At 39.7% G+C, this 243585-nt stretch overlaps 17 protein-coding genes and 1 long non-coding RNA gene across 34 annotated transcripts; 11 read left to right on the top strand and 7 right to left on the bottom strand.

Moving 5' to 3' along the window:
- Positions 1 to 282: 282 nt before the first annotated feature.
- LOC117263565 (uncharacterized) lies at positions 283 to 31324 on the bottom strand. The gene is made up of 10 exons (XM_033637069.2): positions 31183 to 31324; positions 24341 to 24402; positions 23923 to 23943; positions 23300 to 23572; positions 22245 to 22332; positions 21111 to 21337; positions 19108 to 19395; positions 17922 to 18100; positions 4171 to 4263; positions 283 to 1779 (listed from the first exon to the last, which is right to left on the bottom strand). The coding sequence occupies exons 2-10, from the start codon at positions 24384 to 24386 to the stop codon at positions 1330 to 1332; spliced, it is 1665 nt and encodes a 554-aa protein (XP_033492960.2). The 5' UTR covers positions 24387 to 24402; positions 31183 to 31324; the 3' UTR covers positions 283 to 1329.
- A 4689-nt stretch (positions 31325 to 36013) lies between these two features.
- LOC117263566 (tubulin beta chain-like) lies at positions 36014 to 47169 on the bottom strand. Its single transcript, XM_033637070.2, has 5 exons — positions 47034 to 47169; positions 39873 to 39981; positions 39107 to 39217; positions 38466 to 38710; positions 36014 to 37679 (listed from the first exon to the last, which is right to left on the bottom strand). Exons 1-5 carry the CDS (start codon positions 47088 to 47090, stop codon positions 36867 to 36869), a joined length of 1335 nt encoding a protein of 444 aa, XP_033492961.1. The 5' UTR covers positions 47091 to 47169; the 3' UTR covers positions 36014 to 36866.
- Positions 47170 to 49544: 2375 nt separating this feature from the next.
- flot1a (flotillin 1a) lies at positions 49545 to 63549 on the top strand. Of its 3 annotated transcripts, none has more exons than XM_033637585.2 (13): positions 49545 to 49707; positions 50163 to 50245; positions 50610 to 50685; positions 51836 to 51926; positions 52469 to 52612; positions 52817 to 52936; positions 53268 to 53363; positions 53629 to 53781; positions 53899 to 54080; positions 56040 to 56085; positions 56299 to 56436; positions 56943 to 57107; positions 57978 to 63549. In XM_033637585.2, exons 2-13 carry the CDS (start codon positions 50203 to 50205, stop codon positions 57996 to 57998), a joined length of 1275 nt encoding a protein of 424 aa, XP_033493476.2. In that variant the 5' UTR covers positions 49545 to 49707; positions 50163 to 50202; the 3' UTR covers positions 57999 to 63549. The 3 variants fall into 3 exon arrangements, with proteins under 3 accessions (XP_033493476.2, XP_033493475.2, XP_033493477.2); XM_033637584.2 differs by having other exon boundaries at positions 49546 to 49707; positions 50182 to 50245; XM_033637586.2 differs by lacking the exons at positions 49545 to 49707; positions 50163 to 50245; positions 50610 to 50685 and having other exon boundaries at positions 51899 to 52027.
- Positions 63550 to 64769: 1220 nt separating this feature from the next.
- znf384a (zinc finger protein 384 a) lies at positions 64770 to 76926 on the top strand. 9 transcript variants are annotated; one of them, XM_033637189.2, is made up of 13 exons: positions 64776 to 64911; positions 66086 to 66139; positions 66971 to 67038; positions 67910 to 68216; positions 68517 to 68639; positions 70030 to 70193; positions 70319 to 70395; positions 70523 to 70747; positions 73437 to 73604; positions 74402 to 74480; positions 75093 to 75251; positions 75436 to 75831; positions 76776 to 76925. In XM_033637189.2, the coding sequence occupies exons 2-13, from the start codon at positions 66091 to 66093 to the stop codon at positions 76803 to 76805; spliced, it is 1845 nt and encodes a 614-aa protein (XP_033493080.1). In that variant the 5' UTR covers positions 64776 to 64911; positions 66086 to 66090; the 3' UTR covers positions 76806 to 76925. The 9 variants fall into 9 exon arrangements, with proteins under 9 accessions (XP_033493083.1, XP_078031992.1, XP_033493080.1 ...); XM_033637190.2 differs by lacking the exon at positions 64776 to 64911 and adding an exon at positions 65041 to 65263; XM_033637192.2 differs by lacking the exon at positions 66086 to 66139 and having other exon boundaries at positions 64770 to 64911.
- A 2305-nt stretch (positions 76927 to 79231) lies between these two features.
- kifc1 (kinesin family member C1) lies at positions 79232 to 88859 on the top strand. Its single transcript, XM_033636357.2, has 17 exons — positions 79232 to 79347; positions 80323 to 80412; positions 80942 to 81047; positions 81172 to 81225; positions 81497 to 81580; positions 82185 to 82383; positions 82505 to 82670; positions 82991 to 83158; positions 83430 to 83543; positions 84111 to 84197; positions 84339 to 84536; positions 86322 to 86486; positions 86709 to 86847; positions 87012 to 87151; positions 87309 to 87382; positions 87512 to 87587; positions 87994 to 88859. Exons 2-17 carry the CDS (start codon positions 80326 to 80328, stop codon positions 88036 to 88038), a joined length of 1902 nt encoding a protein of 633 aa, XP_033492248.2. The 5' UTR covers positions 79232 to 79347; positions 80323 to 80325; the 3' UTR covers positions 88039 to 88859.
- A 751-nt stretch (positions 88860 to 89610) lies between these two features.
- zbtb22b (zinc finger and BTB domain containing 22b) lies at positions 89611 to 101685 on the top strand. The gene is made up of 5 exons (XM_033636557.2): positions 89611 to 89806; positions 93458 to 93691; positions 95222 to 95971; positions 96442 to 96720; positions 97572 to 101685. The coding sequence occupies exons 2-5, from the start codon at positions 93458 to 93460 to the stop codon at positions 98682 to 98684; spliced, it is 2376 nt and encodes a 791-aa protein (XP_033492448.2). The 5' UTR covers positions 89611 to 89806; the 3' UTR covers positions 98685 to 101685.
- Positions 101686 to 110030: 8345 nt separating this feature from the next.
- On the bottom strand, positions 110031 to 125025 carry daxx (death-domain associated protein). Of its 2 annotated transcripts, none has more exons than XM_033637574.2 (11): positions 124698 to 125025; positions 122648 to 122918; positions 121710 to 122162; positions 120344 to 120475; positions 120096 to 120212; positions 116949 to 117180; positions 115785 to 115963; positions 114794 to 114959; positions 112246 to 112798; positions 111377 to 111512; positions 110031 to 110512 (listed from the first exon to the last, which is right to left on the bottom strand). In XM_033637574.2, the coding sequence occupies exons 1-11, from the start codon at positions 124793 to 124795 to the stop codon at positions 110453 to 110455; spliced, it is 2397 nt and encodes a 798-aa protein (XP_033493465.2). In that variant the 5' UTR covers positions 124796 to 125025; the 3' UTR covers positions 110031 to 110452. The 2 variants fall into 2 exon arrangements, with proteins under 2 accessions (XP_033493465.2, XP_033493466.2); XM_033637575.2 differs by having other exon boundaries at positions 124694 to 125019.
- Positions 125026 to 125729: 704 nt separating this feature from the next.
- LOC117263005 (tapasin) lies at positions 125730 to 134709 on the bottom strand. The gene is made up of 8 exons (XM_033636136.2): positions 134514 to 134709; positions 133258 to 133449; positions 131772 to 132020; positions 131290 to 131649; positions 130599 to 130922; positions 129152 to 129253; positions 128831 to 128859; positions 125730 to 127053 (listed from the first exon to the last, which is right to left on the bottom strand). Exons 1-8 carry the CDS (start codon positions 134572 to 134574, stop codon positions 127042 to 127044), a joined length of 1329 nt encoding a protein of 442 aa, XP_033492027.1. The 5' UTR covers positions 134575 to 134709; the 3' UTR covers positions 125730 to 127041.
- A 2846-nt stretch (positions 134710 to 137555) lies between these two features.
- On the top strand, positions 137556 to 147758 carry LOC117263583 (class I histocompatibility antigen, F10 alpha chain-like). Its single transcript, XM_078175877.1, has 8 exons — positions 137556 to 137720; positions 142088 to 142351; positions 143017 to 143295; positions 143827 to 144129; positions 145396 to 145497; positions 145834 to 145851; positions 146005 to 146077; positions 146599 to 147758. The coding sequence occupies exons 1-7, from the start codon at positions 137672 to 137674 to the stop codon at positions 146049 to 146051; spliced, it is 1062 nt and encodes a 353-aa protein (XP_078032003.1). The 5' UTR covers positions 137556 to 137671; the 3' UTR covers positions 146052 to 146077; positions 146599 to 147758.
- A 3996-nt stretch (positions 147759 to 151754) lies between these two features.
- LOC144458305 (major histocompatibility complex class I-related protein 1-like) lies at positions 151755 to 178819 on the top strand. Of its 3 annotated transcripts, XM_078175875.1 has the most exons (9): positions 151755 to 151900; positions 153505 to 153577; positions 156082 to 156348; positions 162336 to 162614; positions 163145 to 163447; positions 164283 to 164384; positions 164733 to 164750; positions 164903 to 164975; positions 166596 to 167880. In XM_078175875.1, exons 2-8 carry the CDS (start codon positions 153520 to 153522, stop codon positions 164947 to 164949), a joined length of 1074 nt encoding a protein of 357 aa, XP_078032001.1. In that variant the 5' UTR covers positions 151755 to 151900; positions 153505 to 153519; the 3' UTR covers positions 164950 to 164975; positions 166596 to 167880. The 3 variants fall into 3 exon arrangements, with proteins under 3 accessions (XP_078032001.1, XP_078032002.1, XP_078031999.1); XM_078175873.1 differs by lacking the exon at positions 151755 to 151900 and having other exon boundaries at positions 153401 to 153577; XM_078175876.1 differs by lacking the exons at positions 151755 to 151900; positions 164283 to 164384; positions 164733 to 164750; positions 164903 to 164975; positions 166596 to 167880 and adding exons at positions 178070 to 178171; positions 178517 to 178534; positions 178687 to 178819 and having other exon boundaries at positions 153400 to 153577.
- On the top strand, positions 167308 to 172234 carry LOC144467385 (uncharacterized). Its single transcript, XR_013493618.1, has 2 exons — positions 167308 to 167428; positions 171803 to 172234. It is a non-coding gene; the product is annotated as an uncharacterized LOC144467385 (long non-coding RNA).
- LOC117263584 (proteasome subunit beta type-8-like) lies at positions 169484 to 177050 on the bottom strand. The gene is made up of 4 exons (XM_078175878.1): positions 176944 to 177050; positions 175655 to 175784; positions 175130 to 175334; positions 169484 to 169705 (listed from the first exon to the last, which is right to left on the bottom strand). Exons 1-4 carry the CDS (start codon positions 177000 to 177002, stop codon positions 169617 to 169619), a joined length of 483 nt encoding a protein of 160 aa, XP_078032004.1. The 5' UTR covers positions 177003 to 177050; the 3' UTR covers positions 169484 to 169616.
- Positions 178820 to 181352: 2533 nt separating the features above from the next.
- psmb8a (proteasome 20S subunit beta 8A) lies at positions 181353 to 186481 on the bottom strand. The gene is made up of 6 exons (XM_033637427.2): positions 186191 to 186481; positions 185698 to 185839; positions 184637 to 184748; positions 183429 to 183558; positions 182600 to 182804; positions 181353 to 181860 (listed from the first exon to the last, which is right to left on the bottom strand). The coding sequence occupies exons 1-6, from the start codon at positions 186338 to 186340 to the stop codon at positions 181772 to 181774; spliced, it is 828 nt and encodes a 275-aa protein (XP_033493318.1). The 5' UTR covers positions 186341 to 186481; the 3' UTR covers positions 181353 to 181771.
- Positions 186482 to 187629: 1148 nt separating this feature from the next.
- On the bottom strand, positions 187630 to 191179 carry LOC117263780 (proteasome subunit beta type-7). Its single transcript, XM_033637428.2, has 8 exons — positions 191047 to 191179; positions 190727 to 190814; positions 190217 to 190314; positions 189821 to 189961; positions 189589 to 189704; positions 189154 to 189212; positions 188317 to 188468; positions 187630 to 188041 (listed from the first exon to the last, which is right to left on the bottom strand). Exons 1-8 carry the CDS (start codon positions 191106 to 191108, stop codon positions 187930 to 187932), a joined length of 828 nt encoding a protein of 275 aa, XP_033493319.1. The 5' UTR covers positions 191109 to 191179; the 3' UTR covers positions 187630 to 187929.
- On the top strand, positions 191115 to 196927 carry psmb12 (proteasome 20S subunit beta 12). Its single transcript, XM_033637429.2, has 6 exons — positions 191115 to 191254; positions 191713 to 191783; positions 194526 to 194657; positions 195403 to 195532; positions 195646 to 195790; positions 196406 to 196927. Exons 1-6 carry the CDS (start codon positions 191207 to 191209, stop codon positions 196531 to 196533), a joined length of 654 nt encoding a protein of 217 aa, XP_033493320.1. The 5' UTR covers positions 191115 to 191206; the 3' UTR covers positions 196534 to 196927.
- Positions 196928 to 197629: 702 nt separating this feature from the next.
- psmb9a (proteasome 20S subunit beta 9a) lies at positions 197630 to 203703 on the top strand. Its single transcript, XM_033636414.2, has 6 exons — positions 197630 to 197823; positions 197978 to 198045; positions 198443 to 198574; positions 199048 to 199177; positions 201798 to 201939; positions 202111 to 203703. Exons 1-6 carry the CDS (start codon positions 197773 to 197775, stop codon positions 202236 to 202238), a joined length of 651 nt encoding a protein of 216 aa, XP_033492305.1. The 5' UTR covers positions 197630 to 197772; the 3' UTR covers positions 202239 to 203703.
- Positions 203704 to 203968: 265 nt separating this feature from the next.
- tap2a (transporter associated with antigen processing, subunit type a) lies at positions 203969 to 213032 on the top strand. The gene is made up of 11 exons (XM_033636545.2): positions 203969 to 204560; positions 204875 to 204989; positions 205083 to 205213; positions 206101 to 206306; positions 207231 to 207428; positions 207574 to 207702; positions 207977 to 208165; positions 208398 to 208571; positions 208786 to 208945; positions 210237 to 210373; positions 212342 to 213032. The coding sequence occupies exons 1-11, from the start codon at positions 203984 to 203986 to the stop codon at positions 212546 to 212548; spliced, it is 2223 nt and encodes a 740-aa protein (XP_033492436.2). The 5' UTR covers positions 203969 to 203983; the 3' UTR covers positions 212549 to 213032.
- Positions 213033 to 228446: 15414 nt separating this feature from the next.
- brd2a (bromodomain containing 2a) lies at positions 228447 to 239488 on the top strand. 4 transcript variants are annotated; one of them, XM_033636263.2, is made up of 12 exons: positions 228447 to 229014; positions 233619 to 233925; positions 234114 to 234251; positions 234547 to 234697; positions 234856 to 235055; positions 235191 to 235721; positions 236011 to 236139; positions 236285 to 236476; positions 236587 to 236849; positions 237158 to 237477; positions 237680 to 237808; positions 238292 to 239488. In XM_033636263.2, the coding sequence occupies exons 2-12, from the start codon at positions 233647 to 233649 to the stop codon at positions 238417 to 238419; spliced, it is 2460 nt and encodes an 819-aa protein (XP_033492154.1). In that variant the 5' UTR covers positions 228447 to 229014; positions 233619 to 233646; the 3' UTR covers positions 238420 to 239488. The 4 variants fall into 4 exon arrangements, with proteins under 4 accessions (XP_033492154.1, XP_033492150.1, XP_033492151.1 ...); XM_033636259.2 differs by lacking the exon at positions 228447 to 229014 and adding an exon at positions 230412 to 230583; XM_033636260.2 differs by lacking the exon at positions 228447 to 229014 and adding an exon at positions 230412 to 230583 and having other exon boundaries at positions 238295 to 239488.
- The last annotated feature ends 4097 nt before the right edge of the window (positions 239489 to 243585 follow it).

Below are 243585 nucleotides of genomic sequence, written 5' to 3' on the forward strand. Positions count from 1 at the left end.
ATCATGCAAGTCATTTATCTGTTCCCCGAACAGTACCCTGTTCCATCTTTGTCGTCTCTTTTATCACCACTTCTCACTCTACGGTGTCCGTCAATCGGTCCTCCTGCAAAGAGACCAAGAATCCAATTATGTTCTCGGGAGCTGTTCCAAAAGTCCCAGAAGTGTTGCGCAGTGTTCTCCTAATTTTATTTTGCTCTGACAGGGCTTGTGTCAACTCCGGATGGGGGGGGGATCAAAACAGATGAGGACAGTTTCTACAGTAAACTGTCGTTCTTGTGGGTGTTTTCTGCGGAATTCATCATTAGCTTGAGTGCGATGAGGTGGACATTTCGACAGGTTTCTTCAGATGTCACCTTCAAATGTGGCACATTTGACAGCAAAGATATGAGAGAAAGGAAAACAACCAACAGCGTTCACATAGGAGTGGTGGTATTCAGTCTACAGGGCTTGTTTCAGTTTGCAGGCTTTTCAGAAAGGATATCGGTGAACGAGTGCTGAGACAAGCACTTCTGTCTGAGAGGCAGAGACACTTTCTGACACACTTATATTGTTAATAATAGAGTCTGTGTATAGGGTGGGATGAAATGCAATCATCATGGTGCTTGTCTGATGCCGTGAGAGCAGACAAAAGTGCTGTCAGAGGCAACACACTGTGATTCGCCTCAGTTCAGGAGACGCTCTTTGCTGTTGTTGTTAGTAGCCTTGGTCTTAGAAAATAAAGTCTGGTTCGCTGGAGCCGTGCTGACTCCACCTATCAAAACTGTCAAACTCCTAATTTTTTTTTTTTTTTTTTTTTTTTTTTTTTTTGACAACCTTTCGACAGGAGGTGAAATTATTTGATCCCATTTCAGTGTTTTCCTGAAAGTGCTGAGAGTGTTTTACCCTTTTCACATTACTGTAACTTCTTTTTGAGCTTGTGTGTCCTCAGCCCATTGAAGCTCGCATGCAGTCAGTCTACTCTAATGTCAGCATTTTCCTGTAGAGCTGAACTATAATATCTACTTTAATGTTTCATTTAAATGCATGCATTTTCCATATGCACAGATTTGGCTTTGTTCTTTTGATACAGCTTGGGGTTTCTCTTTTGCATCTAATTTTTCCAGTGCTCAGTGCATTAAATGTTGTATTGTGCATTTTGTGTAACTGCCGTTTTATTATTCTCTTTTAGGCAAACTGACATCTGATTCCAAGCATGAGTATTTTGTCTGTGATGTTGTTTCAATGAAGGACTTGGTGGTGTTTGGATATGATCAACAGAGCCAGATTGTTGTGGATGTCATTACTGTATTAGGACTGCGAGCTAAAAAAAATACACCCTGGTGGATCCGCTCAGGTGCTCAGAGCTGATTCCTCCGTCTGCCCAGCTTCCTCACTCTGAGCCCCTCCCTCTGTCTTGGCTGAATCTGACCCAGCGGTGCCCCTGGAGGCCGCTCCTGGCGATGCAGCACCATGCAGGCTGCCGTCAGGGGTGGCGGCTGCAAGTGAGCGAGGATTAGAGGCAGGGCTGGCACTCACGGCGGAGTCAGGGGTCCGGCTGGCGCTGAGGTCGCCTTGGGGAACCGCTGTGGCCTCCTGGCTGTCGGAGTGAACTTCTTCAGTCACGGCTGTAGGAGAGACGGCATTCAGGAGGGGCTTGTGGGAGGCGTAGGTCATCGCAGCATCAGTGTCGCTGTCCAGTGGAAGGCCAGAGCTAGTGAACTCCACCCCAGAGTCGCTCATCTCCAGGAAATTGTCTGAGGAGAGAGTATGGTAGCGACCTGGTTTGGAGACCTCAAGGCCCTATAGAGAAAGACGGTGGGAGCACAGGAGGGGAGGGATGAAAGGTGATATAACAGGGGGAGGGGTGAGGGGCAAAGGAGATGAAAGGCACATGGAATATGAGATCATGAAAATCAAGAATGTGAGGAAGAAAAGGTCAAGGAAGAAATAAGGTGATAGAAGAGGAGGTACAAAGAAGACAATAATAAAAAAGGGGCAGGAAAAGCACAAAAAGGAGGCGGAAAGTGAGGGGAGCCACAAAAAAACAGAGGGATGAGACAAGACAATTAAAAAACAGACTCCCCCAACAGAGAGGAAGAGATGGAAGTGGTGTAGAATGGAGGAAGGGCAGGAAAAGAGGTAAAAATTGAGGTCAGGAAAAAAAACCCCAACTTGAATAATTCATGCACATGTTTCTGGGACCATATTTATATTTATCTTCCACTGCCATGTATGCAACACATCTTATTTTACTTGTTACATGGAGACAAGATGCACCGCATCTGTGAATCTTTTATGGAACTATTCTGTTGTGCTGATCTTCTTTTGCACATTACCACACCATTACCTTTATACTAGCCTCATTTTAAACTCTTTTGTGGTATAACTCACATAATACATTGATACTGCACACATTTTACACATTTTCTATGCTTATATATGTAACAGTGTGTCTTCCTTGTAAACATCATTTTAGTTTTCCTTTTTATTTCTTCCTTTAGTGCCACTCCTACATACTTTGTTCTATTTAATCTTATTGATTTATTCCATACTAATCTAAATATTTGAATTACCTATTCTGAATACCTGGACCTGTGGCAGCTTGGTCAGGGACCATCGGCATGTGATTCTGATGCACAAGGAACCCTTTTAGCATCTGTATAGGATGTACGGGCTTTCAACTAACTCCAGTGTAAAGCCATCTGTGGCAATACTGAGTATAGAGACAGAGAAAGTAGGAGTAGGGTGGGAGAGAGGGGTGGTGGATGGGTCCAACAAACACAGGACTTTCACCCAGACCTTTGTAGCCCATTTGTAACGTTAAGGATTTTTCACATGATAACAGAAATCCGAAATACTTGATTGACCCCCATGGGGGCATTGTGCAGGCTGCCCCTCGCAATTCATCTAAATAGTCAGTCAGAGACCCTCAGTTGACTGAGATTGCTTCAAGTTGAGCAGTCGTTGTCCTGCTGAGCCCTGGTTAAACTTTAAAACTTTGTATGACAAAAAAACAACAACAACAAATTGCCAAATATGCGTATTAAACTGCCAAATCTGATTCGACTGACAGAATTCTGAGTCAGGTACAGCCCTAGAATTGTGATACCATACAGTCGCTCTGATGTACAATGTAGAGAATTATAAGACAGAATGAATTTTTTTACCTCTACTACAATGTTTATCACTACTATGTAAAATATTCAGCTATATAAAAATATGTGTATTATATAAATTATGTAAAAATATGGCAATTATATGTGCATTATTCTATATTATAATGAATAAACATAGAATATTATATACATACATACTGACTGTAAAATGTAGGTTATAAATGAGAGGATACACCTGACTTCTCAATTTCATATAGAGACCACATTTCATCATTGAGACAGAATGGTCATTTAAAACCTGCTAAAATATGTAAAACAAATAAAGTCTGGTCCAATAATAGTCTAGATGCTTAGATAATGTTTGAAATTCAAATCAACAAATCTGGAAAAGCTGCAGATTCATTCTGATCTTTCATGTCTGAGTGCACATGATACCTACAGAAGCTCTAATCAAACAGCTCAAAGAACTCCCTGAACCTTGACCACTTTACTTTCTTTTTTTTCAGTTTCACAAAAGCTCCTTCCTATAAAGTTTAATCTAATCTGTTCCACTACTGAGTGTAGAGTCGAAGGTTGATCGCCTATTAATTACACTTGGCAGGAGGTAGTTTTTGCTAAGCAATCTAAAACACAGGATTAATGATCTCTGTTTTTAAATCTATTGTTTTCATCAATGTAAAACTTCCATGATGGTATAAAGGTGTTTCGTAATCAGGTTAAAGACTTTAATCCAGATCAAGACTTTTATTATTGCTGGAATGATTCTTGTCTCCTGTACGTTATCAAAATAGTCATGCAACCTAAAAACCCTGCTTGTTTTGTTGACCTATTAGCCTGATTTCCACTCTGAGACCAAACAATCTCATACAGTGATGAATAGTTAAAATTTGGGTTCTTAACTGATCTGTGTTGAAGTAAAACTCATGCAGATTTTGCTGCCTTTGTCATCAGGTGGCATTTTGACAATTAGCTATCGTTTTTATTCCCATACTTGTTTCAATATGTTGATAATATATATGAATGTCATTTCATGCCTCTCTGTGAGTAAAAACAGTTTCTTGGTTCCACCACTGACCTTTATGGTGACCTCTGTGCTCTCTGATGGCTTCTCACACACAGACTGCATCAGAGATTCCTCAGTGAACCTGGTGTAAGCCTCATGGACCACCTGCAGACCCCCCCACGCACACAAACACACAGGAGACATGTTAAAATGTGGCCACAACAATGTAACGTCCCAGCAGCTGAGCTTTTGCACACAACAAGTCATCAAATATACATGGACACTGCAAGAGAGGACATATACACACACACACACACACACACACACAGAGTACATGTTACTGCACAGAAAGCTTTTAAATACATATATAAGATATTGAAGAGGAAGCTTGTGTGACATGACTGAGAGACTGCTTTATTTGTCCTCATGGTGAGGCAGGAGGTTGAGAGGAAACAGAGCCGAAGAGGATGTGATCTTTCGGAAATGTTGGTTCCATTCAACTGCAAGAAAGACTGGTTGAGGGAAGGCAAAAGATAGATGGTGGAAAGGTGCACTTGGTTAGAAGGGTAAAACAGAAGAAGAGAGGAGGGAAGACTGAGATGGATAAACTGAAAAAGAGGTAGAGCAAGAATACAGATGGGTTTGGGAGAATGACAGTAAAAGTTAGCATGAGGTAGCTGGAGAGGAAGTGGTTAAATGGATATTCACACACATATCAAAAATACATATTCTTCCTCTTACCTGTAGTACTATTTATCAATCTAGAATATTTTGGTGTGAGTTGCAGAGTGTTGGAGATATTGGTCATCGAGATGTCTAACTTCTCTCTGATATAATGGAACTGGATGACTTGTGGTGCTCAAAGTGCCAACAAAAAAAAACCTCTACAGCAATGTCTCTTTCCAGAAATCATGACCCGGTTACTCAAGATAATCCACAGATCTTGTTGTGTGCAGTTTTATGTAGGAACTATTTTCTGTGTGCTGAACTACACCCACCAATCACAAGGCAGGAAGAAGAGTATTTACTCATGTATAAGAGGCTCCTGCTTGTGACAGCATGAGATGTAAACACTAATGGTGACCTCCTCAGCTGAGCTGTAACGTTAGTTAGCTCAGAGATGCTAGGTGAGCTAGCAGTAGATGATACAGTTGGCAGGTGTGGCTCGGTAGACAGAAAATAGTTGCTACATGAAACTGCTCGCAACAAGGTCTGCGGAGTATTTGATACATTGCTTTTAATTTTTTCAAATATACTTTTTTTTTGGTGCTTTCAGCACCACAGACTGATTATATCAGAGAGAACACATACATCTCTACAGCCAACATCTCCAACACTCTGCAACCAAAACAATCTAGATTGATAAATAGCACTACAGGTAAGAGGAAAAATATATATTTATGATTTTGAGGTGAAGTGTCCCTTTAATACTCAAATAGGAGGAGGAACTGGCCTTTAGTCAGCCTGGCCAAGCTGTAGACACCAGATCCTGTGTGTCCTTGGTAGATCATTCAGCCTGGTGCTCCATGCTAATACTTTAGCATATCATGTTTTCATTTTTCTTAGGGCCGAGGGCAGGCCTGCCCATAGAGATGGGTGGGCCCTTGAAAAAGTCCAGTGAATGGGCCCTCCCTAAATCTGCTTTACATATATATCAATGCATGCCTGTGCCCTCTCTCTCCTACCATCTCCACTCATACCATTTTCAGAAGAGGGGGTTTTGATTATGAAGCAGACTACATTTTACTAAAGCAACCATGTTTGTTGTTTTAATAAGTAATTGTGAATATTTTGATTCAAAGTTAAATTTGGTCATCATTACTCATGTCTAAAAATGGTTATTGCTGGCCTTCATGGGGCCCAGAAAGCTTTCCTGTATACCCCCTTTATGGGCAGCCCTGTGCCAGCTGCCATTGGGTGACAGGTGGGGTATACTGCGACATGTTCTCCCCAGGTGGGGAGACTCGGCACAGAAACCACCACCTCAGCTGGCTGGTGGGTTTGAAACCAGAACTCTCCTGCTATCCTGAAAGTGAAAAAATGCAGGTGTGTAGCTGCTCTATAAATTGAATTGTAAGCTGTTTTTTCCAATCAAGCAGGAAGCATTAGATTGGATCATCTATTGGTCGGGGAAAGATGGTACAAATCAGATGAGAAAGCAAGAGGGAAAGTAAGAGGAAGAGAGGGTGGCAAGAGATGTAAGAGTGAAGAGTAATAAGCGGAAATTGAGAGACAGAGAGTGTAAGTGCGATAAAAGTCTTAAAGTGAAACACCAGAGACTTAAAGTGAATGAATGAATGAGAGAGGTAGAGGAAATAAAATAGATAAGGAGCAAGACAGATAATACACAGAGAAAAGAGGGGCTAGTAATGGAGAGGGGGATGGAAAGTAAGATAAACATAAGAAAATAAGTAGGATGGAAAAACCAGTGAAGTAGAGAGCATGGAGAAAGAGAGAGGGACAGAGGGAATGAGGAGAAAGGGTATGATTGATTTGAGTTTCATGTTGGTCTCTTGGGTTGAGTCCCGAAAGGTTGCTGACAACCTCTCACACATGTTATCTGTGTTCTCAGATCCATGTGGAAATCCATAACATGTCAGAGTGACCTACGTCAAGGACGACTGCTGTCGTCTCAACCTCCACCTCCAGTTCATACACTCAATACAAGTCCCCATATGCACATTAAAATTTAAAGGCAATTATAAGCATTTGCACACACACACACACACACACACACACACTATGTCACACAAACACACAAAAATACACACAAATACACGCCAAAACAATACATGTACACATACAGTGAATGAGACATATGAGGTGTGTGACCTGCTGATTTTACATTTATTGTACAGTGTTCAATAACACTTATTTACAGTGACTCCAGTTCTTTTAACATTTTCACTTTTTAAGAAGCACTAATACTTATGATATGTAATCTTCTTTAAATGTTATTTTTATTAATATGTTGTGTTATATCAAAACTACCACTTACCTTGGTGTGGAATACAAATTAGATTTTATTAAAATACTATGTGTCACTATTTATTAACCCCTAGTTATAGTAAAATAGTGAAAGGAAAAAATAAAATCATTACATAATGGTCTGTTGTGTTAAATAACAACTAAATGTGAGTACTGAAAAGCTAATGACTAAAAAGTGTTGGTCTATTGTACATTCTCAACAAATGAAATTCCAAACAGAGATTCACGGTCTCAAGAGGATGACTTTAGTGATCCCCTGACTTTTCCTCTAGCGCCACCAGCAGCTCAAAGTTATTACCTATCCAGTAAAATATCTCCACATCGACACAATGGATTAATTTTGCCTGTAGCAACTCCATGAAGTTCAAATTTGTCATTTTGGCAAAAATGTCTCCATAACTATATAATTTGGTACAGACATTTATGTTTCCATCGAGATGAAAGCCTTTGGTGATTCGTCAAAGGTTCTATATAATAACATTTTGAACATTAATATGTCAGCAAACAAGCATCTGTTATGTTAAGATATTGGGGAGTAATGACGTCCTCAGAACAAAATAAAGTCAGGCTCTGTGTGTGTGTGTTGTAATCCGAGCTTCTGTGTTCTTTGCTTTGGTAGCTGGGCCAGGTCACAACCCATCGGCTATGGGAAGCTTGACAATAAGCCTCTGGGGGCAGCGGCTCTTTTCATTTTGACTAATCTCTAACCTCTGTAAACAGATATCTGCATATGATTGCAGATACATTTTTCAACTAGCTAATATAAAGCTAAATCATCATCGGACAATTGCTGATAGGTTCTGAGATTGCATTTCAGTTAATGTGTTCTTCCTCTCCATTAACCCCTTAGCCTGTCAGTCAAACACGATTGGTTAATACTACTTGGACTACAAACAGACTACAAATGGAAACCAGAGCTCTTCCAATACCAAAATCTTGTCCTGTTGCCTACAAATTCTGCACACTATGAAGATATCACTTTATAGAGATTAGTGCATGTCCTTCCCTTCATGTCTCACTGGCTTGCTAATTGCTGCCACATTGCATTGAGCTCATACAGTGGTTCCTGCTGATAGCACCATCCCAACCGACAGTGGCAGGACGGCGTCATTGTGGAACCCACCAAGGTTAACTATGGGTGCATTCGTAAATCCAATCTGACGCTCTACTCTAAAGTGAGAGCACTGTTGTTCAAAGAAACAGAGCGCTCTATGTCTACATGAATTAATGAACTACACCGTGAAGTTAATCACACATTGACTCCCAGAGCCCAGTGTACACTCTGATGCTTGGAAACTGTGGTGTTCTGAATAAACAAACTTTATATTCCAACAGCACTCTAAATGTATAAACAGTCCAATTTGTGCTAGAGTGCACTCTGGCACTGGGAGTGAGTTTTTCCAAATGCACCCAATGTTAGCTCTAATAGCGCCATAAGCACTACTAGCCACCTCCATGTATGCTTGTGACATTAGCAGTGAAAGCCATGTGCAGGCAATCCAGACTCCTAATGTTGAGTAATACGTTTAACTTAAAGCAACTAATAACTTGAAGAATGATGATTAGTCACTAAAATGTAACTAATTGTGTCTATGGTGACTAGTGACATTTGGGAATAAATCTAAAAACAGCAGGTCCCAGGGGAAGTGTCTCAATGTCATGTCACATATTAATCTATTGCTTTGCATCACTTGAAAACTCAAATATGAGCACATGACATCTAATGCACAGAAACTAGACAAACACAGACAGACACTGACAGCAACACAAACACATTTTCTGGGCAAGTAGTTGATTATGCAGTAATAATTCTCCAAAAGAATAAAACTACTGTACCTTATGAAAGGTTTAGTAAAGCCGACTCATACAGGTTAATCACTACTGCCCTTAACACCACACAGATACCCACACATACACATCGGATATATACCTTTTAATTCACCCCACACAATAAAACAACACCCAAGTTAGAAATATGTGCATGTGTGTGCGCGTCACTAAAGCTCACTCAATCACCACATACTGTATGTTAAATACAGCAGTGAAGCTACAGGACGGCACTTATCAGAACTAGATTGTTTATGAGGAGCTGCAGGTAACGTCTGAGCCGTTCATCAGCGGAGAGAAAAAGGAAAGAAAGAAACAAGGGAGAAAAGCGAGAAAGCCAAAGCTGAGGCATGGGTGGCACACATGACATTTGTGTGAGTTCCTCTAATGTCATCAGTAATATAGAGGAGGTCTAAACCCTTTCAACAAGTCATTTAGTCTCTATACTTAAGTTTAAAATCTCATTTTCTGAAAGCAAATGAAAACCTCTGGGCTCCCTTCTCTTGTTTCACAAACTGACCTGGAGCCAAGCACATTTTCAATTGTTTCAGAAAAATAAGATTTTTTGGAGTCAATATTTAATTGAATTACTTTTTATAATGGACATTTTTGCAGTGTGCACCCCAACCTGGGTCAAAACTGTATCTAAAATCCTCTTAGACAGATCACACATTTGACCGAGCTTGTCAAACCAGCACAGTTTATAGAATTAGGGACTGACAGGACTAGCCTCTTTTCTTAACCATTGATATTGATCTTTACATCTAACCCCCAATAAAGGTCCAGTGTGTAAGATTTAGGGGACATCTAGGTAAAAATGGAATATAATATAATAAGTATGCTTTCTTTATATGTATAATCACCTAAAAATAAGAATTGTGTTTTCGTTCCCTCAGAATGAGCCGTTTATATCTATGTATACAGAGCAGGTCCTTGCCTACAGTGTACACCAATTTCCTACGGTAGCCCAGAACAGACAAAAAAATAAAAAAAACAGGCTCAGGATTTTGTGTGTTTTCCCTGCGTTTTCATATTTTCGTATCGGCAGCCATAGTAAGCAGCCCCTCTGCAATGTGAGCATTTGAAAAACACAGATTTTTTAAACATAAAACTGCTTTATTCAGCTGTATTAGGCCTACTGTTTTAAATCACCTGGCCTGTTTGTTTCAGAGAGGAGGAGACCTCTGTGAATACTTCAGCTACTGGTAAAAACCTCCTTAACACTGAAGGAATCCTAAATGTACTAAGTTTCAGCTGGCTGCAAAATGCATTCCTCACCACTAGATGCCACTGAATCCCCCTAAATCTTACACACTAATCATTTAAGAGAGCAAACCAGAGTATTTCCGAAAATGGGTTTTAATATTTACTTTATTTTTTCTTTCTTTTTTCTTCAGACCCTGGTGTTAATTATGTTTTAGCGCATTAACTGCAAAACACATGCACTACTGTCATGTATTTTTTGATTGATTTCTGGGCTGCCATTGGTCTCTCGTCCTGCATTGTTAACATGAAAGACACATACACAAATATATATTAAATAATCTACATAAAAAGGGATACTTGTGCTCAGCTCAGTCCTTGAATATTGAAAAGTCTGTAAGGTTTGCAGAGACAGCTTGTCCCAAGTTGTGGTGCCAGATCCACTTAAGGTAATTCATTGACTTTTTATCAAATTAGCTCTTTGATCAACTTCTGCCTGTTCATTAGGATTGATAGCAGTTTCTCTTCAGTGTCCAGGATTTATTTAGTGTGCTAGTGCTCCATTTCGTTAATGAATTTGTATAATTTCAAAAGCCCCACAACTTACAAAATACTGAACACACATTTCTGAAACTGTCACCAATAATCTTCTCACACAACAGCATGTTGATCAAAGAACTTGCTTGCCAAACGAGCAAAGTACATTTCTCTAGACACCAAAGGAGAGCAGAAAAAAGAGGCCAGAACACATTTCTCTCACCAAGAAGAGGCTCCGTTTGAGGCTCCTTAAAGTAAGAGGGAGAAACGCAATGCAAAGGCAACAGCGTTAGCTGGGCCGCCAGTCAGAGACATTCAGCTGTGAGCATTAAGGCCTCATTTCCACAGCTGTATTTTCACTCAGTACTTGTGAAACTGAACCAAGATGCACATGATTAAAACATCATAAACATATTAAATGTGACATCAAAAACAAATACAAACAAACATACATAGACACAGGGTACATTGTTGGATGGAAGTTAAAGGGACAGTTCACCACAAAATCAAAAATACATATTTTTCCTTTTACCTGTAGAGGAACTTATTAGTCGAGATTGTTTTGGTGTAAGTTGTTGAGTGTCCAGATATCAGCCGTAGAAATGTCTGCCTTCTCTCAAAAATAATGGAGCTGGATGGCGCCCAAAAAAAGCATTTACTTTCCAGAAATAATGACCCACTTACTCAAAATAAACCACAGAGCGTGTTGTGAGCAGTTACTGTAGGAAGTACACTCAACATCTCACACCAAAAATAATCTAGATTGATATAAGCTATAGCACTACAAGTAAGAGGACAAATATTTGTGGGTGAACTGCCCCTTTAAATTAAAAAAGATAATAATAACGCTTAAATGTAGCCTATTGTGGTAATCTGCCAGCATTTATCTTACAAATCCAGCTGGTTCCTAGGTGTTACGTTTTGCAGCAAACTCAAAATGGCAACTCTGAGAAAAAGAAATATGTGTCTAATGGCAGAGTGTCAGCTGTATCCTGTGTGTCTGTAATGCAATAGGTAATCAAAAGGAAATTACAGATACATTGCAACACACATACAGTGACAGAGAAAAGAGAGAACAGAGACAAACACAGTAACATTAATGTAACATCACACACAAATATTCAGTTGTTGAAAAACTAACAATAACAATTAATAGGTTTTGACCTGATGCACCTGCCCATTTTTTTTTTCATTTGTTCAGTTTTAGATTTTGTCTTAACTGTTGGCCACTTACTGCCAGCTTTGTAAAACTCAACTCAAAAGTCGTTGTCCTGATTGGTTCAAATAGCTTACTTTAAATTTCTGGTAAGAGAAGGTCATATGACCTGACAACACCACATCCACCACAAATAACAGTTTAGAAAAGTAAGATCTTTGGAGCAAAGTCAGCAATGGCATTAACTAGCTTACAGCTACAGCTTACAGTGTGTTGCAGCCGTACAACAGCTTGATGTTTCTATGGTAAGAAAAACTGCAAGAGTAATGATGCAGGTTATTGTTCATAACAATAATAATAATAATAATAATAATAATAAGATGATTTTAAAATGTTATTATTTTCATTTTATCGATGATTCAATCTGCAATAATTAGCCTGCATCACAATAATAAGCCAATGTAACAAAAAACTGGACTGTGAGTAACAAACCAAACAAGTCTCCACTATAACTCTGTGTTTTATCTCACATTTTGAACGGCCACACTCAGACCAGCCATGTCTCCTAGAAATCACATTTATATATCTAATAAGAGAATTCATGAAAACAACTAATTTGAAACACCAAAGACATTTCAAAGGAAGCGTAATGCCAAGCAAATTAGGTTTTCCAAAGAGAAAATGTTGCTAATTAATGTAACTGGCAAGTCGCAAAAATTGATAGTGAACATATCAGCAAAATGTTCACCAACAATGGTTGTTTTCAACCAAGATAGGCGATGTTGCAATAAACTATCCACTCTAACTGACAGAATTATTTTTAATTCCCTTTTTGATTAATATTTCACTAAAATCATTAACTGTCTAACCTTAACCAAAGTGCCTTAAGCCAAGGTCCTGCACCTTGTACGCCCACTGTCCTCCCAAGCCACATTGCTGTAGGCTTCCTCCTGAAACCTACCACGTAGGCTTCAGAAGGAAGTGGCCATTAATCGATAATTTATCAGCAATTATGTTTCCACATCAGCGTGATTCAGAAAGCAGTTTACTAACATACAAACGTCATTTCTAGGAGACAAGGTTGCTCAGACAACTTCTGTTATGACATTTATGAACACATAATAAAACACAAACACCAGCACATTGTGACCAGTTACGATGATTAATATAACAGAAACATGAGTAGAGAACTGAACCTCCACTTCTTGTGTAGACTTGATGTTAAAAGACAAAATCTGCCTGAGCACTTCCTTGTCGCATTCAGTCAATAGTGTAAAGTGACTTTGGAAATAAAAAGTTATCATTTGAAAAACTGACTGCTTTATATGTGTTATATATATATTTTCCAAGAGAGCTGGATATGCAGGTTTTAATCTGTAGATTGTAAAACATTTATAATTCTGTATCTCAGCACAACTCTGAATTGAAATGCAGCTTCACAGTTCCGTGTTAGCAAGATGACATATTATCTAAACACTTTATCTCGATGCCTCCACCGTGCAATCAGTCTTCGGGTTGTTTACAATGAGTGAGTCATCTGTCTGCAGCGGGTTTTTAATTGAACCATAAATTAAATCTGTTTTAACGATCGTTTACTATGGATGCTGGAGAGAGAAAGGGGGTTATCTTTCAACTATTTGAAAGGAACCAGTAATTTGGTGCATCATTCATTCGGGAAAACAATGCTCTGATTATTAGTTTAGCAAAAGCAATATAAAGATCATTTCGTTTGTCTGACTTTTTTTCAGATTAAAGAAATATAAAATAAATCAGTCCCACCTGTTTTTAGTTGCATCAAAGTGATCTTTAGTGGTACACAATACAAGATATTTTTAAATCTGATATATAAGGTATTCAGCGTGTTTATTAAAGCCCTATGCAATTGATCTGGACATATTTTTTTCACCATTAGATGCTTGTATTGAACCACTGTCCCTCTGTGGAGCGATCAATTTCTGAGTCGAAGGTTACAGGTGAGTCATCTATTTGTAATGAGTTTTTAATTGGTCCATAAATTGAGTTGGTTAGCTAATCCTCAACTGGGGAATCAGAGCGAAGGGTTTTGGTGACAGAGGGGTTAACTGTCAACTCCTTTAAATCATCCAATCAGTCAGTTAATCAGCCAGTATTGAGCAAGTGAAGAGAAGGTAGAGCAAAGATTTGAAAATGCAGATTGGAAAACAATCACTGGTTTTCTTTTTTGTTCAGAACAACCTTTGAGGGCCCTCACAATGAATTCCTAATTGGAGAGTTTTATTAAAAACTGACATTTAAAGAATAAGAAACACAGTAATGACGGCACCTCAAAAGGCTTTTTGTAGTAAATCAACCATTAAAAAAAGACCCCCCCCCCCCCCCACTCTAAAAACTGGCTCAGCATTACAATAAATCATGAGTACAATAAACTGAGTCTTTGTGTGACAACACAGGGTGCTCTATATTCTAGAAACATTGAGTGATTTGTATTACAAAAATTAATGAGAAGCATATTCGTTTGACAACCACCCATGAGCTGTGCAAAGACGCACTGCAATTTTATGTACAAAAATATCTGGTGCCAAAATCTTGTTATTGCCTGTGAAAGCACCCCTCGCTGCTGGGCTGGAGACTGTAACTTGTGCTTGTACTTCATTAAAAATGAAAAATGTGACATGTTAGAATACTAAATGTGTGAAAATGGCTTTGTGTAGCTCAAAGCTTCAACAATTGCAGACTTATATGGAGTATGTGTCAGGCTTATGTCTCCAACACAAAGTTAATCACCAGTGGTGGAGGAGGGTGTTTTACTGAAAGGCATACTATGCAGGATTTGTCGCTGACTGTTTGTTAACACAACATTCAAACCTGGCTCCTCGTCCTCAGCGAAATGAGGATGAAAGAGCAGCGAAGGTCAAGCGAGAGGGAGCGGCGTTCACAAGAACAAAGCAGTGAATTAGAGAAATAAACGTTAAATTCTGATTGTTTTACAGTGGTTATGTTGTGTTGCTCAAATAAACACACCAACACCTCTGCACACAGCTGTTTTTTGTGTGATTTCGGCTGAAGCCTGTGTTTCATTCTGTCCACCTGGCTTCTCTGCTCTGTGTGTGGCCCAAACTGCCTTCTTCTAAACAGACACACAGACCTGCTGCATGCATCCACAGAGCAGAGACGAGAGATGGAGACAGCGGTCTAACCTGGTCACTGCATTTTTACAGATTGGCTGGAAGCTACACACCATTACCCAAATATTAGATACATATCCCAAACACACCAAATAAGAGGAAAAAAGAGAAAAAATACATGCAGAGGGCAGGTGCTCTACAGATGCAGACACTGCAACACCACAGTAATGGTCGTCAGTGATGATGGTTTTCCCACATTTTCATATATTTGTAGCAGGCCGCCATAATTAAAACATCTGCCCCCACTTTTAGATTTCCATTTTTTGGATCTGGAACGTTCATTAGGCGTGCTTTTGGAATATATGTGCTGTTCCGTTATTATTTGTTTCACAGTTGGAGGGCACAGACAAAGCAGCAGAACAGGAGGTGTGGTGACAGCGAAACTTCACCTTCATTGCACTGGGTCTAAAGTTTGCTTTCACTCACAAACAGTTACTCCTCTTATCCATCAATCTGATCTGATCAGCTCTGACTGCAACACCTGATCAGTTCATACCCTACAACTCAAAAAAGGAGAGTTATCCCTGTGCTGTGTTCACACAACCTCAGAATTTACAATAGGGCACAGACTGATACATAGTAATTCTGTGGGAAACACCGTGATGATTGACAGGGATCACTTCCGTGTTGTTATTCTAAGAAAATCCTGTATAGTGTGCCTTTAAGTAAATATAAATAGCAATACCACATTGTAAATGCAGCTAAAGGGCCTGCATTCAAAATTTTAAATAAGTAAAAGAACAACAGTATCAGCATTAAAAATGTACTGTCAGGTCAAGCTGGAGTAAAATAAAGAACTGAACAGACAAGACAAACAAAGCTGAGGAATACACAATAAACCGGAAGGAGGAACCTTTCGCACCATCGCCCAGTTACTGCCCGGCCCATAAAGGTCGGCACATGTCAACAGGTAAGGAGCGAGCGGACAAAGGTACACAGACAGCAGGCGTATCTCTGCTCCCTCATCCTTAGCATCCTGCAGGAATCATGCAGAGTGAGAGCATCTAAACACCAGAGAGGCAGCCGGTAAGACGCTGAACTGTTTAATGAAGAGACTTGTGCACGGAGGTTGTTCATTGTGAGTAATTGGTTGTGCTAACGCTAGCTTAGCCACGGGGTCGGACGCCCAGTAACGCGTGGTGCGGTAACTGACTGTCTGTGTGTGCTGATCGCTTGTTAATCTCCCTCCTGACTTTTGAAATGTGTTACAAATGTAATATGTAAATTGTAAATTGGTATGGGTTGAGTACATCCTAAAAAAGTATTTCACTTTGACGTTTAGTAAATTATGAATGTATGTTGATTGTATTGGGTGTATCACAGAAGTAATTAGTAGTAGATTGGGAGCACAATTTGAATATAACATGATACAGTTTCAATTCAAGCATTTATACTCATACATTTTTGTAATTGTGAAAGTGTAATTTTGGAATTTCACTTTAACAAAATTAATGTTAAAACCCTTTAAAAATTAAGGTTAAAAAGCCCGTAAAAATTTGTAATTAAAGGTTAAGAAGTAATTCATGTTAAAATACGTTTAATGGTAAAATACAGAAGTTGAGACAATTTAAGTTAAGTTTAAAAAGTAGTGAAATTCATACTTACCTGAAACTATGCTAAAACCATTTACAGCAGTGGGTAACTTTATTTGCGCTTAATTTGTAATTTAATGTAAATATAATTGGGTTTCACAATATTTAAGCGTTTATTTTCTGGTATTTTGTATACTTATTTTCTGTTGGTGATTTGCAAATAGCATTTGCACTGTGTACGGATTTTAAACTTTTTCTCTGGTTTTGCATTTCCTTGATTGAAAGGTTTTTCACCTACACATGACAAATGGCATAAAATGCTCGCACCTGAAAATAAAAGGAGGAAAAGGAAAAGCGGCCTGGTCATTGAGTGAAATCCAGTTAAGACCTCTGGTAGATGACTCTCTCCCTTTCAAGTGGGGATATTGCATGAAAAATACTTGAGAACTTGACATGTACCAAAAGTGAAAGTACTTATTTTGCAGATTAGCCCATTTCAGAGTACATTATATTGTTGGATTATAGTTATTGAAGTATTTATGTGTTCCCTACTGCAACTGGTAAATGTGGGGACAGCTTAATTTTTCATATATATTAAGTTTTATTTCTACTGCGTAGCTTTTGATTTTCTCCCTGAGAATCAGTAACATAATTTCATTGATTATAATTTGTATTCATAATCTGAATTTGGAAAGGAGCTACTTACTAAAGTTATCAAATAAATGTAGTGCCTTACAAAATATAATATTTGCCTCTGAATTGATGAGGAGGAGAGGTATAAAGCAGCATAAAATGGAAATACTTGGATACTTTCCAGAGTGTCAGAGTTGTAGCGGTTTACTTTAATATAACATACATGACTTTGTTCCATGCAAAAATATGTACCTTATTTTTCAGGTATTTAGTTGCTGCTTCTATTTAATGTGATCTACACTGACTTAAGCAGGAGGACTATCACTGACAATAGCACCTAATAATGGCAGACATACGTGTGTCTCTGGCATGTTCATCTACAACACATAAGTGTGAGAGAAGAGAAAAGAGACTCAGTGAGCAGTATTAGAAGTGCTGTTTCCGTGAGTTGTCCTCTACCGTGTTGATGTCTTTCATTTGGCTGTAACTGTGTGTGTCAAGTCCAGCTCTGTAGGGGAGGAAGTGGACCAGCTGACCATCTTGACTCCCACAGCAGGAACAGAACCCTCCTCTACCTTTAAATCCTCTAACAGCCAACACACACAGGCACACAAACACACACAAACACGGACTTCACTCTTACAACATGACAAGCACTACTTATTTTGCCTGTAGGCCCTTCATTCCTCTGGAGCCTTTTCATGTTCCTGTTGCAGTGACCCTACAATATTCCTCCATCACAGAGGAAAAAAGAATGATGGTAATGCACTAGGTGGATGTTACCTGTCTGAAAGCCTCGCCGTCTCCCTTGCCAGCCTGTTGAGCAAGGAGCGTCAGCTTCTTGTTCTTCTCGTTCCTCTTGTGCACTCTATAGAGGCAGGACAGCAGGCACACCAGCAGCATGAAGGCGATCACGCTCAGCAGGGAGAGGATGGCTACAGTCAGAGGAGGCAGCCTGTAGGCTGAGAGGGAGACAAACAAGAACAAACACAGATTCAAATTAAAACCCTTCTGTGACTGCACAAATGTTGTTTCAGACTTGATGTGTAGTTACCCACCCTTCATCTCTGTTTCTTGTTAAAACTGAATCTTATAATAATTACCATGTTAACTTGCATTAAAATGTTACATAGCAATTCCAGTTTCTATATTTATTGGCAGCCTGATGCTGCAACCTTAAAATGTTGAGCAGAACTGTGGCTAGTGCTTGTAGGTATTCTGAAGTCAGGTATTTACATTTAATCAAAGGGACAGTTCAACCTTTGCTTGTGGTGCTTTTTTGGACACGACAAGCCAAGTGACATCCATTCAAGAGAAGGCAGACATCTCTACGGCCGATATTGCCAACACTCAGCAACTCACACCAAAATAATCTAGACATAAACAGCACCAAAAGTAAGAGGAAAAATATGTATTTTTGATTTGGGGCTAACCTGTCTCTGCTATATTTTAAGGATTTCTATTCTTGTATTTATCTTTTTTTTCCCACGGCACAGGTAAAAATAGATACAAATCTATGTCACACAGCAGATAGGTGTCAGCATTTTCTTCTTCAGTGTGTTATTGCTATCATGACACAGTTTCACTATTTCCATTTATGACTATGCTAAAGCTCAGCTGCAAAGTTCAAGTTAAAGCTGATTAAAGCCTTTGGTAGGGTGTGGAGCCAAAAGTTAAAAGATGATATCTCTGGTTCTGCTCCATGGAGTGCTATTTTAGGAGATGTTTCTTTTCACTGACACCCGTGATCTCATTTGCTTCATAAAGGCTCTGAATGTACAAAAGCTTTGCTGGACACACACACAGAATATATATTTATATGTTTTATTACAGTTGCACTACTCTGACGTTAATCATGTAAATTCTTTCAATAAACATAATGTATAATTGATTAGAGGCTATTTATTTTTATTACAAACTAACTAACTAAATACAGTAAGCTAAACATTTAAATGTCTTCTTCTCTTACCATCAACCTCTAAGTAGACATGAGCCACAGGAAACCCAGCCCGGTCTGTCACAATGAAGACGCCCATGTCGGACAGGTGGACCTTTTTCATGATGAGCTCTGATCCCTCCACACTCAACCTGCCCTCCAGCTGAGGGTCCAGCGGTGTCACCAGGACCCCCTGGTTCAGGATGACCCGGTCCTGATTATCTGATTTGGGCCTGTAGACGATGTTAAGATTGGAATGGTCCACATAGAGTTTCATCTTCAGATTTTCTCTGTTGGAGAGGTGGATGAAGTTCTGGTGCTCTGTGGAGAACCAAAGAGAGAAATATAAAAAGATGCGCAGCATATAGCTAGCCTAGCAATGTGCATATGTTACCATGTCTTGGGTTTCCTTTCATTGAAGCCGTCCCCACCCTCCTTACATATATGACACCACAATGGGGTCTAATTGCCAAAAGACTATTTGCATTTGTCATACTTATGCGCACATGTTGGTTGTACTGAACCTTGCATTTAGCTTAAACCACCACTGTGTCAAAGGACAGCTTCAAAGAGCCACTAGCATAGCTGTAGACTGTCTCATTTAAAGCCAACTTCTGTTTTAGCACACAGAAGCCACTGTATCTCATTCATCAGTTGTAATATTGTGTTCCCTAACCTTAATTAAAGTAAATGTGTTCTTGATATATTTTTATCTATATCCTATTCTTTACTGGTGCAGCAAGACAGCATCCCTGCAGGCAGGTTAACCTCATTTTAAATACATTAAATAAAGGCTTACGACCTTTTCTGAGATTAAGGCATTAGGATTTTTTTTTTTTTAAAGGTAATACACTCTAGAATTAGATAATGCATACAGTGACTCTAGGCCAAGATGAAAATTTGCAATGTGAGAAAGACAAAAGGCAAAACGCTGGTGGCATTTTGATGACAAAGCTATACAGTACTAACACTTAGTGGTATCTGTGCAGGCTAATATCAAAGACTGCAGCACTTCATTTTGGCGTCATTGGATAAAGTCTCATAATAAACTTTAAACATAATGTAATTCAAGTGGACTGTGAGAACACTAGACTTCTGCACCTCCTCTTTGCTTAAAAAATCCAACCAGTGACGGGAGACTTTGGCCACTCACAGGTCATTTCAGAGAGAGGGCATTCCTTTTGGCTGTTCTACAAATGCACATCGCTTTGGTGAAAGCCTAATTTTGATTTTAATGACGGAGAGTCCTGCAGGAGAAAGTTGCTATTCTAACAACAACTGCAAAGCAACCCAAAAAAAGGAAAATGGACTTATCAAAAAGATAAGAAGAGAGTCTAAGAAAAAACAAAAAACACCTTTCAAAATCACCGAAACGTTTCAGAGACAGGGAGAGAACGTTGCTGATAGTTAAGCCTTTCGCTAACCGAAGCTAAAGGCTCACGGCTGTGACTTTAAGTTCACATTTATGTTGCTGGCGTTAACTAGAACTTCACGGTGTGTCCTCCACCTCACTCCCCACTGCTACTCTCTGGGAGGAGAGCAGGCGGCAGCTATGGAGACAGACCCCCAGTCAGTGGTCGCAGCACCACGAATCCAGCCAGTGCAAACCCCAGCCCCCAGGTACTAGACAAACCCAGCTCCCTGCTGGATCAGCAAACTCTCTGTTGTTGCCGTTACACAGGTTGGACCCTGTGCTGCTGCTGGCTACCACTCAGTGCTAGGGGGCAAAAGGGCTGGGTGAATGTACCGTGTGCAACTCTACAATGAATAAAATCAAATAAAGCAATGTATGGGACACAATGAGTTATGGTATGAAGCATGTGCATATGCCCGTGGCCGTCTGTTGGGAGGTGCTTAGGACAGAGAGGGGAGGGCTGTATTTTTCAGATTCTCCTGTTTTTTGGTTGTTTTTTTTGCCTTTTCCAGATTTCTGCCTACCCCACCTTTAACATCAGAATATCGACACATGCACATGAGATTGATAAATGAATCAATTAAAGCTAAGAGGATGCAGTGAAGCACAAATCTCTCCTCACCTCTGACATTCAGACAGTTCCTCCTCCTGATTTTGCCCTCACGGTCCAGCACTGTAAAGCTCCCCTCGTCCGTCATCCTGACCGAGTGCAGTGTCACCCGTTTTTCTGACACGCTGAGACGTCCCACATATTCTTCTGCCAGAACTTCTGTCTTGTTATACAGCATCACAGGTGGAGGCTCTGTTGCATGATGTATCTCAGTCTGATTGGGCTGAACCAGACTAGGCCTTAGAATAGAACATGAGAGAATAAATGTTACCTAAAGTAACACATGAGCAATTAGGGTGGCCCAATCCCAATCTCCACCCTGAGGCCTATGCCTTGAACCCTCATGGACTTAATTGTTTGAATCTGGTCACTTCTGGCTCCAAAAGCTAAGATGGCAACAGCCAAAATGCCAAACATGAAGCCTCAAAACGGCAGTCCGCAAACCAATGAGGGACGTCACATTGGCTATGTCCCCTTCCCTTACGCTATAAACAGATACACATAAACGAATGCAGAAACTCAATCCAAGATTACTGAATTAGACGTGATCTGGTTTCTGTTTGTAGTCCATTTGTAGTCTGAATAGTATTGACCAAACCCATTTGAGCAGCAGGTAAACAGTCCATGTGGAGAGAAGAAGAGGCGGAATGCACTGGCCGAAATGCGGTTTCAGAACCTACTGGCTATCATCTCATGGCAATTTAGCTTTCCATTTGCTTTATTTTTTTAATCATATGCAGATATCTGTTTATAGAGATAAGCTGAAATGACGCAGTTGCCCCAAGAGGCTTATCATCGTCAGACTGATAGCTGATGGGTTCTGAGATTGGGCAAAGTCTGCAGAAATACTAATTTATGGGAAGAGTGGCTTATTTGCCTGCAAAGAACCCTTATGCACTTGATGATTTGACAGTGGGACAGTCCTAAACCCTTGCAGATTTACCAGGAACGCACCTCAAACTCCAGTTTATTTAACAGGTTACACACAGACAAACACAGTTACATTACAATGCTACACATGACATGATGTATATAGGATGACTTGGCTGTTAAATTTAGATCAAAACAACTACAAAATCTGTAATAACCATGCCTCCATGTTGAATATGAGTACTTTTTCTGTTGTGCTTCACTGACCGTCCTTACCTGAACTCCAGTGTGATGGGGCTTTCCACATGGTTGAGATGGATGTAGTAAGTTTCTCCGTATTTCACCACTTGCTCCAAAGCGCAGTCTGATTGACAAGACCAGAGAAAATAAAGGTCAAAGCAAGATCTTTGTGACATACGTAATGAAAGTCAGTGAATACAAATCATCTCTGTGACTGACCAGAACATTAATTGTGGAATTAGTTTTATGGTTGTATGTATGATTCCTAAACTTAATCTACTTCAGACCTTAAAGGAATTTTATCTATCCTGAAGTTTTTGTGTTATAGGCCTACAAATAAGGCTCTGTGATTTAAAACAATACAGGATTTGTTCAGTTTCCAGTGGCTGATATTCTTGTAGGCTACCACCTATGTCTTCTATATATATATTTTTTATTTCAAAAAATCAAACACAGGGTAAAAATGATCCAAAGATCCAATTCTAATAGTCAGTCGGTAGTAGAGGTACCACTTCTAGTCCTGGCAATGCACTTCACCTTAATGTCTTCAACAGTGAGTGATCATCCAAGTCAGAACAGGCTAGAGCATTGATGGGTATGGTTGAGTGGAGTGTATGTGAAGAGCATTAGAGTAAGAGACAATGAAAAGGCAAAAGCCATCCAGGGCGCAGTACAAAAAAAAAAAGAAGTGGAGGAAATTTGCACGTGCAGGACTCGAATGCCAAATATGTTAGGTGTGGCACTGCCAATTTTACATGGTCTTTTGTGATACAGCAAATAGTTACATCTTTTTCTGATTGTATGACACTATATTTAGCATTCTTGTAATCCTACGTGTGTCCTAAATATTACATAAGCTACACTGATACAGCATGTTTAAAGCTGTTAGTTTAGGTAAGTAGCTTACCAACTAGCATGCTGTATTTTCCACAGCAGAGATTAGGACCAATGTTCCAGATTGTATATATTTAGTTTCTGTTGTTCTCAAAAAATCTTACTATCCACTGCCAAAACTGTGACTTAAGGTAGACAATCTCAAGTTGGCAAACACTTTCTGACACTGAACAATCTTTGTGCAGCTAGCAGCTTACCCCTGACAATGAGGCTGAGGTGCTTGACTGTGTTGGGATGGTTGATGTTCCTGGTGATATACACCCCCTCGTCCTCCTCCTGCACGTCCTCCACCACCAGGTGGCCTAGAGTGGTAAGACGGCCCCGTGGACTCACCACCTGGCCTGCTCGCAGCAGAACCACCTCAGCAGAGTGATTGGTTCTGGGTTTGAACACAACCTCACTAACGTTCCCAGGCAGGATGTCGATGTGAATGTCCTCCCCAAAGAAGGCTGTCCTGTGTTCCTCTTTGACTGGTTGAAACAAGATGTTTTATTAGATAGGACAGGCAACCTGCTATTTATTATATACTTTCTCTGTATCTTTCCTCATCTGTTTATTACAGTGGCCCTGAGGGTCAAAACACAACAACATTTCAGATACACAACAAAATATTTCCCAAAAAATATCATTTCAAAAAATAAAATTAGCCAAAACAAAATAATTACAACTCCACAACATGAAATGTTTAGTGATTTGTGAAATGTTGTTTTGTTTTCTGAAATGTTGTAATGTTGTGTTTTGATGCTCAGGGCTACCGTAGTTAGTTCTTTTAAAGCACTACTAGACATGCAATGAAAACCAAACAAGCGTGCAATTTTACCTTTCAAAGATGCTGACACAACTGAAAAAGAAAAGAAAGGAGTTAATTTTAAAATGTATCTTTTTTTTAGTTGTCTGCTGTTTTGTACAAAGATCTTTAAATAGGTCCTTTGTTCTTAATTGAAAAACCACTTCCCAAAAAAGTATTAAGTCTTTGAAATGTAAATGCCTCACTTAATGACAGCTAAAAAAAGACTGGATGTAAATACAATCTGACTTTCTCATAAGGAACAAAAGGCAAGTAAATTAGTGGAAATTAAACATATCACAAAATAACTCTAACAGCTTCCTTTGGTGTGGTTCTCATAAAAATCTACGCAAATCATTCGCTTAAAACAAATTCAGCTTTGCAGGAAGTGTGTTTCAGTCATTCATTTATCCAAACCCACTCCCAAGTGACTGATTATATTTGTGCTTACTGGTGCAGAACAGGGCGCCAAGAGCTGCAGCGCTGATTACTTTCATCCTGAATGGTCGGTCTCTGGGAAAAAAACAGAAACACAACAAATTAAAAAAGAGCTTTTTATAGCATGTTTATGGCTCCAAAGGATCAAATCACAACATTCTGCAAAGAGATGTCTGCCATAATCATATCAAGACGGAATTTTATTTGACATGAAAATATGTTAACTTACTTAAGGTAAAGATGTGTGGCTAATGTGGTTCAGCATTTAATTGAAAAACACCTCTGCAAAGCAGAAGCATGCCAACATCAATCTGTGTCCTCAAGCTGAAGAGAGATTCCCTCCCCCTCCTGCTCTGCACCACCCTGCTACACTAAACGGCATTTCGCAAATTAGGTCTTCAAATACCTAAGGGAGAGCACTGCCAAAATTGCTTGACATGAAAATCTATAGTGCTGCTGTAAAGTAAGATATACTATTAAGCCAGGTCTTATAGATAAAGCGTCTTCAAATCAGAGAGCAATAGAGAGAGAGACAGTGTGTGAGTCAAAGACATGGCGCTGTTTTGTGAACTGTGTGTCTCCTGCGGTGTGGCAAGTCAATCAGCTCTCCACTCACGACACATAACCACAAACCAGAGAAAGACATGAAGACGGAAGAAAAGCGATAAAGAGAGAAAGGAAGAAAAGAGAAACAGTGAAGGAAGAGAGGGTATGCTAGAGAGGACAGGAGAGAGTGGGAGTGATATTACGCATTCAAGAGTACATGGTCATCCCATTGGGATGATGTGATGGACAGCAGCCATCTGGCATGAGGTGATTCTGACCTTTCACGACTACTTCACTGGATTAGACTAAGCAGCAGTAGCACAGAGTTATTAAGGTGGGATAATTAGCTGGATATATATAGTGGGAGAGACATAAGAAAACAGCTGGGAAGCGGAGGTTTGAATGGAAAACAGCACTACTAACAACTCTTCTTTCAGCACTTTCTCTTTCACAAGAGAACAGAAACTATGGAATATCATGGAAAACAACAACAAGACGCAAACACAATGACTATTTGCCATAGGCGACATTCAAAGCACGCAAGAACACCTTACAAGAGAGTTAAAACCAAGCAGCATTGTATCAATAGATGGCAAAGTCAAAGAAATCAGCAATATACAGTAATAAGTTAATAAAATAACTTGACAAAAATCATAATAAAACTAGGTATAAAAGAGTCATTATGAAGTCTTTAGTGCAAATCTCAATGTGTGTGTGTCACCATTAAATCAGACCGAATGTTGGCCGTAGCAGAAGTTACTATTGCCCTTGTTTCCTCGTCAAAAAGCCTATGGAATTGTTGCACTGGATTTTGGATTATAGCAGAAAACAATCTTTGTGGCAAACAAATGCTTATGATACTTAGACGTTTTGTCCAGCAAGATAATCTTCACAACAGACCACCACTTCTATGATAAGTAGTAAAGCATAAATGCAATTGCCAGATGTAAAAAACTAACAATAGGCTATAAACGAGCAACACTAAAGTAGCAGGTCGTGTGTCTCAACATCAGCACCACAATGAGGCTGTAAAGCCGTGTTCAGCGTGATGATTTTTTGTAGTCTCATTTAGCAACTTGTTAGCAACTGCCATTTTAAGACACATAAAAGCTTCAAAATTTGCGAGTGGGGCATCTATTTACGTATTTTATGTTGTAGAACAAATTGTGAAATTCTCTTAAGCTTGCGTTAACCACAGACCTTATTTCAGGTACAAAGATACAAACAGGCTTGGTTATGAAGGGCCCTGAAGGTGAGAAGGAGAATAAATCAAAATTATATTTAATAGGAAGCCACTGAAGTTGCTGAAGGACAGGAGTGACAGGATCTATGGAGCAGGTTCTACTCATAGTAGTAGTTTCCTCTATTTCGTATTTTCCAAATAGTATTTGCTTATCTCTGCCAAAAAAAACAACTTGTTTTCATGTACACCTAAATACTCACATGCACTATATCTTTTATTGCTGGAATTTCACTTAATGTGCTTCCACTGATGCATTTTCCTTACTAAACCACAACAAGAAATAGAAAGAGAGAGAGAAAGATACCTACTTGATCTGGCTTACGCAAGACCGTGAGACATGGGCACCGCGTTCATGTGTGTTCACGTGCTTTCGCTGCCTCTCTGTGCACCGCGTACATGTGAGCGCAGTGCACAGAGAGGCAGTTAGAGCTGCAGGCTACAATGAGGCTGAAAACAGAGTTCAAATGACGTTTTTCCGAACAACTTTTTATGTCGGGGCTTCAGGACACTTGGATCACTACGGACGAGCAGTATGGAGATATTTTGTGGTTTCAATTATGTGTTTTTGGACATTTAAATCTGGGGCGCCGTAAGCCTCCATTAGGTGGAGTTGTGTTGCTACCCACTCTCCCCTGGGATCTCCGCAAGTGTTGTGAGGACTCTAAAACTTCACCTGAGCCTCCATCAGCATGAGGGTGAGTAGATAATGGGTGAATTTTCATTTTTGGATGCACTATCCCTTTAAGGCCCCAAATGTAGCTGCAGAGTGAGTCTGAGTGAGACAGAGGCAGCTGTCCAGAGGAGGAGAGGCTTTGCGGACTATGCTCAAACCTACAAGGTGGCTATGGCTCAAATGCTCAAACTCTGTTCGCAACAAATAGTCAAATAATCATATTGCACGGCCCAAGTTGATTTGACTGACATAATTCTGAGTTGGAAACAGCCCTAATGTAGATTTTGACCAGTATCCTTGGCCTGTCATGATACCTGCTTTTGTTGGATGATTTATGCCCCAGAAATAATTGCAATAAACAATATTATTGTCATTTTAAGACATTTTTGCCACTAACATAATGATGATACAATGGCATAATAATGTAAGTACAATGAGCATTGAACTTTTAATTTAACCAGAAATGACAGAAAAATGTGTCTCAGCATTGTTATTTCCTGTTCATTAGTCTTAGGCGCTGTTTACCCTGCTAAACCCTGCTGTTTATTCTGGCGTCATGTTGGCTAAAATTTTGGTGACATTCTTATATAAACACAACAGGCTATATTGCACAATGGCCAGACATAACTTTGATCATTTTTGCTGACCTTGATCAGTTAATAACATATGTTTCATCACAGGCCTGTTGCCCTTACAATGGAAGTTAGAGAGGAGCCATTTCAAGGCCGGTATGTGGAGGAGGAAGGATTGCAACAACCAGTAAATCTTTCAATGTGCATGAGGGCATGTGAGTTTAATATTAGACTGAATGAGAAAATCTTACTGTGTGAGATTGTTAATCACAGATGCTGCATTCATATCAAATCTATGGTTTCTTTCAAAATTTAAGAGACTTGCATTCATTTGCAATATAGCTACACTGTCTCAACACTACACCTATAGTTAGGCTGACACTTGGACGATAACTGGCAAACAGGGGAATGACTGAGCGATATACCCTCTTCATGTGCAGACTCTCTGAAGCATCCATATGTACACCAAAGGCTTGTTGATTACACGTTTTCACAAAAATTAGATTACCTCCATCATAACATGTGCTATATTACAGATTTTATCCTGCAAACAGTAATCAAATGTAAAGCAGGTTTCAGAATTCTGCAGCAAATTGGAAGTATGACTTATTTTCCTGTTTGTATCCTGTGCAGCATTATGAAATAGAGTGAATCACTGCATCTTTAGACTCTGAAAGAGGGAACAATAAAACGCCATTGAATTTCTGCCAGCTTCTTCAGATGAGGGATTAGAGTGCTATTTAAAGGGGAAAAGAAGAAGAAAGCCCATCGACTCTCACTGCGCACATCAACAAACGCAAAGTCACTTCCAAATGACGGCCTAGCTTTAAAGTGGGCCGAAAAACTGCTCAAGAGGCTTTCAGTCCCTCAGCAGAACACAGTAATCATAGCATATTTTCCAATCTGAGCCCTGTGAAGCAGGTTTGAATCATCTTCTACAGAGCCATTAGCTTATTGCAGAGCTCATGGAAGGATGCTATACAGAGACATAAATCACAGGTTTGATTCATTCATGGAGAGAGAACATTACATCTGACAAGAAAATTAGAGGTTGCTGCTGGCTGTATAAAGGTAATACGGAATGCCACTGACAAGACACACACGAACATACATTTAAAAACTGACATATTAACAATGTATTGATTGAAGTGCAGTCAGAGTGGTGGTTATAAATTTAAAAAAGAAGCTTTAGTGGCATCTAGTGGTGAGGATCACAGATTGCAACAAGCTGAAACCTCTCCTGAGTGCCAAGCTTTGAACTCTTGCTTAGGATTCCTTCAAAATTCATGTTCAGGAGGTTCTACCAGGATACAAATTATCCACAGAGGTCTCCTCCTCTGCAAAATAAATGGCCCTGGTGATTTAAACTGGAACAAAAACACTGAATAACCAATTTCATGTTAAAAAAGCAGTGTTTTTCCAATGCTGGCTGCTTGTTGCGGAGGGGCTACTTACTACAGTGGCTGACGTGAAAATGAAAGTAGCCCTATCTACAGTCATGGTTTGTCTGTTCTGGGCTACTGTAGAAATATGGCAGTGCAACATGACAGACTCCTTGGAAGAAGGCCCGCTCCCTATTTAGATATAAATAGCTCAGGGTAAGGTAAAGAAAACACAAATATTCTTATTTTAGGATGATTATACATAAAAGAAAACACACCACACACTCGATCTTTAAACCATGGCTCCACAGGTTTGAATTTGATCAAAACTGGATGGATGGTGATGCATTTACCAGTGTTTTTGCATGTTTTAACATGACACAGACTGCCTCAGAGGGGGGTGCTGTAATTAAAGGTGAACATTGTGATACCCCACTGTTTCGCCACTGGGTGTCCTGGATAAAAGCATCAGCCGAGAAGCCCGAGATAAGGATGTAACCACTGTCCTTTGGCTGAGGGCATGATGTCCATTTGAAAAGTCTGTCTCTAAATAGGGTCACTGCTCTCCTGTCTCCTGTTATGACCAGTTAGATCAATCCAAACCGAACTGCGTGTGACACATCCAGCAGCCTCCCCGTGGTGAGAGGCGTGGAGGTTACATCTTTCAGGCTTATCTCATCAATCTGACATCCATCCTGACTGACAAATTTAAGAGCCTTTCCCCCCCAATCATCTCTGCTCTCCCACACAAGCCAGGAGGGCGGTAGAATTATACCTCCATCCTGCTTGTGTTACAGTGTTGTCTTTATCATCTTTCTGCTTGTCTCTGTCTATCGACTTTTATGTTCCTCTGAAACATGTCCGTGTTGTGCTGCCTTGTCTTTCCTTTGTTACTCTCCTTAATTATCCCTCAAGCTAATTCCTATTGGGGTCAGTCAGAGTACTGGTTTGTGATATACTGGGCTGATATTGCCCTTATATTAGAAATGTCACCCACACATCATGTTGGTTTTGAGTGACATTTTGCAAGTGAATGCCAGGAGGGGCCCCCAACACTTTGGGCTCTGATAGACCCTTATAATCCACCATGACTGCAGAGGATCTAATGTGTGTCTACCTATACATTTTAACATGAAAATAGCCAGATTAAGTTATTCTAATACTAGAACCTTCAATCTAAATACACTGAGATCAATGCCACCTCAAAAGTCCCCTCTCAAGACCTGCTTGTCCCCTGCACTTTCCTCCTCTGCACATCCACCTCCACCCCCATTCCCCCTCCTCATCCTTTACGCAGCCAATAAAGCCAGGAGCAGCTGCTGGTGCAGCCAAGGGTGTGTCAGGAGTGGTATGAACGGGGGCTGTCCCGTTGTCGGGATGTCCGAATGGAAGATATAAGAAATAAGAGGGAAGGGATGAAGAATGAAAGAGGAGTTGTGGTTCAGTTAGTCACCACAGTCAAAGACTAATGCCACAGTCTCATTAAGTATTTCAGGAATAAAGCATCCTCTCTCTTTGTCTCTGTTGTTTCATTCCTTCACATCTGGGTGATGGTTTGGACATTTTGCCATACCATCTGTGAGCCTACAATATGCAGTTTTAGATAGATGGACCACATTTGTTGCAAAACATCTTCCCTTCTCTATCCTTCCCTCTAAGATGGCCTGGCTGAGAAATTGATCTTAACATATTAGTAGCCTAACTGTCCTCATTGCACACTGCACTCATTCAACACTCTCTAATGATTCATCTATGTGACAAATACTTAGTCAGCGGCTCTAATGTGTGCCATAGCGCCAAGGAACATTGCGTAACCATTTCCACCGGGATGGACCAGAAAATACCCCTCAATTCAGACGGGTATACCCCGCACACAGGACAAGATTATGCGACACAGCCTCAATTTATTGATGAAATGATTTCTATGTGGTGTGTTAAAACCACTTGGTGATACAATCATCAGAGTATCGGTAATATAGTTTGAATATATCTAGTCTCCTAGATAGCAGCAGATAGATTGGTGGATTTATAGAATTGACACATCAGGAGGAGGAAGGAGAGCACCCAGTGCACAAATACCTTATGAAATAATGTCTTCTCTGAGCAATGCTTTGATACTTATCTGAATACTGTGAATTGTATCACATTTGCCGGGCATTAAAGAAAAGTTAACCCTTCTGTTATACATCTGGAAGCCGTTAATTGTTCTGTTCTTGTGTGAAGATCGCCGTAATTACAGCCACCCTGCACGCCTTCGCTGCGTATCTGTTGGTCACACGCCCTAAATCAACCGTATGGGACCGCTCAACACAAGCAAACAGTCAAAACAGCAAATCTGCAGAATTTAACCCACTACCTCCCTGTCTGAACGAAATATTGTGGGTTAACAAAAAAGATCAAGTGCTGTAACATACAATTATAATTGGATGATGTAATTACCTTTGTCAAGCCTTGAATCCGCAAATCATGGACTGGGAGGGGCTCAAGAGTGATGGTTTCTGGATGTCGCCTTTTTTCTTTATTTCATTAATCTCGTCCACCCCATCGCCCCCAACCCGACGACAACAGACTTCAATGGGGGCGGTTCGGGAGTAGCTGAGGAGTTTCGGTTAATGTCGGGTATGTGGACGATCTGAGATCGGCGGTGCTCGGGAAAGTCCGGGAAGAATCGACGCGTCCTGGCTCGGAGCCACGAGCAGCCGCTCTGCAGTGTGAAGTCAGGCGAGAGTTACACATGCAGGGATTCTCCAATGTGATGTTCATTCATCTGGTCAAGCAGACCGTAGTGTGAAGGGGGAATCCTTCCTCTTGACTACAGACATTATCAGTTTGTGCTGTACAGTCAGTAATCCCGTTATTTCATATTGTTTAAGTTATTTCATGAGTTATCTACCTTTTTGTTCAGGTGGATAAGGGGCAGAGATGGACACACCTACATCAAAAAGTATCTTGTTACAAATAACAAATACTTGCTCATCAAATGCTCAACAAAATAAATCAGACTCATGGTCATCAACATGAGGCTGACTCTGACTCTGACCTTGATTTCCCACATCACAGATAAGAAGTGGCCAATCAGTATAGAGCTGGAAGGCTGTGATTTCAGGGGTGCATGGTTTCTGTCAGTCAAAGCGACCACTGACTGATTGAAAGGCCAGTTAACATGCACCTTGTGGAACTGAATACTGAATTGAACTGAAACTGAATACCAACGAAGTGCAAAAGAAACAAAACAGTGCCATCAGTATGATACACTACAAAATAGTAGAAGTTTAAGAGATCTAACAAATCTATGCCTAGAGGATGAAGGCAGGAGTGTGTTGGCAATGTCAGCAGCAGTAAACTAATAGTGTTACTTACCTCTGTCTGAGTCCTTATCTTTGCTCTTTAGATGCCATCAAACGTCTGTGCCTTCCTGAAAAGTTCCACATTATTAAGCCAAGAATGGGTTGCTACCTTAGAGTAAGCTGTTTATATCTACATATAGAGTGAGTCCTCTTTCACAGAGTACGCTATGTTGTTCCTGTAGGCTACTGTAGCCCAGAACAGACAAATCAAACACTGGCTCTAGATAAGGCCATTTACTTTTGTGTGTTTTTACATCAGTCACTGTAGTTCTTCTGCACACTGGGCATATGGGAGAGGTTTCAGTTGGTTGATATCTGCAACCTCGCAGCTAGGTGCCACCAAATTCTACACCAACTCTACCACCTCTAGTCTGTTTTTGATCGACCTTTAAAGGTTCAGATTTAGGGGGATTTAGTGGCATCTAGTGGTGAGGACTGCATATTGCAACCAGGTGAAACTTCTCCCGGTTAGAATACCTTCAGTGTTCGTTGTTCAGGAGATTTTTACCGGAAGCTGAATTATCCACAGAGTTCTCTTCCTCATAACAAACAGACCAGATGGTTAACACCATTAAAAACACTGAATAAAACAGTTTCAAGTTTAAAAAATCTGTTTTTGCTGATGTGAAAACCAGATTGAACCATATAGAGTCAGTGTTTGGTTTGTCCTTTCTGGGCTACTGTAGAAACATGGCAGTGCAACATGGTAATTTCTGTGAATGAGGATCTGCTTCCTATGTAGATAAGCAGCTCATTCCAGGGTAACAAAAACACAGTTCTTATTTTCAGATGATCATACACTATATTCCATTTCTGTCAATATATCCTTCTAAATCCTACACACTGGACCTTTAATTTTTTTGTTCGTGGAGCCTAGGAGACATTCAGCTAGTAGCACAGAGAGTTCAACCCAGACATAATGCAGGACATCAGGTTTCCCATGGCCACACAGGTGCCTCAGTTTTCAGCACTGTAGCATTGCAGCAAGAAAGTGAAGCTTCACCTCTGGGCCTTGATCCCCTTGCTGTGAGGAGCGCACACACTGTGTTGGGTTTACTTCGAGGGCTTCTGTTTCCCCCCATATTTTATGTCATCATAATGATTATAAGTAATAAATAAATAATGATAAATAAAATTAAATGTTATCTGTTTAAAATTCTTTATTTTCTTATAATTTGCTGTGTAGGTGCATAGCTGTAGACTCAGACTGATGTCCTGCTGGTTAAAGCATAACTCCAGTATGTTATAACTATGGTAATGATGTTGGCTTTCTATAAATAAACAAAATACAAAGATCCCTCTCTGGCCTTTTTCAGTTTTAGGTCCATTTAAGGAGTCTTATAGAATCTCTGTCATTTTACATTTAAGTGTATGTAATGAATGACTAATGATGTCTCCTTGAATAGAATTAAAACTGAAAAAAGGAGAATGCTGGTGTTAAACATAATAAGCAAATGAAATAATCATGAAAATAATCATTTTACAACCCAGTGAACTGATAAGTCATCACTAGAACATAACCATGACTTTGATATGAGAAAGATGTCCGATATTTGTTGGATGCTTGCCTTGTCACAGCCGCTCTCATTACATTTGATCTCATCATAAGTGGCATAATGACTTCCTGGAAGCTCAGACTGAAAAATTATTACAAACATTCTAAAAGCTGTTTGTCAATAACGACAGTACAAGTGTTTTTTTCTCCTACAAATGCCTTTTTATTTCTCGCAAACATTTCACAGTCACAGGGACCCCGAGTCAAACTTCGCCACAGGGATTAGTAAAGGTACTAACAGACAATGACGCACACACAGACATAGAGACAGCATGGCTGAGGATCACATACTGAACACAAATGACTTCTGATTGATTTGAGTGAATACTGTGGTGACTCAGAGTGTAAACATTTATCAGAATGTTAAATTGTGCACTTCTTCACAGGACGTTACAGGATGAAATACAAAACTACAATTTGATCTTTTTCCCTTTAAAAAAGGGCCTTTTTATTTTTCAAATGTGTTTCAAGAAGCCTTAAAAATAACATGTTAAAATGACTTTGTGATGATTAAATGGAACATATTCTTCAGCCTCTCGACATTTTAACTTAACAAAATACTGGAAAATCCATGTCACTGCATAGTCATTGCAGTCCATTTAACCTGTCAAAGCTGGGGTTTCATACTCTGATTAATTGTTGTTGTTTTTTTACTTAGAATGGTGATATAGCTGCTTAACAGTTAAAACTACTGATATTTTTCTTTTCAGTCCTTCTCATCTAAGTCCACTGACCACTGGGCCCCTAAAGTCTATAAAATGTGCATTAAAAAACACATGAAGGTCACAGACAAAATATTTTTTATTACTGTCTTTGAATATAATACTTAACTGATACATGGTTCTAATCCAACAACAGCAAAGATGCTTCAACCAAGGTTAGCTCAGGCCCTTTTGAGTCTAACATATCAGGGAATAAAGGGAATGGAAAACAGATCAGGTAAAGTCTAATATGCTTTTCACAACCTGATATGGGTTAAGGACATCCACAGTGTGTGATTCTCCTCATGACGTTGGCTGGCGTCTGAGAGTAATCCTGCAGCCGCTGCTGTTATTGCATTAAAACTGTGAAAATGTATCTTAGTGCAGTCAATTTGTTTAGTAAAGTCATCTTTGTTCTGACTGACAACATTGCAGAATTTTAAATTATTGTTATGTAATATGTTGAAATTGCTGCAAGTTCTGCTCCAACAAACCTTGTTAAACATGTCTAACTTTATTACAGCTATGACACCTATTTCTGTGCTTTCTTAATTAAATAAAAGTTCCAATTCAGATGAGAAAAAGACAACCTAATTATGTGAATTTGCTACTTGAAGTTGTAATTGACGGGTGCCTTCTGCTGAGACTTTTCCATAAAAGTTAATCTCACCTACTGTGAGAAACAAAGAATTCTCTTTGCTTGTGTCTAACAGGAATGGAGAGGTCTTCCCATAGATATTGACCTGAAATCCTGATCTCTCTCTGACTTAAATTACTGGGCCAGCAAAAATCCCACCCGAATGTCTTTTTCTACCCACAGTCTTAAGAGGGATGCGACAACAACAGTCAAAATGTTAATATTTCCAATCAATTTACTCAGAGTACAGGCCCCAGTAAGGAACAAATACTGACAGTCCCACCTACTCCTCAAATTCACATTTATCTCTGAGAGTGGATCTTCAAAGCTGATAAATAATGGCAGTAATGAACACTTATAAAAGCGATAAACACTGATAATGGCATGATTTCACATTTGTGGAGCTCAATTTCAAGGTCACAGGTCTGGTTTTACCAAAATAACCTAAGCTATAAGATTTTTAACACTTGACATTCTTTGACTTCACCTCTTTTAAATGCTTAAGCACTGAAATAAAAAACTGATCGAACTGCTAACCCTGTGCTTCAAATCAGTGAACAAGCACATTGATTTGATTGTTCCAATGGCTGCAAAATACGGTTTCTCGTGCAAGAGGTAATGTCATGTCAGTAATATTTGGCAAACGTTCACAGCTTGTTTGCATTGAGTGTGAATGTGTGTAGTGTCATATTGCATTTTAAATCAGTGATTTAACCACATTCGTTCAAGGTGGAATTAACTTTACTATGTAGAGTCGCCACGATTACTTTGTTTTAATTTTTGTTTTCCAGAAAACAGTCAAATATGACCCTATGCAATTAAAGTGAAGTGTAAGAAGCGCTTCGTTTGCTGCAAGATAAGATCACAGTGTTAAAAAAGAGGTTGGAAAGCTAGTCTTGGTAAAACTGAACAAAGAACATGGCGTCACAATAAACTGTAAACCATGGCACATTAATTTGGTCACGTGATTTTCACCCTATTTCTCATCCTGCTTCTCTTTTACTTTCCTTCCAACATTTATCTTTCATTCTTATTCCTTCACATAGTTTCCTTTCCTCCATTAACCAATTGAGACTCCCATACTTCTCTAACCAGCCTTCCTTATCCGTTCTGTTACATTCCTTCATTTCATCTCACAATATTTTTCTTTTCTCTTTTCTTCTGGATGTTTTTATTTATCTATTTATTTTGGTTATTAAAGGGATAGTTCGGATCTTTAGAAGTGGTTCTGAACGAGGTACTTATGTACAGTCAGTGTATTACGAACAGTAGACGTATGCCTGAGGACAGAGAAAGCATCAATATTTTAGCCACTAAAGAAAAATCAATAACAGTTTCAGTGTACATTATATTTATAATACTTTCACTGCTTTACCTTATTGTCAGACAGTGATTTCTGATGGGGATATGAAAATGTTAAATCTTCAAAGCCAGACTCCATTGAAAAAAAACAGTGATGTAGGATTGCTGATCACAGGAGCTGCTGGTCGACTGCCGCCTCTATTGGTAGTTAGTTTGTGTTATTGTGTGACTTTGGCGTTTAAAAGGGTTGGTTCCGGTTAACCAAAGTCACAAAATAACAAAAACAAACTGACGGTTTGAGGCAGCAGTGGACCAGCAGCTCCCTTGTTCACTGAGCTAAAATTCTAGTTTTTCCCTTATTGTTTTTTTAGGTGGTGGTTTGTTGCTGCCCCCCTCCACAGCAGTACATCGCTTAGCTTCCGTGGTGGCACTCCTGTCTGCTTCTCTAAACTGAGGGTGTGCCAACTGACATCTACAGCCTGTAATACACCGACTGTGGAGATGTACCTCAGACACCCCCATTTCAAAAGATCCGAACTATCCCTTTAACCTCATCTCTTTCATCATTTGCTGTTACTTTTTTAGGCATCCTCTTCTACCTCTTCCTCAAACTCTCCCTCCTCCTCGGCAGTGGCGTCCTGGTACTGCTGGTACTCGGACACCAGGTCATTCATGTTGCTCTCTGCCTCAGTGAACTCCATCTCATCCATGCCCTCACCGGTGTACCAGTGGAGAAAGGCCTTGCGGCGGAACATGGCAGTGAACTGCTCAGAGATGCGCTTGAACAGCTCCTGGATGGCTGTGCTGTTGCCGATGAAGGTAACGGCCATCTTGAGGCCACGTGGTGGGATGTCACAGACGGCTGTCTTGACATTGTTGGGGATCCACTCCACAAAGTAGCTGCTGTTCTTGTTTTGGACGTTCAGCATCTGCTCATCCACCTCCTTCATGGACATGCGGCCACGGAACACGGCAGCCACCGTCAGGTAGCGTCCGTGGCGAGGGTCGCAGGCAGCCATCATGTTTTTGGCGTCAAACACCTGCTGGGTGAGCTCAGGCACAGTCAGGGCGCGGTACTGCTGGCTCCCCCTGCTGGTCAGAGGGGCAAAGCCAGGCATGAAGAAGTGGAGACGGGGGAAGGGCACCATGTTGACAGCCAGTTTCCTCAGATCGGCATTAAGTTGGCCTGGGAAACGCAGGCAGGTGGTCACACCACTCATGGTGGCTGAGACAAGGTGGTTCAGGTCGCCGTAGGTGGGTGTAGTGAGTTTGAGAGTGCGGAAGCAAATATCATAAAGGGCTTCGTTGTCAATGCAGTAGGTCTCATCTGTGTTTTCTACCAGCTGGTGGACTGACAGCGTGGCGTTGTACGGCTCAACCACTGTGTCCGACACCTGAAGACAAAGCGACAAGAACATCAAACTGTTAAAGTGATAGAGATCGACACAGACTGCCAATTTTTCCAGCGCAGTTTACTTCTTTGTTTTCATCATACTTCATGGTGACCTCATGATCTGCAACCAGTGGTGGTGCCGAGGGGTGGCCAAAGGGGGCCACGACCACCTACTCACTGCCTGCCCCTAGACAAAATAATTGAAAATATTTGAAGGCCTCTGTGTGGTGTTTTTTAAAACTTGAATAAGCTTGTTCCCGAAAATGTTTTGTAAAATCACTGTGTCAAATTAAAGCAATATATTTGTCTTTTTGAAGAGTAACTAAACCCCAGAGTTTTGGCTGCAGTGCCTTTACCCTGAAGTTAAAAATGTCCCTAGAATGTGAAAAAAATATCAGCGCAGGCAGGGCTAGGAGGGGGGTGCTAAGATATGGCCTGTCACTCCTTCGTGCTGCGAAAGAGGGGGGGGCTGGGTGGTTGCAAAAAGCTACCATATAGGTCACCTGCCTGATCAGCCAATAACTAAATTCAATTGCAATAGCCAAGTTTTAACCAGTAGAGGGCAGTCACTATCAACATGTAGAATTGAAATACTTTGCATTAAAATCTCAAGATTTGGATCTAATAACATCATCAACACTACTAAATACCAGAACAGCAATTAAGGATGGTATTGATATATTTTTTTGATGACCTAAAAGGAAACACAGTGTAGACTAATGTCTAATATGCGATAGTAAATAAACATTTTTTACTGTATACATTGGTACAATATTTTATGTGTTACCTTAGGAGAGGGCACCACACTGAAGGTATTCATGATGCGGTCAGGGTACTCCTCTCTGATCTTGCTGATGAGCAGGGTGCCCATGCCAGAGCCGGTGCCACCTCCCAGAGAGTGAGTGAGCTGGAAACCCTGCAGACACTCACAGCTTTCTGCCTCTTTCCTCACCACATCCAGGACCGAATCCACCAGCTCTGCCCCCTCCGTGTAGTGACCTTTGGCCCAGTTGTTACCAGCTCCACTTTGACCTGAAGAGTAAAAAAAAGAAGCTAGTGTCTTTTCTCAACACCCAAAACAAAATTCAACACAAAACTTGTCAAAGTCAGTGAGTGATGTGCTTTTTATTATTGGGACTCCATGGCAGGAGTGACCTCGTCTGTGCCATCTAGGACAGTCAGTTGAGCTAGATTAGTCAAATGGACAGGATGTGACTAAAACCACAAAACAGGGCAAAAGGGACACCCGGAGTTCATCCTTTAACTGGAGACCAATCCCCTGTGGCAGCATGCTTCCAAGTGTACCTGGGCAAGATGTTAAATGTTACAAACTCCACGACTGCTGCTTCATATCTCACCCGGACCTCTGACCTCCTGTGGAAAAGAAGTCTGCATTACAAACTCTTCTCTGGTTGGGTGTGTCCTTACCAAAGACAAAGTTGTCCGGCCTGAAAATTTGTCCAAAAGGTCCAGAGCGGACTGAGTCCATGGTGCCCGGTTCAAGGTCAACAAGGATGGCTCTAGGCACATATTTCCCACCTGAACACACACAGAGAGACAGCAACAATATATCAGTTTAATGCATCTTGTATTTGTTAACCTTTAACGGTATTACAGCTACAGAACCACCAAAACTACAGATAAATTTAAGAAATGGTGTTTATTTACACACGGAAGTAATACTGAAAACTACTGGAAGCCAGATTCTTTTCACATGATGCTACAATGTAGGCCACTTTCTCCATATCACGTCCATCAACCCATGATCAACAGTGGTTTTTGACACACACACACACAAAAAAAAAATCACATTATTTTTAGGAAAGAATGATGTGAAGGACTCATTCAGTTGATGTTGTAAATTATGTTTAAAAAGAAATAAAACACATTACTTCAGTTTAATGTATCACTTTGCAGTACCTCATGTGGCCACTGAGTGGAGTTATACATTTAAAAACAATGAGAAGCTTTAGAAGGAGTCTGAAGTCCATTATTATTATTATTATTATTATTATTATTATTATTATTATTATTATTATTATTAACATCACTGTATCCTTGTTTCCCAGTGGTTGTAGTGTATATGTCTCAATCTTCCACCTCCTTGCAGCTGCACAGAGCCAGTCTCTCCACAGGAGGGCAGTCTCCCCTCACTTTATCAAACACAGACCTCTGTATGTCAGGATGCTCTTACCAGTGGCTTCATTGTAGTACACACTGATCCTGTCCAGCTGCAAGTCGCTGTCTCCATGGTAGGTTCCTGTTGGGTCGATGCCGTGTTCATCACTGATCACCTCCCAGAACTAAACACACAAAAACACAAGCGAACACAGCATCAGAAAAGCAGCTGTGTACTGTAATGAAGGCAGTATTCGCTATGAATAAATGTGCAACTGTGTGTTAAAATCAAGTCGTGCAAAATGCAGTCACACACACAGGTAAATGTCCATTTGTTGGATACTCAATTTTTGTATACCTACATCTAATTATACTAAAAACTTAACATCCATCTTCTTCTAGACGCTTAAAAACAACAACATGAAATGTTGTGCGCTCAGTGGAGTTATTCAGTCTCAGTTCTGGACACATGCCATAGAGAGAGGTGTCTGTGTGTACTGATTAAGGCCATGACTGCAACTTACTAAGCAGAAAGAAGAGAGAGGTTTACAGTCACTCCTCTGTTTTCTGTGCCTTAACCCAGGACCCTGTCATCTGATCACTTTTTGTGGTCACAAGATCCCCTAAAAACAGCAGCATGACCTAGAGAAAGGTTGTTTCTTTCTTTGAATCTGGTTAAAGAAGATTTTCTGCAATCGACAGTCCCCTTTCAGAACACTGCAGTCTCTCAGAGAGTATTCTCCTATTGTCATGCTGATTTAAAGCTGCATTTCATGGATATATATACACTCACTGCATCATGGTGAGCACATGTGTTTGAATAAACGAGTTTGCAGCAACCTGTCACAACTCCAATTTGTTCTTTCTGACCCACAGGCTGTTTGTAAGAGACTGTAGCTTTGATCCTGATCACAAGAGCTCGGAGACAACTCTCAGCATTTGATGTAAATGTTCTGCTAGATGCACACATTAACCACAGCTGTGTAAAATCTGTGTGGAAAATACAGACATGACACAGCCTGATCACAAAGGAGCAAAACAAAAAGAATTTCAAAGGACTGAAACAAGGACAAGACAAGAAAAGGAGGAAGTTCTGGAGGCAGAATGTAAACAGGAACAAATGTGTAACAAAAGAAGCAAATGTTGGGCATTTTGGCCTGAAAAGGACTTGAATGGTAAATCGATTAATCTTCTTCTGAACAACTAATTGTTTCAGCTTCAGAGTGTAAAAAAATAGCATAATAGCAAATTTTTATAAATGGTTAGATGTTTTGTAGCCTTGGTAATGCAACATAAAAAAGATAAAAGACATCTAGTAGTTGTATTTTGCATTCTGAAAATGTCAGAGGGTTAAACTCACGCATCTTTGGTCCTGTTTACTTGGTATTAGAATGAGTTTTGGGAGATCTGATCATAAGTAGACAGCTTTCAATACAAGTCTAAACGACCACCAAGACCCTTTGTGATCCGATCATTTGAACCACTTGCCCAGTTGATCTAGGACGCATTTGACCACATATCTTTTGTACTGCATCATCAATGCAGGACGTGGTGGTGGTTTTGGTGACCGCGTGCTGGTGCCCTACAACTTATCCATTCTATGTCAAGCTGGATAAAGCGATGCACAACCATCCATTGTTTTGCCCTATGGAAGGTGTGTTGAATTCTGCTGACAGCGATATCTCCAGCTGTACTGAAACAACCACTAACATGACTAGTAAGCATACAGAGCAGCTGGCAGAAGTGTCTTGCCCCATATAATAACTGTGTGCAGGGCACTAATAAAATCTGAATACAAGCCGAGACGCATGACAAGCACCACTGTGAACATTGATGTGTCTCTGCTGTCCACTTGTGCCAAAACGTACGTTAATACCAGGAGAGAGGGGGCAGGTCTCTCTCGATCTGCTTCCATACTCTTTGTGTCCATGGCAGCGGGTATACGAAAATTAGGAATTTGTACTTGGAGCCCTGGATCGAGCAAAAATCCGTAGGAAGATGTAAAACTTCTGAGCCACTTTCCTAAGAATAATCAATGGCCCGCCTCAAATGCTGCATCCAGTTCTCTTTATAGATACATGATTTACACATTCTATCCACACTGTTATGACACAAAGCTCGTTGAAGAGCAGCATGTATCACTAAGTTTCGATGTGCCACTTCATGTGGGCAGAAAAGTATCTTAACCAACAGCAGAAAATCATTTAGACAATCAAGGCTAATCTGGTTTCTTACAGTAATTAAAGGTCACAAGATGTTCTTATCTTTAACACATCCTTTGGTCACAACACCGCCTCTGTAGCTTCTACACTGTAGCCTAGAAGACTCCTTGTTCCAGGCGTAGTCAGAGGGTCAGTAAGAGCAGTGCTTTCTCAGTGGATTCACTCAGCCCTGTTTCTACAGGCCGAGACAGTAATGCCAAACTCAGTTAAGATACGAGCACAGACTGTCACACCAGCTCAGTCAACTGACCCTAATCTGTGCCATGGACTGTGTGTGTGTGTGTGTGTGTGTGTGTGTGTGTGTTTAAGAGGAAACGGGGGAGATAAGCAGAGGGAGGTTGGCACGTCTGTGTGGCTGTATGTGTGTATGTGTGAGAGGCTCATTTTTTAATCTTCACTACTGTCACCTCTCCATCTTTGGCTGTTACTGAGTTCACCCCCCCCCCCTGTGATCACCATGGCAACTAGTTGATAAATTTATTCAAGCAGATTTGAAACAGAAAAACATCTTGTTGAGCATTTAATTGGGCTGGGCTAAAAGCTAAAAGGATTCTGGACAATGATATAATATGATAAACTCATCACTTGGATTTACACAATCTGGTTAAATATAAATCGCGATGTGCACTGGGTTTAAAAATAGAACAAGATTCAAACGAATTGTGTCACAGACTTTATATGCAACAAATAATGAACAGAAAAGGGGGAGAGTGAACACATCCTGACGAGTCTGTCACTGTCTAATCTTTTATCCTATCTATAAGAGGTTATCCAGCAACCATCCAGCACAGACCTGAGCAGATTTTGCTTGGAACTACATTGGGTAAGTGAGTGAATTCAAGCAGAGGTAATCTGTAGTGAAATGAGGATGACCTCAGCCTCACTAAGTCCTCGGTAAATACACTTGTCTTCACTGATCAGAGCCATTGAGCAGTGGACTTTGAGTCACCCCATATGCTGCTGCCACGCCTTTTGTTTCCCCGCCAACCCCCCCCCCCCCCCCCCCCCCCCGTAATGTGGTCCATTACGAGTGTGTAATGGACCACATACTGTCGATGTTTTTTACTTCAAACAATGATGCTAGCCTATATACTTTCAGATTTTTTAAATTACAACACTTTCTGTTTGTTTTGCAGTTGCAAAGCAGTCAGTGTTTAAGTCCTGTTTCAGTTTGGATTGTATCTGAACTCCATTTAGAGGCATGGTTGTTAAGATGACTAAAACTAAACTAAAAACTAAATGTAGCTGTGAGAAAACATTCAGGGAGTATATTTATAGAAATTGAATATAATGTACAAGTATGTTTTCTTTAGTGTATGACCACCTGAAACTAAGAATTGTGTTTTTGTAACCTTGGAATGAGCTGTTTTAAGTTACACAGGGAACGGGTCCTCATCTATGGATAAAGCCATAATGCACCACCATGTTTCTACAGTAGCCCAGAACGGACAAACCAAATACTGGCTCAAGACAGGGCCATTCGTGTTCTTGCATTGGAGTTGCTCCGTGATGAGCAGCATCGGAAAAACACTGATTTTTTTAACCTTGAACCTGCTTTATTCAGCATTTTTACTTCCATTTGCTTCGGAGAAGAAGAGACCTCTGCAGATAATTCAGCTCCCACTTAAAACCTCCTGAACAATGAACACTAAAGCAATTCTAACCGGGAGACACAACAATCTGCAGTCCTAGGCTGAGATGCCACAAATTACCCTCAAAATCTTACACACTGTTGCTTTGACTGAAATTAAAACAATATGACAATATGACAAAAAAATAAAAACTAAGGAACTACAGGAAACGTAGTTGTCGCCTTTGTCAATATAGTCAAATTTTTCAATACAAGTGTGAGGAGGCGCCAGTGCATATTTTTATTGAAACTGGGATCTCTACATGACTGTGTGTCAATGGTCTTCACAAAGTGTTGTGTTTGTGTTGTAATAGCTATTCTGAACTTCTTATATCTTGCCCCTGACACATATCTACTATATTATAATTTTAAAAAAGCTAAAACTAACACTGAAAACTAATAAAAAATGTAACTACAATGAAACATTTGCAAACAATAACAATGTAACTGAATTGAGCAAAACCCATTTTAGAAACTAACTCAAACTAAACTCAAAAACAAAAATTAAAATCAATTTAAAAATAAAAGCTAATGAAAAATACAAAACTGAAACAATTCTTCTTAGAGGGTGACATAAGTATAATATATAGGTCAGGATCTGCAATATATTGATACATAAACAAATGACTATTTTGGTTCTTTATTACAAACTGGTTTAACACACTATATATTAGGCTTGGTCAGAATCAAGGTTTTACAGAATATAAGGGTATTTAAAAATCCTGAAAGTATATTTTCAATACTGTCAAATATACAGATGCTCCTCTCTCTATTAAACTGATACAGAGATGCTGTATTAAAATGATGTTTTGTGGAAACCCCTGTCAAGTCTTGCAACTTTATCTTGAGATGACTTCTTGCAACTACAAAGGCAGCTACATGATTTTATTCAACTGCCAGCCACCACCCGCACATAATATACATTCAGCCCACTGATGTGTCAGTGTCTGTCGCAGCAGGAACTGTCGTCAGGTCTTGCAGGAAGAATCTATGGAAGACTATGGGCCATGCGTATTTAAACCAAGCAGTTAGGTTAACAGCATAATACACTGCATATTTGGGCTAGATAATGACATACATGCTACAATGACTTCTATTACCAGCTTGACATACTTTTACATACTTTTGATATTACAAAAATCAGTGTAACCACGTTACTGGAATGTCTAACTTTGATCTTGAAAAAAAAAAAAAATACCATGGGGAAAAACCGACATTAAGGGCATACAAGTCAAAATTTTTATTAAATGATAAATGTAACACAGCTGTAACATGACGATGACAACTTTTCTTTTCTTGGTTAGTAGCAGAGAGCAGCAAAATGTAGTAAATGTAACACTAAAGGAGAGTGAGAAGGCCCAGCTTGTATTGATACTGTGGAAAATAAGTATTGAAATATTCAGAATCGATATGTATTAATAAATTAATACTGTCACATACCGTATATCCAAGAGAAGTTATGAAGGTATGAAAAAATAGATACCACTAAAACCTACTGTACATCCAGCTAACACTATTTTATTATTGGGCTGCAAGTACCAATAATTTGCATAATAAGTTAATTTATTCTTTCATTCATTTTCCATAACTGCTTATCCTGTTAGAGGTTGCAAGTTTGCTGGAGCCTATCCCAGCTGACATTGGGCAAGAGGCAGGGCGTACAGGTCGCCAGACTATCACAGCGCTGACACATACAACCATTTACGCTAACATTCACACCTACGGACAATTTAGAGTCACCAACTAACCTGCATGTCTTTGGACTGTGGGAGGAAGCCGGAGTACCCGGAGAAAACCCACAGAGAACATGAAGGCTCCACACAGAGGGGATCCCCCACCCTGGGTTCAAACCAGGAACCCTCTCGCTGTGAGGCAAAAATGCTAACCACTGCATCACCATGCTGCCTATCAAAGATTATTTTCTTGATTAATTGATTAATCTATATGGCATTTAAAGAATACTAAAAAATGGCCAAACATAAATTCCCGGAGCCTTGGTGACGTCTTCAAATTGCTTGTTTTACCCAACCAACAGTTGGGTAAAACAGTTCTATTTCGAAAGACATTTAAATTAATTATCTTATATGCTTAAAAAGATATAAAGTATTCACAAATGAGAAGCTGAAACAAGCGAGCACCTGAAATTGATTATCTGCTGAAGCTCTATTTGCCTCACAGTGGATCTCTGGGAAATTTAAATCATAGAAACACCACAGGATCCTTTAAGTGCTGTAGCAAAAATGCTGATAAAACAGCTTACATGGCAGATAATCACTTTATAAATATGTCCACGTGTAAACAAGGTTAGACTTGCTGGTTGCTTGGGTGTGCATGTGATACACTAACTGGAAAACCAGCCCTTTAAGCCAACTCATCTGTGCTCTCAGAGCAGACACTGAGCCACTTGTTATCTTCCTCCTTCCCCCCCTGCACCCCCCTCCTGCTGCGTTCCTATGCTCTGCCTCAGCAAATTTCTCCTTTCTTTTCACCCTCTTGTTTTCTTCTTTGCTCTTTTCTCAGTGACAAAGAGTCCGGCTCACCAGGCGGCCAAGACAGCAGCTGGTCCTGCGCGTCTGCTCCAGTCTGGTCGGCTTCATTAATCACGGATCAGTGACTTGAGTCCCTGTTTTGTCAACAGTTCCTAATGTGCGAATTGTTACTGTAGTTCATATCACAGAAATACAGCATCACCACATTTTTAATATGGGCTGCTTTGACGTATTAGGAGTGTGTTTGTTGAGACCTTACTGTACTCTGTGGTACTTTAATGACCCATCACATAACTGAGATATTCCAGCAGTGATTCATTGTGTCTAGTAATCTGTGTCAGTCTTACGGTGCTTAACTGTATTTATCATCAACTTTTATAATAAAATCAGGTTCGGTTTCCGATTCTGTTACTATTTTGACTGTGAGTTAGATGTTATATCACAGTTTTACTGATATATGTGAGCAGTAGTCTTGTGAAATGTATTTAATAGTACAAAAAGTATACATCTCCTTGGATAACAGGTAGCTTGTAATGAAAACAAACTGAAAACTGACTTTATACCCATGACGTATCAGACCACTTACTTTGTCTGAAACTCAAAACAAGATATCTAAACATGTAATCAAATCTAAGGTGTAGTCATAAACTGGTGAAAGATGAACACTTTAAATGGTTGCCTGAGTCTATGGCACAGGATGGAGTGCGAACAATAGGGCTGCATGGTGTGGTCCCATTACAGCTTTAGTAATGGTATCTTTTGTGGTTTTTTTGAAAGGCATCTTTGAAAAGTTTTTAAGAATTAAACACTTTACATATCTGGCAGACAAAAGTTAGAATAAACTGCTAATTAAAAAAAAAAAAAAAAGTCCTTTTGTTCTCACTACTTCTTCTTACCTTTGCACCAATCTGGTTCCCGCACTGGCCGGCCTGGATGTGCACGATCTCCCTCATGATGGATAGTAGTTTGTGATGAAAGAAGAATGTTGGTGGTGATGAAGAGTTGCAGTGAACCTACTAACTGAGTACAGAGAAAGAGTGCACTGCTCTGAGTCCTGTAGGCGGGGCTACAGTCTTGGGATGCGGCCATCACGGCGTTCACGTTCATGATTGGCTGCTGTGGCCGGAGCTCCGACGCTCATTGGCTGAAAAGGGCAGATTTTTTTTTTCAAAGGGGTTTCCTTGTCTCAAGTGCAAGGACCGGAAAAGAAGAAGGAGTGCCGGGTTTTGTCATCACTGCCCCGTTGGAGCCTGAGCCCCACTAACCTACATGTAACAATGCAGAGCAGAATAGAATAGAATAGAATAGAATTGGCAGGTCATATTTAATTTTATTCAATTTTATAATGAGGCGATAAAATTAACATGGCAGTTTGATTTTGGTAATGAATATTATAGTATAGGCTATGCAGGCCTACTTCTGCTTCAATGTGTGGGGCAGCACTGGGCATACAATAGAAGAGAATATAGTTAAACACAATAGAATAGAGTAGAAGTAGTTGCTTACTGTGTTGCCTGAAGAAGGCTAATATCAATAAGCACTAGACCACATTTGGATTTCATTGATAAAAGTATTTTACAAGTACATTCACTCATGTAATGTGCTCATAAGTACAAGCACTTTTTTTTTTTTTTACTTTACTTGAGTATTTCCTTTTTCTTCTCGTTACACTTCTATTCCAAAACAATTCAGAGTCTAATATTGTACTTTTTATTCCACTGCAACTAATTCTAACTTAAATTACGTTGCAGAATCACATTAATAGGCTTCTACAAAATATATTCATCAAATTAAAGTATGATGAGATTAGAAAAAAATATAATTAAAATGAGCTCCACCTTTACCAGCTGCAACAGTACTGTGCTGTTCACAATAATGCATCAAAAATTAGAATCCAATACTATAATGTATATTAGGATGGAATTAGACCTATGCACCTGCAATGTTGTACGCATATGCAGATTCAGATTAATAACACATAACACATTTAACAAGTTAAAATATGATGAAAAGTTAAGTTAATATAAGATAAGATAAGATAAGATAAGTAAAAAGTAATCAAATTTATCTTAACCTTTACCAGCTGCAACAGTAATGCAATCTTCACATTAATGCATCAATAATTATAATCCAATAACATAACATAGTATTAATATGAAATGGGACATCAGTATACCTGCAGTGTTATGTGCCAAATGTCTTTGTTGTTTTGTATCTTGTCTCTGGTGCTTTGGGTCCAGAAAAGCACTTTATAAATGCAATTTATTTGTCATTACTTTATTATTCTGCATGGTGAGCAGCCTCGTTTTACTTTGGTAATTGGTATTTTTTTTAAAGCTTATGCTTCTGGACTTTCATTTAATTAGAATTTTGAATGCAGGAGTTTTACTTGTAACAGAGCATTTCTATGATGTTGTATAAAAGGTCTATGTATTTCATTTACCACTGCTATGAACAGGGAGACAAATTAATTGAGGACTACACTGAACACTGATTCCCAGTACTATGAACTTTTGCACATCCCCTCACCAATATTTTTGCACAGCCTGCACAAAACTGTACAGCTCTCTCATTCTAAAACATATTCATTATATTTTTTATTGTCTATGTATGATCTTGATTTTTTTTTTTTTTTTGCAGTACTTTGCCTTGTTTTTTTATGTCCTCTTAATATGTTTATTAAATGCACCAAACACCAAGACAAATTCCTTGTAAGTGAAAATCTACTTGGTAATAAACCTTATTCTGCTGCATTCACGTGCTCCTCAGTTGGTCCTACATCCTGGGTTGGTAAGTCTTTTTCCAGACTTCGGGTGTGTTTATAAACTTTAAGCCGTAATGTGGAAACAAAATAGACGCCACAAAGAGGATTTCTGGTATTTCATTGTTCAGAGCATTTAAACAATACTTTAATAATAGCTTGATGCTTAATATTACCAAGTAATTTTGGACCAGGACAGGACACCCCTTATTAGTACTCAAATATTGCTTTACTTGACTTGTTATTAGAACTAATGCCAATAAATAACTTTCTATCTAATCTGAGGACAGCAGCTTCCCGTCACAACCGTATTACAAATTAGGCTAAATGTCAGCAAAACAGTTGCAATATGCAACATGTAGCCTAAGACAATAAAATGATTATTACAAACAATCGAACATTTTTTTCCGACCGCCGTGTTTCTGCATATATAACGTCAACTTGACAAGTCGTGTATTAAACCTTTCGCCGGTTTTCCGAGTTGTTATTTCGGTTCGGGGCGCGCTCACGTGAATTTTCCCAGTGGAGATCTAATATTTCCGATTATTCCGACAGCACTTGAACGCAGGGACATTTGTTGCAGTTACCCACCGCGCCACTAGATGACAGACGCACACAGTGTGAATGATGGGCGTGCTCTATAAAAGCCGCTGAGCTGCAGTGTCTGTGTTGTACTGCATCAGCTGGTGTCTGACGAGAATAACCGTCACTGGGGACGAAATTAAATTAATTTTAACCGAGACATACCGCTACTTTTTGCCCCAAATTTAGCCTACTCTACCTAAACCACATCGCTCATATACTAACCGGTAAGTGTGCCACCATATTACGCCTCTATCCATAGTGATTCTCGACTGTAAAAACAAATGTGGGAGCCAAATCGATTGAGGTAAATGACTGGATAGACAGCTAGCCGCTATCAAAATACACAGAGTAATCCAAGACAGAAATTTTTAAGCGTTACTGTCCCTCAGTGAGTGGCTCCAATATGTGGGGATTTCTGTTATTCATTTCTCACGGCTTTTCTTGTGGATTTTACTGCGCAATATTTGTGAAGGCTAAATTAGATATTAGCCCTGGTGGTCTGCCTGGTAGCTCCCATCATACCCCCCTGCTTTAATTTTATTAATGGCAGTCCTAGACTTACAGCATAAACTGGAAGTCATTTTTGAGGCTTTATTTAAAATAAGATAATACAACTAATGTGCACATATAGTGGAAGTCCAAACAAGGTGGGACTTTGTGGCTCACTGTATTATTCCAGTACTTTCTTTGGCTTCCAGTTTGAAGGAGGATCAGCAAGCATGTTCTACACCTGTGGTCCCAACGAGGCTATGGTGGTGTCAGGTAAAATTGTTTTTTCATCTTATGTATATAATACCATTACAAGGAGCGTATCATTTGTTAAATAAATTCCCATTAATGCAAAAGGTTGTCATTCCAAGGTGGACAAAATGTACCAAATTTCAAAATATTTCAAAACATCAAGATCATAACATGTTTAAAATGTCACAATTTTTGCAACAAAGGTTATAACATAAGAATTACTCCTTACTACTAAACCAATTTTTGGATGAGTATCTACTTCTGAAATATTGCCAAACCAAAACACTTGAAAAACATGATGTTGCAATATTATGTTCATATCACTCAACCTTAGTCATGAATGGAGTCTGATTTGAGGCTTTGCTCGGTGTCTCATCTCTCCCAGGGCTGTGTCGTTCTCCCCCGCTGATGATACCTGGAGGCCGAGTGTTCGTCATCCCGTGCATCCAGAAGTTACAGAGGTTGGCAAACTGTCTGCTGATCTTTAATTTAATGCATGATGTTGCTGCTTTTTTAACAGATAACTGAGTAACTTGACACTAAAGGATATTTTAATAAGAAGGTCATAAATCATACGATAGCAGATTTGCAATTATAGTGCCAGGATGACTGATGGACGCAGATTTAAATCAATGCCCACTTGCCTTGTCTTCACTAAATGAAAATGATTAGTTACATCTTTATATTGCCTAATAATGTTTGTGTCTCCTGGAAATAAACTATCCCTTACTTAGTAGTCAACAACCATGTCACAAGAGCAGTTTCTATCCTCCTGTCAACCCAAACATACACTTCTCAAAAATGAAAATGCAGCACTTGTTTTCTTTTCTCCTATTTTTCATGAGTTAAGTTACAAAATCAAATTCTTTTTCTCTGCACATAAAAGCCGAGTTCTCTAAATTCATAAATTTGTTTAAATGCGTGTTAGTGAGCACTTCTGCTTGTCCATCTACCTGGCAGGTGTTGCATATCAAGATGCCGATTAAACAGCGTGATTATGACACGGCTGTGCCTTGTGATAGTCATTATAATAGGAGTAGGATAGGAATATCCACCAGAGCTGATGTCTGTAAACTGAAGTACATCCAACCGATGTAGTGAGCCAGCCCAGGAACTCCACTTCCAGCGTCTTTATCTGCAAGAAGGTCTGAGATCAGCCATTGCTGCTGTTTGATCAGCATCTTGAGACACCACACCTGTCAGGCTGATGGATTATGTTGACAAAGTGCTCACTTTTACCAACATTTAAAAGTCTCAAATCTGTCATTTCAACTCATGAAAGATAGGAGTGGAACAAAAGTGTTGCATTTACATTCTTGTCCGGTGTATGTAGCCTACAGGCGGGGCTGTCCAGGACACATTTGGATCTGCCAGGACACATGCTGCTCCTCCCACCTTAATTTCAGCTCATCATATGGCACCAGATTTAATGTTTTATTTGTCTGAGTGTAGCTGGCCCAAATCCTGTACCTGTTAAATCCTCAAGTGCACACAACTCAATACAAGGACAAAACGGAAATGACTGCACTTTAATGTATACCATTATAGCAGCTGATAATCCATCCATTATCATTCTTTCCTTTTTATATGTCTCACCCTGCCTCTCTCCAGGATTTCCCTGAACACTCTGACTCTGAATGTGAAGAGCGATAAAGTGTACACCCGCCATGGGGTGCCCATCTCTGTCACTGGGATAGCCCAGGTCAGTGAGCATCACTTCAGAGGGACCAGCGGGCTACCCTACCAGTGAAGCAGGAGGAGGTTTCAGGGGGACAGGTCTAAAGAACTTAACAAATAGTTAATGTAGGTCATCAGAAGGAATTATTATAAGTTATTATCTTGACTAACTGTATAATAAAGATGTAGCTGTAAGCTTTGTGTATCTGTTCAGTCAGGATACCCAACATGGCTCCTCCACATCTGAGTGTGACATCTACCCAGTGGTGGGAGAAGGACTCAGATCTTTTACTTAAATAAAAGAAGCACTACCACAGTGTACAAATACTTTGTTACAAGTAAATAAAAGTCATGCATTTACATTTTTAATTCAGGAGAGGTACAAAACTATTAGCATCAAAATATAAAGTACCAATAGTAAAGGTACGTTTTTTCAGAATGGCCCATTTCATATATAGTATGTTAGATAGATGGATAGATATCTAGAAAATGATTCTTGGTTTGTATAAAACACCAGCTGCTGTTTTGTTGGACATGGGGAATGAAACGAGTCGCTGTCTCCCACAGATGAAGATCCAGGGTCAGAATAAACAGATGCTGGCCGCAGCATGCCAAATGTTCATGGGGAAGTCAGAGGCCGAGATCGCTCAGATCGCCTTGGAGACGCTGGAGGGCCACCAGCGGGCCATCATCGCCCACCTGACCGTCGAGGTAAGGATCTGACAGTTTGTTTTCAGCAGTGGATATAGTGGAATTTAAATTCAGGGTTTAAAGTCCCAGTCAGTGATTAATAATTCAGTGAGTATTTGACAGACAGATTGCTAATAACACAGCTATAAAACATATCTATCAGTAACTTGTAATGTTTTGATCCAACCAAGACTTTGAGAGACAGCAAACATGTTCCTCTTACAGGAGATCTACAAGGACAGAAAGAAGTTCTCAGAGCAGGTTTTTAAGGTGGCATCCTCTGACCTGGTCAACATGGGTATCAGCGTGGTCAGCTACACGCTCAAAGATGTTCACGATGACCAGGTAACCCCATATCTTCACACAAATTTTTTTAAGTCACTTTCAAAAGTCAAATATTTTATAACATGGTTGAAATGTATAATTAATGTTTGATTTGATGTGTATTTGGTGGGTTCACTGGGGTCCTAAATTTTTTAACAAAATTGATGACCATCTTAACTCCTGAATCATGAGATGAACATTTCTCACTTTGGCTTTTTTTTTTAATTTTTCTGTTGAAAGAGCTGCCATAGCTACAGCATGTTACCATAAGATGAATTTTCTGTATCTTGTATCAATTCCGTCTTGAGTGACAAATGCTGATCTAACTTTAACATCTCTTTCTCGTCCTCAGGATTATCTGCATTCACTGGGGAAAGCTCGAACTGCCCAGGTTCAGAAAGACGCTCGCATTGGAGAGGCCAAGAACAAGAGAGATGCTGTGATCAGGGTGGAATATATAATATATTTCATTGTCTCCATCCTCCAGGATATAGTTACTGCTATGAAAGTGTCTCATTTCAAAATGACCACCAGGCAGTAGTAGAGGTCGGATTATAGAGTAGTCAATCACTCTGCTTTGCGCAGTTACCAGTGATATTCGTCTAAACTTCTGTCTTTATTTTTAGCATCTTCATCCTGTTTAACCGGTTTTCAAGAGTTATTCCCATTGATCCCTATTTCCGTCATCTTTCTCTGTTTCTCTCTCTCTGCAGGAGGCCCATGCAATGCAGGAGAAAGTCTCGGCTCAGTACAAGAATGAGATCGACATGGCAAAGGCCCAGAGGGACTACGAGCTGAAGAAGGCAGCCTATGACATTGAGGTTAACACAAAGAAGGCGGAGTCAGAGATGGCCTATCAGCTGCAGGTACACAGGAGCGAACAAGAACTGTGTGATTACAATCAGTAACACATTAACTGGCTGGATCTAATATGTCATAACACTGAATGACAAAAGATTATATTTATGTACTGTATTTTCCAGGTAGCGAAGACGAAGCAGCGTATTGAGGAGGAGAGGATGCAGGTCCAGGTGGTCGAGCGGACGCAGCAAATCACGCTGCAGGAGCAGGAGATCACCCGCAGGGAGAAGGAGCTGGAGGCCAAGGTGAAGAAACCTGCAGAGGCTGAGAGGTACCGCCTGGAGAAACTGGCTGAGGCTCAGCGGTGAGTTGCAAGGCTCGTTGTCTTCTGTCTGCTCTTCACAAACTACAGTGTGGTGTTGTGAATAGGCAGACAGTTTTTCAGTTTTATTACCAGAGTTTAAGCCCCTGTCTTTGCAGTGCAATGTCTCTGCTGATGTGACCTGAGGCAAGATACTGAATCCCTGTTTTATAGCTGACCTTTGTGGAGGATTGCAGAAGCTTTTATATTATAGCAATCTTCTATCTGTCACCTGCAAACACTCCTTTTTTTATGTTAGTATGAAGGCTTTCTACAACTATAGATGAGGCATTTCATGGTTTGGTAAGGTTAATTAACACCACAAGCGGAAGAAGTACTCAAATCTTTTACTCAAGTAAAAACAATGATACAACAGTCTACTTGTAACAGAAAGACTTTTATTAGTGAAAGTCCTGCATTCAAAATTCGACTCGAAAATTACAAAAGTGCCAGCATAAAAAAAAAATACTTAGTACCAAAAGTAAAAGTACTCATGATGCAGAATAACTAATTTCAGAATAATAATACTGTATTATTTGATTATACAACCCCAATTCCAAAAAGGTTTGGATCCTTATTGACCTATATTTGATTGAATACAGTACAACGACAAGATATTTAATGTTCAGACTGATAAACTTTATTGTTTTGTTTTGGATTTTTTTGTAAATATACACTTATTCTGAATTTGATGCCTGAAACATGTTCCAAAAAAGTTGGGGCAGAAGCAACAAAAGACTGTCAAATATGTGGAACGCTCAAAAAGCACCTAGACAGGTTTATTGGTAAGATTATAGTATCGTAACTGGGTATGAAAGCGGCATCCTCGTAAGGCTCAGCTAAGGATCGTCACTTTGTGAAAAATGTTGTGGGCAGTCCCAACAGTTTAAGAACAACCTTTCTCAAAGCACTATTGCAAGAAATGTAGGGATTTTAACATCTATGGTGATGTAATACAGAACTAAACATGTCCCTGTCCCAACTTTTTTTGGAACATGTTGCAGGCGTCAAATTCAAAATGAGTGTATGTTTACAAAAAAGGGTTAACAGTCTGAACATTAAATATCATATCTTTGTACTATAGTCAATCAAATATAGGTCAAAAAAGATTTGCAAATCATTGCATTCTGTTTTTATGTACAGTTGAAACAGTGTCCCAACATTTTTGGAACTGGGGTTGTAATCACTGATGCATTAATGTTTACATCACTTTGATGTTGCAGAAGGTGGGTATAATTCATGACAAATTAAGATTTGCCTAATCTTAACCAATACAAATGTGTCATTTATTTGGATTATATTTTGTATCATTATACTGAATCTGCAAAAAATAGTAACTAAAATGATCAATTAAATGAAGTGAAGTAAAACAAATTGCCTCCTGAAATGTGAGTACCAGCAGTAGTAGAGTAGAAGTAAAGATTAGTGGAAAATGGAAAGAGTGACCTACCTCAAAATTTAACTTAAAGTATATTTACTTGAGTACTGTACTAAGACAGTCATGACTCTTCAAAGCCACTGACAAACTGATTTAAAGAAAACAAACCCAGTGTATTGCAGTTTGAATATCATTAAACAAAATACTGTTGAGGAAAGTACAATATCTGGTGAATTAGCATCACCTACTGCTTATCTCAATGAACCAGCTCCTTCTATTTGCATATCAGTAGTGGATGGAAAAGTTCATAAATTCAGATTTTGTTTTGGTGATTTTCTCAAAATTTGATTAGAATTTGCTTCACATTTGGATGGAAATCCAATTACTATAGTGACAGTGAGAAATCATTAAACATAATACTGTACTTTTGATGATTAAGTGAAAACAAAGATCAGACACAAGCCCTACCTCATGTTGTAATGTTCATGATACAGAAATATGGTCCACTGTTGGCTCAGTCATCTACAGTTATTCTGTCTGCTCCCTGTCTGACTCTGCTATTCTCTCTCTCTCTCTCTGTCCAGTCTTAAGTTGATCATGGAGGCTGAGGCCGAAGCTGAGTCCATCAGGGTGAGTCACAAAACACTACAGCTGCTTCCCAACTCAGCTGTCTTTGGGTTTCAAAATGGTTTAAAATGGAGATCATGCTGAATGTTGTGAAATATTGGTCTCATGCCCACAAGCGTTCTTGTTTTGTCTGAGTCTAATTCACAAAGTATCTCAGGAGTTGTGGGGCGGCGTTTTCTGGTAGAGTAACCCGTCCTCCTAACCTGTCTCCTTCAGATTAAAGGTGAGGCTGAGGCCTTTGCAGTGGAGGCCAAGGGTCGAGCTGAGGCGGAGCAGATGGCGAAGAAAGCGGAGGCCTTCCAGCAGTACAAGGATGGAGCCATGGTGGACATGCTGCTGGAGAAACTGCCTCTGGTAAACAGCTATTTATACCTGCAGCCCACTGTTATTGTATCCATCACTGCTGCATGGGGGTAGTTTGTTTTGGTTACAAATCCATCCCTGGGCTCCACATATTGTCCTAATTTACAGCTCATTGTGTTTTCTTTTTAGTGCACCTTTTACAAAAACTGGTGTGCATAAACTAAAATATAATCAAGCTAAAATCTATTTAAAAAAAACGATGCCTAGTCACAGCATAACTTTTCAGACACTTTGGATTTGACAAAATTTATTGAATAATTCGCATTTTGTTATTCAAGAAGAAAGCATCACCTCAGAAAATATCAGGAAAATATAACATGTATGGCTCCTGGCTAATTTAATTTAATTTGGTTCATTTCATTCATTCAGTTTAACTGCTTGCCTTGCATGCTGTCATGTCTGGGTTTGTCAGAGTCACTTATTTGCTTCATGTTTCATCAGCCAATGAATGAGTTTGTAAAGGTTTCAACATTTTGGTCATATCTGTCTTCCACCAGATGGCAGAAGAGATTAGCAAGCCTCTGTGTGGAGCCAACAAGGTGACCATGGTGTCCAGTGGAGGAGGGGAGGTGGGTGCAGCCAAACTGTCAGGAGAGGTGCTGGACATCATGCTCCGCCTCCCCGAGGCTGTGGAGAAACTGACTGGAGTCAGCATCTCCCAGGTAACACATCCATATATGGACTTGCTGTCGGTGGTCTGCTGATGCATGTCAAATGCATCATGGAGGATGCAAGAATATGTATCAAAGATGCACTGATTTTTTTAATTTAATTTTTTTGCCAATATGTAGCCGGCAGAAGACGTTGCAGTCAAGTAGTAAAAAAAAAAAAAAAAAGACTTGCTATGTGTTTTCCTAAACCTAAACCATGACCTCAGTGGAAAACGTGAATTGCATGATTGCATGAAAATACTTGTTAAACTCATGCAAAATAGGCATATGGTTTTCATCAGTGGCTAAATGGTGCGTCACTTTAAATGTTACTACCACAAGGAATTGTGGGACACCTAAAGGATGTTCCAGTGTTTCCTATGCTAAAGGAAATAGGAAAGGAGGCACTGAAGCACCTTTCCATAGCATTTAGAGAATTCGACCAGCTGTTATCATGGCTAACACTTAGAAAGGTTCCTAACTGAGTGAAACAACCTGCCATCTAAGTAAAAAGAAAAAAAAGATAACTCAACCGCAGCCCAGGTATTTTGTCACTTTATTAAGTTCGTATTAAGTTAAATATGTGAAACTGTGCAACAGTTTCGTATGGACACATCCAGCAGACTCAGAGCAAAGTTATGATTCCGCTGGATCTGGGTCCCTGGGAATAGACTGCGCATCTGGCATCTACCAAACATCTGCTAACTCTGCCATTTGATGATGAGCAGTAGTGAGAAGGAACTAGACCACGCTATAATGCTTTGAGCGTTTGTTACTGTTTATTATTGTAAATGATATTTATTTTAAAAAAAAATCTCTCTCTCTCTCTCTCTCTCTCTCTCTCTCTCTCTCGCTCTCTTTCTCTTTCCCTCCATTCTGCAGGTGACCTCTAACATAGAGTGAAGCGAATCAACCAGTCTGGTTACCAGGCAGAACCATTTTTCTTTGCATGAGTCTGCTAACACTAATAACCTTTTTCCTCTGCTCTAATTTCTGTCTTACATCATCTGTATAGCCGTTTCCCCTCCTGTAGCTCTGTCGACATCTTACTGTGATGTTTCTGTGTTGTAGCGTACACTTTTTTAATGTTTGTCTTTTTATGTTTTTCGGTCACTGATACTGAGGTCTGTCTGGGCTAAAGTAGTGCTCTTCTGGCTACAGTTGCAGTTGCTATTTCAGTTTTTTGTTTTCATATAGTCCACTGATACTGCATTATAATCAGCATTAACAAAAAGCATTCAAATTACAAAACTTGCCACGTGTTTTCTTTTCAAGATTTAGGCCTTTGATTTAATTTACATTGGCTTGACCACATTTTAAAATGCAGCATAACAACCAACAAATGTAACTGTAGCCTCTGTGTAACCCATAAGTTGTAAATGTTCACTTTGTCTTAACAGTCTTCTGTCTTTTCCTACCTTCTTCTTTCTGCACTGTCAAGTTTTGTGTGTCTGTGTCACACTAATGAGAAAGTCTGTGTCTGTGTTTATCCTAAATGTCTCCTCCATAACTGCCTGTTCCCTGCCTTGGTGCCAAACCTTAAGTGCATCTTAACAAGAACGTTTAACACGCATTCAAAAACTTAAATTACTAAAGCTACTAACATTACGAGACTGGACATTATGAGACCAACACCACAGCCTGTGGTTTTAGCATCACCCATTTCTCATGTGATTCTGACTGAACTCATCAAGGAAGAGTTATCATATCATCAATCCTTTAAAAGTCTTTAAACAGGGTTTCCACGGTCATGGAGAAGCTGGAAAAGTTACGGAACTCCAATGTCTTGTTTTTCAGGCCTGGAAAAGTCGTGAAATTAGTAAAATCGCTTAAAGTTTTGGAAGAGCAATGGAGTTAGTAAAATCATGGATAGTTTTGGAAAAGTCATGGAAAATAAAATCAAATAAAAATTTATTGTTACAGTAATCTTTTGCGGATAACCTTCCACATAATGTAGCATAATGGCGAATGAAGGAAGAAGCTTCTTGGATGAGAGGCGAGACGTTTTCAAGAAATGCAAGCAAGTCCAGTTGCTTACGATATAGCACTTACGATTACCATGACCTGAATGACTGAGAATCTTCACCGACATAATGGCGAATGTTTTTTCTGTAGCTGTTGATGTAACGAAGCTCTTATATGTGCCGTTGCATGACATTTTGCTCACCCTCCATGTTTGGCAGCTAGCAGGAAATTTTTTTGAATAGAATAATGTGCCAGTGTGATCTGACATGGTGGGTAATGAATCCCAAAGTTTTCATACCGATGCCCCATTTATACTTTTTAAATTATACCGCATTTTTGAAATTGCATGGGCAGCCAAGGGCGTTCAATTGTCACGTGCCAGTGCACACTTTGCTTTCATGTTTACTGCTCTGAAAATAGAGTGTGGTAGTTCAAAGGTGCAGAGCATTCTTTTTTCCGAACAAATTAACCAATGGGCCAACCAAACTGTCGGCTGTCACTCCCCCACTCTGGGAGCTCTACTGCTCCCTGTCCACAGAATTATAGTAATAATAATAATAATAATAATATAATTAACATTTGGAGTAAAGTGTACTATACAGATCTGTTCATGTTATATGTTGTGAATGGCCATGAAAATGTGTGGGAACCCTGTTTAAAGTTGTCATGGATGGTTGCAAACTAACAGGTAATCAAAATTGTAATCTGTAAATCTGATGCCTTTCTCAATCATCACTAACATCTTCTGATCTTGTCCTGCTTAATCAGGGTTAACATTTTGAGGATTCTGGGAAAATAAATAACTTAAGGACCCTTTGCTTAAGGCATACCACTATAAAACAACATCAAATATTTAAAACCTGTGCAGGAGCCCCATACCACAATTATCTCAATTACTGTATGCAAAACTATTAGCAAATGTTGTGCAGGTTCACTAACCCATCTTTAGCTCACTAACTTACGCTTACTAACCATTTCCACACTAAACATGTCTGTTCTCTAACTGATAGTTTGATATCTATCATCAGAGCAATGCAATGATCACTTCAGACCTCACAGCCCTTTCTACTGGATGCTTACAGTGTTGGCAATTCAGGAAATTCGGCTCAATTTACTCTGAACCTCAGTGTATGTCTATCTAGACAACAGAATATAGTACATACAATTTTTGAATATAAAATCGTATGTTACAAGAGAATGTGAAAGCTTTTGATTTAAAGTTTATGATCAAGCAAAATAAGAATTTATAATTTATTGTCATACGCTGATGCTGTAATGACCACCATGGTTAAAGTCCCTTATCTCCGTCCATCATTAACAGTAGGTCCACAGGTCAGGACACTTGAACAAAACAGATGTAGGCTAAAACAAGAGCTTGACCGTGGATCTTTTGGTTCAGGTTCACTTGAGATTTTGCCACCTTGCTGACCAGTAATACACACACTCTACTAGATGTATACCTAAAGTAAAGCGGTACTGTTTGTGTTATTATGACAAGCCATGTAGCAGCTCTCATTAAAGTGTAGCTTGTGGAAGTAAAGGGAAATGTGGTGTGAAGTATAGCTTTAGCCTTCTGTTGTAGCAATGGGAATACTACAGTGTCATTTTGAGATAACTGTATTGAAATGCTGAACTATGTATTATTATTTTTTTTTTTATGAGAGCCTAACATGAAGAGGTATGCAGATGCTGAACAGTCAGTGAGATTACTTATTGTCAGATGATGCCAGTGTTTACTGCAGGGAAAGGGAAAGGCTTTGATCAGATTGGTGGTCAGAAATGGACAAAATAAGACGTTGGTTCATTTATTTATTTTCTTCACCTCACTCTAGTCAATCTTGCTGTATTGTGTACTTATTTAACTTATTTATTATTATGATAAAGTTAATACCAAACAAGCCATTGTAAGGAATTGAAAATCTCTTGCACAGTAATTTCTCATCTTGGAGTCAGTGCACCCAGAATGATAAGCCAGTGAAGGTTTAGGAGCTAACTTTGAGTATTGGTTCCTAAAAATAGTTCCAGCTTGCCTTATACCATAACCCTATCCTACTGTCACCCTCCACCTATAACCTCTGGGGCTGGGTATTCAAAACATGTTTTATCTTTTGTTGTATTAGCATAAAAAGAAAACATTAAAGGGGGACCCCCCCCCCCCCCCCCCCCCCCGACACACACACACACACACACAAAAACATAAAAATACATACTTTTCGTTTTACCTGTAGTGCTGCTTATTTATCTAAATATTTTAGTGAGTTGCCAATTGTTGGAGATATTGGCTGTAAAGATGTCAGCATTCTCTCCAATATAACGGACCTAGATGGCACTCAGCTTATGGTGCTCAAAGCGCCAGAAAAAGGGTTAGAAAACTCCACACCCATGTCTCTTACCAGAGATCATGACCCGCTCACTCAAGATAATCCACAGACCTTTTTGTGAGCAGTTTCATGTAGGAACTATATTCTCTCTTTCTATTACCATGCAGAAGGAAGTGTGCATCTACTCAGTAGCCCTTTTTAGATAGGAATTGTGCAAATTTGCAGGAAAACCCAATCAGTCTTTTTTCAGCATTGACAGCTTAAAAACAAAATCGGGGAGTGCAGCAAAATGCTGCCTACCTTCTTTTGTTTAACTACAGATTGCGCCTTTTTTGGGGCAATGGGGGGCATGAGCAAGTAACAAAGCGTGTAGTTCAGCGTGTGATGTAAACAGTGACGTGGGAGGGAAGCTGCGGCTGGTCAGTCTGTCTGCAATTCTCTCGTAAGTCGGCCCATTCTTCACCGTTCCCGTCATCTGACGGTTAATGGCCTCTTAATTTGCAAGTGCAAGGACGGCGCACAGTTCCTTGTCTCCCCAGTTACTCATCTTTACAGTGTCTGTCAGGTTTGCATTTCCCTCTTGCTACTAGCTGCTCACTAATTCCTGCTATCAGCGTTTCCTGTTTATCCACCGCCAGTGGGTCGCACGTGCGGCGTCATCAACAGCTCCTCCCACAAGTCTTCAACAGTCCCTCCCGTTGTGGAAAGCCGCCTTGGTCTGTTTAAACTAAAAGGGTTCCACCAATATGACTACCTTACGAGGCGGAAAATTGGGCACCTCGGATCAACTCGCTAATCCGGCCCTGTGTGTCTAAACACTCACAGCTTGCCAGCAAAACGGCCCAACATTCACGGAAAATCTGGCAGTGTAAAAGGGGCTATTGACAAGAGGCTCCTGCTCTTGACAGTGCAGTGCATGAGAACGTTAATGGTGCCCTCCTTGGTTGAGGTGTAACGTTAGCTAGCTAAATGGTACTGGTTGAGCTAGCAGTAGATGCGCACTTCTTTCGGCGTGATGATACAGTTGGTGTAGTTGGATAGAAATAAAATAGTTCCTAAAGATTGCACTACATGAAAGAGGAAAGAGATGTATTTTGGTATTTTTTAAGAATCTTACAATAAAAACATTGATTGCTTTTCTTTAAAATTAGAAAATTAATTGCATGTTTGGTTTTGTTTGTCTGAGCTGTATGACAGCAATGAATTTAGCCAACAATGGTTATTTCTTTTCCCTCAATGGTACCCAATCTGAACACCTCATTATATGTCTGTTTGTGACTTTGTTCTCTGCACTGTTGATTACAGTACAGCCAAATGTATTAAAAATGGCTTTCTGAAGGTATGTTTTATTTATTTGAAGGTTAGTACTACTGTTTAAATGCATGCATCTACCTGTCACACTTTAACTGCAATTTAATCTTGGAAAACACATTTTCAGTCAGGATGCTGTATGCTACTTTACTGTGGAATCACCAAAGTAGGAGGAGATTGATCGGATAGTTATAGAAAAGGAAATGTATCTTGGTACCTCTGTGATATTTAAAGTGTAATGATACTCAAAGTTACACTACGTATGGATATAGATGTATTTCTATAGTATATACTGTATATTTGATATTTACAGGATCAGTGTAGCACTGTTGGTTTCCCAAGTCACCATTAAGAACTCTACTAACTCACTAACAGCAGTGTTTCATTATAAACGTATTTAAGCTACAATCAGTATAGTAGAGTTTTCTGTATTATTTCAACTCACTGGTGAAGTTCTGCCAAGGAAGATACCACTTTGTTGCTTTTTAATTAGTGTCTGTGCACTTTAAGAAATTTGTGTCTGTAGGAAAATGTTATTCTGCAAACCTGTACACAATAAAGTTGTCATTAAATTGCAAAAGGGAAACCAAGTATATCCTTTACTGTTTGTGAAAACAGAATGATTATATCCTGTATTTTACTGCTATGTGTTACTTATAAATCTTTACTCCTGTATTGTTTCTGTTTACACATCTTATTTGTGCATGTTTTTTGACTGATTTGCTCCACTTTTTATTTGTTTTGCATCACTGGATAAGTTGTGTTGCTTTTGAATACTCAATTAGTCAACAACAAAAAAAGGACCCCATGAAGAAGCTGCATGAGGAAGTCCTAATAAACTTTTTTTCTTCTCAATACTTTTAAGGTTTTCCTTTTATTGATCTGTCATAATATATTGATGTTGATTTTAGGTATCTGGTTTACACTTTGACATCACTGGGAGCTGCATTTTTCTCCTGTTTGCACTAAACTACGGTGCCTTACCTAACAAATGACTTGCTGGTGTAGTTTTACCTGTTGCATCTCAATAAATTAAATTGGTCGGGCCCTATTAAATTCAAATGGAAAACAGTGTTTTGGAGTAACTAGTTACATGTAAATTAAATAGCAAAATAAATGTAAATGTTATCAGTTACAGTGATGGGAAAAATACGGAATTACAGTTACTAATCAAAATGTCAGTGGTGCAGATGGGTTAATTCTGAATATATTATTTTTTGGTAAAAAGTTTATATACAGAATATAACATTACTTCTGCTGCTTCACATATTTTTGCCCTGCAGTAATGCCTTCTTTTGGCATAGCTTATTTTCATACATTTGTCACCTTTATTGCCCAGTTTAAACATTTGTTAGAACAGTAATCAAAAAGTAATCAAATGTAATTAGTAACATTATTCTGATAAAATAGTTAAAACAATTACATTACTTTTACTGATGGAAAAGAATAACAGTGATTGAATATTGTGGATGCGACAACAGTGCAGCCATGGTGACTTTTTAAATGTGATTTATGGCTATTGAAATTAATTTGAGAAGTGTATTATGCTGACTTATTTGGCAAAAGCTAGGACCAACTGTACATGGAAATTGATAATCATATTGATGCACTCAGCTCCACACACTGACTGGATAATTAATACACCGGAAGGCACTGGATGGACATTGGCGGCTGTGTCAAGTTAGCTAGAAATAGCCAAACTAGTACAGGAAGTACGATACACCTGTCTTCAAAGACAAAGTACATAAACCGCATAAGAGAAAACAGGGATTAATATGTGTATAGAACAAAACTGAAAACACTCGATGAAACTATTACATTACATTTAGAGAACAGCGCTTACTGCTAAATAGACAATATGTTATTTTAATAATATATTCTTAGGTAAAACAGACCTGGCAGCTGTTATATTTTATTACAAGTCCCGCTATTCTTGTTTAAACATGTTCAAATTTGACATTGGTATTTTTGACTATTATTAAAAAGCATCATCTTTATTAATACGTATTTTATTTTTGAAAGCGGTGACCGGAAACGCGTGTGTTTACCTCTGTGTGACTTGACTCTGCTGAGGAGAGCTGGAGGGAAAAAAAGGAAAAAAAAACCCGAAGAAAAAAAAGGCATATCTGAGGGGTTTGAGGGGCGGATTTGGACAAAGTTTCCCAACTGTCCCGACCCGAGGAGGCTCCGGGGGGGTTGACGGGGAATCGATTTCACCGGTAATTAACACTGGAGTTATTAGTCGGTTGTTAATTAACTGTTATTTTCAGTGTGTCTGAGAGCACCGTCGTCCCAACCGCCGGAAGTCTGCATGAAGCTGCGTCTCCTACAGAGGCGACGGCGTCGACGTTTTTTTTCTGTCTTCGTTTTTTTTTTTTTTTTTTTTTTATTCGAGACTTTTTTTCTCTTTTTTTTATTTTCTCTCAGCGAGATGAGCAGGGAGTGAGGAATGGAGGCGTAGGGAGCAAGCCTGTTTGTGTTTACCAAGCGGCAAGCTAGTTAAGCATATGAATATACAGGCCTCCTTGTAGCTAGAGCAAGCCAGCGAACAAAAGGAGAAAATTAATGGAGGCAAGTTAGCTAGCTCCCCTTGTCTTGTTGCGTTAACCAGCTAACGTTAGCCATGTTTGTTTATAACCCAGATATCTCATTAAGCTCCTGGCAGCTGGTCAGGTGCAGCGTGACACATCTATGCTACGTGCTTTGCAAGAGGCTCCCTGATTTAAACGATTTATGACAAATGCGTATTTAGAAGATGTCAGCAGTCACTGCTAACGTCAGCCCGCAGCTAGCAGTGCCACAGTTTTGGAGCCAGCTAGTGCCCCTCGTTTAACATGGCTCTCAGAGCACTGAAACATTGACTTTGTATTGCACTAATAACGGCCCCTGAATTGCCAGATAGCTGCAGCCTGTGGGAAATTAATTAATTTGCAATAAAAGCTCGCCCCATTATTTATTTATAGCTTGTGCAACTGCAGAGGGGAGAGCAGGCTCATGAAAACGTAAAACATGCCTTGAGTTATGCATTGCGAATGTTATGCATGAAATATATCATTGCCATAGTTGTTTCAGAATTGATTTTTATCAGTGTAACACGTTGTTATGTTGACGCAAATGTTTCATGGGCCTATCCTCCCCTGACGGATTAAACAGCTATTAGTTACATTAAATGCCAGTTCAGCTTTTCTAACGAAATTACGTGCTTGCTTTTCTTGGTATGTGAGCAATATCGCTATGCATGGCATTCACAGTCTTCACATGCTTACAGAAAAACAAACCTCGAAACTTCTTTTACTATTGGTGTGTAACAGTAGCAAAGTATGTGGAAATAAAGTGCAAATGCATGCCAAAATAGAACAATGAAACTATGAAACTTCCTTCTTTGTGCTACAGAAAACATGTTGCCTATGTGTCAGTGGGAGATGATCGGGAAACAGAAGATCAGAGGTTTGATAATGAAAAGATAGACAGTTGTCTTGTAAACAGTGAGTGTTGGCCTTAATAAACCATGTGCACTATTAGAAAGGATGTTATTTTCAACACTTATTGTACCAGCATATACTTTGGAAGAACACACCTTTGTGTTACTTTTCCAGGCAATAAATAGTTACAACATTTGGACACAGCATTTGGTTGCACCCTAAAACTAGACTCATTAACACTGATAAAGCAGCCACTCTAAGATTGTGTAATTTGTTCGCAGCAATGCAAACTGTGTAAGAGATTAGTGAGGAAGTGCATGGGCTGTGTTACCATTATCAAAGGCCTCAAAGACTGATTGTCAGTAGTGTTTTCTCAACTCTTGCCTCTTCTGTCCTCCTGCAGATTTTTTTTTAATATCCATCCCTCCCGGGATTGAGCATCTTTGCCTGATTCCTTTCACATCCTCCTCTCTGTAACTGTGATCAAATATTATTTTTAAAAACAACAAAGTGCATAAACCTAAAAGCATTTCCCTTTAACCAGTCAGCTGTGGGATTCCTCTAATTAGTGGTTGTTCGTCTATTAAAGTGGCTGATATAGTACACATGTTAACCAGCCACAAAGCAAATTTAGCAGCAAAGGCTGCTAGAGTGCTAGTACTCCACACTGATTCTGAAACTTGTTCAGTGTGTCAGCCAATGGAGGAGAGGATCATGGAAAGGAAGCAAACCAAGATGAATGAAACGCAGCCTTGCATGGTCTTGTTTCACATGTAAATTTAAATAAAAGCATAGTAAGAAGGAGGAAGAGGAGGAGGACAGGTTTTTTTCTAAGTGTGTTGCTTTTTAATTACAGAAATAATGGACGATTCCCATTTCAACTCATCATACTTTTGGTCTCCCGTCCCCACTGTACAAGGACAGGTAGAGACAACCTTATTGTTGGAATTGTCTTTAAATACACATGGTATAGTGGTATGTGCTGTAAAAAGATAACCGGAAATGATTGTCACATTGAGTATTAATGGAAATACTGAAAACATTACAAACAGATTTGACCCTGAACTTGTAGTTAATAACACCACCGAACAATGCTCGCTTAGTCGGTGAAGTTGGCTTAATCTCACATAAAAGTTATTTGAATATGAGTTCTTGACATGGGGAGGGTTCTCTTGATCATATGGTCACTCCTGTCCCTCTCCTCTCTCATCTCTTCAACCCTTCTTTGTTCCTTTTTTCATTTACTTTTTTGCATCTCACCATGCCTTCGTTCTTTTCTCTTCTCTCCCATTGCCACCTTCTCCGCTTTCTTCTTCCTACATGGATCTAACTCATTATTAACTCCCAACCTTCACTCTCCCCGTCCTGCTTGCTAATTTAAACCTCTTTTACTACCAATGTCTTCCCTCATTTTCCCCCTCATTTGTCTCCTTCCCCTTTCTCATCTTACTTTCTTTGTCCCTTCATCACACATTTTCTGTGTAACCCTTATTGCCTCACCTATTGTCCTTGCTGCCTGTATCACCTCTGTATGCTCCTTTTTTCTCCATGTAAACTTAATCCATCCTTGACTCCTCTTCTTGTTAATCATCATACCATTTCTTCTTTTCCTCACCGCTCTTCACTTACCACGTGTCACATTCATGGTCTCCATCCTCGTGCTTTCATCCTTCATCTTCCGTCCCTGTTCTCGCTTCCTCTGATCCTACATCTCCTAATGTTTTACCCCTTACCCATCCCACACTCCATTCCTTCCTCTTACCACAAACCCGCCCCTCTACTCATCCCTATCTAGATCGAGAACGCCATGTTCCTGAACAAGGCAAAGGAGCAGCTGGGTCCAGAGAAGGCCAACACGCCCTCCTTCCCTCACTCCTCTGCGTCTTCCACCTCCTCTCCCCACTACCCCACGGCTGTGCTCGCCATCCCCAGCTCAGTGGATGCGGGTTCCGGGGTGCGGTTGGTCCCAAAACAGGAAGGAGGCGGGGGAACAGGAGGAGGAGGTGGTGGCATGAGTGCGCTCGGGGGACACCTGCATCAGTCGCACACCACTCAGAACATCACCGTTGTGCCTGTTCCCTCTACAGGTATCATGACTGCAGGTGAGTGGGCTGCTGTGTGTTACTTCCTGTGTGAAACATGACATCCCCCACTCTGTTTGACATTTCTGTATCACCTTATATTTGTTTGTTGGTATGACTTAAAGATGCAAGTCAGGAACACTGTAAATATTCAACTTCAGCTGCTACATATATAAACTGTTGTCTTTGTATTCTATATTATTGTTAGCAGATTGCTTGCAGCAATTGTAAGATATAGATTATTAAAGTATATTGATCTGAATCAATGTAAAATATTTGTTTTGGCCAACAGCCAGATGACAGATTCTCTTTTCCTCTTAGCGGGGTTAGTGATCACCACCCCTCAAGGCACACTGGTCCCCACTGCCTCGACGCAGTCATTTGTAGCTGGACACCCTACTGCCACCACCATGATAGTGTCTGCAGTACACCCTTCAAATGCAGGTAAAAGACAAGCGCAGTGCACCATCACTTCAGCCATTTCAACATGTTAAATCAAACTGCAGTTTGTTGAAGAAAGGTAGAAGTCAAACATAATGCTAATCATTTTCTAACATGTATTTGTTTGATGCAGTATCTTATGAGGGATGGAAGTTACATAAATGAATTGATAAAAATAGTGGTGATTAAAAAAACATTTGAATTGAAAAATGGAGCAGTAAAAATTGGTGTGAAATGAAAAATAAAAGTGATAAATTATCAAGTGAGTTGATAAATGTGTACCATTTCATCATTCATTAACATCCACTTTAGGGTCGACCCAAATGCTTCAAAGCTTTGATAATTTTCATGGTAATTGACTTCCGAAATCAGTATTTGAATGCTCCGTTAAGATCTATATTATTTTTAGCCGTGCTCAGAAAAGGACATTTAAACTTAGTGTTAGTTTTGTAACTCCAACTTGCTCTCATCTAACGTTGGTCACTAGCAGTCCAGCACTGCTGAAACTGCGACAGTTTGACTGCACACCAAAAAGTTGAGCGCCAGTTATGCCAAAAAAATGGAATATCTCAAACTTACCAAGTCACAAAAGTAACAGCTTAGCTGTCTTGCAGTATTATGTTTTCTAGCTATTATGGCTAATGTCACTGCTACGTGCATGCTGACAAAGTGGTGTATTGCCCTATTATTTTAGGAGCAAAAAGGTCTGTCTCACTAAACATAGAGGAAAGCCAAACACCCATCATCTGCACACACTGTGGTGACACAGAGCTGCTTATGAATTTGACAAAGTTTCCACTTTCACAACCAAAAACTTGATAATTTAGTAAGTGGGCATTTTTTTGATTAACATTTTGTGCACCCCTCATAGTGTCTTGCATTACAATCCACACAGTGAAACTCAAAGCTATAAACATTAGTGGTCCTTGAACAGTTCTAGTGGAGCAGGTGGGACTGAGCACTTCACTCAAAGGCTGATAGAAGAACTGATAGAAAAGGATTTGATACTAGTTTGATGTAATAAGAACCCTTTTTTCTCAGTATTTTGCTTTCTTTAAACATTTCGTCTTCTTAGATGAGATCAAAGTGAAATAACGGCTGACACACAAATCTCATTTCATTTGATCAAAAGATTCCTACTCTCAACCTGCCATTTTCCTATTCCTGACTTTTTTGCGTTGTTGTATCTATACACTTGTGTGCAAACACACACTTGTGTAATTATGTCCATACTCTGCCACTGACCAAGGCAACCCCCCACCTTCATAACAGCCCATGTATGCGATGTGTGGGACCGATTGCCTCAGATATTTCAATGTAATAGTTGCTGTCTTCTCTCCTTTTATTCCCCCTTCTTTCCCTTCCTTTCTTTTTTCCTTTCTCTTGTTTACAGACAAGAAAGAGGACATTGCTGTCCCTCCTGCAGTTGTAATGCCAACACCATCAAAGCGAGGCAGGAAGAGCAAGCAGATGATGGGCAGAGTGGCTGGAGTGGGTGGAGTCCTCCCTCCAGGAAGTGATGCATTAATATTGGCTCACCTGGCTGCTGGTGGACAGGTCAGTGTCTCTTGTAGTCTTTGCCTGTAGTCTTTAGTTTTTTGCTGTTACTGATTTTCTACATAGCATGGATTGTTAGCGCTTGTGTCTTTCATCATAAGTAATATGTTGTCATTGTGTTAAAGCACCACAGTGCTGACCCATATGACCTGTCAAATGATGAGGATGATCACACCAACAAAGATGGCCCCAAATCCTACAGGTAGTGAAAATATGTTTAAAGAGAGAAATTATTATTACCTGCCAAAACAGACATTATAGCCTACATTTAACTCTACATTAAATCCCCATAAAGGTTTCATTCTCTGTCTCATTCCTGACTTTCCAAGGTGTCGGATGTGTGCAGTGACGTTCTTCAGCAAGTCAGACATGCAGATCCACGCAAAGTCCCACACAGAGGCCAAGCCCCACAAGTGCCCCCACTGTTCCAAGTCGTTTGCCAACTCCAGCTACCTGTCCCAGCACATCCGCATCCACAGCGGGGCCAAGCCCTACACCTGCACCTACTGCCAGAAAACGTTCAGGCAGCTCAGTCACTTACAGCAGCACACACGGTACTGGACTGAGTGGTTTGTGAGGTTCTGTGTGTGTGTGTGTGTGTGTGTGCCTGCTTGTGCATGTGGTTTCAGTTGTTAAAGCACATAAAGCACATGTGTGTGGGCCTGTGTGTGGTGACTGATGAAGGGAGGAAGGGGTGGTGAGTGGGGGATGTGCCGGGGTCTTTTGGGAGAGTGTTGATAGTTGAGAAAACTCTTTTCATACAGTTGAAGCATCATCTCTGAGGGTGCAACACTTGTGCCAAACTTAGATCATGGTTCTAAGCTTATTATTTATATGGAGATTGTTTTTTTATGGTAACTGATTAATTATCAGGTCAGGGATCCATCTTCATCATTAAATATAACAGTTGCTTCAATCACTTGCAAGGTGCATGCTACAGTGTTTGGTAGAGGTCGTCAATTTGCCATACCAGTTGCCACCAAAAGATACCTTCATTTAACAGATGGTTGGAGTTAAGTTTCTCATCCTGCTGGTGACACTATCACAAGCTTGGCTTGGTACTACATGCATGTTGCCCTATCTTATGCCTCGTTTCCACTGCACGGTATGGCGTGACATGACCAACTCGCTTTTGGTCCCAGTTGCTTTTCTCTATTTCGCTTCCCACTGCGGATAATCCTCCCCTTAAGTGTAGGCTGGATTCTCATATGATCGTCATAGCAACGCGTGCGTGAAACTACCGTGGCTACGGTTGGGTACCAAACTCTGTACTTTTAAGGGTACTTACTGAATTACATTGGTACTACAGAGTGCTGATTCTTGTTAAATCCATTTTTGCTAAATTTTGGGACCTAAGAGCACATTTCGGTGAGAAAGCCGGATTTAGATGAGTAGTGGAAGTGTTGCAAAGCACCTTGAAGCCTGAAAGCCAGACACAGAGCCCCAAGGCTGGCAGCGGAGCTCCACGGAGCCACAAGGTTCAACCTCAGACAGGAGGCGGAAGCACACTGAAGCTGGGAGGCCAACTCTGCCGGTAGACAGACGGACAGGGGCAGACAGGAACAAAGACAAAACAATAGCTCTGTGTGAGAAAAGCAAAGAGAAGAGGAGCAGAATTGCGTTTCCGTCTACTATGTCTCCCTTGAAGCTTGTTCAAAAATCAAATTTTTGTTATAAAATAGAGAAAGTGAAGTACCAGAAAAACGTACCATTGGGTACAAGAACAGAATTAACAGTCACTGGAACTGGTTCAAATGTAAATGGTATCCAACCCTAGTCATAGCATCATCTTCAATGCGACATTCGCTGAATCCTTTTATCGGCAATCAAACAGAAAAGTCAGCACTACATGAATTTTACAGCTGCCATTTTTCAAAAATCTGGGTCAAATGAAGAATTGCGGGTGCTATTGACAGTAGTTAAGCTATTTAAAAATGGCCGGTTTGTGCAGGATGTCCCATGTTGCTCAAGTGAGGATTCTTTCCGACCAATCAGTTGTCTGCAGTGTTTTAACTCTACCTTCTAGTATCGCCTCAGCTTGCTTGTAACTTCGATTTAGATGGTACCAAAAAAAGTATTAGGTACGAGGTTATAACCACAGCTTCTGCTGGTGGAAAACCAAAAAGAGTGAGTTGAGTTGAGTCGAGACATATCCTACCATGCAGTGGAAATGCAGCTTCATTTCTTGTATTTTCTCTGGATCCACCTCTGCTCTCACACAACTCCTTCAAACATCCCCTCTTTTGTTTGAGGCACCTTCTGTAAACCTTTCACTGTCGTTGTCATTACTTGAAATGTTAAAACACCCCCATTAAAAAAGCAGTGAAAATAGAATTTTGGCCAAGACCACAATGAATAGATAACAACATTGATTACATTTACAGATGACAAAGTTGATTATCAGTTAGTGAAAATGTCAGCTGGAAAATCAGCTTGTTATTTTAATAACGCAAGAATGAAGACACTTTGCATACTAACTGTGTATGATAATTTGCCTTCTTAAAACAATACATGTTCCATATTGCCTTTGCAAATCTCTACTGCACTGAGTCAGCCTACATGTTTTACACAATCTTGTGAACATGTTTCCAAAACAGATTAAAAAAAAAGCTAATCCAACAATTAGAATGATTGTAACTCGTATTACATATAACTATGTGTGACAATGTAAGTGATGAAAGCACCTGTCTCCCATTCATGCCGTCATGACTCTGATCAATGTTTTAATTTTACATTTGACCTTGTCGTTCACCTTCTTCATGTTTTCATTTCCCTTATTGCCATGCACTGGGTTTTCTTTGTGGGTTTCAGGCCATTAATGTTAAACAGGAAGATGCGCTCCACTGGCCTACCCCTCGTCTTGAATTTACATTTCAATTTGGCTGCAGTAGAGCCAGACATTCATAGACACACTCACACTCCACTTAAAGCAGGGCACACCAATGGAGAGAGAGACTGCGAGAGAGAGAGAGAGCGAGAAAGAGAAAAGCGTGACTGTGCTTGCTGTATGTTTTTGTTCTGTGTTTTCACAACTCAGACGCAGCACAAAGAGCACACTGTCAAACTTAATGATCTATGATCAACAGCAGTTGATTGCAGATCCTGTTAACTTTAACGCATGATTTGGTCTTCAGTTCATCGTGAAGTTTGGTCATGCTGTAGCTTAAAAATCTCTCGCTGTTTCTCTCTCTGTTTCTCTCTCTCCACCTCCTCACCCCTCCAATCCCGGTTTCCCCGTGTTAGAAACCACACGGAGGCCAAGCCCCACAAGTGCCCCCACTGCTCCAAGTCGTTTGCCAACTCCAGCTACCTGTCCCAGCACATCCGCATCCACACCGGGGCCAAGCCCTACGCCTGCTCCTACTGCCAGAAAACATTCAGGCAGCTCAGTCACCTACAGCAGCACACACGGTACTGGTCCGGGCGGGGCTGGGTGGGTTTGAATGGCCGGTTGTGTTCTTATGTGTGCATGTATGGGAGCAGGTCTGTGGAGAGTTATGGCACTGTGATTGTTTGTATCTTCTTTTCTGTGTTTGTAACATCTTTAAAATTTGGGAGGCATGTTGTGTTGTGAGGAAGGTTTATTACAATATTAGTTTTTTATAAATAAAGACATTTTCAGTTCTTACACAGAGTGGCCTTAACATTGATTGTACTTCACATCAAAAACAGTTAGAGGCTTGTGGTATTTTCCTGCCTTGGGTGGCTTAATACTGTAGATTGTTTATTGATTATGATATTCACCAGCCCAAAGCCGTGTTACACAGCTTCCTGCCAAATCATTCAATGGACTAAAGGCATGGTTAAGTGTATCTAAAGCCTTTAAAGGGGTACAAATAATCACAAAACTTTTCATCATTCAAATCATTAGACATAAATGTTAATAAAATCACATACCAAAAGTAAAAGTAGACATAGAGTAAAATGAAATATGAGAAAGTAAGGGGTTGAGCCATTAAAATACCTTTAACATGTTCACTTTTATTTGTTAATGATGGTAAGTGATAGATGTTTAAGGAGGAATGAGCACACTGTGTTAGAGTTGGCCCAACATTGCTGCATGTACAATATGTTACTTTGGTTATAGAAAACATGCTAAATACCCGCAGTAATGCACATTACTCTTTTGTTTTATTTGTGGAAATGCAGCAGTATAGTATAATTTATATTGTAATTCACTCATGGTGTGTCTAACTGTGATTTTTCAGGATTCACACTGGTGACCGACCGTATAAGTGTAACCATCCTGGTTGTGAAAAAGCTTTCACTCAGTTGTCCAACCTACAGGTAAATGATATTCTCTCTTTTGTTGGCCCAAACATAAATGCAACCTTTGTATTTAAATCACATGAAAGCAAAGAAAAAAACAGACCCATTTGGAATTAAATCATTTTGCCTTTTCAGTGTATTTAAGATCAAGTTAAATATTCTATTGAAGTATACAACTTTGCGAAAGAATATGATCTATTGAAGATTGATGTTGTTTAAAAATGGTGTGAAATTCTCTAGACTAAGGTCCAGAGGGACAAATGTTAGTGTAACTAATAAATTGTGAAGCTGAGTAACAGCAGTGTACGTGATCATCTTTTCAAGACAAAAGAATATTAAGTCAAATGGCTCTTTGGGACATTTTTGTGCCACATAAATGTACAGTGTGGCATTTATTTGTTTCCTGTTGCTCTCTTGTTTCATTGCTGGTATGTTTTAATAGACATCACAGGCACCTGCGCAAATAGACAGCAGTTATCAGGTTACTAGTATGTTTCATGTATACGGAGAATATGAATATCCTGATTTCTCTGTGCTCATGTAAACACTGTATCTAGAATATGATCATATTCGCACTCATTGATTTGTTTATTCCAACTCTCATCTGTGTCTCTCTTCGTCTCCCCACAGTCTCACCGTCGGCAGCATAACAAAGATAAGCCGTACAAGTGCCACAACTGTAACCGTGGTTATACAGATGCTGCCAGCCTGGAGGTGCACCTGTCCACACACACCGTCAAGCATGCCAAGCTGTTCTCCTGTGGCCTCTGTAACCGATCCTATACCTCGGTAAGCTGTCAGACTCTCGAACACATGACATAGTATTCACACAGTACACAGACATTGGTCTTACTATGACAAAGAGGATACAGTTGGAAGAGAGTTGACAGGAATTACAGGTTTGGAAAATGTAGTTCTGTTTGTAGCAGTTCTGCCATCACGACTTTAACTTCCGTCTTTCCCCTAACTGTAGGAGACGTATCTAATGAAACACATGAGGAAGCACAACCCCGACCCGCTAACGGTGGCAGCGACAGTAGCTGCTCAGCAAGCCCAGGGCCTTACGCCAGGCGGAGGCAGGGGCCGAGGCCGTGGCCGGGGGAGAGGAGCTGGTGGAGGAGGTGGGGGCAGAGCAGGCCAGCTCCAAAGCCAGAACAACCCCAACAACACCCAAAATCCTAACCCTGGACCACCAGGCAGCTACCAACCAACCCAGCAGCCCACAGAAGCTGTGGTCCCATGCCCGTTTGACCTGCACCAGTACAAGACAGTGTCGGCCAGCGAGATCCAGTACAAACCAGTCACTGTGGCGGACCTGCCAGTGGCGCACAAAGACCTCTGCCTCACCGTCTCCACATCAGCCATACAGGTGGAGCACATGAACTCATAGGCTGCGTCTTCCCACTCTGTTTGAGCAATTACTAATTGTGTCTGCAGTGTATAAAGGTCCATATGAATAAGTAATTAACTGTATTCAGTTTTATAGTCTTCTTTAGCAAGAAAAAAATGGCTCATAGGGTGGACAGTTTTACCAATGAAATGTTCAAAGATACAAGTAAAATTTATTTCACCCATTGCCAGTTTTTTCTTCATTTTAAAGAGGCTAGCACTGAGTACCACAATAAATTACTTATTAGAACACAGATATTTTACAGTGTGCTTCTCGATTCCTCAGCCCACTTGTGCCAAGTATCTCTCAGTAGAAATGCTGGTCTAGAACCCTGATATAATTAGTTTATTCTTTATTCCCAGACCTGAATTTCTAAAAAGCAGATTTAGTCTAATTTCATCTTTAATCAACTATTCAAGAGTCAGTAGACCATTAACACTGATCCAAAACCAGCAGTCCTTCTCTGAGAATCTTGATAAATGGAGGCTCACTGGTGTTCCCTCTCACCATCGGAGGATGAAGATGTAAAATATCTGTAAAATAAAAAATTACATTACTCTCTGCACATTTATGATTCGCAGAGAATGGTGTAAATTTTGAACACATACAGATCACATTAATCTGAACAATCTCCATTATTAATTTCAAGCCAAAACAAGGGAGAGAAATAAGACAATGAATCAGTGATGAAAGACTGCAGTGAAGGATTAAGTAAATAATTTTAAATGGCTTTTAAATGACACTTCTGGACAACTGAGGTCGGATCAGAACGGCCGAAACTGGAGGCTGAGAAAAGACTACAAAAGAAGAGCAAAAAGAAAATAAAGCGGTGTATTATTGGATCAGGCCAAAACCTGGGGCTGAATCTCAAAGTGATCACAAGTCATGATGTCCTTTTTTTACTCTCATGTCCCCTCACACAGCGAGGAGCTGCGAACCATTTCTTCATCTGAGCCCAAAGTATTGAACAAAGGAGACAGACCGGATCAAGAGTGCACTAAATAAGAGGAATCTGCAGCAGATCGAGATGGAAGCACGAGAGAGAAAAGGGGGTTGGTGGGGTGGGAGGGGTCCTAAAGAAAGCACTTGATGAAGCTTGTACTTCACGTCGATGTTTGTCATTATTGTACTTTTTTTTAATATATCATATGTATGTATTTTTCTACCAACAGAGGAACGTGTGAACAAACTCAAAGAGAAAGCAAAGTGATGCATGAATGTGAAGGGAACAGAGAGAAAAGTCCTAACAGAGTGTGTTTGTCCCCTTTTTTTTGTTACTATTAAAAGAAAGACAGTTTACTATCCTCCAATGAGTAAAGGCAGCCCAACTCGTTGTAGTCAGTTGTTGGGAAAATAATGATTGTGTGATAAAAATGGCTGACAGGTACTGTTATCAATCTTTGTTTAAAGAACTTTTCATACATATTATTACTACTTTCATTATACCTGTATTGCAAATGTTATCCACATTATTATCAATCTGAGGCATTATTGTATTGCAGTATGCTGTACATAAAATAGATAGAAAAGACTTTTTCATCTGTAAAAGGGAAGTATGTCCTGTGTAAAGCATATATGGAAACTAAAGGAACTCAAATTAACAAGTACCAAATCATTGGCTGTGTCCCAGGTCACCTTTAGTGCTGATGGACTTTAACTTCCAAGCTCAGCAAAGTCTGCAAAAGAATTGCCCAAAAAGTTTGTTAAACTGCAGGAAGATTTTTTTCTGCAATGTATGACTTATTTGGCCAAGTTAATTTTATGTTTAATTTGTAGGAATCATTAATGGGGACTGCTTTTAGTCTTATTGGACAAGATAAGGTGAACTACCACAACCTGGAAACCAATTTCTGACATTGCTCACCCATGAGAATCCCCTCATTAACACTTCAGCAAATGATGTGAGAGTATATTATAATGATTGTAACGTAAAACATCAAGCGAGGCTCTGTGACCTGGGACAATACTGCCATGTTTTTGTGCGCAAGCTATCTCTACCCAATCAAAATGTGCAAGCAGCCTGTAACAACTGGCTGATTGTCTTCATGTATACTCCTCCTTGTATTTCATTGTGTCTTTTTAATGAAAAATAACAGATTCTCAATATTCTTGTTAATGTTACTACCGATGCTCCTGATAAATAGTACAGTTATTAACTGCCCTCTTATGCTACACTCTTGCATACTGTATGCACAGTTACACCTCTTGCTCATCTGAACAGACTGTTTCTTCCCTTAAGGAGAATAAAGTTTGAAAACAGTTTATGATGAAAAAAAGGTTAACTGACTGATTTATTTTATTAAAATCCAGACTGTTAGGTATGGATAAGAATGTATAATTATTGAATGACTGATTTGAACATATCTGAGGCTCAAGTTCTGTCTGACTTTTTGTTAAATTGTAAAAGCCTTTTAGAATTGACACACAAGGTGAGACAGATGTAGAGATGTTAACTTCTTTCGACTCAGGTGAAAGCTTTGTGATTTGTTAAGTGCAACAGCCAGTGGGTCAGTGGAGTATGTTTGTCCTTCAGTAGTTCACAGCTGTCAACCATGTGTAAAAGCTTCCACAATTAAAGTGTGTGTTTGGACAAGTTAAATTCAACTGTAAAAGATAAAGAAATATATATTTGAGTAGGCACCATTACAATGAACCACCAGGTTGTCAGGCAAGAAATGATGCATTAAATGTGTCTCAGTATAGCAGAGACGTTTGGGTTTTATGGTTTGTTATTTATCAACACAGTATTGTCAGTAATCTGTGACATTACACTCAAACATCTGAACATCATCAACCATCCAAGCAACTAATATGTGCAAAAAGATGCAGTGATAATGGTTTGTGTCATTGCAGGTCAAGCCCAATTTGTCACACTTTTTTTTTTTTTAATGCAAAGCAAAATAACTGAGCATCGTATTTAGTGGCCCAGGGGAAAGTAAAGAGCTGGCATAAACACACTACATGTATGCAGGTAATGTAAAACAAAACGTGTAAGCACACCATAACATCAAACACCTATTCAAAATGAAAAAAACAGAACCAGCCAATCATATATGGAAATTGTAAATTAGACAATCGTGGAAAAATTACGACTCATAAAACTACTTAAAAAGATCATTTATATATTTTTAAAAAATAAATCAAATTTCATAGTGACGTAGGTACAATGTAGCAGTGTGTTTTGAACATGTATCAAGTCGTCGACTAGACTTTGCCTAATATTACAGCGACTGTGCGCACCATACAGCCTATGGTGACAGTGTATAACCCGCCCAAGCGGGACACTCCGTACAATATACCAAACATATATAAAGTCGGAGGCGGGGTTTACTTTGGCTCAACCAATCACGACAGGTTATCCGAAGCGCCCACCAAACGAGTTCGATTTCAAATTCAAACGGTTAGAGACGGTGGATCGCAGGACCCGGAGAAGAAGAATATACCGAAGAAGACGTTGAATTGACAGCCTTCTGCGGAAACTCGCCTTTAGTTAAGGTTTGTGTTTCAAGAATTTAAAGCGTAATACTTCGCCCATCTCGTCTTGAAGAGGGGTTGCAAAGCTCTGCTCAGAAACGATGCAAAAACGACAACTGCTGTGCTATTTACCTTCTGTGCTCACGCTAACGGCAGCAACTATTAGTGATACGTTAACGTTAGTAATTACATAAACGTTTGTCGGTTGTAGATTGCTAACGGTATTAGTCCAGTCAAAGCTAACTTTATACGTAATACATTCCTATATGACTCATTCCACGTTTGTAGTCGACGGAGATTTAATTTGGTTTACGTTATATTTCAGCCGTGTCGACGACGGCTCTGAATGTAATGTTACGTTAAAGTAAGCCTCTCTTCGGGGGCTGATGTTGTGGGTGGGTCCCCATGCCGTCACCTGAGCACGGGCCATATATCACATTTATGTGCGGTTATTGTCGTTTAAAGAAAGTTTATCTTTTGTTTATCTAGGCTGTTAAGTTATTCGAGCGTACGCAACACCTTATGAGGCTTAACGCTACAGTATAACTCATACAGTGAATGCTACACTGAGATTTGTATCATCTTTACCAGTGTAATGTTAGTTGACTTTGCATTGACCCCCTTTGTGTATAACCATTACATTTGAGTCACAGAGCTGAGCAACTGCTTCACCTAAAAATAAATACTTTTTTTATTTCGTAATGCAGCGGGCAAGATTTTTTCACCCAGATGGTTTGAAGAGTCTCAGGGGGTTTGGAAGTGTCGAAATTGCAGTAAATTATGTAAATTGACCTTTTTGAAACATGGCTGGCATTTATTTATTTCTCAGAGACACAGATGCTTAACTCTACCTCTGTAACTCAACTTTAAGGGTAATACAAGAAAACGGGATGACTGTGCTTGTGACTATGATTAGTGTGACAGAGAGGTGTTCATGCTCGATATTTTTCTGTGATTTTCTGCTTTGATCATACTTTACCTCTTATCTCCCAACAGAACATGTCCCGCTTGCCAGTCAGTACACACAAGAGGGTCCTTACAAGCAGCAACAGCAGCACAGAGAATACTGACTTTGCGCCTGCTCAGGTTTGTACTACAATCATCTCCATCCTTTATTGTCTTCACCTCTACTAGCTGTTCTCTGTCAGCTTTACTCTGCTGCTCCACCTCAAGCTTCTCTGCATGTACCACTGTAATATAACCTGTTATGTAGCTCATAAATTCCAGCATCCAGATGTTGGCCTACCATTTTTCCACAGAAGAACTTCGGAGTGAAACTGACCCCTTGCTTGGCCTTGTAGCAGATTGTAATGTTGTTTACTGTTAAGGGCTGTTCCACAATTACACGAACATGTACAATGTAATGTAACACAAAAGGTTAAAATCTTGTTGTTGCTGTAACAACGAGGTGTTGATTAAAACTCTACTGTATAATATTTGATGGTGCTGTATTGGATTGCATTCAGTTTTCAAGTGTTCATCGAGCCCATATGATAGACTTCATTTATGTGTCCATAAAATGGTCATGCATGATGGGTGTGCTAGGAAAAAGTAGATTTAATGGCTCCAGAAGTTGAAACATTGCTCTTGCTTTATGCTGTTTGTGTGTTTGCAGAAGAAGATTCGAAAGGACTCAGACCCTGTCCACATTAAACCACATGCAGCCACTACGATCATCGGTGGCAAGAGGCCTGCTGTTCCAGCAAGCAGGGCACCAATTTGTAAGCCACTAAGTCAAACCTCACTTTTAGAATCTTCGTTTAGTATGTATTTATTTCCTCTGTCCTATTATCTTGTTTTTATTTAGACAAATGCATACCCTTCTGTCTCACTTTGTCCACACAGCTAGGCCAGTCAGACCTGGGGGAGCTGCCACTGTGGCTGTTGGTCCTTCCAGAGGTAAGATTAGCTGTCTGCTCAGAGGAAAAGTGCTTGTGTTCACAAGACTTTACTCAAGCAGGGATTGGGCATTACAGTGTGTGATACATTGATATAGACAATATTTACAAGTTGTATAGTTTACCAACTGATGGCCCAAAAATGCAGAAGTGCTTTGGATCCATCATAAATGCAGGGTATTAATATTAAAGTAATAGATTCGGTCATTACATAATTGGTGATTTTGACATGGCTTCTCATGCATTGTTTTTTACTATTGTTTTTCCACTAGGTGTCCTGAAACCATCAATAGCTTCAACTGCAGCAAAGGGAGGCAACATAAAACAAACGGGTGCACCCACTGTTGCAAAAGCAGGTGAGAAGTATATTTCACCTTGTTCTTATTCCTTAGTTAATTTTGTCAAATTAAGTGAAATAACGTTTGGTGCTTAGTTAATGGTCGGATTTATTAAAGGGGAGAAATTGAGGTGCAAGCTTTTCTGACAGATGACAAACCATGATTTGAAGCTTAGTGTTAATAGTGTTTATGGAATGTTAACAGCTGTGAATGACTATGATAAGAATTTTTAACCAACCTGCACAAGGGAAAAGTGTATTTATCATATTTTTAAGGCATTATCTTGGATATAGAGTGAGATGTTCTCTAAGTGATCTTATTTAGAATAGGTCTTTTTCACGTAAGACATTTAGATTTGTTATAGAAGGAAAAGCATAGGTGTAACTACTATGAACAATGGCTCTGTTCTTGCCAAGTGTCCCTGTGAACCAGCATGCACAACTCCAGGACTCTTAATATTTAATTCCAACTGTGCTTTTCCTACTGTGTCATGTCAAGATGCCTTTTGCGAATAAAAGGTGTATGTAGAAAAGGTTTGTACTGTAATGGCCTAAATGGAGAACTGGGGAAGACTCTGAAGTCTGAATGGAATTATCACACCTGTTGATGCTGTTGTCTACAGGTGGGGGTGGGGCCACCAAGCGGAAAGCATGGGACCTGAAGGGCAAGGTCAGCGACATGGAGGGTAAGCTACGTGACTACCAGACCAAGGTCAAATCTGTCCACCAGGAAAATGAGGTTCTTAAAGGCACGATGGTCCAGAGCCAAACAAGAGTGGCTGAAATGGAGAAAAATCTTGAGAGGCAGAAGAGTCAGATCAGGTACAAGGACCATTTCATTTGGAAAACTAAGTATTTCACTGTCATTATGTTGTACTGTCACTAATTTGTCTGTTTAGATAACATCAAATCATCAAATGCCCTTTCTTTTCTGTGATTTTAGTGAGTATGAGGAAAAGCTACAGGCACTGTCGGGAGTCTGCGATGAGTTGGAGAGAGTGTCGAGTGATAAGAACACTCTTGAAAAGGAGCTCTCCAACCTAGAAGGAAAATATAAGGTCATGGAGACTCTCTGCGACAGCCAAGAGACGGAGCTGCAAACTCTCAAGGTGAAGTCTGATGCTAGAATAGCAGCTAATACTGGTTATATTGGCCGAGTGACATCTACATAAATATACCATTTGTGCAGACCTGCCCTGCCTAATGTGCCTGACCGTAATGAAACTAATGCCATACTCTACCTGTAGATTTATACAGGACTATTTTTCTAGCAAGCAACTGGATATTGCCCAGAAAGGACCTGTTACTTTCCTGAAATCTTATAATAATATTTAATATTATTTTAATAATTTTAAAAACAGACAATATGATGGTCAGAACTTTTAGTTGTTCAGATTTAGTTGTATGTTTTTTCTTCTGTCCTCTCCAGGTGAAGCTATCAGTGCAGGAATCAACTCTGGCCCGCCTGCAAGTGACCCTCAGAGACACGGAGGAAGAGGTGCGGTCTCTCAAAGACACTGTGGTCCAGCAGAAAGATGAGCTGCATGCAGGGGAGATGGAGCGCAGACGGCTCCACAATACGATCCAGGAGCTCAAGGTAAGTTAAATGTGACCTAACAGCTCAACAAAGCCCAGTGGCAGCAGCCTCAAAGGCCTTTCAGCTAATCCATCGACTAGATTGCTTTGCCTGCTGCCTAATCTGCTGAAGAAAACACTGGTGAAAATTTGGTTCTTTTCTTTATTTCTTTGTGATGTATTTATACTTTGTTGTGCTGTTAGCACTTGACAAATTATGAAGAACAATGAAAATGTCACTTTTCTCTCTGACTTTTCTTTACACTTATTTGTCCATCATCCTTGTCTTGCAGGGCAATATCCGGGTGTTTTGCAGGGTGCGCCCACTGTTGGAGGGGGGCCTCAGCAAACACATCCAGCTCTCAGCCAGTGACAACAAGTCAATGACACTTGCCAAAACAGAGGAAGTGAGAATCCTGTCATCATACCATATATATGAAATTAATAAATAAAGGCTTGTTTGAAGAGAAGGAAACCATAACAAACAGTAACAAATATAATCCAGAGTTTCTGTGATATTTTTACAGTCTAACCAGCCAAGTACATTATAGAAAAGAAAATCAAACTCACTTTAAAGGTACACTCTGCAGGATTTTCCTTTTTAAAAAAAAAAAAAAAAAAAAAAAAAGTTTATAGACTCATTCCAAAGAAACCCCTCTCAATCAACTACAACCCCACTAGAAGTGTGTGACAGTATACTAATTTGCCGAGACCCAGCTCTTTGCCTGTATTTTCTTATTTTCTAATTATACAGCGTGCGGGTGAGGTCAGGACGTTATGAAAAAGTGGTGCCAGACTGTAAGCAGCACATGTCCAAGAAAAAGCCACAAAAATCCAGACACGGCAACAAATTTTTTTTAAATATTGCAAGTCTGGGGTTGGCAATCACTTTCCCTGGTGATACATTCCACCGTGAGCCGTGTATGCATATCTTAAACAACAAGGCTTAATTCTGCCCTTTTTCTCCTCTTTAGTCTCACACAGGCAAAACTGCTGACACTCAGAAGAATTATAACTTCAGTTTTGACCGGGTGTTTGGCCCCCAGGCTTCGCAACAGGAGGTAAACAATTTCTATCACAATTCATAGAATATAAGAGTGTTCAAGTTATCCTGAAAGAAAACTGTTTTAAAATGCAAAACACACTAATGTCTTGTGGCTGTTTCCCGCCAGAGCAGGAAATTGATGATGATCTTGTTTTAGGTCTTTGAAGAGATCTCACTGCTGGTGCAGTCAGCATTGGATGGCTACAACGTCTGCTGCTTTGCCTACGGCCAGACAGGAAGTGGAAAAACCTACACCATGGAGGGAAATGAGTTTGATGAGACCAGAGGTGTCATTCCCAGAGCTGTGAAGCAAATTTTTAAAGCAGCAGAGAAACTGGGAGCACAAGGCTGGGAGGTTAGTGTGTAATGTCATACATGTGAATCTGTACAGGGAAGGAGGTCGTAGTATTTAACATGAGCTCTGACCAGAAAGTCCTGAGAAAAGTCTTAAATTAGAAACAGTATTTTTACTTAGTTAAAGGGATTTGAACCTGTAATAACCGATGTTTTGGCCACTTAGGGGCAGCAGAAACAAGTTGTTAACGCAACATTGGCATGTCATCATCTTTTAAGTTGATATGGCAAACCTGTCAGTTCAGATGCTGATTTACACATCCAGTCGTTACATAGAAAAAACACTATCATTCATTCTGTGGTGTATATCTGGCCACCAGACAAGTGTAAGTGCAACATTCCTTCCCAAATCCTGAGGTAAGTATCTGTCTAATTAGCTGCTAAATGCTCCTCTGTGTTTACCACCACCTACTCTCTAACTGTGTCTGTTTGGTGCTGATCAGGTAATAACTGTAGGGTTTTAGAGCTTTTTCCTCTGAAAACAGCTGCCTGTTGTGCCTCAAAACAACACTATGAGAGCAGTGAGAGTCAACCAGAACAGTAAAGTGTTGGGTTGATGGCTAAACAAAGAGCTAAAATGCACTATAAAGCTCGGTAAAGCAGAAGGGAGCTGCAGATTCAGATTATAGTTTGCTGTAGGTTTATCACTATGCGCAACCTCTTTCACATCGTCATTTGATACATTGTGTGAAGTTCCCCCATTGTGCCCAGGGGATGATGGGAGTAACAGTAAACTGAAACCAGAGAAAGGAGCAAGACAAATGCAAGTGTGAACAAACCAAAAATTGGGATCTTATTTACATGAAAAAAAGGCATACAAATGTCTTCAACAAGATGAACTGAAATATTTAATCAAAAAAGGAAGCAGTTTTAAAACAGCAAAGAAGTAGCTAAATCAAATGTAGGGATTAAACGCAACACTAATAACACACACTCCCTATAGAAGGCAGTAAAGACTACCAACTCCAATACACCACAACTCAAGTATGCACTGTTAAATAACCCTCACCAGTGAAGCTGCCACATTGGCCCAAGGGCACTATCTCTTTGTTTCTCCAATCATTTTAACTAACATGTCCCTAAGGAGCAGATTGTACACCGATCTGTTCAACCATTCTGTGATCAGAAAGAGGGACGGGGGTGGAACCTGTGGGAAAAGACGAGGCGAGAGAGACAGAGGACACAGACAAGGCCGGCGTACCCTACCTTCACCCGTAACACATTATAGTAAAAATATGAATTATATCTGCTTTATGTCTTGATTTCAGGTTTATAGGTCTTTACTATGTTAGTTACTTGATCATTTTTGGCTTGTTTGCTGCTGAGATATATTTATAGCCAGATACAAGACTTATTCACCCACACGAAATGCTCAGGACTTAAATTTTGCACTCATTCAGATACGTGTGGTTGCTTAATGGAGTAAGAAAGTACATTTAGACCCTTTTTAAGGGCAACACAGTGTCATAATACAGTGCAAGACAGAGTGCAGCTCCTAGAGAGCAATCCAGGCTGTTGCATTGGGAGAATTTTCACACTAGTGTGATTTCTCCCTGAGCAACGCAAAAAAAAGCTGCTTTTTTTTCTTTTGGCACCCACATCAGTGCAGATTCATGCTGTGTGCCACTTTTGATACCAACCAGCCACCAAAACCAAGGGCAGACCATACATTTTACACCACAAATGTATTTCTCCTACTTGCACTCAGGAACTGTGGAGGAGATGCCGTATATGATGGGGGAAAACAAATATATTTGTTAAAAGTTAGGACCATTTCTGTTTTCAGTTCTCCTTCACTGCAAGTTTTGTTGAAATCTACAATGAGACCCTTCGAGACCTACTCTACACAGGCAAGGCCAGCAAGAGGCCCGAGCATGAGATCCGAAAGTCGACTAATAATGAGATCACAATCACCAATCTGACCTACGAAAAGGTCTCCAATGAAGATCAGGTATGGTAGACATTTGGGTTACTGTACTGCTCAGTAACATAGCTTCCTTATTAAAGACAACCTAATATTAAAGCTTGCAGTCATTCACAGCGGATTTGAGGTCATTCATTTTTAAATAGGTAAACAAAGTGCACAAGTATTGGTTAACTGTGTACATGTGATGCTCTTTATACATTTGTTACTGCACAGTAAATAATCTGTATGATCCCCTCTGCCTGCCAGGTTCTCGGCCTGATTATGTTGGCCGGTCAGAATCGCTCCACGGCTCAGACAGCCCAGAATGACCGCTCTTCTCGTTCCCATTCAGTCTTCCAGCTGGATATCGAGGGAGTAAATGTTGGCAGGGACGTCAAATGCAAGTGTGAGTATAATCCCACTGATTATGCCAGTATCAGAAATGTGCTTTCACTTGTGTATTGAGAACATCAAAACTCTGTGGCGAAGATAGACATCTTGTTCAGTTGTCTATAACTGCTTTAGTTGCTGCATATGTGATATGTGCTCCGTTTGTTTTTATGTGCACAGCCACTCTATGCATGGTGGACTTGGCCGGCAGTGAGCGAATGCTGAAGAGTCAGTCTCAGGGCGAGCGTTTCAAAGAGATGACGGCCATCAACGGCTCCCTGTCCAACCTGGGCATTGTCATCGCTGCACTTGCCAACAAGGTTTGTAAGCAGGAGCCTGGCTGAAAACAACAGCGCTGAGCTCAGAAAGACTGCAGAGTCTACAAAGCCTTAGATATATGGTTTAAAAATCAAAATTCTGTTTATTTTCCAGTATTCATTTTGTTTGTGACATAAACTGATTGTGCATGTGTTTCAGGAGAGCTACATCCCATACAGGAACTCCAAGCTTACCTACCTTCTGCAGGGCTGCTTGGGAGGAAACAGCAAAACGTGAGTTCAAACAAATGATTAATTATGAGTTAAATTTTTACAGGGAAAATAATTTTTGAAAGCAGAGCATTTAGCCTCTTTTTTTTTTTTTTTTAAATGTTCATAATGTTTATGTATGTCTCATTCCAGCCTGATGTTTGTGAACATCGCCCCAGAGCCAGACAGCTTTGGGGAAACTCTCAATTCCTTAAGGTTCGCCAGTAAGGTCAGTGGCATCTATGGTTGTTTAATGTCCTGTCTGTCTTGATGAAACAGCTGGAATAAGATGACATGAGTATGCTAACTTCATTGAATTTTAATTTGATTTATTACCAAGGAAAGTACAAGAGAAAGCATTCTAAGAATAAGTACTGATTCCAGTTCAAAAGTGCTCCATCTAGCAATGTTAAACAAAGGTTTTTTTTAAGTCTTCATCATTGAATTAGCTATATCCTTGACTAATAGCTTTATCTTCCAATCTGTTATCTAGCTTTAACAAATTGGCTCCTGGAATGCTTTTAACCCTCTGGTTATGTTACAGTGTAAAATGATCTGAATGTAGCATTTCACTGTAAGATTTTTTTATTTGACTTTGCTTTTGATGTAATATTTTGTGTTTCCTCTCTTTACAGGTAAACGACTGTGTCATCGGGACTGCAAGTGCCAACAAGAAGTAACGGACTACTCAAATGTTAAGTCAGCGATTCTAATCCAATAAACTTTTATGTCAAACTCGGCGAATATCTCCTCGCAGCCCACCAGCTGTCTGTTCTGTGTGTGCTCCTTCAACGTCCTCACCAATGGAATAGAGCTATGCCATGATTGTAATGATTTTTTAACAATGGAGATATTACCTGAGCTTCTGAAGGAGCACAAATGGGAGGGGTGTATTTGTGTGGGTATTGAGTTCATATATCAACAGTCTTTCTCCTGGTTTTAAACGCTGCATTAGAATAAAGTGTAATTTTCTAAATTTACCACACTATTCCAGCTGTTCTGTTGTATCCCCTTTCCCACTTAATCATAATATCCACATTACTGATGATTATTTATCAAAAATACCATTGTGTAAATATTTGTTTAAGGCACAGATGGTCAACCCAACTATCATCACAGTCTTGATATCTTGTTATTTACCAAGGCCCTTTTTAAATTTCATATTGTGCTGTTTGGCTTTAGCACCAATCAGGAAGAACCAAAAACTATAAGTCTTGTGTATTCTCAGGGCTTTGACTAGTGATCACTAATACTGGCTTTTAAAAATGTTTATGCTTCTATGTAAATCAAGTTGACGTGTACATATGCATGTTTTTAGATAGACTTTCAGATTTCTTTTTTAAATGCATACAGTGCTCTCAAGGGTTCGCGATCGATTTTCCTAAGCCGAGTTGAGCCTTTTAATCTCCATTGGACATGTCACATGTTAAGTTTTTTTCTGAATATCTTGTGTAATGTATAATTTGCACAATAATTGCAAATAAATGTAGTGTAGTTTAACTGACACTGTTATTTTTGTTTTTCTTGACTTATGGTGGAAAGTGATTATTGTTAGTTTTATACTTTCTGGCCCAACTTGATCTAGTAATAATGAAGACATTTTGTAGTTGGGCTACATATATTTCCTGTGCTGATTTATGTTTGTCAAACCAGGTGTTGCAAAGTATGTCATAAACATTAAGCATGATCTGAAAAATTGTGTAGACTGAGCAAGCAGCTATGATTTGAAAATCAGCTCAGTCACTGTAAACACCTAGGTGCCTTTATTTTTGTTTTACAAACTTTATTGCAGTTTTGAGAGTTGTTTACACATCAGCCCTGGAGGATAAACAAGATTAGGAGAGGTCTGTTATGTAGCATGACAGTCACATTAGTCAGTGTTAGCGTCAGTCTGAGGTTGAATACATTGGACATGATGATCTTTGCTCATCAGAATCGTATTTTTTAAATATATTTCTTGTTAGTTTTTCTTTATAGAAATTCATTTGTTTGTATTATATAATTATCACATGAAATCTGATTTTTGGAAGGGAAAAAAAGATGAAAAATGAAATGTTGCGTATTATTCATCATATATATTTACGGTATATATATATGTTAATGAATATCTAAAGCATGGTTAGGAATAAATATAGGAACAAGACATTGATTTATTAGTATTTTAAATCAACCATTGTTGTTAATATTGTACACATTAACGCTGTATTTAAATATGTTTATCCCATTGTTTATTTTATGTATTTTTTGTCGGCCAAAGTCTGGCTCGTCTGTCTGGAATTCTTTTAAAGGCGACGCGTCGCTGTCTGCCGCTGCAGAAGAGATCAGATGGGGAGAACATTTTCAAAAAATGGTCCCCAAACTTCAGGGCCTGGGTAAACTGGCAGGACACACTGCCGTCAGCTCGGACAGAGACTGTACTTGTGAAGGCTGCAGTGTCAACTAATAACGGTGAGTTTAATGTCCGCAGCGGCTCGCGGTTTTCTGTAGCCAGCCGTCGGAGCTAGCTAGCAGGCTAACGTCACATCTGTAACGGTATGATCAGAGTCTGAAGCTCTGACGGTTTGTTTCACAGTGTGCTGTCTGAAAGCAGAACACAACCATCAGACAAACATTTTCACAACAATGCCTGCGTCAGTTTACAAGCAACAGATTTGTCTTCGTAGCTTGTCAACTACAAGTATGTTTGTTGTCCAGCTGTTGATTTTCTCGTGCACTAAGAGCACAGCAACAATAAGTGGTGTGGTCGTGTGTGTGGTGTGGGCATTTTCTGTTTATTAATTAATTACGTGATGTGGTTCTGCTTTCTGTAAAGTACAAAATAATACTGTTGATGTGAGCCTTTTGCAACTATCATGTTGTCAAAGTGCAATCAAATTTGCCATGGTGAGTGCAGGGACAGTGTGATATGACCCACACGGTGTGCATAACACACAAAAATGCATACAACCAGTGGTGGAATAAGTACTCAGATCCCTTACTTAAGTAAAAGTGACAATATTACAGTGTAAAAACATTCACAGTCCTGCATTCAAACATTCAAAGTAGTACTGAAGTAAAACGCAGAAGTAATAGCATCACAATACACTTAAAGTACCAAAAATAAAACTACTCATGGTGCAGAATATATATTACTGGAATATAGTTTTTGATGCAATAATGTGTTTTTCAATAACTGTTCCAGCTGGTAAAGGTGGTGCTAATTTCAATGACTTTATATATTGCTGGGTAGCACAACCTATAATAATGTTATAGTTTATTTGTTTTTGTATTTCTTATTATCAAGAAAAATCTGCAAGGCACCTAAAGCTGTCAAATTAATGTAGTTGAGTAAGGGACTGTTCGTTACTTATCAAAGGAAAGGGGTGGCTGGGTTGTGTTTGTTTGTTTGTTTGTTTGTTTTACCCTCTCCAAAAAATGGTATGGTACATCAGGATATTTAGAAATCCCCACGGCATGTTTTTCATTATCATCAAAAATACAGACCCTCATCTTTTTATGGACTTCATACTGGAGAGGTTGGAATTAGGATGTTTTGCATGTAGTGCACATGACGCACCACCAGAGTTCAGTCTGGTGTAACGGACAGCTGAGAGCACAGGGGAGAAGTTTGCCTGGTAGCCTTTCTCCAAGGAAGCTCTTTCTGACAGAAATCTATTTCTTTTAATCCAAACTGCTGGTAGAAAGCGCTTGAGTAAAATTGTGTTGTGTAGAAAGTGGTGAAAAGATCATTTCAAGACTGTAAACAGCTGAGCCTGCAATATAAGAGAGATTTCAGGGTTATATTCACAACTTACACGGTGAATCAAGGGTTCATTGCAACCAAACGAGAGGTGTTGACTTTTGAAGCAGTGGAATAACTAACTAAACAACTAACAAGACTAACCAAAATGGTTTTGGTGAAGTTTTATTTTGTCTCAGTGGAATTTGAATGAAGTGTGTTTTATGCCGAGTTAAGGCAATTAAGCCAGTCTTACTGTGGTAAAAGCCAGAAACGTGAATTTAGAGGGTGTATGGTTTTGTTTTTTCTGTGTTTAATAAGAAAAATAGGTTTGACAATGTTACCTGTTGGGGGTGTTTTGCTGCACCCTAATTCCGTTGTATACCATGAACCTCTAGGAAGGATGTGAATGTATAAAAAAATAGATACCGCCCAAGCCAAGTTATTAGATTTTAAAAACTTAACTTTTGATTTTTGAAAATTAAAAGATGATGACAAAATTCTAGAGTTGATAAACGCCTTGGTTTTTCTTTCTTGTCGTGCATGCTGGTAAGTCAGTGCATAGGGTTTATTTTTGGCAAAAATGTTAAATGTAGAATGAATTGATTTAGATTAAATATACTTTTAAGTTCAGATTTGTCATGTTTTTCCCGAGAGATGGGTTTGTCCCACATAATGTCCCTTAACAGTGATTCAAAAATCATTTGGCATTACCTCCCCTTTTTTTGCACCACCCCCTCCCCTCTAATTAATAACGAACAGTCCCTAAATCATACAATAGCTACTTCTGAGATGTAGTGGAATTATAAAGCAGCATAAAGTGGAGTTACTCAAGTACAAGTACATAAGTAAATGTACTTAGTTACATTCCACCACAGCATATAAAAGGCTGTAAATAAACATAAAGTGCAGTTTGTGAGTGACATGCAGCGGGAGCTGGCTGCACAAAGACACACTTTGACTGAGATCTAACAAAGACACTTCAGATAGGCACTTAAGGTTGTTAGTTGCAAGGGGCTGACTCGAGTAGAACTAATTTGCAGTGTTTTCTGGGTAAATTAAGAGTCTTTTCTAAGTTACAACATGGCTGATCAAGTCAGCAGCTTCCTTGATTTGGCCACTGTTCTCTCTGCATCGACAACCTAATGTTACATGTTCTCTGATAAAGGATAAAGATGTGATTACACACTTAATCCAGAATTTCGTCCTAGGAGTTTTACTGTTTGAGAATTTGAGAAATAACCTTCACTAATAGATAATAATAATTATTATTATTATTATTTGCACCTGACTGTCTGATTTTATATCATTTTTAAATGAACAATATGTGTGACAGACTCTGATAAGTGTTGGCAGACTAATCCATGTGTGAACTGAGAAATCTGATGGGGTGTTTGGTGCCTTGCAAAAGGGCACCTCGGCAGTGCCCAGGAGGTGAACTGGCACCTCTCCAGCTACCAGCTACCATATTTGGTCTGGACGGTGATTTGAACAGGCGAGCCTCCGATTCCCAACCCAACTCCCTATGGACTGAGCTACTATTGAAAATAATAATAATAATAATAATAAGTGGATTGACAGAGAATTAATCAGCAGTGGGCAGATGGTGTAGTGGTGTGCGGAGTTTGCATGTTCTCCCTGTGTCAGCATGGGTTTTCCCAGGGTACTCCAGCTTCCTCCCACAGTCCAAAGACATGCAGTTTAGGTAAACTGGTGAATTCTCATTGCCTGTAGGTGTGAATGTGAGCATGAATGGTTGTCTCTATGTGGCAGCCCTGTGATAGTCTGGTGACCTGTGCAGGGTGTGATAAGCTCAACCCCAGCGTGACCCTCAATAGGATAAGCGGTTACAGATAATTAATGAATAATCAGCAGGTATTTTTGATGATTGATTAATGGTTAGTTTTTAGTTCCCTTTAAGGTGAAGGGGACAAATTCTCCGAAGCAGCTCTTCCAGTGTGAGCATTTGCTGCTTTGCTCTGTAATATATCATTTTAAATGCAGTTAGTTTTGGATTGTTGGTCTGATTAAAGAAGACATTTGAAGATGTCAACTTGAACTCTGAAAAGTTGGACTTTTTTTCTATTTTCTGATGTTAGACCAACAGAATATGATTTTAATAATCCATTAAAAATATTTTCAGAGGGATGTCCAAACTAGTTGAGAATGGCGATAATGTGATTTTTCCATACTCGTACTATACGTACTATATTTGGATATCAGATCAAGGTCTTCTGGTTGTTGTCTCACATCACTACATAAAAACTCACACTACGGTCTGGACATATTCAGCATTAACAAACCTGGAAGCAGTCAAACTTAAAGATTATAATTTAACTGCCAAAACTGGGAGTCACAAAAGTTTTTTTATTACCACCCAGATGCAGTCCCTGCCCATGGAAGTGGGAAGCAGCAGCAGCAGCTCGGCTCCCAGCGACACATCAGACTCAGTGGTGCAGGTGTGCTTCCCCAGCGCTCAGGCCTCGGTGCTGGACAGCCTGAACCAGCAGAGAGAAGACGGCAGGCTCTGTGACCTCTCCATCCATGTCCAGGGACAAGTGTTCAAAGCCCACCGCTGCGTCCTGGCTGCCTCCTCACCCTACTTCCATGACCAGGTGGGAGACTTATGCTGCTAGGAAACTACCCCAACATGTGGATGACAGAAAGCAGATGTTTTCTAATTAGTATGAACAAATGAAATCTTTATGGAGTCATATTCATCTATGTCTGATTTTGACCATGTAGAAAGTGCCTCAAAATAAGATGATTGACATGACAGTGGATTCAAAGGGAGATAGTTGGCTTGATTAGTCTTTGTGGATATGACACACTTCGGTCATCACTTAGTGTACAATGTAACTAACGTGTTGTGAACAACAAGGAGAGTGAAGCCTTCAAAACCATAATTAACCTATTTTTGACATCACTATCAGTTTATGTTGTCATCAGATATAGGTTACATCTTTATTATAAATTTGAGTTTTCACATAAGATCCTACTTCTACAAGACTGAAGTTACATTTGTCAAAAGAAGACTTGATTTACTGTAAATTATGGTCACCAGTGTTGTTTTGAATGTGCCGAGACATAAAGTCTGTGTAGTTAAACTGATCTGCTTCTTATTATTTCTTGGTAAGGAAACTGGTAAAACCCCAAAACGATGAGCATGACAGAAGAGATCTGATTAAGCACAAATTTAGAGCTGAGCCTCACACAGAGACTTAAATTATGTGTCTGCACATCCTGGTTTTTGTGCTGTAAGTATTTTATTTCCACAATCGCTTACTCATCCCAAGTGTTATCAGTATCCATATCTTAACAAAGTGACTGATGGGTTTTAAACCACATACAGACAATGGGCTGATCTAATGTGTTAAAGTGTGTCATAATTACTTTATGTTCTTGTCTAACTGACTATTTGTGTGCTTTTTACAATTTTGTCTTTTGAGTTTGGAGAGCAGAAGACGAATTTCCACCCATGGTGGACAATAAAGATCTATTCTATTTTATCTGCCAAAGACTGGTTTTACTGACACTTGATGCAGACTCAAACATCTTTGTGTCATAACTATGTGGGTAGTATGTGTAACCAAGATTCTGTTGTTGCTGCATACTCCTCATCTAAAATGTTTTCAGAAACATGTTTTAGATTACCGTTTAACTAAAATACAAGATTGTTTGCTACCAGCCGGCCGCCACATTGTTTTCAGAAGGGCAACTGCATTACATCACCCACCAGCAGGAGTGTTTATTGGTCTGATGCTACACAGTGCACTCATGTAATTTTAGGTTTTCTACCTCTTAAGCCAAAGCAAATGCCGCAGCCCTTTTTTTGCTGCTTTTTCTGGTCAGCGCCAATTTCAAAAGTATTTGCATCTTTCTACTGCACAGACAGCCCATTTTTTTTTAAAAGACCATCTTTCCAGCAGTGAGATACTTTAACTGTCTGAGAGATAGGCAGATGGATTGACCATCCAAAGATGACATAAATTAATCAGGATTTGGACTGTGAACCAGCAGGTTTCCACCATGATAAATTGGTGTGAGAAATAAGAAACAGGCATGGGGAGATCAAGGGGGAGGCAAGACAAATCATTCATAAATGTATAAATGTATCATTGTGATCATTCTCCACCCACCCCCAGGTACTACTGAAGAACATGTCTACAGTCTCCATCCCAGCAGTAATGGACCCGCTGGCGTTTGAGAGCGTGCTGAGCTGTGCTTACACTGGTCAGCTCCGGATGCTGCGTGAAGACATCGTCAACTACCTCACGGTGGGCAGCGTCCTGCAGATGTGGCACATCGTGGACAAATGCACAGAGCTGCTGAAGGAGGGCCGGGCTGCAGCGGGAGGAGGGAGCAGTGCAGGAGGTGGCGTGCAGGAGGGAGCCAGTGCCGGAGGAGGTGGAGGGTCGGCTAACCTCGGGTGCAGCAGCAGCAATGGTGACGGTGCTGCAGGCAGTGGTAATGGAGCTGGTAGTGATGGGGCTGTTGGTGGAGGTCAAGCCCAGGTGGTGGGGTCCATTGAGCCCCAACCTGCCTCCCAACCTCCCAGCCGCCCATCAGTGAGTGAGAGCCAGTCTCCCAGCAGCACCAACTACTTCAGCCCCAGGGACGGGAGCAGCTTCGGAGGAAGCGGTGCGGCTGCAGCTGGGGCTTCGGCGGACGGAGGCGGGGCGAGCAACACCCCCAGCTATTGCACCCCATCGGGAGGAGAGGAAGCCTTCCTTATTGAAGAAGAGGAGGAGGAAGTAGAGGAGGAAGAGGAGGAGGTGTTGTACCACCAAAGGAAGAGAGGAAGAGGAGGAGGCAGCGGGAGGAGGAAGAAAATGAGCTCAGTGTCAGAGCAGGAAGTTGGAGTCAGCGACAGCTTTGGTGTGTCTTCCTATCAGGTGAGGTTCCATCAGTGTGAGCAACCGACACTATTAAATCAATCTGAAAGCTTTTTTTTTTTTTTAAGTTTTACTCACACAAAGCCTCTCAGTAACTTTGTTTTTTACATTATTGTCTGTCAATAATTGATATACAGCATTTTCATCATTGTTGAATAGATGTAATGTGATTGTCATGAGCAGAACATGGTTTCCTCTGGTCCCACAGTCATGAAGCAACTTATCTGAACATTAGGAAGATTCTGCATCCTAAACATCCAAATGTAGTGGGAGTATTTAAATTTTTTTCCTTGTCATTTTGTTTGGTTTTAAAGCAGCTTTTCTTTTAATGTTTTCGGTCCACGTTAGTCAAGCTGCTTTTCCTTGATCCTTAAAAAGATGATACTCTAAAAATAGATAGGTTTTGCTGACGACAAAGACTAGATATCCACCATTTACTGTATTATAACGTAAAATATCTGAATTGAAAGGATGGGGAGGACTCAGCGATGCCGCTGCAGAAGCGTCCTACCTACAGCCAGCCCAGCATTATGCCCCGCAAACAGTGGGTGGTGGTGAAAACCGAGCGCATGGAGGATGACGACCTCATCGTAGTGTCTGGGGAGGAGGGAGGAGAAGATGAAGAGGACGAGGATGAGCGGGAGATGGAGTTGGCCAGAGAGAGGGAGAGAAGTGACTTCAACATCTCCAACGTTAGGAGCCTTTCAGCTGATCTGGGAGGCAGAGCGGAGAATGACATGGACTCACAGGTAAGACGAAACTAGATTTTTCATTTTATTTCAGTGTCTTTTAAAATATTCTGAAAGCAGAAGTTTTTGTTTGTTAAAAAAAGACAGTTTTTGTACCAACACCAGGGGGCACCAAAGTTGCAAAATATTTAGTTGTAACCAATGACTGTATATAAAGATGGACGACGCATCTCTGCCTCCTCTCACTGTACGATAATGAAGCCAAAACACTGCCATCTTGCACTGGTTATGTCATTTTTAGCCAGATTGCGATTGCCAGATTATACTGCAGCGAGCCACCAGGGGGTGATCGAGATGCTTTAGCTTCACTCTGGGGAGCTCTCATGTCGGCCATCTTCATCATGGATGACATGACAGCGCGATCTGAACTTAGGAGATTTGCAAAAGAAATACATTATTCTAAACTTCAAAACTTTTCTAGATTCATGCAGCATGTAAGACTTGCACTGCACATTGTCTGTCCAACATGCAGGTGCCGAGGACTGTATAGAGAAGTGAAGAAGTGCAAAATAGCTTAAAAATATTTCTGTCACTAGGAAAAAATTTCCTGGTGCAGCAAAATCTGAGCATTTTGCATCCATCACAGATTTATGTTCACTTTAATCCATTGCTCACTTTTTATCCACTGCTCATTATTATTATTATTGTTATTATTTATTGCTGTTTTCTGTATTTTTGTACTTTTTTGCATGCCTAGTGTTTGTAAGTTTTTTAAGTTTTTAAATATTGACATCTTTAATCTGACTCTTTCTCCTGACTGCTGTAACACTGGAATTTCTCAATTATGGGATCAATAAAGGTGTATCTTATCTTATCTTATCTTAAATCCTCTCTTCTTTGTCTGTCTCCAGGTGGACTACTGCCAGTCTTCAGAAGACTACCTCAAGTTTGAAGGCAGTTTAATGGACCAGACTTTAGCTCAGCACCTTCATGACAGTGCAGCAAGTCAGAGCCAGAGCGCTAACCGCACCGTTTCAGCACTGCTGGGCCAGGTTCAGTCTGCCGCCTCGGCCCGGGCCCAGCTTTTCCCCCTGGACATGCAGGGGAACCAGATCCTCCTCTATAGTCAGGCCTCCGGGCTCTCTCTGGACACTGCCGCCCCTCCACTGGGGATGGCAGGTGGTATGATAGGAGGAGCCTCTTTCAAAGGTCCCAGTCTGGAGCACGGTGCAGTCCACCTGTCGGTGCAGGGCGGTTTGGGAGTTGATGGCATAGACAGTGGGGGGATTGGAGGGGGAAGTGGGAGTGGTGGCAGCAACAGCAGCACTGGGGGTTCAGGTAAAGTGTTTATGTGCCACTGTGGTAAGACCTTCACCCACAAGAGCATGAGGGACCGCCACATCAACATGCACCTGGACCTGAGGCCCTTCCACTGCCCCGTCTGTGCCAAGAAGTTCAAGATGAAGCATCACCTCACAGAGCACATGAAGACGCACACGGGCCTCAAGCCGTACGACTGCCTCGGCTGCGGCAAGAAGTTCATGTGGCGCGACAGCTTCATGAGGCACCGCTCGCACTGTGAGAGGCGCAGTGGTCTGGGAGAGAGCGGGGAAGGTGGGAGCAACGGCGAGGGAGGGAGAAGAGGAGGAGGTGGAGGTGAGGATGGGTCAGATTTGATTTCCTCCCCTCACCTCCTCCTTTCTGCAGGTGAAGGAGGACAGGGCGCTATCCTGGGAGGAGGGAGAGGAGGAATGTCTGTTTCTTCTCCACATCTTTCCGGCACTGTTCTGTCGCCACAGCACACCGGCATCTCAGCAACAGGAAGTAGCAGTAGTAACAACAGTGTAAGTAACAGCAGCAGTGCTGCTGTGAGCAACAACATGGCCTCCGCAGGGGCACTTCTAGGGGTCGTCTCCCAGAGTCCTGGTCAGGGATCAGGGATGTTTGCTGGTCTAGGGTTGGGTCGAAGTGTATGTGATGAAGACGTGTGTGAAGTCGGTGCCAATGATAGTAGCGTGACTTAAACCGCAAGTGTGTGTTAGGTCCAACGGGTGCCTCTTTGTGAGCAAACAGTCAGGCTTCTCGTTCCTGCTGCTGTTTTTACAATATAATAAACTTCAAAGAAGCTCTTCTGAAATACTTTTAACTGCCAACACTCAGCATTTCAAGCAGGAGGTGCGTACTTTGTCAAGAGTGGGGAGAAAAGGAGAGGCTCCCGTTGGACACACAACCTGAAGAAGCTGTAAGTGTTTATAAAAAAATGGACTTTGAGATTCCAGTCGACTGTTGTGCCGCAAAGTTTCTGAAACAGACTTGTGGTCGCGCTGATGCCATCTTAAATTATACGCGATCCTCACACCACAAAGGCTTTTGGAAACTTGCCTCCGAAAAGTGGCCTCATTAGAAATGGACCTTTTGTCTCAGTAAGTAAGCTATTGTTTTCAATATCCCAGATGTTATCAAAGTTTATTTTTTGGTTTTGTGGAAGAATGCTTTGCGTGTCGAGAGGAAACCAAAAACGAAGAGACAGTGCTTCACTAACTTTCTGTGGCAACATTATAGTGTCAGTAGAGTTAAAAAAAATGGCTGTTCAAATTGCTGTGATTTTTTGCAGTGTTGTATTATAAAATATCACTGTCATATGGTTTTTAAAAAAAAAACACAAATCTGCAGGAGAAAAACTTACTCAACACATAATTCTACAAAGAAAAGAAGAAGCTACAGTTGCAGATTTGTGTTTTTTTCCCCTCACAGCAGCAGTGGTACATATTTTCCTCAGTGTCCCATGTGACAGACTAAATGTCAGCACTGCCATGTTGTTTTAGATGATACTTCGGTGCTGCTTTGCTTGAAGCCCAAGCTGGAATACAGTGAAAGGCACAATCATTTATCCTCACCACAAGGGAACTCTGATTGATCCCAGACGTGCGTACAGGGAGATATTTACCAGACAGGAACAAGTTTGTCTTGTTGAAGTAGCTAAAGATGAAATCTCTTTTCCAATATGGCCGAGCCCGACATAAACACAAACACTACCTGTAACTGATAAGCTCAGAACTTCCTCTGTGGACCTTTAAAAGCAGGGGGCGATTGATCTGCTCAGCAGTAGAAGCCCCCCATGCTTTTATTTTTGCTGCTGTTACTTGCTTTCACTTTCTTGTTGTTCACAGAGTTCTCGTGCTTTGAGAAGTATATTATTACTGTAAATATATAGAAATATATGTCGTTTACTCATCAGACCTGGAACAAATACTAACTTGTAATACTGATCCGTCGGTTTGCTGCCGTTTGATCTGCTCTGGAAGAAGTTTATCAGTTGTAGAGAAAGTGTTCTGCATCCCTAAAGTCATCTGAGTCTGCAGATATCTGATAATTCAGTGAAGGGTATTAAAATCTAGCAATGATGGTGGTTTTATCTAAGCTATACAGTGTATGGTGTCTTTACAAGCATACCTCCTCTAAAGGGTTGACACAATAGAAGTTATGGACCCAAATGAAAAGTAAACCTCATTTTTGCAGTAGCTGTTATGCACACAGAGAAGTCACATATTTGTTTTAATCTTTTTATATGACAGTATTTTGTTATGAAGAGTGCTACACATTTCATTTATCTTCTGTCTTTGGATTCCTTGATTTCCCACTGGTGGATTTTCTTCCTGCAAACATGTTAGCATCATAGAGTCATGCAGGTCCTGACCTCCCAAAAGGTTGTATGTATTGATATTATCTACAGGAGTTTTGCTGTTGCTCCTGTTTTGGCCTTGGATGCAAATGTGTTAAAAGGCTTAAGATTTCAGAGTCAAGGTCAGCAATGTTTTGATTTTTTGGAACCACCTCAAGAAAACTTCAACTCTAATGGAAAAAGGAAATTCAATATTGGACTTGTCAAGTGTCCTGAATATTCTGTTTCCTCTTTGGATTTTCTAAATTTTGAGTAACAGTGGTATTGAAAACTACAAGTTGATAGACAAAATATTCAGTAACAACTTTAACACTTTTTTTTTTTTATCTTGTGGGAAAAAGTTAATCATTTTGTGTGCACAAGATAATTAACTTGTTCCCACAAGATAGTAATTTCTGTGCATAAGATAAAATAATATCACAGGACTTTCGAGGCTCCATAGAAAATAAAATTTGATAAGTAGAGCTTTCTCCATCACGTGTTGGCTCTGTGCATCTGTAGTCTTTAGAGACGCGTGTGAATTTGTAGTAAATTATCTTGTGCACACAAGATTAAAAAATATCACCTAACAGGACTTTAGAGCCGCCATAGATTTGCATTCCTTTCTATAATCAGACTGTTGTACATTTAACACCTGCTGAATCAATATTTGGGGGAAGGCTGGATTGCAGATAATTGTAGTCACTTCTGGGAACTCAGGACTTGGAGTTCATCATTGTCTACTCACCATAAAACAAAAAAAGAACTTGCTCTCAAGATGCCTAATTGAAATGCAGGTTGGTTTGTTTACCTTGAACCTCATAGAAACGTAACCTCAAAGTTTCTCTTTCTCATTTCTCCACTGAACACAAGGATCATGTTCTCTGGGCCCTGCTGTGGTTTAAATACTATTAGTTCTGTGCTGTATTTACACTGGGACCATTCTGAACATTTACCGGTTCAACTACTGATAAGACTCATTGACAGTACACACCACAGTATGGATACTTGTAGCCTTTGCTTTTCCATTAAAACACTAAGTCATGTTGTATGTGTCGCCATGCCAACATTTTTGCCAAATGGGTTCAGGTGCCTTACAAGCACTTTCACTTCCTCAGCACTATTTTTTTCTGTGTGTAATATTCTAATCTTACAATGGAAACATAACATGTAGTCGTTACATGATTTAAAACAAATGTATGTATATAGAAAAACATTGTGTGGTAAAGTATGTTTACACCATTGAGTTCATTAGTACTTTGTATTGGGACATTAGCGTACAAGATACAGTACAGGCCAAAAGTTTGGACACACCTTCTCATTCAATGCGTTTTCTTTATTTTCATGACTATTTACATTGTAGATTCTCACTGAAGGCATCAAAACTATGAATGAACATGTGGAGTTATGTACTTAACAAAAAAAGGTGAAATAACTGAAAACATGTTTTATATTCTAGTTTCTTCAAAATAGCCACCCTTTGCTCTGATTACTGCTTTGCACACTCTTGGCATTCTCTCCATGAGCTGCAAGAGGTAGTCACCTGAAATGGTTTTCCAACAGTCTTGAAGGAGTTCCCAGAGGTGTTTAGCACTTGTTGGCCCCTTTGCCTTCACTCTGCGGTCCAGCTCACCCCAAACCATCTGGATTGGGTTCAGGTCCGGTGACTGTGGAGGCCAGGTCATCTGCCGCAGCACTCCATCACTCTCCTTCTTGGTCAAATAGCCCTTACACAGCCTGGAGGTGTGTTTGGGGTCATTGTCCTGTTGAAAAATAAATGATGGTCCAACTAAACGCAAACCGGATGGGATGGCATGTCGCTGCAGGATGCTGTGGTAGCCATGCTGGTTCAGCGTGCCTTCAATTTTGAATAAATCCCCAACAGTGTTACCAGCAAAACACCCCCACACCATCACACCTCCTCCTCCATGCTTCACAGTGGGAACCAGGCATGTGGAATCCATCCGTTCACCTTTTCTGCGTCTCACAAAGACACGGCGGTTGGAACCAAAGATCTCAAATTTGGACTCATCAGACCAAAGCACAGATTTCCACTGGTCTAATGTCCATTCCTTGTGTTTCTTGGCCCAAACAAATCTCTTCTGCTTGTTGCCTCTCCTTAGCAGTGGTTTCCTAGCAGCTATTTGACCATGAAGGTCTGATTCGCGCAGTCTCCTCTTAACAGTTGTTCTAGAGATGGGTCTGCTGCTAGAACTCTGTGTGGCATTCATCTGGTCTCTGATCTGAGCTGCTGTTAACTTGCCATTTCTGAGGCTGGTGACTCGGATGAACTTATCCTCAGAAGCAGAGGTGACTCTTGGTCTTCCTTTCCTGGGTCGGTCCTCATGTGTGCCAGTTTCGTTGTAGCGCTTGATGGTTTTTGCGACTCCACTTGGGGACACATTTAAAGTTTTTGCAATTTTCCGGACTGACTGACCTTCATTTCTTAAAGTAATGATGGCCACTCGTTTTTCTTTAGTTAGCTGATTGGTTCTTGCCATAATATGAATTTTAACAGTTGTCCAATAGGGCTGTCGGCTGTGTATTAACCTGACTTCTGCACAACACAACTGATGGTCCCAACCCCATTGATAAAGCAAGAAATTCCACTAATTAACCCTGATAAGGCACACCTGTGAAGTGGAAACCATTTCAGGTGACTACCTCTTGAAGCTCATCGAGAGAATGCCAAGAGTGTGCAAAGCAGTAATCAGAGCAAAGGGAGGCTATTTTGAAGAAACTAGAATATAAAACATGTTTTCAGTTATTTCACCTTTTTTGTTAAGTACATAACTCCACATGTGTTCATTCATAGTTTTGATGCCTTCAGTGAGAATCTACAATGTAAATAGTCATGAAAATAAAGAAAACGCATTGAATGAGAAGACGTGTCCAAACTTTTGGCCTGTACTGTATATTAAATTAAAGGTAACCATAGCAACAGTACTGATGTTTTACGATACATCACCAGATAACTCTCACTGGCGAACCTTAAAAATACGATACATTCCTATGTGTCCTTATATAGTAAGTTGCAGACTTGTTATAAGAAAGCAAACACTTTCTTCACCTCGCTTGTTATCTTATGTTGTCGACTCACCTCACGGAGCTGCTCGTAACTCTTTCAGAAACTGACAAACTTAGCCACATTTAGCAGGCTGCAGATTCTCCACAAGGTGGAGCTGTTCACACATCATCAGAGCAGGAAATGTTGTCAACATCAGGACTCCACCTGCAATATTGCAAACTTTACTGTAGCATGAGTTTTAACAATGAGCAGTGTGTCTCATTTAGATAAAACTTCAAGGGTGAGTTCAGTATCTTTCAATCCAGACCCTACTTTAACATGTTTGTTTCTATGTGACTAGTGGGATCGACAGTTGTTAAAACTGGTCCAGTGCTGAGCGAGAGGGCTGCAGCCAGCAGCTGTTAAACAGGTTGCAATGTCACCAATATTGGGCATGTTCCCTCCTCAGATTATGTCCATTAAAAGTGCTTGTTTTTGCCACTGACAGGCTCAGATTACTATTAGAAGTGTCCGACAAATTTATGTAAAGGATTCCGGCAGAAACACCTTTTGTTTAAAGAGTAAGAACCTTTTTATTTTAACCAGAAACAGCCCTGAAGTCACCATCACCTAACCGACCAAACTTAATTTGAATAAACATTAATTTTAGCATGTATGAATTTAAAATGGAGTTCGTTGGCTTTGGTTATAAATCTTTTGGGGCAGTTTCTGATTAAACAAAAAGGATCTCACTCTTTAACAAAAAGATCTATCTCTCTAGGGATCCTTTCCATAATGTCAGAAACTTTAAACAATAATCTGAGCTGGTCAGTGGCAAAAACAAGCACTTTTAGCCAGCCGAAATTGATAGTGCACAATTGCCCCTTATTGTTGCATTGCAGCCTGTTTCAGGCTGGTTGCAGCGGTCTTGCTTAACACTGGACCAGTTTTAAAAACTGTTGTTCCCATTAGACATGTAGACAAAAGATAAAAAGATAGGGTCCAGGTTTAAAACATACCAAACGTACCCTTTAATTGTAAGCAAGTGGCCCCCTTTTGAAAGAACAAACTATGTAATTCTAAAATTTGGAAAAACGTGGTTTTATATAAAAGAGAAGTGCATCATTATTTTTGATGAATATTCATTTTCAAAGAAGTGTGCCCCCTTGTGGCCACAGCTGTTACTTTGATTATGAGGTTATGATAATGTAAAGCTGCAGCAGTGTGATAACTGTGTTTGTTTATGAAGCTGAATTATCTGTGTCCAACACACTTTAACCAAATCATACTTCAGTGTGCCAGTGTAGCTACAGCACAGGACAGTTGGTGGTGGAAGAAATATCACACATGACCTCTTGAATATTTCACATGCCTTCGGAGATGCAGTTACATAGAGCAAAGTGATAAAGGATATGAATGTTTTACCTTCTATGAAGGCTGAGGTTGAATATTTTTATATGCGGGTTTGGGGCTAAATGAAAGGACTGTTGGCTTTTGTATGTGTTCAGTGATCTGTGATGTGTGACCTCCAGTGTTTCCTCTATGACTTCACTTGTGTTTGTAGGTCATTTGGGTTTCAAATTTGTTCCTGTTTGTTTACTCCTCTACTGAACACCTACAGAGAAAACAGTGGATGGTTGTAAACGCAGAATGTGTGAGTGACGTGTCTAATGGTGATCTAATGCTTATCTTAAGTGTGGAGTTAAACATGTGCATATAGATAACTACACAGAGTGAATGTAGGTAAACAAGATGAGCACATTTATTTGTATGTATGTCTACAAACACAACGTGAAGATTCTGAGGTGTTTTGTGTTCAGAGAAGGCTCAGTCAGAAATATGTGAACTCTTGGGAAACCAGTTATTGATTTTTAAGCGATGGGTGACAAAATAATCTCTACTTTTTACTTCCAGTAATTGAGGATAGTCTGAGGTTTAGTCAGTAACAATCCTGATGTTAGATTCTGTAACACTCAGTCTGTCATGTAAACTAACACAGGAAGTTGTGGATTTAAAGGCACAGTCAGCAACTTTAATCTAATACACTTTTTGTTGAATTCAGCAGATATGTCCTCATGGTCTGCTTCCTGTCTGATCTGTGTGTGTGTGTGTGTGTGTGTTCATACACAGCCCTGGTTCTGTAAATGGCAAACAAACAAGGTTGCTCAGACCCAGCTACACATCACTATTGCAGCCAATCAGTAACAGGGGGCGTTTGTGCTTGTGCACAGGACAGGAGAAAGGCCATGGATGCATTTGGGTATATCGGGTGGTACGCAGGGGACACATCCCCCTCAATATGTGTGTATACTTGTCTCCCCTGCTCCCCATAAAACATTGAAGTAGCAGAGGACTTTTATGTTGACAAAATTAAAGACATTTATACCTTAAAATGAAGAAGAAAAGGGACAAATTGATGCATAAAAAATCACCAGGATGCAGGAAATTAAGTGTTTGATGCTCAAAATTATCTGGCAGAGGACCTTCTGAGGGAGTGCTGAGGTGGAGGGGTGTATTGATGTTTACTTCAAATAATATTCTTTCTCCAGAATTACTGACTCCAACTTTACGTGCAGTTAGCAGTTTACATCTGATAGCATGTGGTCTGGACGTATGCTAAATGCAACTATACAGAAACTGTTTTTCTTTGAAAGAAGACTGACATAATTTGATCTCACTATATCACCTCTACATCTCTAAATTTAGCATCCTCTTATTTGGAAATGTGCTGAATCAGAAAGTGCATATTAAAATACTTAATTTATGACACAAAAAATAAACAAAATAGACCCCAAACCACAAAGTTCACATTTTTATTTTTTCAAGGGCCCTGTGGTGACTGAGGGACCCTATAAGCACCCTGTTATTTCGCAATGCCTTTTGGTGTCCTCGTAAATAATGGAATATGATGCAGTTTATTGTTGTGTCTCCAGAAGCTCTGCAGCTTCATCTGCTGCAGCGCCAACACACTGAACAGTTTCTGAACTACAACAGACATCATCTATTGTTATTCTTATCCATGGCCCATTTGTTTTTCTTGCCCTTTTATTAACATGTTTTCGTAACATTGCATTGTATGCACTTGTGCCAATAAAGCCACCTTAATTAAAACAAAGAAATCAATCAAAAACTCCAAACTAGGACCACATGGTTTCCCTTTGCACCCCGTCTAATATGAATGAGCTGAACATTCTTTCATCAAGAGAAAGAAAAGATGGAAGGATCCACATAGAGAGCTCAGAGTTGCTGCTGAAAACTAGACTGAGGTAATTTAATTATTTTTGTACATTCCACAAACTGTGTAACTTCTTACGTCTTCTGATTGACCAGTTGATTGTTGAACTGAAAATGACAGTTGTCAATAGACATTTTTATGTAAATCCTGAGTGGTACTAATAATGTAATAACCTACAGTACATCAGTATTCACCTCTGCCCTGTATCAAAATAATGGATTAATAAATTATTTGGTGCGAATAGAGGACATTGTCTGTCTTTAATCTCTGTTCAAGTCTTGAAAAATATAAATAAAACATAAATAAATCTTGGAATGGTTCATATCAGCAGAAGCTACGCAGGTTTAGGCTTCATTGTTAACTGCAAATGCCTCAATATTCAGAGAAATTTGCAGTAAGTTAATACTGTAATACAACAAAGAAGCTACAGCGACAGATGCAACAATCCAACTTTTTCTCTTGGATTGTTGCATCTGTGCTGGTGGCATCTCTGCATTGTCATCGTGTCATCAGGGAATACTAGAATGGCACTGTAGCAGCAGTTTCAACCTTTATATAGTACAACTGCGACATCACAACTTCACAGAAGTCCTGACGGCTCGTTCAAAGGCACAGTTTTTAAATACTGACTGTGTAAATTTCACTGTGGATTGAGTGTTTTAATACTTTCACAGTATTTATATAGCACCTATTCCTGCCTCGTGCTGTATCTTAAATTGAATACTGTGTGCTTATACTGTTCCCACTGTGTTCACACTCAGAGCCCTTGAATAGGTCTATTCTACGGCTCTAGTCACACCCAGAACTACAACAAAATGCAGTGCACTGGGAGTACCCAGATGGTGCACTGATGATAAGGGTCAAAAAGCTGAGTGTGCAGTTTTCATTTATTATTTCAGTTATTATCAGGCATTGACGTCACATGTTGTGGCGTAAGCTATATGGTCTTTAGTAAGTTACGTTTGGTGTTTATGCATGTTTGGTCAGATGCTTGACAAGTTGTAAATATTCAGAAAATGTGGCAGCTATTATCAGCTCTGTAGATCAGCTGGTGATGGAGCCAGCCATCATCAGCCATGGACATCTAAAGATATGGTGATGTGCTGTAACAGCTTCTTTTTTTTTTAATAGAATAAGTAAATTAATAAATACAGAAGCTAAGCACACACACACACACAGCAAGCATGTATTTTAGCAAGTAACACATTTGATGAATGTTGCACATATGCTCTGCCTGGTTGCAATTCGCCGAGCAGAGGAAGAAAAGCTGCCAGATCTTGCGATTGTCATTCCCGAAAAGTGTGCATTGGCTGTGTTTGATTTGAGACACAATCATTCTGTTAAAATTTGCATAAAATGCAAGTAGATAGTGTACGCAGTGCACTACATGTGAGTGTGGAAAAGTATCTGATTTGAGACGCAGCAATGGAAAACTGACTTTTTACAATATTTGACATTTAACTAAAATAACCTGCAGCCTTTGCAGAATTCTTTTCATACAATAAAAATGTTTGCCATATATTTAGTTAAAGAACAAGTAAAAATCAGCAACACAGAGGCTGTACATATAAAATGTATAATTTATTTATCAAAAATGAAAAAGAAAAAAATTCACAGTGAATGATGGATCACCCCTCTGCATACATAAGGCCCGGCAGATCTTACCTACTGTAACTACATTCCAGGTCTGCACTCTGAAAAGACTATTACCCCAAAATATAATTTCAACCTGTGTGGTAAAATTAAATAAAAATTCAGGGGATTCAGGAAGAAAAGACAAAAATGGGGGTTGTTGTCAGGATAAAAAGTTGAGAGATTTCACCAACACTCTTCCATCAATATTCTAGTACTTGTTTTACACAGGAACCAGCCAGACAGCTAGTTATAATAATGAACGCAATACATACTACTCACAAAAAAAACCTTACTTATCAAATGCTAGAGATCTGAAGTGCATCACTGTACTCAAAACGACAGCAGGGATGCAGAAATTTCCTTTCTGATGGCTTAATGTATCTGAGTACCCAGTGTATTGACAGGAGAGAACAACAAGCTATTAGCTGCACCAACAACTGTAAAAAAAAATAAAAAAATGCTTGTTTGTATTAAAGTGAATCATTTTTTGTGTCAGAATAAAACTTAATTTCTTTCTTGTCATAATGCTCAGGTGTTTAGGATCCTTGACTGGGCCGGGACTGGCTTCAGTAAAAAAGGCATTCATGGTTTGATCGTTGTTTGAATTTAGACTAATAGCTACTGTGCTGAGTTTTGATTTGGTGTTAAACTGTGAGGACCAAATGAATAAATGTAGTTATCAGGGCTGGGCAGAGGCAAAGGTAGAAATGATCAGTGTTACGGAGAGATTCTGTTTGAGATGCATCTCTTTCAGACCTGTCAGAATCATGAGGAAACATTTTTGTGCTATAGCTACATAAAGGATAAGGCTTAATGTCAACAATTCTATGCAAAGACCAAAACCAACAATGTTGTAGTCCATCTCCTGCTACTGTCTGACTGTGTTACCCTGCTCTCTGCAGCAAGCCCACTGGTTCCTACTGAAGACTTAAATCTTTAAAAATAGGTCAAAAATGTAGTTTTTTAACGTTTTTAATACACAGAGAAGCTTCAACATTTATAAGTGGAGTATTTACTGACATATTTTATGTCATAGAACAAAACACTTAGGCTTATGTTAATCACAGACCTTATTGCAGGCATCTAATCAAAAATGTATTCAAATTTAAAAAACCCATTGATTTTAAGACGAGGGAACCGGGAGTGTAAAAATGCTGACTCATTTCCAAATTTTAGGATCATTCCTGCAGCACTCTCTGTGGCACAGAGGAATGACATTTATCAGGCTTTGATTACAGAGTCATGGTTTTGGTCTTTCGATGGGATGTTGACTATAAGAAAAATATAGAATATTACCAACCTTATCCGTCAAACACTTGTGTATTAGCTTTGTCAGCATTCAATCCAATATCTATCTAGAAACTCTTCAGTGATCCAACGGCAGACATAAATAAAAATAGTCACTTTCTTTATTATAAACCTGAAAATAGAAATAGGTTTGGAGGGAAAACATAAAAAGGTAACATTTTAAAGTGTCATTGCCCACTGTCAGTGCTGCAGTCCACACACAGCTAACAGTAGAGTACAAACCACCACACAGCTCACTGGTTCGATGCACACACCATAAATTGCAAGTTAAACAATCATCTAAAATTCCTTTTGTTCAGACCACCACTACCCACTCTCCTTTATGGGGGAAAAAAGCAATTGAAATATAAAAATGTAAACAAACTGGTGGTGAGTTTAAGTCCTTGCCAGTCATGTGTCTGTGAAAACAGAACTCCCTGTCTGGGCCACCTATCCGGCTGCACAGTTCAAGTTTTTAGGCACTGGTTTCTAACCCAAACCACACTAACAAAACTCTGAACGGAGGGACAATCATCCCAAGAGGATTTTTCTTTTTTTTATCTCTGAGTTTGGAATAGCCCAAATGTTTCTCTGCTTAGATAAAGAAAAGTACAGCTGTATTTTCTGGTACACACAGCAGAAGAGAAGGACTCCTTGATTTTCCAAAAAAAACATGTCCTGATTAAACAGCTTCCTTTAAAATGTTACAATTATTTTATTTAAGTCTTTTACAAAAACACCTGTCTTGGCTTGGTTATATGTAATCAAGTGAGGTACTAAATTCATAGTTTTCCCCATCTTCCACAGCCACAAATGGCTGTTTAGATCACATTTAGAACAGTAATGTTAGCCTTTTTCCTCTTCTTGCAAGATAGCAGACAAGGCAGTCCTTAGAAATGGATCTTTTCAGGAAATCTGTCCCAGAATACAGGTGAGATGTGGAAGAATCTTGCATTAAAGTGGGAGGTCATTCAGAGTCCGACAGGACAATTATTTCATCCGGGTCACACTGGGTGGCCACATTGACCTGGACAAAAGAAAAGGTGCACGATTAGAAAATGTGTACTATGTATATGTAATAATAGAATCAGATTTAATATTCATCATTTTTATTTATAAAATATACCATTTGTGAGAAATGAAATTCTATTTTATTCTGCTTTTAATTTGAGGAAGTCTGGAGCACAATCATTAACTGAGGTGCGTTTTTGTTTTTTAGGCATATTCTGAGCTGTTCACACTTTAAAAAGGACCTTGTTTGAGGCAGACAGGAACATTCAATCTGCATAAAAATCTATTTTAACTAATTTGCTCCTGCTGTTTTACATTTCTGTGGTGAAAAATCTGTGAAAACAACAAAATACGAGCATCAAGTCGAACAGTCATGTAGGATAAAAACAAAAATATATTCTTTTGGAAAATCACAATGACTCATGTTGTTGATATACACTGTATAAAAGTAGTGGACCTCTAACCGTAATGGTGTTCAATTTGGTGGGAACTTATTTACTTATTATTATTTACAATAAAACTAATAGTGATCATAACAATAATTATGATGCTCTGTTGGGGGAAAAAACACGATAGAGTAGCTTTAATAACTGAAATACAGATTAGAAACAACTGTTGCACATACTTCATGAAAAACCTGAGAAATAAGATTTGTCTTACATTCTTTATCTAAATTCTGAATAAAAAAGACGACAAAATTGTAAACTAGATCAAGTACTCAATTTGGAGGTGCCATTTTACCAGTGTCACAAATGAGAGACATGATCTGCACACCTGAACACTTTGAAAACCTTTCTGTCAATCTAGAAACCTAACTGTGATCCAGCTTTTGACCAACACTACGATCACCAGTGATTCTCATCTCTCTGTGTGCCCCCACCTTGTTTTTCTTGGGAGGCGGTGTCGACTGTGAGCTGCTGACCATTTCCTGGGTTGGAGTGTCTGCTCGGGTTGACTCTACCTGCTGTGGAGAATTGCAGCTGAAAACGCCCATATCCAGAGGAATGTCTGTCTCACTGAGGAGGGAACAATGGGCGCGTGGATGTAGAGTGGGATGGAGGGACAAGAACATGGGGAGAGAAGTGAAGAGGTAGAAGTAGATCAGCAAAAAAAAAACAAACAAACAAACAAACAAACAAACAAAAAAAAAAAACAGACTTCTCTGATAAAACTTCAGTGAACTAGAGCTGCATCTAACATTTTACGTGAGCCTTGACCTAAAGCAGAACTTAAAAACTGGCATTGTAAATTCAGATTTGCCATTTCTTGACTATGAAGTCCCAGGCTGAGTTTGAGAAACTTTTTCAACCTACTCTAACGGTTCATAGGTGAGAGAAGGTGTTCACAGCACTAATTTAAGGGATAAAAACTAGACAAGATCAAAGTCCATTATTTGGTGAAAATCAATCGAGAAATACAGATGTCTGGAAATGGTTAAATTGATGAGTGTTTTGCTCACACACAATGAGCACAGTCAGGAGGACTCGGAGCAACTTAATTACTAAAGTTTAAGTTAACAAAACCGGATATCTGCTGGCTACACCAGAACCCCTGAAATTATCATCAGACCAATAGTGGATGGGTTCCAAGATTGTCAATACACTGATACATGCGCATTAAGTGTACTAAAATGGATTTATACCTACTATGAGAAATACATGACCATGTGTTCATTATATGTCAAATATTACCATAACAATATTAAATAGATTTATGTCCTAATCTACCACCAACAGAGTCTTACAGTACCTGTCATCGATGAGTATGTGCTTTGTATTTCGGGACTTCTCTGATGTTATGTCCTCCCTCTTCCTCTTCTGGCTCCTTGTGGCTCTGATGCCGGGTGGCGGTGACGTGCCATTGGTAGTGAGTGTGTCACGATTTTCTACAATAACCACTGGCGACAGGGGCTGAGACACCCCATTGGCTGCTGCCGGTGACACAGGGTCCTTTCTAACTTTGCTGGTGCTTACCAGTACAACTGAAACTTGATTGGAGGAATCCACGGTCTCCTCTAATCCTGCATGGTTACCATTAGACAATGTTGTCTGGTCATCTGTCTGCATTGACTGTGATTGGCATGGGCTCTGTCTAGGGGACGGGATGTCAGACAGTTGGGACTTGCTTTCATCAGAAAGAGGACTAAGCCCACTTGTGACTGGCTCTTCATCCTGATCTTTCACACTTCCTTCCCGCTCTGCAGAAACGCTTCCTGACAACTGATCCATCTGATCGTCCTTGTTGGTACCATCAAAGGCTGGTTCTGCCTCGTTGCCGTCATCGTCCTCGTTCTCATCATCGTCTATAGAAAGTGGGAAATGAATGTAATGAAATCTTTGCTCAAGGTCTCTGGCACCCTGTCATCAGGGTTTTACCAATCAAGTGAAAGAAAGTGCATAATGAAAATATGCCACAGAGATGCCCAGGAGATATTCATCACTAATGGAGGCATTCTAAATAAGACATTCACAAAGTGGAAGGAGACTTTTTTTCCCTTTAACTTATCATTATGGAGTAAATGTTAATTGCACAATGTAATAGTGACGGATAGGAATGTCCCAAACAAATGCTTTTGCCCCCTTTCACAATCCAAATCAATTAATACTGAGTATCTGCCGACACAGAGTCTTTATCCATTACTTCTAATTTTTTCTAGATATAAAGTGCATAGTGCGCACTTCAACTACTTTATAGTTACAAAAAAAAACAATATTTTTGCCCTTCTCGCTGTCTCAAGGGAATTTCTCTGTCCCTTTAAAGGAGTATTCTCCAGTGTTTGCTGTTCCAGTGCAGCATTTGTTATCTGAATGAACTGTATTTCATTGTGTTTATTTTTGTTGTCTGTACATTTTTTGCACAACCCACATTAATAAATTACTTGCATTGACTTTTTGCTTGCAGGTATTTTGTTGCACTTGCATGGGCGTCTTAAGTGTGACAGACCACCGTCTGCATTTTGCCATCTTTTATGGCTTGGGGTGTTTCACAGGGGGCAGGGTGCTGAGTGTGGGGACAGATACCCTTATTCCATTACAGTGGACTGAATTGGCTTCATTTAGTTTGGCTGGGGTGGCCAGCCTAGCACTGCAGAGCTTTGCATTTCCATTACAACAGAGTGAACATAAAACCCTAAAATAAAGCATATATCTGAAGTAAAAACAGGCTGCAGGAGAGAAACTAAACTCCAACAACAGAGATTCAACGAGAAGCTGCAAAAGTACTGACAGCTGAACACACAAAGACCTTTTAAAAAGCCTCTCTCTCGGGGCGTCGGTGGCTTGGTGGTAGAGCAGGCGCCCCATGTACAAGGCTGTTGCCGCAGCGGCCCGGGTTCGAATCCAGCCTGTGGCCCTTTGCTGCATGTCACTCCCTCTCTCTCTCTCCCCCTTTCACACTTGTCTGTCCTATCAATTAAAGGCTTAAAAATGCCCAAAAAATATCTTAAAAAAAAAAAGCCTCTCTCTCTGGTGAGTAAAGTCTCACAATAAACACGGCTTGTTTCAGAACGGGGGTCATAGGGGGTTGGTTGCTGGTGGCGAGACGTCACCACTACCTGCATGAGGGCGGCCAACTTTTGGACCTACTCTAGAGAAGGTCCATCTCTGGCGTAGCTCAGCATGGCACGGCATGTCTAAACTGATAATGGAAAAACCAATCGGCGTGGCTTAGCTTGACTTGGCACAGACAAAAGAGGTAATGGAAAACGGTTATTGTGAAACATTGTAATTTATTACCTTTTTTTCAACTGCTAATTATAACCCCAAAGGATAATTTTGTCAACATTCGTTTTATCTAATAAGATAAAGTCTTTTTTATCTCTCCTCAGTCATTTTCACTGTAACAAAACGGATCTTTAGACTGAAAAAGAAATTGAGAAAAGTATACTATGTGTACTATGACACTTGGCATCGCTATGATATTGCCACACAAAAATACTGCGATACTATGATGTATTGATCTTTTCCCCTACCCCTAGTGTATGTGTCTTTGTTGATTTGGTTCAGACTACAGAGCCTCCATGTTATTATTTTATTACTTCCAGAAATATACTGTAGGCACAACTCATAACCCTCTGCTTCATTTTAAGTTCTTTGCATTTACTGTCCCCACAAGCCGAAATTGTAGAGCCCTTTAACAAACCATCTTGAAGATAATTACTTGTTGAAAACTATACCAAATTATGTTTTAGAAATATGTAGACATTGTTTACCAATGGCAGGAAAACCAACACTAGCTTCACCATCAACACTTTCGCATTTCAGAAAGAAAAAAATTGAATTCATATCTCTGCTCTAACCTGGTCCATCCTGCTGAGTGCTGGCCTGGATCTCTTCCTCAATGTCTGGGTCTGATGATTCATCTTCTTCGTCATCATCCTCCTCCTCCTCCTCCTCCTCCTCCTCTTCTTCCTCTGCCACTCCATTCACCTCTTTATTTTCTCCTCCATTTTCTGATCTGTGGGCCTGAAAATAAGATGTGTGAGGGTCAGACAGGACCAGACAGCCAGGGGCAGAGGAAGGGAGCATGAAAAATGGAACAAGAATGAAAAATAAATTGATAAATAACCGTCAGAGACAGGATCAGGTGCTGGTCCCACACCAGGCAACACTTTTCATTTAAGTGAAACAAAATTATGATACATTTCAGATTCCTGTTTTCCAACCCCCATCAGTAGTGGTTGTTGTCTTGCTGTTTGAAGTAGCAAGGCAGTGTTCTTTCATATGAGTTTTATGCCATTTACTACAAGTTACTGACCATTTTCCCAATGCATTTTTTTTTTCATCTGATGGCAGCCACTGGTTTACATTTATTTCTGACAGGTATGAACATCTTGCTTGCTGTGAGGGAGGCCATTCACCATCAAGCAAATATTATGGAGTGTTTATTTCTATACAGCATTTATACAATGTTGTTGCAAAGGAATGCAGTTGAAATCTCAGATGGATTTAACAATTGTACCACTGGTGTATTCATGTGTCGACAGGAAGATCTGTCACCTAAGACGTTTGTGTTTTATACACAAATATGAGGAAAGTCCATTCATGGACTGAAACATCTGCAGTTTTGGCACTCTATGCACATTTTTTCACTGTCTGTACAGCTCTGCAACTTTTTGTTCTGTGTGCAAGTCTTGCCTTGCTTCAGTGTGGCATCTCTCTGACTTCCACACCAGAAAAGAAGACAAAAATGGGACAATTTCTTAAAGCGCAGCCCATCCCATGCCTATCAAACACTGAAAGCAGAACACGCCGGTGAGGATTTTCCCCCCTCCCAAGATGCTGTCATACCTCTTTCTCCTTGTCTTTCTCCTTGTCTTTCTCCAGTCGTCTGGCCCTCTCCTGCTCCTCCGTGTCCTCTTGTCTGACGGCGTACTTGGTGATGACCTCCTCCAGACGGGACAGAGCCTCTTCTCTGTTTGACCGAAGCCGCCTCAGCAGTGAGGGGTCTGACAGAGCTGGATCTGCAGCTTTAGAGGGTGGTGGAGAAAAGAGAGGAACAGCAGGTGAGAGGAAGGATTGATGATGACAAAAAACAGAGGAACAGGCAAGAGCAAGAACGGAGGGGTCAATAAATTAGAGTTAGATAAGCTTCAAGCAAGAAATACCAATTAGGAGCTTTGTTACTCTTTTTTTTACACTTTTATTGAAGGCTCTAAAATCTAAAGACAGGTTAGCTCTTTAAACAGTACAAATCATGTTCCTATTTACATATATTGTATTTTATACATGTTTTATCTTTTTGAATTTGCTAAGGGCCCACACCCACCAAGCCAATGGTCATCTCAAGAGCGCATAAGATCAAAACAAGCTTGTTATATTAGGTAAGACTATTTCTTAGCCATTGAGCTCTTTAGCTGAAAAAGTTTATTATTGTTTGTGGGGGTTTTTTGCTAGTGCATGGTGAATATTCTTTGTTCTTTTGACATTGGGTTGTGTTGGTAATGTGCTAACTGGCTAACTAGCATCTTGAATCCATCCTGTCCATCTCCTGGTTTCCCTTTTTGAATGAGGAATACAGACAACCACCGCCTGCTGGTATGGAGAGTTATTTCTTCTTATGTAGGCGCTGAACTTATGTGCTAGTTGGCTATTGTATGTAGTCCACTGTATGTAGTCTCGGGGTGTGTTAGGTGCAACTGTTTGGCCAAGATGCAGGCGACATGATGCGACGCAACAGTCAGCCTCTGCTGCCACTAATTCGTTAATAACGGTTTAGTGTGTCTGGGCCTTAACAGACCACAATAAGTGTCAACATTTATACACCTCTAAACCCATGAAGTCCTAGGCATTTTCATGTTGGTTTAACAATTATTTCCGTACTTGCATGCTGCATGGGACAATGGATGGTTACTGAAGTGCCCAAAAAGGTTTGTTCTCTTTGGTCCAAAACAGAATATGATGTGTTTACCGTTTATTAGTTAACTAAACTAATATTCCTGCCTGAAGCCTTACCAGGCTTGTAGGTGTCAGTGAGCCATGAGCCGAAGTTGTACACCAGGTCCAGGTGACGTCTCTCCTGTAGGCTGCTCCCTGTCTCTCTGAAAGCCTCCTGGGCGATTTGGTTTAGCTGTTTTCGGCTCAGGCACAGGTTGTGGCGCACATTGGCGCGCAGCACCTGCTGGAGGATGTCTTGGTAATCTGGAGGGTTCCTCTGCGCCTCAGGGCTGTTGATGAAACGTTCAATCTGACAGGAGGAGGGAACATAGGATATCAGATCAGGAGCATGTCAGAATAACCCACATGATGCTGAATGACACAGCTCCCCCAGCCTAACCTCCTGGTTCAAAAAATGTAAGATTAAACTACTGACAATATGATATAAATAACTTTACCTGGGTCATCACTAGATTGTACTGATTTATATCAAATTATTGTTAGGTTTTCTGCTTTGTATTGGACCTACAGTACAGGCCAAAAGTTTGGACACACCTTCTCATTCAATGCGTTTTCTTTATTTTCATGACTATTTACATTGTAGATTCTCACTGAAGGCATCAAAACTATGAATGAACACATGTGGAGTTATGTACTTAACAAAAAAAGGTGAAATAACTGAAAACATGTTTTATATTCTAGTTTCTTCAAAATAGCCACCCTTTGCTCTGATTACTGCTTTGCACACTCTTGGCATTCTCTCCATGAGCTTCAAGAGGTAGTCACCTGATATGGTTTCCACTTCACAGGTGTGCCTTATCAGGGTTAATTAGTGGAATTTCTTGCTTTATCAATGGGGTTGGGACCATCAGTTGTGTTGTGCAGAAGTCAGGTTAATACACAGCCGACAGCCCTATTGGACAACTGTTAAAATTCATATTATGGCAAGAACCAATCAGCTAACTAAAGAAAAACGAGTGGCCATCATTACTTTAAGAAATGAAAGTCAGTCAGTCCGGAAAATTGCAAAAACTTTCAATGTGTCCCCAAGTGGAGTCGCACAAACCATCAAGCACTACAACGAAACTGGCACACATGAGGATCGACCCAGGAAAGGAAGACCAAGAGTCACCTCTGCTTCTGAGGATAAGTTCATCCGAGTCACCAGCCTCAGAAATCACAAGTTAACAGCAGCTCAGATCAGAGACCAGATGAATGCCACACAAAGTTCTAGCAGCAGACCCATCTCTAGAACAACTGTTAAGAGTAGACTGCGCGAATCAGGCCTTCATGGTTAAATAGCTGCTAGGAAACCACTGCTAAGGAGAGGCAACAAGCAGAAGAGATTTGTTTGGGCCAAGAAACACAAGGAATGGACATTAATCCAGTGAAAATCTGTGCTTTGGTCTGATGAGTCCAAATTTGAGATCTTTGGTTCCAACCGCCGTGTCTTTGTGAGACGCAGAAAAGGTGAACGGATGGATTCCACATGCCTGGTTCCCACTGTGAAGCATGGAGGAGGAGGTGTGATGGTGTGGGGGTGTTTTGCTGGTGACACTGTTGGGGATTTATTCAAAATTGAAGGCACACTGAACCAGCATGGCTACCACAGCATCCTGCAGCGACATGCCATCCCATCTGGTTTGCGTTTAGTTGGATGATCATTTATTTTTCAACAGGACAATGACCCCAAACACACCTCCAGGCTGTGTAAGGGCTATTTGACCAAGAAGGAGAGTGATGGAGTGCTGCGGCAGATGACCTGGCCTCCACAGTCACCGGACCTGAACCCAATCCAGATGGTTTGGGGTGAGCTGGACCGCAGAGTGAAGGCAAAGGGGCCAACAAGTGCTAAACACCTCTGGGAACTCCTTCAAGACTGTTGGAAAACCATTTCAGGTGACTACCTCTTGCAGCTCATCGAGAGAATGCCAAGAGTGTGCAAAGCAGTAATCAGAGCAAAGGGTGGCTATTTTGAAGAAACTAGAATATAAAACATGTTTTCAGTTATTTCACCTTTTTTTGTTAAGTACATAACTCCACATGTGTTCATTCATAGTTTTGATGCCTTCAGTGAGAATCTACAATGTAAATAGTCATGAAAATAAAGAAAACGCATTGAATGAGAAGGTGTGTCCAAACTTTTGGCCTGTACTGTAGATGTTTGTGAAAACCTAAATAAAAAAGATTTATAATGATCATTATAATAATCCTCTTTATGCAAGATCGAGGTTAGCTGTAATGTTTTTACACTCAAGATTCAACATGGTAGATGGTAGGGAGTCTAGGGACAACATGGAGAAATTTTTGGAGGGTCAGCAGCCTACGTAAAATGAATATTCCTGAGCTCAAGATATACCTGGGGGGGTAAGAGCTCATTATTAGGGATGTCACAAGAACTGATACTTTGGTACCAGTCGATGCCAACATTCCAAAAATGTAATGATACTTGTTTTTGTCCGGTACTGTAGGTACTGGGGATGCAATTCTTCCAGCTCCAACAGAGCAGCATATACGCCTACAAGTGTTCTAGTCTGCTATTTAATGCCCGATGACAATGATGGAGAAGAAGAAAAAGAGGAAGGAGAAGAGGAAGAGGGAAAAAAAGAAGAAAAAGAGGAGGAAGAAGAAGAAGACCTACCAACACGCCCCACCTCAGCTCATGTTTTTAATTCTTTGCAATGGGAACGCTGTGTATTTACACTTTGCTTCAAAGCTTGACAAGGCACTGGACAAATGGCCTACCATGGAGAACTTACTGTCAAATCTTACATGTACACGTGCTGAACAACAACAACAACAGTGAAGGAGAAATATGTTAGTATATTGTAGACTATATCGTAAGGTTTCTTCAACCACAAAAATCTCATGAACCCACATTAACCAGTTCTTTGCATTGGAGGCAGATCATTAGGGATTAATAATAAAATGTAAATTTCACTGATACTGGTAACGACTACTACATTTCTGGCATCATGACGTGCCTATTCACTACTTAAACTTACTATGGGATTTCTATGTGGTTAGAGTTAACGGGTATCATATAGTAATTGTATACTTATTGTTATCTGTGCTAGCTTTCAGAGTCAGATCTGCATGTAGTCCTGGGTGGAAGCAGGACTCAGATTAAACAACCCAGTAACACTAATAGTAAACACAAAGTTTTACCCGACCTCTTACTTTCCAGAACACCGCAACAGTTTGAACCAACAACTAGCAGCTCACCTTCCTGTTGATCTCAGGATAACGAGTGCTATTGTAGCGGATCCTCTGCTCAATGACTCGACCTGTTAGTGTGTTGCAGTTCTTCAGTTCACACAGCTTTTCATAAATCTTCATCATCTGAAAGAGAAGATGACAACAGGAAAAACAGGTGAGACTAGCTGTCATGAATAAGCCAGTGGTTCTTTTTACAGCTTTCAGCAGTGTTTATAACCAGTGGACACCCATGCTGCATCAAACTCCAGCCAAACCTTGCGTTTGAGCTTGTGCTCCTGGATGTATAAAGATTCCTCATTTCCCAGGTCATCTAAACTCAGCTCGGCCTGCTGCAGCCGGTGGATCTCATCATTGTACACTTTCAATAGGTTCTCCAGGTACGCAATCTGAAAGAAATGGACAATAGATATGAAGGGTCAGGTGTTTGCCAACACAGACTTGTCATCATAAGTTTAGGCATATAAACCTGGATGTTTGTGCTTATTTCTCAAGTTGTATGTCAAGGATGAAAGGAAAAAGACAGCAGAGGAATTAGCTGTAATTGATTAATAATTTCTAAGATAACAAGTAAGAACAGGTGAGGATTACATTTTAGTGAGGTACTAAAAGCATTATGGCATTAGGTTGAACTGATCAAAATCTGATTATAATGCCTTTATGTGGGCATTAGAAACAAGAAAAAAATCATCACAAGCCCATTTGCTGCACAGTGAGCTGACTGGATGAGAGCAAATTACTACCCTTGTTTAAAGATCATTTAACCTTTCCTTCAGCCTATATCATCCACCTGATTATAACTTTTTCATACTAGAATCTCACCTGCACATCTCCGTTCCTCTTCGACTGCTTATCAGACTTTTTACACAAACCTCTATTTAGAAAAATTGTTCCACGTCTCAATTATAATAAAGCGTTTGTTTAAACAAAACAACCCTCTGTTTTTACTCCTTTACTGTCTTTAAGACAGGGGGTGTCCAAACTTTTTCAGACAGGGGCCAGATTAGATAACACGAAAACGTTTAGGGGTCAGCTGCCTCTCACATCAAATCATACAGATTAGTAAAAAACAAACAACAACGACAAAAAAAAAAAAAAAAAAATTAATTCAACTGAGACAAATGCAGGCAGCCCTCGCTTTCAACTTTACGCGTCTTTACTGTGGTCATGTGTGCTACCCAGCAGGAAATATCTGCTGCTAGGTAACTGGTCATTTGCTTATATACCATCTGTAAACATGCAGACATTATTCCACCTGCATAATTCCTACTTGGTGCATGTCTACAAACTGTATGATAGTTCTGCCATCATGAAGTAAACAGAAAAAATTACATAGTGAACTTGCTTGTTCACTGTGGGCCACATAGAGTACGGTATGTTATGAAAGACAAGCTATAGGCTGTTAAAAATCGGTCCATGGGCTGATGAAATTTGGACATGCCTGCTGTAGGGTAACTAACTAAAAATAATCACAATAATTGTGTAATACCATATAATGTGATACCATGAAACGTGATATTATCTGAGCTGATAACTGTGCTGTGAAAAGCTCACAATGTTGCAACCCTAATCAGCTAAAAAAAAAAAAAAAAATAGTCAGGCTTAGTAGTGTTCAACACAAACCTGTTTCCTGGATGCCCTCTTTGCCTTTCTCTCTGCTTCCTGTACCTCCTTATTATTGCCCTCCTGCAGCCCTAAGGTGGAAGGTTGCTCATCCTCCACTGTCGGTTTCACCCCTTTCTCTTTCTCATCCGTCTGAACTTTAGCCTCGTCTTCCCCTTTTGCCATATCAGAGGTAACCTGTACAGAACTTGATGTTGAGGTAGAAGGCCCAGGCTCAGCCTTGGTGAGGATCACCCTCTTCTTGGCTGCGTGCTGCCTGAGTGCAGTGCACAGTTCATTGATGAAGACAAAGGTTTTGGAACGGTTGGCCTGAGCGCGAGTCAAACATCTTCCCAAGGTGTTCCTAAACTCCACGGATGAAAGATAGTCCGGAGAGGCCTTGGCATGCTTGGTTTGGAGGAAGGTCAAGACCTCCGGGCAGTCCTGGGTGAGAGCTGAGCAGTACTCCACAAACTGGGAGAAAGGAGAGAAGAAAACATGAAAACGGAGAAGGCATGGTGACAGACTAGGGAAACAAGGAAAGAAAAAGAAAAATACGAACACATACAGCAACAGCACATTGCGATTCAGGTTTTTCCAGTTCACACCCAGTTTAAATTTATTGTCAATATAGTTACAGCTCTTCAGTGTAATACTTTTGTCAATAATTAAGATGGATGTTTGCACATCTACAAAAACTTTCTGGAGTCAGGTGCTGGGTACAAAGATCAATGCAATGAAGAGCGAAAGGGTATTAGCACATTGGAATAGGATTCATGACATCTTCAAAAGGGAGCTTGTAATTCCAATGTGTATATTAATTATTAATGTATGTGTTAAAGAATAGTACAGCTACTGGCCAAATGCTAATATACTTTGAAATTGACATTTGTCTCAAGTTTTTACTCATACAAGTATATCCCAGCCACTTTGGCTTATGCCGCTTAATGTAAACTCACCTCAGTGAACAACCTCTGATTCTCTGCCTGAAGAACATGCGTATGCTTCTTCGCTGAGGCAAAAGGTGACTGGGTAATGTGGGTAGGGGCAGGCTGCTGAGCTTTGAGTGATGAGACACTTTTGGCTTGATGTTGAGAGGACGAGGTGGAGGCAGAGCAGGACTTTGGAAGATTCTCCTCTTCATCGTCATCATCATCATCAAGGACTATGATCTTATCCGCCATCGAGGCAGAAGCCACCGCCATGCAAAATGTTGGTAATTTCTGCTTACTGAAATACAAACAGGGAGAATGTTGATGAGGGCAACTGAAAATACAAGATGTCACATAAGCAGTAGGATGCTGAAGATCACACAGTGTAAAAATTTGCAGTTTTCTGGTGGAACATGAGGGATGTGGTGGGTTTGTAACAGTACTGACGGCTGATGACTGATGTATAACAATTTAAATCTGCTAGTACATAGGACTGTCACAAAAATGGAATGGACTATATAGAAAAATATTGGCTTTAAAAGTGTGGTGGAGTGAAAGTGAAAAGTAGAATGAAGCGTTAATACTCAATAAAATTACTTCAATATTGTACTTAAAGGGGAATGCCACCTAAATTCAGAATCCAATATGCTATTTCCATGGACAAGGAAAGTTCAATCAATATTTGTGAACATAAGCAACTCTCTGTCAAAGCCAGAAACCAGAGAAGTAAGTATTGCTCTTGTGATGTGATCGGGGCAATGGGGGACGTGAGCAAGTAACAAAAGGTGTAGCTCAGCGTGTGACGTAAACAGTGACGTGGGAGGGAAGCTGCGGCTGGTCAGTCCTTCGGCGATTCTCTCGTAAGTCGGCCCGTTCTTCACCGTTCCCGTCATTTGACAGTTAATGGCCTCTTTGTTTGCGAGGACAAGGAGGGCACGCAATTCCTTGTCTCCTCAGTTGCTCACCTTTACAGTGTCTGTCAGGTTTGCGTTTCCCTCTTGCTACTAGCTGCTCGCTAATTCCTGCTATCAGCTGTTTCCTGTTTATCCCCCGCCAGTGGGTCGCACGTGCGGCGTCATCAACAGCCCCTCCCGTTGCGGAAGGCCGCCTCAGTCTATTTAAACAAAAATGGTTCCGCCAATATGACTACCCTACGAGGCGGAAAATTGGGCACCTCGGATAAACTTGCCAATCCGGCCCTGTGTGTCTAAACGCTTGCGGCCCAACATTCACAGAAAATCTGGCAGTGTAAAAGGGGCTTGAGTTTCGGTGCAAGTCAGAAAACAGTTAATGTTGTAAGATATACCAATTCAAGCCTGGTTAGCCATTGTTGATAAAATCAGATTACAATGTATTTTGCACATACAAACAAATTACAAATTGGACAGTACTGAATGTATGACTATTTTAGTGAGACACAAATAATACAGAAGTGCTGATAAACAGTATGTTACTGCAGTTTTCACTACCGCTGATGCACAGAGCAACCATATTGGATTTTGAGGTCGGGATTGGTGAAGTTCCTCCAGCATTCCAAATTAGAAATTCAATGTAAGGGGGCCTTCCAGTTGAAATTTCCAACTGGGAACTCTGAAAATCCGACTTCCCAGTACAAATGGAATGCACCGTTTATACCATATGACATCATAAATTTGAGTTTTAACCCTCAGTTTTCGGATTTGGAAAAGAGTTGGTTATGCTGACTAATAATTTCGGACTGTCTTTGACAATAGGAAAAACATGTATGAATTTTGAAAATAGGTGTAGTTTCCCTTTAAGTAGAGTACTTGTGTAAATGTAACGTTACTTAGTAACGTTTCTACCACTGCCCATAATCAGGAGTTCCATATGTCCCACACCAGTTAGGGCCCCGTATTAACACATTAATTCTTGGGCAAGCAAAGAAGCCATTAGCATTACATAGTCTGTCGGTTTAGGAAACGTGACAGTCAAGTAACTAAGTGAAACTGGCCAGCGACGTGACTCAAGCTTGATGACACATTACATTACAGACAGATGGCAAATTAAACCACAGCTATTGTCAGGAAATAAAGGTTTAACACTCATACATACCGACCTCTTGTTTATAAGCTGTTTGGCAGGACGACAAAAGAGGATGATGTCCCACTTCGTTGCACTACAAAATTCTGTTTTCGAGTTAGCCAACGTTAGCATTAGCTAACTAGTTAGCATTGTGACCAAGTAAGTCAGCTAAGAAAATAGCGAACCAGAAGAAAAGCCCGTATGTTGTATTTTATGACAATTTACGAGACAAACAAATCCGTGATACTATTTAAAACCTCATTTTAATCCCACCGACTTTCTGTTTATCACAAGCTCGTTAACTTCGCTATGCTGTCGACTCTCTTTGTCGAAAGTGTAACCGCTCAAGTCGTGTCAACAACTATGCCTCTGATTGGTTGATAGATGGTCTACGGTCAGTAATGTTGTTCCCCATTGGGTGACATAATCCGTTGAGTACAAGTGATATGTTTGTTTTTTATTTTTTAAACGCCGATTTATCTACATCCAAGAGGAAGTGAATGAAAATATTAGAATTTAAAATTACATTAACGATAATTTCAAACGCCGACTTTAAGGCAAGTGCATTACCTTGACATAATCAAAAAATAAAAAATTGAAAAAAAGAGCCGTTTTGCGTTTTCAGTTAATCTCATAAAATCAAATACATATAAATATTTTTATTTCTATATTAAAAATATAACATTTGTTTTTATCTGCATACCCTGTAAGCTTTTTTTATAACGTTAGTTCACGTGCATTTATTAATTACTTAATAATCATTTAATAATAAAGACATAAATAACTATCTGGCGAGAGGTTGGGATTAAGCAGCTGTTTCATCTATTACTTCATTACTTTGTATATTGTCTGTTTCTTCCAACACTTAGTCTTAGTTGGGTATTACTCCAAAAAAAAAAAATCATGTAGTCTTATTCTGAAAAAGAAACCGGAAGTTGCAGTTGTTCACATTAATGCTACCTTGCGTTTGACTAACAGCTATGGAAGTACAGCCACTATGCAGAAATACTTCCAAGCCTTCCAAGCAGGTTTTGACAATCATATAAACAGGAAACTGGAACCAGCATGTTTTAAGAAATTGTATTTATTTCACTTCAAATGCAGACTTTAATTACGATTTCTTAATTCTGACACAAATTTTGAATTTTCCCTTCTGCAGAACTTTGTACCATTTCCTTCACATTTCTATGTAGGTTTAATTTTTCATTAGCCCAGGCTGTTGGAGTATCATTCCTACCAACATGTGATCAGAGCACTACGAGAAAACACAAGTGAAACAAAAGTCTGACAAATTGTGTTCGATCCTGTTCATCCTCTTTATAAGAATTCATAAAACTGCCCTCAGAAACACTATAGAGACGCTGCAACAATCAAAACATTTACAAAAAAGTCTTTCATACCAAATGCAGTAACTTCACTAAAAAGGTAAACACCATTCACACGAGGACCATGTTCACTATTGTTGTCTGTACTGTGCTTGTTGTATTATCTATCATATATATTGTGATTAACTATGATGTGTTTTAACCATCCTGTGAAGCTGAAAGCCAATTTTTACATTCAGGGACAATAAAGATTATCATTACTATAATGCACAAATGCACATACAGGTTTAACAAAACAAAAAAAGTCAGAATATACACACATCATATTCTCATATTTACAATAATAGGTATTTGTGGGTCTAGATAGTTTCCTCTAATATTGATTTTACTGTCCTGATCATTTACAAAAGATGTTTTAGGTTCTATTTCTTTCTCAAACACACACACACACACACACACACACACAGAGGCTCGTCTCTAATCCCTCAAATACAACTGTTTTTCGGCGTATAAACATAGCCAAAAAAATTTTATCTATGTGCATCATATGGAAGCATTATCATCACCAAATTGAAGTTGACGTTTAATCACATTATCGTTTCAAAATTCCTGAACATTTCTGGCCCTTTTCCAGTGTTCATGACAAGATACATTATGTAAAAAGTGGGAGGCCAATATGATATAACAGCTAAATTGCCCTCAAAAGGACGTTTAAAGAAATATTACAACATGTTTAGACAGAGGCCCTGTTCAGTAAAATTCTCACTGAAATCTTAGCAGAACAGTAAGTTTATCCCAAAGTATTATTACTATTTGAGCAAAATAGTGAACAAAACAACTGGCAAGCAAGCTTCTCTGGATCTGTAGGGAAAAAACAACTCTAAAAGGCAAAGTTTACACAGATTTATCACCATGCAAGCTTCAAAAAACAAATGACATAACTGTCTGCTTAAACACGAGGATAGTCACCCCTGAAACCCTAGCCGAGATATCAAAACAATCAGGTTTGTTGATTCAGTATCACACTTTCACAGCAGTTGACTTCATTCTTCTTTACTTGTCTTTCTGTAAGTGGAAGACGTAAAAGGTTATTATTGACACCCCAGGAGCATCTCCAGGGTTATAAAACATACAGTACAGGCCAAAAGTTTGGACACACCTTCTCATTCAATGCGTTTTCTTTATTTTCATGACTATTTACATTGTAGATTCTCACTGAAGGCATCAAAACTATGAATGAACACATGTGGAGTTATGTACTTAACAAAAAAAGGTGAAATAACTGAAAACATGTTTTATATTCTAGTTTCTTCAAAATAGCCACCCTTTGCTCTGATTACTGCTTTGCACATTCTTGGCATTCTCTCCATGAGCTTCAAGAGGTAGTCACCTGAAATGGTTTTCCAACAGTCTTGAAGGAGTTCCCAGAGGTGTTTAGCACTTGTTGGCCCCTTTGCCTTCACTCTGTGGTCCAGCTCACCCCAAACCATCTCGATTGGGTTCAGGTCCGGTGACTGTGGAGGCCAGGTCATCTGCCGCAGCACTCCATCACTCTCCTTCTTGGTCAAATAGCCCTTACACAGCCTGGAGGTGTGTTTGGGGTCATTGTCCTGTTGAAAAATAAATGATCGTCCAACTAAACGCAAACCGGATGGGATGGCATGTCGCTGCAGGATGCTGTGGTAGCCATGCTGGTTCAGTGTGCCTTCAATTTTGAATAAATCCCCAACAGTGTCACCAGCAAAACACCCCCACACCATCACACCTCCTCCTCCATGCTTCACAGTGGGAACCAGGCATGTGGAATCCATCCGTTCACCTTTTCTGCGTCTCACAAAGACACGGCGGTTGGAACCAAAGATCTCAAATTTGGACTCATCAGACCAAAGCACAGATTTCCACTGGTCTAATGTCCATTCCTTGTGTTTCTTGGCCCAAACAAATCTCTTCTGCTTGTTGCCTCTCCTTTGCAGTGGTTTCCTAGCAGCTATTTGACCATGAAGGCCTGATTGGCACAGTCTCCTCTTAACAGTTGTTCTAGAGATGGGTCTGCTGCTAGAACTTTGTGTGGCATTCATCTGGTCTCTGATCTGAGCTGCTGTTAACTTGCCATTTCTGAGGCTGGTGACTCGGATGAACTTATCCTCAGAAGCAGAGGTGACTCTTGGTCTTCCTTTCCTGGGTCGGTCCTCATGTGTGCCAGTTTCGTTGTAGCGCTTGATGGTTTTTGCGACTCCACTTGGGGACACATTGAAAGTTTTTGCAATTTTCCGGACTGACTGACCTTCATTTCTTAAAGTAATGATGGCCACTCGTTTTTTTTTAGTTAGCTGATTGGTTCTTGCCATAATATGAATTTTAACAGTTGTCCAATAGGGCTGTCGGCTGTGTATTAACCTGACTTCTGCACAACACAACTGATGGTCCCAACCCCATTGATAAAGCAAGAAATTCCACTAATTAACCCTGATAAGGCACACCTGTGAAGTGGAAACCATTTCAGGTGACTACCTCTTGAAGCTCATGGAGAGAATGCCAAGAGTGTGCAAAGCAGTAATCAGAGCAAAGGGTGGCTATTTTGAAGAAACTAGAATATAAAACATGTTTTCAGTTATTTCACCTTTTTTTGTTAAGTACATAACTCCACATGTGTTCATTCATAGTTTTGATGCCTTCAGTGAGAATCTACAATGTAAATAGTCATGAAAATAAAGAAAACGCATTGAATGAGAAGGTGTGTCCAAACTTTTGGCCTGTACTGTAAGTAGACAAGTAGTACTATTATGTAAATTAATTCAGAATTATAAATGGTGTGTGCTAGTATTTAAGAATGTAACATTACCTTGTCTTGTTGACCAGCCTCATCTGAGCCTTCATACGGTGAAATAAAAGACAAAAAGACATACACAGAAATGAAAATAACATTGAAATATCACATTATATCTTATTTAAATTGTTTAAGTGATCAAGGCACAGTATTCATCCCACACATCTTTTACTTAGTTCAATTTATAGTAGGTTTTTAATATTAGTATATCCAGTTGTGAGATAGTATCAGTTCCTCTTGCAGTTTTAAATTAAAAGAGTGCAAACAACTTAACTTTATAAATCATTATTAATACTCTCAGTATACAAGGCAATTTTTTTCTGGATTATTTCTTACCTGAGCTAGTAAAGGTCCAAGAGACAAATTTGATTAGACCGTAGAGCACTAGCGCTACACCGACCATTGCCATTGAGTCCTCAATGGAGGGAGTGCTGAATCCTGACAAGACAGAATTTGAAAAATTAAAAAATAATCATGTCTCCATATAAATCTGATCTGAGTTTTTTTTTCACTGCCCCATAGAAAAAGTGACCATAATCCAGTCCCTCAAAGCTTATTAAGTTAACTTAATTGGATATGCAAGCACTTAGAGACATTCACTGTTCACTGAACTCTGTTGAAATAGAAAATGGCATCAGGTAACTGTAATGCATCTTTTAAAACCATTAAAATGCAGCATTTAGGCTTCAGTGCATCATGACAACCAAAATCCCAAACAATGTCTGGTCTCATATCACACTACTAGTTCTACCATGATATAACTGATATAATGGTAATGGAATCGCCTCCCGCTACATATTAAAGAATCCACTTCCATTGCAATTTTTAAAACACTTCTTAAAACACACCTTTTTACCCAATGTTTTGGAGAAATTTGAGTTTTCTAATTGTTATATCCTTGTCTGTTTTTCCTTTGTCTTTTTGTGTCTTTTTGCTTATTTGGCTGTCTACTCTTTCCCTTGATCATTTTTATTGTAATTGATTCTGTAAAGTGTATTGAGACCATGTTTCTACCATGGTGATTTTGCACCCTAAATAAACTGAAACTGAAACTTCTCTTGCTACTTCACCCATTAATACCTTGACAATGATAAGGTTTTTACTGTGAGCCAAATTATCCACAGAGGTCTCCTCCTCTCCGACACAGATGAACCCGGTGAATAAAGCAGCTTACTGTTACACATCAGTGTTTCTCCTACACTGTTCGGCACATTGCAGACGGGCTGCTAACCCACCATCTGCTTATCTATGCTCACCTTTTTTCTCTGATAACTTAAGATCCAGGCATTCAGGAGGTCTCTTCCTCTCCAAAACAAACAAACCCAGTAGTTTAAAATGCTAAAAACACCCAACAAAAAAATGTAACAGGAAAATACTGATTTTTTAACAACTCTAGTCACAGAGGAGCTGCTAACGATGGTGGCTGACGCTAAAACATTAATAGCCCTAATTAGCTAATGCAAAGGTAACACAACACAACTCTTCTTATTTTCAGGTGATTATAAACTAAAGAAAAGATACTTATTATATTGTATTCCATTTCTGCCAATATATCCCCCTAAATCCTACACACTGAACCTGTCTGAGTCCTTACCACAGAGCCCTTTGCTGCATGTCATCCCCTGTCTCCCCTGCCTTTCCTGTCTCTCTCTGTCACTATCTATATAAAGCAAAAAATGCCTAGAAAATAATAATTAAAATTGTTATGAAACAAAAAAATTAAACACATTGTTGACAAAAGAGCTTGATAAATGTCCTAAACAAAAGAATTCTTTCACATTACCAACGATGTTGACAGTCGTGCTGGCCCGTCGTGTGCCTCCGAGATGGACAGCCACACAGGTGACCTCCCCTCCTCTGCCCAGGTCCAGCTTTGTTGTGTCGAGCTCCAGCCGGGAACTCTGGCTATAAGTTCCATCCCAGGCCTGCTTGTGGCCCGTTACACTGCCTGATCCCAGAGGCCTGGACTTCCCATCAGCGCCTTTAAACTCCCAGCTCAGTTCCAGGGAGAGGGGGGCAAAGCCAGACGCCTCACACTGGACTGTCAAAGTCTGGCCGGGAACAGCGAGGGGCAGAGGGGACGGGTGGATGGAGAGAGATGGAGGTTCTTGGTAGAGGGAGAAAAGAGTGGAGGCAAACAAAAAAGAGAACTGAGAAAGTTAATAACAATAATTATCTGATACTCAATGAAATCTGGGTTATTTAGGAGCTTACAATATGCTCTGATACAGAATTTGTTTATTTCAGTGCTGTTTTACAGCAGACACTAAGCAGTAACAGGTTATATGTGACAGTGTGTGAATGCCAGCATGGACAGAGACTGATTAATGGTGCACTTGAGCATATGGCCTCTGTCATCTCCACTTGAGTAATGCTACAAAGAGAGGATGTTCTCCTTTTAAGCAGAGGTCCAGGCTAAGAAAATAATCCAAATACAAGCATGCCGTTTGATTTTAAACAACCTTTTCTCTCACCTACAATCTCAAGCTCCACCGCCACCTGAGCCACAAGGTAGGGCAGATAAACTGTACAAATATACATCCCAGAGTGACGAACTTTAGCCTCCTGCAGGATCAAGGACGCGTTTCCTTTCTCATGCAAACTCTCAAAGTCCAGTGTGGCCCCTTCCTCTTGCGTATCAGCCAAGCGGTCCGCTTTGCCATCGTAGGCCAGAACCAATCGGCCATCACCTCTGAACTGGTAGCGCCACTCTACAGCAAAACCCAACCCGGAGAGAGGCGAGGAGGGGTTGGCCCAGAAGCCACAGTCCAGCAGCACTGGTTCCCCCAGTCTGGACTGCACTGAGACTGTTTTACTGGTAACACTGAGGATCACTGAGGAGACAGACAGACAGGACAAGAGATCTTAATTAAAGATATCTCTAAATGGTAGCAGCTATGTTGTGGATGATCCCTCACAACAATCATCATTGGTCTTCTGAGTCAAAAATCATTACCATTGTGCTCTTTGGTTGCTGTGGGAGCACGCATGATAGAGGAAACGGACAGCTCTTTGTTCAGGCCCTGAACGGCGGTTGAAAACCAAACAGCTTGCAAATACATGGGGCTTAAGGCGGAGGCTGTGAGAGGAGCAACCCATTTGAGGGTGGACGGCTGCGGCAGGAAGGGGTTGATCTCACACTGGGGCTTCTTAACAGAGCCTCTGGGAGGGTTCAGACAGCGGTGGCAAAGAGTGGCAGCTGGGTCTGAGGAAAGAGGAGTTGCAAGACTGTCATGTGTACATTGTTATGGTTTAGTAAATCAAAGACGCTTGCTTTGCTTTTATGTAAAAGAAATGGAATTTGACCAAGAGAATGGTAAGAATGGTCGGATAAAAACTAATCAGTTATGGATCCCTGGCTGAATGAATCAAGTTTAAGTCTGGAAAAACATAAATGAAGAAATTAAGCAACACTGAACCCATATTTAATGTAAAATTAAACAAAGAAACCTTTAACAGAGATATTTTAGTAAATTACTATATCAGTGTTGAATCAGTAAAAGGATGCAGAGAATACATCGTCTGGAGCTAGACATCTGAATTGCTATTTAGGATTTAGGGGGATATTTTGGCAGAAATGGAATATAGTATAATATGTATGTTTGCATTTGAAAAACAGATTTTTTTTTAACATGAGACTGCTTTATTCAGTCTGTTTTCCTGGTTTATATCAACTGGTCCTTTTGTTTTGCAGAGGAAGAAACCTCTACGAATAATTCGGCTCACGGTTAGAATGTCCTGAACAAAGGACACTGAAGTTTCAGCTGGTTGCAAACTACAGTCCTCACTGTTAGATGCCACTAAGTCCCACTATATCTTACACACTGGACCTTTAAGTAAAAGAAAGTGTGGTTTTGAAGCTAGAAAACACATGCTTGCTGCATCTGTGTAAAGTCTGTGTTCATTGCTCTCAGTTTTCTCCTCACAGAAGTCTCTACCAACTAAACTGACCTTTACTCTGACAGTTTAAAGAATTTAAAGAAAGTTAGAGTTAGTGAAGTGTAGATTACGTCATTTACAGTAGGCAAACTGAATAAACAACATTCACCAATGTTTCAGTAACTAATTTAAGAGTGTCCTCGTTCTGGGGTCAGCCCCAGAAGACATACTGGGGCTCAACCAGGTGTCGACACATTCAACTCAGATAGACACACTGAAAAAGTGCAATCATGCTCAGGTATAATAATGATTTTATAGATCAGCAGCACTTATATCTCTGGAGGCTTATAGTTCACCTTAAACTTGAGACTGCTGACTCTAAAATGTCACATTTGCAACACTCACTGTATCTACACACAAGGAACAGCAGAGAGCAAGGACCCACACATATGAAACATATATACCTCGTACATACAAGAAGCACAATGCACACCCAATCTCAAACACACATCTAGATGAATGTGCGGTTACACATTCTGTTCAGTGTGTATTTTTGAACTAACCTGTAACAAAGTAGACTCTGTCGGGGTTGATGTCGGATGGAGCCGGTTGGGACTCTGCAGTGTGGCTGTGTGCATCTGTTCTGACGTGAAGCAGGGATTTTTCCTGGCTTGTAGCTGCAGTTAAACCTCCTCCTCGACCGGCTTTCTCCTGCACGAACCAGCAGTCCAGCACTGGACAGCTGCTGCTGCAGGCTTTTGACAATAGATTTAACAAGAAATGAACAATGAATATGCAAAAAACACTGTGAACAAGAACAAAATCATTCACTATTTTCTGATATTACAGTCCATGGCATTTTGTATTCTTCCATGGCCACACTTAAACATTCCCCTAATATTTACCAATGAATCATCATTTAGTGTCTCCAGTAAGTAATCCACCATTAGCTGCAGCAGTTAATGTCATAAGAAATATGAAATATAGAAGGCATTATGAGGCCTTGCAAGAGTTAAACCCTGACAGACAGAAATAAAAGTAAAACTGTGATCCTCTCCAGGGAGCAAATACGTTGTGGTTGACTTGAGTGTTGCAGAGTCTTACTTTCATTTTTATTCTCCTGCTTTTTCATGTCATTGTTTGGACTTTAAACCAAAATTCTGACAAAATGAGCAGTATTCTCAAGAAAGTCTGAGCTCCTTTTCCCTTTTCTTTTCTCTCTCTTTATTATTATGTTCATACACGTATTTAGATTTTAGAGTGGTTTCCACTAGATGCTGGGTACAGTTTCGGCCACAGGGGCGCGCTACTTCACTGACGCTTCACGCCAAACTCCCTTTAGAAATACATCATAATTTAACTTAATCTAGTCAAAGCTAAATGTATACGGGGTATAGGAAATACCTTTAGACAGTATATTGCATGACTGGATCTTGTGTCAAATTCGGCATACATATTTCACAAATAATCACATATCAACAATATTTAATAGCCTGAAATATTGAATTGGACTCACTTTGCACAACGTGATCCTGTATTCTGAATTTATATTAGTAGATAGCTGTTGGATTTTCCTGTTAATGACTCCTGAGTAATGTTATTTACAAAACATCTTCATCTGCAATCAACAATATGCACATTAACATTAGCTATGTCCTTTTGTTTCACGGAGTTTGAGTTACTTCAATACACACGCATCCGGGCCACAGGTCCACTGCACATGCATAAAAGTAGTATGTTCCATCTGTTTGGTTTAGCAGCAGAGCAAAACATATCGACATATGCTAAATAAATCGACAGATAGCCTTAGTAACCTTACCTTTAATGAAGCAGAAAACAGCAACCAGGGACAGTTTGTAGATTGTAGAGAAGTCTGTCATGATTGTTGTCTTCACGTTATTGTCAGGTACTCTTTGCTGCTATGGTACGAACAGTCTTGTTTGAATTGTGGGTTTCCCCTTCAACTCCGGGTACATTTTAGTTTCACTTTCACGTACAACGAGTCCGTCAAGTCAACCAGAAAAAACAAAACAAATTCCGGTCATAATTTCAAAGTAAAGCCATTGTAATCAACGTTGAGCGACCTTATAGGTAAACTCACATCTGAAAATAAAACCGACTGGATACTCAGACACAAACCCTTTCGCCAGATCTTGAAAGCAAAGACTGCTTGAAATAGTTCTAACTGTGCATTGAGAAGTTCTCCAGCTCTACAGGTAGATGGCGCCCTCTGCCACACAATAATCCACCAAGACTTGCTCTGGACGTGTTCCCAACCTTTATGTGTCTTTCCTTGATCTATTAATCTGCAAAGCATATCCTGCATCTGAGATTTACCATAACTGCCGTTGTTTAGAGCATGTGCACAACTGGTATGTGAGTATCTTGAATCCTTTAATTCAGAAAAGGGAGATTAGTGAGAAACAAGTGAACATGTGAGGCTGCAACCCTTCAGGAGTAGAATGTGGTTTGTGGGAACAGAGGTCATATGAGGACAAGTGAAAAAGTAAACAGACCAGTATACTCCTACACCTACAGCCTTTTTATAATCTAGTGCTCAACAAGATGAGCAACTATCACTCCATCCAAAAAGTTATTTCTCCACAGACACTCATGCTGTCATTGTTTTCAGCTGAAAAGAACATAGTTCATGTTCATGACCCTCATATCCAGAGAGCAATATTTGGGTAGCATGTCTTTATGTGCTTTTAACATGCATATTTTGTTTGATGATAACTAATTTCCATTCAGTGTACTCCCCAAATGTGTTATCCTGCTATATATGTCGCAGTTTCATGTAGATTCAAAGCCAAATGCACACACTTTATTTGTGGCTTTTAATCACTGATGTTTTACCGATGCTCATGTTTGGTTATTTTTCTGAGCATTTTCTTTGACCCCAGAGGAATGTGGCAAAACAAGTAAGACAGACAAGATAACAACCATGGCCTGCTCTTTGTTCCTGCTGTGCACCCAAATGTGCAAATCATGCCAGATCACTGTGTCACACCCAAACACAAAAACGAAACCTAACAGGCTCACCATGTGATTTCTCAGAAATGGCACAGGGGAATGTGCTGTTTCTGGCCAGTGGTGGTGCTCTAACTCTGTCACTGAGTCCTGAGAGGGAAACTGACAACAATACCTTATGCTAGAAATAGAAACAGCAGGGTTCAACAGCGAGACAAAACAAAGGAGTTAATAAACAAGTTGCATTCTGGGTGGGATTGGTGTGACTCACTGTTTATGCCTGTTCCAGATAATTAAACCGTGTTGTCATCTAAAGTGTTTCAGTTCTGTGTAAATGAAACAATGAATCACCTCAAACCAAAACTTACATCTTGTTATATTTTTGTATCTACTTTACATTTCCATTTGGGTAAAATAATGAGGTCTGTGTGTTCACAGAAGTCAAATATTGATGCCCAGTTTGCCCTGCAGTGACTGCCAGGTCAGGGCGACAGAGTGTTGGTGCATCTGCCATTTCAAAACAACAAAGGAAAACACAAAATGGCAGCACACAGGTGTTCTCAGAGTCAAGGGTGTGGCACAGTGACAACCCGCATGTATCATGTGAATGTCAGACTGTGTTTATCTTACCTTAGGAACTTTACAGAACCACACAGAATTATGTCTAGCAGAGCTTTGCTGTATTTACTTTGCTGTAACTATACAAGTAACCCAAATAGTGAACACAATAATGGCAGGACGTTTGTGTTAAACAATAATACATACTTAATAGGCTTTACTTTTTAACCAATTCAGTGTTTTCTTCCCCATGATGCTTGGCTGCTGTGGTTGTTTTAACTGCATACTTTTCTAATGCAGGTAGAGGGTTTTTAGCAAAGAGTAGAGGCTCTGTGAATGTATGTTCAGGTCTTCACCCACTGTGCCATTATCCTGTGATTTTTTTTGTCAAAGTTTATATCTTTAATAATAATAATAACAACCCAACTTAAAAAAAATGTTGATTTCATTTAGTTTTCCTGACAGGAATAAACAAAATTCATTTGACAGCTTTGATTATTTTTCAGGTTTGTAATTTACATGGAAAGCATATAACGAAGCTATAAAACAACACACTGTTAAAGATTAAACCAGTGGTTCACAACCTATTGGTTTGTGACCCCTCACAAAACAGTAGTGTCTAGTTGTGGCCCTTTGTCATGTTTAAAATGTCCATGAATTGATAGCAGCTCCTCATCACAGATGATCTAGTTTAAATAACAATTTAAGTATCCAAAAGATAAAAGTATCCAATATTTCACACAGGAGCAAAGATGAGAGAAAAGTTTGCCAGAAAATTTTGAACATCATAATCTTATTTTCCCGCATACTGGGGAATTTTAATGCTCCAATTTGTGCCTTTTTTGCATTAATTCACGGTGTAAATGTAAATTGTAAAAAACAAAAGTCCAATGCTTCCTTTATGTGACGAGGGGGGCGTGTCCCTTGCATGCTTGCAGGCGTGTTGTTCTGTAAGAATATTCAAAACAAGTTGCAACATGAAACCCATGTGCAACTTTGTCTTGTGTAACTGTCTGGATTGCTACAATGTTTTATGGTCAGGGAAGTCAAAATGATACATAAAGGAGTTCTGTAATGTACAAGCATGTCTAAGGTGAAGTTAAATAATGTCAAGAAAACGTATTGTTTTGTCAAAATTATACAATGTCTTTAAAAAACCTACCATAATTTGATTAATAAGAATAAGAATAGTGATGATGCACTGTGGTACTATACGGTATGTGAGCGAAAACCTCGAGTGCGCTTTGTTTCCTGTCTTTCCAACAGCCTCTGTTCTTCAACTTCCCCTGGTGACTCATGACGACTAGGACGCTCAACCAATGCCAAATTTTCTGTTCACTGTCCCAGCAAGCGAAGCGGGTTGGAAGGAACACGAAGGAGATCGTGGCGGAGTTCGATTTTCAATTGACATTTTGAGCATCTTTGTGGTTCTTCGTGTACTTAATCAAAATGAGGAGGATCATTTTACTGCTGCTTCTCTGCCACGCTGCGTCTGCAAGTAAGTTTTACCGACACTAAAAACGTCTGTAGTTATAACCGTACTTTTAAGATACTGTGTCGGCTGATGTCGAGTTGAAGCGGAACTATACCTACACCAGCAGTCTCTTTGGGTTGTTGTAGGCTACATACGTCTTATGTTTCCGGACGAATTTATATAGAATTATTGATATAGGCCTACATTAATTTATTAGCCTACTTCAAGTAATTATACATTGTAGACCCTACTTGTGTGTTTTTTTTTGTTACAAATATATGTTGTTTAATCTGATGTCCTCTAACCATCACCACCGTCAGTTGTGGCAATAGGGCAACCCAGGTAGGCTCATGGATGTCACCCTACTTGTCAATATGCGTACTGTTTGAATGTATTAAAACAGTAATGGCCCTTATTAAAAGGGTATTTGCATAAATTACACCACTTTATTTGTGAGTATTTCAAATAAATTATGAGAAAAGTGAAGGTTTATGCCACAGCGGTCCTAAATTAACATTGGTATTTACCAATTTATGTTACCTTTAACATACCATTACCTTTTTTATGTTTCTGTAATGGTTAATACACCAGTATGTAGAAGCTCTTTAACAGAAATGATATTTTTAATGCTAAAATATAATTATTATTGTTATCCATGAATTTTCAAATTTACTGTTTTACAAAAAAATTGAAAGAAAATTGTAAAACACATAATTATTTCTTGATTAAGATTTCAAATTAGTTATTTACTTGCATTCCTAAACAGAAAAATTAGTTTTAGTGGTTGAATGTTATGCTTGATTAATTTCTGACTCCTCTGAGAAGCCCATGTGAGCTGGTGTTCTGAAAGTTTGCTACCCACTCAGGATGAGCTACTGGTAGCTCATCCTGTCAGACTAGTCTGATGAACTAAGCCTCTCACTCGTAATGACCTACCCTGGCAAAAACATTGTTTAGTAGCTACTCAGGTCAGATATGTGTAAGAAGCAGACATACAGCCTATATAAATGTAATTATGAGTAGAGTAGCTCATTCTGTCAGGTAGGAAATATCTATCAGAATGGACTACTACCTTTATAAATGTAATTAAAAATATGGTAGCTCATTCTGTCAGGTAGGAAATATCCATCAGAATGGACTATTACCTCTATAAATGTGGTTATAAGTAGAGTAGCTCATTCTGTCAGGTAGGAAATATCTATCAGAATGGACTATTACGTCTATAAATGTAATTAAAAATATGGTAGCTCATTCTGTCAGGTAGGAAATATCCTTCAGAATGGACTATTACCTTTATAAATGTAATTAAAAATATGGTAGCTCATTCTGTCAGGTAGGAAATATCCATCAGAATGGACTATTACCTCTATAAATGTGGTTGTAAGTAGAGTAGCTCATTCTGTCAGGTAGGGAATATCTATCAGAATGGACTATTACCTCTATAAATGTGGTTATAAGTAGAGTAGCTCATTCTGTCAGGTAGGGAATATCTATCAGAATGGACTATTACCTCTATAAATGTGGTTATAAGTAGAGTAGCTCATTCTGTCAGGTAGGGAATATCTATCAGAATGGACTATTACCTCTATAAATGTGGTCGTAAGTAGAGTAGCTCATTCTGTCAGGTAGGGAATATCTATCAGAATGGACTATTACCTCTATAAATGTAATTAAAAATATGGTAGCTCATTCTGTCAGGTAGGAAATATCTATCAGAATGGACTATTACTTCTATAAATGTAATTAAAAATATAGTAGCTCATTCTGTCAGGTAGGGAATATCCATCAGAATGGACTATTACCTCTATAAATGTGGTCGTAAGTAGAGTAGCTCATTCTGTCAGGTAGGGAATATCTATCAGAATGGATTATTACCTCTATAAATGTGGTTATGAGTAGAGTAGCTCATTGTCAGGTAGGAAATATCTATCAGAATGGACTATTACCTCTATAAATGTAATTAAAAATATGGTAGCTCATTCTGTCAGGTAGGAAATATCCATCAGAATGGACTATTACCTCTATAAATGTAATTAAAAATATGGTAGCTCATTCTGTCAGGTAGGAAGTATCTATCAGAATGGACTATTACCTCAGTGCGACATTTGTCTCTGATGGGCACATCATGTCTGAAATCTGTTCCTGCAAATGGAAAGGAAACTTACATTTGCTTGAAGTCCTACCTGACAGAATGAGCTACCATATTTTTAATTACATTTATAGAGGATATGAATCCTATTGAACAAATTTGTAGATTCAAAGATTGATTATACAGAAGTTTAATCTAAAGCAAGTCTGTGAGAGCTGCTAGAAACTATTTGGAACTCAATAACAAAAGAGACTGTCGAAAAGTACATAAAAACAATGCCAGCAAGAATGCAAGCTGTTACCAAGGCCAAAGGAGGCCATACAAAATATAAAGTTTTTTGGTTATTATGTGTGAAAAAGGACTATTTAGTTGTTTCAGTTTGTTATTTTAATATTTATCTTTTCTCATTTTTATGACAGGTGGTCTAATAAATTTGTTAAGCAGTACATATTACACACACACACACACACACACACACGTATATATATATATATATATATATACAGTACAGGCCAAAAGTTTGGACACACCTTCTCATTCAATGCGTTTTCTTTATTTTCATGACTATTTACATTGTAGATTCTCACTGAAGGCATCAAAACTATGAATGAACACATGTGGAGTTATGTACTTAACAAAAAAAGGTGAAATAACTGAAAACATGTTTTATATTCTAGTTTCTTCAAAATAGCCACCCTTTGCTCTGATTACTGCTTTGCACACTCTTGGCATTCTCTCCATGAGCTTCAAGAGGTAGTCACCTGAAATGGTTTCCACTTCACAGGTGTGCCTTATCAGGGTTAATTAGTGGAATTTCTTGCTTTATCAATGGGGTTGGGACCATCAGTTGTGTTGTGCAGAAGTCAGGTTAATACACAGCCGACAGCCCTATTGGACAACTGTTAAAATTCATATTATGGCAAGAACCAATCAGCTAACTAAAGAAAAACGAGTGGCCATCATTACTTTAAGAAATGAAGGTCAGTCAGTCCGGAAAATTGCAAAAACTTTAAATGTGTCCCCAAGTGGAGTCGCAAAAACCATCAAGCGCTACAACGAAACTGGCACACATGAGGACCGACCCAGGAAAGGAAGACCAAGAGTCACCTCTGCTTCTGAGGATAAGTTCATCCGAGTCACCAGCCTCAGAAATGGCAAGTTAACAGCAGCTCAGATCAGAGACCAGATGAATGCCACACAGAGTTCTAGCAGCAGACCCAAACTGTTAAGAGGAGACTGCGCAAATCAGGCCTTCATGGTCAAATAGCTGCTAGGAAACCACTGCTAAGGAGAGGCAACAAGCAGAAGAGATTTGTTTGGGCCAAGAAACACAAGGAATGGACATTAGACCAGTGGAAATCTGTGCTTTGGTCTGATGAGTCCAAATTTGAGATCTTTGGTTCCAACCGCCGTGTCTTTGTGAGACGCAGAAAAGGTGAACGGATGGATTCCACATGCCTGGTTCCCACTGTGAAGCATGGAGGAGGAGGAGTGATGGTGTGGGGGTGTTTTGCTGGTGACACTGTTGGGGATTTATTCAAAATTGAAGGCACACTGAACCAGCATGGCTACCACAGCATCCTGCAGCGACATGCCATCCCATCCGGTTTGCGTTTAGTTGGACGATCATTTATTTTTCAACAGGACAATGACCCCAAACACACCTCCAGGCTGTGTAAGGGCTATTTGACCAAGAAGGAGAGTGATGGAGTGCTGCGGCAGATGACCTGGCCTCCACAGTCACCGGACCTGAACCCAATCCAGATGGTTTGGGGTGAGCTGGACCGCAGAGTGAAGGCAAAGGGGCCAACAAGTGCTAAACACCTCTGGGAACTCCTTCAAGACTGTTGGAAAACCATTTCAGGTGACTACCTCTTGAAGCTCATGGAGAGAATGCCAAGAGTGTGCAAAGCAGTAATCAGAGCAAAGGGTGGCTATTTTGAAGAAACTAGAATATAAAACATGTTTTCAGTTATTTCACCTTTTTTTGTTAAGTACATAACTCCACATGTGTTCATTCATAGTTTTGATGCCTTCAGTGAGAATCTACAATGTAAATAGTCATGAAAATAAAGAAAACGCATTGAATGAGAAGGTGTGTCCAAACTTTTGGCCTGTACTGTATATATATATATATATATGTGTGTACAGTGGGTGGACATTTCTATGTATGTATTTTATGGTTTGTTATACTGTGTTTATAGTGCATTTTAAAGTAAAACTTTTTGGTCCACAGGGAATTAATTAGCTGATCATATATTATTGTAAGAAATTATGAAATTATTTTTATTAACTTTTACAGTTCATCACTCTCTGAAGTATTTCTACACTGCATCTTCTGGAATCCCAAACCTCCCAGAATTTGTGGCTGTTGGGCTGGTTGATGAAGTTCAGATGTTTCACTATGACAGCAACACCAGGAGAGCAGAACCCAAAACGGACTGGATGAGTGAAGTCACAGCAGACCCAGCTGCCTACTGGGAGGGGGAGACTAGAGTCTGTGAACATCACCAGCAGCTCCACAAAGCCAGCATGGAAATTTTAAAGCAGCGCTTCAACCGCAGTGGTTTGTTTATGTTTCACCTTTTAGTCAAAAATGTGTTCTTATCATGTTTTTTGTTATTAAGTTGCAAACATATATACAGTGTATACCACCACCCCCAGCAAATTTATTGGAGGCTGACAGGACTGTCTTTAAGAGGCTGTGGCGTGCTCATTTTTTAAGCCAGATATTACTATTATGTGGAATGAGACAATCTAAGGCATCACTGGTAACAACCATGTCGTCAGGAAGGGGGCTAAATAACGCTCTAAAGTTAGGCAAAATTCTGGTGAGGGAAAAACTGGCAATATGATTTTTAAAGAGTGCCCTTGAACTCTCACCTCAAGATAGCTGAATAAAAATGGGTTCTGTTTGTACCCATACCCAACTATACTGGTATTAGTGTATGCATATCAGATAATTAGTAATATTAATTGTAAAATAAGAACTCAAGGTATATCAGCATGCGATTCCTTAACTCTCATATTAGACAACATTTTCAGCTAGCCTTTATACTACAACAGCATAATAGAATTCCTGAAATTCACTTTTGACTTTTGGTTATAGTGTGCCACCCTAAGATTTAAGTTGGCCCCATCTGGCCACCCTGATGAAAAATTTATGGAGGCACCACTGATGACTGGGCTATGATCTCACTCTGGTTTACTGTCTGTCTGTCTCATTCTCAGGTGTTCACACTGTCCAATGGATGTATGGCTGTGAGTGGGACGATGAGACTGGTAGTGTTAAAGGTTATGATCAATATGGTTATGATGGAGAAGACTTCATATCATTTGACGTGGAGACAGAGACATGGATCGCTCCAAAACAACAGGCAGTCCCCACCAAACACAAGTGGGATCATGACAAAGCTTGGATGCCACAGACAAAACATTACCTTACTGAGCAGTGCACTGACTGGCTGAAGAAGTACTTGCACCATGGGGGGAGTTCTCTGTTGAGAACAGGTAGAATGACCTGAATTACATGACCTGATGTTGTTTCATAGACACACAGTGTTGCTAAATCTTGTATAGTTTTTCAAATTCTACATAATTCTACGGATGTTGTTTTCCTTCTCTTTCTGCCTCTCTCCCCGAAAAGCGAACAAAAAAGTAGTAGTATGCTTTAGGTGTGTTGAAGGTGAAGTAAAATGTAGGCAATAAATGTATGCCGTTGATATTGCTGTCCTTGCTGACTACTTTCCTAGCTGAAGAGACCCTGACTTGTGGTGGATGTTCTAATTATTGGCATTATTTTGAGGATTTTAGTATAGGTCAAGATCAACTTTTGAGGTACATTGCAGAGGGGGCGAGAACATGGTTATTTTGACACATTTTAATTTTGTTTGGCCTATTTGTCTCGATTAAGAATCTTATTTGTGCAACATCATTTTTGTGTTACTATTGTAGATCTTTTGAAATACCAGTGCAGCACAAAGGAATGATAGTAATAATCAAAATAATAAATGATCACTCTTTCTCTCTCTTTCTCCCCAGACCGTCCCTCAGTGTCTCTCCTCCAGAAGTCTCCCTCCTCTCCAGTCAGCTGCCACGCTACAGGTTTCTACCCAAACAGAGCCATGATGTTCTGGAGGAAAGATGGAGAGGAGCTTCATGAGAATGTGGACCATGGAGAGATCCTCCCCAACCACGATGGATCCTTCCAGATGAACAGTGACCTGGACCTTTCATCAGTCACACCTGAAGACTGGAGGAGGTACGAATGTGTGTTTCAGCTCTCTGGTGTGAAGGATGACATCATCACCAAACTGGACAAAGCAGTGATCAGGACCAACAGAGGTAAGACTTTGATCAGAGGTGGTGTAGGAGAGACACACACACACACACTTGGTTTACTGTATTCATGTATTTCCTGTATTTCATCAAGTTTTGTTTCTTAAATTGATTTGTTGACAGCTACTTTATCTTGTTTATATGCCTATGTACTGGCGACAGCTTTGGCCAGAGGCATTATGTTTTTGGGTTGTCCATCTGTCCCCTGTCCCATTCTCATGGAGTCTGTGACCTCACCAAACATGTTTTTGGCCATATCTCAAGAATTTGTATGCTACTAATTATAACAAAATTTTACACAAATGTCTAATAGGACAAAATAATTAAGTGATGCCTTTTTATATTCAAAAGGACAAAGGTCCGTGTCACTGTGACATTTTGGCATCCACCTTGAAACTCTGCTGATTGTTGAGATCTTCTGTGCTGCCAGGGGGCAAATGTTCGTGACACATCCATGTTTTAAAATATGTAGCTTCTTTGCAGCAACATCCACATTTGAAGCACTGTCTATTGTCATGGCTCCATATGAGTCTGGATGGACATGAATGTAAACTGCAACTGCAACTTGACTGGTTGGCAGACACATACAAACATGAGGCGGTGATTCTAGTTTGTTTATTATTTTTAGGCTAAGATCATTAAACCAGTGCAGGTGCCCTCCTCTGAACACAGAAAAGGGTTATCAGCAAATCCCTAAAAAAGAAGCACGTAATTTTCCTTAGTTTTAAGACAAAGATTTAAAGTGCTTTTAAAAGAATGTGCTGCCTGTTTACTGTTTACTTAGCTTTGATTAACACAGAACAATGCCAGTGAAATTTACAAAACAATTTTTGTGCATGTTTTTGTGTTTTTTGGTTTGTAAATTTATTTTTTCATATATTAGATTTTAAATCAGTGTAAAATATATTGTTCAGAGTTTGAGAGCTTTTTGTCTGTCATGTGTAACCACTGTAAGCATGGCATTGACTGAGCTACTGGTCAGTTGTACAAGAGTACATGGAATTATTGAGTAACAAGGTCAATGTATGTATCTGTCATTTTAATCAGTTTTAAGTTTATTGGCCACGTATGCTGACAGTTAAAATGAGCTTTCAGTATGATTGTCAGAAGAGCTCATTGTGCCAGAAACCAACAGTATGGGACAGAAACCAACATCAACATACAGCTACAGCATACAGCTGTCTGTATACAGGATTATGGTCTGGTTGTTCTCTTCTAACCTGCTTCATCTGTTCAGGTTGTGACCATTTTGTGTTGCTTTCTGCTCAACAGAGAAACCCACTGACATGACCGTCCCCATCATTGCTGGAGTTGTTGTTCTCGCTCTCGTCCTCATCGCTGTGATCGGATTTGTCATTTACAAAAAGAAGAATGGTGAGACTCAAACAAAAATACTTTGTTTCAGTATTTTGGTATCAGACTTTGAATTGATGGTTTTATCCATATTGCAAAAATGAGCCAAATTTAAATTTCCAGCACACAAAAATCTGTTTTAACAAACATTAAGTGCTGCAGGGCTCAGAGTTTCAAGATAATGTGACTACAGTGTGATGATGTAAGGGAGAGGTTTGAAGACATAATGTACAACAAAAGGCAGAAGAGATTTATTTATCAGTTTGAGTGAGTGGAGGAGATCACTGAAAAGATTGACAAATTGTGACGTTTTCAACTGTAACAAGAAAAATGTTATGTCTTTTCTTTTTATTTCAGCCAAACGCCCTCCATCTCGTAAGTAAAACTCCTTTTTATTCTGTTTTTCTCTGACCTGATATTCACTATTCATTTTTTTGCTGAAGAACTTTTTTAGGACTGTTTCCTGTAGTGTGAGCTGTTCCTAAAACACAGTGGATGTGGGCTAACAGTGTGTTTCTGACCCTACAGCTATAAGCAACCCTGAGGTGTTGGAGGAACTGAATCCAAATGCATAAATGGCAAACACACCATCCTGCACACAGTGAGTTTCTTCATATGGGACTTGAACTGTCCACACCTGTTAAACAAAGTGGTTGTTTCCTTATCCACAGTAAAACATCTGTGACACATCATAGCTGTCAAAAAAATCTTTGACTTTCAGTTGGTTCTCCACAACAAAGGTGAAACTGTTTGATATGAAGTGAGATTATTAAGAGAAAGGCACAGATACTTTCAGAAACCTTCACATCAGCTGGTCAGATACAGTCTAATATTAAACACTTAAACTTTGACCTTTAGAAAAAAGGGACACTAATTTATTAAATTTGTGCTGAACTAAATTTTTAAAAATGATTGTACTTCATCAGCACAGTAGGTTCAACACTTCTTTTATAAAATGTTAACACTTAAATGACTGAATTGTGGATATTTGATATTTTGTTATAATATTTTATTTTAAATGAAACTGTAAATATGTGGCTTTGTGGAACTGAACTCACCAAACATCTATGGTGAATTATTTTTTTTCTATTTCATGTAATATTTTTCTTATTGTGTCTTTAGGTTTATGGATACATTTTGCACTGGATCACGGAGCGGTGTCACCACATTCTCCTCCATAAACTGAGAATCCACCAGTTATTCATCAATCATATCATAAACTGATAGAATCAAGGTTGGGAATTAAAAAAAACAAAAATGTGAAAAATTAGTTGGCAAATATCATGAAACATAAATGGTGACATGAAATCATTGCTCATCCTCTAATAAAATATTGCCTTAACTGTTGGTAAATCAAATAAGCACGATTATTTTTGGAGAAAAGTAAAATACAACTTTCAAAACAATGAAAACATCACAGTGCTCTTCACACATACATAATAAAGATTTGTGTATAACTTTAAAACCAATCCACCATAGTTACAGTTTGATGCTTCTGCTGTTGGGCTTTTCTGGTTAATGTGTTATTGGTAATTCAGTTTCAACCAGTTGAGAGTTTTCTTTACTATTTATACTGAGAAAGTCATTATTTGGTTCTCTGTCTGTATTCGATCACTGAGGGCAACACTGCAAATCAATCAGCAACATCCAAAAACATGCTATGTAAACTGAACACTAGACACTAATTGGACACTAGATTTCCCGTAGATGTCAGTGTAAATGGTCATCTATCTGTGTTACTCCTGGTAATAAACTGTACTCCACTCGACCCTCAGCGGGATGATTTTTTGTATCACTGTTGTGAATCACACGTATCACAACATGAAATCACACAAACAATGATAGGTTGTATCAATGTTGCCCACCCCTATGCACACACATACACAAAATATAAACATCAGTCCAAATTTATTTTCCAGTTCTGTAAATACTCTGTTTCCTTAAAAGTGATAACATGTTTGATTTTACTCAAACAGAAACAAGTAAGTTATGTCGTTGAGGTTTTTCTTAATCAGGAGTATGTTGTTGTTTTTTTGTTTCATTATATCTATCTTTTGAACTGTTTAAGCTTCTCAGCACACTGATAGAAATGTTCTTGAAAATATTTGCTACTATTATTTGGGGACAAGGGATGTTTTCCCTCTTGGTTTTGTAACCATAAAGAAATTGAACAGCGATGTTCCAAATCACTTGTTGTGTTGGTTAAGTTGGTGATTGTCAGATGAAGTTGCCTTGCTTTGTGTACTTTTGATTTGCTTTTCAATAAAGTGTCTAAAATTCCACATTTCTGTCTGTTTGTGTTTCCACATATTTGGTCACAAATCTGTGACTAGCTGTGATTATTTGAATACTGAGTATCCACTATTGTCACAGACTAAATGAATGTTGCTCTGACCTTTAGATGTTAAACAAAGGACAGGAAGAACACAATTATTTTGCCAAACCTGTGATTCTTTACAGAAAACTTAAGGTGCAGTTCGAATTTAAACATGACAATAAAATTATATGGATGATTAGTTTGAGACCTTTTTTTGTGGAACTTTTTCATTTTGTCTCTCGAATGGTTTGCTTCTCTGTTAAGAAAAATCAAAACACAAAGTTAAGATATTTGTTTAACATAGCATATTGGCTTACAAGTGAGACATAGAGTAAAGTAAATATTGTTTCTCATTGTGTGTATGTAGTATATATTTTATAAATGTGTATAACAATGATCCACTAAGCTTTTCTTGACACTATATATCCGGACTCAGAGTGGTGCTTTGGAATTCCCCTGAAATAACCTGTTGTACTAAAATCTGCCTGGCAACTGATGACACTACAGCCGACAGGAAATTTTCCAGCTCTGTGGCTCCTCCTCAGATGTTCACCAAGTGGCAGGAGGAGTAGAATTATCTTGCCAAACCTGTGATTCTTTACAGAAAACTGTTGAATCAAAAGCAAATATGTCCCTCTTCTTTGTGGTATAGTACAAATGTTAGTGTAGATATGAAGAATCTGATTATTAATTTTCATGTGGTATAGCAAAGGCAATACAAAAGAAATGTGCAATTAATGCATCAGGTTTGCCTCCATGTCCATTGTGGAAGAACCCATTGTTCACTGCTGGAGAAAGACCCTTACTTATAAGGAGTGGGAAAATCATAACATCAGGATATTGGGACAAATTGTGAAGCAGGAGAGAATAATGACAGTCAGTGAAACTGAAGTTAATTTTAGTCTTAATAAACTGATTTTTCTTGTTTTTTGTTTTTTGTTACAGTATTTTCAATCTCAAGGTCTTACACTGGTCTCAGATGAAGATATAGAAAATAAATTAAAAGAGAAAGTTAAACAACAATGGGAATATGACCTAGGTAAACACTTTCCACTTGAACAATGGGACACTATGATATGACATAAAACTATCAAAATCTGTTAGATATACACTTATACAGATGAAGATTTTGCACTGGACATTATACTTAACTCCACACAAGCTGAATAAAATGAATCATAATACATCAATCCTATGCTGGCATGGTTGTGGAAAGAGAGGACCCTCAATACATATGTTATAGCACTGCTCAGAGAATAGAAAATTATGGAAAGGACTCCAAAATGTGTTATGTTCAATGCTAAATGTGGCTGTATATGCCCAGAAGTGTGTTTGCTGGGAGTTAAAGTGGATGGTGTAAAATCTGGAGTAATACAATGTCTGTTAACACTGGCATTCCTTTCTGTAAAAAGGATTATTCTTATGAATAGGAAATACAGAACCTAAATTGTTTTTGTTCAAATAACTGGCTAAAGGATTTTGTAGAATATAGAATAGAATAATGATGGAGCGTGCATCCTCAGCCCTACAGGGGTTTTATAGAGATGATTTAGATGGACCATGGATCATCATCAAAGAATATATAAACAAGAAGGATATAATTTAGTTTAAGAACTGTTATGAATATAAGCCCATACCAGCATAGGATTCCAAACCCTTTAAGTAGAAGGCAGAAACCCTCTTAAGATATACAATGATCTCCTAAGCAAGTATATTATTACCGATGTATTTTAGTCTGTAATCTCTGGTGAACTGTCTTTGTGTTGTGTTTTTGTACAGTGTTGTGTTGTGTTTGCGTGGTGTCTGTATTTGATCGTTGTGGTATCATTAAAATGTAAATTGAAAGAAATTGTCTATTTGTCATCTTTAAAAGCTTACAGAGTTTTATTTCTTCAACATAATTTTTGTGTTATTTAACTTTTTAAAATACCAGTATGGTACACATGAATGATAGTAAAAATCAAAATTAACTGGGATGTTTCAATTATTAAAGTTAACATTTATATAATGTCCTTGAAACGTGCTCTTGATTCTGCAGTAACTACATGAATTTAGTGACGTGTGACAATGTATTTCTGTTTTGTTTTACAGACATTGAACAGCATTGGATGTTGTCACTTTTATTCTTGTGTCACTGTTCAATAACACTTCTGATATTCTGACTCTTTTCGTAAATCGACACATAGCTTACTGTTTTTATGTAACAGCCCTATAATATTGTATTCAGTGTTCTCACAGAGCCTTGATGAGCATGACCCCAACCTGTAGCTGTAATAGAGCAAGTAAAAGTAAACTAAAGTAAAATAAGAATAGAACAAAAAAAAAAAAAAAAACGCCATTTGGAGACAAAAACATTCAAGGTAAAGTAACAGTGATGTGATTTATAGCAGCAGATTCAGCCATTCTAACAGTGTACACCAGACTGTGATTAAAAAATGGTACTTAATAACAGAGATATGACATAAGTAAGATATTAACAAAGGTATTTTTCATTGGTTACTAATGTGAATTGTATCTGTTTAAAATAAATTATAATTCCTGGACAGATTTAGAAACATTTTTGATTGGACCACAGTAGAAGTTCTCAAGTAGGCCTACATGAGTACAGTGGCTGACTTTGTATTTCATTCCGAAACGAACAAAAATTTAATTGGCAGATCAGATTTCTGATGAAATCCTTCTTTTGCATTTTAAAAAATAATCCAGAGAAAAGGCTGTTGTTGGGCATTTTAACATGGGGGTCTGTGGGGATTGACTGGCTTCTGGAGCCAGCCTCAATTGGACATTCAAAGAACTGCAGTTTTGGGCACTTAGCATCAGATCCTTTTTTTTTTTTAATCCGGAGATTGCTGCTTGTTCTGATCATAGGTTTCACTTTCTCCATGGTTATTTCCTCAACTGTAGTGCTCTGATCTTATATCTAATGAGCAAATTCTTTACCTGAAGTGAAATCTTATCAAATGGGGGTCTGTGACTGAATGTGTATCAATTTAGGGGACCTTGAAAACCACTTTTCTATCATTACACTTGGTGTGTGTGTGGTGGGATTATTGAGGACATGACTGTATAGAGTGCAACATCCCACATTTTCACTACAACTTGTACACATTAGGGTTTTTCCATGAATTAAGTGCTTCTGAGAAAACAAACAGTTGTTTATTTGTTGTTTGTTGAAGGTTCAGGGTTGTTTTAAAACATAAAATGATTTTTCCCGAACTTGTTAAAGGTATTTTTTTTTAGGTTTCAGGGAGCAGTGAGGCTGTTCATTGACACTAGTAGGAGTCTAAAAGGATTTTATTTTATTTTGTTCCTCTTTAATTGATGTATACACGAGACCAGAGTCACGGATCATTATGATGTTTTGACAGGTTGACGCCAACAGAAAGTCAGGTGACATCATCAGGTGGTTTCCCATCAGGAGTTCAATGGCAGGTACATAAATCGTCCACAGGGGGCGCTGTCACACTGCTGACTTCTCTGTGAAGGTAAACTCAGAGATAAACTCAGGTATTGATCAGCAGTGAGCAGAAGGTGATTTCAACCACAGTTCAAGCCTCAAAGTTATAAACAATATAAATCCTTTATTGTCTGGATAAAAGATGTGAAACAAATTGAATTCTTTGTGTAATAATCGTGGTTAATACTGTCTCAGCTGGAGAACAACAACATATCTGAGTTTTCTTATCATACCTAAATACTATGACCTTTTATAAAGTGCTTCAACAACCACAAGTAGGGATGGAAACAGAATATAAAGCAGGTCTATTCAACTGGCGGCCCAGAGGCAACCTCTGAGTGGCCCGGGCAGGGACTGGTACCGAGACCTGGTGTTAAACAAGCTTCGATGTTATCAGCTCTTTTATTGTTACTTTTTAAACGTTTTGGTTTCATTTATCCTCATGCTGCAATCTCTCGCCTGCCCTCTGAGTGTCAGTGCTGACCTCCTCCCCACAGCACACACACACACACACACACACACACTCAGATATACACACACACACAACACAGTGAAGTCAGACAACAGCAGAGACACCGCGGTGCAGACGAAGGGAGTAGGCTACAACTTCAAGATTTCTCTAGCTGACGAAAACAACAACACTTGTTAATGTGAGTAACTGCCATAAGAGACAATACTTTATAACGTTATTTTCTTCACTCAGTGTTGTGATGTCAGGAGGAATATTTATTGTATTGACATGTTACATTTCTTTCCAGTGAGATATTATTGAGTTTATATAGTGGCTGTGTTGTTGTAAACATGACTGTTGCTGCCATTGACTGTATAAAACTATATCCTGTGTATTTGACCTCAAAGGAAAATGAGGTGAGGTGTGTGAGGGAGATGGGGGATATAGGTAGAGAGATAGAGTGTGTTATTAGTTACTGTTAATGCCACTTATTATGCTTCTGTCCACTGATAGCTCTTTTTTATTCTGTTACTGCATTATGTTGTGCTCCTCAGTGTTTGGCCCATCCACAGTTTCTGGTTTTAAAATCAACTGAATTTGTAATTGAACAGCCCTGGTGTAAACGCTACCGAAGCAAAAGCAAAATGAAAAACAGCATCAGGTGTTCAAACATCAACAGAGGTGTTTAATTTCTCTTGTTGGAGCAGTTTTCAGCATCCACAGCTATCAGCAATTTAGCCTGTGGGACACAGCTGACCTGATCTGATGTTTGTGATTAAGAAGCTCTCTGACTCTCTTTCTGCTTTGGCTTGATTCCTTTGCTTCTTGTTTTCATTTCAAAGTCAAACACTGAGGTAAAATATTGTGTCATGGAAACTATCTTGTCTTTTATTATATTTTGTGTGCTGATAGTAGGAATAATGTGAGCCAAGACCAGTGTGTAGGCCTGGACTGAAACTAAATAAAATGCCTTATCATCCTAATATACATGAACACCTTATTGGATAGGACTTCAGAAGGGATATAAGATGTTCCCCTCCATCTCATTTAACAACCAGATGGTTTGATTGCACACTGATCTGTTTAAAATAACAGATAATAACAGTCCACACTGAGAAACTGTACTGCTGCACATCAGCTGCAGGTTTGAACCACTGGAGGGAGCACCTCACCACATTTACTCACTCTAACATCAGTGAAATCATCACACTTGGATTTGTTGTTTGTCGTCGACATTTTTGATCAGGACTGTTTTAAATGCCAGCAGGACAGCCACACAGAACAAAAGAACAATAAGACACTACTGCATCCCCACAAACTGCAGAGTATCTGTAGCTGACAGTAACCTCTGACCTCCCAGAGGATTTAATACATGTCTGCACATTTCATCACATCAGCCCACACATTATTATACAAGATGTGAGCAGCAGAAGGGTTAATACTCCTCTCATATGTGAACAAAGTGGAGAAAACAGAATAAAGCCCCGCATGTCTGATGTGTCCCCATCCTTGTTACACAGGCTGAAATAGCATCGCTTTACTTTCACTTTCATTCATAACCTATTTCACAAAGTTTCACCGAGTAACAAGTGATGCTCAGCCGAGTTATAGTGACGTTGGTGCTCAGCCTAAATTCCCATTGGCTCAGATGGAGGTTGAAATCAGTCTCCTCCTTCTTTTTTTGGTGAAGTTATTAGATCCCTCCTTGTTACCAGCACTTCAGCCCCGCTCCTCGAGGTGTTAGGTTGGTCTCTGTTTGTGTCAGTAAACAAACATTAACTCGGTGTTTTATCAAACCTTCAGATTCGACAACTCACAATGCAGGCCTGGATTCCTCCGCTTCTGCTTCTCGTGAGCTTTCATGGCGCCTCGGCAAGTAAGTTAAGATTTTTTTTCTAAGTTTATTTCTTTAAAAAAAAAACAAGCTTCATGACTTTATATATTGTATATATGAATGTGAGGTTCTTCTGATAGTCTTTGATGTTTAGTTAAAATACTTCCATGCAGCAGATCAAAGAAATGTTTTTTTATTAAATAGGCCTAAATAAATCCATTATCTTAAAGTTGACGTTTAATCCTGACTGAGCGACTCATTGATTGATCATGACGTTTTTCTATTTAGCCATAAACACTACCTAAGTGTTTTTGTTTTCCCTAACTTCCCTTTCCTTTATGTCGCTATTATTTTATAACATCAGGACCATGAAGACCGATACGGGATGGTTGATATTAATGCTAAAATGGCAGCAGGACTACAAAGCGCAACACAGTCCAACACGCAGATAGGCCTAAATAAATAAAATATAAAGAAAACATAAAATAAAGTTGTTAAAATAGTCATTTATTGTCCAAAACTAAATGTATAATGCACTCACTGAAATCAACTTTTAAGTTAATTTTTTTATTTTTTACTTATAAAAACCCATAGTGCTTTATTCAGTGCTGTTAATCATGACTTATTTTAGAAATTATGTTTTTAAAAAATCATTAACTTATTTCCCCAGTCTGGAAACACATTATTCTATTTCAAATGAACCCCTCTACAGGCTGCTGTGAAGGTTTTAGATTTTTATTTTTAACCAACAAGTCAGTTGATGGCGATGTTTTCCTGCTGAGGCCAAACAACTTCCTGATTTGCGGGTACAGTATTTAATATTGATTACTAATGTTCTTAATCAACACTACATTGTAACATGATACCTTACTTATTGAGCATCTTTTCACTCACATCAGTGTACACTCCAACACAAAGTATTAACTGTAATCTGTAACCAAATAATAGGCCACAGATTTCATGATTGGAAAGATTAATAAAATACTACTCTATGATCTGGCCCCCTCTTATAATAAAGAAAAACAAAGGTCGTTGTGAATAATTTGACAACATGTCCACACAGCAGAACACACATCATCAATAAAACCTACTTTACATAAATATTAAGGACATATTATATATGTTTTCCTTAATAATATAATAGCCTATATCACTAATCTTTGAAGCAGTTCTCCAGCGGATTTAACAATTTAACTCAGCATACTGAAAAACATATCTGCTTTAATGAAGTACGTCCATACTGAGCTTTGTTATCAGTATCGGTCTCAAAAATCCAGTGTCTGTCAGGCAATACTGTTTAAATATTTGATGTATTAACAGGGAGCAGATTTATTCTTGGGCAGATTTGCTGAACAGTTTTGGTCTGACAGCTTAACACAGAAATATGATTTACTTGCATTCAGACAGCAGAGGACTCCACAGATGATAATTTGATTGTCAAGACACAGACACAGTGTATAAAGTTTACGCTGTTGATACTTAAAAAAAACTGCAAGGATAAACTTAAAATCAGAATTAAGAGCAAATAAACATCAGTTCATGGTGGAGGAAATGTTATATAAGATTTGAATTCATTATATAACTGATACTAATGGAAACTGTACAGAAAGACTACATGAGAAATAAGAGAGAACTTTATTAAATATAGAGTTGTGTCCCTTAATATTTATCTGGGATTGTCTGTATTGAAATACACAAGATTTGGCTCTATACAAAATATTGGTTATCAAAGATATTGGGATTAAAACTTAAATATAATTCTTAACTTACTTAAATCAAGATATATGAAAGTGAGACACACAGAGCTGGGTCAGGTATTTTCTCTCCTGTTGGTTGTTGCTTTTTTTAAACTAAAATCCACAAAGTCTCTGACAACAACATAAAACTAAAATCAGTTATTACTTGAATATGAAAAATGACAAATGAAATAGAATGTGTCAGGAGAACTGCAGCGAGTTTTAGCTTCACTTAACTCAGAGTTCAAATTTATGATTCAAAACTTTAGGAAGAAAAAACATAAATTGTTTATAGTATAAAACAAAGACCAAAAGGGATGTTAGGTAATCAGGAAAAAAAAAGTTTTATACAGAAAATAAAATTAGAACCACATGCAACAGTTATATTTTGTTCAGAGGTTTCAGATTTCAGATTTCAAGCTAATCTTATAATGAAGAATAAATGACTCCACTAAGAACTAAACTGGAGTTTGACTTCACATATAGATATTCAGCACTGGATTTAAATTTATTTTATTTTTTTTTACAAAATGCTTTCTATCACAGAAAGTCAGGAACACAACTGCATGACCTAAGTATATGACTTATTTAACTTTTTATTTTAGAATAAATACGTTTTTCAAGACAAGATCATTTGAAGTAATAAAGTATGCATTTATTTTTGTATTTACTGAGTGAACACCATACATTAAAAGAATGTCTTGAATGTGCTGTTGTGCTTTTAATTTGTTGTGCAGGAAAATAACGTTGTTAATTGATTTTTAAAACTGTGATGTAAAAACTGAAATTATTATTAATTGTTTCCAACAGGGACTCACTCTCTGAAGTATTTCTACACTGGCTCTTCTCAAGTCCCAAACTTCCCAGAGTTTGTGACTGTTGGGTTGGTTGATGAAGTTGAAATGGTTCATTATGACAGCAACACCAAGAGAGCAGAACCCAAACAGGACTGGATGAGCAGAGTCACAGCAGATGATCCTCAGTACTGGCAGAGACAGACTGAGGGATTAATTGGTGCCCAGCAGACCTTCAAAGCCAACATTGAGATTGCAAAGCAGCGCTTCAACCAAACTGGAGGTTTGTTTCTGTTTCACTTTCTATTGATAAAATGTTGTTTATATTTACATCCTCTATTTTAGTAAACATCTGCTAACACACACACACACACACACACACACACCCATCACTTTTCATCTGAGTGCTCTCTCTCTGTCTCTCTCTCTCCGGTTGTCTCTCTCTGTTTCTCTCTCTGTCTCTCTCTGTGTTTCTGTCACTCAGTCTCTCTCTCTGTGTCTGTCTCTCTCTCTCTCTGTGTGTGTGTCTCTCTTTCTGTCTCTCTCTCTGTCTCTGTCTCACTTTCTGTCTGTCTCTCTCTGTCTCTCTGTCTGTCTCTCTGTCTCTGTCTCTCTGTCTCTTTGTCTCTCTTTCTGCCTCTCTCTGTCTGTCTGTCTCTCTGTCTGTCTCTTTGTCACTGTCTCTCTCTGTCTCTCTTCTTCTCCGAGTGAGGGTGGTGGAGAGCATCTGTAGTGTGTGAGTTGGTTACTTTTATGTGACTCTTACTCTCTTTTCTTGTGTTTAATGTGTCTGTGATTTATTGACTGTCACTGGTTTTTACGAAAGTAATTTTGTAGTTGTTTCAGCCGCCACCAGTGAGTCCACCATCAGCATGGCTGCAGGTGGCTCAGGTTTGGAAAGGCTCGTGCTTCGCCGTGCGATCAAACTTTCGCCAGCAGTCAGCTGTTCAGTCGAGGAGTGCAGTTTGGCAGTCAGAGAAGCTGTGGACTGTGTGTGTTAAATCTGCCTCCAGGATGAACAGCGCTGTCGTGATTTTTCTCAATACCACTGATAAAGTCAATCAGCTGCTTGAGGGTGGAGTTGTGATTCAGGGTACTTTTACTCTTGTGTTGTCTCTTGTTAATCCTGCAAAGAGAATTATCATTTTGTAACATGCCCTGTTCATCAGAAATGAGCTGTTGGAGAGGGAATTTACCTGACATGGGCAGTTAGTGACCCCGATTAAAATGATTCCCCTCGGCTGCAAGTCTCCTCATCTGAAGCATGTCATGTCTTTCAGGAGACAAGGTCATATGGTATTAAAAAAGAATGATGAAGAACTTACCCTGGTCTTTAAGTTCAGAGTTGATGATTTTGACTATACTGTTCATGTTACTTCTGAGATGATGAAATGCTTTGGATGTGGCACTGAAGGCCATTTGATTTGTTCATGCCCAGAGAGAGCAGGTGAGTGCTGGTCAGCTGCGGCTGATGCGGAGCTGCCATCTGAGGCGGTGGGTGCCGCAGCAGCATCACTGACGCAGCGCGATTCACAGGGAGACACACAGGGCACGCAGGAGAAAAACAGTGATCAAAGTGAACCAAGTGCACAACACAACGCACATTAAAACACACCACAGAGTGAAGACGAGGGCGGTTTTGTGAGTCAGCAGGGAGATCAGACTACAGTCAAGGAACAGGCCGGGCAGACAGCCACCAGTGTCACCGAGTCTGTTTTAGATGATGATGACGATGATGATGATATAGTGATTGATGATGATGTTCCAAAGTTACCACTTAAGAGGAAAAACCCAGAGACCAAGAGCAGTAAAAAAGCCCTTAAAGTGACAAAAGAAAACATGTGCAGTCTCCTCCTCTCAGGTAGAGGAGAGCACTCTCAGCACACAGGGAGGTGATAGTGAAGCATGTGAAATGATGCAGGTGGATCAGGGCAGTGGCTTTTCCTTTACTAGGATCAGGGCTTTTCTGCAGGAAACAAAAGGGATGAGGTCAGTTAAGGTGGAAAATTATTCCCCTGATTTAAAACTGTTTCTCGATTCTTCCAAACTTTTCATGAAGAGCACAGACAGCATCAGGCAGCCTACTTTCACTGATCAAGAGAGTTTCCGTTTAAAGAAAGTGTTACAGAAGGTCAGAGCACAAATTGCAGGCGATGAATAGGTCTGTGTCTCTTTCTTTTCTTCTGGTGCGCTGTTTTCTCTCTTCTCCTTGAGGGTGGCTTTACTTCCAACATGTGTGATGTAAGGCTGGGCACTTTAAACATCAATGGTGCAAGAGATGATGTCAAAATGGCCTCTTTATATAGTTTAATTAATGCAAAGAAATTAAATGTAGTTTCTCTTCAGGAGACTCAGCACTGTTGACAGTGAGGCTGATTGGAGGAGGGAATGGAGTGGGGAGGTTTTCTTAAGTCATACGAGCAGTAGCAGTGGTGGGGTTGGAATATTGTTTTCCAAGGACTTCTTGCCCATATCCTGTGTCGCTGATGAAATTATTAAAGGCAGGTTGTTGAAAATAAGGGCTGAGTTTGAAAAGGTGAAAATGGTGTTTATAAATGTTTATGCTCCACCTGTAGGCACAGAGAAATTAGCTTTCTTGGACACACTGAATAATGTCATTAAAAACTGCAGCAGTGAGGAATATTCGTTTATAGCTGTCGATTTTAACTTCACAGAGAACGCAGCCTTAGATAGGAACCATCGGGAACCTCGCACAGCTTCCAGCAGCAGTCTTGCGAAGATAGTTGAGACATCTGAGCTGTGTGACATTTGGAGGCATTGTCATCAAAACCAGCGACAGCACACATGGACTCACAGCAGAGATAACTCCATGTCTTTGGCCAGACTTGATAGGTTTTATTGTTTCAAACATCAGGTTAATGTTGTCGAGGGCTGTACTATTTTTTCCTGTAGGAATATCAGATCATTCTCTTGTACAGGCTTCCATTTTTATAAAAGATGCGAAACGCAATAGTGCATATTGGCATTTTAATGTGGGGCTTTTGTCTGACACTGTTTTTAAAGGTGCTTTTAAGTGTTTCTGGAGAATTTTCAGAGAGACAAAATCTGAGTATAGCTCACTTCAGCAGTGGTGGGATGTAGGAAAAGGTAAAATAAAAGAGCTGTGCCTGCAATACACTTTCAGTGCCACAAAGGTCATGACTCGGTCTGTGGAAGCTCTGGAGAGAGAAATAGTGGAGCTCCAAAGTTTGGCGGACTCCACATGAGATGGAGAACATATTCAAGTTCTCAAAAGGAAAACTCAGCTCTATCTAACCTGCTGGGTTTCTCTGCTAGAGGGGCTCTGGTCTGATCTAGGTTTCAGACTCTCTCTCAGATGGATGCTCCCTCTCACTTTTTCTTTGGGCTGGAGCGTAAGAATTGTCACAGGAGACTGATGCACTCCCTACGGTTTGACGCTGGGCAGCTGCTGCAGGAGTCTGCTGAGATCCGTCAGTGTGCAGTTTATCAGAAGCTGTTCAGGAGTGAGTTTCTGGAACATCCAAGGGTGTTACAGTCCTTCCATGAAGATCTACCAAAGATCTCTGTGGAGGCCAATGCAGAGCTGGAGGCTGAGATCTCCGCTGAGGAGCTGCGTGAGGAGCTGCAGAGCCTGGAGAGTGTGAAGGCCCCCGGCATAGATGGACTGCCAGCAGACTGCGATAAAGCTTTCTGGCCTGTGATTGGTGGGGACTTGTTGAGTGTTCTCAGAGACAGTCTGAGCAGGGGGCAGCTGCCTCTGAGCTGCAGGAGTGCCGTCCTCACCCTTCTTCCCAAGTAGGGGGATCTGCAGGACTTTAAGAACTGGAGGCTGGTGGTGTTGCTTTGCAGGGATTACAAGATCCTGTTCAAGGTGTTGGCCACCAGGGTGAGAAAAGTGATGGAGCAAGTCATTCATGTTGACCAGACATATTGTGTTCCTGGCAGGATGATATCTGTCAATATTATTTTGATTTGTGGTGTTTTGAACCTCTCCAGCTCATTGGGTTGTGAACTTGGTCTTATTTCCATAGATCAAGAGAAGGCATTTGACCGTGTTGAACATCCATATCTGTGGCAAACGTTGGAAGCTTTTGGTTTCAGCTCTGGTCTCACATCCAAGATTCGGGTTTTGTACAGTGGCTTTGAAAGTGTGTTAAAAATTAACAGTGGCTTGAGTGCTCCTTTTAAGGTTCAAAGGGGGTCAGGCAGGGTTGCTCCTTGTCTGGCATGTTGTACCCTCTGGCCTTAGAGCCTCTCCTGCACAGACTGAGAGCACATCTGTCTGGTGTTCATTTTACTGGCTGTAGGAAAGTTTTTAAGCTGTCTGCGTCCACTGATGATGTCATAGCTCTTGTAAAAGCCAGGAAGATGTTGATGTTTTGGTTAAAAACGTAAACACCTTTGGTCTAAGTTCTTCTGCAAAAGTAAATAGGAAAAGGAGTGAAGCATTATTGGTGGGTGATGTATTGAGTAGGGATGTAGTTTTACCTGCTGGGCTAACATGGAACAAAAGAGGAATCAGATATATTGGTGTGTTTCTGGGGAATGAATCTTTCGTGTGTAAAAATTGGGAACGCATGTTGGAAAAAGTGGAAGGGAGTATTAAAAAAGATGGAAATGGATTTTCCCCAAACTGTCTTTTAAAGGTCGTATTTTAATAATAAGCAACTTGGTGTCCTCTATGTTATGGCACTGTTTGTATTGTATGGACCCTCCTGCAAATCTGTTGTGCAATCTACAAACAGTGATAGTGAGCTTCTTCTGGGATCACTTCCACTGGGTCCCACAGAGCGTGCTCTTCTGACCAAAGGAAAAGGGAGGTGAGGGGCTTATACATCTGTCCAGCAGGGGCGCTGTTTTCCGTCTCCTGTTCATCCAGAGGTTTCTCACTGGTCCTGCAGACCTGGTCTGGAGGCCAGCTGCTGAAACCATCCTGGGTCAGTGTGGTGGTCTGGGGCTGGTCGAGTCGCTGTTTCTGATGGACTTGGGTGATCAGAAGCTGGATGCACTTCTGAATTTGTATCGTGGACATTTCACAGTATGGGGAATGTTCCAGAAGCGGAGACCGGAGAGCAGTGACTCTCTGTACTGGCTCTTAAAGGAACTGGTGGTCTATGGGATTTGTTTCGTTACCACGGAGACAGTTGGTTCTACTGTGTTGAAGCAGCTCTGTTTGGCTAAGGTGACGACTCTGAAACATGTGGTTAACTTTTCTGGACCGTACTTTGACAGCGCAGCATCTCTGGCCTCTCACCTGGGCGTCAGATCTGTCAGGTCCATCAGTCACACGCTCAGATCCTGGAAACATCAGCTGACACCAAAGGAACGATTGTAATGGTTCCCTTTGTCCTGTTGATAATGATCCTTTTCCATTTCTGAAGATTGTGCCTGATTTTAAAAACTGTTCTGGGTGTCTGTTAAATCTCAGTGAGTCACATGTCCAAGGTTTCAGTGTTCTAACAGGAAAACAATGTACAGACTGATGGTCAAATTGTTAAACAAAGGTAAACTGAGTGGTCGCGTTGACACTCCGTGGAGAGCTCGCCTGTCTCTGAGTGATGAGGTGAAGCCTGTGTGTGGAGCTCTGTACAAACCACCGTTAACAAAGAGGGTTGGAGACCTACAGTGGAGAGTGTTGCACGGAGCTGTGGCTGTCAGTGCTTTTGTGTTTGTAGTAAATCCTAATGTTAATGACAGCTGTTCTTTTTGCACCACAAGAGAGACTGTTTTTCACTGTTTTTTAGATTGTTGCAGGCTCAGTTCACTGTTTGGTCTTTTAAGGAATTTATTCAGAGTGTTTGGTGAGGTCTTCTCTCAGCGGGTTTTTATTCTTGGGTTCAAATACAGTCAGAAATGTTACACAAAGTGTCATCTGTTTATTTGTTTTAGTGGGTCAGGCAAAAATGGCTATTTATGTGAGCAGAAGGAATAAAATAGAGCTCTCCTTAAACTGCGATGCAAAGGCTATTTTCATTCAAATGCTCAAAGCCAGAATAAAACTGGACTACAGTTATTATTGTGCTGTGAGGGACACATTTATGGACATGTGGGGCTACAGACGTGTCGTGTTCTGTTGAAACAGACCAACTCCTGTTTGGTCATGTGTTGGGGTAAGAATGCCTCATACCCCCCACTCTGATGGTTCTCTTCTTTTTTCTTTTTTTGAGTGAAAACTAAGATGTATTGATTGTTGATTGCTGGTGTTTATGTTGATATCTTTTTTTCTTGTGATAGCTAGTAAAGGTTGTGTTTAAAAAAAACTCTCTTTCTCTCTCTCTCCTTCCTCAGGTGTCCACATTTTCCAGTTGATGTATGGCTGTGAGTGGGACGATGAGACTGGAAAAACTAATGGTTTTCGTCAGTATGGTTATGATGGAGAAGACTTCATATCATTTGACCTGAAGACAGAGGCATGGATTGCTCCAAATCAACAGGCGCTCATCACCAAACACAAGTGGGACAGTAACAAAGCTCTGATAGCTTCTTGGAAGAATTACGTCACTCAGGAGTGTCCTGACTGGGTGAAGAAGTACGTGGACTATGGGAGGAGCTCTCTGCTGAGAAAAGGTAGACTCACATGACCTGATGTAGTTTTATGAACATAACAATCTTAATGTGTCTCCTCTGTTTCTAACCAACAGTAACATCACAGTGAATACGAGCCAACATATACAGACACACATTTTCTTTTCTCTAATGTTCTCACCTCTCTTCAACTCTCTGCCTCCCTCTCTCTGAACTCTGTGTCCTGTCACTCTCTCCCACAGACTGATCACCACTCTCTCTTTCTCTCTGTCATGTTTCTTTTTTTCTTAATTTTTTATATCTTTACCGTCTTTGTAACAATCACTGTCCTCCTCCCTTTCAAATCTATCTCCCCCTCTCACCTCTCTTCATCTGTCTTATTGTCTCTTCTGTCTCCTTCTTTTCTCAGTTATACTTCACTGAGGTTTATTTGCGTAGTATACATATATACTGTATATTGCATGTGTTACTAAGGCATTTGAAATACATTTCATTCAAGAAATTATATTATAAAATGCAGTAGATAATAATAAAGAACCCATGAACTGTCTTGAACTCTTCACTCTGTGCAGACCGTCCCTCAGTGTCTCTCCTCCAGAAGTCTCCCTCCTCTCCAGTCAGCTGCCACGCTACAGGTTTCTACCCAAACAGCGCCATGATGTTCTGGAGGAAAGATGGAGAGGAGCTTCATGAGAACGTGGACCATGGAGAGATCCTCCCCAACCATGATGGATCCTTCCAGATGAGCAGTGACCTGCACGTTTCATCAGTCCCACCTGAAGACCGGGGAAAGTACGAGTGTGTGTTTCAGCTCGCTGGTGTGAAGGATGACATCGTTACCAAACTGGACAAAGCAGTGATCAGGACCAACAGAGGTAAGACTTCTATCAGAAGTGAAGGAGGGAAACACTCATTTAGTTTACTGTGACAGTCCTGCTGTTCATTTATTTTAATTTGAAAGGGAAGTTTTGTTTCCTTGAATTGTTTTGGTGTCAGTTTCTTCCATCTAGTGTTAACATGCAATGTTGAGGCTTAGATATGTATTAAACCAATGCATGTGTCCACTTCTGGACCTTAATAATTACCTCAATTTCATGTTGTTCCACCTGTCCACTGTTTAAGTAGCTTTGGTTAATAATGAGAAATATCAGTAATGAAACATAAAAAAACATTTTCTTTCTCTTTTTAGATTTTGAAATAAGTTATTTTTACCACCTTTGTAAACTGATTAGTAAATTAGTTTTTAAATCGTGAAAAAAAATGTAGAAAGAGCTTTTTTTCTGGTCTTGTGTAACTATTTTAATGGTTAACTACAGTCACAGATTATAGGCACTGTATTGTCTCGGTTTTAGAGAAGACATACTTATTTAATAACTAGATAAATGTATGTATCTGTAAGTAAATCAGTCAGAATAAAGAGTCTGAATATGATTGTCATAAGCTCATTGTGCCAAAAAACCACAGTATGGGACAGAAACCAAAATCGACGTACAGCTATCAAAGAACAAAACAAGACAAGAATAAACAAGCATATATACAGTAAAAATATGCAGACAAGTAGGGATAGGAACTGATATTATCAACAACAGCAGGACAAACAAACATATATCGTAGTGTATGTATATATGTCTGGTTGACGGATGTTTTTCTCTTCTAACCTGCTTCATCTGTTCAGGTTGTGACTATTTTTCGTTGTTTTCCACTCAACAGAGAAGCCCACTGACATGACCGTCCCCATCATTGCTGCAGTTGTTGTTCTCACTCTCGTCCTCATCGCTGTGATCGGATTTGTCATTTACAAAAAGAAGAATGGTGAGAGACTAAAACAAAAATACATCTTTTTTTTTTCTTTCAGTATTTTGGTGTTAGACTTTGAATTGATGTTTTAACCAGGATGGCAAAAGTGAGCCAAATTTCAATTTCCAGCACACAAAAATCTGTTTTAACAAACATTAAGTGCTGCAGGGCTCAGAGTTTCAAGATAATGTGACTACAGTGTGATGATGTAAGTCAGAGGTATGAGGACATAATGTACAACAAAAGGAAGAAGAGATTTATTTAGCAGTTTGAGTGAGTAGAGGTGATCACTGAAAAGACTGACAAATTGTGACGTTTTCAACTGTAACAAGAAAAATGTTATGTCTTTTCTTTTTATTTCAGCCAAACGCCCTCCATCTCGTAAGTAAAACTTCTTTTTATTCTGTTTTTCTCTGACCTGATATTCACTATTTATTTTTTGCTGAAGAACTTTTTTAGGACTGTCTCCTGTAGTGTTAACTGTTTCTAAAACACAGTGGATGTGGGCTAACAGTGTGTTTCTGACCCTACAGCTATAAACAACCCTGAGGTCTTGGAGGAACTGAATCCAAATGCATAAATGGCAAACACACCATCCTGCACACAGTGAGTTTCTTCATATGGGACTTGAACTGTCCACACCTGTTAAACAAAGTGATTGTTTCCTTATCCACAGTAAAACATCTGTGACACATCGTAGCTGTAAACTTTCAGTTCAACAAAGGTGAAACTGTTTGATATGAAGTGAGGTTATTAAGAGAAAGGCACAGATACTTTCAGAAACCTTCACATCAGCAGGTCAGATACAGTCTAACATTTAGGCCTCTAGTTTGCCAGCGCGGCGCAGGGTGGCGCAAGATGGCGAACCCCACGCAGAGCTAGTTTCGAGCAGCGCAACCCGAGGCGCGCTCAGTTTGGTAGTTTGGCAGACCGCGGTGCACTGAGATGGGTGTGGCATCGTAGCAGGGGGAGGTGTCGACAGATCCAGCTTGGCGCAGTGACAGTTTCGTGCCAAAAGGCTTCGCCGAAGGTGCACTAAAAGCTCGCCAGCTGAAACCAGGTCTGCTGTCAGCGCAGGCGGAGCGCAGCCGGTGTAAGCCGAAGTTTGGCTGACCGGCGGACAGTGCGCACGCGTCACCAAAACCTCACAGGCAGGTTTCCAGAATGTCAGGCACATTAACGATGCAATAAATACCCACAAAAACACTATTCAATATAACTATCTGCAATCAGCACATAAATGTATCTCTATATCGACTGTCCCGTCACATCTGATGTCAGATCAAAGGGGATTGGCACCGTTTGGCACGTTTGGCATGTGTAATGGAAACCCAACCTGATTTGATTAACACAGCTGCAAACTAACGAGTTCACATTCCTCTCAGCCAACCACAAACAGCCACAGCATCAGATAGGGAGTATATATTCAGCATCTGTCATCTTAGAAAAGTCAAAAGAAAAGAAACAGAGTGAGACTGCGAGAGAGAAAGAGAGAGCACGCACACAAGAGAAACGCAACATTGATTTACAATTGTGGTGACCTCCTCCCAGGCTACCTTTGCATCATCAGCCCGTGCAGTTCCGTATATTCGGACACTGTGAGCTTGGACCTCCCGGACCAAAACATCAGTTTCCTCCTGGGAGAAGTTTGGCCATCTGAAGCTGCTGCTCTCTTCTGCCATGGCGAATCATTACGCCTTCGTGGGGCGCATTTAAGGGCGAGGAGAGGGGCTCATTTGATTGGTGTGATGTGTATAAAACCCACTCCATGCCTTCTCTCCTCCCTCTTTCCGACTTGCGCAGGTAGGAGGGACGGAGGTAGGAAAGAGGACTAGCTGCACCAGCGCGCACAGTGTGCCAAACTTGCAAAATCCACCTGGCCACACCCAGTTGGCGAAGCGCAGGTGCGCTGCGCCTCCGCCTCGCCCAGTCTGTGAAACTAGAGGCCATTAACTTTAACCTTTAGAAAACAGGGACACTAATTTATTAAATTGGTGCTGAACTAAATTTTAAAAAATGATTGTACTTCATCAGCACAGTAGGTCAATACTTGTTTTATAAAATGTTAACACTAAAATGACTGAATTGTGGATATTTGATATTTTGTTACAATATTTTATTTTAAATGAAACTGTAAATATGTGGCTTTGTGGAACTGAACTTAAACATCTATGGTGAATTATTTTTTTTCTATTTCATGTAATATTTTTCTTATTGTGTCTTTAGGTTTATGGATACATTTTGCACTGGATCACAGAGTGGTGTCACCACATTCTCCTCCATAAACTGAGAATCCACCGGTTATTCATCAATCATATCATAAACTGATAGAATCAAGGTTGGGAATTAAAAATAAATGTGAAAGATTAGTTGACAAATATCATGAAACATAAATGGTGACATGAAATCATTGCTCATATTATATATGAGGCAATTGTTTAACAATATTATATATAATATTGCCTTAACCGTTGGTAAATCAAATAAGGATGATTATTTTTGGAGAGAAGTAAAATACAATGTTCAAAACAATGAAAACATCACAGTGCTCTTCACATAAACATAATAAAGATTTGTGTGTTGCTTCAAAACCAATCCACCATAGTTACAGTTTGATGCTTCTGATGTTGGGCTTTTCTGGTTAAATTATTGGTAATTCAATATACACATATAGACACACACATCCACACACATGCATTCCCTTCTCATAGCATACTCGTAGGATCTGGCGATATGATTTAAACCTTGAGGTATTTTTCAACCAGTAGAGAGTTTTCTTCACTATTTATACTGAGAAAGTCGTTCTTTGGTTCTCTGTCTGTATTCAATCACTGAGGGCAACACTGCAAATCAATCAGCAACATCCACAAACATGCTATGTAAACTGGACACTCTAACTGGACACTCTAGATTTCCCGTAGATGTCAGTGTAAATGGTCATCTATCTGTGTTACTCCTGGTAATAAACTGTACTCCACTCGACCCTCAGCGGGATGATTTTTTGTATCACTGTTGTGAATCACATGTATCACAACATGAAATTACACAAACAATGATAGGTTGTATCAATGTTGCCCACCCTTATGCGCGCGCACACACACACACACACACACACACACACAAAATATAAATATCAATCCAAATTTATTTAGTCTGTTTATATATTTCCTTAAAACTGATAAAATGTTTGATTTTACTCAAGCAGAAACAAGTAAGTTATGTCTTTGAGGTTTTTCTTAATCAGGAGTATGTTGTTGTTTTTTTGTTTCATTATATCTATCTTTTGATGTGTTTTAAGCTTCTCAGCACACTGATAGAAATGTTCTTGAAAATATTTGCTACTATTATTTGGGGACAAGGGATGTTTTCTCTCTTGGTTTTGTAACCATAAAGAAATTGAACAGCGATGCTCCAAATCACTTATTGTGTTTGTTAAGTCGGTGATTGTCAGATGAAGTTGCCCTGCTTTTTGTACTTTGATTTGCTTTTCAATAAAGTGTCTAAAATTCCACATTTCTGTCTGTTTGTGTTTCCACATATTTGGTTACAAATCTGTGACTAGCTGTGATTATTTGAATACTGAGTATCCACTATTGTCACAGACTAAATGAATGTCGCTCTGACCTTTAGATGTTAAACAAAGGACAGGAAGAACACAATTATTTTGCCAAACCTCTGGTTCTTTACAGAAAACTTAAGGTGCAGTTTGAATTTTAACATGACAAGAACATGATATGGATGATTAGTTTGGACCTCTTTGGTGAAACTTTTTTTTTTTTATCTCTTGAATGTTTTGCTTCTCTCTGTTAAGAGAAATCAAAACACAAAGTTATATTTGTTTAACATAGCATATTGGCTTATTAGTGAGAAATAGAGGAAAATAAATGCTTGAAACTGCATCATGATATTTTGCTTTATCTCATTGTGTGAATGCATTTTTATTTTATAAATGTGTATAACAATGATCCACTAAGCTTTTCTTGACACAACATATCCGGACTCAAGAGTGGTGCTTTGGATTTCCCCTGAGATAACCTGTTGCACTGAAATCTGCCTGGCAACTGATGACACAACCGTCAGGAAATGTTCCAGTTTTATGGCTCCTCCAAATTAACCTTAATTTTCTGACTGGATGTTACGTGCTGTAGGTAACTGTTACAGTGTGAAACACCCCGAACAGATATAATCAGCTACTATACATCATAGAGTTTCTGAAATAGCTGTGATAATTTGTGGCAAAAAAAAGACACCCATTGGTTTTTAACTTTTTTAAAAAGCCATAAATTTAACTGCTGGCCCTTTCTTCACCTTCAAAGGTTCACTTATAAGTGCGAGAAAGCAAACAGATCCTCACAGACCTGTCAAGATTTAGTTGCTTTTTCACAATGGCCGATATACCTCCATGGGCAAAACCTGTGTGGCTAACTTCTGCATAGAAACAGATGACATCATAGCTGTTAGGACAAAAAATATATTTCATCGTGTTGCTATACCTACCTATATTGTAATTAAAATATAAATTATGTATAACAATACTTAATACAAAAGTACTATTTACATTAAGTTATTTAACCTAGTTTAGTAGTAATATATAAATATAAGTGAGATACAGTAAGACCAGTCACTCATCACTCACCTAACAGGTTTTGGAAAAGAGGTTTGGCACATCTTGCATGTTTGTGGGCACATTTCACCGACAAAAACAAATTCTGTAACGATCAGGCAAGGCACCTAAATATTTCTTCCACAGCTCAATATATAAGTAAAATATATCTTTAAAACCACAACGTAGATTTACTTCATGTAAAAGTGTGATCACAAGATGAACTGTGGCCGACAGTAAACAAAGAGAAATGAACATGTCACCATCATGTCACACAGTGGTGTAAAATACCTTGCTCTGTCTTAAAAAATGAATCAAAATGTTCTCATTTTCAGGGACATACTGTCTGACTTTCATGAATTTTGTACCTGACGCTTAATATCAAAAAGCAACATGATGTATCAGTTCAGGTTAATCATCACAGGACAGAGCAGTGAACTAAACAAAAGGTCTTTATTTGTGGCTGTGTGTTGCATTGGTAAGATTATGTATATGTCAACATAAACAGTACCTCCATTACATAATATAAAGAACAATAACCATACAAACAGTCGGACGGATGTTACACAAGTTTAGAAAGACATGTTTCATTTGACTGAACTGTATATAGAGGGTTGAGGTCGATCTGGGTTTAGGGGTCAAACTCAGAACATTCCCTTCCTGTAGCGGTGGATCAACTCAGATACGTCTTCCTTACACACCTTTATCCAGCCGTCCTCCTGCATGTGGTACACTAGACAAACACACAAAAAAATAACACACAGTTCATCACACATATTCCAACAAATGTACACAAAAATTAAGACAAACAGCCCTTGTAAAGTGCTCACAGGTGTATAAATTTCAGGACTGTACAACATTTAAGCTTTGCTACATGTAAATTATTTTTGTGCCTTTAATTTGATATGTAACAGTAGAGAAATGACAGGAAATGAGGAAAGAGAGAGAGACAGGGAACAACATGCAACAAAGCTCCCCGGCCGGACATGAACCAGGGTGCGGTTTTAGTTTATGTAGACGCAGTACTTTAACATAATGTTGTTTTTGTTTGGCAATGTCCATTTATTTAATTTCTCAAATCCCAAGTCAAGACTGACATCACTGACTGGGTCATGCCACTCTATGACTCCTTTTCTTTATTGAGGCCAAAAGGCTGTCACTCTCTGTGAAATGATATGCTGAACTGCATAACTTTTCCCCCACTTAATCCAACTTTTTGCGCAGTTCCACCTCTTCTAACATTTTCCAGGGATGGAAAAGAAGACATGCATTTCTTTACATACTTATTTACCTAAGTAACGACCAGCTGAAGCTCTGGAGTCCACAGCCACGATGACTCCATGTCTGAACTTGAAGGCCAGGGTGGTCATTCCATGGTTCAGGTCTATACACACGCCTCTGTCACGCTTGCAGGATTGAATAAACCCGGAGGGCTGAAATGAAATCATAAGGGGGATCTCAGTGGGGCGCATGATGCGTAATGGCAATGTGTGAATGTGTGTATCTATAAGTAAATCAGTTAGAATAAAGTCCATTAGCCATGTATGATGACAGTTAAAAGGGAGTTTGAATGTTATTGTCAGAAGCTCTCATTGTGCCAAAAAACCACAGCATGGGACAGGAACCAACATTGACATAGAGCTAAACAAAGAACAAAACAAGACAAGAATAAACAAGCATAGATACAGTAAAAATGTGCAGAGAAGTAGGGATAGGAACTGATATTATCAACAACAGCAGGACAAACAAACATATATCGTAGTGTATGTATACAAGATTGTGGTCTGGTTGACAGATGGATGTTTTTCTCTTCTAACCTGCTTCATCTGTTCAGGTTGTGATTATGTTTTGTTGCTTTCTGCTCAACAGAGAAGCCCACTGACATGACCGTCCCCATCATTGCTGCAGTTGCTGTTCTCGCGCTCGTCCTCATCGCTGTAAAACTTCTATTTATTCTGTTTTCCTCTGACCTGATATTATATTATATCATTTTTTGCTGAAGAACTTTTTCAGGACTGTCTCCTGTAGTGTGAGCTGTTCCTAAAACACAGTGGATGTGGGCTAACAGTGTGTTTCTGACCTTACAGCTGTAAGCAACCCTGAGGTCATGGAGGAACTGAATCCAAATGCATAAATGGCAAACACACCATCCTGCACACAGTGAGTTTCTTCATATGGGACTTGAACTGTTCACACCTGTTAAACAACGTGATTGTTTCCTTATCCACAGTAAAACATCTGTAACACATTGTAGCTGTAAAGAAAATCTTTGACTTTCAATTGGTTCTCCACAACAAAGGTGAAAAGTGTCTGATATGAAGAGAGGTTATGAAGAGAAAGGCACAGATACTTTCAGAAACCTTCACATCAGCAGGTCAGATACAGTGTTTTTTTTTGGGTTTTTTTAAGATTATTTTTTGGGCTTTTTTGCCTTTAATGAACAGGACAGAGTGAACTGGGGCGAGAGAGAGAGAGTAGGGGTTGACATGCAGCAAAGGTTTGCAAGCCGGAGTTGAACGTGCCACCGCTGCAGCGAGGCATTGCCTCTGTACATGGGGTGCCGGCACTATCCACTACGTTACCAACACCCCAGGTCAGATACAGTCTAATGTTAAACACTTAAACTTTGACCTTTACAGGGAAACTAATTTATTAAATTGGTGCTGAACTAAATTTAAAAAAAAAATGATTGTACTTCATTAGCACAGTAGGTCAATACTTGTTTTATAAAATGTTAACACTTAAATGACTGAATTGTGGATCAGCGAGATGATTTTTGTATCACTGTTGTGAATCACACGTATCACAACATGAAATCACACAATGATAGGTTGTATCAATGTTGCCCACCCCTATGCACACACATACACAAAATATAAGCATAAATCCAAATTTATTTTCCAGTTCTGTAAATAGTCTGTTTCCTTAAAAGTGATAAAATGTTTGATTTTACTCGAACAGAAACAAGTAAGTTATGTCTTTGAGGTTTTTCAGGAGTATGTTGTTGTTTTTTTGTCTCATTATATCTATCTTTTGATGTGTTTTAAGATTCTCAGCACACTGATAGAAATGTTCTTGAAAATATTTGCTACTATTATTTGGGGACAAGGGATGTTTTCTCTCTTAGTTTTGTAACCATAAAGAAATTGAACAGCGATGTTCCAAATCACTTATTGTGTTGGTTAAGTTGGTGATTGTCAGATGAAGTTGCCCTGCTTTTTGTACTTTTGATTTGCTTTTCAATAAAGTGTCTAAAATTCCACATTTCTGTCTGTTTGTGTTTCCACATATTTTATAAATGTGTATAACAATGATCCACTAAGCTTTTCTTGATGCAACATAACCAGACTCAGAGTGGTGCTTTGGATTTCCCCTGAGATAACCTGTTGCACTGAAATCTGCCTGGCAACTGATGACACAACCGTCAGGAAATGTTCCAGTTTCATGGCTCCTCCAAATCAACCTTAATTTTCTGACTGGATGTTACCTGCTGTAGGTAACTGTTACAGTGTGAAATACCCTGAACAGATATAATTAGCTACTACACATCATAGAGTTTCTGAAATAGCTGTGATAATTTGTGGCAAAAAACACCCATTGGTTTTTAACTTTTTTTTAAAAAAGCCATACATTTAACTGCTGGCCCTTTCTTCACCATCAAAGTTTCACTTATAAGTGCCAGAAAGCAAACAGATCCTCACAGACCTGTCAAGATTTAGTTGCTTTTTTCACAATGGCCGATATACCTCCATGGGCAAAACCTGTGTGGCTAACTTCTGCATAGAAACAGATGACATCATAGCTGTTAGGACAAAAAATATATTGCATTGTGTTGCCATACCTACCTATATTGTCATTAAAATATAAAGCATGTATAACAATACTTAATACAAAAGTACTATTTACATTAAGTTATATTACCTAGTTCAGCAGTAATATATAAATATAAGTGAGATACAGTAAGACCAGATATCAAGAATACGAAAGCTTTAAAAAGAACTCACCTAACAGGTTTTGGAAAAGAGGTTTGGCACATCTTGCATGCTTGTGGGCACATTTCACCGACAAAAACACATTCTGTAATGATGAGGCAAGGCATCTAAATATTTCTTCCACAGCTCAATGTATGTAAAATATATCTTTAAAACCGCAACGTAGATTTACTTCATGTTAAAAGTGAGATCACAACAAGATCATAATGAAGAAGTGTGGCTGACAGTAAACAAAGACAGAGAAATGAACATGCCACCATCATGTCACACAGTGGTGTAAAATACCTTGCTCTGTCTTAAAAACTAAATCAAAATGTTCTCATTTTCAGGGACATACTGTCTGACTTTCATGAATGTTGTACCTGACACTTAATATCATAAAGCAACATGATGTATCAGTTCAGGTTAATCATTACAGGACAGAGCAGTGAGCTGAACAAAAGGTCTTTATTTGTGTCTGTGTGTTGCATTGGTAAGATTATGTATGTTGACATAAACAGTACCTCCATTACATAATATAAAGAACAATAACCATACAAACAGTCTTCACAATTTAAATCCAATAAAATGTAGGTTCATATGTAGAGAAATGAAATGGTTCTAAGTGGCATTTTATGCTCTGACAATTTATTGATCCAAAGTCAGAGACGGATCACACACGTCCTTAAACACTCTGCTGTGAGACAGAGTGGGGTTGTTCATTTCCAAAATAAGATTCAATTCAATTCAATTTTATTTATAAAGCATGCTGACTGAAATTCCTCAAATAAATTATTATCCTGGAGAAAATCACACAGCTGGTCTGCGACTACTTTCTCAAGGATCTTTGACATAAAGGGAAGATTAGATATTGGTCTATAGTTGGCTAACACCTCTGGATCCAGGGTGGGCTTTTTTAGGAGAGGTTTAATTACAGCTACCTTAAAAGACTGTGGTACATAGCCTGTTAATAGGGATATATTGATCATATCTAATATATGAGTGTTAACTAAAGGAAAGACCTCCTTAAGTAGCCTAGTTGGGATGGGGTCTAAGAGACACGTTGATGAGTTAGATGAAGAAATCACTGCGGTCAATTCTTGAAGAGAAATTGGGGAGAAGCAATCTAAATATATATTAGATTCTACAGCTGTGTTTGAGGTTAGATAGGTAGGCCTACCATCCGAGGGCAGGAGGTCATGAATTTTGCCTCTAATAGTTGTCTTAGATGTCAATATATTTTTGAGAAAATATATTGAAGTAGTTGTGGGGAAAAAAAGTTACATAATTTTAGAAAGACATATTTCATTGGACTGAACTGTATATAGAGGGTTGAGGTCCATCTGGGTTTAGGGGTCAAACTCAGAACATTCCTTTCCTGTAGCGGTGGATCAACTCAGATACGTCTTCCTTACACACCTTTATCCAGCTGTCCTCCTGCATGTGGTACACTAGACAAACACAAAAAATAACACACAGTTCATCACACATATTCCAACAAATGTACACAAAAATTAAGACAAACAACCTTTGTAAAGTGCTCACAGGTGTATAAATTTCAAGACTGTGCAACATTTAAGCTTATTTTGTGCCTTTAATTTGGTAAGAGTAGAGAAATGACAGGATAAGAGGAAAGAGAGAGAGAGACAGGGAACAACATGCAACAAAGCTCCCTAGCCAGACATGAACCAGGTTGCGATTGTAGTTTATGTAGAAGCAGTGCTTTAACATAATGTTTTTGTTTGGCAATGTTCATTTATTTTATTTCTCAAACCTCAAGTCAAGACAGACAAGTCCAGAGTCAAGTCCCAAGTCAAGGCCAACAGGTCCTACGTCTTAAATGTTGGGTTTTGAGTCCTAAACAAGTCATAGTGCGCTCTTTACCAAATGTAACCTCTGGTTTGAGAGAGAAAGAAAAGAGAGAGAGGGGGCATCTCTGTCTCTTGATCAGCTTATATGCTCAACAAAAATGAAGACAAACATCTCAAGTGGTAGTTCAAGCAACAGCCCCAGAGCCAGTGAAAATAAATATCAAATGACGTTTTCTGGGAATGACCAGGGAAATCTGGGCACTGGCAAGATGGAGGGAAGTTTATTCATTCACTGCCCACATTGTTATGATACAAAGCTGGTTGAAAGGAGGCAAAGTATTCCTTTAAAACTTAACATTCTCAGATTATACTTACTGTTGACCACTCCTCCAGAGTAGGCATCTCTGTGTGTGGCGTGAGCAATGCCCCGACGGCCCAGTTCATATGCCTCCTCCACCGTCATGTCTTCCCGGTAACCGCTGTCCACCACACCGTAGGCGTAACTGTTACCACAGCCGGTAGAGAACATACGGCCGGAGAGACGCGTCCCATTATCATCCACATAGTACAAACCAGGGCCCTGGAGAGGACACAGTTACTCATTATGGTCTGCAGAGAAATTATTGTTTTATATTCAGGCCTCAGTTTTTCACAAGGATACAACAATACTTCCAAAAAGAGGTGTGATGACAATAATGTACTGTCTTTTTGGGGACATTTTACAATGATGAAGGCCATGTAAATATACGTAAAGTGACTTATTATTTCTAGATTCTGCTTCACTGGAAGTGATAAAAGACACTGATAATAAAAAAGATTATAATGTCTTTAGTGTAGATTGTAAGACTGACACACACATACACATACACATATACATAAACACACACACTCACAGCTTACCTCTTTGTCCCATCCACAGATCATGCTTCCCATGGAGAGGCCCATGCCTCTGTAACCTAGCATCATGTTAGACAGCAGCTTGGAGGCAGCAGCAACAGAGATCCTGTGGTTGTTACTCAGTCGGTACAGCCTGGATGAAAAAGTAAAAAAATAAGTCACCAATATATTCATATGGAAATCAAATGACAAATCAACCAGTCATAAAGATTGGGCCTGCCAACACTGGAAAAAAACCTTATGATACTCCTCCTGAGTTATAGGAACACTGACTTTTCCTGACTTTTGTGGGTCCAAGTATTTTCAGTCAAAACTAGAATTAACACCTTGTGGTTGTTTGTCTCAACCAACTATTTAAGTTGTCTGTACAGACTCATACATGTAGTAAGACTTACAAGGAATTTGATAAAAGGTAGTACGTGTATTTTTTGGTGAAATGTGGAAGCATCACACACATCCTCCCAGTGTAGTTCTGTTAAACAAATGTGTGTCAGTTTTTTGTTGTTGATTGTTGTTGTGGAGCGCTTTGTTGTTAAATGTCTGTATTTAAGTGTAATGTATTTTTGTGTATGGTTGTATTTGTCTGACAGTTGCCACGGACATAAAGAGAGTTTCTGAAAGGATAAATAAACAAAACTAACTAACTAACTAACTAACCCTCAACCCGTCAGCACAGAAGATTTATACAATCAGCACAGTTTCAAGGTGGACACCCAAGATCAGTATCACCAATTCAGTATCTGACCAAATATCTCCCCTTCTGTTTCTCAGTTATTATGTTGAATAATGGTCAGAAAAGTATTTTTATACAACATTATGATGTCACTGTGGTGTTGACCTTTGACCTTCTGGATATAAACTGTCATCACTTCATCATTTTATCCTAATAGACATCTGTGTGTAATTTTGTGATAATCAGTGTGTAAATTCTTACTTGTAAATTAAATAATACCTACTGTAACATGCATTTCATCACATGAACTCCACACAGGGAGACCTACTTTGGCCTAGGTGGGGCTCAAAGCCCAGACTTAGAGCCCATGACCTTTCTGCTGTGAAGTCGCAGTCCTAACCACTGAACCTTTTTGCTTCACTCAACAGGACAAACTACACCAAAGAGCTTTAACTTGTTTTTCTCTTATGACGGCTCAGATCTTTACTCAACTGCTGTATGAAAAAACTTTCTAATACATTTCTACACAGCACACATACAGTGTGCTATGTAGTACAACACCAAAACGACAGATATATAGAACATTAAGGGATCAGTATTCAAACACTGCATGACAAACCTGCATTCTTTGGCCAGGAGTCTCTCCCAGTACTGGCAGTCTGCGGCACTCCCTGACATGGTGCCCAGCAGGTAGGGATTGATCTCTATGACCTTGCTGACATCGTTGGATACTGCAGAGCCGTGACATATTTGGGAAAAGGAGACACTTTAGTGACCAAGATTACAGGTGGAAGCATTAAGCATCCCAGTGTAGCAGCACGCTGGCTACACCTGTTGCCTTATTGACTTTTTGTGATCATCTTGTTCATGGTCCCTACATTTTACATTTTAAAGCTCCATGCCTCTTTGATACCTTTGGTCCTTGAGTTGATGACAGTCTTTTCCATACAATGAACAGTATGTTGGCTGGGCAATATGACTGACTGGGTCATGCCACTCTATGACTCATTTTCTTTGTAGAGGCTAAAAGGCTGTCACTCTCTGTGAAATGATATGCTTAACTGCATAACTTTTCCCACACGTAATCCAACTTTTTGTGCAGTTCCACCTCTTCTAACATTTTCCAGGGATGGAAAAGAAGACATGCATTTCTTTACATGTGTATTTACCAAAGTAACGACCAGCTGAGGCTCTGGAGTCCACAGCCACGATGACTCCATGTCTGAACTTGAAGGCCAGGGTGGTCGTACCATGGTTCAGGTCTATACGCACGCCTCCGTCACGGTTGCAGGATTGGATAAACCCGGAGGGCTGAAATGAAATCATAAGAGGGATCCTAGTGGGGCGCATGATGCGTAATGGCACTGTGTGAATGTGTGTATCTATAAGTAAATCAGTCAGAATAAAGTCCATTAGCCATGTATGATGACAGTTAAAAGGGAGTTTGAATATGATTGTCAGAAGCTCTCATTGTGCCAAAAAACCACAGCATGGGACAGGAACCAACATTGACATACAGCTAAACAAAGAACAAAACAAGACAAGAATAAACAAGCATAGATACAGTAAAAATGTGCAGAGAAGTAGGGATAGGAACTGATATTATCAACAACAGCAGGACAAACAAAAATATATCGTAGTGTATGTTTAAGATTGCAGTCTGGGTGACAGATGGATGTTTTTCTCTCCTAACCTGCTTTATCTGTTCAGGTTGTGATTATGTTTTGTTGCTTTCTGCTCAACAGAGAAGCCCACTGACATGACCATCCCCATCATTGCTGCAGTTGTTGTTCTCGCGCTCGTCTTCATCGCTGTGATTGGATTCGTCATTTACAAAAAGAAGAATGGTGAGAGACTAAAACAAAAATACATCTTTTTTTCTTTTAATGTTTTGATGTTCGACTTTAAATTGATGTTTTTATCTGGAAGGCAAAAGTGAGCCAAATTTAAATTTCCAGCACACAAAAATCTGTTTTAACAAACATTAAGTGCTGCAGGGCTCAGAGTTTCAAGATAATGTGACTACAGTGTGATGATGTAAGGGAGAGGTATGAGGACATAATGTACAACAAAAGGAAGAAGAGATTTATTTATCAGTTTGAGTGAGTGGAGGAGATCACTGAAAAGATTGACAAATTGTGACGTTTTCAACTGTAACAAGAAAAATGTTATGTCTTTTCTTTTTATTTCAGCCAAACGCCCTCCATCTTGTAAGTAAAACTTCTATTTATTCTGTTTGTCTCTGACCTGATATTCACTATTCATTTTTTGCTGAAGAACTTTTTCAGGACTGTCTCCTGTAGTGTTAGCCATTTGTAAAACACAGTGGATGTGGGCTAACAGTGTGTTTCTGACCCTACAGCTATAAACAACCCTGAGGTCTTGGAGGAACTGAATCCAAATGCATAAATGACAAACACACCATCCTGCACACAGTGAGTTTCTTCATATGGGACTTGAACTGTTCACACCTGTTAAACAACGTGATTGTTTCCTTATCCACAGTAAAACATCTGTGACACATTGTAGCTGTAAAGAAAATCTTTGACTTTCAATTGGTTCTCCACATTAAAAGTGAAACTGTTTGATATGAAGAGAAGTTATTAAGAGAAAGGCACAGATACTTTCAGAAACCTTCACATCAGCAGGTCAGATACAGTCTTTTTTTTAAAGATTATTTTTTGGGCTTTTTGCCGTTAATGAACAGGACAGAGTAAATGGGGTGAGAGAGAGAGTAGGGGTTGACATGCAGAAAAGGGTTGCAAGCCGGAGTCAAACCTGCAGCGAGGCATTGCCTCTGTACATGGGGTGCCGGCACTATCCCCTATGCTACCAATGCCCCAGGTCAAACACAGTCTAATGTTAAACACTTAAACTTTGACCTTTCGAAAACAGGGACACTAATTTATTAAACTGGTGCTGAACTAAATTTAAAAAAATGATTGTACTTCATCAGCACAGTAGGTCAATACTTGTTTTATAAAATGTTAACACTTAAATGATTTTTGTATCACTGTTGTGAATCACATGCATCACAACATGAAATCACACAAACAATGATAGGTTGTATCAGTGTTGCCCACCCCTATGCACACACACACACACACACACACACAAAATATAAACATCAATCCAAATGTATTTTCCAGTTCTGTAAATACTCTGTTTCCTTAAAAGTGATAAAATATTTGATTTTACTCAAGCAGAAGCAAGTAAGTTATGTCTTTGAGGTTTTTCTTAATCAGGAGTATGTTGTTGTTTTTTTGTTTCATTATATCTATCTTTTGATGTGTTTTAAGCTTCTCAGCACACTGATAGAAATGTTCTTGAAAATATTTGCTACTATTATTTGGGGACAAGGGATGTTTTCTCTCTTAGTTTTGTAACCATAAAGAAATTGAACAGCGATGTTCCAAATCACTTATTGTGTTGGTTAAGTTGGTGATTGTCAGATGAAGTTGCCCTGCTTTTTGTACTTTTGATTTGCTTTTCAATAAAGTGTCTAAAATTCCACATTTCTGTCTGTTTGTGTTTCCACATATTTGGTCACAAATCAGTGACTAGCTGGGATTATTTGAATACTGAGTATCCACTATTGTCACAGACTAAATGAATATCGCTCTGACCTTTAGATGTTAAACAAAGGACAGGAAGAACACAATTATTTTGCCAAACCTGTGATTCTTAACAGAAAACTTAAGGTGCAGTTTGAATTTTAACATGACAAGAACATGATATGCATGATTAGTATGAGACCTTTTTTGTGAAACTTTGTTTTTAGTCTCTTGAATGATTGGCTTCTCCCTCTGTTGGGAGAAATCAAAATACAAAGATATTATTAACATAGCATAGGGATTAGTGAGAAATAGAGTAAAATAAATGCTTGAAACTGCATCATGCATTGTTTATTTTATAAATGTGTATAACAATGATCCACTAAGCTTTTCTTGATGCAACATAACCAGACTCAGAGTGGTGCTTTGGATTTCCCCTGAGATAACCTGTTGCACTGAAATCTGCCTGGCAACTGATGACACAACTGTCGGGAAATGTTCCAGTTTCCAAATCAACCTTAATTTTCTGACTGGATGTTACCTGCTGTAGGTAACTGTTACAGTGTGAAATACCCCGAACAGATATAATTAGCTACTACACATCATATAGTTTCTGAAATAGCTGTGATAATTTGTGGCAAAAAACACCCATTGGTTTTTAACTTTTTTTTTAAAAAGCCATACATTTAACTGCTGACCCTTTCTTCACCATCAAAGTTTCACTTATAAGTGCCAGAAAGCAAACAGATCCTCACAGACCTGTCAAGATTTAGTTGCTTTTTTCACAATGGCCGATATACCTCCATGGGCAAAACCTGTGTGGCTAACTTCTGCATAGAAACAGATGACATCATAGCTGTTAGGACAAAAAATATATTGCATTGTGTTGCCATACCTACCTATATTGTCATTAAAATATAAAGCATGTATAACAATACTTAATACAAAAGTACTATTTACATTAAGTTATATTACCTAGTTCAGCAGTAATATATAAATATAAGTGAGATACAGTAAGACCAGATATCAAGAATACGAAAGCTTTAAAAAGAACTCACCTAACAGGTTTTGGAAAAGAGGTTTGGCACATCTTGCATGCTTGTGGGCACATTTCACTGACAAAAACACATTCTGTAATGATGAGGCAAGGCATCTAAATATTTCTTCCACAGCTCAATGTATGTAAAATATATCTTTAAAACCGCAACGTAGATTTACTTCATGTTAAAAGTGAGATCACAACAAGATCATAATGAAGAAGTGTGGCTGACAGTAAACAAAGACAGAGAAATGAACATGCCACCATCATGTCACACAGTGGTGTAAAATACCTTGCTCTGTCTTAAAAACTAAATCAAAATGTTCTCATTTTCGGGGACATACTGTCTGACTTTCATGAATGTTGTACCTGACACTTAATATCATAAAGCAACATGATGTATCAGTTCAGGTTAATCAGTGCAGGACAGAGCAGTGAGCTGAACAAAAGGTCTTTATTTGTGGCTGTGTGTTGCATTGGTAAGATTATGTATGTCAACATAAACAGTACCTCCATTACATAATATAAAGAACAATAACCATACAAACAGTCTTCACAATTTAAATCCAATAAAATGTAGGTTCATATGTAGAGAAATGAAATGGTTCTAAGTGGCATTTTATGCTCTGACAATTTATTGATCCAAAGTCAGAGACGGATCACACACGTCCTTAAACACTCTGCTGTGAGACAGAGTGGGGTTGTTCATTTCCAAAATCAATGTCAATATATTTTTGAGAAAATATATTGAAGTAGTTGTGGGGAAAAAAAGTTACATAATGTTAGAAAGACATATTTCATTGGACTGAACTGTATATAGAGGGTTGAGGTCCATCTGGGTTTAGGGGTCAAACTCAGAACATTCCCTTCCTGTAGCGGTGGATCAACTCAGATACGTCTTCCTTACACACCTTTATCCAGCCGTCCTCCTGCATGTGGTACACTAGACAAACACAAAAAATAACACACAGTTCATCACACATATTCCAACAAATGTACACAAAAATTAAGACAAACAACCTTTGTAAAGTGCTCACAGGTGTATAAATTTCAAGACTGTACAACATTTAAGCTTATTTTGTGCCTTTAATTTGGTAGAGAGAGGTAGAGAAATGACAGGAAATGAGGAAAGAGAGAGAGAGACAGGGAACAACATGCAACAAAGCTCCCTAGCCAGACATGAACCAGGTTGCGATTGTAGTTTATGTAGACGCAGTGCTTTAACATAATGTTTTTGTTTGGCAATGTTCATTTATTTTATTTCTCAAACCTCAAGTCAAGACAGACAAGTCCAGAGTCAAGTCCCAAGTCAAGGCCAACAGGTCCTACATCTTAAATGTTGGGTTTTGAGTCCTAAACAAGTCATAGTGCGCTCTTTACCAAATGTAACCTCTGGTTTGAGAGAGAAAGAAAAGAGAGAGAGGGGGCATCTCTGTCTCTTGATCAGCTTATATACTCAACAAAAATGAAGACAAACATCTCAAGTGGTAGTTCAAGCAACAGCCCCAGAGCCAGCGAAAATAAATATCAAATGACGTTTTCTGGGAATGACCAGGGAAATCTGGGCACTGGCAAGATGGAGGGAAGTTTATTCATTCACTGCCCACATTGTTATGATACAAAGCTGGTTGAAAAGAGGCAAAGTATTCCTTTAAAACTTAACATTCTCAGATTATACTTACTGTTGACCACTCCTCCAGAGTAGGCATCTCTGTGTGTGGCGTGAGCAATGCCCCGACGGCCCAGTTCATATGCCTCCTCCACCGTCATGTCTTCCCGGTAACCGCTGTCCACCACACCGTAGGCGTAACTGTTACCACAGCCGGTAGAGAACATACGGCCGGAGAGACGCGTCCCATTATCATCCACATAGTACAAACCAGGGCCCTGGAGAGGACACAGTTACTCATTATGGTCTGCAGAGAAATTATTGTTTTATATTCAGGCCTCAGTTTTTCACAAGGATACAACAATACTTCCAAAAAGAGGTGTGACAATAATAATGTGCTGTCTTTTTGGGTGTTTTCAAATTTAATGAGCTGCTTCATCATTGATGTCTGTGGTGTATCTTGTATCTATAAATTTTCTTTTCAGGATTGTCTTTGTTAGGATTTCAGGCTCGGACTCCTAAAGAAATAATATTTTAATGCAAGAATATTGAGATGTATTCCAGCTGGTGACTTTGGAACCAAATACTTTTTGTGTGCCATACTGATATGTAGTTAGTTGTAAACTGTGGGTACATTTTTTTTGCTGTCTGTACCCACTTCCCTGTTTTTATTGCTATTGGTTCATTGGTTGCTTTATATATTCTTTTCTAATCTTAATGCATTTTACAATGATGAAGGCCATGTACTGTAAATATACGTAAAATGACATTATTTCTAGATGCTGCTTCACAGGAAGTGATAAAAGACACTGATTATAAAAAAGATTTTAATGTCTTTAGTACAGATTGTAAGACTGACACACACACACACATACACATAAACACACACACCCACAGCTTACCTCTTTGTCCCATCCACAGATCATGCTTCCCATGGAGAGGCCCATGCCTCTGTAACCTAGCATCATGTTAGACAGCAGCTTGGAGGCAGCAGCCACAGAGATCCTGTGGTTGTTCCTCAGTCGGTACAGCCTGGATGAAAAAATAATAAAATAAGTCACCAATATATTCATATGGAAATCAAATGACAAATCAATCAGTCATACAGGTTGGCCAAAACTTAGGGTCTGCCAATCCTGAAAAAAACAAACAAAAACAAACTCATGATACTCCTCCTGAATAAATACTGACTTTTCCTGACTTTTTTGTGCATCTTTTCAGTCAAAACTAGAATTAACACCTTGTGGTTGTTTGTCTCCTCCAACCATTTAAGTTGCAGCTGACATCCGTGTCTGTACAGACTCATATAGACTCATACAAGGGATTTGATAAAAGGTGTATTTTTTGGCAAAATGTGGAAGCATCACACACATCCTCCCAGTATAGCTCTGTTAAACAAATCAGGGTGATATGAGATGTGTGTTAGTTTTTTGTTGTACTTGATTGTTGTTGTGGAGCGTTTTGTTGTTAAATGTCTGTATTTAAGTGTAACGTATTTTTGTGTGTGGTTGTATTTGTCTGACAGTTGCCACGGACACAAAGAGAGTTTCTGAAAGGATAAATAAACAAAACTAATAAACTAACTAACCCTCAACCCATCAGCACAGAAGATTTATACAATCAGCACAATTTCAAGGTGGACACCCAAGATCAGTGTTACCAATTCAGTATCTGACCAAATATCTCCCCTTCTGTTCCTCAGTTATTATGTTGAATAATGGTCAGAAAAGTGTTTTTATACAACATTATGATGTCACTGTGGTGTCGACCTTTGACCTTCTGGATATAAACTGTCATCACTTCATCATTTTATCCTATTAGACATGCGTGTGTAATTTTGTGATAATCAGTGTGTAAATTATTACTTGTAAATTAAATAATACGTACTGTAACATGCATTTCATCACATGAACTCCACACAGGGAGACCTAATTTGGCCTAGGTGGGGCTCAAAGCCCAGACTGCTCAGATCTTTACTCAACTGCTGTATGAAAAAAGCTTTCTAATACATTTCTACATAGCACACATGCAGTGTGCTATGCAGTACAACACCAAAACGACAGATATATAGAACATTAAGGGATCAACATTCAAACACTGCATGACAAACCTGCATTCTTTGGCCAGGAGTCTCTCCCAGTACTGGCAGTCTGCGGCACTCCCTGACATGGTGCCCAGCAGGTAGGGATTGATCTCTATGACCTTGTTGACGTCGTTGGATGCTGCAGAGCCGTGACATATTTGGGAAAAGGAGACACTTTAGTGACCAAGATTACAGGTGGAAGCATTAAGCATCCCAGTGTAGCAGCACCCTGGTTACACCTGTTGCCTTATTGACTTTTTGTGATCATCTTGTTCATGGTCCCTACATTTTACATCTCAAAGCTCCATGCCTCTTTGATACCTTTGGTCCTTGAGTTGATGACAGTCTTTTCCACACAATGAACAGTACGTTGGCTGGGCAATATCACTGACTGGGTCATGCCTTTGTAGAGGCTAAAAGGCTGTCACTCAGGGGCGTAAATATAGACAGCGCAGGCAGTGCGGATGCACTGGGGCCCATAAGGTGGAAGGGGTGGCCCATGTGAAGAAGAACTCACATTAAAATAAAAATGGTGCTATTTTCCATACATGCCCTAAATAAGACAAACCCATCTCCATCATGGTTTTCTGGTTTTGTAAAACAGTGTCAATCTGTAACAAATTATAAACTTATTCTACATAAACTATCTAAAAAACTATAATTTACCAATAAAAAACTATCAAGTTAAACTAAACCTATTTTCTTTTGTAGATTTGTCTTATACAGATATGTGATGATGATTGCTGTGTAATATGTATGTTAATGTGTCCATATCAAGTATCTGCAAGTGGATGTAACGTAACAGCGGCAGTCAGACACACTGTTGCTAAAATATACACCTAAAACTGTGTGTGTGTGTGTGTGTGTGTGTGCTTCATAACTTGCAACTAGGGCATAATAGGGCCCCTCATAATAGCAGCCCACTGTAACTACCTTACGCCACTGCTGTCACTCTCTGTGAAATGAAATGATATGCTGAATTGCATAACTTTTCCCACACTTAATCCAACTTTTTGTGCAGTTCCACCTCTTCTAACATTTTCCAGGGATGGAAAAGAAGACATGCATTTCTTTATATGTGTATTTACCTAAGTAACGACCAGCTGAGGCTCTGGAGTCCACAGCCACGATGACTCCATGTCTGAACTTGAAGGCCAGGGTGGTCGTACCATGGTTCAGGTCTATACACACACCTCCGTCACGGCTGCAGGATTGGATAAACCCGGAGGGCTGGAATGAAATCATAAGAGGGATCTCAGTGGGGCACATGATGCGTAATGGCACTCTGTGAGTGTGTGTGTGTGTGTGTGTGTGTGTGTGTATGTGTATGCGTGTTGATAAAAGAACACGAAAGTGAAAATCTATCACTACCTTATATTCTTTGACAGTAACTCGTGATAGTTAAGATAAATGCATGATATGAAATTTCATGAGACGCAAACCTGCACCGCAAACTGAAATCCACAGACGCGTAAAATAACTTGAACCACACCGCGTCTGACGCTTCATGTTTGCAGCAGGTTTACCGGATGAGATTCTGAATATTATTTTCTTGCCAAAACTCGGTGAAATGATACTCACATCTACACCCAGAGGGACAGCAAATTCGTTAGTTTTGGCCCCGAAGTTGTAGTGGTTGGTTCGGTCGACGAGGTGCGTCTGTCCTGCTGGAAGAATCTGCCCACGGAGTTCAGCATAAGGCTTAAAACCAGTTACTTCGAACAGAGCCATTGTGTATTTAAGTTAAGAAACTATATTCTGATAATATTTTATAGTTTAGGTGTGAAGTTTTCCAAAATGACGAAGGTGACTGAAAGAGCGTCAAGGATAATTTCCTTGTGCGTGACAAAGGATTCGAAAGTGAAAGGGTTTATAAACTATTTTATTGTAGTCCTGTCCTCTCGAAATAACACGCCAAATTAGTCAGCCACACAAAATCTTTGCGCAAGTATGACAACATATATTCCTGCAATCTTTGCTGTAAGAAATAATTGATTAAAAACTCAAAACTTTGCAATATTCCGTTTAAATAAAAAAAAATGGCTCAAAACAGCATAAACCAATCGGAGTGCACGATTTTTTTCTCATCATCAGTCTCTATGCGGAAGTGCAGCACTCAGGTTTGGGGAAGCCTGCAGAAGTAATAATGATAATAGTAACCCCCAATCTAATGGAATTAGGGCAATAACATGTTAATGATGTAGTATAACCTATACATGACAATAACATGCAGCAATCTATAGGCCAGGGATAGTCAGCTTGTTTTACCTTGGGGCCAGTTTTGCAAGATAACAGTAGGCCAGGGGAAACAAACATTATATAATAAATGAATTGCATGTTTTTCAAAATTAAGATGGTTGTTGTCCTCACTCTTCTTAGAAAGAGGCAAATCCAGTAGCAGTGCAGCACAGCAGCCCCACACAGGTCAGGTGCATGCAGGGGATAGCCCAAGCCTCTGTGGTTCAGGGATCCTCCCCTGGCAGTTTAATAAACAAGCTCTATTTTGCCTTTCTAATGCACTTTGGCACCTTATTTACATTAAAAGTACAAAAATATTCCCAGTGTGAATCCATTTATTTTCACTGTAAATAAGCAAATGGTCAGTGAGCCACCTTGCACCCATGGGCACATTATGAGAAAATGGACCCCTGGGCACAGATATGCAAAGGGCCCCACCACCAAGACATACAGACTTTGTGGTGTTTTTTCCTCTTCTTTGTTGTTGTTTTGCATCTTTCTTAAGTCATAATGCATCTTTTTGTGGTTTTGTGTCTCTGTATAATTTAATGAGTCTTTTCTTGGTCAGAGTGACATTTTGTAGATGAAGGCTCGATAAGCCCATTGAGTAATTCATGCATGCTGGCACCCTCTGGCCCACAGGCTGTAAACTGACTATACTATAAGCTCCTCTTCACATTGGATTTGTTATGATAAGCACAGGGTGTCTATTTGGGGACTCAAATTTACAATCAAGTCAGTTAATAACTATAGAACATAAAAATAAATCAGGCAACTTCAAATGAAATTTTATTCAATGACGTTTTATTATAATCCCGATTGTAAAAACATGCTACAGTCTTCTCATTGTTGCCCGGTAGCAGTCTCTCAGCTAAATGTAGTACTAACTCCTGCAGTATTTCTGACCTTTTCCACATCACAGTGAAGCATAGCAGCAGAGTAGAAACCATGATGACAGTGTTTATCTAATATTTGAGATGTTTCACTTCTTATATTTAAAAATTAGTGAGTAACATATTAAATTGAAAGACTTTTACTGTTTATTGTTGTGGTATTTATGTGGTGAGAATGTACGTCGTGACTCAGGCTGTATCCATCTGCTGCACGGTCTCCTGTACAACTTCCAGCTTTAAGGGGACTTCTTTCTTTGTCAGAACCTGTGTCGTGCCTGGACGATATTTGTATTTTATTTTCCTAGGGGAGAGGGACAGATGGAAAGATGGGTGAAGCTTGTCAATCAATCATTATAGTTTTGTTTAACAGAATAAATAATATACTAATGTAGGTTTTCAAAATTATATATATTTTTTAGTGTGTGTTAAGTTGTTGAAGAATTAAAAAAAAGCTTAGGGGGGAAGTCGCAATTTAGCACACAAAACGTTTATGACAATAACAATATTCACTACTCACAGAGAAAAGAATAATCTGATTTGCAGATCTTGAATAAAGTCGTACTCATACTGGCCTACCTGTTGTCTTTGAACTCTGACACCTGGTAGGGTCTGATGTAGTCTACTCCCTGCCTGGTGATGACACAGATGTCGATGTTGTTGCCTGAGCCGAGGTCACTCATGATGCCTGCGTGGATGGCAACACGCACGAGCTCCTTCGCCTTCTCCAGCTGAGAGAGTTACAAGAATTCAGGGAGACGATGGGGAGAGGGGGAACCAGAGACATAGAGGAGAAAACAGAGTTATTCATCAGTTTTAAAATCCATCTACAGCAGTACCTAAATGCCTAGACACACTTTTTCAGTTTTTCTCTTTGGTAGCAGTCAATAGCAAGAAGAGAGAATGGTTCTTAACATTTTCTCAACTACTTGCATAACCAAGAGGGTTATTTTTATGAGATTTTAACAGTACGATTATATAGAATATATCATGGTTTCGTGGTATCATGATATACAGTATTACACAGTTATTATTATGATTATTATTACCACTATAACTACATTGTAATAGTTACAATGACCTTTACAGGAATAAAAACAGATTTTTTTTGCTTGAACAAAAACAGGCAGTCAAGTAGGAAAGGGGATGCGTACACACAAGTGAGATTCTCTGTGCAGTTGCATTATATTTTAATACTGCCGATAAGCAAATGGACACGATATAAAAATGGTCAACTGTCATATCACTGTATACGGTTTCATGTTATGCAGTACTGCTTTTAACTTAACTGCCACACTGCAGTCATTCAATTAAAGATGCCCAAAAATAAGTGAAATGATTTTGTGATCATATCTAAAAGATCACATCTAACAATAACTTTCACAATATGTAAAAACAGGTGTCAGGGTGGCGTACCTCCAGGTCAGGTTTGAACCCATCCTCTAAAATCCCAAGAGCAGCTAGATCACCAGATCCTGCATGGACACAAAGTGATGGCAAATGAAACAGACTGGATGTAGTGTGAGAGTGACTAAAACACAAAATGCAGCAAATTAATATGTATAATGTATTTTATATTGGTAAAATATAGAATCTCCGCCAGACACTAAAATAGAACAGTTTTTATATGATCTGGTATTGATAGTTCAATCTTTAACCATTTTATACATAAAATGACACATTTGAAACATAAAGCACAAAACCAGGTGGTTAGCCTGATAAATAACAGTCAGCATGGCTGAACAGTCAGAGAAATGAGCATCACAAAAACTCTGCCAGCAAAAAATCCCCCCAAAATATGTCACAATAACAGAACTGCCATTGCTTATAGAAAAGTATCATGTCACCTACCCATTGCAAGGTAGGGCACCTTATTTACACTCCCATATGGCCCCACTGTGTACAGGTGGTTCCCAGTGCAATCCACTCCTCCAAGTATAAGATTGGCACCAATTTGGCCGTGATACCTGATGGGCATAGAGAGCAAAACTGTGATTAACACCACAGTTAAATGACTTGTGAGTTTAACAAGTGTTTAACTCATTCACACACCTGTAGATACAGGTACATGTGCAACACAAACCTGTACAACATATCCTGTAATATGTTGACGGCCATGACGACTCGAGGGTTCCTCCCGCTGTTCAGAGAGAATATGGTGAGGTTGGAGGAGAGCAGCTCTGTGGTCTTCTCTGTATCTGCTGCTGTGCCTGCTCCACAACAACTAGGGAAAGTAAGAGAGAAATTATGTGAATGTGAAAAGAATATGAGGGAAGAAAAATAAAAAGGGTACTGGGAAGATAGAGAGAAGAGAGGGGAAGATCAGAGAGAAGAGAAAGAGCAAGACGTAGAGTGATGACTTCTTTTTCAAGACACTATTTTGCTTCAACAGACTCAGAAATCCATCAAACAAACAACAGAGTGACTGATTATACTGAGTAATCACTTTTGGTCTCAGTGTATCGTGTATGAGACTCACTATATATTTGGAGCAATGTAGTGGATCTTGGCACACATCTTGTCAGCCACCACTTCACTGGAGGTAGCTCTTGTGTCTGCTCCCAGCACCACCCCATCCTGCACCAACACAGACAAATTGAGATACTAGTAACCCAATTTATCATGCAAATTACATTTATGTGCCTGACATGCATTACAACAGCTCCATGGAGAAAGTGCTTATTTCTCATACAACTACAACTGTAGTTGCCCTTGGGCAAGGCATTAAAATCTCAGTTGATCCAGTGGAGCTGCCCGGTCACCAGTACAGGATAACTGTGAAAGAAGTGGGCAGCTTCCATATGAAATGTGTGCAGTGGACATTAATTGCATTATGTTTTGTCAAAGTTATGCATTGGGACTTAATAAAAAAACTTTGCCTTTTCAGTGATGCACTGAAAAATACATCTGGTAAAAGTGTTTTGGTGAATATTTTGAATTAAATATGAGTATTTTCATCAGTGCAGTTTACACAGCTTTATATACTCGCCTTGAACACAACTCCTGCTATGGTGGTGCCTGTTTTCATCGCTTTAGGTGTCTGTCCCTCACCAAAAAGGCCCTCTAATGCAGCATTCCTAGAGTGAGGGAGAAAGGAGGAGGTAACAGGGGGGTACGCCGCTTAATGTTATAGATATCCGTCAACACTTTATTACTATATTGTTTCATTGATTAAACTTATACGCAAACAGGAAAAAGTTACTTTCACTTTTGATCTCGATGAAAGCTTAGTGTAACTGCCAGTTTGATTTATTTTTTTTCTATAATAATTCAGTCTGCTGCTCAGAAGACATAGATAGAAAACCATACCTTGCTGCGTTGTCGAAATTAAACCCAGCTGCAGGAGTTTCGAGGACATTTGATAGCGCCATACTGGATCTGACTGCGTCTTCTCTGCGCGTCTCAGTGCGCCTGAGGTAGCTGTTCTGAGCGTCACCTCTCCCTCTTCTCTTTCGATTTTGGAGTGAAAATGGAGAAACACTGCACGGGCTCACAAGTCAAAGGAGTCAGCACAGGGGTGAGTAGATCCGACCCGGTTCACTTGTATCTTTCCTGAAGCAGCACCAGATCATATTACGCGTAAAAATGATCGATAATCGATTCCGCGGATGAACAGGTGATGCTATAGTACCTGAATAGTAAGCAAACACAACGTCAAATGACATCCACCGGACATTTCATGTGTTTTATTACAAGTGTATTGTTTACATGTCAGCTCTGAACTAGTTTATTCCTTACATTTCTATAAAGAAACAACTGGCTGCGCTTTCGTTTTCAGTTAATATCCACTTATAAACCATTCCTCCACAGAACTCAAAATCCCAGAATTCATAGCTTTGCTCAGTCTGCTGAATGGACGCGAAGCTATGAGGAAAAAAACGACATGTCTGTGATGCTGTATAACCCAATGTTATGTTTGTCTTCTCTCATATTTGGCTTAATATAAATACTTCTAAACACTCTCTTCTCCCTCAGACCACCATCCTGGCTGCCACTTTTAATGGAGGGGTCGTGATTGGTTCAGATTCCAGGGCTTCCATTGGAGGGTGAGGATGTTAACACAATACACTGAAGTTGCCATTATTGTTAATCACGTACACAGGACGGACTGCTTGATGACGTTCATGATCAAGATAAAATTTTTGAATGATATGGCAACTTCTCGGGGCCCCAGCTCCAGCAACTGCCTGCATGTTACATTTATCCAGTAAAACTACATTTTATATAAACTTCCAAATTTATTCAGTCAAATCTGGGGTAGATGGAAACCTGGAAAACTCTAAAAAAGGCAGATTTGAAAATGTGTCCTTTTGTAGAGCTTCCTCTCTCCCTCCTCTATCCTAGTGCTTCCCATTGATTTATTTAATTTTATTTAATAGTAGACTTGAACACTCAGCCCCTACGTGCCCTCTCTCTCTCTGTTTATCAGACAAGACAAGAATTAGCTAGCTAGCCACCCCACAGTCTCTTCTCCTCTCTTCCAGCCACTGTGGATTGCTTCCCTGGACAGAGAGCTGGCAGCAGCTCGGGGGAGGGACCTTAAGTTGGTGGTTATAGTGGCTCAGATATGGTCAGCAAAATCCCTCAGCGCCAGGTGTCACAGCAAGCTGGTGGCCAGCAGCAGCACCGAGTCTAACCTGTGTAACGGCAGCAGCAGAAAGTCTGCTGATCTGGCAGGAAGTCAGGGCTGTCCGGTCCCCCTAGCTGGAGCTTGCGCTGGCAGGATTGGGGCTGTTGCAGCTGCTGACTGGAGGTCCGTCTCTTCAGAGCTGCTGCACACTCTTCTTCCAGTGATAGTGGTGTGTAGCGGCAGGGACTGAGGTGGAGGAAACACTGTGATTCAAGGCTCTAGCTAACGTTAGCTACATAAACACCTGTGAGCCTTTAGCTCCAGTGCCGTAACAGAAACACATGAGGCCCCCCCGCAGCTAACCCGAGTGTGTTTAGCTCTCTGAAACACTTCGCTGGTATTGACAGGTGTTATGTTTAATGGAAAGACCATTTTAACCAATCAGAAGTCAGAGTCAATACCGGAATAGGGAAGTGCAGAAAATAAAAACAACCCGACCCACAAAAGTAGCGCGACCTAATTCAACAGCAGAGGCGCCTGAACGATCAACTACACTACCGCGAAAGCAGCGATGGGCCTGCCAACGGAGGTCTGACCCAGCCGGATCCAGGCCTGTTGCTGCTTTCGTGGTAGTGTAGTTGGGGTAGCTAGCAACAGGAGCAGCCCCCTTCGTTGGTCGTTAGGTCGAGCAGCTGGATATGCCATCCAAAGAGAGTAGATAGCACGCTCACAAATAAAGTTAGCACCAGCATGTTTGTCTGGTCTGCCATTTCACTAGCTATTTACCGTTGCTCTGACGTCAAACAATGGAGACAGGTAATAAAATACTGCGGTTATCCTATCTACACGCAACCGCTGGCACCGGAGTCTTCCAAAAACTTCACCCTGGACTCCGGTTTCAAAGAAATGCGGTGTTGGGGGCCCAAAAGTGTGGTTGCATGTGGCCAAACAGCCAAATCGCATAGAATAATACACGGTTTCAGAAATACACGGGTCCGTGTGGACTAGGCCTTAGTCCGTCTTCCTTTCTTGGGTTGCTTTGCAGTGTTCAGTTGTGTTGCTAATGCTGGAATAACAACTTTCACTGCAGGATTCTTCGCTTTTGAATCAGACTTTCACTGAAGTGACGTGCACGTGCATCTGTCTTTGTAGAATAGCCAATAGGAATGCCCTGTCTTTGAAATGACCTGTGATTGGCTAAAGTCTCCTGTTATGGCCTCGAGATTTTCATTAAAAAAGAATGAAAACACAGCAAAGAGGAGGGGTAGAAGTTTAGTTTTCTCTTAGACCATTTGAATTACAATATGCTCAAAGTTTATTATGGGATTTTTGCTCAGTGTGCCGAAATTAAACTGCCTACCACAGCTCTAAGTTTTTATGAATTGCTCTACTGAACTCAGTGGCTAAATGTAACTGTTAACTCAAGTACTGTTCTTTAATACAATCTTGATGTACTTTACTTGAGTATTTACATTTCATGCTACTTTATACTCCTACTCCACAGTTCAGAGAGAAATATTGTACTTTTGATTGCATTTTATTTGACAGCTAGTTTCAAGGTACTCGACAAAACACAATTTACATGTATAAATAAATCAATTAAATTATCTTAAAAAATATTGTGCATTGTATAGATTACACTATCCAGTGGTATAGGAAATTAAAATTAACTCGGCTTGACCTATAGCAGTAAAATGCTGCTTACACATTGATGCAACAGAGGTAAATATCCAATAATATAATGTGTCATATTATAACACTTTACAGGAGCCATTGTTCTGCATTAAGTACTTTTACGATTGAAACTCTGAGTAAATTTTGCTAATGTTACTTACATACTCATACTTACACAACATTTATGCGGGACTGATATTGCTACTTTTACTTAAGGAAATGAGTAATCTTTCCACCACTGATAAAACTAGCTTTCACTGTCAGCTACAAGTAAACTGAAAACTTTGATACTCATTCCATACATGCAGACATTTAAACCTGAATCAGAGGGTTGTCTATTATTTTCCTGTGAATGGTCAATAACTACACAGAAGCATGTGTAAGACTTCACTTCTATACTATGATGACCTGATTGTCTTAATGATAGCACATCTATCCAGAAGTTAAACAACGTCTCTTCTCCCTGCTGCAAATGTGTATGTAGTATCTGAGAGGTCTCTTTGCATTATGGCTTTGTTCATCCTCTCTTTGTCTCTCTTTTCAGTGAATATGTATCATCTAAGACAATCAACAAGGTGATTCAGGTTCATGACCGGATCTTCTGCTGCATTGCTGGCTCACTTGCAGATGCTCAGGCCGTCACTAAGGCTGCAAAGTTCCACCTGTCCTTCCACAGGTGCCACATACACTCATATGAATACTTTGGCACATATTACATACACAGAGATATTATGCTCATTACATTGAAATAATACTTTTTAATCCCACAGGTTATTTTGGTTATTTTTATTCCTCCATGACTCCTAGGCAAGGACAGTCATACACAGTTATGTGAATGCAAACTGACATCCTGTATGTGCTCCAACAGTCTCACACGCATCACATACAGCAGTGAAACCCTTTTCTATCATTGAATAAACTGATGACCCCTGACTAAGTGATGTATTTTATGGATATTTCATATTATATTTAATGCCTAACAGTGAGTGTACACAACAACTAATAAACTGTATGATTACCCCAAATAGTGAAGACAGTAATTGCAGGAAGTTTGTGTTAAATGAGAGATTTGGATGGATTTTGAGTCGATTATTACCTGTAAATATTGCATCAGGGTTTAGTTTTACTGATATTTTTAAGAACTTCAAAAAAAAATTCTATATTATGTTTTGTTTTGTTTTTCTTCATTTTTTAACAATCACACATACTGGACAGGCTTCTGTTTTTTGACAAATTCAGTATTTTCTTCTTTCCAATGGTTGGCAATTGTTCTATTAGCTCTTGGGGTGTTTTAACTGCGTACTTTGTCGATGCAGGAGGAGTGTGGAGTGTGACGGTTCTGTCAGTATAGCTTGTGTTTAGGTCTTTGGCTTTTATCTTGAATAATAATCTCAACTTTAACCTCCCACCCCCATTTGCAGTGTCCAGATGGAGACTTCTCCACTGGTAATAGCAGCAGCATCTGTGCTGAAAGAACTGTGTTACAATAACAAAGACGAGCTGCAGGCTGGCTTCATCACAGCTGGCTGGGACAGGAAGAAAGGACCACAGGTAGGTAGTTGCTATGAAGACAGCCAGATGTCAGAGAAGCAGTGATAATGACAATAGATAAGTCCACCTTGCAGCATTTAGATTCACTTCTAATATTCTCCATCCTTCTCCAGGTTTATGTTGTGTCTCTAGGTGGAATGTTAGTCGGACAGCCGGTTACCATCGGTGGCTCAGGCAGCACTTACATCTACGGCTACGTTGACGCTAAATACAAACCCAACATGAGCAGAGAGGAATGCCTACAGTTTGCCACTAATGGTACTGTTGTATTATTTTACTAACGCACCCAAACATTTGTGCTTGTTTTGTCAGTAAGTTCATGTCAGGATTCTAAAATATTTATTGGAATTGTGATTCAATGAAAATATGAATATGAAGGAAGGCGCTAACAGATGATGATTAATGCTTGGAAAATCTTTGCTGAGTTTGACACAAAATATTTAACTTAAGGTTTTATTTCAACATGTTACGATCTTCAGTAGCACGTGAAGTTTGCTCAGCTGTCACGGAAATAACCTAAATATGGAAATTTGACCTGAAATGAAAAGTAAGATTAATTTTCAGATTCACACTTAGGGGAATTATATATTGTTACATATTCAATATCCAAAGATCTGCAGTGTTGCATGTGCCTCTTTTATAAGAAGAAGGCTTCTGATAGGAATTAAGGGAAAGAGTTCAACAACAAAAAAAAATTAAGTTCAGCTTAACATTTGTTTTTTACTTAGCAGCCGTAGAAGCTGTATAAATATTACAGACTTCTTGTCTGTCCTTGTTTGACTTGACCTATATTTCTCCTGCTTGTTGCTCCGGTTTGTCTTCCTTCCTCCTCCGCCCTCCCTTTGTTTCACACCTCTGTCTCTGTGCTCACAGCTCTTGCTCTGGCCATGGGTAGAGACAACGTCAGCGGAGGCGTGGCTCATCTGGTGGTGATCACAGAAACTGGGGTGGAGCATGTAGTTGTACCTGGTGACAAGCTGCCAAAGTTTCATGATGAGTGACCACCTTTAAGCTACCAATAAAATTTGATTTTTTTTTCCAATATGGAGTAGTTCTTGAAAACCATAAACCACAGTTTCATCACATATTTGCTCTGTAGAACTGGGATGTAACAAAATATACATGCACTCATCTGAAGAATAAATCAGACACATGAAAATGAGTTATTTTGTTGCCAATGAAAAACTTTGACTAAACTGTTGAGTGCTTCTTATTATGGTAAGATGCACACTATTTTCCAAAATTCCACTCTTGACTATTGAAATGTAAGTATATCCATCTTAAAGCAATGTCTCTTTTTGTTTTTTAATGTGTCAAAACTACATGTTTTATGCAGTTTTTTTAATATAATTTGTGGAAATATGTTAAATAAAAAAACCAAAAAAAAACCTAATTGTCCTTCCTCCATCTTTTTTAAATTGAGTTCTATGTTTCAAAATATCTTAATGTGTCTGTGACAAGGCCATAGTCACAGAGACAACAGTGTGGGAGACCAAATCTGCTGGGGGGTCTGGTTCCTTCCACAGAAAAAAAAAAAAATTGAAAATCGAAAACTCATGTCCTATTATTTATCATAAGTACAGGAACACAGCACCATACATGAAATGTACTACTGTCTACATAAATTACATATGTAGTGCAAAATAAATTGACAGTTTAGACTTCACTTTGGTAAGCTGACAAGTATAACCTGATAATTTAAGTTGAGTGGCCCTGTGAGCCGTGATGGCTGCCTTGATATGTGTTTACTGAAATGTTGCCTCATATCATATTAAGGTCCTTTAAGTGTTCTAGTCCGTACTGTACTGTATGTATGTAGTGTTTTGTAGCAACAGAATGACTTTCTGGCCCATCCAATCAAATAGCTATGCCATCACAAAGTCAACTGTATACTTGCAAAGTACACGATCCGCACTGAGTTGAAATATGCGCACATTTCAGTGATACTCCTGTAGTTTCAATGCGAGTGAACAGCTCGTTGCAGAGGAACAACTTAACTTTCAATTTCGATTTAATTCAGGAAAACATGGAGTCCGTCTGATGTTTGAAGGCTTAATTTGTTCAAAACCAAACGCTCCGTAAACAATTTAAGAGCAGTAAAGGCGATTTCCGAAAGCAAGAGAACGTTATACTTTATATAACCGGGACACCTCGACTGAACGCTTCGGTTTGCACCTGGCGTCACCATTACTTCCCTGGCAGACTGGTACAGTCGTTGTTGTCGTAACCAGATTAACAGCATGTTGGAAGAATCGGGGCCAGAGTGGTTGTCTGCGGAGGTGAAAACCGGAGTAAGTATAAGATTTGTAATGTTTGAAAAATTTGGTGGTCTATTAATGTGCGCAGCGCTGAAACCTTGTGACTTTCTGGGCCGCATGTGGAATTGCGGATGAGTGGAGTGAATTATTGAAATAGCCTATTTAATGCTTTTACCTTTGTTTGTAGACAACCATCATTGCCATAGAGTTTGATGGAGGGGTCGTGCTGGGGTCTGATTCCCGAGTGTCTGCAGGGTAAGTTGGTGCGTGCGTGTGTGCGCGCGCTTCTGTTTGCATGCACGGTGTGTCCAGTTCTACCTGCAAAAATCTTTGCTAAGACACCAGGTATTCTTAAAGTTCACATGCATACTGACCCGAAATCCTTCCACCTCGCCATCATCGCTGACATGCAGAATCCCCCCCTTGTTTGGATTAATTTTAACTTTTTTGTTATTTCACAGAGTAGGCCTACATGTACCGAAACAATGAAATGCAGTGTAGCATCTAACCAGAAATGCAAAAAGTGCAGAGAAATGTGCATATGTTTAGTAGGCTATGTAAAAAAAAAAAGAAGGGGTAAATATGAACCTGCCAAGATTTACACAGTATGAACAACCCACAATCCACACTCCCTTTTCATCCCTCCACGCAGGGCATCAGTGGTGAACAGGGTGATGAACAAGCTGTGTCCCCTCCATGATAAGATCTACTGTGCTCTGTCAGGCTCTGCTGCTGATGCTCAGACCATCGCTGAGATAGTCAACTACCAGCTCGATGTCCATAGGTAAATACACACTAGAAGACAGATAAACTTGTTACCCTTTATCAAATATAAAACATATATGGACTATTAGTATACTGCTGTGTTTGGAGGTGCCTCCTGATTCCAAGTACACCGACACAGCCCACGAAATGAGTAAGGACTTCTATTTTGCACGTTTTATATATATTTATGAGCTCAGATAATAATATCACTTAAGTGTGTAAATGTTGTTTGTGAAGCTTTCTAATCCTGCCAGACATTAAAATTCTATGAGCAAATCTCAGTATAATACAGAAATTTCCACTGAGTGAAATAATTTAGCTTTAAAGTTTAACATTCATCACCAAGTTTCACTACTGGCAGCTTAAATCTAAAGATATTAATTTGTATCTGCCTTCAAAAGTGCTTGTGAGTCTAAACTATAATGCACACCGCATTTAATTTTTATGGGAGACACTGTTACGGTAAGTTTTTTCTGTGTCTTCCTCTGTCAGTACTGAGATAGATGAGGACCCCCAGGTTTGCTCAGCTGCAACTCTAGTGAGGAACATCTCGTACAAGTACAAGGAGGAGCTGTCTGCACATCTCATTGTGGCCGGCTGGGACAGAAGAGATGGAGGACAGGTCAGTAAACATATGTAGTTGACTCCATTCTGGAGGGAAGAGTTTCAGGCTTAAAGGTCCTGTATATGACATTCAGAGCATTATTCTAGCAGCAAGTAAGTATTTGCAGTGTAAAAATATAGTGCAGTAATGGCATCCTGAGCAGAGAATGAAGCCACACACCCTGTGTGTGTGTTGTAATCCCAGCTTCTCTTTTCGTCATCATGGTAGCAGGGCCGGTCACATGTTCATGTTAGTGCATACGAGTCTGTGTGTGTGTGTCCCACTGGCTAGCTAACTGCCCCAGCCCTGCACTGCGCTCATACGTCAGTTACAGCTGACATCACTGTCCCACCCATGTTAGCACCATCAACTCTGTCAGGACTGTTGCCAGTGTTAGCACTGTTTGCTTTGTTAGCACAGGTAGCTGCTAGCCACCAGCTCATCCACCTCTTTGTTGAGATTGTGTGTAGGCAATCCTGACTTAAATGTTAGATTTGCTCTGAATTTTGCATACAGCTCCTCTAAGCAAGAAAGATTACTGGGAAAAATAATGTAATGATGTCAAAATTATTGTTTGCAACTTTTGCTAAATTGATAGTGAAATTGCTTAGATTGCTTAGATCTTGTCTAGCCAACACCCATTTATAACGATTTATAATATGAAGTTTATGGCACAAGTGCATTTAGGATTTAGTCAACTCCACTTTTTTTGCTGGTTAAATGGCACATGATCCTGGTGCAAAGTAATACGCAATGGACAAATGGGTTATATTTATTCCCTTAATGAATCATAGGTGTGGTTTTGGTGTAACATGAATTCAGTCAGTCAGAGTGTCATCTCCCATTCCCTTTAAAAGCCAGTGTGCCTGTACCTGGCCCACTGTTCTCACATAGTGGATTCGTCAAATTTAAGAAGTGAGCAGCTTTCTGACAGAGTAATGCAGTTCGAGGCATAATGTCACTGCAGCAAATATCGTGGGACATTTCAGAAGCAAAACAAAAAACTGTAGTTATAAACTTAACAGAGGAAACAGAAATTAACGTTAAGCCTCTGAAGTAATCATTGAAGTTATGTTGCTTCTTGTGTGTAAATGCCACAATGTTTCCCTCGTCTGCTCTGCTCTCTACAATGTTCACATTTTAGAGAATGTGATTAATAACTTCCTTATCAATAATGTATTAATTTATCCACACACAATCTATCAGCTCCCTCTGTGTTTAACAAGCAGAGTGTATGTGCATTGTTAACCTGCCTATGTAGGCACATGTTACTATCTGAATAATGTGCCCTTTAAAGCTGCTACAAGGAACTTTTAACTGGATATTCAAAAGTCTCTCGTTTCTGCTGATGTCTGTGCGTGACCTACAACAGCAAATGAGACCATCGGTGTGAAGATAAGCTATTTCTATATAGTTTATATCCATACCTTTAGGAAACTGGCTCCGGGTCTGCCACAGGTTGCTTCCAGGACAAAACGATTTACGGCACTCAGACGGCACACGTCATCTTGCCTAGCTGTTTGCATTTATAGTGACTCTTATAAATAGTGGCTATTCCTCCTCCTCGACCCGACATCCGCGGGGAGTTAAAATAGCAGCAATCACTGGGTAAAAGTTCTGTGAAAGCACTGGACTCACCAACAGTCAGCCACGTCTCAGTCACACAGAGAAAATCCAATCCTCGGGAAGTCAGGAAATTCTTCAGGATAAACGTTTTTTTCGCTAGCGATCTAGCATTTACCAGCCCAATCCTGGCAGGAGCCGGCAGGTCCACGGCGTTAGCTGTCCGGGGAGCCACACACAGAGGCCGCAGGTTGCGCAGATTCGTGTGGGGACGAGGAGAGTGGGGGCCGCGGGGCTGGAACACCTCATCCGGGGCGACGACAGGTACCAGCCAGGCATCGACAGGGTCCAGCGAGTGCCGAGAAATAAAGAGGCAAGGCACCGCTCCATACTCAGTCCAAGAAGCCGTGGAAGTGCTCGTCAAACAGGCCTTCGGCCTTACCAGCCGACCGCTGCATTTACCCCGGCGGCGGTGGCGCTTATGCCGGAGAGGTGGAGCTGGGGTGCGGCAGAGGTGAGCTGGGATCCCCGATAGGAGCAGGGGCAAAGTTTTCCCGTCTTGTTGTTTCATTCATCCCCAAAACAAACACATGCGCGAGCCAGGTAAGCGTCTTTACGGCAATACGCACTAGATCTCATGGGAAATGTAGGCTTCATTCCGGCAAAACACTGCCACTTTTGTCCACAGGGTCGCCAAAATCAACTCAAAATGAAAGTTCCTTGTAGGGGCTTTAAGTAGCAGTAACAATACTGTGCCATTCTGACTTTTGACCAGGTTTTTGTTGGTCAATGGCACAATTTAATCGTTTCCTGCAGCCTCAAAATAACAATGAGGCAACAATGTGACAGACCAGACAAACAGAGTGGCGCAAGTACATAGCTACTTACGCAGCTTGGGTGCTGGCCATGAAAATGACATCTGTGTCAGTCTAAAACTAGCAATGACAGTTGTGGTGCACTGTGCCTGTGCTGGGTGTAAGATAGGGTCCTTAATGTTATAGGTGTTTATACAGAATGATATTGTGAACTGTCTTTCTCCTTTCTATGTCTGTCTGTGCCCTCTGACCTCTCTCAGGTGTTTGCAACCCTTAATGGTCTCCTAACAAGGCAGCCATTTGCAATTGGAGGCTCTGGCAGCTCATATGTTTATGGGTTTGTTGATGCTGAGTATCGCAGGGGCATGAGCAAGGAGGAGTGCCAGCAGTTTGTTGTCAACAGTAAGTTGTTTTTTTTCCATAGAAAGTTTTTTTTTGTTTATTAGATGGTGAAATAGCAATCAGACATTTGCTGCTTCTCATCATTTTATTGTTCCATATTAATATATCTACCTATAAAAACTCTCCTCACCTGTGTAACTCCGTCTCCTATTGTCTTTCTGTCTGTTGTAGCTCTGTCTTTGGCAATGAACCGGGATGGCTCCAGTGGTGGTGTGGCTTATATCGTCATCATTGATGAACACAGCACAGAGGAGAAAGTCATTCTTGGAAATGACTTGCCCACCTTCTTTGATCAGTGATACATATACAGTTTTTTATCGCTAGTTTGCCAAGCCACTGTCATGCATAATGCAATTAGATTTTGTTTTGCTCACAATAACCACCACACTCACACTTTTTGGCTCATCTGTCAAATAATTCAGCTTGTAAACTAAAAAAATATTGGACAAGGGTTAAAAAAAAACTTTTGTCATATTTGCTGAAACAATCACTATCACTATTCACAGAGCACTAACTGAGACAAATAGTCTGTGAAAAAAAATCACATTTCTCACTCTAATGCCCTGTAGCATTTCTACCACACTAACGAAAACAACCGATCAGAGCTGAGGAGTCTCTAACTCAGGGGTCAGTCACTCTGCTCATCAACTGTAGTCAAACTGTCAAACTATAGGCAGTGCTGATCAAATATAAATCTAGATTCCATTACTGCCTATTTCTCAGGCAATGATGTTTACAGAAACATCTTTCAATGTGCTGTTTAGCTGTAAAATTAGAAAGTTGGCCCAGGTGGTGGGCGGCTCACCACCTATCACAAACTGTCACATTTTGCAGCTAAACAGTGCACTAAAATATGTTCCGGAAACTCTGAGGTGAGAATGCAGTAACAAAATCTCGATTCCTATTTAACCAGTGCTGCTTAGTTTGACTGCACAAGAGCAGTGATTGACATGACTGACAGCTGCTTGAGAGACTCCTCGGCTCTGATTGGTTGGTTTTGGTGCAGCAAGTAGATTCTAGCAAATGTCATTAGAAGCATAGGAAGGAGAGGAGGGGCTTGATTTTTTTTCTCCACAAATTATCTGTTGGTTATGATCAGAAAATTTACCAACTGTAGCTTTAAGAGACTCTGACATGTAACAAACAAGAATCTTACAGGCCTTTATTGATTTTTCTGCCAAGGAAAAACTACTGAGACAACATCCCTGCATGTAATTCTGACAGCATACGACATGGAAATGGTTACTGTGTCTATCAAGTGGTGTTTTTCTCTAGCCACCAGGTCATCAGAGGCCTCTTCCTTTCATTAAACTTGTTGCAAGGCTCATCAAACAGTCAAGGAGGCTGCACTACCAATTATGTTTTAATGGGCCTGAGTGGCAGAGTAAAAAAAAAAGTTAATTTGACAAAACCTGCAGCACCTGTGACATACCTTAGGCCTCACTATAAATACTCCCACAGAAAGTTTCTCTAACATTAGCAGCAGCCCTTGTCTGTGTGATGTGTTCAGTCTGACAAACATTTCACCAAAAAGTGAAAGTCAGTTTTTTGCACCACCCAGGATTATGTCACCCTTTTCCTTTACTTAGCAGAAGTGTTTTTCATTCCATATGAAGACTAGATTAAGTTGGTCATCTGCCTCCATGATTTACAGTTGCAGACTGGACACAATTACTGCTTTTTTAAATTTACATTATTGTAGTGCATAGTGCCCACAGATTGTGTGAAATTTGGAATAAAATAAAAACCCTGTGTTGCAAGACATTTTTTGATGACTTCTTTATGACTTCTTTACAATGAACCATTCCTTTAAGATGTTTTTATGTTCTAAGGGAGGATGCTGTCCCAGACACTGACAATATATGTTATAACTGTAGTTTACATCCTGGTAGGATGAAGATACCAATAAGGAATTAGAAATAGTTCACGTGTAACCACTCAGTTTAAGCATGCCAAATTGTCCTGATTCAAAGTTTAGTTTGGTGCTCTGCAGTTGGATTTCAGGGAAACCCCTGGTCCTCTCAGAAGATGAAACCGAAAGTTGATGAAAACTAAAACGCTGGTCTCGCAGCAGAGTAGGTCATACGGGGACGACTATTGCTGGAAAATGGCAGGTAATACAGCAACAGTAATCCGCAACGCCGTTGCTTTGACCTTAGCAGTTTGCGTCGACCTTTCATTGTTTTACGCATCAGGATTTGTCGTGGCTCACAACGTGTTTGGGCATCTTGCGCGTCTCTGGGTTTCTGCGGCTCTCCGGTGGCTGGCTTTAATTGCTGTGACTCTGCTCAGCCTCGGACATCTTAAACCCTTGCTGCTTCGTTTTATAACGGTGCACAGTCTGCTGCCCGCGGTCTTTGAGACCGGGACCGAAGCGCTTTATCATGAGGAGACTCCGTGTGGCTTGCTGGCGGATATGAGATGCTGGCTGATGTGTGCCGGAGCGTCGCTGGCTGGTGCACTGTTTTGGGAAATCACCATCCCGGACACAGATGATGCGGCCGCCGGTAAAGAGAAGAAGCAGAAAGCCAGGGTGCTGTTGGTGAGAGTTTTACACCTCTGCAAACCCGACTATCTGTTGCTGCTTGGAGGGATTGTTTTCCTGACGCTGGCTGTTCTGTGTAAGTAGGCTGCATCAGATATTGATGATTTCATCCAATAGTAAAGAGATGCTAAGGGGATTGAGCAGTTAGCGTATGGTCAGTTATAAACTATTAAACACAGTTAAAGTGTTTAAAACACTGTAAATATGTCTTTCATTATAGACCTTATTTGTATATTTTTTACATTTGAATCTTGATGTGGAAATACATACACTAGCCCTGGAAGAGCTGGTACTCTGTTCTTTGGCGACTCTGTTGTTTTGCCTGGCTGATATAGGCGATCTTTGTCTCTCTGTGTATATCTGACTATGTGTACCTGTGTCTCTTCTCAGGTGAGATGTTCATCCCTTTCTACACTGGCAGAGTCATTGACATCCTCGGTAGTCACTATCAGCCAAATGAATTCATATCTGCACTCCTCTTCATGGGCCTGTTCTCTCTGGGCAGGTATGGGACAATGCTTTTCCTTTATATTCATCCAACAATGTGAATCTATGTGTCACTGATAAAATCTAAAGGACTTTCTCTTTGATTGGTCAGCTCTGTGAGTGCAGGCTGCAGAGGGGGTCTCTTACTTTGTGCCATCAATGCCTTCACATGCAGAGTGAAAGCCAAGCTGTTTGGAGCTTTGACCAAACAGGAAATTGGATTCTTTGAGACCATAAAGACAGGTAAGGCTCTTATAAGGTAACTTGCAAATATACTGTCTAAATAATTTCTCAGTGCACATGAAGGACAGAACATGTAAGCTCAACATAACATATAAAGAAAGGACAAGACGGGGCATTTTAGGACAAAATGAGACAGAACTAGAAGGACACTTGGAGAGCCCAGACTTCCGCCAAGACCACATGCCCTAACTTGCAATGTTATAAAAAAAAAGGTGAAAAATAATTTGTGTGTTTGGGCGGCACGGTGGTGTGGTGGTTAGCACTCTCGCCTCACAGCAAGAGGGTTGCCGGTTCGATCCCGGGCGTGGGAGCCCTTCTGTGCGGAGTTTGCATGTTCTTCCTGTGTCAGCGTGGGTTCTCTCCGGGCACTCCGGCTTCCTCCCACAGTCCAAAGACATGCAGATTGGGGATTAGGTTAATTGATAACTCTAAATTGTCCGTAGGTGTGAATGTGAGCGTGAATGGTTGTTTGTCTCTATGTGTCAGCCCTGCGATAGTCTGGCGACCTGTCCAGGGTGTACCCTGCCTCTCACCCGATGTCAGCTGGAATAGGCTGCAGCCCCCCCGTGACCCTCAAGAGGTCGCGGGGGTTAGAAGATGGATGAATTAATGAATTTGTGTGTTTGCCCTTTGATTTGATCCTTTTAGATCCTTTTAATGGGTTCGGTCAAGCTACAACCTTCCAAAAAGTATCATGAAAATCGTGCCAGTTGTTTTTTTGTAATCCTGGCAAACAGACAAACAAGCAAGCCAAACTGAAAACATACAGTAACCTCCTTGGCTGAAGTAATAAAGTGACAGTGCAGGCGAGCACAGGACTGGACAGCCCAAGGCCAGACACGGCATATTGGACAAGATAAGACCTTTTCTATTCATTTTCTGTGTAGGTGAAATCACATCCAGGTTGTCTAAAGACACCAACTTGATGGGAAGAACAGTGGGTCTTAATGTCAATGTTCTGCTAAGGACATTCATCAAGACACTGGGCATGATCTCCCTGATGATGAATCTTTCATGGAAGCTAACATTCCTCGTACTGATGGAGACGCCCATCACTGGCCTCATTCAGAACATCTATGACACACACTACCAGGTAAAAGCAGGTTAAAAAATGTTAAATTTACATTAGAACCACAGTCTTATATGTATATACAGTATATGTTATTAATTACAGAAATGCTTGGGCATTTCAACTGATCAAAAATTTCTTACATTTAAAGTGATTTAGCAGATAGGTCCTTAAATCTCTCAAAAGACAATGGCGCTTAAGCCTGATTTATGGTCCTTCGTTAAATCGACGACGTCGCTACGTCGTAGGGTACGTGGCTACGCAGAAGGCTCACCATAGCCCCCGGCGTAGCCTGACGTGCACCTCCCCAAAAATGTAACTACACATCGAGGCGACGCAGACACAGCACAGACCGAGAGGGCTGTGATTGGTTTGCTTGGTAGCAATGCATTTCTGGTTCCGTATTTCTAGACTCCGCCATGCCCGCCGCGAATCCCCGCCATCTTTAAACATCTTTTGTTGCGATGTACTGTATGGATATGGATGGAGCCTTCTGTCCGTGCTCCGCGTTCATTTCTCTGTGACCGGAAAAGCCGGAAGCTAAACAAAGAATCAAGAGACGACGATAACCGTTCAGGAAAGGAACGCAGCCCCCTACCACTCTGGCGGTGAATTGCACCGCGACAAAATGGAGTGACGGAGAAGTTCGAAGGGTTCACGACGGCGTCACGGCAATGACGTAGGTACGACGTAGGTACGCCGCAGGACCATAAATCAGGCTTTAGACAGAGAAAATTATTATTAAAGCATTTGTTGTGCTGTTCTTTTGAAACTGCCAGTGTTGTGGTTTTTTAGATGTTGAATCACATTAACATGATTTGCTTTTCCTTTCTTTTTCACCAATGTACATGGTGGTTTGCCCTTATGTATTCAACTTAAGTTTTAGATCATTTAAATTATTTGAAAAAAAGGAAGAAATCCATTGTCCTATTTTATTCCTTTCCTTAGCGGCTGTCCCTGGCAGTGCAGGATTCAATGGCTCTGGCAAATGAAGTTGCAAATGAAGTCGTATCCGGTATTCATGTGGTACGGAGCTTTAACGCAGAAAAACATGAGGCCCGTCGCTATGACGTCCGCTTGATGGATACACACAACCTCAAGACCCGCCGGGACACTGTCAGGGCTGTTTACCTGCTCTCACGGAGGGTGAGATGTTTTTTAAATTTTTTGTAAAATTTTGTTTTTTGGAGATCAAGTGGTGTTAAGCATATTATTACATATAACCTTATGTAACAGTATGTGTTCCTTTTTGTGTGTGTGTTTGTGTTTGTGTGGGTGCTTGTGTGTATAGCTGACAGGATTGGGCATGCAGGTCTTTATGTTGTATTATGGCAGGCTGTTCATCCGGAGTGGACAGATGACCACTGGCTCTTTGGTGTCCTTTATCCTCTACCAGTCAAACCTTGGAGACAACATCAGGGTATACAACTGTTTGGTTTTAATAAGCTCATGCACACACTATACTCATTGTTGAAAAAAAGTTTTGCGGCTTTTAAAAGAGGAGTATGAGATTTCATGTCCTCAGGAAGGCTATTCTCATTGGCTTTTAGCTTTTAAGCGAGCAGATATATTATGCCTGTTCATCACTATTCTAAACATATGACTACTTGCAAAAATATTTCCCTTTCACAGTTCCGACTTTATAAATGAAAGCGTGTTATTAAATGATCCGTTTTATAACTGCCATCTTTCAGACACTCACCTACATCTTTGGCGACATGCTGAACTCGGTGGGGGCTGCTGGGAAAGTGTTTGAGTACCTGGACCGAAAGCCTGAGGTCAGCATGGAGGGGAAATTCAAACCTGATCAGCTGATGGGACATGTCAGTTTCCGATGCCTCAGTTTCGCCTATCCTTCATACCCCAACAAAATAGTGCTGCAGGTGAGGTCTGACTGGCAGGTAGAAAAGAAGAATTCTTAAATTAAGACTGTTCATGAAAAAAAATATGAATAATGGGAAGAAAACAAGAAGGTGACAAGCAGAAGTGAATTATTAACACAGGCATTCCTTCCCAAACAGTTACAGTTACCTACAAACGTATGTAGAGGAAACTACAGACACATTACAGACACAAAATTCATTTTCTGTGTTCATTGTTTTCTCCTTGTTTTAGGACTTTTCTTTGGAGTTGAAGTCAGGTCAGATGACTGCACTGGTGGGTCCATCTGGAGAGGGAAAAAGCACCTGTGTGAGTCTGTTGGAGCGCTTCTATGAGCACCAGAGTGGAGAAATTCTATTGGACAATGAGCCACTGAAATCCTATGACCACCGTTTCCTCCACCAGAAGGTTAGTCGTTACAGCTTTTTTATATTTGGTTAATGCACACCACTTTGTCTTAGAACATTTTAGTCTTTTATATGAATTTAAATAGCTTATAGCTTCAAATGCAACATAATATTTTACCCTCCTACAGGAAGAAATCTATTGTGAAGAATAACAGATAATGTTTTTTTTAAAGAACATGAGTTATTCATTCAGCTGATGAGACTGTGTTTAACAGATTGCAGTGGTGAGTCAGGAGCCTGTGCTCTTCTCTGGCTCCATCAGAGACAACATCGCCTATGGACTTGCTGAATGCTCACTGGATGAGATCCAGGAAGCAGCACGCAAAGCCTACGCCCATGACTTCATCAAGCAGCTGGAGAAAGGCTACGATACAGGTGAACGCTTTCAACCACCACCCTTTGTGATGTGTTACATGCCTGAGTGCCTGTATACTGTAGAAACCTGCTTTGGATGTTAGAGGTTGAGTGAATGAAGAAGGAAATATCTTTTGCAGAGATGGATGTTTTTAAACATTTATTTAGTTATCTTAAACATTCATGTAGAATCAATTGGTGCATTATAAAGACTAAATAAACACATGCATTATTTTAGGGGGTTGGGGCTCACCATACCTCTAGTATATGTGTTTTTAAATCCTCATACCCTTCTGCATCACACCTTGAATCCAGTGGTGTAGTCTAGTTTATTGTAGTGGGTATACTGTGATGATTCCCTCCCAGCCTCGTAGGGAGGCCTGGCAGTGACCTATTCATGGGTACCAGTGAGCCGCCATATTTGTGTCCGATTTGACCGTACCCCTAAGTTTCGCTATGGCAGTACACACCTCACACTTAAACGAGACGGAGAGACGATATTTGTTAAAAAATATCCATTATTGGTTGCGACCCATATTTAGTACCCTCAACAGTATTTTGTCAGTATTAGGTCCACCCGTGCAATCTAATCCAACAGCTCTGTCATACATTCTACTTTATGAAGCTTTTTAAATTTTCAGTTTTTGTTGACATTGTCAGAAAGGTGATAATTAAACTTTATGTTTATTATTAAGGTTGTACTGGGTGGTGCTGGCGTACTGGAGTGTAATATATTAAAGTGTTCCTAATATTTTGTCCCCCTCAATATATGTTAATGGATTGGGCAAAATTATGAGAACACCGCACAATATAATGCACTCCAGTACACCAGCACCATCCACTATGACCTCTATAATAAAAATAATGTATAATTATCACCTTTTTGACAATGTCAACAAAAACCCAAAATGTATAAAGTTAAGCTTCGTAAAAATAGCATTTATGACATAACCATTGGATTGGACTGCATTAGACCGTACAAGTGACTGACATCAGCTCAAACCACGGGGGGGGCGTTGTAGCGGTAGAGTGCACAGGGTGAATTTTATGAATGGAGGGGAAAAGAGGAGACGCATTCCCCTGCAAAATGTATTTTATTGCAGTTATTTACCCAGTATTTGCGAAACAAAATCACTGAAGTTAAAGTTCTGTCACAAAACTATATTGTTACGGATCTTTGCACATTTTTAAGTGGGTATGCGGAAATCCTGGAGCTTTCTTAGTGGGTATACGGTGTATACCTGCGTATCACGTAGACTACACCACTGCTTGAATCTCCACCTATTATGATTTTATAATGTCCATATCTCAGAGGTGGGTGAAGGTGGCGGCCGGTTATCCAAGAGTGAGAGGCAGCGGATCGCCATTGCTCGAGCTCTGGTGAGACAGCCACAGGTCCTGATCCTGGATGAAATAACCAGCTCTCTGGATGCTGAGAGTGAAAATAAGGTATGTCACAACTCATAACACAGTAGTGTCTATTTATGTGCAAACCAGGGCCAGAAGTCACTATGTTTGTATATCAGATAACATACTGTCAGTATTTAATAAATGTATAGCGGAAGTGCTGCATGAGTGTAGAATAGGACTGAGTTTCTAGCCCGATAATAAAGACCTGACTGACAGAAATTAAATCTTTGCATGTTTTTAGTGTTCATAGCTCAAAGCTCTAGAGGAAGAAGATACATTTTCGCAAAACTTGCGCCACAGAAGATTCATGTGCAGTGCTTCCCTTTAAAGTGTGTCCACCCAGCTCATACTCATGTCAACATTGATATTTCAACATGTAGACCTACATGTGGGGTAGTTGCAATTGTGCAAGCCAAATGTCTTTTACTGCTTAAAATTGAGATTAAATTAAAAAAATCACACATCACTGGTCATTTTGTGCACCTGTTTAACATGTGTTTATGCCTGTATCAAAAACCAAACATGCTGTCTTCCTGTAAAACAAAATATGACTTGTGCTTACTTAAGCAAGTACGAAGCGACTTTTAGCTGCACAGAGATAGAAGCTAGATAATAACAGCATGGTTCATCAGTGTGTCTTCCTTTCTCTAAAATACTGTGGTTACGGGTCATGGACTAGAATTTATTCACTTGAGGAAAGTGGTATCTGTGACAGCTTCAGATTATGCGCAATGCATTTTACAGTAGACTGCTTCAGCAACTAATGTTACATGGAGCACATGATTAGCTTAGCCTCTCTTTCCCAGATGCATATTACTACCTGGTCAGCATTACACTATCTGGGCCTCACTGTCATGACACACCCACTTGTCAGCAATCAAACCTTTGTTTTCATTTCCAAAACAATGTGGCTGAGATTTAATCAAGTGACAACCTACAGGGCTGAAAAATTAAAACAATGCAGAAGTGCCAACTTGAGGCTGGCTCCATATTTGCAGTCTGGTCCAAAAAATACCCCACATTCTTGGTCGCTATAGCTAATATAAACATTCATGACAACTGTACAGGGAGTGAATTTTTATATAACTCACCTGTTTGCATTTTATTAAGGCTTAAAGTTACACATACTTAAAGGCAAGGGCACTTGAGAAAAGGCTACATTCAAGGCATCATCACAGCCTATGAGTCAGATCCACCCCTTTCTCCTCCACAGCTCCACTTTCTCATCTAATTATAGTCACCTCCTGCTCCAAAAAAAACCAAGATGGCAATGGCCAGCACAGTAGCCAAGGCCATTACATTCTCTGGAACTGATTCGTTCATTAATTTCTCCCTCATCCTGATCTAATGGTGAGGGTGATGTGTGTGTGTGTAGCCACTGGCTGGCTCCGTGCTAGCAGTCTGCTGTAGTGCCACTAAACTCTTAATCTGCCCACTTTTTAGTCGTCCAATCAAATGAAATCCAATGGCATTTAATTCCCCCTCATAACTGTGCACCAATCAAATATTCTGTTTCACTGGGAAACACATTGCAGTACAGAAGCTAAAGACACTCAATTTGGTTTCACTGGGGCTTTCATAGAAATGTCCAACTTTATCATAACAAATGGGTTTTTCTGGCCAATCTTAAAGAAATGTTATTTAATTCATCTTATAAATGACATAGTTTTTAATGACTTCTCTGTCACTGATCTTGCATGCTCTATGTGCTCACTAACATCCGATCATTTACACTCTCAGTAAATTAGTTGTGTCCTTTATGTTTTCATTTATACTCCTTTAAACTTTTCCAAAGGAGCACTAATGTAATGATATGTGTCTGAATGTGCAAAGCCTGATAAGTCTGGTGAAATGATGCAACTTTATATATCTTTATTTATCTCTTTATATTTCACTGTACACATTAACTAATATATCAAAATGTTTCTACTGTCATCCTTTGTCTCTGTTTCTACTGAAAAAGAGAAATACGGTAAAATAAACATTTCTGTCATTGACTCTGCACAGATTCAGCAGGCCCTGGCTAGTTTTCCCAACCAGACACTGCTGGTGATTGCACATAGGCTGAAGACGATTGAGAAGGCAGATCAGATTGTTGTGATCGGCGACGGCAGAGTTCAGGAGCAAGGGACTCACGAGGAACTGATGGACAAGAAGGGGAGCTACTACAAACTGAGAGAGAAGCTCTTCACTGAGGAAAACTCACCACAGTAACAAACTATTGTCAGTAACTTTATGCTTCAGCTCGATGTAGCCTGTGAGAGAAATGTTCTGTAGAACTATGCTGCATGTGAGAAAAAAATGTTAGAGAACAAGCTGGAGTTTATGTAAATATTTTTGTATAAATATTGAAATGAAAGAATATGGACCCATATGTTTTTTTTGTTTGTTTGTTTTTTAGAAATTTAAGATATTTGGCCTTCTAAACTACGGCGGTATACATCTGTTCTTATTTATTTTGCGGAATGTTGAAATTACATTAGGTATTGTAAATAAATCAAATTAAATATATGAGTGATTTCTTTCAGATGGATATATGTGGACAATATTTTTTTAAATTTTGTGTCCTTGTTTGTTGCTTTCGATGAATAAAGTGTGATATGACAGCACACAGTTGACACCATAAACTCTCATTTATAATCAACATGTACAAAGGTTGTTTCATGTCCCAAATTAAAGACTGATCAGTGGCATCAGACATTTTGTTTTTTGTATTTTTCAAGCCTTGTGTCACATAAGTTCTTTCACAGCAGTCATAGGACAAACCTAAAGGGCATTATTTTAAGTCTATGCAAAAAATATGCATTTAGTTTAGGTTAGCATTTAATTCTACAGTGAAAATTCAGAGTTTGCAGGTTTCCTGCAAGTTCATTTGGCTTGACTTGATTCATACTGCACTGTAGGATGAAAAGGAGAAAACCTGTCTCCTAAAAATCTAAAAAATTAGATTATTCCATCATAATTGAGCATGGTGATTAAGAATTTCGTATGTTGGTTAGGTGTTAGGTGAGTTTTTCTAATCACATATCAGCACCTGTTGTGTCTATTTTATTTCTGATTTTAAGGGCTGCAATTTGATGCAGTGCAACAACTCGATGTAGCAATTTTATTTTATTTTATCTTATCTAGTATTATTTTTAATTTTTATTTCTATTCATTTTTTTCTCTTTCTCTTTTTTTCTTCTTTTTTGTCTTGTGCTGCTGTGATACTTGAATTTGCTCTCTGGGGGATCAATAAAGTATATCTTATCTGAACTCCATACAGTGGGGGTTGGGTTTTATTGTTAGAGCTAACCTGGAAAGTCCCTGACTGATGTTTTGTTTCTGGCAGTGAGGCATTTTGGAAAGATGCCTGGTGGTTTGTATCATAAACACCGGAAGTACAGTGAAGTGATAAGCGGCATATCAAAACACCAACCCCCTCTGTCGACAAAGATCAGGTTATGCTCTGGCAACATTCATCGCCATTTTGTCAAGACGCAGCCAAGTGCAGCCACAAAATGGCAGCTGAAGTCACGTGCCACAGACAAGTTAGTTCACATTTAAGGAGTTTAATGTATGTGAGATTTTTAAAACTTCAGTTATGTAAATGTTTTTTATCTCTTTTTCCGTCTCTCTGAAAGTGCAAATACAGCAGTAAGAGTGATTTGTAAAAATGTGGGGGTATGTACACAAACTGGAGGACACTTTGGCATTAGGATGTCACACTGAAACAGCTATATGTATTATTTTTCAGTACATTTAAAACATGTCCAAAGATTGTTTGTCCTTCTTATGCTTCCCTTGGACACCCTACAATATCTCCTAACTTTAGATTCATATATTTTAAGTTTTAACATTAACCAAAATGATAACATGCTTTGTATGGGTGAAAATTGATCTGCTGTTTGCTGTTGGTACTTATTAAAACTTCTTTAAATCCTATTGATTAGCTACAAGATGTGTGTGGACAACTGAAAACAAAGCTTTTTCTTATTTTCTAAAAAAAATCCAGCAGTTTGGAAAAACTATTCATCACAGTGACTCATCAGTAAACTTTGCCGCTTCCCATCAGCAAGTGTGCCGCCTGTGGGTTACAAAGGCGGGAGGGAAACATGTGGAAAGCAAATGCCGAGAGTGACCGCCATCTTAGGGTTAGGACTTCAAAAACCTTAACACAAAATGGCTGACAGCATGCATAAAAAGTTAGAAAACATAGGGTGTTAAGACAAAAAAAAAAAAAAAAAGATGATGTAGTGACCATGTGGGTGTATCTATCATTGTGATGTACTAGAAAAATGTCATGTCCACCCCCAAACCTCACTGTGCATTTACATGTGCTCTCTATGTGTCTTTGGATATGTGTATGTGCTACAAAGCTTTTGCCTAACCAGTTCTCTACCATACCACTGCACCACCACGCTGCCGAGCTGGAAAGTCCCTTCTCTTCTCTTTCACTTTCTCTCTCTACTGTGTTGTGTAATGAATTGCTGCATGACTCAGCCAAACCACAGCTCAGCCCAAGGTCTTGTGACCGAAAGCATCCTGGTTTGGTTGACACTCCTCTAACTTTTAGGTGTCCAGCCTTTGTTAATTATTTTTAGCAGTTGTCACAGCGATGTATGTGATTTGATACAAAACAACTGCCGCAGCCTGTCATACAGCAAAAATTGGACTGTATGCATGTTTCTCTGTAATGACCTCATTAACATTTAGGCATTTGACTGATGACCCCATCCAGAGCAACAGTTAGCCTTTACCAACTCATTTCCATGATACAGCTTGACAGACGGAGGAAGTTGGCTGTTGATGGACATACACAGAGACTTTAGCCTCTGTCCTTTCAATTACATGATATCCTTTCCATGTACCACCCCTTACAGGATATTATGAAGATATTTAAAATCAGGTTTTATCAGTGCCACAGGGCCATCTATCCTGTAATTATTCAGTGGTTGAAAAAGTATTCAGATCTGTTACTTAAGTAAAGTTCTGATACAACTGTATGAAATTACTCCAAGCGGTCAGAAGGGGCTTGTTAAGCAAAATGGTTGGAATCCACTGGTTTAATCTTAAACAATGCATTGTATTTTATAAAATGATCATATGTTTTTATGTGAAATCTTACTCTGTAAACTAACTATATCTATAACTGTAATGAAATAAAAAGTATAATATTTGTAGTGGAGTAGAAGTATAAAGCAGAATAAAACCACAATTACTCAAGTAAAGTACAAGTGCAAGGAAATTGTACTGAAGTACAGTACTTGAGTAGATGTAATCAATTACTTTCCACCACTGCAAATGTTTACTCCAGGTACAACCGCTTCAGTTAGCAAGTCAAGAAAACAGGCACCCATTAAAGGGTAACTTAAGTATTTTTAAACTTGCACTCTATTTTCCCATGTTTTTGTGTCCAAGTGACTAATGGAGACAATTTTTGAAAGTGGCCTGGTATTGTGTTAGAGTTCTGCATCTGGCAGCAGCAAAACACAATGAGATGTAACCACTTGGGGCAAAGTCAGTTTACATCCACTGAAATGGCTTGTTTTTGCCACTGACAGGCTAAGTTATTCTAAGTTATAATTGTTATTCTGTGTCTGATATACAGACCTTTTTGTTAAAGAGAAAAATCCTTTTTGTTTAACCAGAGATAACCCAGAAAACACTATCACCAAACTGACAAAAACACAGTAAAACAAAATGAAACTCACAAAACAGGTGCTGGTTTGTCTTTCCACTGTTCCAACAATCACCCACTCTGGTTTGGTTGGAAAAAACCCTGAATGCCCCCAGTTAGATCTAAAAATATGCTGGCTCTATGCATGCTAAAATTACAGTTCATTTAAATGGAGACTGGTGGGTTTGCTGATAGCCATTTCAGGGCTGTTTCTGCTTAAACAAAAAGGATCTTATTCTTTCATCTCTGAAAGGATCCTATCCATAAGTTGTCAGGTACTTATAATAATGTGAACCTGTCAGTGGTAAAAACAAGCACTTTAAATTGATATAAATTGACAGTACACCAAGGGATTTGTAGGATTTGAGACATTGGGGTCTTGGCCCTGACTTTTGTAGGGGGGGTCCATGGAAATCCTCATCCTGGATTATTATTATTTTTTTATGAACAAACTCTACAAACTCTATATTAATGCTTTATAATTGCGCTCTGGCACCTTATTTAGCCTTATAAATAAAAAAAACATACTTTTAAGACTTTTTTATTCATGATGAATTAATTGTGATGTTAAAAATGTGAGTAGCTGTTTGTAGTAAATATTGAGCAGAAACAATACTACTACAACTGCCCTAGACAAGAGTCCGAAAACATGGTTAAATGTATGTGTATCTCTTAACAATGGTAGAATGTAACTAGATATACTATCCAAGAACAAGTATGAATGGAATGACAGATTATTAGATCTTGGGCTTAAAAAAAATATATTATTATGCCTATTCTTTTTTTTTTTTTTTTCAAATATATAGCCTACATATTTAGAGCTGTGGCTATTCATAAAACATTCAGGGCTGAAGCCTTGGATGCTCAGGCCTAATGACACCACTGCGGTGCACAATTGCCCTGAGTGGATACATTGGAGCTTGTTTTGCAGCTGCCAGCTGCAGCACTTTCACTCAATACAAATTCAAAACTTGTTGTCTCCATTAGTCAGTTAAAAAAAAAACAAAAAAACATGGGTAAATAGGATCCAGGTTGAAAAATACAGAGGTTACCCTTAATTAGGTTAGATGTGCAACAGAAATTATGTAATAACTTTTAAACAATATTAGTCTATTGTTTATCTTTTATTGTATTTTATGTCTCTGAACCAATTTAGCTGGTTGGTACAACAACAAACAAACAAAAAAAGGAACTAAACTGCAAAACAAAAGTGAATCATTTCAGGCTGATAAAGAGTCACATGACAGATTAGCTTCACTGTAATATAATCACGGACATACAGTCTGTGAACATAATACTTGCTTCTCTTCTCTTGTTTAAACCAAAAGTAAAAAAAGGTACTGATGCAGCAAAAAGCACAACAGAAATGACACCAATGTAGCTTCTTTTCCACACCTCATCTCACTTTGTTTGACCGATGAGTTTGAAGAGAATGGAACAGATAGGAGCAACACAAAGTTAAAAAAAGTGCAATTATTAATCTTGTAGGATAATGTTATTCAGATAAGCAACCATATATCTCCACTGTGTGGTCATTTTTACTGAGCAGGAAAATCTTTTGTATTGTTTTATAGTCAGGTAAACCCCCACTGTCTTTTTGTGAATCCCCTAACTTCCCCAGGGGAGTGTGATAATTGCAACATTATGGCAGCAGAAGTTTGTCAAATTACTTCTGGGACATGAAGCAGTTGATGTGTGGTTTCCTCAGTTAATGATCAAGAAATAACTTTCAATACACACCACACCACAGTTTAGGGAAGTCCCGGCTTGTGAATAAAGGCAATACCAAAATGCTGATCTCAACACAACAAGCCTGACCTGTGATAAAGCCTCCCCGGCAGTGTGACAGCGCCCCAGTTGGTTGTATTTGGCACTTTTACCAGCAGCCACGTGATTTCTTGGAAACTGTGTGCCTGGCAGTTTGGTAAAAGTTAGGGGATTCTCAGAAGTCCCAGCAAACGGTGGAGTCACGTCTCTTGACTGCCATCTATTGAGAGCAACAAAACAATACTACACATGAAAACAGCTCTGACACATAAACCACCATGGGCTGAGAAGTGGTTTTCAGCCGCACTGTTATATAGCAGCATTTTCAGTTCTGCTCTTCAGTTCTTTGTTGTGGGAGCTCAGCAGATCCACAGTAACCCACACACTTGTAAGTGCAGAGAGTTGACAGTATCATGTGAGGCCACAAAAGAACACATGACTGTTGACAATTCCAGTTTATTTTATTTGCATAAGAACTGTATATTTTATCAGAAGATTTAAAATTTAGAGACTCCTGACATTGACTACAGGGACAGAAAACTATCAGGTTGAGGGGACTGAAAAAGTTTACTCTTAGTTACAGGACAGTCTCTCTCACCACCACAGTACCACACTCTCATCTAAATAGATAATTTAATAGTGACGGTGATAGTGAGGTTTAAGCTTACACCAAGACAGTCAGGTTCATGGGATGTCATGAGTCTCTGGCAATATGGTGGGAGAGTGACATCATTTACTAAAAACAGAGTTGCGATGAAGTTTCAGGAAGAGCACCCCAAGTGCTTATCTCAGGCACTGTCACCATGCAACCAGACAACCACGTGATTTCCTGTAACTGCTCAGTCTGGTGAACTGGTACTTTAGGCTGGCTGCTAGATGTCTTTTGCAGAAGATAGCCGACTAATCATAGATCTCGAGTGCCCCCAAGTGTCATGAAATAAAAAAGGAATAAAGGGCATTTAATGTATTGAAATTAGATAACACAATATGATAAAAAAAAAATCTTAGTGCAATTAAAATATAAACATTTTTAAACATGTTGTACTGACATATATACCATTACAAATTTTTAAAAGGAAAGTATTGTTCAAGCTGTATTTTAAATTCCAGCCAACTTCCCAAAGTACCCAGAGACATCAAAAGGTTGTTGCACTACACATTATGCATTAATGCATCTAAAATGATGCATCAGATGTCTAAAATATGGAGATTTAATGTAATACATTAAAGTAAAGTACATGTACCTTAAGTGTTGGAACAAGCAGATAGAAAATACAACATTTGTGTTAATGTCTAAAAATGCTTTTTTGAAACTTTAAAACTACTTGAAGTTCTAACCCATTATCATACAGTTTCTGTGTTTTCTTCATGAGTAGCTTTATGGTTGTGGAAATCCTCTTATTCCACACTGTCTGACAGTATCACACACAACATGTATTCTGTATGAGCTCGTTCCAGCTCATTATTGAAGGTATACGAAGAGTTTGCTTGCAAAAACAGGTAACAGTTCCTATGATGAATACACCAACGCCAGTTTGACTGATTTTCGGCACACTTAGTGACATTTTATAACCCATGTCCTTGCACTATTGCACCAGACTGAAATGTTCTTATTGTCTTCCGTATCATTGTGTACACATTTTCCCAAAATCTCAGTTTGACATGTTGGCATGTGGTATCTTTGGAGACACTGAGATCTTCACTAGACTTGAAACTAAAGTTTTATGGATTTGTACAGAGATTAGCTGCAAGGCATCTGATAATAATGACTAACCTTGCAGTGCAAGACGGTTAATTATGTAGAGAATTAGGGTTCAAATAAGGGCTCAAGAATTTAAAAAATGAATGTAACCTATCTGATGTATACTTGTTTTGTGTCAGCGGGAAAATCATGACATTTAAGTTTATACCTCTGTGCTTTCGCTTTGACTTTTAATGTAACTTCAGTTCATATTTCACTTTACAGTATGCAAATATTTTTGTGTATTAAATCATTTGTGCTCTGCTTATAGTCTGTTATTTAACAGCAGGGAAGAGGCATGTACGGATTACTGAATGGGCTTACTGGGCACAGGCCTAGGGGCCCAAAGTGTCAGGGTCCCCCCTAGCCTTTACCTGCAAAATGTGACTCAAATTAACACATACTGACCAGGAAAAGACTCAAAATGACCACAAATAGATGCAAAACAACCACAAAGAGACACAAAATGACCCAAAAAGACACAAAATTACCATAAAGAAACATTAAATGTCTACAAAGCGACACAAAACAACCACAAAAAGATGTGTAAGGACTACAGAGAGATGCAAAACAACAACGACAAAAAAAAGAAGGGAAAAACGCCAGAAAAGTCTGTGTGTTTTGCTCCCATGTAGGAAAGGTGGTGGGGCCTTTTGTATGTCTATGTGGAGGGCAAGCCTGTGTGCAGACTCCACACAAACCACAGGCTGGCAAGTGAGGCAGAGCTGCTGTGAGCCCACTGTACCATACCATCCACAAAACAGAGAAGTGACATGACCTCTGCAGAGCACTTGTCAAAGACCTCTCGTGGACCTGGGGGCACTCTTTTTCATTTGTTTTTCTTTTTCTTTAATCAGTATTTTGGGGATGTGGTGAGAAATAGATACAGTCATGGAAAAAAGTTGTCCAAGTGCAATTTCTTTTAGTACAGTCACAGCCAAAACACTTAACAAAGCCTTAAAAAGTAATTCAAGACTTAAAATTGATTGGTTCCATAAAAATACATGAGAAATTTTGAGTATTGAGTCATTTTGGTAGCATTGATCGACTAATGAAGGTCATGCTTTTTATTAAAGACACTATTTTTGTTGCCATGCTTTGTGTCTATATAAAGCCAGCACATGTGAAAGTTCTTCAGAGACAAAAATGGCTAAAACAAGGAACCTAATGCAGGAAACACGCCTAAAGATACAGATTCTCAGCCAGGAAGGGTACAGCTGCCGCCAGATAGCCAGAAAGTGCAGTTGCAGTCCTTCAGCAGTTGGATACACTCTGCAGAAATACAAACAAACCAACAGCTTGGAAGACAAACCAAGATCAGGGCATCCAAGGGTTTCTTCAGCAATAAATGACTGCATCCTGAGCCACATGTGCAGGGAAAACCGCTGAATGACATCACATGAGCTTCAGCAGCAGTGGTCAAACCAAACTGGTGTCCAGTGCTCCACCCGCACTGTACGTGGCCGACTCCTAGATCATTGTTTAAGGTCCTGCAAGGCTGTCAAGAAGGCCCTGATCAATGAGAGACAGAGATTAGCCCGGTGTCGTTGGGCCCAATAATCCTCCTCCTACTAATGTGAGGGTACGCAGAAGGCCAAACGAAGCATTATCTCCAGCATGTACAGTACCTAGCATCAAGCATGGCGGGGGCAGTGTCAAGGTTTGGGGATGTATGAGTGCTGCTAGTGTTGGTCATTTCACTGTCTGTGAAGGCACACTGAACTCTGCCAAGCATTGTGCCATTCTCGAAACCCACATGCTCCCTTCTGCGCGTGCACTGTTCCGATGAGGTCAAAACTGGATGTTTCAGCAAGATAATGCCCCTTGTCACACATCCAAGGCCAGTAGAACTTGGCTGCAGGAGCACAGTATCCCGGTCTTAGAGTGGCCAGCTCAATCCCCGGACATGAGCCCCATTGAAAATCTGTGGTGGATTATCAAAAGGTCTTTTTCGAAGCGTAAACCAAAGAATTTGGAAGAATTAAAAGCAGTTATTCAAGATGGATGGGACAAGATTACCCCTCAACAGTGTGAAAGGCTCCTGGAGAACATGCCAGCCAGGGTTAGAACTCTACTACGTGCTAATGGCAGGGCTACTAAATATTAATTTGATGATGTGATGCTTTATTTATTTTTTGTTCAGTTTTGATCACATTCTCTGTTATTTGCTGACTTTGATACCAACAATGTTGAGAACTGACATGTTGAAACTATTAAAGATTTAGTTTTGTTATTTTTTCTTGCTAACTATAAACCAAAAAAAAGTAATTTGCATTTGTCTGTGTCTGTCTGATGAAGCCACACCTGCTGAAACACAGATTGTGTAAAATTTGAAGGGTGTCAGAAAACTTTTTTCCACCACTGTATTTCCAATGCGGAGTGAGCTGCATTGGGGAAAGGTGCAGACCTGTGTGACTCTCTTTTTAGTATAAATGTAAAATATAACAAAAATAAATGAATGAATAAATAAATAAAACTGGGAATTTTGTACTAAAAAGACTTCTGTCCCAGAAAAACTCTGGAAGTTGTAAAATAATGTTGTAAGATGTAAACTGCACCGACAATAAGTCCTGTTGTCTTTATTCTGTAAGGGCCACATGGTGAAAATAATAACCTTCTGAACTAATGACACAATAAACAACACTTCATAAACACTACTCTAATTATGAGTCTTCTTTGTTTTATCAAGCCATGGACAACAGGCTACTATTCATTCAAATGCTTTGGATAACAATACCCAACACTAACAGCGCTGATGCAGACTATACAAGCTTTATTAACGGCATGCAACATTTTCCTGTTGCTCCTAATAACTTATGTAACTGGAAACAAACTGCACTTGTACTTTACTGTGAAACAGCACTGTTTCTCATCAAGTTCCACTCAATGACCATCAGATGGCGACATAACACAACATATTTCATCTGAACGGTAGTAACCTGGAGCGGTCAATAGATGGCACATTCAATTTATAGTCGAGCCTGGTAACTCTGAATTTTAGATTTCTCTCTCTCTCAGCCTCTACTGAAAATGAAATTATTATTTTTCTTAGTATTCTAATAGAACCATATTAGACAGTCACTATGATGTAATCTATAATTTACACCATGTGGGCAGATGTTCTTTCCTCATGCTATTACTAATTAGAACTGATCCCCGAACACAAGATCATCCTTAATTAAAAGTAATCTTAATTCCAGGACAAGGTTTCAGATAATCTTATTTCTCGAAAGCAGTATTTGACACTGTCTGCTTAATCCTGATCCAATCACCAGATATGTCAGCATGGAGCACCTGGCTCTTATTTCATCCTAATAACTTTTTTTAAAATTCAAATTTTTCCGATTTACAAACCGTAACATCACATGATATTACATTGCCAGGGTGGTCCACAAAACACAAAAAAAGAAGAAAAAAAAGGCACAATAGTGTGAGGTTACGTTATTATTGTGTGCGTCGATCGGATTCAGAGTCACAACCTCAGAGACCAAAGATTTCCACATAGAAACAGAATAGAAGGTGGGTTGTCTTCGACCCATTTCACCATGGTGGCTTTCCTCGAAAGCATCAAAAGTGATTGATCTACTTCCTTATGTTGCTTAAGAGAGTCAGGGATATGTCCAAGCAGACATAAGAGTGGATTTGCTGACACCTGTTGGCCTCTTAATACGTTTTTATCCTAAAAACAAGGACAGCTGCATCTTATACAAGGATTGACTTGTAGTTTTATTTTGTTTTTTCATTTATTTTAATAATGGCAGTACATAAATACAACCTCAAACGCCAACATGTCAAATGTAAAATCTCTAGAGGTGGACAGAACTTTGTATAAGATATTTGTAATGAAATCTAGTTTGGTACAATAACTCAAGTATTCTGAATTTGTGTAAAGAGCAGCCAATGTCTCTGCAGTATCACTCATCTTTGCTCTTGTATCTTTCCAACTGAAGAATGAATAAACCAGTCTGGATATGAGAGACTTTCACCAGACTTTGATGGTTTCCTCCTTGATTGTTTTGCACATTGTTCTGGGGAAGAGATAAACAGGCGGGGAGAGGAGGCACAATGGGACGACAAGCCAGACTTTCACACCTGAGCCCGGCTGTTCGTGTACAAACACACACACACACACACACACACACACACACACACCACACTTCTCTCCCTCATGACGCTGTCTTGCACTTCCTTGCGTCTCTCCTGTTCTTGCTCTCTTTTCAGTTGTCTTACCCACTCTTTGACCAAAAACAGTCAACAACAACATTAAAACTACATCATCTAAAATAATATCAAGGGCTAAGAGACATATGCTCCATCAGAGATTACACATAATAGATTAGGAGGCATGTTAATCTTAATCTCATTTCATTCCACTGACCATCTTTGTGTTTATCTGTACCAGCATTAAGCATTCCCTGTCCTGTAGTTGGTGTGTGTGGTGCACAGTTGCTGTTTAATTGCAATCACATTAGAAATACTTGGGAAAATACATGTTATATATATAATACATGGGTCACAGCATTGATAACATTTTCAGGTTTATAAATTTGCTCTCTCCACCAAGTGAATTCTCTACAGGAGAAAGTCCAGCTCCATTCAGATGGAAATCACTCACCTTGTGGTCCCTGCTCCCTTTTTTGAGAGTATAATGAGGTGCCCCCGTTCCGATTCACACATTTACAACTTCGTTTGCATGACTGCATAAATAAGCAGCTGTTGTTTTCCTAGACTCGGGTAGTTACCCTCTTGGAACCATGCTGCCCATGACCTTTGGTTTTCAAATTAATCTCCAACCTTTATCTTCATATTGTATGAAGAAAAGCATTGCTTCAAAATGAGATCAAAAATGTGATGCTACAGAAGCAGTTAAGAGGATGACTCTTAAAACTTCATATGCCTTTTCTTGTAAGATATGCTGTGACTTACAGTAGAGTGAAAAAAGTGTTGTACATAATTATCAGTCTACAACAACTTTAGCTGAACCTATTGGCTTTCTATGACACAATTGTACATCTACAGCACAACACAGGAAATGGGCACTGCTCTGCACATGCAAACACGGCACGCAACAATGTCCAGTTTGCAAAAGGAAAACAAAACAAAACACCTCTACAGGAGAGGTGACCTGCTGTCTTTGTTTGATTAGTGTCGTCACTAAATAAACAGTAGAAATACTGTGCAATACTCTAACATGACATGCTTCAATTTGTTTGGTATCAAGTAAGGCTGCTAATGCTCATTAGATAATTACAAAAATACATATGGGTGTTGTAAATGGAAAAAAAGAAGACTTTCATAAATAAAGAAAGGAGGCTCAGCATTACTCTGTTAGCGAAGATATGTGCAGCAATCACAACATGGAAAACAATACATGTGTGTTTATGAATACAGGCTTTGTAAAACCAACAAAAACTCACTGGGATGCAAATGTAAACAGCTGGGAATGGAAAGATCAGCAAGCTAGTGCCAAATACTGTGATTCCATGTGCAAAACAATTTCATGAACACAATGTGTGAGTAGCACTGTGGACATGGTGAAACAACATCACCAATTAGAACACCTAAACAAAAGCACAAAGCAAAATGCAATGCTATCTGGCCCTAAAAGCTCAGCACAGTGTGGCAGATACCTGACCACAGTGACCGGCATGAAACAAAGAGCTACCTTGACAAAGTATATACTCAGTGAGCACAACCTGGCCATTGAGACGGGCCGATACAAACATTCATAACTCCCCAAAGAGGAGCAATTCTGCCAGTTGTGCAAGGAAGACAAAGTCAAGTAATTTTTATTTATATAGCATTATTAAGAATGACAGGAGTTGAACCAAATGCCCTAACACAGGTTAACATGATTAAAGACATAAAAGGTGTGCAAAAGCCATGACCTAAATGACCTAAGGGGAGAGAACATGGTGCAAGTTGGGAATGTATTGCGGGGCTAATTCATTTAAGGCTTTAAAAACAAATAGCAGAATTTTAAAATCAATTCTGTATTTTACTGAGCAGGAGTGATGTGTTGTCATTTCTTAATTCCAGTTAAGAGTCTAGCAGCTGTATTTTTAACCATTTAGAAAGAGTGGAGTGGGTCACCCCATCTACAGGGAATTGCACTGGTGAAGTCAAGCTGAGAGGTGATAAAAGCATGAGACATGTCACACACACTAGTATTATTATTTAATTTTGTTGCTTATATCTATCTGTATCTGTGTCCTGCTGCTATTTGCATTAATAAAAATTGAAGATTGTTGACATGATTGTTGTTCTTGCACTATGATGTTAACATAATGTTTATTGTTGTTGAAAATGGTCTTTTCCCTGTTTATACCGCCTTGTACAGTCTGCTTTGGCAATACTGTGTCTCAGTATGCCAAAGTGCCAAAGAAGCCTTTGAAATTATTTGAGAGAGTATGTGGGTGTGCATTTGTGTGGGCGCGATTGACATAAAAGCCTATATCCTTGCAGCTGACAGCTTTTCAGAGAGAAATGTGATGTTTAAGAGATGACAACGCAACAACACTGAATAGGAAGTTTAAATGCACACAGTGCTCCTCTGTATCTGAAAACTGCTGCTTCCATGTTGTCAAAAGGACTGTTGTTGCTAAGGAAGGCTTCACCACCATAGTGAGAGGAAGTGAATGGACGAGATTTACAGAGTTAACACGACAGCTGCAGAAAATATTTGACACTCAGAATATATCTATTCATGACACCAGGCTCATGCAAACAGCATAAAAGCAATCTGTGATCATGGAGTTTGGCTGTCAACACTGAACCAGTTTACAGTAGATTTGTAAAACTCTGGCCACTATGACTCAGGACTGAGGCGTTGTGAGGGAGAGAGCTTCCTTGGCAACCATTTCTGGGCTGATTGTCATCATGTGACAGGCTGGTGCAGCCAAGCGCTGAATAAAACGAAGAGGTACACACAAGGGGTGAGAGAGAGAGAGAAAGAGAGAGAGAGAGAGAGAGAGAGAGAGAGAGAGAGAGAGAGAGAGAGAGAGAGAGAGAGCGCACCATGATGAGTCAGAGGAAGCTGATTCTGATGTAATCCACCAACCCCTCCCTTCTTCCAATTCCCCTTCCTACATGGCAGTTCCTGGATATTCAGGTCAGAGCCTTCCACACAAAATATAGCAACATACCAGTAACACAACACAGTGTGCATTTTATTTAGTTTGAGATGAGTCAATGATCAGCCATGTTTGGCTCACCAATATAGGTTTTGTTGTAGTTGTACTTTTTGATTTGGGGAATGTGACAATTCTTTATCAGGCTTTTGTTGATTTTTAATACATAGAAATAGGCTTAACTGAAAATGTGACAAAACAACAACAATTAATCTCAGGGCATTCTTGACTTAACTATCCATTTAATCCTATTCAGTTATAATTCAATCATGTATTATAAACACTTGACCTTTTCCCAGTATGTTCCTATATATCATTTATGTTGTTGAGTTGTGGATCCTTTACCAGGAATCCACACCCCAACAACACAAACATCTGTAAGCTACATGAAACATGCAGAACAAGGCAGTATGGCTGAAACCAACACTGCAAAACCAATGAAAATGTCTAGATAGCAATACATTATACAGCATGGCATAGAAGATACATAATCACACACAAGATAAAATGAAATTAATGTTCAATATTCAAAGAGAAAAATACGTGCAATTTAGTGAGTAATTAATTTAGATAGACAATAGATAATTTAGATAGACACAAGCCATTTGGCTTTCTCATAATCACCCTTTTATCATTTAAGGTACATTTCAGTTTTACTCTTCTGCAGATTACAGCAGTGGCTGTGGGGCGAATGGTCAGATCACACAGTCAGATCACCAGGCTGTTCTGTGTTAGTGAGCAGAAATGTGTAATGAAGGAACACAGCTTTGATCCAAATCACTAGGTCTGATAAACCAACTATGTTGAATCGCAACCTGAGTATTAGGATTAAAGAATACAATAACCAGAACAAACAAATGAAAAACAACAACAACAACAACAACATATATTTATGCAGATAGACTCAGAAAGAGCTTTGTTGGTGAAGGGAATTCACCATTTTTAAAGTGAATTAAAGAGAAATATGACCTGAAGTCTGAGCTGTCATTTTAATGAGATATTTATTTATGAATACAAGCAAGTAAACAGACACATTTTAGACCATTATTATATTATTTTATTTATAGGCTATATATTATTTTCTAAATGAAATCAGATTTAATTCAAATAGATAGCACAGGCCTACCGAATCTTCAGTTAGAAATGGAATAGACTAACAATAAATAATAATATTCAAAGTAATGGTTTTAGATTTCATTTGGCAACCTGTAACAGAATTACACTTGATTCTCTGAAAAGTTAAATTTTATCATCTTGATATCTAAAGTCTCTTGAGTTTAAATTTTGTTTCAGCTCATGGTTGATATGAGGTGTAGGCTATGCTTAAATTTAGATTTAGGTAACACATCACATTGTATACCTGCATTCACCTTTGACACCTTTTTTTCTTCATGGCTGTTGTACCGTCATCTAAACGTGTCCCGCTGTTTGTGTATAAATGAAGTTGAATTTTATATAATTTTATTTTTTATGAACTGAGATCAGGCTTAATTATAAAAAGCCTTCTGTGAGTTATGGATATTGGAATTGGATAAATAGCCCAGATAGATAGATAGTGGTCAGAACAAATACCAAAAATGATCATATTCTTAAAAGCCTCTTTCATTCACACAACCTGAGGTAAATGTGTTTCTACTTATTCCTGCTTTAATTTGGAAATCAATCCTCGTCATTTCGTCTCCAGCTGGATCCCACCTCCTTTCCAGAGAACACTGGGCTCTCAGCATTTGTTACATGGAAAAAACAAAACAAAACGCCAAACTGCTTTGGGATCAGCCTCTTGTATTCTCAGTGCGTCGTTGGCAATGCGTCTTCATGGCAGGGGCGCATGCGCAATGCTTCGTGTTGCAACACATCTGAGCTCGACAGCAATCGTCAACTGGAGAAAATAGACATTACTTACCCCTTTGAGACAAACTGAGAAACTACACATGACATTTAAAGGATTATTGCGATCATACACGGATTACAATAGAGGAAGTTTTGGGAATTAGAACAATCAATAATACTAAAATCGTTTTTGTCACGTGGTCAAGTTTGACCAATCGGAGCCAGCCAACTCCAGCGGAAAGTATGCTCTTTGTTCGGATATTTTGCCAACTTTATCCCCAAATCTGAGCCTAATACTTTGTATAAATCAGAGGTTGTGTATGGAGGAGACGTTTTACGACGAAGGACACACTGTGGATATACTCTATTGCGGTTTTTTGTGGATTGCCACGTGTCGAAGTTTCGATAAACAGTGCGCTCAGCCTTATTTCATCACATGACTCCCCTCCCCCACCCAGCGTAGGGAATGGGGGGAAGAAGGCGGACATGTTTGAGGGAAATGTGTTGGTTAAAAAGTATCGAGGTGGAAGACAAGAAGATTATTTGAAGAAAGGTCTCGCATTATTTTGGGATTTACCAGTCGACATTTGTATTTATTTTGAATTTAAGATTTTAATGTCATACTTTGAAAATATTTATTTGTCTTTTGGATAATTGATCTTTTCTTTGATTCGTAGTTTTCCTCGTTTTTTATTGTGTAAAGTTGTTAAATCGTTTGTTATAATTAATGTTGCAAGGATTTGGTGTGACTTTTTATCGTTTATTTGAGTGACATTGTGGGGAATTTGTAACCTTGGTGTGGGGGATGGGCGTATAGTGGTTAGGTAACCATTTTGTGTGGTTGTTGAATTTTAGTTAAGGTCGGTCGCTTTAAAAGATCACAAGGCTCTTAAAGATGTACTTAATTTTGAAATTAACATTATGTGATTATCGATTTTGGTTTGGGCTCTTTCGTTAACTAACAAAGGCCAGGTATGGTATTTACATTTTCAAACCTACAAGATTATTTTTCGTTGTGATTTTTAAATACGTTAATTATCGTGTGATTGTCTTAAGTAGTTTGGGGAAAAGCAGCATCTGTTTTGATCAAATGTAGTCTGAGGTCAGTGAGGAGTAAACTGCTGTGTCATTCAGTGGATAGTTGGTTGTTCTTGTGATCTCGTCTGGGTGTGGTCTTTTTATTACTTGTTTAACTAGATAACCTACAGTCTAATCGTTATACATGCAAATATCATTGTAAGCTTGGACATTATGTACTGTTTTGAGGGTTTGAGCCTTTGAGGCCTTGTGTGGTTTAGTATTCTCAAATGGCCGCCTTTTTCTGTATTAGATTGAATTCTACCTAGTCAAGATGTGTTTGTACGCGAATCATGTGGTGTTTTGTACTTTTTGCTTGGTGTTTTAACTCACCCGTGCCAATAATTCTAATATAATACCCCGTGTCACTATACTTAAAGATGGCGGCTGTGTCCCTCTTCCGAAAGACAGAACTGCGGATATTCTGGTAAGCAGACAGCTCGTGGGGAGAGGCTCTTCTGGGATACGCGTGACCTGGTGGAAGAACCAATAGGCTTCTTGGTATTTACCCTGGAAGCCCGCGTTACAACCTTATTGACCAATCCCTGCCGTCGCTTTGCACACGTTGACGTAATGTAATCTGATAAGGAGGAGGGTGGTTTCGGTGCCCTCGCATTTTGTACAGGATTAAATGGCGGAGCCTGTCACAGACAGCATATCTGTATTACTGAATAGGCTGGGCCAATAGTATTTTGCAATTTCCTTGACGGACAGCAAAAGCATGCGAATAGGTTGGCCCGAAAGATTGTCAGTGAAGTCTCAGTATCTAGGGGTGTGGTGACTTTGACAGACAGGGTAAGTAGCGAATGGTAACTCAGAGGGCGTGGACAGTCTGAGGTAGTCTACCCAATAGGGTGAGTGGTCTGTCTATAAAACACCGGGTGTAGTCAAGTCGTCGCCATTTCAACGAAGCAGAATAGAGGAGTTTGCCGTGACGGGGAGCGGAGAGAACTGACGAACAGAGACGGATCCAGGACTGAGTCTAGCTAAAAACAGAATCCGGATCCATCCTGATGGATATGGCCGTTAACCCGCTCCTTGACAGGTATCTACCGGTAAAACTGACTCTCAGCTTTCCATCAGAGGGAATATTGTAAACATTTCTTGTGAGTGTTTCTTTTTCCCACTCAAAATATCGTTGCTGGCAGCCTGTGTTTGCCGTAAAACGAGAGGAAGAGGGAAATGGACAGTGAATGTGCTGCAGGAAGAATTTTGCCGCGTCGATAAAGGAATTAGAAGCGATATCCCTATAATGGAAATAACTGTTTGTGGGTTGTAAAAAGCTGCGACTGTTGTTCGCACTACGCCGGCGCCATCTTCGGAGCGCCTCTGCCGTTGGCCGCTCTCTCTCCCGCTGCCTGGCAGATGGTGCTAGCAGTGCTAGCATTAGCGCCACAGACCCAAGCTTTTCTCCTGTATAACGTTAAATGTAGCTTAACCGTCTGCCGGCGTGTTTTGTTGTCATAATAGTAATTCAATTGTGTTATTAAATATCAAAACTGGACACAAGGTACGTTACGAGTTAGCTTCTTGTAACGTTATGATGTATTATGGCGGAGAGGAAAGCCACAGTGTTGACGACCACGAGCAATATTACGCCAGATAATGCTATAAAGGCAGAGGTGCTTGTTTTGCCGGGTTGTTATTGTAGCCATGTGACGGACAGGGGTTGTTGTGATCACCGGTACGACGACATTGCATTAACGTTAAAAGGCAAGGGTGTAACATTAGCTTTCCATGTGTGTTTCTGTTGGTTGCCTGGTTACATCGCTCAGTGTCACTCAACCCAAGCTACGTAGCAACTTTCATTGTGGGTTGCTCATTTAGATTTTACCTAATTTATAGTATAATTCCACTGTACTTCATTTCAGTTTCCTTTGTGTTTTGTATTCATTAGACTCCCATACCCAATTTTACTTTTACTAATTTGTTAATCCGTTTTGCAGCTAACATAAGTGTTTTTGTCTAGTGTTGTTAATGTTATGTACATGATTACTTTCCCTTTTTAAATAATAAAGTACACTAACTGTCAAATGTGTTTCCAAAAGTTGTATCATTCAAAACCGATTGCCAACTATAAACAAATAGATACAAAGTGCAAATTTCTAGCCATGTTGACATACTTCATAAGTTACAAGTACTGCCGTGGCAGCTAAGTTTACTTCATTGTGTCTGAAACAGTTTGTTCAGTATTCTTAGACATGGACTAGTGCATGCTTAAATGTAGGTGGTACAGACAATGCATTATTAGGATGCACAAATAAGGTATACACCTGCCATAAAAGGCCCTTTGTTAACGGCATTATGCAAACTCCATGGTCCTTTGCATCAACTGTTGCAAACTTGACAAGAGGACATCGACAATGTGATAGCATCTGAAAATTATTTTTTAAGCAGGGGATGAAACAAGTTTTGTTTTGCAGTGTCAGTAGGCCAGCGGAGATGGGCTATGGTGAGTTCATACTGTTGACAGCGGAGGAAGTAGATGATTACATTCCCTGATGTCAAAGTTAGGAGTGCAGGCATTTTTTAATGCAGAAAATGCATTCATCTGAGATGCACATGTAGCACACAGAAGTAAGTTCCTCAATAGCAGTCAGGTTTCAAATGTTTAAAATGACTGATGAGATGAGTGTCTGTCATCCTGGAGTATTTGTAGCATCACATCAGTTTTGATCAAGAACTAAATTAAATGGGGTAGGGATGTTTCTTTTTCTATTACAAGTGGTTGTTTTTGTTAGTGCAAACTGTAGGTCAGGGCTTGGCTTCCAAAACTCTAGCATTATTGAAAGGTAGCAGTCTTCTTATGGTATTGTATAAAATTGCCTCGGATTGGTATAACACCAGTCACAATCTTTCTAGGGTTAAGATAATTATGTTTATACACATTCTGCCTCTCAGCAACAGACCAGATAACCCTGTAGAGATGCTAGAAGTGTCTTTTATTGGTGGTGTGAGAACATGACAACCTGACTGCATCAGAGTTAAGCAGGAACACCCTCTGCTGCTGATATAAGCTAACACTGCCACTTTCCTGGTTGTAGAGCAGTGATGGAGTTTTCAAAGGTCCATATCAGCCCCTGACTCATTCTCTGTGCAGTCTTGCCTGCTGCCCCTGTAGAAATAACAACCTATTACCTCTACAAACTGCAGTGGCAAGCAAAGCCACAGTACAACTGTTGATGTAGCAAGTGGGTGTGTACAACACAACAGGATGTTAACTTGAGGGTTAAGAGATCATTACCATGGATAAGTGGCTACTAATAGTTAATGTGACATTTTTAAGCGTGTTACGGCCATTTGTATTCGATATTCGATATAGTCCTTACAATTTATTTGCAAGGTTGGTCAGACCCCACAATCATTTTTGGAAGTGTAATTTATACCTGAAGGGTGGTATATGTTTCTGTAATTGATGAGATAGATGAAAAGAGGAAGAAGTGGTGGTCATGTCTGTTCTCTGGGGACCAGGAGTGCTGATTTGGCAGTAGAAAATTCCAAGTCAGGTGGATGTATGATGTGTGACTGACTGCCTTGTAAAGGGGATTTCATTGAATACTATATTGTTTTGGGTGTGTGGTAAAGGAACCAGGATTAATCAAGTTTGATAGGATAACATACAGTGTATGCCAACAAGAACACTGTTATGTGAGGATGAGACAATTAGTTTTTATATTGATCCCAAGGTTTATGGGATTGATTATATGTCAAAAATGTCTCTGCTAATCCTGGTAGAATAGAACTTTTTCAGTCAATCGGGAATTTTTTGGAGGGTATATTCGGCTGTGAGTTTTTTTGTGGTAAAGTTATGAATGTATACTCCCAGAATAAAGGCTATGAATACATTAAGTCTTCTCCACAGATCTCCTGCATATGCAGGCTATGTACCTGGCTCAATTTATTAGACAGCAAATGGACAGAGTCTGTATGATTTTGTTGAGGTGAAGAGCTAACCCATTTCAGCTTGGGAGAGCAATAGGCCATGTTTACACCCTTTTAGTACATATCAGTCCTGGCATCATTCTAAAAACTTATGACAATTGCTAAAAAGTTAATTGGTCTGTCAACTGCTCTCCACAGCTCCCTTGTCGGGGTTGAGGTTGGCATTATGGGAGTCACAACGATGGACCAGGGTTCTACCACAGCCGGAAAACGCATCAGAAAACCTTCACTGCTCTATGAGGGCTTTGAGAGTCCTGGGATGCCCCCCCTCAGTCTTCTGGCCCCTGCGGGACCCCCACAGCCCCCAGTGAAAGACCCCAACCGACAAGGAAGGATGACCAACCAACTTCAGTTCCTACAGAAAGTCCTGCTCAAGTCTTTGTGGAGACACCACTTTGCCTGGCCCTTCCATGAACCTGTAGATGCGGTCAAGCTCAACCTGCCAGTGAGTGTGAACGCCAAAATTGGACTTTGTCTTCCTTCTGTCTAGAGGAGGGACCAACCTTATTTGTAAAATGAACCTCATGCCTTTTCACAAAATTAAATGTCAACATGTCAATCAAGCTTAGATAGTAATTTGGGGATGTAGTGGCCACTTTGTCCTATCCTGAAAGTGTCTCTGTTTCCCTCCAGGACTATCATAAGATCATCAAAACTCCCATGGATATGGGCACTATAAAGAAGAGACTAGAAAATAACTACTATCGCAGTGCCAGTGAGTGCATGCAGGACTTCAACACCATGTTTACCAATTGCTACATTTATAACAAGGTAAGACTGTGTGTGTGTGTGTGTGTGTGTGTGTGTGTGTGTGTATGCATGCATGTATGTGAGAAAGTTTGAGCCCCAGAAATCCTATCAAGATAATGTGGACATGTAATAAACATCAGAAATCATCCGATGCAAAATGTTATGACAGTGAAGGAACTGTTTTGTAAAATTAGGTTTTGATTTTTTTATTTTTCTTACTGTATTATTGTGTGTATGAAAGCATGGTATTGAGTTGAACTGCATAATAATTTGTCTTTCTATGGTCATAAGCATTTTGCCAAATTTCCTCCTGCAGCCTACAGATGACATAGTACTGATGGCTCAGTCTCTGGAGAAGGCCTTCCTGCAGAAAGTGGCTCAGATGCCCCAAGAGGAACTAGAGCTTCCTCCTCCCCCTCCTCGGATCAAACCAGGCAAACCTGGCAGAAAAGGCAGAGGTAATGCAGGTGAGCATTGGCTGCAAGCAGGCTAATACATTCAGACGTGTTAAGTCTGCAAATATCATACAAGCTAATTAACTTTTTAATGCTTGTATGTTTTAGCACAAACCATTTTGCTGAAAATTTGTTTTTCTAAATCTGCCCTCTTCCAATCTCTCTCCCAGTCTCTGGAGGAGTGACAACAGCTCATCAGGTCCCAGCTGTTTCCCAGTCAGCGTACTCACCTCCAACCCCAGAAACACCTGACTCCATCCTCTCAACCCCCCCACAGACACATATGACTAAGAGCCTGCCCCCCATTCTTACAACTGAACAAAGCATCCCTACCATTACTAGTCTGCCTCCCACACAGCCCACTGCTAAGGTAATGTATCACACTATACATTTTGTATTTGTGTAGTTAGATTTTAACATTCTTTTTCTGAATAAAAGTTATGATGACCAGGACAAAACACCCCTTCTCTGACTCACCCTCTCTTTGTCTTCTCTTCAACCACAGAAAAAGGGTGTGAAAAGGAAAGCAGACACAACCACCCCAACCACTGTAGCCATGCCCATCATGAGCACCATGGGTGTCAGTGGCATCAGCCTGGGGATGGGCAGTGGGCACGATTCCCCGCTCACCCTCACTTCTCTGGGAGTGGACCACAACTCCGGCCTGGGGATGAACCAAGGCCTCGGCCTCAGCCAGGGCATGAGCATGGGGATGGGCATGGGCATGGGTATGGGTATGGGCTGTGGAACAGTGATGATGGGTAACAAAGCAGGGTCTGGGGGCAGGAGAGGAGTGAGTGGAAGAGCCATCAAGCCTCCCAAGAAGGATCTCCCAGATTCCATGGTGCCGCCGCCGGTGCGCCGCAGCAAGCTGAGTCCCCAGCTGCGCTACTGCAATGGGGTTCTGAAGGAGCTTCTGTCAAAGAAGCACGCGGCTTATGCCTGGCCGTTTTACAAGCCTGTTGATGCCTCATCACTTGGTCTTCACGACTACCACGACATCATTAAGCAGCCCATGGATCTTAGCACCATCAAGGTACTTGCCTGAGGAATATACACACACAACTGTCAACATTTGTCAGAAAAGACAAACTGAGTGTTATCTGTTCTCCAGTCCTGCTCACTTAAATACTCTATGTACACCTACCTTCTCCGTTTCACTTATATTTTCTGTAATGGAGAATGAGAGTTCACTATAAGGTGTGGCCTAGTTATAGATTAATTAGAACTGGTACTTCCAGGGACACCAGACAATGTGGAACACACCTTTGTCTTATTTTCAATAAGTGTGTGCCTAAAATCTTCTTCTCTCTTATTGTCTTTAGAGGAAGATGGACGGCAGAGAGTATCGTGACTCCCAGCAATTTTCTGCTGATGTTAGACTGATGTTCTCAAACTGCTACAAGTACAACCCGCCTGATCATGATGTGGTGGGCATGGCCAGAAAACTGCAGGTAATGCACTTATTCCACTGATACAAGTTCTGATTAATGTTGTGTTTAAATACCACTGCTAGTGTCACTTTACCTCACTGTCGTGTGCCTCAAATCATCACAGTGCATTTTTTTTTAAATCTCACATACTGTTTAATCCTTTCAGGATGTATTTGAGTTCTGCTTTGCTAAGATGCCAGATGAGCCTCCAGCACCCCCTAGCTCCTCATCTTCCTCCTCGTCCTCTTCATCGTCGTCTGAGAGTGAGCTCAGCAGTGAGAGTGAGGAGAGCGAGAGCAGCCCCAGCTCTGACTCAGAGGAGGAGAGGGCGAACCGGCTGGCAGAGCTGCAGGAACAGGTTTGTACTCCAGTGTATACAAATACACACACACAACGTATATCATATAATTTTGCTGTGTCACTTTCTCGATATCCCGTTAAAACATCTGTCTGTCTTTCTCCCCTCAGCTCAAAGCTGTGCATGAGCAGCTGACTGCACTTTCACAGGGCCCCATCATCAAACCCAAGAAAAAGAAAGAGAAGAAGGACAAGAAAAAGAAGAAAAAGGTCGATAAAGAGAAGCATCGGAAGATAGAGGAAGAGATTACACCTATAAGACCGCCCAAGACCCCCAAGATCACCAAGACTCCAAAACCCAAGAGCAACAGAGGAACGGCCGGTCCTGTAGTGCCAGTCAAAAAAGCACCAAGCAAGAAAAACAACAAGAGCAAGTGAGTACTGACACCTATGGGACAATGTTGGAATTGTATGTGTTGAAGCTGCATTAGCTGCCCCAAAAATTGTGCAAGACGTCCCTAGAGTCTCACTCTAGCACAGAGTCAGACAGATTGCTACATGTGTGAGATTTGCAAAGAAATTGTTACTGTAGTGTGAAATAAGTATAATTTAGAAGAAGTACACCATCCATACAAGCCATATAAGGTGTGACTGCTTGCGCACTGTCGGCTTGAAAAGACAACCCCTCAGTCACCTCTTAACGGTCTCTTTGTCCGTCTCCTTCTCTCTTGTCTTTCATTAGAACTAAAAAGGGCGGCATGACGTTTAGCATGCCTCATCCGGTCCACGAGCCCATAGTGAGTCATTTCGACTCGGATGAAGAGGAAGAGACGGCACCCATGTCATATGATGAGAAGCGTCAACTCAGCCTCGACATCAACAAGCTGCCGGGTGAGAAGCTGGGTCGCGTTGTGTACATCATCCAGTCCCGTGAGCCCTCGCTCCGAGACACCAACCCAGAGGAGATTGAGATAGACTTTGAGACCCTGAAGCCATCAACGCTGCGGGAACTGGAGAGATACGTCATGACGTGTCTGAGGAAGAAACCTCGAAAGCCATATGGTCAGTAGAAGATATCATGATACAGTCACATATTTTTATGGTCCATAATCATGCAGATGTGTTGTTTCACTTTTTTGATTAAATTTTCATTCTGTCTTAAATATTTAATGAGATTTCTGGTCTTGAGGATTTGTAGTTCTTTGATGATGCAGCACAGTACCCCCATCTTATGGATATTGTTTTCTCGTCTGTTTGTATGCAGCAAGTAAAAATAACATTGCTGGCAAATCTCGGGAAGAGCTCGCTCTGGAGAAACAATTGGAGCTGGAGAGAAGACTGATGGATGTCAGTGGTCAGCTCAACTCTGGAAAGAAGCCTGTTAAGACCAAACGTAAGTCCTCTATACTGCTATGTTAAAGAGTTCAAAGTTAGAGCTGAAGATCACGAGTAAAAGCTTCCAAATTTTTAAACATAAAGTGGAGGAAGAAGGTTTAGTCAGGCATTTATACGTTTTTGTGACCTATCGTGAGTGGCTGGCTTTGTCACATTAAACTTCAAGATGCTATTTTGTTTTTGTTGTAGAGCAGAGTTTAACAGCCATTCAATTTCCTTTCCTCACATTTCATAACAAGCTCTTTATTTCTGCCCACAGATGCTTTTGGTCTGTGTACAAAACTACTTTAGTGTAACCTGTTAATTATAATCATAAATGATATATTCTAATGAGACATGTAGACACAGAAAGATCTAAACTGTATAAATTGTACTGTTGAAAATGTTTTGATAGTTTTGAAAGATAAGTGCAGCATCTTTCTGTTTGTTTTAATGTTTTACTTTACCTTGTCTAAAAATGTTTTTCTAATCCTTTCCCCAGCAGAGAAACCTGCAACAGAGCAGCACAACCAGCCGTCACGCCTCAGCGCCAGTAGCTCCTCCTCAGACTCCTCTTCATCATCCTCTTCCTCCTCATCCTCAGATACAAGTGACTCAGACTCTGGCTGAGAGGCAGAGGGTGTCGATATGAAAGGGTCACGTGAGGGGACCCCGGGTGTTTTGCTGCCCACCGAGTGGACTGAACTGCAATAGAGCTACTGACGATGGAGCCGCGGGACGGATCAGACGAGACCAGCACTAGGCAGAACTGGTCCGACTCAGCAAGTGTCAAACCAAGAAAGACAGAGATGGGGCTTTCCCCGTGCTCAGCTCATTCATCCAATCCTGTCCTGGATACAGAAAAGTAAAGAATGGATGAACGGACGAAAAGAAGGAGACTCATGTAAAGTCCTGGCGTTCTCTGGAGAACTGGCCCCACTGGGCAGAGTGAGGAACGCTCCATCTCCCGCTGAAAAAGAAGCGTGACGCATGCGTTGGAGGGACAAGGGTGCTAGAGCCAGAATCTGTCTTATTTCTGGAGATAATTTCCCTTCTTCCCGTGCTCCCTGTCTTTATGCTGTATAGATAAGGTGTACAGTTATATAAATATCTATTTTTCTTTTATAAAGAAGCATTTTATGGAGCTAATTTATTCCCTCATTCTGGGGAAGATGAACTGGTGCGGGAGGAGTTGTGTTTTAGTTTTTGTTTAGTTCTTTTTTTCTTGAGTGACAAGAGGGTAGAGGGGAAACACGTGCGAGTGTGTGTGTGTGTGTGTGTGTTTGTTTGTGTGTGTGAATGAATGTATGATTGTGTCACGTATGTGTTTGCACGTGCGAGTGTGAGATCCTCATAGTTTTGACGCAGGCGTTGAAAATCAGTCTGCACGCAGAAGCACCTTGGTTCAGTAGAATACAGAATGCATGCAATACAGAGGAGCTGACAAACATCTGCATACTCATGTACTACTTTACTGCATCCTTGTGTACTCATGTACTTGTTTGAAAGGGTTGGCCACTGTACAGAAATGTGACATAGTTACACATCAGTTTATACATACATATATCTGTTCCCATGTGTGCTGTCATTATTTTTCATCCATTTCAATTTCTCTGTAAACATGTTGCTTTTTTTCTTGTGACCAATCTGCTAATAAATTGTGAGGACGTGTCTTGTCCACTCACCCGTGCCCAAATAACATCTTGGTTCTTTTGATTTTTTTATTTTATTTTTGGTCTGATTGACTTCACGTCACAAACCATCTGACGAGTTTTGAGAGTTTAAAGTTGCAAAAAAAAAAAGAAGATTTTGCTGGTTCTTATATTTAATATTTTATTGAAGTAGGTGATTTCCCATGGTTCATCACTTCTTAACATCATGGTGTCACAAAAGCAAAACCGCTTTGTCTTTACAACAATTTGGCCTTTGAGATCTACGGCAGCTTAAACTTTTATTTTTGGTTTTTAACTGAGTTTTGTTAAAGAGTAAGTCTACTTATTAATGTGATTTTAAATAAGGTAATACCAGGTTGGGATGTTCTCACCAGCAACATCAGGTTGTAGCCGGTGAGATGTTCTCTGCTTTAGTCTGTTTGCAGGTAAACAAGTTTTTGTCTATTTTAAGAAAAGCAATGTGGCTGGTGAGACATGAAAGTGGCTTTCCGAATTCTTGAATCTAGCAGCCACTTTAACCTGTAGACGAAAAAGATGGTTTAATTTTGTGAGTAATAACAATGCACTGTTTTGTTTGGTGGTACTACTAAACGATTTTGTGATTTAGGTAAGGTGTGTCGTTTTTGTTCCTTTGAAATCGTCATGGCTTGAGGTCGGAGTATTGTATGTTTGAAACTGATTATTTATTTAGAAGGAATTTGAATGGATTTTTTTTTTTCAAAATACTGAAAGTAATCAAAAGCTTTTAAATCAAAGTCGACTCTGACATTATGCACAGATTAAAACAGTCAGGATTGTAGAAGTGTACATATTTTACAGTCTCAATCTTTGAGCATGATTTTGTTTTTTCCTTCAGTAATTTAGACGAGCTTGTTTTCTTTGTCCAGCAGATTTTTGGGGGGCTTCTGTTGTGAAATGAAATACTCCAGTTGTCAGTCTTACTTTTTCTGAAGTTTGTCAGAAATCTAAATGCCTCTGTACTTGACTCCATCGTTTCATCTGAACATCTGTACATAAATAAACCGAGACATGTTCATCTTTTCACTGACTGGGGGGGTATTTTATTTACAGATGTGTCATTTTAGGAACATACTGAGCTCATACAGGTCAACGATTGGAGACTATTGAGATGAGAAGCCTTTGAAAATAGTGACATCTAGTGTTTAAAATATGTATTAAAATGTACAGTTTATTATTCTAAAGGACACTCTAGTTAAAAAAATACAACAATAGAATAGATTAGAACAGAAAGACACCCCCTATACACTGGTAAATTTATGATGTAATATGCAACATAATATATATGTTTATAGATAGATTTTTTTTAGGTGAATACAAAATACAAAGGGATTGTTTTAGCTAATATTAGCAAATATAATTTATATATTTATAATATAATATAGCCATAATAGTATATTACAACTATTATAGCTGTACCTCATTTTTTTCTTTCTTTCCTTTCCTTTTAGCCTATATTATTTATTTAACCTACCCAAAAGAAAGTAACATGAAATAAAATTGAAAAACATAAAAAAATAAAATAACAATAATAAAAAGCAAATTAAGACTTCTGGTGAGCAGATTCAATAATTTACGTTCTATGTTATAAATATGGAGGTTAGAAATTATCTTAAAAATCACTGATTTGCGAGCTGGCTGTTTGTTAAACAACTTGTCAAAAAAAAAAAACTGCTCCCCTGGCGTTTTAAGTTTTTATTGCATTGTCATATGTATGTAGCTGTTTTCATAACTAATGTTATGTATACTAGCTTTTCTCTGTAAGAAGGTAATCAGTGTATAAGTCACTGAGGATAAAAATACATAACATGTAAAAAACACTGTAAGGTTTGTACATCATTATTCAGTTTTGATTTATCTTATTCAGTTTTTCACTAAGTCTACCTTAATGATAATGCGTTCATGTCATAGATTGTATAATAAAAACTCCTTGTACATATTATGCATGTATATGTATTTTTTTAACTGATTTTTTAAAAACATATATTAGATATTTAAAATCTTTATAAATAATCCATGTGATTCATATAACCGTGATGGCCTCTGGTGGCCACAGTAAGTAATGACAACGGTAGTATTAAGTGTTTATGTATTATCATGCAATGTGTTACACGTTTTAATTATTGTTGTTGTGGTTTTTACTTTTTGCTAATTGTTGTTTTGTTTTTTATGAGACTTTATGTGATTATGTGTTTTTTATTTGAGCTACTGAAAACAAGAATTTCCCCATTAGGATGGAAGCAGGAAGCCGTATGTGTTTGACATACTATTTTACATTCATAGTACAGAACGAGCAGCCGCCACAGCACCTTTTATATTTTGTTTGTTTTGAGACTAAGAAACTATTTTCGGTAACCTTCTTGCTAGTTAGACAATTTATACTGGTATAAGACAGTAAGCAATTGATAAATGCACAACTGTGCTGTGTACTTGAACGTTTTATTTTAAAAAATGTTTACTAGAAGAAATCATATGTTACTGTGTCTTTACCATATATCATGGTATTTACACTTGTTAAAGTGATACCTGGCAGAGGAGCAATGGAATCTTCTCTATATAAAGAAAGAAAGTTTGCTCCTTGGTATAACTCTCAAATTTAAAACAAATATCGCGAAAATTTGAAAGGAATTGGCGATTAACCAAACTGGAAGAATCTCGTTTAATCTGGGCAGACAGTCTCAAAACGTATAAGAGGGGCCTCCGCAATGCCAGAGCAAACTATTACTCAGCATTAATAGAAGAAAACAAGAACAACCCCAGGTTTCTTTTCAGCACTGTAGCCAGGCTGACTGAGAATCACAGCTCTATTGAGCCTTGTATTCCTTTAGCCCTTAGCAGTAATGATTTTATGAACTTTTTTAATGACAAAATTCTAACTATTAGAGGCAAAATTCATGACCTCCTGTCCTCAGATATCTGCCCTCAAACACAGCTGTAAGATCTAATATATATTTAGATTGCTTCTCCCCAATTTCTCTTCAAGAATTGACCGCAGTGATTTCTTCATCTAAATCATCAACGTGTCTCTTAGACCCCATCCCAACTAGGCTACTTAAGGAGGTCTTTCCTTTAGTTAACACTCATATATTAGACATGATCAATATATCCTTATTAACAGGCTATGTACCACAGTCTTTTTAGGTAGCTGTAATTAAACCTCTCCTAAAAAAGCCCATCCTGGACCCAGAGGTGTTAGCCAACTATAGACCAATATCTAATCTTCCCTTTCTTTCAAAGATCCTTGAGAAAGTAGTCGCAGACCAGCTGTGTGATTTTCTCCATGATAATAATTTATTTGAGGAATTTCAGTCAGGATTTAGAGTGCATCATAGCACTGAGACAGCACTAGTTAAAATTACAAATGACCTTCTGATTGCTTCAGACAAAGGACTTGTCTCTGTACTTGTTTTATTAGATCTTAGTGCGGCGTTTGACACAATTGACCATCAAATTCTGCTACAGAGACTGGAACACTTAATTGGCCTAAAAGGTTCTGCACTAAGCTGGTTTAAATCTTATTTATCTGATCGTTTTCAGTTTGTTGACGTTCATAATGAATCATCCTTACATACTAAAGTTTGTTTTGGGGTTCTGCAAGGTTCTGTGCTCGGACCAATCCTATTTACTCTATATATGCTTCCTTTAGGTAACATAATTAGAAATCACTCTGTAAATTTCCATTGTTATTCGGATGATACACAGTTGTATTTATTGATGAAGCCAGAACAAACTAATCAATTAACTAAACTTCAAAAATGCCTTAAAGACATAAAAACCTGGATGAGCACCAATTTCCTGATTTTAAATTCAGACAAAACTGAAATTATTGTTCTTGGCCCCAAACAACTCAGAGACTCTTTATCTGATGACATAGTTTCTCTAGATGGCATTGCTCTGGCCTCTAGCACTACCGTAAGAAACCTCGGAGTAACATTTGATCAAGATTTGTCTTTTAATTCTCATTTAAAACAAACCTCACAGACTGCATTTTTTCATCTGCGTAATATTGGGAAAATTAGGCCTATCCTGACCCGAAAAGATGCAGAAAAATTGGTCCACGCTTTTGTTACCTCTAGACTGGATTACTGTAACTCTCTATTATCAG

The sequence above is a fragment of the Epinephelus lanceolatus genome, chromosome 16, assembly GCF_041903045.1.
Source record: "Epinephelus lanceolatus isolate andai-2023 chromosome 16, ASM4190304v1, whole genome shotgun sequence".
Lineage (NCBI taxonomy): Eukaryota > Metazoa > Chordata > Actinopteri > Perciformes > Serranidae > Epinephelus > Epinephelus lanceolatus.

Coding starts and splice junctions, on each gene's coding strand:
- flot1a (XM_033637585.2), top strand. CDS start 50,203: ATGTTCTACACCTGTGGTCCCAACGAGGCTATGGTGGTGTCAG. Junction 52,937..53,267: donor AAGATGTTCACGATGACCAG/GTAACCCCATAT, acceptor TCTCGTCCTCAG/GATTATCTGCATTCACTGGG. Junction 53,364..53,628: donor AGAGAGATGCTGTGATCAGG/GTGGAATATATA, acceptor CTCTCTCTGCAG/GAGGCCCATGCAATGCAGGA.
- LOC117263565 (XM_033637069.2), bottom strand. CDS start 24,386: ATGAAAGTAATCAGCGCTGCAGCTCTTGGCGCCCTGTTCTGCACCA. Junction 22,333..23,299: donor CCTCAGCCTCATTGTCAGGG/GTAAGCTGCTAG, acceptor CTTGTCAATCAG/ACTGCGCTTTGGAGCAAGTG. Junction 4,264..17,921: donor ACGGCGAGGCTTTCAGACAG/GTAACATCCACC, acceptor GGGGGTCTGCAG/GTGGTCCATGAGGCTTACAC.
- LOC117263566 (XM_033637070.2), bottom strand. CDS start 47,090: ATGAGGGAGATCGTGCACATCCAGGCCGGCCAGTGCGGGAACCAGATT. Junction 39,982..47,033: donor GGAACCAGATTGGTGCAAAG/GTAAGAAGAAGT, acceptor TTGTGTGTTTAG/TTCTGGGAGGTGATCAGTGA. Junction 37,680..38,465: donor GTGTGGTGCCCTCTCCTAAG/GTAACACATAAA, acceptor CTTTGTCTTCAG/GTGTCGGACACAGTGGTTGA.
- zbtb22b (XM_033636557.2), top strand. CDS start 93,458: ATGCAGTCCCTGCCCATGGAAGTGGGAAGCAGCAGCAGCAGCTCGGCT. Junction 93,692..95,221: donor CACCCTACTTCCATGACCAG/GTGGGAGACTTA, acceptor ACCCACCCCCAG/GTACTACTGAAGAACATGTC. Junction 96,721..97,571: donor AGAATGACATGGACTCACAG/GTAAGACGAAAC, acceptor GTCTGTCTCCAG/GTGGACTACTGCCAGTCTTC.
- znf384a (XM_033637189.2), top strand. CDS start 66,091: ATGTTGCCTATGTGTCAGTGGGAGATGATCGGGAAACAGAAGATCAGA. Junction 68,217..68,516: donor TACAGGTATCATGACTGCAG/GTGAGTGGGCTG, acceptor TTTTCCTCTTAG/CGGGGTTAGTGATCACCACC. Junction 74,481..75,092: donor CTCAGTTGTCCAACCTACAG/GTAAATGATATT, acceptor GTCTCCCCACAG/TCTCACCGTCGGCAGCATAA.
- LOC117263780 (XM_033637428.2), bottom strand. CDS start 191,108: ATGGCGCTATCAAATGTCCTCGAAACTCCTGCAGCTGGGTTTAATTTC. Junction 190,815..191,046: donor AATTTCGACAACGCAGCAAG/GTATGGTTTTCT, acceptor CCCTCACTCTAG/GAATGCTGCATTAGAGGGCC. Junction 188,469..189,153: donor GGTTCAAACCTGACCTGGAG/GTACGCCACCCT, acceptor TAACTCTCTCAG/CTGGAGAAGGCGAAGGAGCT.
- daxx (XM_033637574.2), bottom strand. CDS start 124,795: ATGCTAACGTTGGCTAACTCGAAAACAGAATTTTGTAGTGCAACGAAG. Junction 115,964..116,948: donor CACTGACACCTACAAGCCTG/GTAAGGCTTCAG, acceptor CACCCTCTAAAG/CTGCAGATCCAGCTCTGTCA. Junction 112,799..114,793: donor CACTCAGCAGGATGGACCAG/GTTAGAGCAGAG, acceptor CACTTTCTATAG/ACGATGATGAGAACGAGGAC.
- psmb12 (XM_033637429.2), top strand. CDS start 191,207: ATGGAGAAACACTGCACGGGCTCACAAGTCAAAGGAGTCAGCACAGGG. Junction 195,533..195,645: donor ACAGGAAGAAAGGACCACAG/GTAGGTAGTTGC, acceptor ATCCTTCTCCAG/GTTTATGTTGTGTCTCTAGG. Junction 195,791..196,405: donor CCTACAGTTTGCCACTAATG/GTACTGTTGTAT, acceptor CTGTGCTCACAG/CTCTTGCTCTGGCCATGGGT.
- psmb8a (XM_033637427.2), bottom strand. CDS start 186,340: ATGGCTCTGTTCGAAGTAACTGGTTTTAAGCCTTATGCTGAACTCCGT. Junction 183,559..184,636: donor CTCCTGGCCAAAGAATGCAG/GTTTGTCATGCA, acceptor TTTTTCATCCAG/GCTGTACCGACTGAGGAACA. Junction 182,805..183,428: donor TCTGTGGATGGGACAAAGAG/GTAAGCTGTGGG, acceptor TGTCCTCTCCAG/GGCCCTGGTTTGTACTATGT.
- brd2a (XM_033636259.2), top strand. CDS start 230,552: ATGGATATGGCCGTTAACCCGCTCCTTGACAG. Junction 234,252..234,546: donor ATTGCTACATTTATAACAAG/GTAAGACTGTGT, acceptor TTCCTCCTGCAG/CCTACAGATGACATAGTACT. Junction 235,722..236,010: donor TGGATCTTAGCACCATCAAG/GTACTTGCCTGA, acceptor TATTGTCTTTAG/AGGAAGATGGACGGCAGAGA.
- LOC117263584 (XM_078175878.1), bottom strand. CDS start 177,002: ATGTCAGGGAGTGCCGCAGACTGCCAGTACTGGGAGAGACTCCTGGCC. Junction 175,785..176,943: donor CTCCTGGCCAAAGAATGCAG/GTTTGTCATGCA, acceptor TTTTTCATCCAG/GCTGTACCGACTGAGTAACA. Junction 175,335..175,654: donor TCTGTGGATGGGACAAAGAG/GTAAGCTGTGAG, acceptor TGTCCTCTCCAG/GGCCCTGGTTTGTACTATGT.
- tap2a (XM_033636545.2), top strand. CDS start 203,984: ATGAAAACTAAAACGCTGGTCTCGCAGCAGAGTAGGTCATACGGGGAC. Junction 205,214..206,100: donor CTTTGAGACCATAAAGACAG/GTAAGGCTCTTA, acceptor TTTTCTGTGTAG/GTGAAATCACATCCAGGTTG. Junction 208,572..208,785: donor ACCGTTTCCTCCACCAGAAG/GTTAGTCGTTAC, acceptor TGTGTTTAACAG/ATTGCAGTGGTGAGTCAGGA.
- LOC117263005 (XM_033636136.2), bottom strand. CDS start 134,574: ATGACAGACTTCTCTACAATCTACAAACTGTCCCTGGTTGCTGTTTTC. Junction 133,450..134,513: donor TGTTTTCTGCTTCATTAAAG/GTAAGGTTACTA, acceptor TATTGTCAAAAG/CCTGCAGCAGCAGCTGTCCA. Junction 130,923..131,289: donor GGTGGAGCTTGAGATTGTAG/GTGAGAGAAAAG, acceptor CCCTCTACCAAG/AACCTCCATCTCTCTCCATC.
- LOC117263583 (XM_078175877.1), top strand. CDS start 137,672: ATGAGGAGGATCATTTTACTGCTGCTTCTCTGCCACGCTGCGTCTGCA. Junction 137,721..142,087: donor CTGCCACGCTGCGTCTGCAA/GTAAGTTTTACC, acceptor TAACTTTTACAG/TTCATCACTCTCTGAAGTAT. Junction 144,130..145,395: donor AGTGATCAGGACCAACAGAG/GTAAGACTTTGA, acceptor TCTGCTCAACAG/AGAAACCCACTGACATGACC.
- psmb9a (XM_033636414.2), top strand. CDS start 197,773: ATGTTGGAAGAATCGGGGCCAGAGTGGTTGTCTGCGGAGGTGAAAACC. Junction 197,824..197,977: donor CTGCGGAGGTGAAAACCGGA/GTAAGTATAAGA, acceptor CTTTGTTTGTAG/ACAACCATCATTGCCATAGA. Junction 201,940..202,110: donor CCAGCAGTTTGTTGTCAACA/GTAAGTTGTTTT, acceptor TGTCTGTTGTAG/CTCTGTCTTTGGCAATGAAC.
- kifc1 (XM_033636357.2), top strand. CDS start 80,326: ATGTCCCGCTTGCCAGTCAGTACACACAAGAGGGTCCTTACAAGCAGC. Junction 82,671..82,990: donor CGGAGCTGCAAACTCTCAAG/GTGAAGTCTGAT, acceptor TGTCCTCTCCAG/GTGAAGCTATCAGTGCAGGA. Junction 86,848..87,011: donor CAGGGACGTCAAATGCAAGT/GTGAGTATAATC, acceptor TTATGTGCACAG/CCACTCTATGCATGGTGGAC.
- LOC144458305 (XM_078175875.1), top strand. CDS start 153,520: ATGCAGGCCTGGATTCCTCCGCTTCTGCTTCTCGTGAGCTTTCATGGC. Junction 153,578..156,081: donor CTTTCATGGCGCCTCGGCAA/GTAAGTTAAGAT, acceptor TGTTTCCAACAG/GGACTCACTCTCTGAAGTAT. Junction 162,615..163,144: donor GAGCTCTCTGCTGAGAAAAG/GTAGACTCACAT, acceptor CACTCTGTGCAG/ACCGTCCCTCAGTGTCTCTC.